The sequence below is a fragment of the Aythya marila genome, assembly GCF_965140915.1.
Source record: "Aythya marila genome assembly, chromosome: 3".
NCBI lineage: Eukaryota > Metazoa > Chordata > Aves > Anseriformes > Anatidae > Aythya > Aythya marila.
Window position 1 is genome coordinate 48,261,063 of NC_139044.1, and position 234,229 is coordinate 48,495,291.

A 234,229-nucleotide genomic window follows, 5' to 3' on the forward strand; every position below is an offset into this window, starting at 1 on the left:
TGCAAGATCAATACTAGATTATGTTCTTTGCTATTAGCCTGAGTAGCTTTTTCTATTTCCTAGAACTTCCTAATGTACCATTTGACAGAGGTCATCCTTTTGCTGAATAATCCAGCAGCGTGCAAGGCCTAATTTGCTATCAAGAAGCAGTGAGCTAAAAGTAAAAATCATTGCTAAGATAGAGCTGAGGAAACTTTGTTCACCTTTGTCTCCTCCGCATCAGAAATACTGGCAAATGGGAGAAGAGTGAGGGTCAAAAAAGGGGTTAAAGGCCTGAGGTGACTGATATAGGTTGTGAAAAAAAAGAAATAAGAACGTAAACATATTTTCAAGGTTTTCTAATCAAAACGGGCTGATTTTTTTAGGTCCATGTTGCAACAACCACCAGATGAGCTAGAAACGAACTTCTCCAGATGTTCCTTTGTGTTACTTTATTTTAACTCAGTAAATTTCAGACAAGAAATAAAAATCTATGTTTTATTCACTGACATGGCAACAAGTCACAGGTTTTATCAGTCAGTAGCAGCTGAGTAGGAACCCGTCAGAGTTAGGGTTACATTGAGTGTTTCAAAGTTGGACCAATTTCCTTTTGCTGACTTGTTAGAAATAAGTATTTTTAAAATCTGTATAAATCAATAATAAAGTTGATCCACAGAGTAATCTACAGTTACTTGTAAGGCAGGAACACAAAGAAGCTGCAGAATTTTTTACAAATATATTTTATATAATTTAGTTTAGGCTCGTTGTTCTTCCAGACACTCAAAAAACAACCACAGTATGAATAGATAGAGCTGCACTTCAAGGCTGGAACCTAAATACATTGTTTGCTTTTGAACATTGTTTCCAGCCCTGTGTAATAGAAATTACCCAGGGCACTGCCATCTCTTTTGTCCTTGTATTATCATTTTAGGTAGGAAATTGCCAAGTAGGACACTTGTGTAGATTATGTAATTTTGGCCCAGTCATAAGTAGGACAAATGGAGGAGTTCCTTTTACAGCGTTCTTCATTATAACTTTTTCTGTCCATGTTGTTCTGGCTGGGGAGATATGTGCTTTCATTATTCACCAGTTTTTTTTTGTTGTTGTTGTTGTTGTTGTTTTATTATTATTATTATTATTTTTCCTTCAAAATCTTTGTGTTTCTTCTCTGTACCTTATAAAGGCTCATATGTTTACACAGGATTATATATGAATGAAATCTAGTTCTCAGAAACAAAGGAATACTCTTTATTACGAAAAACAGCTTTCTTTTAGGGACCACGCCATTTCTCATCATGTTGCATTGCCTTGGTGTTTCATGTCTCTTGCAAGAAGAGATTTAATCTCTGAAGCAAAATCAAACCTATGTTTTCTAAAAATCTCAGCCAGGTTCACCTGACTCCTGCTTCACCTTTTGCTTTACCTGCCGGTGTGCATTTGCAGCATGGCTTGCTGACTTCTGCGCCCTCTTGCTGGGGCTTCGCCTGACCCTCAGGGCAGGGAGCTTTGGGGGGACGTATCTTGTATCATGGGTAAATAGCTTTTCTCTCTCTTTGCAGGGATATGTAGTTGATGAACATGCAGCCAGGCAAGCCCGATGGGAAGAGGCATCTAGAGAAACAATCAAGAAAACAACCAAGCCATGCCCCAACTGCCATATTCCAGTAGAAAAAAATGGTAAATTTATTAGATACCTGGTATTTACCTGTCTTGTAAAATTAATTTTACAGCATAAATATATGAATGTGCATGTATCCATATGCATGCTATTATCCCAAGAGAGGGAGGGCACATAGTACTTGAATCTTCCTTCTGACACTAAATTATCTTGAAATCACCAAATCTAAATCACTTAGTTCCAGAGCCACTAACCCAGCCTCACAAAGCACTCAGCTGTCCTCATGATAGACAGGGAAAAAGAGGCATAGAGAAACACTGGGTGTTGAATTCATATGACTGAATGTCCAGTTAGTTGTACGGATTTTGCATTAACAATGGAAAAAGTAGACATTTATAGGGCAAAATTCATCTCTCACTGAAACAAGATGTGTCTAATATAGGCCAGAAGAATCACACCTAAAAGCAGGATGTAGGAAAAATAGAGCTGGTGTAGATGTCTAAACAGTATACAGCTGAATTTAAATGAAATGAATCTCGACCCAGTGAAATGTCAATTGCAGAAGAGCAAGTCAGAGGAAGAATTACGATTCTTGACAAACTTCTTACGCTGATCAATGCCTACCATGTAGGAAGAAAAGTAATCTTTTGGCACCAGGGTGACTAAAACAAGGAACAAGAACAACAAATAGGCTATGTCTTGTAGTACATGCTGTTCCAAGGTTTAATTGTATTAATGTAAATTAACCAAAATACACTAAAATGTTTGCCTAAATGTTATATGTATACAAAGTATAGAGGATGCTTCTCAGTTTTGTGGCATCAGTTATACAAATGACTTTGAAAATGCTGAATAAGACACCATGAACTGTAAGGTGAAAACATTTGAAGCAGTGATACTATGGAAATACTACTAAGGAAGAAATAGGACAAAATCCTGAAATCTGTGGTTTGAAGAAAGAAAAGAAGATAGCTGGCAGATGGAAAGTGGGAGACTTCAAGCACAAGGACCTGAAGGGATGAAAGCATGAATTCAAGAGTGGGAAGGAGAGACAAGATTTGGCAAAGTGTAGAGAGCAAGGTAGGCAGCAAAAGAGAGAGAACAGAGAGGTAAGTCAAAAAAAGTTATTTACAGGCTTGGAAGACAGGGTGGAAAACCAGAAGGTTGAACTGGATTACAAATAGTCCTTGCAACTGTTCATACTTACAGTCTGTGCATACACAAATGAAAAACCTGGTCAGGCTTGAAGCCCTACTAGGAGCTTTACTTTCTCTTACTCAGTGCAGTTTTATTGTTAATTTACAGTTGTCACGTGTCATAAATAGCATATCCCTATTTGACATCATGTGATAATTTATACAATTAAAATTGCTTGTAAAAATCACCAACATATCCAAAAAAAAAAAAAAAAAAGAAAGAAAAGCCATCATATTTTTTTCTTGGAAGAAAATAATTATTCAAAAGGGATAGTAAGCAGGAACAGACCTTTCCTTTCTAATGGCCTGACCCATGTCAGAGTAGTGCCTCATAATGCAAAATGCCAAAGCTACAGCAGCAGGCTAGAAATGTTTCCATGTTCTGGAACCAGATGGTCATGCTGCCATTCAGAAGGACCTTGGGAAATGGGCTGAGAAGAACCTCATGAAATTCAACACAGGTAAATTCAAAGGTCCTGAGCCTGGGGAGAAATAACCCCAAAACAGGCTGGGGTAATACCTGATGGGGGAATAAAGAAGACAAGGTCAGACTCTTCTCAGTAGCATCTGGTGAAAGAACAAGGGGCAATGCACACAAAACCAAATGCAGGAACACAAGAAAACATTTTTCACCTTGGGGATAGTTGAAGACTGGAACAGGTTGCTCAAAGAGGTTGTGGAATCCCCATTCCAGGAAATATTCAAAACCTGACTGGACGTGACCCTGAGCAGCCTACTTTAGCTGACCCTTCTTTAAGCACAGGCAAATGATGATCTCCAGAGGTCCCTTCCCACCCCATCAATTCTGTGATTCTGCAAAATAAGGCATGAAGCTTGAAGGGTGCAGTGCTTGCTGTCTTCTCTGGTAACGGGTACTGCACATTTCAGCTTGTAGGCTGACATTTTTAAACTGCCTACAGCCCATTGTTCCTCATTGTAACAATACTGTAGATTTATACTGATGACATGTTCCACTGAGTCAAATGATAAAAAGGCACCTGAAGTCTTTTAACAAAACAACTTTGTTTATTGCATTCTATGAAAATATATGCCAATTTTAAAAATTGATATGCAAAAGGAAATGACATCTCAGCAGCATTTATTTTATTTGTGCTCCTCAACAAGTTTTAGTAATGCTGGAAATCTCTTTGGATAAAGATCTATATTCTACTCGACTACACAAATAATAGCTTTTCAAACCACCACTTACAAATTAAATCTGTATCCTGCTGGTTAGTGAAAACTTCTGAACAAGTATGAACAAAAATGATTAATGCCCTTGAGAAGTCAAACTGTCAGACTTGATGCAAACTGCAATAGTGTGCCTGCTTCTCTGAAAACACGGAAAGCCAGGAGGTCCTTGATGAGCCTGGTTGCTGGGATTATGTAGTTCCCTTGTCAGTCTAGAACTGATCAGAACAGGTATATCAGTGCTCTGGAGAAATGGTGCTTACAGAAGGCATTCAGGGAATAATCATCACGCCAAACAGCTTAGTCTCATCTGGAGTCAGATGGCCTTCAGGCTGTGCTGAAAAACCTCCTCTTTCTGTACCTCAGCTGTTCAACTAGAATAACCTGCAACAAATACCTTTACGGTATCTCCTATCTCCCTTCAAACATGACAGTGCGGGTAGGGAAAAAAGCAGAATGGCTGTGGAAACATCATGCTGTAGGTTTAATTTTGGTACCAGGACAGCACACAGCACCTGCTTCAATAAATGGGCTCTCCCATGGTAGACTGTAGGCACAACTGAGCAGTCCATGCCCAGAGCGATGAGCTGGAGTGGCCTGCTGCCAGCATGGTGATGCCCAGCTGCCCTGAGAGCCTGGGTGACTCTAAAGTTCCCCAAGCATCTTCTTCCCTATGACTTCCCACCTCAGTGGTCCCACGAATTAAAGCATGAAGCTTTAAAGACATAGTGCTTGCTTTCTTCTCTGGTAAAGGGTACTCCATGTTCCAGCCTCTAGGCTGACTTTTCTAAACTGAGAGGAGCACTTCACTTCTGCCTAAGTACAGCTGGTGTCAAGAGGCTGATGATTGTACACTGAAATCTGCCATCCGGCCTCATCTGTGTCTCCACACAAGAGAATAACTCTGCCTTCTCTCCACAGATGCTTCTGTGGACACTGTTACTTGCCACTTTTACGAGGGACAGTGACGATGCCAATAACTTTTCTGCAATTGCCTATATTCCTGTATGTCAGTAACTTTTCTCTAACAGCTTGTATTTCTGTAGGCATTGTAGAGTACTTCTAAATGCCAATAACTTTTCTGTAATAGCCAAAGTGAGAGAGTGAAGCACTTTCCCACAGTTCAGTTCCCAGAATCATAGAATGGCCAAGGTTGGCAGGGACCTCTGAAGATGACCTAGTCAAACCCCTCTGCCAAGCAGGATCACCCAGAGCACATTGTGCAGGATGGCATCCAGGAGGGTTTTGAATATCTCCAGAGAAGGAGACCCCACAACCTCTTTGGGCAGCCTGTCCCAGTGCTCTCTCACCCTCACAGTAAAGAAGTGTCCCCTCGTATTCAGATAGTAGTCTGAGTGAGTTTAAATACACATCCACATCTCTCAGAGGACTGCTATGCTCATAAAGCTATGGGCCATGTTGCTTGAGGCACTCTCCACTCAGACTGTTGATTTCAGCTGCTGTGTAGCAGAGAGTAACTTCACTGATGTAGCTTTGCAGATAGAGCGGTTGTTTGACAGCAGGTGCCTGTTGGGTTTTGCTTCCTGCACCAGGATTGAGATACATTTTATCCAGTGGGGGCTTCACATGAGTTGTACATGTAAGAGAGCATTGGGTCTAAACTTTAAGTAAAGTGTGTTGCAGATGTTGGCCATTAGTACGCTTAAATTTAAATAAGGTTAAAATGTCCAGTGAATTGCATCTCTTGCACAACTATATAAACTTTGCCTTGTTGGCAAATGGGTGTTGCCATCACAGCTGGTTTTCTCCCTCTGTCAGATGAAGCAGATAGGCCTATTTTAACAAATCATTTCTCGTGTCTCCTGTCGTTTTCACCTTCTGGAGTGGCATTTATAGGAAAGGTTGAGTAAGGGTAGCAAGTCGTACAGTAGGGAATGCACACTCCTTGTACATCATATCACCATCTGGAGTCAAACTGAGCTGACATTTCAGCACTTCTTGCTACACGTTTTTCTTTCAGTTTGAATTATACAAGAGATTTCTTTGTGTGGTAAGCAACATAATTTCCATTTGAAGTAGATTTTTGTAATGACCTTTGACAATGTTAATGTTTTATATATTACAAACTAATCATTCGATCAAGGCTGTGAGCAGAGAGATTAAAGCTGTTCTCACAGTATGGGCAAGTAACAAACCCAACACACTGGAAACACTGAGGTGATCAAAAGGCTGCTTCAGATATTAAAAAGGTCAAAGTAACTTAAATTGCTAATGTCATTTTGATATAATCAGCAGTGAGCTGTCAAAATCTGTCTCCTGATTTACTCTCTTTGCACATCTCTCGGTTGTTGAATCCAAATTCAAAAAAGAATTGAACTTTGTTCAACCTCTGCCTCACAGCTTTACTAGCATAGACTGCTCTGGAGCAGGCATCTGCATCACTGGTTTTAGAGGCCACAGGCTGTCATTGCTTTTCCCTGTCCCCAAATGTCAGACAGGACTGCACTTCGTACTTCTGCAGCCCCTCAAGTGAGACCAGCATGTTAGACCTCTGTAAGAGAGGGAATAAAAGGTTTTAGAAAGCCCAGGAGAAGTAGTGTTCAGGTTTGTACTTTTATTAAGTATTCTACTTGGTTAGTAATTGAAGGGCTTCAGAAGTTGATTTTAAAACTGTTAATAGTTGATTAACATCTCTAAGTGCTTGCCAAGTACCAAAGCCCTTCTTTTGCTGTTTTGCAGGTGGCTGCATGCACATGAAGTGTCCTCGACCTCAGTGCAAGTTTGAGTGGTGCTGGAACTGTGGCCTGGAGTGGAACAGAACCTGCATGGGCGATCACTGGTTTGACTGACAGCACAGGGGCACCGAGGGCCAGCTGGCATTGCTGCTGGAGCCTGCTTTCATCAGGGTCAATTTCTGAACTCCTTGCTTAAACAAACCTCCCAGCGGTTTCAGGAACAAAGAGTTCAGAAATTGGCCCAGTTTGTACGTTTTTGCTTGCTTGCCTATGAAATCACACACACACACACAAAAAAAAAAAAAAAAAAAAAAAAAAAAAAATCACATTGAAGTAATGCCAAAGGTTTTAAATCCACTAAGTAAAAAGAGTAATTGTTTTGGTAGACAGACTTGCTCATCATCATACAAAAAGGGATAAATTTCACCTTTCTGAACATGTGTGGTCTGTTAGCACAATGAGCAAATAGGGTTACTATGAGGAGCTTGCTTGACACATTTAGTTAGGAACCCACAACTCTTACAAGAGAGCAGCATCTGTGTGTGTGTATCAAGGGCTGTGGAGGAGGTTCCCTGCATCAGCTACTTTTTCTTCAACCGCTCCTTTGCTCAGTCAGCCCAGTTTTTGATTTTGAGATAGTATTTCTTAACAGCTTTTCTGGCGGATGGATGGGAGACTGTGGCTCTTCAGTGTTTTTTCAGGGTTCCTTCCTACAGGCTTTCTGTAGGGGGTCTTGCTTTCAAACCATATTCTCCTAAAAACAAGCAGCTTTATGCCACATCTGTGCTTGAATACTTGTAACACGTGGCATGAAATTTGGCTCTGTACTCATTACAGACTATGTTACCACTGGAGGGTTATTTCAGGGTGGATGCAATTTCAGCTCTAACCATGACTGTTGTTGCAGTGATGACTGGATCTGATTAAGCGTTGCACAAGCTGGACTCTCAGGGTTTAATTTTTGTTGTGCTTACAGCAGTACTTTGGCCGTAGCATGGGGAAGCAGGAGGAGCCTTCTCAGGGGTTTTCTCTATCATCATTTTCCTAAATTTAATTAGAATACAGGTGTATTTCTGAAAATATATTCACATCTCAAACAATGAGAGGTAGAGGGACTTCTTTCATTTTACAATGTTAAGACAGTATGTGAAGCTTAATAGCACTTGCAAGCCTGAACAATCTTTTTTTGTTTTGTGTCCTCTATATTGCTGTCTTAATCTGAAATTAAATGGGTACTGAGCATATCAACATGCCATGTAAGGATTTGTACTATTCAGTTTGGGAAAAAAACGCACAATAAATAAAATGGTCAAAATTTTGATCTTTGTTTTATTTCCCTTTTTTTTTTCTTTCAACACAATATAAATAAATGAGTACAAAGATGAGTGCGTTGGATGATGCATTTCCTTGGCTGATTCAAACTACCAGCTGAGAGGCCAGCCCTTTGACTAAAACATACCCTTAGAAGAAAATAAATTCCAAGGCCATGGACTTCTTCTATCAAGCCTGAATTAGTAGTTTGTACGGTATGACTGTAGACTCCTGAAAATATGAGTATGCTTTGTATCAGTCGGTGCAGAGCAAGAATCTTGATGTACAAAGAAATCCCAGGCTCTGCAAAAAAGCCCAGTTGTTAAAAGCAGTGGAGTATTAATCTGTGTCAGATGGAAGTCACATTAAAAATCTGAAGAAACAAAAGGATGAGGGGACAAGGTAGAAAAAATTAGAGAGCGAACTCACAGAATTTAGAAAATGCACTGGGGAAGAGAAAGAAAGTGGCAATGAGAGCACAATGGCCAGTTCCTAAAGGCCACTTTCCTTTTTGGCATCAGTGAACTAAAATGTATGCAGAAGTAGCTACATTAAAGCATAGGGGTGCGATAGAATGAGCTGCAGTGCAGCTCATTTAAGTACATTATCTTAATGGAGATATTTTACTGTGAGCTCTGATTATTTCATGATTTGATTTCCTGCACCTGGGTCTATTTCATAATTTATAGGGCTTGCTGCCAACAGGCTAGGGAAGAATCACCATGCATAATATTACTTTTATGCTATGTTGCATGGGAGCTCCTCACTAAGGTTCCTATCTCCAAATATTTGAAATAAAAGAAGCCTGGATCTCTTCCCCTTTTTGTTCAGAGGCTTCCTAAAAGAGGAAGAAAAACTTGTTCTCTGTAAGGCAGTTTCACTGAGTTAGACCTAGCCCTAACAAGTTAATATTTCAATTGTCACGTAGAAACATAATTTATGTCCCTGGATCAAGGTCCACTGAAGTCAATGGACTATAGATCAGCTCCTGTATTTCTTTCTGGCCCAGTCAGGGCATGGCTGGGCATGAGTCATAAGGCCAGAACAGAAACATCTCTTTCTTAGGAAGAATTTGTCAGAGCACGGGGTTATGGACATTTATCTAAAACATAAACAAGGGCAAGAAAGGGGAATAAAGAAAGGAATTCCAGCACAGACTCAAGTTTATTCACTTTTAGAGGCTAACTTTATAGCCCTTTGCCACATAGAGCTTCTTCGCACACCCCAGACTTTCACCCTGCAATCACACATCTCCCTGCCAAAAAAAAGAGTGGCTCCTGCAGATTTTAACAGAACATATCAGAACACATCCTGATTTTCTCTGTATTAATACGTATACATCTGTGTCTGTATATGCACACACAGCTTAATGGTGCAGCCTGTAAACCTGATTTCTGTTTGCAGTAAGATTAATTCTAATAGCTTTCACAATGTAGGGGTATGAAAAATTGGGATTAATGCTCTGCTGACACTGTAAGAATGCTAGAATCCTTACAGAAATGTGTGAAGTAGACCTAAAATCTCCTGATTTATTTTTTTTTAATGAACAAAATGCCTTTAAAAACCTCAAATATTTTTGTTTGTTTGTTTGTTTTGTTTTTAAAGCTCATTAAAACTGTAATTTGAAACAAAGCAAAACGTACCGAATGAAGTCTTCAGTACCTGTGCAGACTGTTACTCTTGTTTCAGCTCTGAGCTATCAGGGTGGGATTCGTCGCACCAGCCTTAGCCATCTAGTTGGTGCAACAGCCTCCAAGGCTAGTGGATCTGTCATGTGGATAGGGGATCTGCTGACATGTGGATAGGGGGGCCTAGTGATTTTTTGGTCGTGGCCTGAGGTGTGATGGTAAAGTTCCTGCTGGGGCCTACAGCTCCCGACATAGGAGCAGGACTGTGGCGCTCCCCCATGCTCCTGGCTCTGCCATTGGCACGGAGGAGTGGGGAGGTGAGGGGGCCTTTTCTTAAAACTTACAAACTGGCATTGTTTGCCAGCATTCATGAAGTCAGCCTTGGCAAATACCCTCTTTGGTGGGGCACTCACGTTTCTGGAAGTACTCCTGGCAGCACGGGGTGATGAAGAGAAGCAGGACTTGAGCACAAAACAAGAGGCAATCTGAGGGCTTAAGCAGATGCAGAGGTTTCAAGAGCTTGTGGGTTGTTGCTCCCCACTAGCAATGCACTCTGGAAACACTAAAATTTCATGTGGAAAGAAGATGATTTACTACAGTGATGTAAAGGAAAAAAAAGAAGTCCATATCTTTTCACATCTAGGTTTGCCTTTGTTGATTGAGGTCTCTACCTCAAACCTTCTTCATCTTTTGGATTAAAACAATTAAAGACTTGTTCTTGGTGCTGCAATCCATGCTCCATTTAGTGTGTGTTAAATGAATTAAGTACAGGATGTATGCTGAAATATTCAATAATAATTATCTCTATAATAATTCAGCTCTATAACAACAAAGAAAATCTCTAATATTTAATTCCAGCTGGCAGTGAAACCTGAAGACCGAGTAGATTAAGAAGAAAATATGTAACAGCTTGGCTCCCTAAGGACAAAGCATATCTCAAAGCTTAGCATAAATAATATTTTTGGAGCCGTGACTTTGACTAAAATATGATTTGTATGTCTGCCCTTATTTTCCACAAACTGCAGTCCAACTAATTTCATTTAAAAATGTAAACTTTAAAAATAAATCAGTAAATGGCACCTCAGAAGAAGCATTACACCACTATTGGGAAAGAAAAGTCACACTCTCAAAGGACAATTAAGTAGTGGGTTTTGTCTTTTGCAGATGAATACTGAAGTACCGTCTGTAGTGCAAAGCAGTATGATAACAGTGCTTTTTGCTTACAGATCCTTCATGTGGACTGAAGTAAAGTTGCATTTGTGGAGGAAAACCTGAGGCATGTAGAGGTGAGAGGCCCAGTCCCAAGAGCTGCTGCTGCCCTGGAAGGCTGGGAAGATTTAGCCCTCTGTGCCAAATATCACACTTTGAGGCAACAACAGCAGCTGCTATGTCCCTCATGTTCATTGTACCACTCTAACTGCTATACTAGTAAATCACTGGATAGAGTAAGCTTAATAAGCAACACTTGTATCAAGATAGAGCACACTGTCAGCTCTGAAGAGAGCTCGTTCAGCAACTTTACTTAGATGTCTATGACAGCACTGTATTGACAGTGATTTGGCAAAGACACAAATGTAATAGTTCACATTTTATCCAATTTTATTACAGTTTGCATGGAAATATTTATCTCTCTAATTAGCAAATTTAGAAAAACACATCTCCCCCTTTTAAAAAAATAAAATAAACATGTTCATCTATTGACTCTCCTTATGTTTATTTGTGTATGTTTGACTTCCCTTGTAGCTCATTTGCTGATTTCCAGCTGTCCTCAGGTAAATTAGCTAATGCTCTAGGAGCTACTAGAATAAACACAGAGTAGCCTCTTCTAATATTCTGGGTAAGAGCAGGCAGACCAAAAAACTTAAAATGCCTTTAAGTAAACAGTAAGGTAGGCAAGCTGAGAGAAGCTCATTTAATAGTACAGAGAATCATATTCAACGTAGTGGCCTGTGGGTCTGCAGGGATTCTTTTTTAGAAATCAGGTCACATGCCATTTCATTTTTCTTCATTATTATTAATAGTGTTTATAGTGTTTTTTCTTTGCTTTTAATTTAAGTTTTTCCTTGTCTGTATTGTCGTTTTCTGAATAATGGAGCCATGGTTCTATGCCAGTAGATAAAACATGCAGAAGACATCACCTGTTATGTTATTTGTTTGGCTTTTATCCCTTGAAAGCTTGAGGAATCCACATAATCCACGTCAGCAGGAAAGTGCCACTATCTGTACTTTACACTCAGGGAATTCAGTCCAGAGAGCACAACCAGGCCACGTGTAGACAGAGACGCCTCCCAACCCTTTCCCCACCACTGCCAGCACAAAGATGAGTTGGGCTCACAGAAGCAGGAAGCAAGTTTGAAGTTTAAGGTCCAGAAGACACCAATATGGTATTATACAGTCTGGGAAAATAAAATATTTTTTTCAAGGTGGGCTTTTCAGTGGTCTAAATAACTGTGACCTAACCTGACATCCTTTCCAACCACTGGGAATTTAACAGCTGGCTTCACTGGGAGAAGGCTAATTTAGGGGCTTTGAAAACTTTTGATTTTTTAGCAGTACATAGGAGATCTCTGGGTGAGCTCGATGTCCCAGATTTCTCCTTGTTTCTTCGTTAGTTGAAAATTGCATCTGTAAAACATATTTGTGCCAACTCTCTCCACCTCGCTTTAGTGAAAGCTTAAATCCATCAATCTGATGCTAGGGTTGTTTTAAAAAGCTTTGGTTAAGTACAGCTGAAGAACCCTCTATACTCATTCTTACTTGGTACATGATTGCTTTGTCTGCCTCATAAACAGTAATCTCTGCAGCCTGCCAAGTTCATTTGCTGTTTACCAGCCCAAAAACTGGTTGGACGAGGACCTCAATCAATGATCAAAAGGCAGTGCTAAAATAAAAAGCATCAATCAATTAAATGAAATAGTATTTAGACACCGTTTGTGTTGGGGCCAGTATAATAATATTTTTTTCTTGGAATGAATGCTATATGCTCCTGGAGAGGTTCAGTTGACTGAGGTTGTTTATGCCTGGAAGTTCATTCTGGAAAACTCCGCATGCCTCCTTTCCAAAGTAAAGAGGTCACAGTACAGTAGAAGGTTTTACTTTTTCTTTTTTTTTTTTTTTTTTTTTTTTAATGAGTGGCCTAAGTCTGTGTGTTCCAGAAGTGATAGAGTTAAAGCAGAAAAGACAAACCACCTCAGTAAGCCACACTGACATTTTTACATGCTCAGTGCTGCAACAAATGCCAGGTTTGCTTTTTTTTTTTTTTTTTTTTTTTAAATCTGTTTCTTAAAGGCAAAAATGCTGTGACATTTACATTAAAATTAGTCAGTTAATGAAGCTTAAATCAATTCTGATTCAAGCTCAGAAATTTTAGCAGTGATGTAACTGAATCTAAGACAACACCAAAAAGTTAGTCAGTCTGTGCTGAGCGAATATTAAGGTGCCTGTTACCTGAGCTGCAACCACTCAGGTCCTTGGTTTATTTCAGAACTACAATGAAGAAAGCTATTCCTATTGACTCAGCATGTTGGATTTTACAGAACAGTGCTAACAGAAAGCTCCTGCATGGTAGGATATCTTTTCCTGAACTAATAACCTCTTTTCTTCTGACATTTACTGTGCACAAGTTAAAAACAATCAGTGGCATTTCAGTTTTAGGCCTCCTTTCTGTGTAGCTTCAGGCAGTTGAATAAATAAAAATATAAAGCCAAGTCTCTTCAACAAAAAGGCTTCTTTTCTTGCTATCCCAGTATAACTATACACAGACCTACCTGATACAATATATTAGCTTGGTCTGGTATACAAAATAAGCCATAGACAAGAAAATGTACTTATGCCTTTATATTGCACTGTTTTTAAGATCTTTCCCAGTCTAGAAAAAGTCATAATCCCCTTCCCTCTCCAGAGAGGGTCCACTCCAATAAATCCCTGAGATGAGTGATGGCTGGGGCAGTCCCAAAGCTCACACATAACCTGTATCGTCATCTGGGTGAGCTGTGACACAGACTGCTGGTGCCCCGCTACCTCAAGTTTGATGTTTATAAGAGCTCAGCTTCCCTCAGGAACCCAAAAAGGACAAGACTGTCAAAGGTCACCAACAGATGTATTTTTAAAAAGAGTATTTTCATTTCATGCCTAATCAAAGTAAGTGTAGATACGTAGCAGAGTGAGACTTTTTCTTTGATTCTGGATGTTGAGCATTATGAAGAAATCTGCCCCTGAGAAACTTTAAATCAATGTTTGCTTCTTCAGAAGTCCATGATCTACAGCCTTTTGTAATGAGTATATCCAATGGCTCTTTTCTGTTACATTTACAGTAAGCAGCATATACTTTGTACAGTTTTACTATTTGTAAATACTATTTACTTACACATTTCTATTAGATTGTAAAAGGCCTTCGCAGAGCTTTAGCAAGTCTCAGATAAATGACGTATGTTTATTATTATGCAACACTGTGTCATCTGAAGAAAAATGTGTTTTCTTATTGCCTTCACTCCACTGTGGAAGAGAGCACATGAGGTACATGGGTCTTGATGTTTGTAAGGGGATCTTAGGAGGTCCCTCCATACATGTTCCTACAGCCTTATTCTCCCATGGGCTTTACTTGGCCTACTCCCAAATGAAATTTTGAACTTTGAGGACTGTTTGATCAATTATTTATCTGCTTGCAGAAAGGGAGAGAGATCCAGAAGCTCTTCTTATTAATGCAGTCATTGTCTCAGATCCAACAGCTTCCTTTGCTAGTCAATGGCATTAACAGAGAAACCTCCCTGCCAGGAGGCTTTCCTGATACTTATGCCACATAATTTTTTACCCTTTCATGATATTAAGGTATCAGGAGCAGAAAGGTCTTATTAGTTTGCTGTGTCCAGCCTGCTACCACAGGCCCCTTGCGATGCAAGAGGCCTTGCAGAGTGCTCTTGCAAACAATTTTTTTTTCCAGTCTCATTTACTTTCATTGCAAGGCTATTCTGGAACCTGATTCCAGCCACAAATGGTGAGAAATGCTTTCATTCCAATAAATTAATGGCTAGTTTAATTATTTTTTTTAACAATATGATTTGTAAGTTTGAAGTTTTCTTTTCCCCATTTGTGTTTCCTACTCCCTCCCTTCTCTGTGGAGATTCCATTTGTTTTCTTAGGCTAAGTAGGCCAAGCTCAAAAGCTTGGTTCACCATTTCTCTAACCATCCTATAATCAAGTTATTTTTTTCAAGTATGAGTGACAGAATTTTGCATATGGCCATGCATGGTCTCACCATGGCCTTCATGCCACTATGCTATGGCTCTGCTGGAGACATTTCTGACAAGGGCCAGGATCACAGCATGCTCTTCACAGACACATCATACTGGCACTTCAAAATCATACTGTGATGGTGTACATCTCCCAAAGCCTTCCTTGCCTTGTTTCTGAGAGATGCACTTCCAATTTACCAGGTCTCTACACTTTTTTCTGATTATCTTGCTCATTTTCTGCATTTATACAATGCTAGCTGTCCACTGCTGTGTATCATAGAACGCATGCACATTGAGCAACTATAGGAACATCCTTTGGTAATCACTCTTGAACATGTTTGTATATTTTGTAATATTTTTTTTCCAAAGGCTACAAATCTTTTTTTAAAAAAAAAAAAAAAAAAACTACTTTACAGTACTGTAGAACTGCTATACTCGAAGAATCTGATAGCTTGATGGGTTTGAATAACTCCAGTTTGGTAACTTATTTGTTTGTGAAATGTTTCAGTTCCTTATCCTTCAGGTTTGTTTATATTTCTATCAGTAGATCTCATGTAGATGTAGATGAATGTGGTGGGTTGATCCTGACCAGCGAATTAAAAAAAAAAAAAAAAAAAAAAGTGTTGAGATAAAGATAGTTTAATAACTGTAATAACTGAAGGAAAGAGAAAGAAAAAAAAAAAACAGTGATGTAAAAGCAATCACTCACCACCTCCCACAATCAGACCAATGCCCAGTCAGTCTCCAAGCAACAGCTACTTTAGAAAGAAAACCTCCCAGTCTTCAATGCTGAGCATGACGTGATATGGCATGGAGTATCCCTTTGGTCAGTTCAGGTCAGCTGTCCCCACGGTGTCCCCTCCCAGCCCCTTGCTCACACCCAGCCTATTTGCTGGGCTGCAGAGAAGCAGAGAAAGCCCCAGCACTCTGCAAGCACTGTTCAGTGACAGCCAAGGCACTGCTGTGCTATCAACACTGTTTTAGGCATGAATGCAAAACACAGCATAATTCAGGCTGCTATGAAGAAAATTAACTCCATCCTAGCCAGACCCAGTACAACAAGGTTACTGCTGAACATGTGCTGACAGCAGCATAAATTACCTCCTCCCTTGGCCTCCCCAGGTGCTCCAGTGCCTAACAAGGATTGATCTAACGATGAAGGTTTTTCCTCAGTAGGGCTATGAACAGGGTTTCTGCCTGACTGGCAGTCTGTTTTTTATAAATGTAGCATCTTCAGGATCTTTTTGTCTTGGTCAAACCTGGTTGAAATTGGCTAACATTGAAGAGCTTCTGCAGGAGGACTGACAGCTGCACAAACAGATTCAGACAAGGAAGCTAGGAAAAACAAACAAACAAACAAAAAAACTAGGTAGCTACATTAAATTCTCACCAAGCTATTGGGGAATACAGCGATACAGAGAAAAGTCAGAGAGATGAAGCAAAGGAGGCTAAACAGCCTTGGTTTGTCATCAAATGATGGCTACAAAAAACATTAAGCATCCAGTCTTTGGTCTTAATTCCCACTTTAAATTGAGACCAGAAGTTCCCTATTAACTTAAGGGAAGAAGAATTGGATACATTTGGATAGGTAGCTGTGATAAATGGATTTGCTTCTCCCTGCTCTCTCTTTTGGGGCTTTTACAGGCAGCATGAAGTTTGTGGGATTCCAACCCAAAAGCTGCGCATTGCTCTGTGTTGTCATGGGGGTGTTGTTTCTACCAACTAATGGGGAGAATGAGGTTGGGATTAATTAAAATACATCAGTGATGAAAATTGCCAAAATGATCTGATTCAGTTTCATCATTTGTCTCCCTGTGTCTCCCCTGACTGCTAATGAAGTTTGGAGCAACCGCACTCCCAGCTCGGGTATCTCAGTTAAATATCTCACACTGGTGGGATGGCATCAGCCGCAGGCAGCCTGCTTTCGGCTACTATTTAAAGATCACTAGGACACAGGCAGCACAACTCCCATGTCGCTAATGGAGGGCATTTATCACAGCTGATTGCAGCCCAATTTGTTTCTGTTGCAGTAGCCTGATGCTGTACAGATCATGGGACCAACGTCCTCACTTCATACAGCTTCCAAGCATCTAGCACCCAGAGAAAAGGTGAGAGGAGGAAGACATGGAGATGGTTTTCAGCGATCTTGGTCTTCAGTCTGCCAGGTTCCATGCTGGACCCTATTTGTTGGCAAGGAAGGAATAGCAAGAGTTTTCCAGAGGGGATTATAATAGCTGTTTATCAGTAAGTGCCAGTGTTTAAGATAATGCTAGATAATCACATCCTTATATTCTCTCACTTTGTTCATGGGGATTTTTAAAAACACTTTTTGCTTCTTTTTTTATTGAAGTAATGTACTATGGTGATTGGCAGAATATAAACTATGTTCCTAGATAATAACTTTTTTAAATACAAATGGGAAACACATTTTTTAAAGAGCTAATTTCACTCTTTATTTCAGAATCTAAGAAACCTAAAGCTTAAATGTGATTTTGTCTTCTCTGCCACTAAAGCATTTTTTGAGTATTTTCCCTAGAACTACCACCTAATAGCAACTAAATAAATTGCATTCTTGGGACATTCAGTAGAATATTAAGAAGCTATCCCACATAGCACTTTTGGTTTTATCTCCTATATATATGTCTTGGAACATGTACTACTCTACAGCATCTAGAGAGTTGTCATTTCTTTCTGTAATAAATAAAATTAAAAAAAAAAAAAAAACCTCAAGCTTCTTACAGGATTTTTTTCATAAGAAAACAAAAATGAATACTTAGTGGACAGAAAATACAGGCATATTTAATGTGGGTTTCAAATACACACATAACAATTTAGGAAACTGCTTAGTGGAAAACCCAGCAGCAGATGTCAGCACCACTGGGTAAGTGGCCTTAGGGCTTCCGCTCTGCAGAGAGCAATGCCTCATCAGACACCATTTCTCCAAAATAAGCCTTAATGTTTCCGGAGACCCTGAGAATTTCATACTCTGAGAGAAAACTTAAAAAATGTTCTCATGTAGCTATAAAGCCTGTGCAGTTCATTCATGTTCTATCCCACTAAGAAAGGAAATACAAGCTTTTAATACACAACCTTATGCCATCATTACTTCCCAATTACAGACACCATGAACTTTTGCATTGCAGACTTCAGAAACAGTGATACCATAAGCCTACCACCAACGCTTTGAACAGGACTCATTCAAAAGTAGTCTTTGCGTCGATAAATGCACTTTGCTGTGAATCCGTTAGCCAACATGGGAAGTCAGAACCACTGTGATATACATCATCCCTGGCCTCTGGCTACTTGTCTGGCCCAGAGCAAAACCCATTAGCATGTTCTTGCAGAACTCTCTGGCAGAATTCCTCTGTGACAAATATCTCCTTCTGTAGTAAGCTTCTGCAGAGCTACAGTTGCTCCAAATATTATTCAACATTACTCATTTAGTAGGAGAAAGAGAAAACAACCCTAATGGGTGGTTTTGTTTCAGTTTTTACTTCTTATTATCTTAAGCAAACAAACAAAGCAAGCACCTTATAATTCTTCCAAGATTTTTTTCTCAAAGAGCAAGCACTGATAGGAAATTTCAATTTGAAAAATAAATTTTCTTGGGTTATTTATAATTGGAAGAGTTTTGCTCTGAAGGTGAGCGTTAGGCATGCTCTTTCCTTTCGGTGTTACTGCCTCTTACATCCTGACTCCACAGCTTTCATTGTTAACAATAATAGCTACTATATCTAAATGACAGTGTTTTCGCCCTGTACACATAAATGGCTGGGTTATCAGATGTCCTGTTTTGTAGTACAGAGGAAGTTGTTAAGTAGGATGATAATGACAATTTCATCCTCTTTCCTCTGTCTCTGTTTTCAGGCTATGTCTGCACACTTCAATCTCTGCTGGCTGCGAGTGCCTTGCATCATTACTGAAAGAGGCTGTGTATGAGGACTTATGTGACTAGAAACTGTACATAAGGTAATGGGAAAACTCCATGTGCAAAATCTGGATTTAATGACACATCCTTCTATAGCTGACAATTCATACTCTTTGTATGAACTTGTAATTAAGTTAATTTATATTTCTCTGATGAGAACACAACTCATCACAGATGATGAGTATCACCTGCCCACACACCTTTCTGGTGCATGGAGGCCATTTGGAGGAGGTGCACAAACACACCAGCTCTAAAAGGGCCCCGAATTTTCTTCCCTTTTTCTGAAGAGTAGCACCAGCAATCATGAAGGAAGCTACTCACTGATTAGAGTAAGGGTGGTAGAATCTGATTCATGCTCTTGGCTTCACTTTGCAGATGAGCTGTGAAAATAAATGTGGATATTCAAAGAGCCAGTACCATTGAAGTGCCCACGAGGGTTTAAACATTATGCAGCTAGTGTTGTTGCCACACACGCTGAAGAAAAGCCAATTTTGAATAATTTCTCAGTAAATGAGGCCTGCTTGTGCTGTACTCTGAAAAAGGGAAGGGGCTGGCCATAGAAACTGAAACCTTGGAAACATGTAAGTAACCTAAGAGAAGTAACCATATGAGAAGGCATTAAGTTTGCACAGGCTGCTTTCATTCTGGCATTTGCATCTTTATTTGACCTTATACTGTACCTTTTACTGTTTGTGTGTAGCATATGAATGTAAACTGAAGCAGTGTATCAAAGCACTTACTAGCCCTAGGAATTGTGTCATCTCGTGCTGTAAGCGCTGCTTGCTATTCAGAATCATTTCAAGTTCTGTTGCCTCTTTTTACTCCTTCCCTCTTCAGGAGAGTGGATGGGAGGCAGTCACTGTGTCTACCTTACCTCTCTGTGCAGGTCTGATTGCAGTGAGGACACTGGCCAACATGCTCTAAGGAATATTTCTGAGGTGGCTGAAGACACTACCATGCCTGTCCATGCACCCTGCCCTTCTTCTGTTACTCACTTCATCCCCAAGAGCAGTGAGCACTGAACAGTTTGCCTCTGGGGTGATTTTGTTGAAACCTTGTGCTATGCCTTGGGGCAGTTAAGACACAGACACATGTTGTTCCTGCCTCTCCTAGAGGATCTGCAAACCCAAGAGGGCAGGAGAGACAGCCAGGAGACCAATAACATCTGAAAGTGTCCCTGCAAGGTTTTCCTGAGTCTGTCTGATAAAAAGACCCTTAATTAAGTTGGTAGAGTACAGTCAAGGGTCCACAGTCTCCTCTGATATAAATCAGTACCTAGTGCTTTGGAAATCCATGGAGCTGTCAGGTTTACAGCAGCTAACCCTGAAGTTGTTCGTAGTTCATAGTTCATGCCCTGGTAAATGTTTAGCCAGCAGAAGGTAAGGTTTCCTGTACGCTGCACTGACCAGGTGCATGTCAGGACAGGGTGCATCTTCTTCCCTGTAGAGCTGCAGGTCCGACCTATCAACGCCTGCCCTCACATCACCCTCAAGCAGAGCAGCCACGACCTTCCCCAAAGTGATTTGCAGTCACTCAGGTAGTGGGCTGAATGCAACGTTAAGGAATTCAACTCATGCCTAATTAAGACGACGCAATCAACTGGTCCATAAACACTTAAGGATCTTCTTAATAACTCTATTTTTATCAGCTTGAGTGCTAGACACTGTAGTGTGAGGTGATCATTAGTGCCGATGTTTGAAGTCAAGGAAGTTTTTCCTTCCTGTATTTTCCCTCATGAGCATGTGCTCTCTACTAACCCACTCCCTCTGCCATTACTGTGCTGTGCTGGCTCCCATTTGCTGCTAACATCTAATATAAAGTAATTTGCTCTAAATTACTTTAAAAGTACGGATGGCCATGCTTCCAAAAATACAGTCTTAATAACCAGTCTCTACGCACAATTTTAGGATATGAGAAGCTGAAAGAAGAAGAAGAAAAAAGAACTAACTAGAATTGCTTTAAGTGAAAATTTTTTTCTAAAGAAGGTTCTCAAGAGCTATTTTTTTTTTTTTTTTTTTTGGTGGGGAAAATGCATGTTATCTGTTTGTTTGTCTTCATTTCTTAGTTCAGAAATGGCTTTTTAGATTCCTGAACACATTTATAATAAAATACAGTGTACAAAATTAAACAACTTCTGTTGCCCAGGCCTGTCACTGCTTGCCACCATTTAGCTGTGGAGCATTAATAATATATTAGCCGTTCCTACAAAGCCGCATTGTGCTTCGTATTGCCCAGAGTTACAGCAAAAGAAGACTGTTCATGGTGCAGCCCAAGTGGCTGGTATTTCCTCCCTCCATCCACTGTTGTGAGCTCTAGTGTAGTGTACAGAACAGCAGTCTGAAGCAAGCTGGATGCATCCTGGGGGTGCATCAGAGTCTCACAAGGTCCTGTTCCACTAAGAGAAGAACTGGAACTCGATGGCAAAATCCACAAAATCCTATGAAGGACGTTGGACCCCTCCAGCTGCGATGTACAGTGATTCAGCACAGAAGCCCAGGAACCTCTTTTGGCTGTTGGATAAAGCATACTGCTCTTGGCATGAGCCTTTACAGAGGGGTTGTGCAAAACTCACTTCTTTCCACACAATGGAGGCCCCTGCATATGCAGTGCTCTGCTGTTTGAAACTCTGTATGTCTTGGTATGTATGTGACTGGCTATAAGACACCCTGAACAAAACGGAGTGCTGGCATATCCCCTTGTCTTCACAGGAGCTTAACTAATTTCAAATGGATTTTGGGGAGGTTCCTGTGGCACAACTCAGTGCAGGATGCAGGGTCCAACTAGGGCTGCAGTTGTTTTACAATGCAGAGGATTTATTTTCTATGTGCATTTCTTTGCCTAAGTATGGTATTTGAATTAATACAGGGAAAAAAATAATACATTTTCTACTCACCAAGTAGAAAGATTTCCCTCCACCATTTATTTTTTTAGTTGTCATGCCAGTATCATAGTGGCCAATGCAGATCTTTTAATGGTACTCTTGTTAAGATTTTTCAGCCATGGGTTTAGGAATTCTTTTATTTGTGCTGAAAGTTGAAAACACCTTTATTTATTTATTTATTTATTTATTTATTTTTACCCTTATTAAGGAAATTAGATGGGAAAAGACAGCAACAGGACAGAAGAGGACATTTTCAGTGTACAAACAAACTCAGACTACTCAGTCACTGATGTCTCAAATGCTTCAACTCATTGTGGGTGGGAAGAGAAAGCAAAGCTTTGGGAGTCAGCTACAGCCATCTGTCTCCAAGGAGCAGCTGGTGATGAGATGCTGATATTAATGAAATGGGATTGCTCAGTGCTGTCGATTTACTGCAGTTAGCGTAGCTAATTCTGATTCATGCTACTGTTATGGCTACTGTGCCTTGAAGGCAGCAGGCTGTGTTGATGGTAATGATAAGACTTAGGACACCAGTGGTTCAAAGAAAGTGTGAAAAGCCATACCCTCGGAGTGTTTATGTAGACTGTTTTGTGCTTCAATTGCCAGGTGACAGATCCCAGAGCTCTGAGTTTCCTGGACTGGTGACTCTTAGTCATCTGCTGGTGGTTGGTGGGTCGGAAATGACATTGGCTGTGTTATTCAGACTGAGGGGGAAAGGGCAGGTTATAGGGTTAATAACGTTGCTAGTGGAATGGAGAATATGAATAAGTCAGTGTGAAATCGCTTTGAAAACAGTTGTGTTAAACCTGTTGCTGCACCAAAGGGCTGGGTCTGAGCTGGCATTTCCAGGAAATAGGCTCACCAGGCCGTGTGTGCACAAAAAGCCTTTTGCTAACGTTCAGTGACTTGAGGTTGCAGGTACCTGAACTCATGTGGTAAATGACACTGGTAGTAGGATTACATTGAGGATAGCCTGCAGCGTAAGAGGTGTGTCTTAGCAGCAACCCATGTCCTTTGGCCCAATCATTTCTGAATATGGCATAGGAAAAATATCTGACATGCTGCATTCAGCTTTGGCACTTTGTATTTCCTTCTGTACTTTCCATAAAACCACTTTGTTGATGTTTTTAACGACCTTTTTATGCCTTCTTCTAACGCAAGCTCATACTTAGTCAAATTCTGATACTGGGTTAGAGTCAGTATTTCCCAGAAAACAGTCCACTCTGCGGACCACATGTAATGGTTTCCAGGAGGGATTATCTAAACTTGTGGTTGTGAGACCCGTCTGACATAAGGTCATGGGTGTTTGAGTCCCATCTGTGAAGCAGGCAAACCTCTCGTGAGGTCTGTCTCAGCAACTATTCAAAGGTACTGCCTTAGTACTGCTACCAGCCAGCAGGAAGGCTGGGTTTAGGTGGCCATCTCCCAGAGGTTTGTGCCTCCAGGCCGAGTGGGAGAACTGTCCGATTTCTGGCTGAGCCATTTGGGCATTTAGCCATCAGGTCACTTAGCACAGTTTCCCACTGGACAGGTGTTTGGAGTGGGGCCTTCGCCTCAGGCCTGAGGAATGTATGAAATGGTAACAAGGGACCAGCTGCCTCAGGCAGTGCCATGCCCAGAGAACTTGAGGATTGGTTTCGGGACAGCCTGCCAGAGCTTTGTAAGAGGTTGCTAATTACTATCAATTGCAGTGATTTTTCCAGAGGAAGTGGATTGCGATTGCAAATTCACAAGTGCAATTTCATGTAGACCACAAAGGAATCATCTGAATAAACAGCCTTTAATTCACCACCACCCCGTGCTGGATTCGGCCTGCTGACTAGCTCCACACCCTGTTGGCACGCCTCGAGCTATCCACAGACCCTGAGCTTTTCACAGTCAAAGAACTGAGGGGAGGAAGATCCGGGGGGGAGCAGTTTGTGCTATGAAACAACGGCAGAAGGGCTGATTTTAGTGCTCATGGAGAATCAGGGCCCTTATCCTGCAGCAGTGCTGGGGCATCTCTGTGGTTTGTGCTGGAGGCCACACTTAACACCGAGACAGACAAAAATTCAGACAGCACACAGGGGCAGTTGAAGGCCAAAGCAAACTCATACAAATAGCATGATCTTTTTGCTTTTGCAGTGGTCGTGGAGAGGCTCTGCCACTGGCTGGCAGTGTCTTGGAAGGGGACAAGTTGTGCTCAGTTTGCCCCTGGACAAAAGTATCCTATCCCTGCATTATATGCCTTTCTTAGATCCCTGGCAAGTAGTTTTAAGTTTTGCCCCGTGCACAGACTGCAGGCCAGCATGGCATGGTATAGAATTGGAACCAAACCCATAAAGTTTTACAGCTAAGGATTCAAAGGTACATGATTAGTAGATGCCAGCAAGGCACTCAGAAAACTTCCACATTGAGCCAATTCAGCTTCAGAAAGTACAGCATCACTCTTTCAACAGTGTTTTCTTGTCCTTACAGCCTGTCTGAAGAGCACTGTGGTGTCTTAAATAGCCCTAGCACTATTAGGCCAGGGCTCCTGAGAACTACTCTGTCATTTTTCTCACAGGTGTCCAGCCTGCTTTTCATTTCCTGTCTCTGTTTTGTTTGGAGTGATTCTTGCCAAGGGGTAATCAGATGCCTTACTGAGATTTCCAGTTATATTATGTAAAAATATCCTTTTTTTTTTTCTTTTTCTTTTTTTTTTTTTTCTTTTTCTTTTTAATGTTTTCCATGCTCATTTAAGCATTTTGTATTCAAGAGCTATGTACCTTTTCTCTATAACTTAGTATTTTTCTTACAGCATCCTTATGCAAGACTCAGTTCAGGAGTGTGTCACAGTGTGCGTGTCTGCTGAGATCAATGAAATGCTGCTGAGAGCAAAATCAGGCCAAATCATAAAAAACAAAGGACTAAAGTGTCGAGGCAGGAGACTTGTCTCCTGATGTGACACTAGAAATGTGTAAGTTCCAAAAACCACAGCTTCAGAGGGGTAGAAAGATTAACAGGAGGAAAAGAGAGGGAAAGTAGTGCCCCATATGAATGTCACATAGGACACACAGATTTGCTGCATTTAGCAGGATAAGGCAGTCTAAGTGTATAGCATGCTATATTTTTTCAAAGGTATCACAAGTATTTGGCAGTCTGAGGCAAAATCAATACAAAACCTTTTCAGAGTCTTTTACCCCCTTTTCTCTAACCCTGGGCTTCTAATGCTGTTTGTCTCCGCATCCCCTGTTACCATTTATTTTGCAATCTGTTTCTGCAGTTTGGTATCAAAGATCTTGTCCCCACTTTTTTCATTCCTTAATGTGCATAACAGACATTTACAAGAACTGTAAGCATTCAGCTTTTATCCAATTAGCTTTTAGCTAATGCCTTTTTATATAAAAGTCTATTTCCTCAACCACTGGCTCATTTAAAAAAAAAAAAAAAATCAACAGCACTGAATGTCAGTTATCTCCATTTTTCAGGGGTCAGCTTTGCTCTCACTCAGTACCTTAGTTTATAAGGTGCACCACTAAATTTAGTCCTCAAATCTTCAATAACCATTCTTCTCAGACTGTCTCTAAAGTGTGGGGGTTTTATGAATAATTACTGAGTTCCATTAAACTATGCAGAATAAAATTTGTCAGAAATCAGTTCTTCAAATACATCCAACTGCACAGAAATAATATATATATATATATATATATACACATACATACGTACACACACACACCATTCAGGTAAAGACTGCTGCACAGTGGATATTTCCTGCTACCTAAACTAGGGTTTAACCCACAATTTTCTTTGGGAACTATATAGCTCCTTGATGTTCCCTTCAGATAAGGCAATCTTTAGAAAGGTAGCACAATAACAAAACATTGGATAGAGACTGCAACAGCTGATCAAGACAAGAGTTGTGTTGTGCCCTGTACTTTCACTATGGCAAACATGGTGCAGGGTCGGTGAGAGGCGCTGCTTTGGGCATGTTAGTCAGTGAGCATCACGTAAGGATTAGTATTCTGCCTGCCACTTGTTAAAAGATTTTTATTTTTTTTTTAATGACCTTTCCACTTCTGTGTACTTGGATGACAAAGAGATAATCAAATGCTAGCTTCAGTTTAAATTTGGCAATAGAGCTAGCATTGCTCCTTGGCAGAAAGAAGATGAATTCTTTAAGTGTGGCTTACAGCTTCTGTTTTTATGGGCAGGGTGAGCACGCAGCCATCCACAGATAGAGGACACTGCTACAGAGTTCACTACAAACTAGATCAAGCAGCATCTGCTGATTGCAGGGATTATCCTTTTCTGTAAGTGTGCAAAAGTTTCAAGTGGCAGTCTCACACAGCCCATCTCTACACACTATTGAAATATAAAGTAGCCTTGTCTTCAGCTATTATTTCACTGAAAATTATTATGAAATTATTTCACTGAAATAATTTCCTCTTTTAGGTAAGGAAATATACAAGCAAAAAAAAAAAAATGGCCGTGTGGATTTGTTTCTGATTGTTCAAGCCTGTGTATGCAGATTAGGTACTGCCCTTGAAGACCTGGAGAGCAGCCAGCCTGCCTCTTCCCTGGTAAGCTTGATGTAAACAGTGTTGTGCATAAGCAGCATTTGTTATTACAGTCGGAGCGACTCCAGCTTCCAAGCCATACAGACTAGGATTTTATTCTACACTGTTTCTTCTGTCTGCTTCTGGAAGAGTGGTGGTTTCCTGAGTACCCACTACACATCATAAACATCATTTACTTTGCAGCTCCAAAGTGATCTTTCCTTCAAGATCTTAGACAAATTTCACACACACACCCCATACCCGTGACCATGACAGTAGCAGATGTTGGCATCTTTGCATGTCCAAGGTGCCATTGAAGCCCTCACACTTTTGTTACTCTCTGAACCATGTTTGAACAGACCTGCAAGATTTCCTATTGCCACAGTGGTGTTTATGTGTGTGTGTGTGTACAGCATGAACCATCATTATAAGTTTATATTGTAATACAAATAAAATCAATCAAGATCAATGTTAGTAAAACAGACTGTACCGTGCCTTGGCAGAGAAAATGGCAGCCTTGCTCTCCAGGCAGAGCTTGCCATTTAGTTGGCAACACCACCCTGCTGTGTATGTTTGACTTCAGTTCTTACACTAATGGATTTGGGATATTTGTACTTTTCTGCCTAAGATTTAAGTTCAGGTTGCTTAGCACCTCCTGTGCATGTAGTTTTGCAGACTGTCTGAAAAAAATCTGCTCTTTCGTTTGCATACACAGATACTCTAAAGCCAGTCACCTGAGCCAACAATTTTGGGCCTGAAGAGGTCCACACAGAAATCATCTTTAAGAAAGAGTGTAAAGAATCTGTAGTATTTCATATTAGATGTGTGTGGAGAAAGAAACAAAGGTCCTTCCTCTCCTTATAGGTAGGGTCACAATGGGTGCTTAAAACAGTCATGGAAAGTCTACTTGCGTGTGTGTGAGGAGTGCTTATTTTGTGGATGTCAGTAGCTGGGAAAATATCAAATCTAATTTTGTAAAGGATAATTCTGAAAACTTTTCATATGATATGATCCTTGGTATTTGTTAGCAGAATGGTATTGATTTAAAATGATTGACTCCTTTTTTTCACAGCTCTGCCAGTAGTCTTTCTCCATGTACTAGCCTTTGCACAGGGTCAAGTTTGACAGTATGGAGCTAAAATTTTTGTAATGCATCTAACGTGGCTCTCTTGCTAATGCATATTCAATTAAAGAATGAATCTATTCTAAACTTAATTGTGGCTCAGGATTTAGTTTTATCAGGATTTCCATTTACGGGTACTGTGCAGCTTCTGTGTAAGGAAGTGAGTGTTTGTGTTTGTTTTTGTTTTGTTTTCCTGTGAAGGCAGTGGATCTACTGTATAGCTGAGGTAGAAAATCTTGCCCAGTAAATCTAGTTACTTGGGCTGGAACTGTGCGATTTTCACTGCCATCCCACATTGGCATATTTATATTGATACCCCTGCATCTGTGTTAGGACTTTTATCATTACAATTACAATTACAATTTATCATTACAATCAGTACTTTTCATTTTTGTTTTCAATACTTAAATAAACTGTTAGCATATATTAACCTATGCACATCTATTTTTATTTGGTTTATTAAAGGAAAAAAAAAATCAGCTGGGCTGTATGCATCAATCCTTACAAATTCTGGAACGTGTTAGCTGATTTTAATCAAGCCCCAAAAAGAAGCAGAGATCTCAGAAACAACTACTTTCCCACAGATTTCATAAAGACAGATAAGCCAAGTACAGGAAAGACTTCCTGTTATTGCCTGCACGCAGGGATAGCTGGCAGTAAAGCCTTTATTACACTCAGCCTGCATAGAAGAGGAACATTACAAATGTTTTAAATTCAGGAAATGTGTCATTTATAGCACGCACCGTATAAGACATCAGAGAATCTAATAATAAGACATGCAGCAGTAGCAAACTGGTCTTCTTGTGTCCAGCTGCACATGGTAGTGTATCACCACACATCCCAATACAGCACACACCCCAGCAGTCTAGCAGCTTCAACTCTGTGAGTGATACTTTTTCCACCAGGCTGCCATAGCTTGAACCACATACCTGGTGCCTTACTGATTTGAGTGAGGGGAGTTTTAGGCTAGATGTTAGGAAGAACTTCTTCACTGAAAGGGTTGTGAGGCACTGGAACAGGCTGCCCAGGGAAGTGGTGGAGTCACCATCCTTGGAAGTCTTCAAAAGACGTTTAGATGTAGAGCTTAGGGATATGGTTTAGTGGAGGGCTGTTAGCGTTAGGTTGGAGGTTGGACTCGATGACCTTGAGGTCTCTTCCAACCTAGAAAATTCTGTGATTCTGTGATTCTGTGATTCTGTGAGTGCACACCTAGCCCAGCAGGAGGGCTTGTTTGCTTTTTTTTTTTTTTTTTCTTTTTCATCCAGAGAAACTAGTTGAAAGTTGCCCATTTCATGCACAGTGAGACATGGGGTTGCAGCAGAGAGTTGTGACTGGTGTAAATTCCTGACGCTACTCTTGAGACGTGCCCAATGTAAATAAGCCCACGAGCAACAAAGAAAGAGCTTCAGTGAGGGTGCAAACTCAAGCACTCAGAAGAACAAAATGCCAAAACTGAGACTTGATGAAACTTAATTTAGCTACCCTTGGCCATATGGTGAGATTTTTAATTAACTGTACAAATCTTAATATACATTATTCAGTGCTCTGGAGGTAGAGCTTAAGGAAAGAGAAAGTTAATCTGATTCCTTTTTACTGTCCATGTTCATAGCCCTTAAAAATACACAGAGAAGACATGACAAACCTTGCTTTTAACTACAGAGACATTTTTTTGCGATGGGCTTTTCAGCCTCAGTAATTACCATGGAATCTAACGGCTTGGTAAGACTTATGCATTTACTTTTAAAACCCTAATTTAAGTAAAAGGTTTTTATTATTTCCACTTTCCTGGACAGACTTTTGATAAACAGATGCAGTGCATCAAAACTAGGATTTATCTACCCACTGGAGATTTTTCTCAGGTGTAAAGTGTCCACAAATCCCGCTACATCCAGCTGTAGCTTAATACTAATGAAAACAAGAAGACAGATTTTTGTTATTATTTTCCAGAAAATGAGGAACATACAAATAATCAGCTACGGAGAGTTTGGTCTCAAGGCCAGATCAGAAAAGATGTTCAGGCACTACCACACTCAGCACTGGGTGCCTGACTGTTGAATGCTTTTTTCTCAGGAAGACACCTAGACCCTGAGTGAGATGCCTATGGACCTTTGGCTAAGATCCAGAAAATCTGTAGGTGTAGCACACAAAGCTGCTTAAACTAGCTAGTAGGGGGTGTTACTGAGTACCTCACTGAGGGATTACAGTTTGCTCCCCCTGCCTGGAAGTGTCCCTTTTAAAAGTGTACCCACAGGATCAGTCTTTTAAAGTATGGCTGCAGAAATATTCCTTACCAACCTCCCTTCAGACCACTAGCCTGAGGACGTCAGTGAGCTGGATTCAATCCTTCATGACTAGATGGGACAGAGGGTGCTAAATCTCAGTCTCTTTGAAGAGTACATGTTCATTCACCCCACCAGCATGAATCTGGCAGGGCCCTGAGGGCACCACCAGGTCTTAACGCCCTGACCAGCTTCACCAGGGACCTGCACGCTGCCCATGGATCAGGACTGTGTTTAAGCTCAGGTCTGGATGTGCAGCCCCTGCTTGAGCTATTGCAGCAGGTGGCTGTGCTGTCAGCTCTGTCTCTGGCCTTGTTTCTGGATGGATCCTCGGTGCAGCCTATCTCCTAAGCAGGCTGCCTGAGCAAGCTCCACACCGGGCTTACTGCTTTAAGTTGCTGGGCTCATCAACCAGGCCCTGCTCCCTGTGCTGTGCTCAGGCCGGCAAGGTTAGTGCCTGTGCCGTGGTCAGTCCAGGCCTGTCCTCCCTTGTGCAGCAGCCTTGCTCTCGCTGCTGCCTGTGACTCCTCACGTCCTGTGCTTCCCACGTGGGGCGTTTCAGTCAGGATGCTTCCCTCTTATACCACAGTGAATGTGCTCCTGCGAATAGCCTAGGAAGCCTTGCTTATATCCTATTTGTTCCATAGCATAACTTCTGTGGTTCGGTGTTTGCTTTATGCACTTAAAATACATAAATCTACGTTAAGGGTGAGCAGCGATGCCACATGGCTGTTACGGAGCAGGGACGCGACAGCTCAGCCCAGTCTCCCCCGGAGCTCTCCAGCTCGACCCGCAGCGCCGGTAACGCCGCCTTCCACCAGCTGCCATCCGCGGCACGCTCCCCTCCCGATGCCCCGGGTGCCGAACAGCCCGGCCTCCGGCAGTCCTCCCCTCGGGAGAGCCGCCTGGCAGCGAGCCGCGAGCAGCGGGGCCGGGATGGCTGCCGCCCGCCTCCCCCTCACGGTGCCTCCCCGCAGCGGGGGACGCACTCGGGGAGCGGGGCGCGGGGAGCGGTCTCCCCGGCCGGTCGCCCCGGGAGGAAGTGACATGGCGGCAGGGAGGGGAGGGGAGGGAGGCAGGGAGGGAAGGCGAGGGGCACCCGGAGCCGCCCGGCGGGTGGAGCCTGGCGGCCCCGCCCGAGCCGGCCGCCTCCCGGCGCGGGCAAAGTAGTGGCACCCGGGGCGGGGAGGCTCGGCACGGCTCGGCGCGGCTCCCGCCCCGGCCCCCCAGCGTGGCACACATGCCAAGGCTCAGCAGCGCCAGGTACGTGCTCTTCCCCTGGCTGGCTGGCCGGAGGGCTCCTCAGGTGCGGTCGAGCCGGTTTAGAGAAAAACCAAAAATTGATAATAATAATAATAAACAGCCAACCGAGTCGCCCTCTCCTCCAAACCAGCGGGCGTGCGGGGCGCGGCGGGCGGCGGCCAGGACCCACCCGCTTCATCTCTCTCCCCCCCCCCCCCCCCCCCCGGCCGCCATTTGCTCCGCCGGGGGTCGCCCCGCGCCCCCCCCCACCCCGGGGCTCCGCGCTGCGAGCAGCCGGAGGAGGAGGAGGAGGAGGAAGAAGAAGAGAGGAGAGCGCGGCCGGTGTCGGTCACAGGTAGCCGGGAGCCCGGCCGTGGGCAGGGTGGAGGAGCGGGGCGGCCCCGCCGCTGCTCGCCTCCGTGCCGGCCTCTGCCGGGGGAGGCTGAGAGCCCGGCAGCCGTGAGCCGTGCTTGGGCTGACAGCGGTCGGTGCGGGGAAAACTCCAAGGGGGCATTGTTTAGCTAAGAAATAACCCTTTGTGTGTTATTTTATTTTATTTTTCAACAAGTGCGTGCTGGCTGATTGCTGAAAAGGCAGCCCCCCCAAAAAAAGACGGTCTGTGTGAGCAATGTCATAGGCAGGTTTTGGTCTCTGACATGTATTGCTAAGAGTTACGGGTATTGCCATGCCGTGTGTAGGGCTCTAGGGATGATGTCCCTTATGCAGGTATATGTGTTAGGCAGTAACCTTGCTGCTACGTGAAAACCCCAAATCCATCATAAGAGGTGGGAGGAGAAGAGAAACTCCCTCTCCCCGTCCCTCTCTGTCTTAAAAAAGCCCCAGAGCGTTTCTTGAAAACCAGCGATGCGTCCAGCCCAGGAAGTTGTACCAGGCGATCATAGCCTTGGCTCGTGCTTAAGTCACTTTGCACTGCGAGCAAGTTGCAACAGACTTGAAGCTACTGGAGCAGGGAAGCAGTAGGGGTGCGGAGCAATGTAAGCAGGAGTTTGCAGCTTTCTTTCTCTCAGCTCACTTCTCACGTGAATGACAGCATTGCTTTAAACATGCAGGGATTTGTGTACAACGTGCCAGGACTGCCTTTGTATAAATACTGACCACGTCGGTCACTAGGGTAGCTGGTGTGTTGTAAATGTTTGCTGTCGTTTACTGCCCAGCAACTTTCTCTAGGTGTTTGTGTCTGGTCTAACGCTGTGTTTTTCCAACTACTTTCTGCTGCCCTATAGATGAAAATACAGTTCGGTTCATTTTAGGAATTCGTATAAATATAACGCATAGCTTTGCTTTTTCCTATTAATGTTCTGCGTAACAGTGCCTGAAAAAGCTGTATCTAAAAATGAAACTTTAACAGCATGTTATGGAAGACAGAGGGCCAGGATTCACGTGGAAGAATATATCAGAATATATGCCTGCAATGAACAGAGGAGGCATTGTAAGCTGCTGGTGGATAAAGATTGCTCTTAAGCAAAGTTTGGTTGTATCGGTGGTAGGCATTTAGGTACGAGGCTTTAGTAAGTGCTTCAACAAGAAGCTTCAAGTGTTGTATTTCGGAGTGAAGAAACTGCATAGAGGTCAGTCCTTGCCTAGAGTCACAGAAAAGCAAACAGCACTGTGCCTAGAGCATGGTAATGGCCTGTGGATCCCGAGCCCCAGTGGATGTCAGTTTGGTGGGCAGTTGTTTTGCTCTGTCCAGACAAAATCATGAGGCAGTGGAGCTGTGTTCAGCATCTCTCTGGAGGGAAGTGTGCTTTCCTGGAGCAATGGTTGTGCATCAGTTGCAGTTGCATGTACTTACTGTACCATAAAGGAGAAGGGTTCTTGTGCAGGTGGTGGGTGAGAACCCTATGGCTGTGTGCTGCCCTGCTGAAAAGAGGTGGTTTCTTGTTCCCTTTTCTAAACCCTGATTTTATTGCTGGAGGATGAAGGCTGTGAAGAGTGCTCATGGAAATCTCTTCAACCCAGGAAGGCACCATTACAACTGGGCTGGGGTTAGCAAATGGCATTCTTGCACTGCACATGTGTGCCTGCGGCCCTTAGAAATTGTGTTAATAATTTGGTCTTAAATTTTAATAAGTCAGACATCTGCTGCTTGATGTAGAAGAACGCTTCCCTAACCAATTGCATCGCTGCTGCTGCTGGTACATCTTGATAAGGGAGAAGAGGAACAAGAAAGCAACAATGCATTTTAGTGTGCTCTACTTGTGCTCTAGTCAGCAAATGCTTTTGAAGCTGTGGACCTCCCTAATTAGAGAGAACTTTATGCAGGGCAGCTATTTCCTCAGGTGTGCTTGATTGGCTCAGTGGGATGCAATGGGATTGTCTATAAGAAGACTGGGAAGGTGACTGGAGAGTGGTACCTGTACACTCATTTCATTTCATCACTGGTACTGGGCAGCTGAAAATGTGTTTTGCTTCTGCTGGGGGCTGGATTTCCCCAGCTGTGCAGTTTCAGGGGGTTGGGAAAGTGCATCCAGTCTGTTCTTCGGTGGTCTTAATCGTCACAGCTAGACGTGAATGAGCTTACCCTGCTCGCCTCTGACTAATGCTCCTGTGCTTCTCAGAAACTGCTGACTCATTTCGTTTTCTTGCCTTTTTTCCCCTTTCCTCCTCCAGTTCCTCAGAGTAGAGATGTGGTAGTGTCAAGGTAAGGTCAGAAAAAGAGGAAATGGAAACAAATAAGAATAACTGTGTACAGTGGCAAGGACAAAGATGCTATAAAGACCCCTCTTTGATTATGTGAGGGAAAGACAATGTCTGTAGTGGATTTCCTGAAAAGGAACGTGAACTGAGCATTAGAAACTGAGCAGAGCCATGCACCTGATAGCAGTCTGCTCTTTGTTTTGAACTTCATCTTCCTAGTTCTGCGCCTCTGCTTTCACCTTCAGCCCTTCTGTCTGTCTCGTTATAGTCTGCCTTGAAGAGCTTAACACAGAAATCATTTTCTGCTTGTTGCAAATGAGCTGACCTGGCTTGAGGTTTCTGTTGTAGCGTAAGTAACAGGAACAGGGAAGGATGATTAACCAGTTCTAGGCAGAAAGGGAATCAGAGGTAGAGGTTGCTGAGACAGGGCTTGCTTGCCAGAAGCTTTGGAGTTGCAAGCAGAGACTAGTATACTGATTGTGTGTTATGTCTGCAAAATTTCTGACATCTTTGTCAGAATACAGTGTTATTTCTGGATTTCATTACTGCTGATTTGCTTTTTATGTGATCATAAAGTCAAATTGCAGTCACGTTTCTCCATCAGGATCCAGGTGAATTGAAAGCTTTGCCTGCACAGTTTCAGTTGGCAGATTATGCAAGCTTCTTTCACCTGTCAGAGAACAGGAAAATGGCTAACTGAAGACCTGTCGCTAAAGACAGGAAAAGAAAATATTAGGGGAAATCTGTGTAGAAATTACATATGATTTCTCGTGAGATCTACTGTGTGAAAGTTAAATAATGTCCTGGTTCTTCCCCTTTTTCCCTTATTACGTCTTCCTTTGCACATCGTTGTTTGTCTCTTATTACCATGTTTTTCTGTACTTTGGGAAATACCATTACTGCAGATGCTGTTTTGCACTTCTGGAAGGTTTGAGGCCCTCTGGGTGTAGCAGCCTAGTCTTGAACTTGAATCATTCATGAGGCTTTCCCCCTTTGTCGCAGGTTGTCTGTCAAGGGTTAACAATGCTTTAGTTAATTTTATGGTTCTGAGGATATGTTTAGACAGTGAAGCTTGCATAGACATATTTTTTTCCCCTTGATCTGATACTAGTGAAAATTACATTACAAACAATTCAGTAATATCAGTCTTCAATTCAGCAAACAGTAGGCAGCAGAGATACTGCTATCTTCCCTCAACCTAGAAATGTAAAACAAGCATCTAGAGCGCCCAGAGTAATTGAGAGAAACAGCCCTTTCGTGTTGCCCAACGGTGGTAGGGATGCAACATGGTTATAATCAAGCAGTAAGATAACTAAGAAAGTGTTTTTCCCAAATTCATTCAGCCTTTGGTGTGTTGCTGTCTAGTTTTTACATGCCTATGCGTGGACCTCTGCGAGTGTGTGAAATGCAAGTACTGCATTTCACCTGAGAGGGAGACAGAGAAAAGCTTCATTCTGAAATTAAGCTTTGTAAAACTATCCCAGATTTGTTTGAAGTTACTGGGACAAATGCTGAAAGCCAGGCTTTTGAAAGGATTCAGACAACTGAAATTGTGCAGAGAAAATCTAGGTAGATGTTGACGTACCAGATACTTAATTTCTTCCTTACAAAGGTTGTAAAAATGCTACTGGATTCTTACCAGGGTGTTTAGGAACTCTGCATGCTTGCCATCCAGTGGAGTAAATGCTGTTGGATGAAGCACTCTTCTTAAATTATATTGCTGGAAGTCTAAGGTGGGTTTGACTAGCTGCAGCTTTAGGTACTGAGAATACAAGTATATTGATTGATTGTATCACATTTGGCTGTTTTTGAGGGATGTTTTCGAAATAACAAGAGCCAGTGAAGCTTGTTGAGAAATTTCTTCTGGCTTCAGCGGGATTTGAATCAGGTCCAAAATGAAACTTCTTTTATTATTGGACTTGATAAAACCAGTGTCTGTGATAAAGGCTTCTATTTTTTGAAGTTCTCAAATTAAATCAGTCTGTTAGGGGACTGATGATTGGGGGGGGGGGGCTGGGAACAAGGAGGCTGTGTTCTGGGTTCGAAGTGTATCAAATCAGTTCAGAAGCAGGTGTCTTTGAAGCAGAGGTGAGTGAAAACTGGTGTGGAAGATGATCGCTGAAGCACGGTAAAGCAGTTACCACTGTTTGTTTGGATTTTTACCTGGCATCTGAATATGTGATTGCTTTGCGTGTGGGAGCAGCTGAGCCTTTCGCTGAAGCCAGGATCTTGTTTTTTTTTTGGGACCATGCCCAAAAGACCTCAGCTATAAGATGAATGCTTTTCTAAGTATTGAGTGTTACTTCCCTGAGGCAGAAGTTGGTTTTCTTTGAATAGGCATCTGGAAGCTTCCATGCCACATGCATCTTCCAGTTAAATTATTTTCCACCGAAAGAAGCATTGGAAGTGTAATGAATAAGTGTTCATTTTCTTGTGAATTCCCGTCTCGGTGTGGGCTACATCTTGTGTATACACTGCCATTTCTAATCTTGGTATGTGGTTTTCATAAAGGAGAAATTCAGGTACTTCTTACTCTTCAGTGTCATGTGCCATACCGCCAAATTAAATTAATACTTGCAGGTGGGAAAAAAAGAAGTCTTTTCAAACAAAAAAAGAATATATTGTTTAACATCCTCTCAGTATTCAAAGAGGACATTAATGAATGTTGTTTCATATTAATTAAAAATATGCAAATGGCTTAGCTGAAGGAGATAGTCCTTCAAAAACTACTGTCATAGAAGATTAAAAAAAAAAAAAAAAAGTTTATTTGGAGTTGTAATCAGGTGGCTGGCACTTCTCATTTCCAGCATGGCTAATTGCGCCTCATGACTCCTACTGGGGGCTTTTGGATCCCTCACACAAGATGTCGGCGCTGTTCCCTCCTACCCTTGCCATGAGCAGGGTGTTTGTGGCCTGACCTGGGCACCCGACAGGCCTGCAGCCGAGCTCAGCTCCATGGGGAGGTAGGGGAATGGGGAGGGGGGGGTTCTCCAGCTGGCCCCACAGCTGCTCCCAGAGAGGCCCTGTCACTGACCTTACACCAGTTTTTGGAACAGCAGTAAATCCTCAACGAGCCCATGGGCTGATGGAGGAAGTGGCCCTTGTAGGCCAGGGGGCACTGCCACCGTGATGGTGGCACTCAGTGAGTTCTGCCACATCTTTGCCGTTTTGTTTTATTTTTAGTTTTTCAAGATTCATTTTTCTGTCACAAATCCTTTATTGTTCATTAGCTGCACTTTCTGGCCTTTTTATGTAAACAAAACAACAAAGCCACAGAGGTTAAGAATTAGACTTCTGGAAACAGGCTTAAAGAGGCTACCCAAAATGTAGGTCTACTAAATGTAGATCACAATTCCAGAAAATATAACAAGGTCATTTTATGGGAGTTTACTAAGGAAATAAAATTACCCTTTTTCCGGTGCTGGTGGCTTTTATTTTATGGTTGTTGAAGCTGAAACATCTAGCAAATGTCTTTAATTCTTCCTTGGACAGGAGCATTGGTGGACGTGTATGCTTGTGTGCACAGTGCTGTCAGTTTGGTACTGAAGTTACACCTTCTAGCTTATGATACAGTCCCACTTAAATTACTGAATACTTGTCCCCTGTTTCTTGAGGAATGGATAAATGGAGGGAAAGAGTTCATCAGATCAGCACATATGCCCTAGTCTGAGCCATCTCCTACATTTGTACCTCTTACACTGTCTGCTGCCACTGAAGAGCTGAGGTGTGTTGGGTGTGTCCTTTCCCTCTCTGTTCATGCCTGGCCTTTCAGAAACTGTTGTGAGGGAAACCTGAGCACTGGCAAGAAGGCAATTACAGGAGTATGAAAAGTACTATTTTGTGCTGAAGGCTGGAGCCTAATGACTGGGCCAGTCATAGTTCTGGAATTGGCTCTGCCATGGGTTTGCCACGTGACTGTCCAGCTTTGCAACAGCCTTGTTAGTTCCCGGTGTGTTAGATGGAGGTAGGAAGACAGATCTTGTCAGGCTCATTGAATGGTTGGAGCTTTTCCCGGATTTATCAACCCCTTTCATCTAGAAGAGTTAACAAAAGTCCATACTGTTTTCTAAACCTATCCCTAAAAGGTTCCATTTCCGTATATACAAATGGGGTTACTTATACTAGCAAGTTTGTTGAGTGGATGTGAAACTTCCCTGCCTGCACAAAACTGGGTGTTAGTGGTGTAGAAAACTGTCTGTGGCTGACCTGAAGTTAGGGGAGTGATAATTTTGTACTCTACTTTTGTTCTTATCTAACTGTGGTTAAGAATTTGAGTATTAAATATGTGAAGTTTAAATTAATCCTTTTACCAGAATTTCCTTAGTGCCTTACGCCTAAAGCTGTTATGAATTTGGGGAAAGTATTTTGTCTGCTGAGCATATAGGCTGTTCCCGGACCTTGTGTTGTCCCCTTGTTTCGTTGTGAATGTAATTTACAGCTCTTTAAGACAAGATGACAGTGATCAGTGTTCGGCAAGAAAAAACATGAGTCTTCTTGGAGAGGCCTCCTTTTTAAAGCTTATCTCTCATCAAAAGAATGTTTGGGCTCCCAGCACCATTCTTTTTTTTTTTTTTTTTTAAGGCATCCCTGTTTTTTTGCCAGCCCTTGAATGAGCTTTTGTCTGTTGCCCCTGTCCCTTCCCAGCCCTATTCTTCTGGCTCTTCTAAAAGAAACGTTCTTGTAATAAGCACTGGGGAACAGTAGCTACTCCTGTGTTGCATCTATTCCTGAAATACCCAACACAGAGGTGATCCAGCACAGTGGTGTGTGCCCTTGAGGCTGACTAAGTACCATGACACCAGTGGCAAACACCCTGCTCTACTGCACCTCCTGCCTCCTTAATTTTTATTTTTTTAATGCATGTGAGCAATGTTGTAGATCTCACCATTGAGATATTTCCCACAGACTCTACACTGAGTGGCTTAGTGAGATAGACTTGGATCTCTCTCACATGTGCAAATACCTTATACAGTACTTTGAGTGTTCAGTACAGAAATTCTTACATCAGCAACACAAAAGCATATGTATAAGCAAATATATGCGCGAAGATTTGGTTTGTTTCAGACATTCGTATCCTGTTGTGTGACAAGCCACCTGTACTTCAGCAGCAAGCCAGATCACCCACTGAAGAATCTTGCTGGAAATGTGTTTTGAGGGTTTTGTTGTTTTTTTTTTTTTTTTTTTTCTTTCCTTTTGGAGGTGGAGGGTGCCAGATGACAGTAATATCTGTGCCTGGTTACCTTTGAGTAAGCACTTAATGTTGCCTATGGTGACCTGAGAGCAAATATTAAATTGGTTACAAGTGCATGATAAAGCTGGTTGTCCTGGTCTGTTTGTTATTTACCTCAGTTACTTCTGAGGAACTGTCCAGGTCACCTATATTTTTGTGACAGTCTAGCTCACATCCTGCTTAGATTCTCAATATATTTTTTTTTTGTAAGTCCGTGTTTGCTGTTTAGTCCTGCTCTCTTGCTCAATCTCTAAATTGTGCTTATATTGCCCTTATTGGCAACACAAGTGACTTGTTGTATAGAGGGACCCAGAGACAGAGGAAGTGGGGACTGTGGTATCCAGAAATGAACTCTGGGGCTCAATTCTGTTAGATTACTTCTGGTCTGAAGAATCTTAATGCAGCTCTTCCTTTTATTTTTCCCAAACAAATTACAGATAGTTGTGCTTTGGAGAAATATGTAAGTTTTAATGTATTAAGATGCAAGAACTTGGGTGGGGAAGAACTGCAGAGCAGCACCTGACATGCTGGAAAGAAGCAACTTGCCTTCTCCTGCAGTTTTTGTGAGCTTGATCTTCTGCTGGGCTTCACCCAGGCCCGTTCTTTGAGTAACTCTGCAGGGGCCAGGAAAAGAAATGCTTAACTTCAAGGAGTTTATCCTCATCAAATAAGTGCTTCCTTAAAGATGAAGCTCTGCTGGCCCTGTGGTCCCTAAACACAGTAGCCCCCAGGAGTTCTGTATTGCCTTGTGTTTAAGCCCAGCTCCCTATGGTGCCCTTGTTCAGCTCCCTCCTCCCTGAATATTTCATGCTCCTGGAAAAAGGAGCAAGATTGAACTGCTCCTTGAATTAACGTGGGCAGTGGCTCCTCATCTTGCACTCCTTTTGTTTTTGGAGTACGCATGCTTCTCCCTGGTTGCCTGTACCCCCTGTATAATTCCTTTCCATGTGGTAAGGGACCAGCCAGCACTGAGACCGTCAGGGCAAACAGCAGCAACGTGGTGTGTTTTCCCAGCAGTTTGCGTGCATGGCTAAGGAACTCATGTCCTGGCAGGCATGAAGGGCTCACATAGCTGGCTTGCTCTGACATTAGGTCACAGCAGGAAGAAAATATAAAAGGGGAAGGGAAAGCGTTATTGTACTCTAACCACTTCAAAAACTCTTGCATTACTTTTCTTCCTTTTGTTTGGACTCTGTTATGCTAATTATCTTTGTGCTCAATAGAAAATAAATAAAAATTCAGTTTTATGGTGTGGTGGTTTTTACACTGATGGTTAAACTCTGCTATACTACTCACTCACTCCCCCTACTCAAAGGAACAGTGGGGAGAAAATACGATGTGAAAGAGCTCGAGGGTTGAGTTGAGGACACGGAGATCACTCAACATCTACTGTCACAGTCAAACCAGACTCAGAGGAGAGAGATTAATATAATTTATTGCCTATCACTAGCAGACTTGAGCAGTGAGAAACTAAAAGCAAACTAAAAAAAAAAACTTTACCCTGTTCCAAGTCACACAGCGGAATGGGGGCTGTGGTCAGTCCCTGAGGCTTAATCTCTGCTGCTCCCTCACAGTCCCTCTCTGCCCCTGCTCCCCGTGGGGTCCCTCCCATGGGATGCCGTCCTTCCCGAACAGCCTGCGGGGCCTGCCCACAGGCAGCAGCTCTCCAAGCATTGCTCCCACATGGCTCCGTACCACGGGGTCCATCCATCCCCCAGGAGCAAACTGCTCCAGCACGGGTCCCCTACGGGTGGGGGCAGCTCCCCCCAGACCCATGCTCCTGCGTGGGCTCCTCTCCACGGGCTGCAGCTCCGGCCCAGGGTCTGCTCCTGCGGGGGCTCTCCATGGGCTGGAGCGTGGAGATCTGCTCCATGTGGGACCCATGGGCTGCAGGGGGACAGCTCCTCCAGGGGCCTCTCCACAGACTGCAGGGGAACTGCTGCTGCCTGCCTGGAGCACCTCCTGCCCTCCTCCTGTGCTGGCCTTGGGGACTGCAGGGCTGCTTGTCACTCTTCTCTCCCAGCTGCTGTTGCACAGCAGGTTTTTTCCCTTTCTTAAATCTGCTCTCCTAAACCAGCATTGCTGACAGGCTCAGCTCTGGCCAGCAGCAGGTCCCTTTTGGAGCTGGCTGGAGCTGGCTCTGATCTGACATGGAGCAGCTGTTGGGCTCTGCTCACAGAGGCCACTCCTGCAGCCCCCTGCTACCAAAACCTTGCCACATAAGCCCAATGTACATCACAAGTCTCTAAATTGGGTATCCCGAGGCTCACTGGTAGATAGTATTAATTCTTCAGCCTTTGAAACAGCCAAATGGACGCATCTCAGATGTAGCTGTGTAATACAAAATATGCAGTCAGGAATGCCTGGCTTCTCAGAAAAACTGAAAAGCATCCTGGAGTTCCCTTAACTGTAGGGAAAACTCTTAAGGTATGATCAAATGCATCCCCAATGTGTGACTTTTCTGAGGAGGTAATGCTCTGGACTTGCCTTTGGAGGAAAGGGAGAAGTGATTCAAAGCCTGATTAAGCATGAGACAAATAGATAATTCTTCCTTCAGACTTTTTTTTTTGGTGACGTGTACAGATAAATACCCCTTGAAGGCCTATATACATGTGGATGCGGCCTATCTTATGCTGGCTTCTGACACCCACTGGCAGGAAGAGAAGAGCTCAAGGGCTTCCTCTGACTGCCTTGTCAATATTTTCTGAATACAGAAGCATCATTGAGTTGAACTCTGCTATGAGCTAGTGCTGCTAGCTGTGCTGCTCTGATGGCAGCTGAAAGTTACTTAGAGGCAGTACAGGGACTGCTGTAATCTGAGCTGCGCTTGTTCTCATTGTCTTGGTCACCGCAGCTCATCTGTCCAGGAATTTGGTTTAGAGAAGAAAATACAAGAATGGGCATCATCGTCATATGCTTGTTTCTTCTTAATTTGCAGCAGAGCATTTAAAACTTAAGCATTAGCACTTTATCATAGAGTAGATATGAGCAAAGAAATTTGTGTAGGCTTGAGACATGCTTTTCTGAAAATAACCAATTGCTTTGCTGTCCTGCCTCAGGTTGTAAATATAGACAGAATTAGGTTAGTCCAGATGCTGTCAGATAGATGCCCTGTGGCTTTCTGTACTCCAGTGACTCCGTTTACTGCATAAACTTTGCTAAGGTGGGCAATAGTTCTTAGCTTCATTCTCATGCTTTCTGTAGAATACAGTTCCGGTCTTTAAGATATCCCTGGCAGTAGTCTCAAATGTCTTACAGACTTTGACGTGCTACGCAGTGTTATTGTCAGCAGCCTCTGCCAGAAGAGTGGTGTTCACCTTGTGTATCGCTAGTCTAATGTTGTATTGTCTTTGCTATGTCCTCCTGCTGATTTTTTTCCAAGCAGAAGGAAACACTGAGAGTAGTTTAAGTAGAAAAAAGTGGATCGTGCTGAAGAATGGAACAAGGAGAAGAGAGAGGTGGAGTGAATGGTCTTGCAGTCTGCTTTTAAACTGATCCTGTGACCTCTTAGTCACATGAATAGATGCTTGTTGACTTGTTCCCTAGACGGACATTTGAGGTTTGAGTCTTTTGTTTCATATCCAACTGAAAACTGTTATTAAAGAACATTCCTATCTGTTTTTGATGCTCTGGCTGGCCGTTTTCTCCTAATTCATTTTAAGGGGTGTTTGATAGAAGAGAGCTTCTTGGCAGCTCTCCGATCTTAATAGCTTCTGAGAAAATGCATTGATTGACTCTTTTGTTTTCAAAAGATTGCTGTAATTTTCAGCCATTATCTATAAGGAAATCAGTGTAATTTATTAAACTAGCATTGTGGATTAAGAATTAAAGACTTGATCCTTTCATCATTTAAACCAGCGTTATATTGATGTTACCCATGAGGAATTTCAGTAAGACAGAGCAAGTGTGAAAAGTTCCTACGAATTCTTAGAAAGCAGGCTTCTAGACCTCTTTCGTGAGATCAGAACTGCTTCTTGAAAATTAAATTTCTGCTTTGTAGCCTTTACCGAGAATAAACTACTTTTCTTGGAGTTTGGGTAATGGAAATAGTCCTATCAGTGTCATACTCAAAAAAATCTTTGAAAGAATAAGCTTATGTCTAAGAAACAAAACACTTAGCTGGCATTATGGGTATAATGGGTAGCAAAATTTGTAGAGAAAATAACTTGAATTTAATCAAAGAGAAAATTAATCTCTAGTCTCCCTACATTACGGAAAAGAAAAATATGAGCAGTGGTTCCAATTCCTTGTTCCTTTTTAGATTAGATACATTTCAATGGTACCGCTTACGTAGTTTTGGTTTGCCTTGAAAACGTTTTATGGAAGCTTTACAGAATTGAAACTTCATGACAGGTCTGAATGCAGGAAGAAATTAGTTTCAAACATTGCATTGTGACTTTATCAAATTGTAAGACAGTAATTATGTTTTATCACAGTCATCTCATCAATGTCTCTTTTAATTCTGTGAAGTTGTGCTTTAAAGACCCAACACGAAATAAATACTCATTACTCATGAAGTAAATGATGCACATAAATAAAACATTTTAATGTAGTTTAACCACTCTTACAGTGGGAGAACCAAACTGATGTACTAACATTTGGGTGAGTCCTTCCTCCTTCCAGACTCTGTCATTCAACTGCTTTTCCTCTTCATAACGACTGTCAATCAGCAGCTTACTACAGGAAATTTTTGTTGACCATATCAAATAGTGAGTTTCTATGTCTCCACTGTAAGGAAACAGTGCTTTAATTTTATTTCACGTGTGTTGTTTTTTTTGATCCGTTCCCTTCCTGATCTCTGGGAATTACATTAGATTAGAGTGATTCTGTAACATGGAATTAAACAGGCTAGCTGGCACAAAAAGCTTTTGATCAGTTTTAACTAAGGACAGTAGGATAACCCCACTTACTGGGTTTCAGGCACTGTACAGTCTTTTAAACCATCCACTAGTAGGCCATTGATCACTTCCAGTCAGAGAGTTTTAAATGATCTAATCCTGCTACTTGACAAGTAAAAGAGTCTGAGTTAGGGAAGTGCAATCCTTTATTCTTCACTGTAAATTTATCCAAAACTTGATTTTACCTTTTATTATTATTTTATTTCCTCTCCAGTGTTTATTTTTTTCTTCCGAGTGAGACAGAGGGCTGCAGCATGAATCATTACGATGATTCCTACGAGACAACATTTCTCATTCTCCTTAGCTTTCAACAAAAACAAAGTCTTTGGGCAAAGCCCATGCTGATAAATTGTACGCCATCCTAAGAAACATATCTGTAGTGGAATGGTTGGTTAAAGCTGGAAAAGCTTTTTACAAGTATAATGACAGTGGCTACTACAATGAACACAGGCCTGCTCTGCGTTTCCGAGGTACAGATGGTGTCTGCTTTGGTACTGAATAGTGCAGCGAGATAAAGGGAACAAAGTCTGTAATACACAAAGGGCACATTTTAACTGCTAATAATAGGCTTGGGACTGCCATAAACACTTGATATAAATCATTCAGCAACACAGATTCTCTTTCTGACTTTTTTTTTTTTTTTTAGTGTTCCTTGTGATTGAAGACCTGGCTGAATATCTTCCCATAGCTTTGTAGCAGTTCTTGTGTGTGCTCTTTGCTGTGGTACGCACAGTCAGCAAGGGCAATAAAACAAACGTTTCAGGACACTGATCTAGACTCAGTGCCTCACATAATGGGGTCTCATATAAACTAAAAGGATAGGCATAAAGATTTGTTCATCGGTTAATTCCCCGGGATGCTGACAGCTGCTGTTTTGTGATGGCCTATGACCGGCACATTCAGAAATAGTCTCAGGACTTCCTCCCTGGGCAAACTCTCATGCCTTACAAGGAGAAACAGTTTAGGAATGGAGCAGGATGGCAGTACCTCCTCCTTAACCATATTCAAAATACTGGGGTGTTGATTGCTGAGAGATTGTGTCTTAATATTTTTTCTCCTGACAAGCCTAGAGTTGGTGGTAGTGACAGCTCCTGGGAGCCCAATAAGGTTTTTGGTGGGCCAGAGTACTTGGCAGAGGGGACTTTCTCTGGACTGGCAGCTGCTAGGGTTGGATCTGTCCTTTCAAAATTATGCAGACCTTTTTTAAGTAATCTAAGAGTTGGTTTTGTGGAAACACTGCTGGGTCATGGGCTAGCGCTGTTATTGATGTTTCCTTTCTGGGTTTATGGAGTAAAACTGACAGAATTACAGTGTCAAGGAGTAATCGAACAAATTGTGTATATTGTGCATAGTCAAGCTTTTATTCTATTGCCAAAATCGACTTGTATTAAAATGCAACAAGGGAACAAGCAAATAAAGATAGAAGCTGCTGCTACCTTTTGGTTTGGGAGCATGGCTGGAGCAGCCTGCAGAGGAAGGCACAAATTTTAATGTTAAGCTCTAAACCTTGCATTTGTTTTTAATAGAGAGGAGTGGAGTGAGTGTATACAGAACCTATTTTTTTAAATATTTTTTTTCTTTTTTTTGTAATAACCTTTTGAAAATGAAATGACTTGATGCTCTCTTCTGCAAAGGGGCAGAAAACCTGAATTCTTATCTTGCTCTGATAACATTGTAGTTAGATTGTGTACGTATCCTTGAACTTCAAGCGTACAAGGAATAATATTTAAACTGAATAGAGCTGCTCACATGCCTAAGTCCAGTTGGAGGCCAGTCACTAGTGGCGTCCCCCAGGGCTCGGTGCTGGGGCCGGTCCTCTTTAATATCTTCATCGATGATCTGGACGAGGCCATCAAGTGCACCCTCAGTAAGTTCGCAGATGACACCAAGTTAGGTGCGTGTGTCGATGTGCTCGAGGGTAGGAAAGCTCTGCAGGAGGATCTGGATAGGCTGCACCGATGGGCTGAGGTCAACTGCATGAAGTTCAACAAGGCCAAGTGCCGGGTCCTGCACCTGGGGCGCAATAACCCCAAGCAGAGCTACAGGCTGGGAGAGGAATGGTTGGAGAGCTGCCAGGCAGAGAAGGACCTGGGAGTGATGGTGGATAGTCGGCTGAATATGAGCCAGCAGTGTGCTCAGGTGGCCAAGAAGGCCAACAGCATCCTGGCTTGTATCAGGAACAGTGTAGCCAGCAGGGCTAGGGAGGTGATCGTCCCCCTGTACTCAGCTCTGGTGAGGCCGCACCTCGAGTACTGTGTTCAGTTTTGGGCCCCTCGCTACAAGAAGGACATCGAGGTGCTTGAGCGGGTGCAGAGAAGGGCGACGAAGCTGGTGAGGGGCCTGGAGAACAAGTCCTACGAGGAGCGGCTGAGGGAGCTGGGCTTGTTCAGCCTGGAGAAGAGGAGGCTCAGGGGTGACCTTATTGCTCTCTATAGGTACCTCAAGGGAGGCTGTAGCGAGGTGGGGGTTGGCCTGTTCTCCCACGTGCCTGGTGACAGGACGAGGGGGAATGGGCTAAAGTTGCGCCAGGAGAGTTTTAGGTCTGGATGTTTGGAAGAACTTCTTTACCGAATGGGTTGTTAGAGATTGGACTGGGCTGCCCAGTGGAGTGGTGGAGTCACCATCCCTGGAAGTCTTCAAAAGACGTTTAGATGTAGAGCTTAGGGATATGGTTTAGTGGGGACTGTTAGCGTTAGGTCAGAGGTTGGACTCGATGATCTTGAGGTCTCTTCCAACCTAGAAATTCTGTGATTCTGTGATTCTGTGACTCTAAAATCAGTGTACTGCCCTGTTTACTTGAGTGGATATACATGGCTATGTATGTACATGTATGTGTATTTAAAGATGTTTTCTGGAGTAGACATAGGGTATGCTGAGGAAGGTGATACCAGGAAATGTACCTGTTGTTTTGTTGGTGGTGCTTATTTGTTTGTTTTAATTTAAAACCATAGATGTGTTAAAAAATTTGTTCTGGGCTTCACTGAAGACAGTGGGACACACGGTATAGTGTTTTTTCTTCCCCAGTCAAATAAAGGAAGAAAAGACTGTTCTTACCTCTGCTATTCCTCTGCATCTGTAGCTGAGCTCTTTAGCTTGCTGGTCTATTCTAAATAAGGTTGTACTGAAATCGCACAGGACAATCGTTTGGTAAATGCATCTTAACAAAATACAGAGCAGTCAGCAGTGTTCTGGACTTTTGTATGTGTATGCAAGTACAACAAACCTTTTTTTGAAGGTATTTGAAACTAAATAAATGAGTCTTGAATAGAGTAAAAGTTGGAAACAACTGTTTTGGGGTGTTTCATAATGTACCCTTGTGAAGGTAACCAGACTCTAAAGCAAAACCCAAGTTTTCTCAGCGGTGTGGAAGGTACTGGGGGTGTGCACACCTTGGTTTGTGGGGAATTTTATGGTATAGTTTTGAATGGGAAATAAGTTTCAGATTTTAAAAGTTTTAAAGAGAGGTGATGGGACTGTAATTAAAGATATATCCTACTTCGGGTGTGGTTCCTGGTGTGATTAAGGTTTTTTGGATGAAGCATCATCAACACTACCAGCAAACCTTTGTTAAAACCGTGTGTTTTTAAGACTTGCAAAATTTGGATCTGCTCATGAATATAGCAAAGACTACTGTATGTGTCTTATGAAGTGCCAACAACTCAGTTCAAAATATAAGTGAATTGTTTTGCTCATATTTTAACAATAAAGGCCTGATAGAGGAGTATTGCAGTGCACGAAATGGAGTCTATATGCTCATGTGTTTTGTAGAATTAGAACTGAAATGTGAAAACCTGTTTCCAAAGTCAATGTAAATCGATTCAGAAATATGGTATTCTCTTTCCATGCTTACCTTTGCAAATACTGTAATCGGTCCTTTTTCTAAATAAAGGAATTAAATTCACTCAGATGTTTAATGGAAAGTGGGACATCTGTAATAATCTGTTCACAGAAACAAATGCACTCTGTAACCGCTGGTACTATTTGGTTTTGCAGGTTGTCTTCTGCATTTTGGGTCTGAAGGTACCCTCTTGCTTTCTCAGCAAATCATGGACATCGTTGGCTTTCTGAAGTCTCAGTTCATTTGCCACCTGCTGATCTGCTACATATTTATAGTGTCAGGACTGATCATTAACTTCATTCAACTCTTTACACTTATACTTTGGCCAATCAACAAGCAACTGTTCAGGAGGATCAACTGCAGGCTGGCTTACTGCATTTCAAGCCGTAAGATTTTATTTTGTTTTTTGTTTTAGTTTTTTTTTAAGCTACTTTCATATTTTGTCTTGAGGGAATCATTAAAAAAATAATCTGAAATAGATTTCAAAGTAACCTATATAAAGATCATGACTGCTTCCTACAGCCCTTGCATTTGTGTGAAGAGGTGTATGCTTTGTTCAAATGTGCTGTTCTGCTGAAATGTTGTGCTCTTTTATTGGGATACTTGCTCGACTCAGGATAATGAAGAAAGACTGCCTCTCATTTGGCTATCCATCATGTTCCATTAAGCCAAATGCGAAATATTGACCAAATAATAGCATAAGTTGCTGAGATGCATTATCTGGAGGCTTACAGTGTTAACAAGTCATTTCCGGTAGCACTTTCAATCTCTTTGTTATGCGTGATTTTGTTTTTAATCATTGTTCAGTTTTCATGTGCCAATACTGCTCAGAAATAGGAAGTAACAGTAACAAAAAAAAAAAAAAAAAAAAAAAAGGAAAAACACTGATTCAGTATACTGCTTTCTTAAGCCAGTTGCAAATTGTTGTTTGCTTGAATAAGCATTTCAGACTTAAAGCTGCATTCGAACGTATTTGGTATAAGCGTAAAGTGTATAATGGAGAACCCAGCTGGTAGCCTGTAAGCACTGAAAGAAGTGGGAGTCTCGGGGGGGAGAGGGGAGTGTGAGCTCAGGGTATTTATTACTTGTCGAAAGGCCAAACCTTTACAGCTGTTGGAGATGTGACAATTCACTGACTGTTGACTAAAGGGGTTATTCCAGTGGAATGACCGAGACCCATATGCTTATGTTTCTTCTTTGTTAATAGGCTGGTGGAGTCTCCACTCATCAACAGTAGATTATCAGAGCACCTTGATAATATCAGTCTGTTTATATATTTGTTTCTGAAGAGCTGTAACTGCAGCTTCAGCACTGATTTATTGTGGTGCAACTTCTCACTTCCACATAATTGCTATCAACATACAGCAGAGTGCAATCCCTCCGAAGCTGTTAAAAGCACAGTAGTGTACCCATGTCCAGTAGCTGTGTGTGCACTGTTAAATGTGTCCGTGTTCCAGGGGAATTGCCCTGGGCCTTTCTGAATCTCAGAAGTGGTTTCTAAAAATGAAAATGTTACAAAGTGCATGCCTACTGAGGCTCCCTAAAGATGATCCAAGTGTGATGTCACTGGCAGTGGTGAGTGGTTTCATACAGAGGAAAATAACCCTTCAACACAGGGATGATGAATTGTGTTGCAGAAATACCGCCCAGTGGTTTATTCCAGTTTACCTTGCTCACTACTAGGGATCTGAGAAGGGGGAAGCATTGTTACTGTTCATAATTAACTGCTTGATTCAGAAATCTGCCACTCATCTCAAACTGGAGGCTGTTGGGGATTAATCTCATCAGTGAGTCTGATGTGCAAATGTTAAAAACATTTTTGTTTAAACACTTTTGACTCAAATTGCAAAGCTGCATCAGGATATATGGGCCCAAATGAGTTGGGGGTACTCTTTTACTGTATCTGTAATAAAGGGAGGAGGATGTTCCTTGTGAGAAATCTCGTTTTTTGCTGTCCATGTGTATATCCCTGAAGCAGGGAGTTTGCAAGTAGTATACATTTCCATGTGTGAATGGTGGCGTGAACGTGGCCAAGTTTTTACTTTATATCTGGGAGCACGCTGCAAGTTTGAAGCCATGGGCTGTAGAAGATAGTACACGGGTAAATTTTCGTTTAGGATAGAGGAACACATTTGTATATGTATGTTATTTTTAATGCAATTCCTTCTGCTACGTTCAGCCTTTTGGCTATTTAGTGCCGATTCACCAGCTACATCAGTCTCCAGACTGAATCCTTTAGCTGCCGTTAGCATGGTCTCATCTGTACCAAGGGCTGGTCACTGTTTGAATAAGAGCCTGTAATAATACTGCATGCTTGTCCTTCATTGCTCCAAAACACAGCAGCACACCAGCTAGTAGGAGGAAAATTAACTCTATGCTAGCTGAAACTAGGACAATCAGGTAGCTGGCTTTTCATTCAGGATTGTTGATCTAGTCTTTAGTGTTGACTCCACTAGAAAAGGTTGTTTTGTGAGATTTTTGCCCAGTTATGCTCAGAACAATCTAGCCCTAGGTTAAAGACAGTTATTTGAGCTTTATAACACTGGTTTGCAATCTGTCGTTTGATGTGAGTCACCCTTATGTGAGTGATGTTTGAAAAGGGGAAAATGATAGTTAATTAAAAAAGGTATTTGGAAGAACTGCAGGAGATTAGTCAAAACTGATGTGCTTTTGTATTAGTGTATGTGTAAGATAATGGCTTTTGGGGGCATTGGTGTGCTGACTAATACGTAACTTAAGTTGGGCCTGTATGGGCCCAATGAAAGTCATGGAAACTCAGCTTGCTCTTTGAGATGACGAAGCTTAGCCTTGGAGAACACAGAAGAAGCCTGTGGTTTGCAGGCGATAAGCATCATGTTGCTTTGAGCGGCTGATAAAGTCTGAATCACGAAGTCAACCCAGTAGTGAAACAGAGCAGGCATGGTTTAACTTAAAAGTAAAATGAAAGCAGCAGCTGCCTTTAGATCTTTCTAAGTTCAGCCAGTTTCCATTTGATGTCAATGGTGGAGATGAATAATTCCACAAAATTGAAGGAGAGCGTTTCATCCTTGACACCGTGCTCTTGGGAATGTGCTTTTGTATTTCAAATAATGGTAAAATTTCCTTCTACCCATTTTCTTCCCGTCTCCTTTCTAGTATAGGAATGTGATATTCTCACTTGCCCAGGCGCAATGTCTGCTGTCATGCCGCATGTAGGAAGCCAAACTGCTGTGGTGGCTCATGACTTGTCCTCACTGCACTGGTTCTGCCAGAGCTGGGGATGTTCGTCTACTCACTCGAGTTAAGTCAGACTAGTTCAAGTAAATGTTTTCATACCATAAAAAGGTCATATGGAATAACTGTGTTTTAGTAGCTGTGTGAGCTGCTACTTCACTGGGAGCATGGCAATACCTCCATAGCTTCTCACCATACCTGCTGACAACCCAGCAGGCTAATGCCATATACTTCAATATGCTGCTCATTGATTCAAGCTAGAGAAGAAGTGAAAGCTTGGTTTCCAGTTTGAATTTATAGTGGAAAGGATTGACTAGAGCAACAACTTGGTTTCAAGGGAAAGGAGCAGAAATGCACACAGCTGCCTTCAGTAATTGGTGTTGAGACGTTGTCTTCAAACGAATTGTGGATCATGGGTTGGGCAGATAGGGTGAGGTTAGCTTCTGTACTGACTTGCTCCATTATACTTTAGAGTTAGGGAGAACTCCTGATGTAGTGTTGCAAGAGAAAAAATACTCATTCTAATAAATTGGCATGTTTTTGGCATGGCTTTTTATGAAATTTGAGCTGGAGAAATGTTCTTCATTGTTGATTGGAAACCTTGTTCAGCCTGAGTCTCCTGCCTTCCAAAGGGTGTGTTGGCCTGTCATCAGATTGTAATTTGGATTGCTTCTATATCTCCAACGTACTTTCCATGTTTAATTGTGAATAAGCTTTCCCTGTTTGATCCCATTAACCCCTTTGCCAAGTATCTATAGGGCAATGGTTAGTTGTAGTCATCCTTACTTTGTATGTCTTAACCTTTACTGGAGAGTGTTAGTTGCAGAGACTAACTATATTCAACGTGAAAGGAACAACAGAGGAAACCATCTTTGTTCTTTTGTCTTTGTTGCTCTTAAATGAGCTAGGAGACTAGTAAGGATTGCATGTCCTCTGTTGTGTTTTAAATGTAAGGAAAAAAAAAATAAAGCCTTTGGGCTTATAACTTTGAGACAGTGTTTATAAGTTCTTCCTGATACCGAACTCCGTAGAGTGCAGCGGTATTAGGAAAACCGAACATGGCAAAGCCATGCAAGCTGCTAACCATAACAAGTTTTAAAAACAAGTGTGCTTGGAAGATGGCATTGGAACATAGGTTGGGCAATCCATTAATCTTATAGTTTATTTTTAAATAATTGAGGGGCACTTTGTCCTCAGTCTCTTCTTCCAAAAGACTGAGAACCATGGAGTATCTAAGGAAGGAAGAAAACATTTAGTGTGGAATACATCGCAGTCCTTGATGCTGCTTGTACCTGAATTGGAAGAGGTGGGAATGCATCCTCCTTGTTATCTGGGGACAGCAAACCATCACAAAGGATGCGCACAGCTCATCTGCACTAGTGTGTGAAGTTGGCCAAGGCTGTGGGGAGAACAGGTTCTCCTGGCTGTAGTGCCACGCATGCACATGGCTGTGGAGCTTGCTGGGGCTGTGGGAGAGTGCCTCGTACATCCTGAACTGGTTTGTGCTTGGTGGGCTGGTGCAGTGATCCCCAGGGACGAGCAGGGTGTGCTGGGCACCTGCTGGCTGCCTGGGACATAACCTGCCCTGTGCTGAGACTGGGAACGGGACTACGCCTGCTGGACAAATGTCTTTTTTAATGGTGCTGGGTATATTTACTCAGGAAGATGTTTGTCTGTGAGCAGAGCAGTGGTTGATAGCTTGTCCTCTTGCTGCCCCTGTGCTGATGGAAACTCAGCTTTCCCTGCTGCTCGAACCAGCTGGTGCTCCCAGGACGCCTGGCAGGCCGGCCTGCCGCTGCCTTTCAGCACAGGGCGAACTTGGTGCTGCATAAACGGAAGAGCTGCCAACAAGAGTATGATTGTCTGGAAGGATGCAAAAGGGCTTTAAAAGCAATTGTCTTAGCGTCTCATTTGCCTTTATAAATTAATTATCGTAGTACTAATAGCTATTCTTGTGCTGTGAAAGGGGTATTATTATACCTTTGGGTAAAGTTACACTTTGTAGGCTGCAGTTTGTAAATCCCTCCGAGGGGAAGGCCCTGCATGGAAACAGGCACCCCTGGTGCCCGCTCACTGATTGCAGAGAAAACAAAATGGAAACTGATTCTTCCTATGACTGAGCTTTCTAGAAACAACATCAGATGAAACTGAGAACTGCTTTCCATTCGTCATAGCTGACTGTTATGAGACAGTAAAGCTAATTCCTTCCATGTACAATGATAAGGTGTCCAAATAAGGGTGGGTGATGGTGTTGTGTTTAATCCTCAAGATTTTGTTTGATTGCATGTAGTCCCAGTGCCCACTTGGAGTTTACAGGAGCCGCGGACCATTTTGCTTGTTGTTTGTACCAAGGAGATGCTGAGGCAGAGAGGAAAAATTCTCTGGGGCAGTTGAGTAAGCAGGAAGGGATGGGAAACGAGGGCCCTTGAAAGGCACAGCTTTCTTCTTTCTGCAGTTCCCTCTACTGTCATCTTGCAGCAGAAGGAACAGTCTGGTGGTGTTCAAAGTATGCCACAGTGTCCTTCGTATAATCCTGTAGTGATTTATTTATAATACAGACTGAATTGTGTTTGTCAACACAGATGTAACAAAGAGCTTTCATAGGGCACTCAGGGCTGCCTTCTTAGCCTGTTTGCAGGGCTGTTTCCAGTAATGTGTGCGAAATCACTTTTTCTCAAGTGCTGTTACTTGCCCATATAAGCCTTTCTTAGTTTGGTTCCACACAACACATCCATATGAAGCCACTTGTGAAGACTATGCAAAGCCTAGAACAAATCTTAGAGGCCAGATTTGGTAGTCACAGAAAGAGAAAATGTGGGGAAGCTTCTGATAGCTGGACCATCACCTTAGCCTTTCCTGCTTTCGCTCAAGCCCTGCCATGGGGATGACTACAGGAAACTTTAGGAGATGCCCACATGTTGTGGTTTAACCTGGCAGGCAGCTCAGCACCACACAGCCCTTTGCTCACCCCCCTCCAGCAGTGGGATGGGGGAGAGAATAGGGGGAATAAAAGTTAAAAGCTTGTGGGTTGAGATAAAAACAATTCAACGGGATGGAGAAAGGAGAGAAATAATGCATACAATAATAAGAAATAATAAGTACAAAACAAGTTAATGTGAGGCAAAGCTGTGCTCCACTTCTAAACAGGCAGTATATTTAAACTTTATAACTTCAGAGGCTTTTTTTTTTTTTGGTCCAAAACATGCTATTAGTTTGCAGTCTGGCAAAGAGTTCTTGGGAACATACCTCTCAAAAACTATCAGTATTTGTTTGCAAAATAATGCTGGAGACTAAATGTTTCAAGCTGTGAAGTACACTGCAGCCTGTATCAGTGTGCTTTCCTGCTCATGCTTCATTCTGGGGTCTGAGTCTTTTTCTAAGAGGGGAAGAAAAAAAAAAGTAGACTTAAGCATGTAAACCATAACACTGAAATACACTTGTTTCTTCAAATGATAAGCAGTATAATGCTATTAACTCAGTAAGAACCTATTCTAGGGTTGGTGGGGAGATCACACCAACACGTTTTTGTTAGTGGATGTGATTTTGAAATGTTTTCTTGTTGTTGCTGAATATTTTCTCAACATATTATGGCATGTGCCCATTCTGCTGTCTTCTAGAGAGTTGTCTGAGTTACTGTCCCTCAATGTTACGTGTGCATGACCAAATGGGAGCGTACACAGTTTCCTTCTGGTAGATTGTATTTGGTTTTATGGTTCATTTCCATTTTGAAGCTTTCCAAAAGGCCCAGGTAGATCTCTTCGATGCTGAAATAAGTCTTGCCCTGAAAAAAATGTTTCCTTTGCTTTGACAATGTAGATGTCTTGCTAGAGCAGAAATCACCTAAAGTGTCATCTACTTTAAACTAATTCCTCAACACCTTTTTTTCCAGCCTGCTTCCTAATGCTCTTTTGTACCTGTTATGTATTTGTGGTGATGCTGCTGGTTATTTGTACAACTCACCACTGAGACCAAACCTTGTATTTCTGTACCCTAATTTGGAAAGACTGAAGGAGCCAGTCAATGTAACAGGTTCTCCAGTGTCTTGTTGGTAGAGTAAGATAACACATCTGTTTTCTACATCTATGACAGCTTAAACTCCTTTTTATCCAGTTTATGTTAACAGAATTACTTTCATTACTATGAATAAGCCCTCTGCAGTGCCTGACAAATGCCTCCTTGTTTTCTGTACTAATATTAGTTTGCAGTATCAAGCAAGAATATTTCAGTCCCTCTCATTTTACACCACTTGCATGCTTTGTTACCAAGTTTTCCTACTGGTTCCAGTACCGACAGTGAAGTTTGGTGGAACCCAAGGCTGTACATGGGTTGCAGGTGCTCTCTGTGGGCATAGTGCTGTTCTGTTCATGAAGTGTCACTGGCGTGTGGCCTTTAGCAGAGTCCCTAATTCAGCCTGGAAGGGATGATCAGCTGCTGGTTTAGGAGAAAGGAACTACTTTCTAGGAAAATGGATATAAAAGAACTTCTGATACTGATGCTGTCCGTCAAGGGCTGGTGAAGAGCTGGGGGAGGCACTTAGTCTGATCTTCTTTAATGAGAAGAGCACCTTCCTGTCGCTGATACTATTTTGCTGCTGCTGGAGCCTTTGTAGAGCTGGCTTGTCTTCATTTGCCCTCTATTTTTATATATTTTTTCTTTTTGCCTCAGATTCCTGATCTGCAGAAGGGTGATGGTGGTATTTGGCTGAATGGAGAGGGGGATAGCAGGGAAGCAGAAGGCAGCGAAGCACAGGCAGTTTGCTGGCTGACATCTCACATGACAAAGTTCCTAGCACATCTTGCTGAGCATTAGATCTGGGCAGCGAGCTTCCTAGATTCCTGGACTGGAGGAAATCTGGAGTTTTTGTATTAAAGTGTGTCATGATAAAGTTCAGCAACATGAATTTTCTGTGCCAAATCACAGCACAGAATATGAGACATTAATATTTACAAGTTTGCTATAGTTATTGCCTTAGTAAGGGGAAATATTACTGCTAGAGGACCAAGTCCTTCTTAGGAGACCTAGCATATTTGTAGAAACCTCATCTTAGCTGTAGGGCTGATTTTGATTGATAGAATGGTACTAAATCTGAAGGAGAGAGAGCCTCTTGATCCTGTGTAACCTTCCTGCAAAGATGTGGAGAATAGCTCACGGATAACCATCAGCAGATACCAAGCTAGCAGTGATGCAGCACTGTCTGGGAAAGAGCACTGTTCCTGTGGGCAGAACTACTGGAATAATTTTGTATTCGGTCGGGTCAGGGAATACAACTTCTGGTGTAACATCCAGGTGAGGTGCAACATGTCTTGTCTCATTGCAGAGTTTGCTGTTGGTTGGCTGCATCTCCTGCTGCCCTGCTCCCTTTCCAGTGTGCGCTGCTGGAAGTATGAAAGTCCCATAGCTACATGCTGTTGTGGAGTAGGTTGTTGGGCTCTTCTACAGCAAGGATTTCAGCAGCTGGTCCAGTGAAAGCATCTGATGTCTTAATTTCTGCAGGAATCTCAAAGGAAGCAGTGTTTCCTTTCAGCTGTTACTTGAGGTCTTCCAGTGTGACCCTTGAGTTGAAAGAGCTTCTGAGTGCACGTGGCTAGGTGGTTGTTTCTTGTGACTTGTTTGCAAGCGTTATGAGGATTATGTTGTTTTCTCTCTTTGCAGGGTCTGTTGGGCAAGGTCTTGCTGGGAAAACTGAATGTATGTTGCTGAATATCCAACACAGTATTTAAAATCAGGGATCCTTTAAAGCTGTACTCGAAACCAGATGGAAACGAGTGCCAAACAGTTCTGCAGTCTGCTTGGGTTTGGTGAGGCAGTTACCCTTTGGGCAGACCCATTTTGATCGTTGCTGAAATAAATTTAAAAATGAAATAAAGAACCACACAGACAGAGATTTAAGAGACTACAGTGCAATTGTTTGTGGGTAGATGTTTTTGCTCTTCTATTAGCCCACTTCTATTAGTATTTTTTCATTTGTGTGCTCTTTCTATTCTCAAACAAATTGCATTAGAGCGTCAGTAATTAACATTTCCTTTATCTCATGGTGTTGTAGGGGGAAGTGCTCTTCAGTCTGATTATTCTTCAGTTCACTTGGCTGTGTTTCTAAATTGAATCTCCAGTATATTGCATCTATGAATATGGAGTTTGCATTGAAGGTTAAAACATAAGTGAACTTCCTAATACATGAGGGTGTGTTTTTTTTTTTTCATTGTACATATATTTATCACTGCTTGTTGGAAATTATGTAGCTCTGTAGTTAAAAGCAAAAATCCAGGAATTAGTATGTACTGCTAATGAAAGATTTTGATGAATGAATGTATCTGCTGCCTGTGTTAGTTAAGGAAACAGAGTGATTGTGCAGACTTAATTTCTGGCTGTCACTTCTAAGAAGCTTGTCCTTGTTTTTGGGAAAGCGTGGGAGATCTGCAGCAGTGAGGCTTTTGACAGTGGCTCTTGTTATTATAGCTTTTGCTGCTGTGATGTAGCTCCTTGCCTGTACCACCCTCAAATGCTGTGGAGAGTCTTTTATTGGATTTTTTTTTTCTTAAAGCAAACAAGCTCGTAGCATTCTCTGACATTTCCCAGGCCTTTTCTCTAGCTCATATGAGGTCTTATCCAAAGATGTGCAATGTGATAATACTCCGCAGCTTCCTGAAGACAAGCTAGCTATAGAGAAAGCTATTAGCAAGCTAGCTATAGAGAAAGAATTTCTTCCCTCCTTCAAACTCCAGCCATTTTTCTGTGGGTTCTGTCTGACCTTGCCTTTTATTCATTATGCAAAAGCAAAATACAGAGAAGGAGATATTAACAATGCAGTATTCAGAAAAGTTCTTTTTACTTCTTGGATTGGGTTATCTTTTCAGACATTGAATGCCAACTGAATTTCTGAGTTGAATTTTTATCAAAAACTTTCCCTGCCCACCAAAATGTCAATTAAAGGTTGTTATTATTTTATCTGTCATGTGAGGACAGGCTGAGAGAGCTGGGCCTGCTGAGTTTGGAAAAGAAAAGACTGAGGGGAGACCTCACCAATGTGCATAAATATCTGAGCGGAGAGTGTCGAGAGGATGGAGCAGGTGTCTTTTCAGTTGTGACCAGTGAGAGGACAAGAGGCAGTGCGCACAAACTGAAGCACAGGGGGTGCCAGCTGAATACAAGGGGACATTTCTTTACTGTGAGGGTGGCAGAGCACTGGGAAAGGCTGCCCAGAGAGGCTGTGGGGTCTCCTTCTCTGAAGATATTCAAAACCTACCTGGATGCCATCCTGTGGAATGTGCTGTGGGTGATCCTGCTTGGACGGAGAGGGGTTGGACTAGGTGATATTCAGAGGTCCTGCCAACCTCGACCATTCTGTGATTCTGTGATTTGCACAGGTATTGCTTCTTGTGCTCATCAAGAAGAAGGGAGATACCCAGTCAAAATAGTTGACATATCTCTTCAGTTTTCAGATGTTCCTGGCTTATCTAAAGTTTAAAATTGAGAGCACAGTATATTTTCCTTCTAGTATGAGACTACGTTTTCAGTATTTTACTAAATGCAAAAAGTTAAGAAAATTTCTGATTGAATTCAAGCTTTGCATGGAGTTTGTCCTTCTTGTGTCGTCATAGGTTCTGACTCTGTGCTGGAATCTGCATTAATTCATGCCTAAAATTCAGGGTTTCCTGGAAGGAGATTTAAATTTCCTTAGTTGTATGGCAGTAGTTTTTCCTGTAGGTGCATGCAGTCCTTAGGTGAGAACTCAAAAAGGCTGCAAGGACAGATCCCTGAGTCTTTGAGGTCTGGACCTTATTCTGAAAGCAAATGGTAGATTTCTTCATGTGGAAAACAGCCCGTTATGCAAGGGCAGGTGGGCAGAAGAGCAGGCAATGTCCTGGGAGCGGCACAAAGCCATGTGAGTAACACTGTAGGGCTTGGTGACATAGGGTTGGTGGGGAGGACAGGGCCTGATGCTTGGTGCTACTTGATGTATGGGCCACATAAAGAAGTCCTTGAAAAGTTCTTTGCCTTTGTTGGAAAGGTAGGAATTGGACCTCCATTAAGAGCAGTGGTGTGCTAGGTTTTTCTTGTGATATGTAGGATATTAGAGTGCCATCATAATCGTCAGGACTCTTTTCCAAAGGTTGTTCCTGTGAGCAGTATGAGAAGGTTGAAATACTGTTGAGTACTTTGACCCAGATGGGAGGAATGATCATGATGCTGCTGGCCTTCATACAAAGAGTGAGCCAGGATGCTGGGGCCTGTGCTCTATTTCCAGCTTATGTCATTGACTTGCTGATGCAGGAAAGTCCTGAAGTCGTGATCCCATTTTTAAGGAGAGAACACCAAAAAAGAGGTAGGAGGGTTGCTTGCTCTCACACATGGGCCGTGTCTGTTGCGTGGCGGTGCTTTTGTTGTAGCATGGCTGTCCTGGGAGCTGAAAAACAGAAGTAGGAGAAAACATAGGACCAACTCAGGCACTTCTGCTGAATTACGGCACTGCAGCTGGAAGGCCAGCCCTACCTCTCACTTTAGCACCTCTTTGGGCCTGCAGCAGGGAGCCGTGTGCTGGCCTCTGGCGCTCAGTCGGGCAGCAGGAGTCAGGGTCAGTGTCTGCAGCGCCCGGCCCTGCTGCCACCAGGAGCCGCTGCCTTGTTGCAGCGTGGGAGCACTGCTCAATTCCTTGGGGAAGAAGGGTAAGAGGAGCCCTCAGACGGCAGATAAATCTCTCTGACATGTGGCTGTTAAATAATTAATTTTCCCCAAGGTTTGGAAAAGAGCGTTTCAGAGCGGTGGCTGCAGCAGATCCGTGTAAGTGTTAAAGCCCTTGTGCTCGCGAGGCTGGCGGCGTTCCACACGCGCTGTAACTTGGAGAGGAGAAGCTGTTTTGTAGGCAGCTTGTGTAGGGATAAAAGACAGAGAAAAGCTGTGAAATGAAATGTTTGAAGTGTGCAGCTGTTTTTTTCTTACGGGAGGGTTGCGTCTAGCTTTCGACATGGAGACGGTTTAAAAGGAACAGTGGCCAAAGAAGCGAACAAAACCTGCTTCTGTGTGCCTGCACTGCTCGAGCGCAGGGTTGTGCTAGAGAAGGCAGCATCAGTCGAAACCCCCTGTTTCATGCATGTATAGGCGGACTTAAAATTACTTCCTTACGTGAAGAAGAAATTGTGCTCTGCATTCTGTGGGCCTTAGGTTAGAAAGAGGGAGAATCCATTTGGTCAGACCCGAACGATCGGTGTCTGTTTTGAGGGGGAGGGCTGTGTGGGAGGGGGAGCCAGGGGAAGCTGGCAGCGAGGTGGTTTGTTGGCACGGAGGAACTCAGGCGTGCGGTGCCAGGCCTGGCTTCTGGCCGGATCCGAGCTGCTGGCTCAAATACCAGAGGCACGCCTTGAGGTACAGAGGTTCAGTCCTGTTTTAATCACAAGTTCGCAGTTCCTCTCATAGGTAGTAGTACCCTGTGAGGATCCGAAACACTCTACAACTTTCAGGATACTTTGAAAACTTGTGCATTTAAGATCTTGCGTTAAATCTGATACTGATTTGGGTTCCCAAAGCAATTATAGCTTGGCTATGTTACAGGAACACAGGCTTGGCCATACTAAATTGGCAGCAGTTTATCTAGTTCGGTGCGTTTCATCTGAGAAAACACTGATGACACTCCATCAGAAAGTGTTTCACACTTTTTATCATTACAGCACTTGTCTTCATTCTGTACGAGCATGAAAATGGATCACGTTCAGGGAGCCGAGGCACAGAAAGCACCAGAACCGTAGCTGTGTGGTGCCTGCCGCCAAAATTGCAGCCGTGATGTTTCAATAATGCAGCATATTTTTCACTTATTATGCTAGCCAATTCAAGCATGTGTATGTGCATGTTTTAATTCTGTGACTAGCCAAGCATTGAAGTTAAATTGCCAGGAAGATCAAACCACAGATAAAGCTTTGTAATGGGTGTGAAGAGTCTGTTCCTCATTTTGCGTTACTCAGTGTGCTGTAACAGTGACTACACTGGAGCCGAAGATTATTTTTATACCAGTTGAGGATCTGGCCAACTTATGTAAATGTCAGTGTATATTTATAAAAATAAAAAAAAAAAGTGGGGAAAAATTATGTACCATCAGTCTTCAGGAACTTCTGTTTAATTAAGACCAATGCAAAATCACATTTCAGGTTACAGTTGCATTCATTATTTATAATTTACAGAACCAGCTGGGGGGTAGGGTTGGATTGTTTTTTTAACTAGAAAATACATCATCCTGTCTCCTACTCTGATTTTTATCTTGAAGTTAGATTGGTAAATGATACACGTGTTGGAAGGAGGGAGGGGGTTGTTATAATTTTAAAGCGGTGGTTTGGTCTGTACTTTAATATTGCAAACTGAAGCGTTCCTTGTAGCATATTACTCTTCACCAGTCACAGGCTCCCTCTGGGTAGGGCGTGCCTTTGGGCAGCTATCGGTGAGCTCTGCTTTCAGCAGCCCGTGTGTGCCCCGAGCTCCACAGAAGAGCGCTGTGTCTCACACGCCTCCCTGGAGGGTGTTTCTGTACACTGCGTGCCCTGCCTTTGATCTCAAGGTGTAAAGGTGAGCCCTGGTCTGTGGGCTCTGCAGCCAGCCTAGGGCCCCTTCTGCCTACCCCTATGGATGTTAGGTGATGAAGCCCTGCTTCCTCTCCATGTTCCTGGTCGAGTTGTTTGGGCTGTTTTTATAAATAGCCTGCTCTGGTTTGAAAGTTCAAGTGTGTGCTAAAACAGCAAAGAAAAAAATAATCTAACACAAGATTCAGAACTTTATTTGGCTGTTTGTTTGGATAAGAGCATAGAGAGACTTCCCGTTCAGGTCTGAGGCTAGCCCTTTGACTTGGGCTCTCCACAGAAGTAGCTCCACTCTCTCCTGTGCATCTTCCTCTGCAAGACGATGTGCCTCTTGCACAAAGTTCATAAAAGCAGAGTCTTTCTTTAAGAACTTTGATCTGTTTGTTTGTCCTATTTATGTGCCGTATCAAGGAGTGATTTGATGTGCTGCAACACCTGGATTTGGAGGATCCTGGGATGAGTTCTCGTTTGTGGAAACCTTCAAGCAAGCCTCATTCCACAGAACTAGGCTACAGGAGGAGCCTTTGCATGCCATCTGACTGGAGTGTTGTCATCTGCTGCTGTGCTGTTTTTTCACAAGCTTCACAGTTACACCCTTAGCAGTCAGAAACAAATTTAAGAAATGGTGCTCACAGCAACCTAAGTCATGAGCGATTTTTGTCTTTCAAATGAACTTGCTGATGTTTCTTCCGCTGCTATCAGCCTACATGGCAACTCTGGTTGGAGAAGGATCTGAACTGGTTAAAATTACACAGTTTTCAAATACCAGACCCATAATGAGAGAGGACTGGAGTACCTCAAGGCACTTCTCTCCTTGGTTCTGTTGTGGTGCAAGCTGTTGCAAAGACATTGCAGCAGCAGTGTAGATTACAGAGGGTGTTCTTCTTGCCTGGGCCTTCAAATAAGGTCAGTAAATTCAGATGCTAAAATCGTGCTTATTTGCACTGGCTGTTGGCTTTCCAGCTTTGCAGGCAAGACTTGAGAGAAGATCTAAATGGGCTGCATGGAACCCCAGAGACCTCAGGCATGGCGCCAGCTGGCACCCTAACAACTCCAGAGCCCGCCCTTGGTGGCTGCGATGCAGCAACCAGAGCTGGGGCTATTGCTGCGCCTCTTAGTTTCAAGTGGCTGAACTCCTTTGGGAAGTCCAGATGACCACCAAGAACATTTTGTCTTAAAAAGCTGTGAATCTTCCTAATACAAAGAGAAATGCCAACTTGCATGAGTTAAAGGAGAGCGTTTCAATCACTTGTAATGCAGTAGCATTTATGGCTTAGACAGAGGGAACAACATTGTCTCATCACCTTCCCAGTTGATAAGCATTGCATTAATCGTTGAGGTCAGTGAGTCATGTGGGTCCTGTGAATATCTTTAATTTTGAGAAAATTGGGGCAACAAAGATGGTGGTGATTGTTCAGAACAAGAACTCATTGGAGAAGTTTGAGGAAGTCACTGACTCTTGCCATAGGCAGCCTCATTCTGGGATTTCTTTACTGCTTTGATCAGTTTGGCATGGGATAAATTTATTATTTTTATTTTATTTTCTAATTTTATTCTGGTACCTAATACACTTTGTGTAATATTGTATACCCTGCTTAAACTTTGAAGTGTTTTCTGTTGTTTCTTTGGTTCTGTTGTGCTAGAAATACTTGAGATAAAGTTCAGGAGCAGAACACCAAAAGGACATATGCATCTGATATTGTGATACCCCTCTGTTCCCAGCACGCACACAACACGTTTGCAAGATGGGTCTTAATTTTAGTATTTGTGACATGTCAGATTCCTCCTGTACCTCCTTGAAACAGTATGTCTGGCTGCTGCTCCTCCTAATTTGCAAAGCACTGAATAGGAAAATGCCTTGGTTACCAGAGAGGGACAGCCTGCCTTTTGTAACTGGCAAAGGCTGTCTTTTTAGGAACAGGATAGAAGAGCGTAAACTCTGAGGCTGTTGGTTATGCTGGGCTGACGTGCACCACATAAGCTAAACCTGTGTTTGCAAGGAGAATCATTCCATGCAAATAATTCTCAGAATAAGACCGTAGCCATGTACAAGCAAGGAGATGGTTACCTCTGTGTGCACCTTTTCTGCAAGTGTTTTCTTTTCCTAGTGGGACTACAGAGCAGAAAGCCAGTAGTGCTTTTGCAGGCACCCTTTTAGTTAGATCAGTAAGAGGTGAGACAAGCTGGTGAAAACTTCACATCCCTTCCTGCTGGAGCAAACGAGCTGCCAGTTTCCTGAGCAGGTCAGGATGCTTGGGGATTCTTTTTCTGACTTTCTTACTGCACTTAAATGTTGAGGAAATGTTAATGCAAGCACAATGAAGCTGAATGTGACTTGAGAGGCACAGATCTTTTGTTCCTTACCTGTGATGTGATATCACTGTGTTCTTCAGGTGTATGTCTGACTGAACTAAATATAGTATTTCTTATTTGTGTTGCATTCTTTGTTTATTTTTTTTAAGTGCTTTTTTGTATATTTACCTATTTGGATGACTTCAGTTTGAGGAGTTTTGCACTACACCCAGCACAAGTATCACAGCTTCACGAGTACTTGATGGGTATATTTGATCTGTCATACTTTATTTTTAATTCATGAAAGCCATTTGTTTGACTTGTAGCTTCTGACCTTATTGTCCCGTTAAAGAATGCTTGGTGAAAGTCACTGTTAGGGATTCAGAAGCTAAAATAAGCACCAGGACACTGTTCTTGTCTCTCAAGACCTCACGTGATGAGATGCTGTAAGATTGCAGGCAGAGACAAGGAATTCAGGGAATGCAAATGAAAAATGAGTAATGGCTTTGTTCTGAGCTGTGTTCTCAAAGTGAGAGAGGTTTGGTGGCCATTCACCATTAACTAGATGCTAAATTAACTGTGGTGTAAGAAAGGTACCAAGTCAGCTCCTTGTTTCCAGTCCTGAAATTCAGAGAGAGTATGTTGTGCTTAGGAAAGGCCAGGTAGAAGGTATCTGCCTTAGCTCCTGAAAATCAGTTGTCCATAGCATATTATTTCTGGCAATATATGGATATTTCTTAAGAGTGCACTGGTTATCTGAAATAAAAGGTGAATGGAAATATTATTGGAAACATACAGAAACCTTTGCTGCCATTACTGCAGTTTTCTTGTTCTGTTGTGACTCTAATTCCTTCTTTTTGTCTTTATACCTCTATGAAATGTAGCTCTTAGTAAAAGGAGGGTTTACTTAAAAGCACTACAGATTTTTTCTAGGTTTTAAATTCCCTTTTGCTCGGTTTCTTAATCAAATTCACTTTTTTCCCCAATTCCTGCTACTTCCTATGGCAACTGGTATTCTCTTTTAAATGATCAGTCAGTGCTCTCTGAGGTTGGTTCCTTTTCATCAGTAACTGAAAGTGGAGGTTGAACATGTGGAAAACGTGGATCTAGAGCAAAGAAAACAATGGGATTTTCTCTCTTGATGTGCCACTTTGTTCTGAACTGCTTTCTTCCCAAAGTCCAAATTTTTGTTTGATTTGAAACTTAGAGAGGACAAACCTGGTCCACATAGAAATGAAGACTTCTGTAAGGATAATATGCAGGAAGGAGAGGCATTGGGTGAGAATAGCTTTCCTTCCTTAGGATTTGCATTGAACTTGATTCACTTGAGTCAAATAACTTTTCTCATCTTCAGATGATCTAGTTAGTACACGCAAGCAATGCATGTAGCAAAGACAAAAAGTCACGAGCGTGGGAGCTGTTCTGAGTCCTAAGTATGGATACTGCCAATAGCCCTGTAATTAGGGAAGTGCTAATGATTCATTATGTCAAAGAATTCAACTCTGATTGAATAAATACAAGAGAAGACTAAGGCATCTATTAACTCGGTTCATGTTTGCTTTTGTGCGTGCTCAGATTTTGAGATCCTGGCCCCTGAAAGTTGATTTTTGGCTGAGAACTCCTCTGGGCCGGGCTACTTTATTTTTATTTTCTTTTTCCTAGTGGCAGGAAATAGGACTAGAAGAGAGTTTTGAAATAAATTCATGCTTTTTCTAGCAGCAGTATAATGCACTCAGTTTAATATGAATCTTGTCCAGTTTCTAAATCTGTCATCTATTAAAGGAATTAGAAGAAGTTTGAGAATATACAGATACTTGAGGTTTTGGTCATTTTACACAGTTGTTCTTGTGTCTCTCCTAACCTGCCACAGCTTTATATTTGTATATTTTTCCACCCCCGATATTTGGGGGAATGGGGGGGGGGGGGGGGGGGGGGCACCCTAATGTCAGCCTTTTCCTTTGTAGAGCTGAATAATACAAGTAGACCAGAAACATTAACTGGCAAGCTAATGTTCCCAGATACTTCTCTCCTCTGTCATTTCTAAATTATGAGGCTCTATTTTATTAGTTCTGCAGGGCTTGTCCTATCAAAATTAATCTCATTTCTGTTACCTTACCTCTCAAGGTCATCTGATGCGTAAAATGTGTTCTGACTTTGCATCACCCACAACATTTATTAATTTGCATCAAATACCTTAGTCTGCAGAAGTGAGAAAAAAAGGAGATCTTTCTTTTCCAGATTGACCAAAAGACAACGTATAGTTGCACTTTTTAGGGCAGGTCTCCTTTAGAGCTGCTTTAGAGCTGCTTCAGTTTTCAGTGTTGTATTTTTTTTGTGTGTGGGGTTTTTGTTTTTGTTTTTTTAATCATTCATGCTTTCTTTTCCCCTGTTTGTACATGTTGTAAGCCTTGTAAATAGCTGAAGTTTTTTCTGAAAGATTAAATTATGCCAGATTCTTGACTTTTATTCAAATCAAGTAGCTCCTAGCCCTCTGGTCTCAAGAAAAAGCTCAAAAAGAAACATTAAAGATTCAAATGCCTGATGGCAAGTACTTGTCCATGCATTTGGTGTTTTATAAAAGTTTGGGAGCAAGTTTGTAACCGTAATTGTAAATCCAATTCTTGGATTTAGTTTTTGAGTGTGTCAATTTAAGATGGCACTTCCTTAGTCTTATAGGTCACACCGCTCTCCTTTAAACTTCTGTTTTGTGACTTAGACAGTATTATGCCACCCAAACCAGCAAGATCAGAATGGGAGTAACCTTGTAAGTACTGCTCATCCAAGCCGTCGTTGTTGCAAGAGCTTTCAGCGGGATCCAGAGGTTAGTCCTGGCATGCAGCCCCCTGGATAAGGCACAAGGCAGGGCCATACACAGTCACAGCATGCCCGGAGGGGGGTACCTGAGGGGTTGGGTGCTGTTTTGCTTTGTCCCAGGGTGTGTGAAAGTCTAAGTGTTGTCTGCTTATCTTTTTTATCAAGTGGTTGCTGTGGTGTAAGCCTAACTGATAAGGGCTATCAAGCTCTGTATTACTGATCATTGCAAAACATTTAACATCCTTTGGGTTGTTCCTGACCTTCCCTTCTCATGTTTCCTGTCTCAGCACTCAAGTCTGTGTGTGTCAGTGCTTGCATAGGTGAACGAGCTGTATTTCTTGCTTTGAATACGTCAAACACTGATAAGAAAAAGCATAACCTAATAGTCAGTGAAATCTGACCTCAAGTGCTGCTCACTGATAAGCTGTTTCCTTCTAGTAAAGACAGGGCAAAACTTTTCCCGATACACCTTATGTACCTTCCTTGTCTTGGATCATGTGTGCCATTCCCTCACGGGGCTGAGGGAGCACCTGAATTGTACAGGAGCTGAAGCAGAGATGGAGCAGGTCAGATTTTGCAACTGGGCACTAGTTACAAGGCATCAGTTCTCTTGATGGCATTGCTTGGAGAATAATTGTTTCTTTCAGGAGCACATTACAGTAAAACCTGCATGAGAAGTCTGGCTTTAGTGAGGCCACAAACAAGAGCTCTGGTAAAGCGTGCTGAGCTTATCAGATGGCCTGGTGGTCAAAGCAGGTCCTGGGGGGTTTAACAATTGAGTTGTGGAGCCTTGCCCCCTTCCAAGGGAACCATTAGCTTGTGTTGCAGAGATGCCAGGGGAACAATCTGCAGGACTGGAGATGCTTTAACACTTTATCTCATCGTTTCACAGATAGCAGGAGGCTGCAGTGTGTCTGTTTTTTTCTGTTTGGCTCTATGTTGTCTGATTGGCATAGCTGGGATTAAGCAAAGTGGATAACGTAAATGATCCAACATCTGCAGTCAGCAGTAATTCTTCTTGTTAGACCAGTTGGCATGCCTGGAAAACTGGAAAGGATTTGTATGAAGGAACCCTTCTTCAAGCCTGAAAGAGAAATCACAATCTTTAGGTTAGGTTCAAATTGAGAACAGTTAATTGAAGGGCAATTTCTCTATTCACCCACTAGCCTGAGAGTGAGGAGGAGAGAGGGCTGGTTCCTGTGGATGTGGGGAGAGCTGGGCGTGCAGGACAGAGGAGGGAGGGGAATCATCAGTGGGTCTGTGATGTTAGTTGGGAGTATGCAGGAATTACGGAGGTGACAGAAGTCATAACTTCATAAGCATCCTTTCCAGCTATCTTCTGAATGATTTGGGCGTATCACAGACTAGCTTTTCTTTGAGAGGAAGCAGTGATCCTCCGTACAACTCTCAAACAATGAAGAGTTAATGCTGACCGGAGCGTGTAGACATTACTCTGATAGATTTAGAGGTGAGGTGTGGAGCTGCAGCTTTCTGGGAGGCACTGAGGGTGGCTTCCCTGTTAGCTCTCAGACAGGCAGGCTCTTGTGGAGCCCAAGCAGGAGACTGGTATAAAAACAGCATGAAGGAGTTGCCTGGCTTTTTTACTTCTTTCTAGATTCCATTGAGATCTGTGGGCCAAGATCAACACGTGGAGTCAGGCTCTCGGTTCATGCTCCACGGCCGTTTTTGTACCTCTCATAACCTTGGGCACAGTTATCAGTAAGTCGCTCATACAAATCCCCCAACATGGGAGAAAAGCGTGTGCACTCAGGACAGATGTATGTTGTTTCCTCTTCTCGATTAACCTTGTTCTGTAAGAACAGTGAATTCTTCCCAAATAACTTGTTGGGGATCACTGGAAAGCTGGAGTTGGGAGCTCTTTGGTTTTGTTTCGGGCTGGCACTTCCCTCCTGCTGGTAACTAATTCCAGCAAAGAGCTGAGCACTGATGGCAAGCGCAGACCTGGTGGTCACAGTGTGCCGTTCGTAACAGTGAGAAGCTTTACTGAAAGCAATAGTTCTTAAATTAAAGATACAATTTAAGATACATCTTAAAAATAATAAAACCCAGCATGAAAAAAGAATTATTTTCTGTGTGTTTAAGCGAACAGGAAATTGCTTAAAGTGAGATGTTGAAATCTGACTGTTGGTGCTCCCTCTGCACAGTGACTCGCAGTGAGTGCCCTGTGACCACTTTTAATTTGCTGAGCAGTTCCTGTGCCGGTGTTCCTGTGCACAATAGAAGAAAGCTGGTGGTGTTATGGGCAACAAGAAGCCACATCCGCCAGAGATGCGACTGCCTGGTTTCATGCCCGTACAGAGCAAGTGGTGGTGCCGTGGAAACTTGCCAAGCAGCGTGTTGTCTTTCACCATTCGTTGGTACAAACTCCTTTGATCTGTACGTGTTATACTGAGCACAGCCATTTGTGGCCAAAAAAAAAGCACATGGTCTTTGTTGGAGTATTAGATTGGTGAAGAGAACTGTGTTAAAAGAACCTCCTGCAAGCAAATGCTGAAATAAATGGGTCTCAGCCTGAACATACGAAAGGGCTGGACTGTGTTTATCTCTTGCCTTGAAAGCACATCCAGTAATTTATTGTGATGGGTGGGGAATTAAGTCATCATTCCTGGATTTCTCTCTGTTGGTGATTTCTGGCCCTAAAAGCACAGCCATGCACATCCTTGAAGTGTTATTCAAGGGAGTTGCTGACAGGATCTCCCATGGGGACTGAGGCAAAAATCTCCAAAAGCAGACCTGCAGCCAACAGAGAAAGTTTTGATGTTGTTGCTGGTTGGTTGGCTGGTTGGTTTTGTTGCTGTCATTGTTTTAAATTTGTGTGCATGATTCCCCACCAGTGCTCTCTGCCATCTTGCTGAAAAACAACTTCAAGGGGAGAGAAAAAGAAGTGCAAAGGTACAGTTGTAGCATCGCCAGCTTAGGGTGGCCTAAGGGGGGGTAAGTAAGGGGCCAAGGCAAGCAGGATGTGGATTTTGGTTTCTTCTTCTGTTTAAAACACTCAACTTAAACATTTTACTGCTGGTTGAAGACCAGGAGCTCTGTCTTGGAGCAGACCAGATTTCTCCGTTGCACCTTGTTGCTGCTCCTGTGAGCACCTGCATGTAAAGAATGGGAACCTGCTTGAAGCTGTCGAGCTGATTCCTCGCCTGCTGGGCTCCATGAAAGTCCTCCCACTCATTTGGGGTGACAAGGGAAGGCAGTGCTGGGCAAAAAATCTGTATGTGATTTTTGTAATGATAAGCTATACTTACAGTTCTTCCTGTGGACATGTAGTAACATTCCAGCTCTGACCCCCAATTGTTTCACGTTCCTAAGCAGTGCAAGTTTGCAGCAGAGCTCCTCTCCTCGAGTTTTTCTTCACAATTACTTGTAGCTGCAGCAGGGGTTGGAGCAGACAACCAAACCAGTTGCCTAGTGAGGCTAGATGCATGCTGAAGCACTGGGGTAGCCTGTCTCAGGAGCTCTGCAATTGTCAGTACTTGATTTTCTTGGAAAACCTCCTAGGCAGCTGATCTAGTAGGTATTGTCCAGGGTTTTGAACCTGTGCTCCATGAATCGTGTGGTACACAGAGGGCTTTTGAGTGGACCAGAGAAGATATCAGACTTGCTTTTCTTAGTTACGTGAAGGCTTAATTAGTTATATGGAAAATGTTTGAGATGCACCTAGTAGGTGTAGTCTGATAATCTGAGAAGGAAGAAAGTCATTCTTGTAAGTCATTCATTCATGGACAGTATTTAGGCAGTATTTAGCCTTATTTTGCCATGACTTTTTTTAGAAATGCTTTTTCCCGTCTTTTGTGCAGTGCACTGATTCATCACTCAGCCATTTATCTGGTCTGGTCCTCAGAATGGTGGTTGTGGCTCGCCCTGCTTGCCTTGCTTTTGATTTGTATTGGAGTTTACTACACATTTATCACATCTTCCTACAAGAATAAAGGAATGGAGCTTGTCGATTTTCTTGGTTTGTGTTGCCATGAGGCGTAGGTTAAGAAAATGACTAATGCCTTAAAGAGGAACGGTTCTGTTGCCCTTTACAGTAGGTTAGGTACTTGCATTGCCTGCTTTTTGTACTTTATTTTGTACTTATCGTACTTTTCGAGTCAATACATAACTATGCTTTCAGTGTAGTATCACCAGCAGTTAGGTGAGCTGAAGAAATTTACCAACAAAATCCATGCAAGGACAGAAGAACAGCCTCAACTGTTTCAGTGACTCACCCTCACAAAACATCCAGTTGGAAAGTGACAAGTCTCAGAAAACTGCGTGTTTCCCTTCCTCTGGTAAATGTTTTTCACATAACTAGTTAGCCTTGGAGATGTTCTCCATTGAGGTACTTGCTCTTGAAGTGCAGGCACTGAGGCAGTTCAGATTCGAGCACCGAAGGGGTACAGGAAGACGTCTGCTCTCACAAAGGGTAGGTGCCATTATATACAGCAGGGTGAGGGTTGTTGTTTTTTTTTTCTTTCAGGGTAGAAAAACTAGAAATTCTCAGGTAGGCAAAGAATCGGTGTTAGGCATTTGAAGGCACGCTTTTTCCCTGCAGTCAGCCTCTCCTGGAGCTAGCTGTAATTTACTGAAAGGGAACTCCCTTCCAGCCTGGGGTGAGAGATTTCATGTTTGTTTGTTTTTATTCTCCCTTCCTTTGCATTAATTGTGGGGAAGTGTTAGTGGAGGAGTTGGTTTGTAAGATAGGAGCCCCCGTGACGTGGGTGAATGCGAATTTACCAGCTTAGTCATGATATTCTAACTCCAAAACCTCATGAAAGGGGGTGGGGAAGATTAGAAATCTTCCTTATGCTAGAAATCTTGGACCAGCCCTGGTTGGGAGCAAGACATATTTTTTGTTCTTTATATTTTTCCCCCCTATACAGCCTGACTGGTGTACAAAGAGGGGGCTTGCAGTGGTTATCTGCACTGTGGAGGAGGCAACAAGAATGTGCATGAGTGACCTTGTGCTGTTGGGCCACCGCAGGAAGGTTTTGGTAATAAATTTCTGTGGCGGGTTGTGGAAGTAAGCTTAAGCTGGTGGTGTGATGCAAGAGCCATTGCTGGTCATTGCTTGAGAGCTGCAGAGAGAAGGGAGGCTGGGAAGAAGGGAAAAGAAAGAGGGGAAAGATAAGGGAAAGCGAAGCATTTAAAACTGAAAGGCTGGTGGGTGGTGTTCACTGTATTTAATACAGAAGCATTCAGTGCCCGCTTTGTGTTCCTGCAGTGACTGCAGGAGCACGCCAGCAACAAATGGGCATGTGGGGTGAGGAGCAGGGACGGGCTTCTGCAGGGTTTATTCAGACAGAAATCCTGCTCGAGTGATCCTGCTCGTGCAGGATCCAAGTATGTGCAGAAATCTTTGTGTCTGTGCTTCTTTGGAATATACTGGAGACTGAAAATATGAAGAGCTCTATGTATGTGGCATACCTGTGTAGTGAAATTCCTGATGTATTATTCATTTTGTTCAAATTTTTAGGAAAAGAAAAGCACTTCAAGGGAGATGACTTTGAAGTTGTTGTTTTTTGTTCTCAGGTAGAGTTGGCTTTTTCTTCACGAGGACCTCACAATCATCATCTGTACATGTTTATTTCAGGCAAGAGACTTAATGCAGTTGAGATCAAAAGACAGAAACTCCTGTCTGACAGTCATTCTTTCTGTCACAGCTAGGGCTCCTAGCTAAGCAAAAGACAAGCAGAAACCTGTTGCAAACTTCTTTTTCGGTGGTTGTGTTCTGCCCTAGGATGTGATTGTAGGTTCTGTAAAGGTTTGCGAATTGGTGGGATGTTATTGTTCAATTTTGCTGTGCTTTGGGGAGCGAAAGCTACGCTCTTGGAAAGATGTTGTGTATGTTTGTCACAAGGCAGTTCTTCGTAGAGCAAGTCTTGGAGCTTAGCCATGTATCTGCTTCCTCACTTCCCTATCTCTACATCTCTCTCTCGCTGGGATGTGAGCATCTTTGGCTGTCATTGGGAAATCCGTTTCCAACCAGCGATATCCTTCTAACACGTGGCATCTTGTGTCTCTGAGCGTTGCTTTGATGTGTAATAGCAGGCATTGAGTAATAGGTGCGCCTGCCACCATAGTGGTTATCTGCTTTGATTAGGAGTAAACAGAAGGACTGACAAGTCAGTCATTTATCTGCACCTTAAATGTGTTTTTATCATATTAAAGTAATGTTATTTGAATAGAGATTGTTTATTAGCCTGGCTGTAACACTGTTAGAAGAAATTCATTCATGTCACTAATGTGTGTTCTCCAGCGTACAGCACGATGTCATCAAAAGCTTCAGGCAATTAGCTGAGCTAATGATGACTAAAAAAGTAGAAGACCTGTTCCTGCCTGTTCTCTGTTGTCATCTCGTAGTTGAGGCCAGTGGAGGACCTAAACTGAAGGGGTTTCAGATGTGTTTCAAGGGCCAGCTTGGTTTTGATCTTCCCTGAGGTGCATGAGGATGTGTGGAGCTCTGGGGTTTACCTGAGGCCAGGAGAGCATCTCAGGTGGCTCATCCTTCCTGCAGAGGCATGTGCCCTGAGAAGGGGGTGCTTTTCTCTGAGCAGAGAACAGCTCCTTGCAGTGGAGCTTTGCTTCCGTGCAGAAGTTTCATGGTAGCTTTGTCAGGAAGCTTTGTCAGGAAACATGTCCCTTACCACCTTCTCTTCTTCATTGTCACAGACTACTCTCATTTGTCCTGTGATCACCTTAGGTCTTCCCAGGGGGTTCCTCAAGGAGAGGCATTGCCTTTAGATGTCTTTTTCCCATTTCCTTGGAGATAAAGCTCTCCAAGCTTGTTGGTTTTACTGTGTCACTCCAACTTTCCTTGCCCCAAACCAGAGGAACATTACTGCATAAAGGTTGAGTTCACAAGTTTCGTGGTCAGGCTTATAGTTACGAGCAAAATAAATATGGGACTTAATTCTTGCCTGTGCTTGATAATGGGATAAGCCAATGGGAAGGTAAAAACTGTATGAAGGTCACCAGGAGGCTGCTGAGGGACCGCTCTCCATCTTGTAAGTACGGCTCTGTTTTGAAGAACCCTCACAGCCCTACAGCTCCTAGTGTTTGTTTATTAGAATTAAATTTTGGAAACAGATCTGAATGCCAATCCAGAACGTTTTAGGAGTACTTAACAGGGATTTCCCTGTTGCCCCCTCTTCCTGCCCCCATCCCTCCCTTGCTTAATCATTTCATCAACTAAAGGATGTGCAGATGTACTTGCTATTAATAGCTCCTCTTGGCTCTGCACACTTTGCCAGCCACCCCCATTATCTTTAGCCTGGGGATGGCAGTTCCTCATCCAGTCCGAGCTGTTGGCTCTGCTCTGAGTGATTGATACACTCCTGGCAAATGTAAAATGCATCTGTTGTAGCAGGACACGCAACTGCTACTCCTGACAAGTTAAAAGGATGATGCATAAGGTGTACGTGCAGCAGACCTGCTTCCAGATGTCTTGTCCAAGCTGCTTTCTGGTCTGTAATTGTGCAGTTTTTAGAGGTTCCTCTCTTTATGCCTTTCATTTAATTGACTCACAATTGCTGCTTTTGTAACTGTCTGCCACTTAACTCGTGCTTTTAGATGGCACTTCTTTTTTGCTTGTTCGCTTATTTGCTTGGTAAAGCACTGTAGTGAATGGTAATGTAACTCTCAACAGAAAAATCAAGAATTTTACTATCTGATGTAGTTCAGTCTCCATTTCATTGTGGGGCAATGACAGCATAGCATAAAATCAAGAGAAATGTGTACGTGAGAGATTCTTGTACTGGACAGTCCCAGCTGTTAGAAGTTACTGGCCCGAGTGGTCGGACTGAGTACAAAATGCAGTCACAGGCTGTGCTGTCGCCCATATTGCACGTAAGACGTCCTGAGAGCACGGCAGTTGGAGCCTAGCCAGCCAGGAGCCAAGTGGTGCTGATGTGGAGTGAGGCCCGATGTGTTGTCAGTGCTTCCAGGGGTTTCCAGCTGGCAGAACTCCTAGGAAGGAGTGTGAGGAGCAGTGCATAGTGCAAATAGGCCTCTTTGTTTTTCCTATAAGCTTGTTTCATTCTTCACGTAATGTTGTTGTATCGTAAACCATAAATGCTAATTTTATATGTATCTTGATAATACATTTTTAACATTAAATTTGTAATTCTCAAATAAGTAAAACCCATCAGTATTGCTATAGAACAGTTCTACTCCCTCCTCCCATGCCATCTCCTTATCTCCCTTTCTCCCCTCTGCCTCCCCTGCCTTACCCTTTTTTTGCCCTGTAGTGTTGAGGCAACTGATACTTTTCAACGCATTAATAATTTGTGGCTTTGCATATGCTCTGTGCATTCATTTATGTCTTGTTCTTTATTTTAGAGATGGTGATGTTATTGGAATGGTGGTCGGGCACAGACTGCACCCTCTACACTGATCCAGAGAGTTACCACAAGTATGGGAAGGAGAATGCCATTGTAATTCTTAATCACAACTTCGAAATTGACTTTCTCTGTGGTTGGAACTTCTGTGAAAGATTTGGAGTCCTTGGGGTGAGTTTTGATTAGCATTAAAAAAAGCTTCCTCTTCTTGGGTGTGGGGAAAAAAACACACACAGATAAATTCTTTGTGTTTTTGAGAGTGTTGTGGTTTAACCCCAGCAGGCAGCTAAGCACCACACAGCTGTTTGTTTGCTCCTCACACAATGTAAGAACAAAGAAAGGTGAAAGTAAAGTAAAAGTGCAAGAGCACATAGGTTGAGAAAAGGCACTTTACTCAATGCCAAAGGTAAAGCGAAAGAAAGAATTCATTCACTACTTCCCATCAGCAGGCAGGCGTTCAGCTGTTGCCAGCAAAGCAGGGCTCATCATGGGTAACAGTTACTTGGGAAGACAAACACCATGGCTCTGAACATGCTTCCACCCTCCTTCTTTCCTCAAGCTGTTACTGCTGAGCACAGTGCCCCATGGTGTGGGACGTTCCTCTGGACAGCTGCCCTGGCTGTGTCCCCCCCCCCTGCAGCTCCTGGTGCACCCACAGCTCCCTCACTGGCAGGGCAGTGCCAGGAGCAGAAGAGTCCTGGGCTCTGTGTGAGCAGGGCTCTGCAGCAAGTCCTAAATCCAAAACAGAGCAACATACCAGCTACAGTGAAGAGAATTAACTCTATCCCAGCCCAAACTGGGACATCAAGTTAACAGATCTCTGTTCAAATTTCATGCAATTGTTGTCAGGACTTAGAGACATGAACCTAAGTCAGTGCAGTGGAACTACGTGGAATACTGGGTTAGGGTTGTTTGGGCATTCATAGAAATGTTAAAAGTATTGCAGTTACAGCTGATGAAAGAGGTATTTTAGCCTGTAGAGGTTTTACAGTTGTTTCTTTCAGCGTGCTTGCTGCGTACCTATTTGGGTGATTGTGCTGCGGAAGGATGAGCTACTCCACGATACTTTGCCAGTAAATTGCAGAATTTGTTTGCCTTCTCTAGAGCTGTCTTCCAAATCCACCAAAACCATAGCTAGAGCTTGAATGATGTAGTTAATGTTGTCTCTCAGAATGAAAGGGCTGCCAGCTGAAGTGAAAGCACTAACCAAGTGTTAACTAGTAAAGGGTGGGAGAATGGGTTATCCACAATTGAATGTACTATTGCGTTAAGCTATGAGTATGTGTGCATTTGTTTTCAATTTTTCTTGTTTCCCCTGTTAGTTCATGGAGATGATTCTAGCACCTCTCCTAAGCTGGTTTGGTTTAGTTCTGTGATTCTGATGACATTTTCTGCTGACAAGAGACTAAGGAAACAGTTTCACCCTCCAAAGAAAACAGACTAATACCTCATTTTGGCAGTCTTCTATAGTATCCTCTTCTAACCTTGCTACTGAATGCTGTCAAAAGTCCCGAATTTAGTTTGTGTGAACCTATGACTCCTTGTGGCCTTTCCTTTTGACTCTTTGCATTTGCTGGATATTTAGGCACTACTTGAACGCCTTTCAAATTCAAGTCATGAACATCTGCTTTAAAACAAACAAATTCCACAAAGATGAAAAAAAAAAGCACCACCGCCAACAAAAATGAACAATAACAACAAAAACAAAACAACCTGAAAACTGGAGGGAAATAAACCAAAGGACTGCAGGTCCTGCATATCAATGAAATGGCTGTTGGCTCCTCATTACTGTGGAACAAGTTTACTGTCATGTCTAGGCCTCAAGTACAGAGCTGGAAAATACCATCAAAGACAGCAATAGATGTAGGGAAATGTGTTTGTGGCAGACAGGTATATGTGCCAAAAGCATTCTTCTTTCTATATGATCATTATACAGTGGTTCTTTAGTATAGTCTGTCTAATTTTGTAGGCCTAACGATGACAGTTCTCGAGGTAAACCTGTACTGTAGAAGGTCAGGAGCTTCTTCAGAAAGCAGCATTGTGGAAAATTAAAGGGCTGTTTCTGTACAAACTAACAGGGGCCCACAGGGTCAGAAATCTCTTGTTTTACGTTGGTGTTGTGTGGTTGGATTGAATTTCATTAGCTTTAATTATTTTTTAATAGTCTTTCCAAGTTAATCGGGATTATGTTTTGATTTTGTGTATTGTTCCCTACACATAAGAAGGCCACTGCATAAAACATTAACTATTGCACAATTACTCTGCTGCGCGAACTGAAAACACTGCTGTCTTTGGATGCTGAGTTATTACTCAGTTTGTATCTTTGCTAATCTTAGGGATCGTTTAGGAACTGATATATCTTTTTGTAATTACTTCTTAAAACTATTTCGGTCTTGATTAATGTACTGTGGTTTTACTTTCCAGAAACTGTTCCAGGAGGAAATGGTTCCCATGTGCTCTTACTTGCGTAGTTGTCTTAACACAGGAAAGCAGTTTATTCCCCTGTTGGGGTAACCAGTCAAGGTTCATCATAAGCCATCAAAACAAACAACCAAAAAAAAACCACACCCCCTTCACCAGCAGTCATTCTAGATTTGTTTCCTTATGGGATTTACTGTATTGGCATACTGGTGCTTGGTTTGGTGCAGCACAGGAGTGGATGGATGCCTGGCGGTGCAGGGTATAGCTTGGTATGACTTTGTGCTGTCTTACACCAGCTTCTTGTGCAATTGTATTGTGCAATACTGCAGGATTTGGTGGGGCAGCACAATTAAGAATGTAAAAGCCATTATGTTGAAGGCTCATCTTGCCCTGTCTTGAACAGAGGCCAGAAGCAAACGTTTGAGAGAGAGTTGCAAGAACAAGGCAAGCATACAAAGAAATTTTGAAGGGCTGTCCGAGACCCTAGCAATTTGTGGCTCGGGGAATTTGTGAGCTAATGGCGTTTTATATTTAATGTGGTTTAGTTTTACGCTGCAAAGTGTCTATGCAAACTTTTTAGGCATTTATCAACATCTCACTAAGCTAATCATGTACTCACTGCTCTTGAAAGGGAAATTTTGACCATGCCATCCTATCTTCTGCATCTGTTCTGATGCTTGTCTGATTGGTATCAGCATGTTTCAGGCACTTCTCTCTGTCGTGCCATACCTGCTTCTATGAACGAAAGGAAAGATGACTGGGGAGGGTGAAGAGAGAGAAGACGAAGACAATTCATGGCTGAAGGAGAGGAACTGATTGCGTTTAGCTGCAGAAGGTGGACAGAATGGCTTTGTTGTGATATCCAGCAGTACCCTACAGCCATGGCAGATGTTGGCCATGCTGTTAAAGACACTGTAAGTGTGTGCCCAAACTCTGTTTTACACCTTGAACTTCTGTTAAACGAAGCCACTAATTCTAGGGTTTGGTGGTGCTGTGCTTGGTTGTTTTGTTGTTTGTTTGTTTTTTTGAGTTTTGAAGGAGTAGGTAAAAAAAAAATCTGCCATTTCTGACATTTATTTTACTTTTACATTTTTATCATACTTTTGGATATGATTCTTTATGATACTTGTGGAGCACCCATTCAACATGCTAGGAGGTACTGGCTCGACAGTGCTGAGTGAGAGCCAGAGATCTATTCATTGACAGAGGAAAAGGAGAAAACGCCATCAAGAAGCAATTCTGTGCTCTCTTTCTCTCTTGTGAGCTGTTCTAGGCATAGATTGTCTTGCCAGTTGCAGTTGGGCTTCATGTAGCTGAAGCTGCTGGTGCGTGTTTGTGGCACCAAACCATAGAAGATTTTTGGTGGTTGCTGGAAATTAGATGTTGAGGGTGCTCTGCTTTTCCATGCTGTGCTGGCGAAATAGCTGGGGCCAACTCTGGTGAGCCTGGGCTTTGCTTCCTTGTGTTGACAGGTCCCTGTGCTGTGCTGCACCCTTCAGTTTTCTTGCCTGTGATATTTGACCTAGGTCCTGTATTGGCATTTAAACGCATCAGTAACAGTAAGTTTTTCAAGGTGTGTGCCAAGCAGCCCTTTGAAAACAGGCCTGCTGGAAACAAGGAACTTTCAGTTAAGAAACAGGCATTTTCTGAGGAACGAGATGTTGTTCAGGACTTGAATCAAAAGCATGCTCGTACACTCCCTGCCGGGACTCACTGTTACCCTTCTGGTTCAGTGCTTGATATAACGAAGCAGTGCTAAAATAGCTTTTTAATCAGTTTAGTAACCCTTTTCCTGAGATGAAGATATTTATATGAGCAAAAATTGCCTCCACTTTAAAGCTAAATCTACTGGTTCATCTGTTCGTTTTCCAGTGAACACAGGTAATGCTAAGCATATGTAATCATTTTAAACCCTAATTATCTGTTCCATATGCCAGAAAAAAAATAAAAAATAAAAATGTAAATAAAAAGTTATTTATATTGAAGCTTTCTGTTGGAAGAACTGAACATTGCCTTAAAAAAAAAAAAAAAAAGGTGTGAGAAGAGTCTTCTGCTAGATTACTGCTTGGAACTGATAGGTATGTGAATCCTGATTACTTCCCAATGCTCATTCATTTGTATATTTCAGTATATTAATAGGAGTTGTATGATTGCTCATGTAGGCAGAAAAAACACATTATTACTTGTATTTAATACAGCATCTTAACATAAATATTGCTAAAATATTGCTGTGTTACTTTCCCAACATAGAATTTTTTTTTTTTTCCTCAAATTGAAGCATTAAAAATTAGGAGCCTAGTTACATTTACGGAATCATGGCTTAGAGGCACTAAAGAAATGTGTCTTTTCATCTCGATGTCCCTGAGACTACAATATGAAAGGGTGTGAAAGAGAGCAAACAGAATTACCAAAAGTATATCAGTGTCGAGGGCAGCCCGTAGAGCAAGTAATTTCTGAGATAAATTGCTGCTGCTAATGGTTTGCAGCTGCAATAAATTTGTTTTGAAACAGGAACAAATTTTGGTAGACATCCTCAGCTTACAGGTTGATTTTGTGCAGTTTGTTCATTCTGTGATTAAGAGGTGCTGAATAATTGAGGCTGGAGACAAAAATCAGGACTTTCTTTCTGTGACAGCAAAGCTATGGGAACATGTCTGAAGTGAGTTTTTTACATTTATTTTTTATGCAATGTTAGTACAGTCATTCACACAAGGAAAATTTCATGGGTATTCCCATCTGAACAAATGTAGTCAAAAGAAATTAACCTGGATTAAAACGCTCTTAGTGTAGATAAGCCATTCCCATCCAGCAATGATTTCGTAAGTTGTCTGTTGGAATTACACAATTCTGAGCATTGAAAATGTTTAACTTCCTTCAGGAAGGCGGTGTTCATTTTGTAAAAAAACAATGATGTACTCAATTCATTCTGTTGAGCAAGCTGAATTTAAGGACTAGAGGTGACTGTCATGTATTTTCCAAAGCTCTCCGGTAAAGGAAAAATCAGTGGCAGAAGCGAACTACAGCTGTGTTCTTCCCTTCCTGCCTTCCCAGGCAGGAGCTGTGCACGTGTAGACAGCTGAAGCCGAACAGATTGCAGCTCGAGTTATTGTAGCGAGGCGGTAGCTTCTGAGGGGCCTGATGTATTCCTCCCACATGAGGAGTCGTACCCATGCAGTGACGGGAGAGTTTCCTTCCTCCCATTAGCTCTGTGTCATCAGCCTGCCTTCTTCTGCGACAGTAGGTGGGGTGCGCGAAATACAGCCTAAGGTAATTTGGTTTCTTTTTATGTTCATCTAAGGAGACGTGCACTCACGTGTCTGACAAGCATTTTTAAATTTCAAAATGAATAGGCGTATGCCCTGGGGGAGAACACAAACATCAGCTCTGCTTCTGTGGTCATACCTGCGCCCAGCGACACCGTAGCTCAAGTCAGGCCTGTCTGTCCTTCACCAGGGAAAGAAAACAGTGTTGGTAACATTTCTCCTGCCTCATATTTAACTCATACACTTTTTAAAATATGCAAAGCATTAGAAAAAAGGTGGTGATGAAGTATTTCCTTCAGCTTGTTCTTGGGCTAGGATTCCTGTGTTTTAAAGTCTGGGGGTAGGACTGTTAGATGAGCTTGTCTTCTCTGGCACTGTTCTGGAGGCCTTGTGCGTCCTATGCAGAGCATGCTGCTGCTCATTTAGGGCATGCCTTGTGATACTGAACACCTACTGTAAAGAAACTTTAAGAGCATGGTGGTTTTGTTTTATTTCGGGGTGGGATGTTGGGGCTGAGCTGTGACACTGCTGCTGTTTTCCTAAAGAATTGGTGGCTTCCACTATGATTCCTTCCAGCTGGGGCCGCAGGTGAAAGGCCGGCCTGCTTGGGACTGAGGTGAGGGTTGCAGTTCCCTAAGGTTCTGGCCTTCCTCCACCAGCTGGAGACACTACATCTGCTGTTTGTTTTTTTTGTGGGGGGTCAAATCATAGGCCCAGGTGTCTTCCTTAGCCTTGCATGGGAGAGAGGAATGAAAGAGCTTCTGGACTGGTGTGTGCATTTTGAATGAAGTTGTATGTGGCCTATAACAAAAAGTGCTCCCTGGAAACTTCTTTTAAAAGTATATGCCAGAATGTAGAGCTTAGATTTATTTGGAAAATACAAAAATAACTTGTATCAAGAGTAACAGAGAAAAGGGAAAATCTGGGGAGCTGGAAGAGGAGGCTGGGCTTGGTGCTGCTGCCATGCAGTAGGGATTCACATCCAGGAGAAACTGAAATGGCAAAAAGAGTGCCTCAGCTGCTCCCTGAGGGACAGCAGGGCCTGGGGTCCCGGCTTAGGGCCATTGCTGAAGTTCTCCAAATGGTTGAGAGAGTGCACTTCATTGCAAAGTGGTAAGTTGTTTGACAGTGGTAATTCCTGCATTCTTAGAAATGGAACTGTCTTGTGTCTTTTTCTGCTCTGCTTCTGTATAACAGCCACTTGTGAAGCTATTTATGTGCACTTGCCTTCCACTCTTATGAGCTTTTAGATAGTTTAATTATTTAAGGTATTTTCCTTCTTAAGGAAAGAAAGCAGATGAGAGAATCGAGCTGAGATAAAGAACTAGGTCAAGCCTCTTCTCCTAGTAACCAAATGAACAACAGCAACCAAAAAACAAAAGGAAATAATTTCTGCTGCTGATAATTTCTATCGGTAAATAATTTCTTCTGGTCAGATGCAATGTCCTGGAACCCATCTGTGGAGCACTGGCATGGAACAGCTTATAATGATACCAGGGATGGAAACTGGACTGTAATTGCTCCATCTATCTTCTAGGAAAATGTCGCCATCTTTCAGGAATGCTGAAATGATTTTTGTGTATGCACATGCAGGCGTACCATTTTATTCACTAAATAGCAAAGTGAAAGACAGCATACCAAGGCACGGTGGCCTTCTGGAGTTAGATTTGAGATTTGAAACAAGTTAAATGCTTGAAAAGCCATAGACTTCTTATGGAGAGTCTGGACAAATCCATTCAGCATCTTTCACACCTGTGAGACAGATTCAGTACTTAGTTTATTCCAGAAGGATGCTCTGAAGAGAAGCTCACTAGTGTATTTTTGCCCTTCCATAAACAAGTCTGAACAGAAACAAAGTATTTTTATTGCTGCTGTTGTTTCTGGTGTTGTTTAAGATTGGTAAAGTATGTGTGAAACAGGTGCATGCATCAATATGCTGTTATGCAGCAAAGGCTCTGTGAATCTGTTTCTCATTCTGAATGGTTTTCTTGTCATGATGAGGTGTCCTGGCTTTGGGAACAGGCAGACTGCACTGCACAGGGTCTGGTTAAGAATTTAATTTTATGTGGTTTGAGTCTTTTGCATGGATTCCTCTGCATTTGAAGGAATTTGGCTAGTGTTTTGGGTTTCAGGGTTTGGGCAGGATTGGCATACATACATACATACACAAATATATTTCATACCAAAAGTCTTCTGTCATGCAGATACTGGGATCAGATTTGACTATTGTGTCATGCAAGGATAACTTCTTTGTTTTGCTTTTGTACTGGTTTTAAAACTGGGACAGGTCAGTAAAGTGAATCAAGATGTAAATGTCTAACTTGGCATGTGTCATGTCTGTACAAAACCCAGTAAGTGGTGTGATTCTGTCTTATTTCCTTTCACTCCGTCTTGCAGAGTTCCAAAGTGCTGGCGAAGAAGGAGCTCTCTTACATGCCTATCATTGGCTGGATGTGGTATTTCCTAGAGATAGTCTTCTGCAAGCGTAAGTGGGAGGAAGATCGGAAAACAGTCATGCAGAAGTTGCTGAACCTCCGGGACTACCCTGAAAACTTTTGGGTGAGTGATGACTAATGAGTGTTGTGGGAGGTGTTGTAGTGCTTGGGGGGATGAAGGCGTACGCAAGACGTGATAGTCACCAGGTTGCTCCTGAGCACTTTGATTCATGAACCTCCTGGCAGCATCAGGGGAATATTATCTGAGAGCTGAATTCTCTCTGGAATTTCCTATGTAATTGTCTGCATTGTCTGTTTCCTAACTCTATAGTATGGAGCTCTGTGGATGTTACCTCGGAAATTCCTACACTGCGATTAACTCAGTAATCTTTGCAGTCCTCTAAATGTAGGAGCTGTAGAGGGTTAGATGCAGGTGTTCATGGTGGTGTAACAGATCCATGTGACAATATTGTTTTGAAACACATCAGCTGTTTTCTTCTCCTTGCATTTCCCTGTGATTTTGCCATTCCTGTGAAGGTGCTAGGTCAGACATGGCCCAGTAGAAGTGAAAGCTGCAGAGCAGTGTCTGGTCAGAGAAGTGGCCCATGTGGGTCATTGGCTATGTCAGAGAGGAGTGGTGTCACCTTTCAGTAACAAGAACGTGTTATTTTTTGCACCACTATTTTTTTAAAGTGTTGAGTCTGTCCTAGTCTGAAAATGGAAAGCTTTTGAATCTTTTCCTTCCTCAGTAATCAGAAGAATCCTAGTTCTGATGGTGAGAGGAAAATGCTACTTTAAGCAGCCTCACAAGGGCCTACAGAACTGTTTGCTTAAGAGGTGGTTTCCTAGTGTAGGTGTACATGCTATATCTCTCCTTCTCTGAAACAGAACTTGGTTATTGTTGATTTCAGTGAGGCCTAAGCAATCAAAACTAAGCTCTGTTTGATTACTGCTTAAATGCTTTCTAGGCAGGAGGCTGTCAGCAGATGAGTATTCTTAGTTTCTAATCCCACTTTCTCACAGGGATTTGCCAGTGCTCTGTGACTCTTACAAAATGTTGAATTCCTTTTTGTGAACATAGGCAGTTCAGTGCTAATTGGTAACCACAAATTACCACCATTCTTTATTTACTGCTGTGGAGTATTACTGCAGAGGAGCTATACATATAGAGATCCAGTTGCAGGTGTACAGCTGGATTTATTCCAGTGTGGTGTTTTAATCTGCACTCATTTGTTGACATAATTTCAAAAGGTACAGCAGTAGTTAGAAAGTCAGAGCACCCTAGCTGGTTTAGGAGGATTTTCTTACCAGTTTCTGTATGTTTCATCTGACTGTTTAACACTATGCTCCTGGTATATGAGTAAAAATGCTCTGAGACGGGCTGGATCTGAAGCTGGCTACTTGGACAGTTTTCTTTAGGTTCTCTGTCTTTGTGGGCTAAATTCTTGTTGAGGGTTATTGAGACTTAGCGGATGTTATTTGGTACTGCTCTCTGATATGATAGTTTGCATTCAGGTCTGGCAGAAAGCAGCTGAGCAAGTGATAAATCTCCAAAGATCTGTGCTCTCCGCTGCCTGCCACTGGCAAAATTGTAATTGTTCATGTCAGAGCAGTTGTGCTGTGTAGCTCATAAGGGACTGAGACCTACTCTTGTCCTGCATCTCCAGCCCTACATTTGTTACCAGCTCAGTCTTTGGCATCAACGTTACAGCCTGCTGTTGCTTGTGGTTCTCATGTTATAGTGAAAGCAGGTGAGCCAACCACGCATTTCCTAGAAATGTGTTCAGTTCAGACACTTTTAGATACTGGAGCACCTCGGCATCAGTAAGAGGTTTGCAATAAGGAGAATGTTTTTTGAGTTTTCTATCTTTTCTTCAGAGATAGAGTGACTTATTCAGAGAAATCAAGTCATTCAGACTTCAGTAGAAGAGCAGATGTTAAAGCCCAAAGCCTAGACTTCAAACCACAGGATGGCAAGTTGCATGGGTGGGGGCAATTGAGAGTTTTTTGTTTGATATTTTTCATTTTTTAATTGTTCCAGGGTAATTAAATTACCAACATGTGTATGTGGCTATACCTGTCCTTGCTAGCAGTGTTCATTTGGGCCATACTAATGGGAATTAGAGAGGACTGTGGTCAGGCATATATAGAAAACCTGAGCTGCTTTCTAACCAAAATTCTCTCTTGTTCTAGTTCCTGATTCATTGTGAGGGTACAAGGTTCACAGAACAGAAGCACCAAATTAGCATGCAAGTGGCTGAAGCCAAAGGCCTGCCCAAGCTCAAATATCACCTACTGCCACGAACGAAAGGATTTGCTGTCACCGTGCAGTGTTTGAGAAATGTAGGTAAGGAAAGTCACAAGGAGCAATGCTAAATGGTTATTTCATGTAACTGCTGTCACTTTGCCTTGCTCTTCTTTTCCCCATAGTGTGTGTCCTAGCAGAAAAGCCCTGGAATCTTTTCTGAGCTTTCTTCTACTGGTCTGTCAAAATTAAAGGTTAGGTTTGACTAGCAAATTAATGGGCAGCTTGATTAATTTCTTATGTTTGCATCCTTTTCTGTTACTGTATTGGGGGATCCCGAGTTGCAGGTTTCCTACCTCTTCCCAAAGGATATTTTTTCTTAGTATTTACTGTACTACTAAGAAATCCTGTTCCCAGTGAAGCCAATACATCACTTTATTACTTCAGAGAATCTAAGAAAGTGTCTTAAATGTTTAGTTGTGGTAAATATAAATAACATGTTTTTATCAAAAAATACTCTGCTTTAAATTTCTCTGTAGATGCACTCTAGAGTTTCTTAGTAGCCTTTGCAGAGTAGAGGGCAGTAAACCATTTGTGAAGATATATGTAGGAGAAGTTTATAAATTAATTACAGAATATGAGTAATTTTTCCTTGTTAATGTTGTTCTGTACCGCTCACCCACCTTCTGGTTACCTGAAATAGATTTACCAACTCTACAGTGCCATCAGTAAGAGCATGGCACTCTAGGCCATTCCTATAAAGTGATCTTCTTTGCCTAATAAAATCCAGCTAAGTCTTCTGCTCTGTACTTCATGAACAAAGGAAAGACAGTGCTAAGTAGCTGTAGCGTTACACTTGGGGTTTGGTGGCTTTATGTGCTGTTAGAAGGCTGATATATAAGAACGACAAAGTAGTTAATGGTTTAGAAGAAAATGTTCTAGCATGACTGAAGTTAATGTCAAAACTCCTTTTTGTCTTTGAAGACATGTTTTCATCTGGCTTATCTGGGGTAGCTGCTGTAAAAAAAAAGCTTTGCAGTCAGCTGTCTTGCTGTCTGTCATGTCTCCTCTTTGTATCTTCTCACAAGTCAGATAGATGATATCAGTGTTGTAGCTTGTCAGGCATCAATGATTTCCCACCCCCCAAAATGGACGGCATAGCTTGGACCTCTTCTGACATGTGCAGAAGACGGCAGTTATGTGTAGCATCCAGAGCAGCTCCCTGAAGGGCACAGTTTAACCTTCCCTTTTGAGTAAGGGCGAATGTTTTGCTGAGGAGGAGGGGAGATGGACCTGAGGCACCGAGAAGATCTGAGTCAGAACTCTCTGACCTCCAATGCCCTGAGCTGGGAGCCAGGGACAAGTGATTTTTGTGGTGTTTTTTTTCCTTGTCACTACTCAATGTAAAACAAACAAAACATGGTGTGACTGCAGACAAGGAGCTGATTTATGGGGAAGTATTTCAAAAGAAAACAATTCCAGGGATCTCAAGTGCAATTTATAGAAAAGGTTTGGGCATTCGTGCGATAAACTACAGTAGCACTTCTTAGGATCCTAAATATTTTGTGTACTTTCAGGAAACTAAAAAGACTTAGATCCCTAAATTACCTACTTAGGAGAAGTGTTTGTTACTACCTCAAACCAGAGGCAGTCACTTGTTAAACCAAACGGGGTAAGGCTAATAACAAGGTAGTATTTCACTGTGAGGGTTCAAGAAGCACAGTCATAATTTTTCATAGGTAGTTGCTGCTGAAACTGTGTAACTTAAACCCAGCCAAGAGACCTCTGAGGGAAGCAGCTGATGATCCGAGATGAGAATTGCAAGTTCTGTGGGTATGCTGATTCTTAAAGGAATACATCTAATATTTTTAAAAATTGTTCTGATATTTTTATTGGTGATCATCTCTACCAGTTCTGTAGTAACAGACACAGTACCCAGGAACTTCATTTCTAGAGGTTGTGTGCTGTCTTAATAAAGTGCTGTTAGGTTGTAGTGTAGAATTTGCTACTTGTGCTTCTCATGGAAGCAAATGAAAACATAGATCTGTTTCTAAAATACCTATCCATTACTCTCAGTGCAAACAAATGTCATAAATATTGTAAAAGTTGTATTTAACTGTTATTACTGTTGACTGCTTGTATATCAGACAGTGCCTTTCAGCTGTTTTTATTTAGTTAAGGCGTATATTAAAAAATATAACTCTTGAAGGATTGCAGATAATTCCAAGTTGTCAGCTTCTTCCAATTGTGCATGCATGGAAATTGCTGTCCTAGAGGGAACACAGAAGAACAAATTCCGGAGTGATGTTTTCGTGGAGGTTAATATGTCTGTGTATGGGGGTTTGATTGTTTTTGTTGGTCCCGTTCCCTTTCCCTTTCCTTTCCCTTTCCTTTCCCTTTCCTTTCCCTTTCCTTTCCCTCAAGAGCTGAATTTAAGTCCTGGATTTCTTCAGTGTTTAGTGGAGGTCCTAATCCTACCTGAGCAAGCTAGCAATTTTGAGCAGATAAATGATCTTTGGCCAGAGCAACGAAATGTTAAAAAATTGTGCCAGAACGGCTGTCATTCTGGCAGTACGGTGAATTCCACCTTCTCTTCCCCATGCATCTCCTGAGTCTTCACTTCAGATCATGGTGTGCTAGTATGAAGCTGTATGGAGGCATACTCAGTGCTTGCAGGTTGATTTGTCGGAAGTTTGTGCAGACATAGTCCACTGTGCCCACAAAATAATGGATGAAATTCAATTCAAGAGGCCAGTGAAAAAATAACAGTAAAACAAACAAACAAAAAAAAAACCTCTCAAAATGTGTAATTCAGAGACTTCTTAAGCATTAAGTAGATATTAAGAAAAGAAATCCCAATTTCTTAAGTATGTAGTTCTTTGTCAGAATTCTATACAGGGAACCAAAAGCAAAGGGTAGAGTTTATTTATGTGTGTAAGTTGTTTGTTGTTTTTTTGTTTGTTTGTTTTGTTTTTGTCAGAAAATAGTGATTTCAATGGAAAAATGCTTCTTTCACTTGTGAACTGTTCTAAGACTCTGCAAAGACTTCAGAATAATGAATTATCCTTGGTTTTTAATGAAAAAAAAAAAGATGTTTTAAGATATTTTCTCTGATAAATGTATTATTTCATAATTAAATAAAAACTTCTGAAGAATTGCCTAAACTAGCCTGAGAACAGTTGGAAGGTTTTGAAGATACCATGAAGGTTTTTTTTTGTCTTGATTTAAAATGTAAAGTTTCTGGACTCTTAAGCTTTTGGATGAGAAAATCATGAGCTGTCAAGTTCTAATTAAGCACAAATACATATATATTGTATGTACATGTATATGCATAAAAATACCTAAAATATATAATATATACAAAATACGTGTTTAATGAAAACCAATGTCAGTATGTCATGCAGTGTACTAGTGCTGCTTTGGCTGTGGAAGCTTTCTGGTAAATTTTCATCCTGTGCAGTCTTTTTCTTTGACACATCCTCCATTGTTCTTTTCCTGCATTTTCAGAATAGAAAAGCTTAGGTCTTCAGTTACTTTATATCCAAATATAATAGGGGACTGTTTACTCCTGCATACGTTGTTATCTTGGATTTGACACTGCTTTGCTAGCAAAAGATTTCAGTGTGATACAAAAAAGAACTAGACTGAACATCAAACTACAGACCAGTTACAAACTGGAAAGGGATTTGTTTAGCTGGAGTGAAGGAAATCTCTGTGTATGGCCTATCGGCACAGAAGATGTTCCTGATCAACGCTGCACAAGTGTTTTCAGAAGAAGAGAATAATTTTCTAATGTGCCTGAACAAGAACCGAAGTCATCTCAAAATTCAAATGTAGGTGTCTCTTAAAAGACAAAAATAACAAGTGCTGGCCACATCATACTTTCCTTTATTGTTTTCATGTTGTCATTATTCTTTAATAGTTTGAGATTATTCTAAGCTAACCAATTTACCTTGTACAGACCAAATTAAGCTCTTGTCTTCCCTCAATTACATTGGATCAGTAAATTAGAGTGGATTAGTAAAATCCTTATTCACTAAGAAGCTTTAAAATGGAGGTAGGTAATTTATTCAAAAAAATAAATTCTCATTTTTATTGTACAATGAAGGTAATGTGCTGGAAGCAGGTTTTGGCTTATGATTTGTAGTTTTGAGCTTGAGCTAAAATCCAAACTGTAGTAGAAAAAAATAGACTTAATAGTGAGGGATACAGTCTGTGTGCAGTGACACAGTTCTGTCCTCTATTTTCAGGATTTCTTTGCAGCACCAAATCTGGGCTGTTCTGTTCTAGGCTATGAATTCTGCTTTGCAGTAACAAACTCTGTGGGGGAATTTCTGCTGGGCTGAATGTTGTGACCAAGCCATATCAATCTCACACTGATAAACTTGAAAAATAAACCCAAATCTGTTCTGTGTAATAGAATGCTTCCTTATGGGGGTCAAAACCTCTCACAATAAAAATCCACTGAAGTGTTCATTATTGCAAAACTCTGGAGCAGAAAATCTGAAATACAGCAAGCTGTGGGTGAGGTGCTTTAGTCAATTTTGTTATTGTTGCTGCTATTGATCTTAGAATTCATACCATGAGGCACAATCAGTTTCAGTGCCACGAAACTTAATTGCTCTCTGGTAATTTCCTACCATATCAGAAACAGTTTCTTTACAGATACGTTCGAATAACAGATTGGTTTCAGTTATAAGGGACCTTTAACATCATCTAGTTCCAGCGCCCCTGCCATAGACATGTTGGGACTATGAAGCAATCAAAAATGTTTATTTAGCTCCTTGTTCAAAGAATCTCTTACTTCTGAAACCCTTTTTCTGATTTAAAACAATGAGCACTTTTTTCTGTAGAAACTGTTTTTTGACGTTGTCTAACTAGGAACAACCTTTGCTTGCAAATGCTTTTACTCTTACTGTGCAGTCCTGAACTGACAGTGTTCTCTCCGGGCTGAAAGCTTGGTTGCAGTTTAGTTGTGTGGAACTTAGATGTTGTATTCATCACAGCTGCATGTCTTTGTAACGGTAGCCCAGCTCACACAGGTGATGGTCTGTTACTCTGTCTCTGCCTTTGCACTGTAGCAAATGCCTCAGCTATCCAGGAATGGGCACGAAGGGGAGGTTGTTTCAAACCCTGATTCATGGTTGGGTTAAGCCTTCTGGCTGTAGGATAGGTCTCAGACAAAGTTTACCCATTCTCAGTTAAACTATGTATTGTTTGTTGCTTGTGTAGGTGGTTATCTGCCTCCTTATTTAAGCAATCTTCTGCAGGGGGACTGAGTCCCCACTCAGTTGTCTCATTCAGTGAGTTGTGAAAGCTAACAGTTTTGGGCTTCTGGGATTTCCTATGGTATATAAACTGTCGATATGTTCCCAACATTCAGCATCTGTTGCGGAAGGAGACCTGGGTGGAGAGTAAACTCATCCATTCTACTGGTGTAAGTCCTGAAAGGGTCACTGGATATTTGCCTTCTAATAACCTGTATGTTGAATATACCTTGTCATCTTTACCTTGTTGATAGCTCAGACTGTGGTGCTATTGCTGATGACTCCATATGTAAATATGCTCCTTGTTTGAGAGAGAATGATTGATCTTCCATTCTATTACTACTTCAGTCACATAACCTGTTTTTCTGCTTGTAGTTTCAGCAGTCTATGATTCTACCCTCAATTTCAGAAATAATGAGAATCCGACATTGCTGGGCGTTCTAAATGGAAAGAAGTATCACGCAGATTTATATGTAAGGCAAGTAATCCATATTTTAATTCCTTTCTGGCATACAGGAGTGTGTACTTGCAGTCACACTTGCACAAATAAGGAAATATTTTCAAGGAGGCAATGGATGTAGGAAGTCTCTACCAACCTGCCTTTACAGTACTCTCGATGAGAAACTCATACGAGTTGAGCAGGGTTTCATAAAATTCTGTAACTATAAATACTTGAAGATCTTGTGGAGCTCTACAGATTTTGTTGTTGTTTTTTATTGATCTGTGCGTGTCAGCTCAATCACAACAGTGGAGCCTCCTTTTTAATTCACCTGGCCTCAGTGACCAAACATCTGTGAAGTGTTCAGATGGGGTTCCTTGACTCCTGGCTCTGGCACGGTGATTTGTACCGAGGTGGAAGCCAGGCACAGGACTTTCTTTTTACCTCCCCTTTTCTGTCTGTTTTCAAAGTATTTTATTGAGAACTTAAATCAGAAATATTACCTGAGAAATTCTAGATGTGCTGTGGCCTAGTTATGAGAATACTTAGTTGTTTTTTTCTCTGATGCCTAGCTGATTAAACACAGCCCCGAGCTCCGTATGTGAGGTAGGAAATCAGTTCTTTCAAAATCTTTCTTTAGAAATAGAAAATTTCAAACCTTCGGCTAGAAAGTGGTTCTAGTGGGCTCTAAATAGAATGTGTTACTGTTTCAGAAATCTAAATCTTGAGTCTCAGCTGCATATGAAAGCTGAAGGTAGATCTAGAAGCAAACTGTACTTTGGTGATCTGGGAGCTGCTACCACAGATTATTAAATAAATAAACAAAAGAGCGGTGGGGGGAGTACAGTGAATCTCCTGTCAGATGGATGATCTGTCTCTGTAATGCAAATGCTGTTCATCAGAGCAGAACTATTTAATATTCTTCAATTTCTCTTTGTTTACCATTGGCAGGCGGATTCCATTAGAGGAAGTCCCAGAAGATGAACAGGAGTGTTCTAATTGGCTCCACAAACTCTACCAAGAAAAGGTTAGTTTTTTGTCCAGACAAAACTCATGAGCCACTGGTGCTCGGTTATTTATACTCCTTGTAGACCTTTACAGTGTGCCTGTGAAGTGGTTGCGCTTTGGGGTTTTGTGGTTTTTGTTTTTCGGAACAAGTGCTCTGTTTCTCCAGATGCAAAGTGGTCTTGCATTGTCAGTCATGGTTACCTTTATTTGTACTTAAAGAGCAACAGGTAAAAAAATAGGCAAGCCTCAGTGAGAGAGCAGTTTTAAAGTGTTCTTCAGAAAGTTGTGTAAATTTACAAAATACGCAACTGCCTGTTTGGTAGTAGAACCTTCTTCCCGTTAGAGTCACCTCCTAAATCAAGAATTAATTCTTGGGCTAAATGAGGTATATTTTGATTTAGTGCATTAAAACTTGTGTCCCTTGTTTTAGCCTGTCTCTTTTACCAAGGCAAATATCCAACATTAACAGGACAAGCTGATAAATTACTTTCACATTGTGTGCACAAAGGGTGTGTGTTCAAGATTCCTAATTACGGAGCACAGGGGCAGAATAAGGACAACTTGTAGACGGAGTGTACTTGTAGAAGGGTGATGATTTTTTTTTCCAACTACTTGCATATGCATCCTTCAGATTTTCAGAATCTGTTTCTTGTGGGTTTTGTTTTTATGGAGAGAGAATGGTTGGGGATGTGCTCCTTGCATACACAAAGCACTCCCATTTCAGTCAGTGGGAGTCATAGGTGTACAAAGGTATGGTGATCTAAATTAGGTTATTTAGATTGGAATACAGCAATGTTTAAGATTCAGAAATAATGGCCTATAGCTATCATTTCTAAATTAGCCCATAGCTAAGTTCTGTTTTCCTCTCACTAGTGCAGCGAAATCTGTTATGTGGTTTGTTGTACTCAACCCAGAACACCACATTAGCATGTCTGTACAGTCTACACTCTAGTCTTTCTCAGCTCCAAACCATGACTGCTTCTGGTTTAATTCAGTGCCTCTGATCCTCCCTCCTTGTAAGTTGTGCTGCTGGCATCTAATGCAGGCACTACCTCTGGCGCACTTCTGCAGAGTGGCATTGTGGTACCGACGTGCCCGTGCTCTCTCCACAGGAAGATAAATGCAAACGGTCCTTTTGGTGAACGTTGCAAAAGTCCATTTCCTGGTACTATGCCTTTATTTCTAACCCTGTTCCGTGTTGCTAAGATAATGTTTAGACATTTGCAGGACAAGTACATAAATTAAATGAGTGTGTGGTGATTGTTTTCCTGAATCCTATATTACATCCTTTGCAGTAATTCACTTAGTTTTCTGTTATTCTCTCTTTGGCAAACACTCAGTTATTTCTCTTGCAAACAGTGTGAGCATCTATCCTGCTTTCTTTTAACAGCTTAGCTTGCTGATAGTTTCCCATTTAAGTACAGGAGGAAGGCAAGTTTGTTCAGTTTTCATTTCCATTAAAAGCTTTTTGGTATTGTGGGATTTTTTATTTTTTTCCTTTCTTTTCTTTCCTCTTTTTTTCCCTTTTCCCTTTCTTCTTTTTTCTCCTTTTGTTCTTTTGTTCTTTTCTACTTTTCTTTCTTCTTTTTTCTTTTCTATTTTTTTTTTTGGTTTGTTTTTTTGTTTGGAAGATGACATGTTGCTCTTTCTTGAGCTGTTTTATGTTATTTCAATGCAGTCATTCCTGGTTTACACAAGCCCATATCTCTGTAAAATCAGACTGTTTAGGAGAATATAGAGCAGGGATAAGTTGATAAAGAGTTCTAAAATAATGAAAGTTCATGTGCAGAGTAAAAATTCAATTTCTGTTTCACCTTTCTGCCATATTTCTTTTAGATAATTACCTCTTAGGTGGTATGACAAGCAACATTGCTGTCTGAGTGTTGCTTCTAAAAGTGAATCCTGTATCTCTTCCAAAAGTAAATTTTGTTTCAGGCTTATGTCTCCAGAGTCAGTAAATATTTATGATGAAAAGTAACAAAGTTATATTAAAAGGACAGTAATTCATTGCAGGATATGCACTCATCAGCTGCTTTGTCTATTTCGGTTGTAGCACTCCACTTTCTGTTTCAAAATAAGACAAGGTATGCACGCTACTGAAAAACAGGTTCCCTGTTTTATCTTGCATCATGGTTGCATGTGCTGTTGCTTGTTCTCAGCAATATTCATAATTTTCGCAATACCCTCTCGAGCCTTACGAGGCAGGGAGAGAGCATGCAGCATCTCTTGGTTGATTCAGGGCAGCCTGAGCTTTTTCTGTACTGTGCACTGGCTGCCAGCTCTGGGACACCTTCACAGATGAATCATGCGCTCTTTGCAGAGTTGTGTGGCAGACATTGGCCTCGTGAACTGCCTCTCCTTATGCAGGTGTGCTCAGAGGCATTCATCAGCTGTGAGGCTCCAAGAGCTACCAGTAATTGCTGCCCTGTCTTTTTTGCAAGGCCATGGTAATAAAAGGGGTGGGCAGATGCAGGGTTTTTCTGCAAGCCGTGAATCAAACAGCTCTAGCTAAATGTGAAAAATGCAGTCCTGAAGGGTCCTGCTCTCCCCAAAGCATGACAGTGTATATTTGCTTTTAGCATCTGAGTGTGGGGTCGAGTTAATGGTAAGCTCCTCCATCCTTCCCTTTCTTACTTAGCAGGGCTGAATTAGGCTCTAGGAGCATAATTTAGTGTATGGGACATGCCATAGGTGCTGAGGTCAAGGCTGGAGTGCTGGGCACTCATGATCATCAGGAACACAAAGTTGTTTGAATGAGTAATGAGATCTGCTGTTAATGGACATCAAGGGATGTGACCTTTCTAAATTATCTTTAATAGAGGAGTCAGAGTCTTTGAGAAAAGCTTGTGTTGTCTATTTTTACCCCATTGCCTGGTCTCAGTTACGTGTTCCTCAATGAGATGCTGCTGTCTGGAAATCTGGCTTGTTCATGTTCTTGCTACTTATCACCGCGTTTCCTGGTTTAGCCCCTGCTGCGGATGCAATGCAGAGGGCCTTTCCAGATGAGCAGTGGCACCCTGCTATTACAAACCATGGGCTGTTCTTCTTCCTGTTCCAGGCTTATGTGGGCACCATGTCCTTGCATTTCTCTTCTTCCTTACCTGGGGTGATTTTTTTCCTTTCAGAGGTGGCCAGCACTGGATCAGTTAATGCCAAGTCCTGACAGAAGTGCAACTTGGGCTGCCAATTGCCTTTTCCTTTTAAACTGCCACTGCTAGAAAGACGACATGGAACAGATGGGGCATGTTATTGCCCAGTCTGAAAAAATACTGTACAACAGTCACAACTCTGTTAGTCCTTGCTTGTTGTTTTTTTTTTTTGTTGTTTTGTTTTTTTTTTTTTGTTTTGTTTTGTTTTGTTTTGTTTTTCTTTCCACCTCTTCACAGCCTCAGCTCCTGAAATAGAAGTTCTGCTTGAGCATCTTAATTTCCATTAAAAAGAAAGTGAGTTTCTGATTCTTTTCGCTTGTAAGAGAAGGATGGAAAACAGGGCATGAAAATATATGCCAGAATGCCCCAGGGACTTAGCAAAGGATAACTGAAGAGGGAAAGTGTGCAGCACTCCAGTGTTTGGGAACAAAGAATATATTTTTGGATACTCATTCTTTGTGAGTTTCTTCATGAAAGAGCAGTGGCATCCCTCTGCAGTCAGATCTTCCTGGTGGGAGCAGGAGGGAAGACTCCAGTTAGATTCGCACAAGAGGATGGATGTTCCCTGGTTTCCTGCCACTGCATTACTCACCCCTGTGCCTGAAGTAACTCAGATTTGGTGGGGTTGTTAGGGGCAGCGTGCTTCCACATCTAAAAATGATACTTGAGTGGGTGAAACCTACTACAAACAGAAAACAAGCTCTGCATGCAGAGAATGAAAAGAGCTTCTTTTGGAGGAGGTGGTTGAGGGAAATGTTGATGTGCATCATAGGTTTAAATACTGACTTGAGCTGTCTATGGGTACTGTAGGCACCCTCTAAAAGCTTAGAAGACAGATCAACCCACGAATCTCTTCTGGGAGGAATATGTATGCTTCTAAGGGCAAGGAATGGCAATTGAATTGAGGAGCTGTTCCCCATAATGGTGTAAAATGTGTAGCAGAGGTGAAGACAGTGACATCCTTTTGCCCATTATTTATTTCTTCCATCTGTCTCAAACCTCTTGGTGAGATGTGGTCATCGGTTTTTCTGACCCTTTTGCTGCGCAGAGCCAGCAAGGGGAAAAATACTGTGCTTGTTTTAAGCCTGTCTGTTTAGCTTCTGTAGCAATAGGCCCCCTAATGGTGGTACCAGTAATAGACAGAAATTCTTAATATTTTTCTGGGAGATGCTGGTATTTAGGAACCTAACTGTATATAGGAGAATTCAGTTTACTGATGGTTAGTTACTTAGCTCTGTGCTAAACCAGTCATAAACCAAAATTCTCAAGGCACTGTAAAGAAAACTTCATACATTGTGTAATTTGCTGAAGATAGCAAATTAATTGGCCATAATGATCCCAGGACAATCTAGTTCACATGAGCAAAACAGTCATAATTTTTCTAATCTCACTAAAGAGAGAGCAATTCTTTAATTACTGTGTAATCTCTTAAAAGTTAAATGCTCCCTTTGAATTAGATAAAATGGTAGCAGCCTGTAATTGCTCAAATTGCCATTAAATAATTAAAGAATTGTCCGTGTTAGCTGGAGTGTAAGTAAATGTAAAATCATAGCATAGTAGAACTAATCTCCTTGTGGTTGATGAGGACAATCTTGGCTTTGCCAGAATTTCGGAAGCCGTCATGAAGCATTCCTTTCTTTGAAGAAATTCAGCCCTTAGTTCTGACTCAACTGAGGTTCCTTTTTATGTCAGTTTAATTCTGACTCCGTTAATTAACCAGTTTTATGTGCTAATCAGGTTAATAATCTTTGTTTTGGAACCAGAAGGAAGGCGTTTTTCCCCACCAGCCTGACACCTTGGGTTGATCACATTGTTAAAGGCAATACTGTTCACCCATGTAAACTTCGGAGCAAGGTACTGAAGTCTAAGCCTTCTGTGCTTTAAAAAACAAAATGAAAGAAAAAACAAACTTCTTCTCCCCCCCTCTCCCCACAAACCCACAAAGCAAACAAAAAACCACCCCACCATCATCCTCTTATTCCACTGAACAAGAGAAGCCTTTGAACAAAAATAGTGGGAGGCTCTTTAAACTAATTGTGTGCTCAGGGGTTAGCCACCCTTTCTTCCATAGGCTGCATGGGAGGGAACAAGGTAAGCAAGACTACATCTGTGGGACAAAGTGGACAGGAGGGTGGAGGTGTTCTTTGGAGTATATAGCACAAGATGGTGTCTGTTCACCTTTTCTGATAGGGCTGTGGATGCTGTTTTAGAGCAGTGCTTGGAGAAAACATTAGGGAGCAGAGGATTTCTTACTGCAGAAGTAGCCCAAACGCTTGCTGGCTTACCAGCACTATTTGTCTGAAAGCTGTGGCTCTTGCAGGAGGTGCAACAGTGATATCTACATTACTGCAAGACTGTGCATCCCCTCACCCATTGGGTGAGGTTATTATGGGTTTGTTAAACACTCTAGGCATGCCATTTTTCAGGCTTCTTTGTGCAGGAGAAAGAAAGGATGCACACATCAATGTAAGCTCTCTTTTTTTTGAGTATGTGCTCATTGACTTCAAAGAACAAGCTTTCCAGCCATGACTCGGTCTTTGATCTTCCCTCAGGGTTACAAGCATGTAGGAGGAGAAACATCAAAGTTAGGAATGGCTAGTTTCATTGGCAGATGGGAATTTAATTGTTGCCCTCCTTTGTTCTACCAGGATGCATTCCAGGAAGAGTACTACCGAACAGGAACCTACCCGGCAGTCCCTATAGTGCCACCCCGACGACCATGGACGCTTTTGAACTGGCTTTTCTGGGCCTTATTGCTGCTATATCCTTTATTCAAGCTGCTCATCAACATGGTCAACAGTGGATCATCACTGACACTGGCTAGCTTTGCATTTGTCATTGTAATGGGTAAGTTTTCTCCAACAGAAAGTTCACTTGAAGGATAACTGTTTGACTTGACTTACTGAGCCTTACTAAATACAACTTCTGTGATGGGAGTATATGACATATGAACTCAGCTGGCCACCTGATACCCACTTGAGCCTGGAACAGGTGAGGTAGTGGTAGTTGTGAGTAGTTGTGAGCTGTCCTGGTTTGTGTTTGAAGTGGTTAAGTTATTTAAAAGGAGGAAGGGAAATGAAATAAGGAGTTGGCCAAAAGGAGATCTTGGATGGTATCATTTGTGGAAGGAGGAACCAGGCTAGTTTTTCAGACTAAATCATATTTGTTGTCTGTACTTCTTGGCATATTGACTGCAGGTTGTTTGAACAGGTGTCCATCCAGAATAATCCACACATTTATAAAGCAAGTATCTCATGTGGCTGCACCGTCTCATGTATGGCTTCATCACCTTAATATCTGAGTATATTACAAGTATCCTTAAAGAAAGAAATTAAACTTCACAAAAGTGGACAGACGAGTTATGACATGTCTGCAAATGCAACTGGCGATAGCACTTGAGACCTTATAGTCTACCTTTGGAAGAAATATTGGTGTAGTCTGTTTTGGTACGGGGCTGTGGAGCCGTGGTCTAATGAGACACTGAAGCTCAGCTGTTGCAACATTTTTTAATTCATTGTCATTCATCCAAATCTTTCAGCATTTTCTTCTTAATTTAGCTTCTCCACTCACTGGACTGGTTGTTCATATGCCCTTCCAAGGTGCCTTATGCCTTGCATACTCTCTACAGGGAGCCTCAGTGCATAATTCAGGGTTTTGGATTTTAATTTCAAGGCTAGATGCTTTAATGTTTGGTATTGTCACATGTGATGTTTCTAGATTTAGTTCTTATAGTCTAGCACAGTTGAGTGACCACCCCACTCCCCAAAGTCATCTAGTATCGTCTTAACATTAGTGGTCTTTACAAGTAAGTCATGTCTGCTTCTTTATCAGGAAGGAAAGAACCTGTAACAAAAAAAAAAAAAAAAAAAAAGTTGCTAAGAACGGACAGCTAAACCTTTCTTGTTTGGTTGGCTTTGTTTTTGTTTTACTCCCCACTTGGCTTTCCTCTGCTTCTGGCCACAAGGCAGGATTAGTAAGCAAGCTGCTGTGAGTCCTGGTTTGAATGCAGTGATAATCCAAAGGACTTGTTCTCAGTTATTCGTGATGCTGGAGCTAACAGCAAACTACAGCAGCAGTCTGCTGCCAGAACGATTGCCTGAGCTCCCAGACAGCAAAAGCACAGCTGAGGAACACATTAAGAACAGTGAGATTAACAGTCCACTATGTGATGTGCATTGATACCCCATACGTATCAGCCACGTTTGTGGCATGCTGCAGGTTCCAGTCCTCTGCAGGGATTTGAAAGACCCCTGTGCTTAGCAACAGCTCTGGTTTCTCTCTGAATATGTGGTGTGATCATACCCAAAGTGCTTGTAATTGGCCAGGATTTGCAGCGTGGCAGAAGACACTGTATCGCCTGTAGCAGAGGGTATCATCTGATTAGACGCAGCCAGCCACCTCTTGCTGGTGAGCTGGCAAAAAAAGAAAGGTGATGTCACTTACTAGCAGAGAGCCTCTGTGGAGCTGTGAGAGAATGTGTGGGAGGGGAAGGGAAGCTCAGGCTCTGAAAAAAAAACAGCAGATCTGGGTTACCCTGGTCACTTGAAGGTGGATGTGTCATTACTCACTAAAAGGACAACAGTTCCCTTACTATACCCCTTTGAAAGCATGGTTATTGCTAGTTGGGAGTTTTTGGTCTCATTCTGTGGAAGCATCTAGCTTCAGCCCAGGCAGTTACATTGACTTTTGTAGCCAGTAACTGTGTTTCTGTAGCAGGGCCATTCTCCCCAAACCCTGCTTTTTATCCCGAGGGTCTCTCTGTCATGAGTGTCCTGGATGTGATGCAACCGTTTTCTGACAGAGGAGCAACCAGAATTTCATTTTGCAGTTCTCCAGCTTTAGGCAAGGTCTCAGGAATGACTTCTGCAGTGGCTAGGAGGTAGCAGTAGAGGACCACAAATGTACTTTGGAGGTAGTGACTCCTGGTGCTGGCTGCAGTTTGCAGCGCTGCAGGGAGGGCTGTATTTGCTGTCTTCTCCAGTGTGAGCGGTGAACTGGTATCTGCTGGTTTAACAGCACAAAATAAACTTTTTCCTGTGAATCAGGGCGGTGTATTTCCCGTTGTGGTCAGATGATAAAACCACCTTTTCACATCGCTCCTAGGACACTCTTTCCGTCTGTTGATTAACTGAAGAAGCTCCAGTAGCATTTGGGGGTATTATTTGTTTATGTGCTAGTTTGACAGCTCACCTGAACCAGGAAGCTTAACTGTGGTCCCTCATAGCCCATTATAGGTAGGCTTCGCTGCTTCAAAGGGCAGGCTTCAGTACCTGATAGCATTACCTTCCTTATGCATATATTGTGCTTTTTGCACCTGTACTAAATATTCTGTGATAGGGAAGAGAGGAGGGACTAGGAGGCCCTATTACCTGATATCCTCTGCTTTGTTTCCAGAGTGTTATTTGTCTTTTGGACAGTCTCAGCTAATGTTGCTCTCCAGTAAAATGCTTACTGGATGGTAAGTGGCTGTTGAGGTGGAACGATCCCTAAGAGAAATGCCCCGTAGCGGTCGAGCTGGAGTGAAAGCACGGTAATACCTCAGGACCTAACTCTCAGGTGCAAGGAATGAATAACCAACATATATATAGTTCTGCTGCTTCAGCTCAAACACTTCCAGCCCTAAATAAACAATGTCTCCTCTTTATACTGAGAATGCTGAGCCATCCCCTTTTGCCTTGCTGTGCAGCAGTTTGGCTATTTATACTCATAATAATCATTGTATTGTGCTAATATCTAACTGCTGGTCTGGTACCAGGAGTCCTTTGTGATGCTATTTGAACTGACACAAGGCAGTCCCTGCTCCAGAGGGTGAATGCTCAAGCAGTTTGAGGGACAAAAGACCCTTTTGAAAGCTAGCTTTAGTTTCATAGGACACAACGCAAGATGTTTATGTACTTAATTCACAACTTTTGTTCAAAACTTGGGACCAATATTTCAGTGTTAAAGCAGAGAGTCTGTCAAATGTCCATAATGTGTATTTGACAGCAGCTTCCTTTTCTTCCTTCCTCTTCCTGCTTCCCTAATCTCATTTGGCTCCAAAGGACCCTGCATTAGGTCACCTTTCATGTTTTGGTAACTTGTGCTGAGGAGAACAACCTTTATGCTCCAGAAGTATTTTATTACAGAGCCTTCATCAGTTCCACGTGCTGAAGATGAGACAGTTTCTCTTGGCTTGTAAATGGAGAAGTAGCTCTTACGTGTCTAATGCTAAAAGCATAATGACATCTCCACTTATGGCACGGGTCCAGCAGTTAATTATCATTTATAGACAGGAGAAGTATTTCATTTAAAACAAGCACAAATAGCAGTGAGCCAGCTTCGATTCTGCAGGAGCTGTCGTGTATCTGCTAGACAGTGTGTGGACAGTGCTATAGAAATCCTGCTTCCACGGATCACAAACAGGGGGGAGTCCTTGGTGACCTGACAGTGTCCGAGTGCAGAATGTGGACCAAAGGGTCAAAGCATGATGTGGTGTGGGCAGCAAAGCTGCTGATGCCCATAGAATGAGATGAGTGGACAGTGAGGAGAGGATGAGCCCACAGCATTACAGGAAGCGTTACAACAGCAGGAGGATACAGACCACGGGCGGGATTCTGCCTGCCTTGGTCCTGCTTGTTGGTGGAGCCAGACAATCTGCCCTTTGAGCCTGGTGTCTAAAACTGATCTTTTTATTGCGTTGTTGTTACTTGTTTCATTTCCTTTATGCTACATAAGATAGACCTCAAATGGAAATTTCTACCATTAGTAAAAGTCTTATTTGTACAAATTTTCATTTCAGTGTGTAACCTACAAAACTCAAGTATATAGCAGAATATAGATGGGAAATTTCTATACCCCTACCTTCTGGGTGGCTTACAGCATTTGCTGTGTGGTGCAAACACCAGGAAAGAGATGAGAGCAAATCCTGAGGTGTAAGAGAAAAGGGGGAAATCCTCTGCTCTCAGCTAATGTTTATGCTGGGGGATGTGGTACTACTTCATGTGTGGGTGGTGGTTTTCTTGGAGCTAAAATGTGTTCAAGAAACAGATTCCATTGCTGGCTCTCTTGGTTTGTGTTAACTCAACCCTCCTTCAGCCCCCAGAGCTCTGGCATGCAGAGCAGGTCTGTAGTGGTATCCTGTGTAAGTTGGCTGGTGGATAATGATGGGCAGAAAGGTGGCAGGAGCTCAGTTACCTTCTGTAGCTTGCCATGGAGCACTGTGAGGAAGCCCTGGCTGATAGCTTCTCTCTCCTGCTGTTCAGGACAGGGCTTAAACTCTCACAGCTGATGGTTAGACGTTTACTACTTCCTTGTAGCAAAAAATAATAATAGTAATAAAGGAAAAAAAAAAGTTCTCTTACCATAGTTGTAGTTAAAATAACAGCAGAATAAGTCTTTAAACATGATGGTACTGCTGGAGCATACACTAAGGTAAGAATTGTTTATAGGCTTGTGGCCCATGCTAATGCTATTTGCCAGCTTCCCTTTAGCACAGCACAGGAGAATAAAGAAATCTGTAGCTCTGCCACTTCTGCCTCCCTTAGAGTCGTTCCCTTCATTTGCAGTTCTGATTTGGCTGAACAGGGCCTGTGTGCTATGAGAAATTGTCCTCACGTATGCTGCAACATCAAACTCTGTGTGGGGAATGCAGTGCTCTGATAGTTACAGTGCTGCAGAAGAGGCTTTGCCCTAATTGCTTGAGTGTTTTTTGTTTTTCAGTCCTCATATGTGGTGCTCAGTGTAGTCACAAAACCAGTTTGGAACTATAGGATCTGCCAAGGTTTGGCAGACATTGATGAGAGCATTCCGTCTGCAAGCAGTAATTTAAAACAAATGGGAAGAGCTCACCCTGTGATGTTTGATGAGGTGTTTAAAAAAATGTAGAAAAGCTTTTGTTTCCAAGCTTGGACCTCTACAGCCATATTCATACTGTGGAGTGCCAAGGCTTTCTGTACGCTTCAAAAATCTTGCCTTCATATTATATTTGGGGAAAAGTTTGTAAGTTTTAGAGGGAACAAAGAAATGGCCATCTCAGATAAAAGTGGCAGAATCACTGGTGTCTTACCATCCATTTATTCCAGATGGTGACAGATCAGAGAAGTCTTTCAGACTAAGAAATTAGTTGAAAAGTCAGTCAGTTTTATGCCTTGGGTTGGAAATCCACAGCTGTTTAATGAAATAGAAGTTAGCCAGCCTGCTTCTCAAGCTATAAGGTGTAGACTGTAATTTTCTATAGAAATACTTCACCCTATTTACTTAACCCTAGAAACCTGTAGGTCTCAGTGTAACCTTGTGACAGTGAAATTAGTAATGGACCTGTTGTGTTTGTTGCCCAAGTCCACTTGAATGATGCACTCGTGGCACTTGCCATGTTCTGTATGTGTATCCAGCACCCCTCTTAACTCCTCGAGCCAAACCTTGCCTTTAGAGATGGTATTCATGTCCAGAAAGGTGACTTTGCCTGTTGAGAGCTCCTCTGTCATGTCTACGTAAATGGGTGTTTCAGGCCTTGACGCTGCCTTTGAGCTGTACAGAGCAGTCTTTGCACAAAACCTTTTACTGGGTTTAGCTGCTATATCCAGGGGGAGGGGGCTGGTATTGTGCTCTTTGGGGATTGAAGAGGCCCCTCATAGTGTGCTACCATCCCATGTCTGAAGAGCAGTTCTGGTGCTGCTGTTTCTCTGGGGCTGGGCAGCTCCGTGGTGCCCACCTCCAACACCTGCTGCGTGGTGTTGGCTATTCCTCAGCCACAGCTCTGATTTCACCCTCTTTCTGAAGCGTGGCCCAGCTTTGAACCCGTCGCTTCTTACCTTCCCCCTAATTAGCCAGAACTGTGGTGGGGGCGTTTCCTGGGGGAGAGCACTGACGCTGCCAGCAGCTGAGGGGAGGTCAGCTCCAGGAGAGGTGAGGAGAGGCCCCTGGGCCACCCCAGCCCTTCTCCCCCCATGTCCACAGGCTTGGCCCACAGGGGCAGCTTCTGTCAGGGAGCAGGGGAGGAGGAACAAAACCTGAGCTGCTGACTGAAGTATTTTTTGGTGTCCAGGCAGCGGCATTCCTGGAACCGTACGAAATCCCCGCAGCACTGTGTGGTTGCTATAACAGTTGCTCTTATTTATGCTCCGTGTCCCTCTCCAGATGCAGTTTATATCCCTCTGGTTCAAGTCTCAGTGTTTTCATGCTTACTGCTCCGCTGGGATCCCAGGCTGCAGGCTGTGTGTTGGGTCCCCCTTTTGTCTTCCCTAGCTCGTGGCCTTTTAAACGTCAAAAGATGTTTTTCTTCTTTCTGTTTGTGAGCGAAACCCTTCACTGGTCCCAGCTGTTTGTGCTTCCGTTCACGGACTAGCAGTGGATTATAAGTTCTGGTGAACTTGCTGGCAGCTTTCTCTGTGCTCTGCCCTGCACAGACAGTTGCCTGTGAGAGGCCGTGTTTCTCTGGTGTCCAGGCAGAGCACAAGTCTGTAGATGAGTGCTCCTGCTTTGAAAGAGCAATGCTGGGTGCCTTACACCCGAGCAAATGGCAGAAGACAGAATAGTTGGGGGGAGGTGACCTCTGGAGATGGTCTTGTCCAGCCCAACGCAGAGCAGGGTCAGCTGGAGCAGGTTGCTCAGGGCTGTGTCCCATCAGGTTTTGAATCGAGTGGAGACCCCACAACCTGTGCACAACCTGTGCCACTGTTGAACCACCCTCACTGTAAAAAAAAAATAATTTCTTGCGTTCAGGTGGAATTTCCTGTGTTTCGATTTGTGATTACTCCTTGTCCTGTTGCTGGACACTATGAGAAAAGCCTGGCTCCTTCTGCTTTACACCCTCCCTTCAGACACTGATAAGGTCCCCCTTGAGCCTTCTCTTTTCCAGGCTGAATGGTCCCAGCTGTCCCAGCCTCTCCTGTGAGATGCTTCCTCCACTCCCTTGGTCAGCTTTGTGGCACTCGCTGGCCTTGCTCCAGTATGCCCCTGTCTTTGGGCACTGAGGAGACATCTGCAGTGCTGGGTGCAGGCTGGGCTCCCCAGTGTGCAAGGCCACTTTGCTGGCTAATGTTCAACCTGCTGACCACCAAGATGTCCAGATGCTTCTTTGCAGAGGCTCTTCTCAGCTCCTTAGTCCCCAGGCAGTCCTGGTGCATGGGGTTGGTTATTCCTGTCCAGGTGCAGGACTTGTTATTTCCCTTTGAACTTCTGGATTATCCTGTCAGTCTGTATCTCCGGCCTATTGAGGTCCCTCTGACTGGCAGTGCAGCCATTTGTACAGCACCTGAGCAGAAGTTTGGGGACTTGGGGGCAGTTGAGCCCCTTTAACAAAACAAACAAACAACATACAAAAGGACACCTGTGAAGGATCGGTGAGGATTTTGGTTAAATCGCATTTAAGCTGGACAGTCACTTCAGAAGCCAGCCATGAATTAAAAAAATCGTTCTGCATGATGGATTATTACTCCTGTATCAACTCTACGTCTTTTAAATTAACCCAGCCTCTTATAAGTGATTATTTCATGAGCTGTAGTTCAGAAATCCCACAAATTATAACTTTTTGGTTAATCAGGCTATGAAGGGCCCTTGCAGGTACTCTTCTAGGCACTAGGGTTGCTGAAAGTGGGCAGCATTCCCTTCCCCACCACACATCACAAGCAGACACGTTGGGGTGCTTTGTCACATAACCCCTGAGAGGCAGGTAAAGCCAGCAACCCCAAAGCACCCCCATTTCAAAGCCAGCCTAGGGTTTAACGGGGCCAAGCACATAAGGCTTGTGCCTTGTGGAGCTGTGCTGGTTCAGGTGGCCTCTTTCCTGCTGGTGGGCGAGGACAGGTGAAGACTGGGGCCAGCAACCTACTGTAGTGAAGTGACTGTGGGCAGTTATTGACAAGGGGGAGCGCAGGTGCGCCTCTTACCAAAGGTAAAAAGTACTTTAATGCTCTAATAGTGTAAAGCAGAGAATGCTGTTGGTCTCCTGCAGAACACTCTGTGTGCATGTATGGACCTAAAATCCCTGTCTGCAAGCAGTCTATTAACTCATTTTATTTTTATTTTGCAGCTTCTGTTGGTGTCAGATGGATGATAGGTGTTACGGAAATTAACAAGGGCTCCACCTATGGCAACAATGACATCAAGCAGAAACGAAAGTAGTATCTTCAGAGACTGCTTCAATCCAAAGGGAACAAATGCAACTTCTGAGAACTCTTCAGTGCATATCACGGTCCTTCAAGTGAGGTCAGAGGAAGGGTAGGATGAGCAATTGCCATGCATATCTGAATTTGTGCTCCTGTTATTTTTCTCTTGGGGTTTGGGCTGGATTACATGCTTGAAAGATGCACTCCTTTGTGTGTACTCTCAACAGGTTTGCATTTGTTTGGTTGGTTTGCTTTCATATAAAGTGTCTTAAGTTTTGAAGAAAAAAATTTGCAGCGTGCTGGTATGGTGAGACTCTACCTGGAAACTAATCAGTGGTTGCTGAGGTGCAGGCTTTATCTTAACTTGATCTAAGGAATGGGTAAATGTCAGAAGATTGGTTTAAGACAATTGAAACTGATAGTTGTCTAGCTCACGTGTTAACAGTTTAAAAACAGTAATCTCTCAGTGTTCAAATAGAGTAAGATGCGCTGCTTGGTGATACCAATCTTGCAACTCTACTGAACTGGCAGGAGTGCAGTAGAGTTTTTTGACATTTAGAATTTATTCCCACAGTAAGCACCACATTTGAAACTTCAGTCAGGCTCTGGCAAGGGGCCCGTTTTTTTAGCCCAGAGCCTTGCAGCGGCATAACCTGGCGTGGAATTTGGCCATGAGCAGAGCTAAGTTACGCACTGCCACATCTTTCCCCAGGCAAAACATTAGTGGGATAGCTGAAACCTGTAATTCTTTTGAGAATAAATGCCATTTATAGTTCAGAAAAAAATAGGTAACATTACTTTCAGCTTTAAACACAGATTACAGTTCTAGGCATTCCTAACAGTGGCGGAAACAGAAAACAACCGGTATGCTGTAACACAGTAATGCAAAGCGTGCATTAAAAGTTACCACCCCACACCCATACTGTTGTGAACCTAATTACTCTGCCTGTCTGTCTTTTCTGAAAAACTACTTCACATGGTGGTACCTCGTAACATTGTCTGAGGTAATACTTAAATTATCTTTTGCTTTTCTTTTGGGGAAAAGAGGCAAGCAGGAGAGAGACCTAGGACAGTGCTATGGCTGGGAATTTTTTATGCCTGTCTGGACTTGCTTTGTCACCCTTCTGAATTAAAATAGGATCAAATCCCTTGGGAAAACTGTGTTGCTCTCACATCCCTAGTACTGATTCCTGGGCATCCCCCTCTTGTTCATAGACTTCAAGAATTAAGAATATGTAAGTAAGTTACTGAAAAGAGGTGTTTGTTTTGTTTTGTTTAATTTTTAAAGAAAAGAAAAAGGCGACTTCTATCAGCAGTTCAGGGGAAAAAAAACTTAAAACCAAAAGATACTGATACTGAGGAGTTAGGAATATTTTTGGCACTTTCAGTGATACGTTTTCATTGCACATAGGACTAAACCATGCTAAGTCTAGGCATGAACACCCTATGTGTTTCTAGAAAAGAAAGTGCGCAGTCTTACAGTAGCAGTTCTAGCAGCTGGTAAAAAAAAAAAAAAAAAAAAAAAAAGACATTTCTCTTATGCTGTAATAAAACTGAAGCCAGAGGTAACAGAGGCCAGTACAACAGTATGAATCATTGCATGAAATATGCATTTGCTGTTCTGTAGCTCATCTAGAAACTAATCCTTTTAATATGCAGTATCTAAAGAGCAGGTGGAGTAGTGCTTTTAGCATGTCTTCTGAGAGTGGAAGCAGTTAGTAAAAAGTACAATATGAAGGAAGGAATAGGCATGGGGGCTTGTGATGGTCTAATTTTAGGGGGGGTTGTCTTGTGTGTACCTGAATTCCCTGTGCAATGAAGTGTTCTGGAATAAGTTGTGTGATTTGTCATAAAAATAACCACAGGCTTTGGTTTTTTTAAGACATGAAATACAGCCAGAGCCCACAGGATACTGTCATGCTTATAAAGCTATTCCCTGAATAAAGCACGTGCCCTTCTGTGCTGAAGTGCTTCCCCTCACCTGTATTGGCTAAAACCATCTTAACTGTGGAAAACAGATTTATAACATGTAGTAGCATAACATCTACAGTAATGCATCAGGCATGTAAATGAACCAGCCTACACAGTTCTTGGAAATGGGAGGGGATGGCAGAGAGATCTCTTCAAGCTTGCATTTTACTGTAAACCTTACCTGGCAGATGAAGTGAGCTTTTGTCGGGGTGGTAGAATGAACGCTATACGCAGGTGTGAGTAGTTTTGAGCAGCAAATACGTATTCATGTGATGAAGACTGACTTTTTTTCTTTTTTTTTATTTTTTTATTTTGAAGACTGAACATGCTGGTAGGGAGACATTTAACATTCCTTATGAGTCGTAGTCCTTCTCTAATTGCATGCAGTACCACTTCTCCAAGAGGAAAATACCAAACCCGTAAATACTTCTGAATGAGCATTTAGCTATTTCCTACCAATTTCCCTGGGAGCAACCACTGTAAAAGGCATAGGGCCAAAGACGCTGGTCCTGGATCCTTCTAGAAGTCCCGGTGCACAAGAGCTGCAACACTGGGCCCTTCCAGTGTTCCCTGGCCAACAGAGAAAGCGCAATGGTACTTGCCAAAGGTAAACTAGTCCAGTTCACTGTATTAAAAGAATGATGTATGTCAGTAGGAATCAGTGTTTGCCCCTCTTCCCCACCAACAACTGTATGGTCTACAACTGCCTTAACAAAAGTAGTCTTACGTTTGTTTATACAAAAATAAAAGTATAAAAAGCTGAAGTGCAGTGAATGAGTTTTCTTTTGGTCTGCAACAACAAACCTGTAACAGTTTTCACCTTTCTCCTGACTCCTGGAATCTTGTGTGTGTGTGTGTACAAGGATACCTAACACACGACAAATGAGGAGACAAACTGCTTGGAAACTTGTGATGCGCCAAAAAGCGAAGAATGCGGCAGGCCATGGGGGGACCTCAGCCTCAGGTACTTTTCTAGTCAGCTACTTATGATGACAATACGTACTTACCTTCCTATCATTACTGAAAGAATGAAAGACAACAAAAGTTTGTTAAATTCAGTATTGTATGTTTTGAAAGCCTAGGTACACCTCACTAGATGTGCAGAATGAGGCTGGTGCATCTAGATTTAAATGTCAGATTTTGATACCTTTTCAACAGCTTATTCAGCTGTGCCTCACCTGTAGTAAATCAAGGATTACAGTATTAAGAGGGGACGCGGGACACAGAACTTTGCAATGAAGCCAAATATTAAAAGCAAGCTCTCTGCTTTCTAACTTACCCATTTTAAGGTCTATAGCTGTAACAGATATATAAGCTTGCACTAATAGGTATCTTTTAACTGTAAACATTTGTATTAGCAAGCTAAACAAAATAAAACTTCCTAAGTAGATCAAATGTTAGAGAATGCTGCTATTTGCTAACCATTTCTATTTTTTAAGATCTTTGACCATTAACCGTTAAATTAAAAAAAAAAGAAAATCAGTGCCCAAGATCAGAAACTCGTTTTAAAAAATCTTAAAAATGACTTTTTGTTTTCACTAAACTGTACACAACAAATAATCTTAATTGATTCTCTTTTCGGTCAGCATGGCACTTCTGTGGCCATTCCCTGTCTGTAGAGTTCTTGTGTCCAAGAAGAAAGTTAGCTCAGCCCTTACCACTATCCCTTATATAATAGGTAGCGTGGGGAATTGGACATCACCTTCCTTCCTCAGTAGTGAGGGAAGGGGGCACCTTCATTCTGTTATCCCTTGTGCAATGCAGAACGCTTCTTACACTTCTTGTACTTTACAAAGCATTGACTATAGCAATATACGAGACCCTTAGTCCTGTTAGGTTAGCACTGCAGTCTTAGCAGTTTAAGAAAGAAAAAAGTTTAAAAAGTGACCCACAACCCCTAGTTACTTTCAGAAGAAAAACCCTTCACCAACAACTCCTAAAATAAACCATTTATTGAGAAAAAACCTTTTTTTAAAATTTCATTAATCAGCCTTGTGCATAACAAATCTGAAGCTTGCCAAAAACAAATAAACAAAAAACCAGTAAAAGTTCACAGTCAGTGCACTCAACAAACAGATTAAAAAACAAGGTCCATAACGCCTGATAACACTACAGCATTTTTCTGAACCTAAAGAGTTCAAAAATACTACATATTAACATTACAGTTCTCAATAAAATGAGAAACAGGAGAAAGAACAAAAAAAGATATGGTCCATATACAGTAGTAATGGCACTTTCACTGAAACATGCAGCTTCTTTCAACTTGCAGACACTGTCACAACTTGAGCAACATGTGCCAAGTAAAACATACAGGAGCAGCAGAGGAAGTGACGCCTGTCACTTGTGCAGTCTTCATAAGTTCAACTTCTATACTGTTCTCAGCATAGTCTTTATGTAAATATTACATACAGTAGTGATTAAAAGGTATTTTTGCCAGAATAAAAAAGGCCAGAGATTGAATAACTTCATTCTTCATCTGTGCAAACCTGTGAAGGGAACAAAAGGCAATGAATTGTCTTTCTATTGCAGCAAAAAGATGACCATCAATTTCTTAAGCACCTTCATTGAACCTAAGGTTAACTGGACATCTCTTGACATCATTTAAGTTTTCTTTTTCCTTTATTATTATGATAACGAATTACAACTGTTCATATCTGACAGCATGCAACTCTTACGTCCCTGAAGAAGTGTTCTGCCTCTGTGGTAGATGGGATTTAGATACGGTTACTGCTACGCCTAAATTTGTTGCTTAAGAATAAGCAAATATTCACAACTAAGAATTAAACCAAAATTCATGCAAGAACTGCAACTTGTTACAGTAATGCCACAGTCAACAACAGTGTGAGCTTTACTGAAAAAAAAAAAAAAGGAAGAAAAGTAAATCCTTGTATGGAAGGATGATAAAGGATGTGCTTGTTTCATTTTTTTCCTATGGAGGGGACCACAATCTCTGCATTACAGGCGCATACCTGGCCCCTCAGATGCAATTAGCTACCATTGAGATGGAGTTTGACAAATCTTTACTACAGATAATGCATCTTGCAACACATTGCATGGTGCACACCAGGTTCTTTTAGCCAAATGTTTGCAAGCAGCAATGTGTGTACCTGTTCAAAATTTCCAAGCCTTCCTTACTCTCTGTACAGCATCACTGTGTATCAGCCTCCCCCCACGATAGAAAGCCCTGGGGCACAGCTGCAAACGGCAAAGCCAGCTACGGCTGTTTGATTCCCACCTCCAGTCTTTGCAGCCAAAGCCGTGAGACAAACCTTGACAAAAGGATGGTCGAGGAGCTGGCTGGCTGTCCACCTCATCTTTGGGTCACTTTCCAGGCAGTGGCAAAGGAAGTCTTTCCCTTCTGGACTCACTTTGTCAGGAATTGGAGGTTTATGACCCATCCCCACTCTGTACATGATCTGGAAGTTGTGCTCATATTCGTGCCAAGGCCTCTGCAACAGGAAACAGAATTGGTAAGTGCAAGGTTTAGTGAGTAACTCACTGTGCAACAGAGCATATATGTCTGTACCCCAGGAATTTAAAAGACTCCCTGATACTTGTGGACTTACTGCTAGGAATGAAACCAGAACTTTTGGAGAAACTGATGACGACATTCAACAGGTGAAACACCTACCTTGCCAGTGACCATCTCTATAACAACACAGCCCAGGCTCCAGATGTCTGCTGCCCGTCCGTGCCCTTCTCCTTTAGCTCTAGTGATTACTTCTGGAGCCATGTATGCTTTGAAACAACACATACAACGTCATTAGTTCATACAGCAGAAGGAACAGTATGTACTTCGGTGATAAACTGGGCAAACCTAATGCTTTTAATACAACTGTATTTAATACATCTGTTGTGAATCACCACTTAGGTTTTCTTGCAAAGTTTTGTCTGGCTTTGGCTTCTTGTTCTTTAACACATTTTCAGTGTAGCTGTCTTTCAGCTTGAAAAATGGTGAAGTTCTGGTACAGTATGTGCTCTCACTTATTTTCCTTTTTTAAAACAATAGATTAACCAGGTGTTCAGTAAGAACAGTCCTGTTTCAGGAGGCTACGGAGAAAGGTAAAATCACAGATAACAAAAGCTCCAGAAGCTTTATAATTAACCAAACAAGTAACATTTTCCAGTTGCAACATTCACTGATTATTTTTGCCTTCCGGATGTAAAGCACAGCTAACCAGCCAAAGTAAAATGAAGTTTCCCTGAACCACATTGTTTTACCAGTCCAGACTTTTGACAGAGGCATTTTCTCTTATGGCAACTTGACAAGTTTCTGCCTAGCACGTGCTTCCTCACCTGCAGTACCCAAAGTGCTGTTCACTTCTCCAGGCATTGTCTGGGTGTTGTTCTTCAGTTTCACTGAGCAGCCAAAGTCTCCTAGTTTAATCAGTCCAGATGAGGTAAGAAAGATGTTGGCTCCTAGGAAACACAAAGAAAAACAGTACTGCTTGTTAAACCAGTGCTGAACTAAGGCATGAGGACTTCTCAACATGATGCACCACCGGAAGTTACACAGTAGGTAATAGCTGAGTTCACACTTGTATCTTTACCTGTGGATTAAGTGTGGAATATGACACCATTAGAGATGTACCCCATAGGGTATGTTACCATCAGCCAACTGGATTTTGATGGGTTTCAGTTAACACTAAGCATACTGGAACATGACAACAAGAAATGTTCAAAGCACAAAGCACTGTGGCAGGCAAACTCATCAGCTTTTCACATGTGCTCGTTATGAGAAAACTCCTCCAGAAATATATGAATTCCAGTGCTTATCCCTGTGAGTGTTGCACTGCAAAAAAAACACGTCCTTAAGGAGCTTTGTGGCAGAGGCCATTGATGCGTACCTCCCAGTATCCATCTTTTCTGTTCTGCTGGGTCAAGACAGGTGATAAAATGCAGCTAGGTCATCACAGCAGACGTAAAAGCTGAGCTTACAGCATTTGTTTATTACATATCCCACCAAATACTCACTCCTATTTAGCTCTACTTCCAGAATAATTTCTGGAGGAGGGCTACCATTACAGTATCCGGCTCTACTGCCAGCTTGCACCAGAAAAAATTCCCCTAGCACAGCTGAAATTCTCTGAGGGAAACCTGCAGCAGGCTTCAAGTTACCTGCTCTACACAACACTGCAAAATAAGCCAAGCGGTTTTGACAGCCAGTGGCCTCCTTTCGTTCAACATTCTGCCAAAACACAGGCAACAGAAAACAGAGCAGGAGCTCACTGTGCAGGTCAGGCCAAATCCTGGGTCCTGCAAGTGCTGCAGTGAGACCACAAGTAGGTTGCAAGTCACCTGGCAGAGATGCAGCTTGCACTGTGATTTCTGTTACAGCAGGATGAATGCTATGCACAGAACAAAACTGCCTGCGTACTCTGCGAGTAGGCAAACGCGAGGACTTCGTTACACACAGCATTTTCCCATGTCACATAAAAGATTCTTTAAAAAATGGCTCCTTTGAATATAACCTTTCAAAAGAAGTTTCTCACTTTTGTTCCACCTTCAACATGGGTCAGTGCAGGAATTGTTGGCTGTTCCTCCTTTCTATTATGTTCTCTTAATTAATGACTTTTTCCAGTTAGCTTGGCTGGGCACCTCCAAGATATTTACAGAAAACAGAGTCCTTAAAAAGCTCAAGTCAAAAAAGGCAGTGCAGGTCAATGATGCCAAAACTACCCAGTTCTCAAAGGACTTCCCTTTCAGCTATGAGAATGCTTGATAACAGAAGCGAAGTGTATGTAGTCTGAGAGGTGTTACACATAACTGCACTACAGGGAGGAGAGAAATCACTAACAGCAATAAACTCCAACCTTTGGTTACCATAAGCCTTTTAGAAGTTCTGGAAGGAGAATTAACTTTCAGTAAATACAACTCTTCTAGACATTGTGTCTGCACATTTTCCAGTCCTGGCATTCTCAAGATCAGAATTTGTTCTGCTGGCAAACCACAGAACCCAGCCAGGGACACAGATTTCCAGAGTCAACCTGGACCCTGCAATCACAGGTGCATGTAACACACACGTAGACGATCCATCAGCTCCTTGATCCATCATCACACCAAAGCAGTACAAGAAGGCATCTCAATGGGACACTAAATATATAAGCACTGCAGTAGATGACTGACATTTATAGGTACTAGCAGCTTTTTCTTTCAGACAACTGCCCATAACTTGTCTTTTTTGGATGATTTTCAAGCAATTACTTAACATATAGCAAGTAGGTACACTTAGCCCCAAAGAGCATAGGAAAAAGAGGCATCACTAGCAAATATTTTACAAGGATGGTTTTGGAAACTTAGGTTCTGGTTCCCCAAGAAAGCAAGTTGCTTGAAAATTTCACGAAAGGCTACAGAGTAGCTTCTGAAGCTACTGAAGCGCATGGAAAGGGACTGAGCTAATATCCAAGATCTTTTGTTCTGACTGAATCTAAAGTTATTGAGATAACTTGGTTTAATGCAGTTTAGAACCAACTTGTAAGGCCTTTCAGTCCAAATCTGTCCTCCTACAAAAAAAAAAGGTAATGACAATTCTTAGCATAAAGTTTACTGTGAAAGCTCCCGTGAATTCTCCTGCAAAGAACACCCAGGACTGTCAAATGCAGGGAAGTAATGAACCTAAATTTCAAACTTTCACCAAAAAGAAAGAGCCAGAACTTGAAGACGTGTTGCTGGCATTTTCTGTCAGCTGAATGAGGCTTCCACTGATGTATTGTCTGCTGGAGCCTCTGTTTGGTAAGCCATTCACCTGTGTTTTAGAGAACAAGACCAAGCTCTAGCAGGAGTTTTTAGAAAAGGTCTCCTTATTAGAAGGAAATTCCACAGAATCCAGCAGGACCTGAGTAAGAGAAAGGGAAAGAGAAGAACAGTACTTTGAGGATGCACGATCCTTTTTAGCCTTGACAGTTAGTGTGATTGGAAACGTAACAAAATTCCTACCATATCTGCATGGTTAATAAGAGAAATAAAACCAGAGACCATGGCTAAAACAACAAAAAGGCACAGCACCCCCAATCGGTGCCTTCTTTCCTCCACGTTCGGTATTGAAAGCAGCCAAAAGGTACAGGATGTACTTGGTGGAGGGCAAAAGGTAGCAAAATACTGCTGCCATTTACACCACAAGACCTTTTGGGCAGACTGCAAACAGAGAGCAAATACCAGAAATGGTACTCTTGCTAGAGAGAACAACTGCTATGACCCAAAGTGTTTAAACTCAAGTTTAGGGCACAGTACCTCTGTGCCAAGACAGCCCTATGCTAACCCCAGGGCAAACTGACACTAGAGGGACATTCCAGAGATGCTGCTCTCAGTACTGGGAGTCCTCGGAGCAGAACCAAAATCCCCACAATGAGTGTGGCACAACTCCACAAACAGGGGCAGCTCGTAGCCACTCCTCAGTACTTAAGCACTGCAACAGCCAAATTCATTCAAGAACCAAATTGGTTCAGGCCCAATGCACTCTTCAATAATATGCGCTGCTCTCCCAAAGAGAAAGCACCAGGCGTGACCTTAGCGATTAATTCTTCTCAATTCAGCACTTTTGAGACCACACTTGTAGCGATGTGTATTGCTTTGGGGCTCCCCGGTACAAGACAGATGTTGATGCAGCAAGCCCAGCCCCGGGGCATCAAGATGGTCAGAGGGCTGCTACATGGGATGCGCAAAGAGGAGCTGAGAGGTGGGGTTGTTTAGCTTGAAGAGGAGGCTGGGGTGAAATTTATTGCTGTTTTCAACTGCGTAACCATATAATGAAGATGGAAACAGAATTTTCTTCAAAGACACACACTGAAAGGATCCGGGGCAATGGACACAAATAGCAATGCTTGCAAATTCCAGGGAAGTATCAGGAAAAGATTTTCACAATGGGAACAGCAGAGGGGCGCAGGGAAGAGGGAATGTTCCATCCCTGGAGATAAGCATAACTCAAATAGACAAGGTCCTGAGCAGTCTGATCTAATTTGACATTGGATCTGACATTGAGCTTGGCCCTGCTTTGAGCAGAGTACTCAACCAGAGATGTCCTGAGGTTCTCTTCAGCATTAAATATTTCATCTTTCTCCATTATTCAGCAGACAGCTTTCTTGCAAAAAGAGAAGTTGTCATAACTGAGAGATCTGGTTTTAGCCAGAGGAGTTAAAATATAATAGGCAAGATAGAGTTGGTTTTTTTTAAAAAGTATCCAAAAAAGACTTGATTGCCTGCTACATTCTCCACCAGCTACTTAATACATGGATGCAGGCCAACTAAAAGCAGTGCAGTCAACTGTAACCAATGCTACTCTTAGCTTTCTCTTGCAACCACAGGTTGAAGAAGGATTCCCAGCAGCTGTGTCTTGTTACAGCTTTTACACCTGCAAAACTGGATGCCACAACAGCGCCAGGAGGACAATGGTGGCACCTGTGGACACTACTAACCAAGTGACCTAAGTTTTGAGTGCAAGGTGCTTGCAAATGCCAACTGCAGGATACAGCTATAAACAATTACTCTTAAGAATTGGTTGGTTATCTGATGCTGAACAAAACAGATCCATACTGATTTTTGGTAAACTGGCTATGAGAGATCTGGTATGATCTGTCAGTGAGATTCCCCTAGAAAAGCAGTTTTAACACAGTCTGAATGACATTTCGTCATTCTCCCCTATCAGAAAAATAAGAGCACTTGAGTATGTAAGAGAAAATCCAGCATTATGCTAAAAGTAAAAACAGAGTTTTCTTTACTGCTGTTAGCCTGAGAACTTGGGGATTCAACCTGAGCACAAAAAGAGACAGAGAGCAAGAGACATGCAATGTAACATCAGGCATCCTTTACAAAAACACCCTCTCCGCAGTCTGTCTAAATTCTGTCATTAAGTTTAGGGAAGGTCTGTACACAGATGTGTCTGCAGCTACCCTGTCTGTAGCTGTTATTACTCCCAAGGACTACCCCAGCATTTGGTATGAGGAACCTGTTGTGACAGAAATGCCCTCAGATAACGCAGCATTACAGTCCTGTTAAACAGCTCTTCTGTGCACTTCTCTGATGAGAGGAAGACCTATTCAGAAACATATCCAGAAATCAGCAATGACATGGAGCAGCACAAAAGAAATCCCTATCAGTCAGCCTTGGATTTTGATCGCGAGCTTCCAGGAGAGTGCAATCCAGCTAAGCAGAACCTGGATATGGAATGATCGCGTAAAGGGCAAGGAAGGCACTGTGAAAAGCACGGAGGGAAATCCACAACTGGAAAGAAACCTTTGGTCAGGAAGGAGAACCAGAGAAGGCAAGACTGCTGGGCAACGGGAGTGAGGGAAAGTGTTTTCTAGGAAAAAAAAAAAAGCCAAAACTGACTCAAGAGTGGCCTACCTGGGTGGGAGGCCTCTGGATCGTAGATAGTTCTTTTCCCAAATGAGAAGCACGAGGCCAAAGGACCAAGAGCAACTGGGAACCTCCTACACTGCTGCGATGATTCAAAACCCTGTGAGCAAGAGGGACATAGAAACCCAGCATCGTTGGGTTGCACTGCCTTGTCATAAAATGAGCATAAAATGAGTGGGGCATAGTGTGCATTGTTTCCCCTACCAACTGTTAAGTTTCTGCCATAGGTGAGCAAAATATGTCAGATTAAAAAAAAAACAAAACACAAACAAGACAACTAGACATGGAGGATGTTCTTGGTAGGCGCAGGAAAAGAAAAATGAATGTGAAATGCAGACTGACACCGTGTGCCTTAAGCAAATGCCAAAAGCAACCACCCTTCAGTTACTGCAGTTCCAGTTTGCTCATTTTGTAAGCAAAAGCTGAGAGCCAGGCATGAGTAGATAAATGTATGGCAAAAAAAACAGAACACTGGTAAGTAGTTTTACCGTATCTATTTAACTCCTTTTACCAAGACTTTTATTGCTATGTGTACGCAAACATTTGTCTGAAAGCCTAAAACTCTTCCGCAAAATGGGAATCATAAGGAAAAGTTCTGCTGCAGCACTCTAGCACAGTACACTGCCTGTCAGCTCCCAAGGAAACGCCATTGCTTCTTGCACAGATGAGAAAAACATTATTACATAATTCAGTGTTAGTGCTAGAAATACAAGGACCAAAATTTGAGTTTGGATGAACCCCCAACAATCCTAACAACCTCTACAAGAGCTATATAAATCATGGGCACAACTTATGAGTTTGCAATGCCATCTGTGAACATTTTTATGTTCTGCAGTTAAAAAGGAGCGTTTAACTAGCTGACAACTTGTAAATTGAAAATTGAAAAAGGTGTGAAAGATTTTATACTCAACTGTTGTATAGATAATGTGTGCTTAATCTGAAAAACATCCCCCATCCCTGCCCCACACCCTCATCTACAACACTGAAACAACAACATTACCTTTTTGGTTAACGTTACCTTTAATGTCTCGATGAACAATACCATGTTCATGTAGTACATTGATAGCAATCGTGATTTGCTTTGAGTAGAGCCTAATGACATGCTCCTGAAGGCCCAGTTTTGACACTTCCTCCAGAGTGCCCTCATCACAGTACTCCATGAAGATGTACATTTCTTCCTGTTGTGGGAACCAAACCGGATTTCATTGGTGTTAAAAAAATTTTTAACACTGAATTAGGACAAAGTTTTCCTTCCATCTTTCACTGTTTGTGAAAGAGCAAGTTCTAGAGGAGGTACCTTTTACCACAGAATATCTAGTTAATCATCTCTTCAGACCTCTATTCTCTTAGGCATGCTTCATCCTAATATTCTATTGCACAGCGATGGAAAATCTCTTTCACATGTCTATCCGTATCCTTTATGCAAACGACAGTATCCTTTATATGCAAATGACAGTATTTGGTGGTGTAATATATGTTACTTTGGAATCTACCAAACAGCACTTGGGAAATCTATGTAGATAAAGCGGAAATACTAGAAGAGGCTTTGCATATTTAGCAAGTTAAAAAGAGATTTCCCCCCCACCTTTTCCCAGTTCCTGCACTATCACATGCTGATTGCTTGGGGAAGGCAAGTTTTTTTTGTTGTTGTCTGTGCCTCAAACAAGCATGCCAACTCTAACTCATTTCAAGGAAAACTTTGGTTCTTGTTCCCTTTCTTTCTCTCTCTCCAAGCCCATTTTGGAAGTTTCAGCCAATTGCAGCCAGATTTAATACAAAAGATGGCAGACACTGAACTTTTAGAACTAGCCTGAGAAACCAATGACCCAGTGGCACAGACACCCAAAGTCGTGTCCCCGAGTAAAGAAATGCAGGCAGAAAGCAGCCTTTGTCCCCTTCCAAAACAGCAGAGGGTAAGCGAATCAACACATTCATACTGATCAAGTCAGTCAAGAGCACACACCACTTTCCAGCTAGGTACCCAGCATCCTGTTTCCTCCCAGGGAACAGGTAGAGAGATACAGGAAGGACCTGAGACTTGAGGGAGCTGGGGAGGAAGGGCATATGGAAATGAGAGTAAGAGAAAGTCAGGTATCTCTGCACACAGCTGTGGGATCCCACTCTGTAAGACAACCAGGCTTCGTTAGTTCTGCTGCTCAAGCAAGAAAACTCTGCTGCTAACACTGAAGAGTTTTAGACAGGCTGTCTAGTCTATATCTGCATACAAAAATTATCAGTAAGTACAACATCTTTGCATTTGGAGCAGTCAAACAGAGTTGCAGCACACGATAGCTCCAGCATTACTCAATTCACTTACTGTGAACCTTCTCTGTTTATGTACCAGTTTCAACACATTTCTGCAAACTGTGTTTTAGAGAGGTCTCAACACTCGTAGGAAAAAAGACTTGTAATTCACAGAAATATCCAGACAATTAAGTTACACGAGAGCGTTCTGAAGTGAAACCACCAATGATCCAAAGCTTCTCAGAATTCTCTCCCAACCCTACACACAACCTCCCAGGAAGTGATGTTTGCTTACCCTATGGAGCTCCACGCCAAAATACCGAACCAGATTAGGGTGTTTGATGCCTTCAAAAATCTTCAGTTCATCAGCTGTTTCCTTGATGGTTTTGTGATCATTAGGTTGAAATCTTATCTACAAGAAAATTTTTCGTTATTTTGCTGCTATTAAGTTTCAAATTGCTAAGGAACAACAACAAAGACAAAAAAAAAAGCAGGTAAAACCTTTTTTTTTTTTTTTCTTCTTTTTGAAACAGTATCATCACACAAAAAGTTACAGAATTCTACGCCTTCACCCCCAAAACTAACCAAAAAAGAACCCCAAATTGTTTTTGGAAAATCATACACACATGATGATTTATAAACTTGATAACGTGAAAATACTGTTACTTAAACATCACAGATGTGGACACATATACATGTATCTTTTTGGAGCCTGCCTTCTAGCTTATACCTGGTAGGTAGATGCAATACAAGAGGATCTGAAAATAACATGAATGACAGCTGTCATTCAAGAAAGACTAATTGACAGGTATTTCATCAAATGAGACTAAGGGATTTTCTTTGAGGGTTTTCTTTACAAACATATGATCACGGAGGTTTTGATTAAAGGAAGAGGCTTTCATTAGTTCTCCTACAACATGCTGTGATGGGTTTTTCTTGGAGGAAAAAAAAAAACAATCTTTGGAAAACTGATTTAAGGTTTCCATTCAGACAAAGATAAGCAAAACGCTCAGTTAATTATGGGGGATGTTATTTTTACTATTCTGGTAGAAAGCAGAAATTTCATTAATTGAGTACAGGACAACTGCTAGAGAAATAAATGCACATATTTCACCTTTTTTTTTTTTGCTACGGTGTTATGATTGTTTTGTTCTGTACAATTCCAGTATATCAGTTGTACTCAAACAGTGATAAAATTAAATACATGGAGATTATAAAAAACAAAAAAGGTGATCAATGACATTATTTTACATACCTCCTAACACTCCAAAGTTGCACTACCGTACATTTGTAGTAAACCTTTTCCACTATCATTTGTAGAGATATTGGTGACACTGTGGTTAAGACAGCAAAGTCTTGAAGAAATCCCAGAAGATGGGGAAATGTTTTCAATATTTTCAACCAGTTGAAAAACAAATGAAAAAACCTTCTCTTAAGATACCCCTAAGGAAACCCTGAAGAGCTTTTTCTTGGAAGTTGCAGTTTGCATTTAAGCCCACAATGGGGACAAAAAAGTGTTTCTTGGTGGAATACTTACAGCAAGTTGAAAAGTACTACAGCGTATTGTGTATTTAGCCTACTAAGGAAGTATCTGTCAAACAGGGTCCATTTAACTTACATCTATTTATAAAATCCCCCTAATGAGAGTGCACACATGCTAATCTGCAAAAAGCACCTGCATCTAGAAGGCAACTTCGAATTCCAGACACGGAGATCTACAAATAGTGGGAAAAATGTTACTTTGGCAGCAGCTAGAAAAAAACTTTTGAATGTTGGTATTACTTAGTCAGCGAATGACTATTGTACAAGAAGTTAAGCACAATCCCAGCCTTGCTTTTCCATGCTTCTGTGAGCTCATATACATATTACGTATGTGGAGGAACTACCTCATCAAAATATAACTGCTCTAGCATCAAATGGGTGGCACAGTGACTGTTGTGAACGCTTGATGATCCTGGTAGTAAGATGTGGAAATGCAGTAAAATTAAACAGTACAAATATTTTAAAAACCAATGTGTTGTAAGGAAAAAAGGATCTCTACACCTACACAGCTTTACTCATTTCTATACAGAAAATTAGGTTTTCTGTACCGACCAGGTTAGTCAACAGTTTCGTGACTCAACCAAGCTCACTTAAACTACAGAGGCTGAAAAACATCTGATGTGGCACTTCCTATCTTTTTCTCTACGAAATGAGGAAAAAGAGAATTAAATGTGAGATGAAATACTGTAAAGTAAGACAATTTGTGTACCGTTTTTCTAATCAGAAAACTCCAGAATAGTTTAAGATCTCTTCACAGGCGTTCACACATACTAAGCAAGTACCCATTCAATATCCTTGTGAGATTACCCAGTATCCATTTTACATACTTCTACATTGAAACTTTTAAACTGAAAGAAAAAGCTTAAACAATTTGAGGAAGAACAAGTGATAATTAGCAGTTGTGGCTACATGAAGAAACAATTTGTCTTCCCATCCTTTTTGAGCTAGCTAACAACTATGTTCAGAAAACCTTAATGCCCAACAACTCATCTGTATGTGGTTTGGAAAAAAAGCAAGGGCAGCAATGATTCTCATATAGTAAGCACTCACTTCTTTCATAGCCATCAGCTCTCCAGTGTCAACACTGATACAGGTATAGACCTTCCCATATTGGCCTTCACCTGCAGAGTTAAAATAAGAAAAAATAATTACCCTACATTCAGTAAGTGACATATACGTCAACCATAGTAAGTAGACACATCACTGAAAGCTCCCCTTGACAACTTTATTTGTGTGTATTTTCATTTAATAACGTCAAGTACCTTTTAACCTGTAACACCTAATAAAACATTTACAGCCCTGAATTTAGTGTCATGTTTTCACTCTAGCAAACTTAACAGGTTAACCTGAAAGAAAAATCCTCATGAGTATGAGGATGAGTATGAGCAATATGAGGATTTTCCCACAAATCCTGAAGCAGAGAGGAAATAACAGTTGTATGTGGGAAGCAACAACATCATTGGTGAGTAAAACAAATCCCAAAGTTTGTGCTCGTTTCCATTCACATTTGTGGTTCTTTCAAGAGCAGAACTCGAACCTTTTATAGGGTTGAACATGCAGAGGCATTGCAGGATCATACACAAGCAATCATCCTAACCAAATCCTTTTACTCCTTTGTTTCTTACTATTTGACCAGTGAAAACTTCACTGAAGTTCTACATGAAGGACATCCTAGCTGCCATTGTATTTTGTATTTCAACATCCTGATTTCAGTAAAGCTGGTATTACCTATACAAGGATGCAAGATTTCAAAATATACTCTTAGATTTCCTTCAAAAAATAATCTTGGTATTTTAGCCTTACAAATGAATGTGTAACAAACTTACCGATTTTGTTTCCTCTCTGCCACTTGAAAGTCACTTTTCTCAAACCTACATGCATGACATTATCATACGATTTTGGCGTGTCACAAACTTGGCCAATGATGTTCTTCCTCCTCATCTCCCTGTATCTCCTTTCTTCAAACAACTGAACAGATTTTTGAACAGCTTCAATTGGTGCTTGCTTTGAAACAGTATCTAAAAGAAGAGCAATGAACAATTTCCTTGATTGAGAAATATTGTTTGTATATTTTATTTCGTTACCTTTTGATATCACATCAAGTGACTCGACTGAGACGACAACTATTTTGTGAGTCAAATTTAAGACACAGCAAACGAATAAAGCATTTTAGCAATCACATATGAAACTAAAGAAAACTAAAGGAAAATGAGAATCCTGGTAATTTTCTACTCATCTCTTAATTGATCCAAGATAGTAAAAAGTATGAAAAACATCGATTTTTTTTTTTTCATATTTGACCTGTAATTAACCACAGATAGATAGTGGAAATATGTCAGAGCCATTAGGAGTTGCCAAGGGCAGTTAAGTTTTTACTCTCTTTATAAGAAATTTCTCTTATTTCAAAGATTCCAGGTATTTACATAACTCCAGCTTTAAAATGTAATCACGGAACTGAATCCTTGTCAGTGAGGCTAGAAGAAACTGTAAAGAAGAAAAATTACACATCTGTCACTCTTGAGAGACAGTAGTTTAACCTTCTTCTAATGGCCGTCAAAAGATGGAGACAGTGAAATACCCCCAAATGATACATTCTACTGCCTATAATTAATATCACTTCATCTATACTAAATCTGACTCCCAGCAGTTTTTAGTCCTTGTCTTATTCACAGTGGATAGTATTCCACTTATTCCAGTTCCCTTTGCAGCAGACTTCTACAAATTTTCTGTTTGTCCCTAATTCATCTTTTCCTTCCAGATTAAACAACCTCAATTTCTTCAGTATTTATGCTCCAAACAAACAATAATTCTTCTAGATTTCAGAAGTTTTTCCTGTGTTCTCATCATTGTGAGGAACATCATTGAGTGAGTGAGTTCACATCCTGAGTCACATCACCGATAGATCAACTTTTTATGTGAAAGACAACTTTTTTATAATGTTTCATGAGGTTCTAGCTTGCCGTAAGATACGCACATAAGTTGTGTATATATCTGCACATACAATACAATATAGGAGTCTCAGAAGTAATCAAGTTACTTTAAGTTTCATGAAAATAAGCAGCAGGACAGATGTGAGAGGCCCATAAGAGCCTTGAATTTGGGAAACGGAGTAGGATCACCCAAAACAAGAAAACCCCATATTGAGGAGAAATCTTAGGAAGTGCTTCCTACAGTCACACAATCAGAATAGGAAACTTCTGCAAGTCCTATACCAATAACTGCACACATTTTGCAATGGTAGGACAACACTACTCACATCTTTAGGTGACTTGAACAGAAAAAAAAAATTATGAAGTTTAATTACTCCCACATCAGATGGTGCACATTGCAATTTTGCTAGCAGTATCTCCTATCTGCAAGCAGTTTTTTTTCCCCCTTTCTAAAAATAAAGCTGTGAAAACCTTTTCCAATCAGCATTAAGATTCAGTCTTTTAATACAGCGCTAGTTTAAGAAATGTCAAATTATAGTGGCTCCTAGAAGCCTACCTTTGGTCTGGTTGATTAAAGTTCTGAGCTCCCAACTCCGCCGGGATGAGCCAATAGTATCTCCTTTTGGATATGATGGTTCTGTAGAAATAATACTTTTAGCATAAAAGTTGCTTTATCTCATATTAAAGATTATGCAATTATATTCAGCAGAAGCTGAGATCTTACATACCAGGACACCCTACAAGTATGTAATGCAACCACAGCAATATACGGTCTTGAATTTATAAATGATTTCTCCTTAGAAAACAGATTATGAATGCTATTCTAAAATAGGATTTAATTTATATGCCAAGAGATATCTCCTTCCACACCTGTGGAAGCACTTCAAGTCAGAACACTCAGAATAAAATGCAGGATACAGGTCAGTAGGAAAGCAAACTTCTAAGTTGCCTGAGAAAAAGACCTGTATCGTTCCAATCTAAGCCAGTTTCTTGTTCATACGTATACATTAAAAAATGACTAAGTATGTGACAAACAATATTTTCAACATCTTAAAACTAAACAAAATGAAGCAAAACACACTTCCTAGTGTACGTTTCTAAGACATATGTTTGTAGAAACCTGCTTCATTTTGCAGAATGACCACAGTATCACTCTGTTTTGTTTGCGATTCCATACTTCATTCTAATTTGCAAAGAACACAGTGTGTTAGAAGAGGAGGGTCATGGGGATCTTACCATATGTAAAAATAACTGAAGGGAGGCTGTAAAATACATGGAGCCAGGCTCTTTTCAGTGGAGCCCAGTGACAAGATAAGAGGCAATGGGCACAACCTGGAACACAGGAGGTCCCCTCTGAACAACGGGAAGCATTTCTGTGCTGGGCAGGTGGCACAGGTTTTCCAAAGAGGTTTTGGGGTCTGATCAAAAGCCACATGGACATGTCCCTGGGTAACCTGCTCTAGGTGGCCCTGCTTTTGCGGGGGGGTTGGACCAGATGACCTCCAGAGGTTCCTGCCAACCTCAGCCAGTCTGTGATTCTGTAATCAAGGTATGTGACTTTCCAAGATAAAAGTTTCAAGGTATTTATTGTAATAAATACCACACGTACAAGGATTGAGTAAACCTGAAGGAGGAGACTTGGTCAGGACAAAGTCACCCACCATGACCTTTCTTCCTGGATTCAAATAGCAGCAAGCATCTGTAACATGAATACTGCAGTGGTAGTGAAAGAATTGGACAGGAACCTTTTCACTGTCCTGATGGGTCCAATTAATACCTCAATAACAACAATTAGAAATTTACTATCTAATGGGATATATGAATCAGCAACCATGGAACTTGTTTAGCTTTGAATAGTGTAACTTAGTAAGACACCAGGAAATTCCTTCAGTTACAATTCAGAAACAACATGGAAGGCAAGAGAGTAGTGGGTATGTCTGAAAACAGAAGAACTTGCTATGAACAAAGTAAGTCTGAAAGTTAGAAGTCTAATATGTTTAAATGGAAGAGGTGAAAAAAAATGGAAAGGGTAAGAACTGGTAACATACAAATATGTTAATGACAAAAATCACCAGCATATCCAGATCACAATCTAACATTGTGACAATCACCTTCTCGCTCTTCAGTGGGACTGGAGTGACGACTAAGGGATCTGAACTGCAACTCAGCTGCTATTGAAGCCAGTCGATCATTTTCAGGGACACTGGAACCCCTGTTAAATAGAGCCATTGTACCAATTAAATTAGCATTGCACTAAATTATTACCAATGACAATTTAACTGCAGTTTGCAAAACTATGAAGCCTAGGACATGAACCATGAAAAGAACATGAAAGAAAAACGGATGCTGAGAGGCAAACTGAAAACCCCTCATAAGCAATTTTTTTCCCCAAATGAAGACTTCTTACATAATTTTAGCTGTGTCACCCTATATATGAAAAAATAAGCTTTTAAAGCATTAACAACTTGAAACTGCTGTTGTCCATCCCAACAGAATCCATACTACTGATCCGTAACACACAGATAACCTAGCTGCTGCAGGACGCGGCTGGTGCCAGGGTTGGATACAAAATCCAAAGTGATTCAGCTTGGTGATAACTTGAGGCACACAATCAGACGAAGGGCGCTAACTGAATTCATATGCTTCTAGTGAATAACGAGTACAAAGTCACAGCCCATAGTCACTATGTCAAAAATACTAGGAAGAGCCACAGCTCAGCAGACAGGAAGAAGTACAGCGTTAAGTGATAGCAGCTTGATTGCTTGTGCTCCTAGTAGTAGCCCAGGCCCTACCTTCTCCTGAAAGCAGAGTACAATTAGATGACTCAGAATAAGACCCAGATGAACGTGCATGCTGAACAGAAAGGCAAACAGTAGTGAGAGAAATGAGTCTTAAAGCTTAAAGTCTTCAGGCACCTTTTTCCAGCTACCAAGACACTGTTCAAGCCAACCAGGTTTTACAGCTATAAATCCTTCACAAATGTCTTTCTGCACTAAGTGCCTTTTGGCTCCCTTTCATTTCTTAAAGCATGGTGGGGAAAAGCCGTGACTAACACCTCCTAATGTTTTAGATGTATGAGTTAAACATTACTGGAAAATGGGGAACATCACTAAACCCTTCACTGGCATTTAAAAACTATAAAAAGATGACAGATACTTGGGATCACAAACAGTGCACACAGAACACTTCCCTACACCTAAAGATGTTTTCGTGATTGTTTAAAGAAAAATAAATAAATAAATAAATAAATCATAATAAAACCTTGAAAACAGTTTTTTTTTTTTTTTTTTTTTTTTTTTCTAAGCCCGGGACATCCTATTCCCATGTGAATATTCTCCATATGATGACTGCTTTTCACTCCCTGCAACTGTCAGCTAGACTTTTTATGTTTGAGAAGGAACTGAACTAGTGAAAAATTTTGGTGTTCCTCAGGAAAAGCAGAGTTTTTAATCAGCAAGAAGGCTGAAGTTATACTAAGGAGATACAGAACAAAAATTCTAGATGCACAAAGAGCTCAAAAGCACCTAGTGAAAACAAATGCCTTTAGAATGAGTTAGTAACGGAACAGAAAAGCCTAAGTATTGTATCTTTGAATCTAGTTGCCTAAAATCCATTTCGATCCCATCTTAGCCACCCATATCTTTTTTTATTGCCTGTGTCCATAAAGATTGTCTGCATGCTATTTGGCAAAGAAATAGAGTAAAAGAGAAGGAGACTTGCTAAATTTCTGCTCTGACCCTGGATAAATATAAAACAATGAATAATAACCTCAGCTAGATAAAAAATGAAATATTTATATAGGTAGCTAGTATGAACATAGCATAAATTTATAACCATCAGAAAGCTCAATGTAAATAACTAAATATTGCTGCTTTGGATTTTATTTTCCAGTTTTATTAAACTTTTATTTTTTCAGAAAAAACTTCGATAGAACTATGGTGGCATTTGTGCACCATGCACTGCCTAGTGTAACTGATTTACCAAGTTCCTACATTCAAACTTTTATAGATATTTAATGCTTATAACCATTTCCTAAATGTCTAATGAGTTTCTGGACCCCACACCTCTTACATTCAGAGCCAAATAACACTTTCTTGACCCAACAAATTCCACTTTTCCTTTGGAGCACAAATAAATGAAATCTGTAATTAGGACTGCAATGTGTTAAAGTTTGCTACTTTCTTTTGACTATATTAACAGAAGAAACTTGCTACAGACATATTACATTCACCATCCTCTTATAAAAAAAAAAAAAAAAAAAAGGAATCCAACCAAACCATAACAACTATGTAATGTAGGTGGTTAAGCAACAGTACTTAAAAATCCAGGCAATGTGTGGAAAAAAAAGTCATTGAATATTTTCCTAATAGCCATCGAACAAAGAGAAAACTAAGAGGTCTAAGAAAAATACACGTCTGATAAGCAGGCCTAGGCCTGTTAAACTAAAACCCTGCATTCACATCAACTTTCCTATTACAATCCATGAAAGTACTGTGTATTGAACTGCAATTAATAATTAGAATTCTCATTTCTTTTCTTCGGAATGACTATTTTCTAGAACTGGAAGAAGCTGTCAAAATGCTAACCTTTACACTTAAGCAAAATTTGCATAGGATGTACAAAACAGAAGCCATTAAAAGACTATACCTCTGTATTCAGGTGTGTCAAATTATAAGCCTAACAGTTGCATTTGGTATAAAATCACCACAAAGACTATGAATATAAAAGAAATTGCCTCCTTTCTCTCCTTTAAAATTAACTTCAAGGAAGGAAACACTTTGGCTCTAAGTGCTGTACATACTCAAAAATCCCCTGCACTTGTTGTGTAAAGTAAAAACATAATCAAATAAACAAGTTCTGCATTTGGTTTTTCAAAATCATAAAAACATTAATCATTACCCTGTCAGCATATAAAGCTGCCAGAATCTCCCAATGAAAGTTCTCTAGAATTTAACTTTCTTGAAAAGGGCTTTTCAAGTATACAGCGCTGCAGATTACTGTCTACTTTTGTCTTTTTTAACAAGAGGCTTAAAATGGAAGCATGAAGTATAGAAACACATAGTTTGAATGACAAACATTCAGGACGTATTTTCAATAAAAAAGGCCTGGACTCACAAGCTGTACCTCTAGCATCTACTGTAGGATGGAAGTTGCATCTTACCATAAAAAAAAAAGAAAAAAAAAAGAGAAGACTTGCATGAAGGATATTATATACAAAGATGAAATTCACTTTCCTCTCGAACACCTTAACATGTGCTTCTGCTGTCCATCTGGCAAGGGCAGCACTTGAAAATGTTATTTGTCAAATGGAATTTACTCCTGAAATCTTATTTATCTAATCCTGTGTGTTTCCACCATATGCTTCAAAATATTTATGGGAGGCAATAACAATACCAAAACCGTTATCTAACAGCCAACCAACCAACGACAAAACCCACAAAAAAATCCCACCCCACATCTTAGGCTTATCTGTATGAGTCAACTCGGTGCCAAGTGTTAGTTATCAAAACTAATTATTTAGTCAGGTTATACCGAGGAACTGACTGTCTTATGTTAATTTCATGGACATTTTTATTGAGCTATTGAGATATATTTATATCTTACCTACTCACTCAAAACATCAGAACCACATGCTTAATCTACCATGTTGTTTGTACATTTTAATTCTGAGAGTGGTCTAACCATCTATTTCTAAGATGTAAGATTTTGCTCAAGTCAAACATGAATGAAGGAGCCAGTGGAATACATGATGGGAAGGAAAAGCATGGTGCAAATGATCTACTGGAATGCAAGTAGGTGGAAACATTTGTATGGATGATGTAAGGAGAATGAGACTGCTACATCATGGAGTGAGGCTACCTGGTATCATTTGCAATGCTGACAGATTTGGGTTGAGCTGAGTCGCTACCGACGGGAGCGGGGCGACTGACAGTAACGCTGCAATGGTTCCGTGCATCACAAGGGACACTCCGTGTGCTGTGGCAAGAAGAAAAACCTCAGGAAACAGTTCAAAAAATAATAATGAATGGAGATGAAAGTTCTGTTTAAAAATAAAATTTTGAAGATTGCACACTGAGGTGCAATTTTAAAAGTCTTTCAGATACATAAAGACTTTTCTGAGAAATAATTTTATGTCTCAGAAGCTTCAGGAACTGTCAATATTTATAAGAATAATCATCCTTAAAATAAAAACCTCCATATCTTTAGATTAGTGCCAATTTCTGCCAACAGCTAAGCAACTTTCAAAAAAAAAATTGAATTCCAGTGTATATTCTGACTGTATTGCTCTTCTTGAAAAATAAGACCCTCTGTGTAAAAAGATGTACGGCAAGGTATGTTTTGAAATTTTATAACAATTTTTAATTATTTGCATTAATTACTGTGTCAACTCATCCAAAGGGAAACAAAAACATCCCTTGCCTTTTAATTTCATCACAGCATATTGTTAGTGATGCAGAAATGCCACCATATTCTGGAATGCTGTTATTTTTAAGTCTTACCTAAATCTAGACTACAGAAACCACTGTCCCAGCCATGTGCACAAAGATTCAAAGTGAAGAAGGAAAAAATAAGGCTTGCTAATGAGCAGTTTTCACTAAATTAAAACTTGTTACACTTTAGCATAGTTTTCACTAAAGACAAAGGGCATACAAGTGACTTAAAAGCTGGGAATTATGCACCAATAAAAACTGTAAAATAAAGGAGAAGAGGGTGAGGGAGAGAAATATTGTCTTTAAAAGCACATTTATAAAATTCAGATGTTCTTTTTTTCTAGCTTTTTTGCTGCCAAGAGGAAAAAAAAAAAAAAAAGGTGTTCCACTCACTAAGAGTGAGCATAGCCAGGAAGCAGTTTAAAAATCTGGACTAATACCTGAAGCCTTCAGGAGTGGGGATGATAAGATGAGGGTTTGGTGGATCACTATGGCACCGAGGTACTTTTACAGGACGTGGGCTGTTTCGATGAATAGCTACAAGCATTAAAAAAAAGGCAAGACTTTTACTCAGATGTCAGAAAAAACTCAGCTAAGGGCATTTCAAGACACAAAATTAAAACAAACTGCTATTTCACACAATTAAGTGTAAACCTGAACAAATTTTATTATCCTTTAAGAAATACCTCTAATTATTTAAATATTAAATAAAGCTATTATATGTAAATATTAATCATGTTATTGTATCATGTAACTCTCATCTATAAAATAATTAAGATTCTAAAGAAAATAAAAAACCAGCAATTAGAAGATGTATACTTACTTCGCTAAAACTACATCTTTGTTATTACAACTTCACAGCTTAAGGATGATTTATTATCTTATTGCAAAATAAATATTAACAAGCAAACAGCAGTATTATGTTCCTTTTGCATCAGTTAGGTTTCTCAGACAGAAATAGAGATCAAAAAGATTTGGGTAAAAAAAACATATGACAGTTGTACCCATACTAATGTCGCACCCATGACAGTATGCAATGAAGTGGTAAAAAAGGGATTCAAGAACAAAATGCCCCAAGAGCATCTGTATAGCTTTTCAATTTCTTTAGTAAAACTAACATCTATTTAAACTTTACTCAGGCAATCATGGTTTCCCATTAACAATCATGAAAACCTTAAAAATATTTGTTATGCTTTTTAAAACGAACTTACAATCCAAATTATACAAAAATAGCAGCAAAACTTCAGAGCCAATGCCAGTAACTACTGCCTTACCAAGGTACAAACCTGTAACTGGACTGTGAGGTTTTCCAATAACATGCCCAATGCACTCATTCATCAGAGCTTGCAAGCTCTAGAAAAGACAAACAGAAAAGGTTGTGATATTTTACATTACAAGAGAGTTCATAATTATATGGTGAAGCTCACAGTAATAAAATAACACTGATTAAATATGTAGTATTGCAAAAAATGCACACCGTGTCTCCCAATCTACCAATTTAAGTTTTTTAATCCATGCTAGGGTTTTGACGACTTTTTTTTTTTTTTTAAGGTAGAAAGTCTTATTTTTGCCATGCCTGTTGACCTTGTAAAAATTAAGTAACCATGAGAAGTGAACAATGACATGTCATTAAAAAAAAATCATAATATAAAGCCAGTGGAATTTAAAATTATCCATTGTTAATAAAATTAAAAATCAAACTTGCTGGGAAAAAAAAAAAAAAAAGTTGCAACAACCTCTGCTGCCCTCCTCCCTCCTTTTCCCTAACTGCGATTCCCAAGAAGAAACAGACAAAAAACATGGGTGAGAGTATGACAGCCTGAACCACAGGATGAAAATCTGTAAGCATAATATGAAGCACTGCATAGTAAAACTTTCTGGAAAAGATGCTTAATAGATCACTGAACTTGGGCTCAGGCAATCTGGGATTAATTATGAGGTGTACTATCTACTGTGCTTGTAATCTCAGACAAGTTATTAAATCTTGTTCTGGTTCAATTTACTTGTCAGCACACCAGGGATAAAATGTCTTCACAATAATGAAATACAATTATGTTGTTATGTACGGCTGCTATGAAAACCACTTATATATATCAGTCATTCAGACTAGTCAAAATTTCTGCCAGAAAAAAATCAAAAACTTAATGAAGACGTAGAACTAGAAGCTAGACCAACTGAAAAATAATGATTAAATTGGGAAAAACAAAACAAAAAAGGCGTTTAAACTGTGATTGGCATATCTTATCAACCTAGACTGAGCTCAAATCTATCTCAGCTTTGAATGTAGAGCTTTAAATACAGACTGTCATTTATTTAAATAATACCTGATGTCATTTAAAAAAGAGATTAGGACTGACATAGGCATTTCTAGGTGAAATGCTGTGGCTTGGTGTTATACTGGAGTCAGATTATATTACCAGAGGAGCTTTAAGTGATGCTCTCCAAAACTGAAATCCTCTTTAAGAAAGCAAAAGTTCAGAAACGCAGTTAAGATTTTTATTTCCTCCTTTTCTCTCTCACTTGTTCAAAGTCTAACTTTAATCTATCTCAGGTAACGTTAGCTCTGAATTGTCTTCTTTGTGCATGTGAAAATTCTGTCATAAAAACATACTATTTGAGGAAGCGTTAAGATATTTTAGATAGTTATCAGTCAACAAACTAACTCGTGTGATCGACTGTTAACACTCCTTCATGGTCACAAGAAAGGATCAATTCCATTTATGGACAAAATTAACAGTTAATGTCAAAGGCCATATCAAATTTTTTGAGCTTCTGTCCTCTGAAGCTTCACCATAAATACTGAAGAGACATCTAGCAAGACAGCATCACTAAAATTTACACATACCACTCTTCAAAATACCAGGTATTTTAGAAGCTGTCAGATCAGATAAGTAAAGCTATGGGGCTACTTCCTGAAACTACAGTGTTAGTGTCTTAAAAACACAAGCTTAACCCTGTCATTTAAGAAGACAACCCTTTCACAGCAACTTAAACACAGAATAAAAATGTAACTTACTTGACAGCTTTTGACAAAAAAATATGTAGAAAGAAACAAAACTATTGAGTTTCTGTATTAACCAAGACTAATCTGATAGATATTTCATAACATGTCTTGAAATTAATAAAAATTAGAGGCACTGGCACATGTATTCATGTATTTGTGGCAAATGTATTCTCACTTCTCTGTAGTAGAAGATCTGATCTCTGTATCAAGATCAGAGAAATAAATTTTCAGGATTTTATTTCCACAGGAAAAAGGGTAAGGCAGAGCACAGAAAAAGACAGCTGTATTCTACTCTTCTTTTATAGTAAAAATAAAAGAGAGATGCTTTAAAGTCTGTTTCATGTTGGTACAATTTGAAAATATGCTTTTTGTATTTATTTATTTTTTTGGATTCATACCATAAGTGAACTTTGGATACTAACAGACTCAGGAGCTCATATTCAGAAATTTATTATGACAACAGCAGATTTTAACTATGCAGTAATGCTGCTAGCAAGTTTCCCACAAGAAATTGGGAATTGCTTCCCAAGACAGTACAAGCAAACTGTCAGCAATTTGAAAACACTAGCATTAGTGGTCATAAGCATACTCTATTCATATTTTTTATAAATTGAATAAATCTCATCGTCAGCTGTATGCAACAGCAATTGGTTCAGAACACCATCTGTAGTCAGACACCGCTTTATAAAAGACAACCCTGACAACAGATATTGATAGCTTCACATATATTTAGGAATAAACAACGAGAATAAGTTATTCCATACCAAGAAGTCATCTTCTGGGAGAGCTGAAATAAATGCCGGTTCAATGGCTTGAAGAAAATCAAAACCTTGAGTTGCCCACCTATCTCAAAGAAAGGAAAAAAAAAAAAAAAAAAAAAGGAAAAGGAAAGAAAAAGAAAGAAAATTAGGTACTCTTTGACTAAAGCCACAGTTAGAGTTTCAACATCAAAGAATATTGAATGACAGTTACTTATTTTTCCTCTTGCAGGTTTAAAAAAAATCTTTGTAAGAAAATGGATTAATATATAAAAGGTAATGTATTTAACTTGCTGACTTATATGCAGATAAAACATGATTTTAGCAAGGACACTGTCAAATAAAGCAAGTAGACCATGCTTTATTTCTCAGCCCCTGAATATTGATGTATGTACTATCTTCAGGAACAGTATCATCAATTCACTCAAAGCCAAACCACAATGTTCCCTGCCTAAATTCTCATTTGTGAAACAAGATGAAAAGAGTACTGATGATTTCATAAGCATCTGATCAGCAAGAACTGGGCATCTGTGTTTTCAGAGCCTAGACTGGTAAAACAGAACAAATCAGTAACTTGGCTAGAATGAGATGTGTCTTTAGCCACCTCCCCTTATCCACCAACACTGTTTCCTTCTAGACCTACTAAAATTAGCAGCTGCAATCTACAAAATGCAAGTAAATCATCACACCAGTCTAACTAGTGTAGCCACACATGCTTCAGACTACCCACTCTTTCCTCCTCTTCTTTCCGCAAGCAAAACAAATAACCTCCAAGAAAGATTGATCAGGACTACTCTTTAAGGGGGAAAAAAAAAACCACATCAATGTCGTGTTGTAATCTGCTAACACAGGTCAATATAAGGCGTCTATTTTATAATACAATGGAATTCTATAAAAGTTCTGACATACCAGCTGCAAAATACTGCAAAACCACCAAAATAAATCAAGCTATGGTACCATTTTTCTTGGGCAATTGTCCCAGTCTCTCTGTTTCCATCCTCAAAATAATGTAAACACTCTTTTTTTTCCCTCCCCACTAGCGTCCAGCAATAGAGTTTCCCATTAGTATCCTAGCACTGACTGTAAGCACAATCTGAGAGACCACTGGGCCCAACAACTGTCTCAACAGACTGAGGAAACACACATTCTGATATTTATAATGTAGTTCTAGTTACAAAACTAACTACAGTTTCATGCCATTCAAAGCAGAAAATACTGCTTTTTCAACTTCTTCATTTCCTGAAGTGAGGTTACATATAAATTAAAAAAGAGGCTTTGAAATAAACCTGGGAAAAGGAGTTATTTGCAAGCGTGAGTACTTCAGACTGCAACAATAACCATCCATAAATACAAAGGCTGAATTCTATTATTTACACGCAATCATAAATCCGGAGAATTTTCACCAGAGTGGAAACTTCTTCCTCATCTGTGTGCCATATTTTCAGAAGAGACTAACAGAAAGGACACGTACAGGAGGCTAAGGTTTCTATATGGACAATTTCTGCAACCAGCACAACACTCCTTTCTCTCTGCAATACTCAGAGAATGACTGTTGCATATTCATCAATTTTTATTGACTCCTGGTCACATACTACTTCTGTCCTGAGCTAATGACCCCCTTATCTAGTCTCTGAATTGTTTGAGTCCAATGACCTCCACTTTTTCTTCCCATCTTTTGTCGGCTAACATGAGGCAAGATGTTCAGCAGAAAACTGCAAAGCAGCTGCGGGGTTCATTTGGCTTTATGAATTTACAGTTCAAATCACTTTCAAAACTCAAGAGACAGAAGCAGCAATAGTTCCTAAGAACTACTTCTAAACAAATAAGCACTGTTCACAGCAGGAGAAGTCCTGTACAGCATTTAGAAGTAACACAAACAACTATGGCATTATCAAGTTTGCTGTTACCTGGGTCGAGTGCCTCGGCCGCTCTCACATTTTGTTAGCACATAATTCATCCATTTTCTGGCAAAGCTGATGTACTTGTCTCCAATTTTCTGCCTGAATTCTCCAGACATTAGACGAACAACTTCTTTATGGTACTGTATGAAATTAAAGATTATTTTTCACATAATAATGGCAAGATTAAAAGTATCACCATACCCACTGGAATATTTTCAGGGTAACAAAACTGCAGTATGATAACAATCACATCCTCTTCTTAAACAAAGTAATTTTATGCAAACAGTAGCATATGTATAGAAAGAAATGCAAAAGTATGACACAAAATGTGTTATAGTGAGAAGTAGCACTTGAGCCATATTGTAATTGTTGTGCGCATATGGGCATATGCTTATGTTAAACAGGTTACACAGCATTTAAGAAACATCCCACATGAATATTTTGTTCCATACTCAGAGATTGAACTCATAGTAGTGTTTATTTTTCGTTATATTTCAAGTAAGCTAGGGGAAAAGGGATTTGTATGTGTTCATTAAAAAAACAGCTGTTTTTAAGAAGACTATCTCTATTAGTATGTTAGTGTACTATACCACAAACAAACAAAATCTTACAAAGGTCACAGGAGTCAAATAATGAAACATACTAAATGCAGCTGAATATGACATTTTCTCATCAGCACTGTAGGGAAGACACTCAAAACCTATATTCACTGCACCAAAGAACCACCATAAACTTTGAAAGAAAGGCTCTAATTTAAGTTTTATACTACTCTAGATTGAAAAACAGCAAGATGAGTTACACAGTGACATTCAATACCTAATGATATACCTAATTTCATCTAAAATGTAGACAGGTAGCAGAGCCTGCAAGGCTACACTTGAATTTAGCAAGTTATTAAAGCTTTTTTTTACAGTTTCAGATGGCTAATTGGAGTCTGAACGTAATAGATCTCTTCCTTTACAATCTTTTTCACACAACATTTCTCTCACAACTCGTATTTTTAAAACGTTCTGCTAGAATTCTTCCTATTTCCACAGAGTTAATTACCTTATTTGCACCACTGCAAAGACAGAAACTTCAACTGGTTCCTTTACAAATCCACAAAACAAATAATTAACTTTTTGTTTCCTTACCTCAAATCCAAAATTATAACCCTGAATCATGGCTTCCCGGTAGTACTGCTGCAAAGTGGCAGATTCGGATTCATCAACTTCAGCATCGAACTCAGATGTGAACATATGATCAACTCTGTCAATGGCACTGCTTATCTTATTGCATAGCTGCAATGCATCATTCTGAACAACAAAAAGGGATGGGGGGACATCAATTTATTATTTATATTCTATATCTGAATAGGATTGAGGCAAACATTAATCTGATAATTACATTATATTAAATGTAAACACATTTTAATGTCATCACAATTCCTTCAGTCCCAGAAAAAACAAATACTTTCCAGCACTTGCACTAAGGAAGTCTTATCATTAATGGAAGCACTGCAATTCAGTTTGTTTGTGTGAGATGAATTTTAAAAACAAGGAAAGCAAATAAAAAAAAAAAAAAAAGAAGAAAGAAATGAGAAAATGTGTTTTTCTATCTGTAACGTGACCGAGCCTTTGGCAGCATTTTCACCCTGCTACGTGGGCAGAGCCTCTATTGAACTTAGGAGAAAATGCAGGGCCCTAATATTGCAACTTCGACAGATTAACTTTTTTTCTTTTCTGGATCCTTCAAACAAACAAACAAACAATCAATTTAATAAAAAAGACAGACAGAGACCTGTTCACTTGCACATCACATGCAGTCATCCTCTCCAAATACGGAAAAAAGTTATTCCTTACAGATCATGTATTTTGAATTTATTTCTTACCACATCAATCACTTTCTTTCAATTCAATAATCCTACCATATGAAGATGTATTTATTCTGTTGCTATTAACATTTCTATCACATTACAGACTTGTTTCCCACTTAACTAGCATAAAAAATATTATACCAACATTCCTCAAAAATACAATCCTAAATCCTTTCCAATAACAATGAAAATTGTACTGATAATAAATTCCAATGAGGTTGCAGAAATTACAGTTGCAGAATGTTATCAGCATTGCAATCTAGTCTCTGTACATTTCTATTCATCAGTGACTGAAATAAAATCAATTTTTACTGAGAAAATCTGGAAAACTGCTTACCTTTAGCTGTTGCAGAGCTTTGGCAATGACTGGTTGGCTGGATGTCTGTTCCTGGTGCAGTGATACGAGCCCTTCAATAGACTGTTGGAAAGCTTTTCGCTGACTCACAAGGTGGGCAGACTGAATGACTACGAGGAGGAGGTTGTCAACCTAGTAATACAAGATACCACTAGTTCTTACATACACAACTTTCTCCATAAAAACGTGTCCCGTATTGGCAAATTCCAATTTGTTATTTTGGTAACTCTAATGTATTAATGGCCTCTCTCTTTGCTATTCATGTAGACCTTAATTCACACAGAAAAGCTTGATGCTGGCAACAGAACTTGATAAATACTCATCTTACTAAGCAGTGAGATCTATAAAGGCAAATGCCACAGCAAGTTTTCAAGGGGAACATACTACTATTGATTTCTGGAAAGGTGATTACATTTTTGAAATTTTGGAAACACCGTATTATAAATTATCTTCAAAATAGTTATGCACAGCCAGTATCTAAGAAAAATAATTACACTTTCTCCAAGCAGGTGGAGGTAATAATCATCATAAATAAAGTGGGTTTATCCAACTAAGGTTTTGTTTTCAGAACAAAAAGCTATTATGGAAAATTGAAAACCATAGATTTACCACATGGTCTTTGCTAAAATGTTGAAAATTATTAAAAAGTAAATGTAAGAGCATGTTTTGAAAACCAGAGCTGTGATATTGCAGAAGTTTGTAAAAGTACCCAGAATAACAGATGGTGCTTCTTTTGCTGTGGCAGTATGGTTTGTACCCTACGCTGACAATTTCAAATTACAGAAAAGGCAGCTGAAACATGTTACTCACAAAATAAGGCCCATTTCATCCTGATTTTTAGTGTCTCCCCACCAAACAATATTTTCATACTCAGAATTTATTAAATGTTGATGGGATACTTCTATTTTATGAATGTTTTTTAAATAACAAATTGCATTTTCTCTAGTTTGCAATCAGAGCATGCTACTTAAAATACAGAACATAACCTTTCTGAAGAAATTTTTACCTCCTAACTTTGCAGTATAGAATTTAAAAAAAATAATAATAATCAATGTTATATATACACACACATAACACATCCACAATATATTATCTGCATTTATATGTGTCAGATGGGATACCATTTGCAAACCACATTCCATCTTATGCTGGTTTTGTTTTCTGCATGAAATGCTAACTTTAATAGAAGTACAATGAAATTCTAAAACTTAATCAGAAGCTTTTTTGTGGTGGTGAGTATTGTTGTGGTTGTTTGTTTTTCTTTTTGTTTCTTTGTTTTCTAACTTGTTCAGTCTGGACAACAGACAAACAAGAAACAACATGTTTGCATGTAACAATCAGTGGTGTATGTATATACAGCAGTGATTTTTTCAACTGCCTATAGTTGTAGGAGCCCTCAGAACATCAGAGGCCAGGCACAGTGATATGGAAAGTCACTCTGTTGGTGGACAGTAGAGCCCATTTATGGTAGGGATCTAAGGAACTGCGTGACATACCAAAAGGAAAATTCACTTGGCTTAACATAAGGGCATGAGAACAGGATGGGCAGGGAGTTGCAGCTGGCTCAGATACTTGAGCACAACAGAACTACTGGCAGGAACTCCTGTTGGCTTGCGATGAAGGAAAGTATGACTGAAATATTCCTTCCTGAAGAACTGCTGAACATCCAGAAGCTCCACAGAAACTTTACTTTAAATGCCACTATTTATCCAAGATTGAAAGTAATCTATTTCATGCCTCACTGTGTGGAAGGCACACAACAGCCATACATTGTTGAAGATTGGTGAGTTCTTAAAAAATGAAGTGATTAAGTCTAACCCATCTTTGTGATACTGAACTAGATATATTAAATAGTTCTTTATTATAAAAATCCACCCCTGAAACATTGCAGAGATTAACCCTGTGAAGAAATGTTAAATCCAATGAATTTACTACTTGGACTAACACAGCTAAGAATCATTCCTATGCTTTAATTTAATTTATTACCTACAAAAGGAAACATGCCTCACTTAAATTACTGTGGTAATCTGAAAGGAGAAGCATTCACAGTGTGGAAAAATCACATAAGCAGGGGAAAAAAAAAAAAAAAGAGAGAAAAACCACCTGTATGCTTCGCAGTGTATCAACAGTTTCCACTTGTGGCACTACTTTGACTGGCTGGCCCTCCCATGCACTCCAGCTGTCATCTAACTCATGGTCTTTGTCACTGTACTTGGTCATTAGTAAATAGGCCTCATATGCAACCTCATCAGAATCCTTTGAGCAATCCTTTCCAGCAGCTGCATTTAGGAGCTGCAAAATCACAGATTTTTCCCCTGCAATATTGTTTGGGACGAATACTTGTAAATTTTCAAGTCCAGGGATTTGTACCTGTAGAAGAAAATAAAATGATACTGAGAGCTAATTTCACTTTCTCCTGAGATACATAAAATATCTATGTGTTATCTCAGTTAAACAACAAGAAGAGTTTTCATCTTAAGTAGCTGTACAATATACATACTTAAACAACATTTTTAACCAAGTCAGGGATCAGAATTAGACTGTGAAAACAGCAAAATAGTTGATATGTGATCTCTGACCCTGTGATCTGTCATTAGGTAACTGACTTAGAGTGAAGTTTATTTCCCTCTTTTCAGAGTTGGATGCCATCAAGTTAAAACAGAACAATGCGTCAACATTTCTACCAATAGGGAGACATATTTAATAATTAAGACCAGTGTTATCCATAGGTCAAAATAAAAACTGTAAAGTCATTAATAAAATCTAAAATTGTTTCCAAAACTAACAAGCATTTGATTGAAAAGCTTGTTAAAAAAATCAACTCCATACATGTTAGAAGGCCAATATATGAAATGCTGATCATCAAAGTGATGATCTCAAAAATTCTTTTTGAGACATGAAAAAAAGGGGAGAGGTAACACATAAAAACAGATCAACCTTACAAGAGATTATTTAACCCATTTGCTCACACAGTTTTTTCAAACTCAAGATTCAACTTTTTCTGCAAAAATGTACATATGAAGTATGATACTGCCTTTAACAAAATCCATTATCATTTATGAAAGCAGAAAAGAGTGCTAGGTAAAAGTATTTTTTAAAAGTAAACATAAACTGGAAATTTCCCTGACTATTCTCCCCCTCTTAATTTACAGACTAGGGTCCTGCTAAGCCAGACTTTTTTAAAAAAACAGTTTATGTTGGAAGGGACCTCTGGAGGTCACCTGGTCCAAAACACTTTTATCCATGTATTTAACTGCCCTTGATGTGCGTCTCTCCCACGAGCTTGTCTATCTTCCATCAAAGCAATATCCACTTTTAGCTATCACTTATCCAACAGAAATTTTACCGTGCAAAAGTTAGTAGATTAGTACCCAGTTGAGAATTACATATTTTAAATGTATGTAAGGACAAAAAAGTACAACAGATCCAAATAAATTTAACCCATTGAAGCAGTTGATTTATTTAAATTCAAACTATAAGGACCAGTTGACCTGTCTTTATTATTGTTTAGACCAGTCTTTATTATAGTATAGACCAGTTTCAATAAAGCGTGAAACTGTATGTGTATGAATTTATGGTGCTGTAAATATCAGGCAGCAATGCACAACAGATTTAACTTAACTTTGCTATGCAACAGTTTTCTAGCAACAGTTACTTGCATTCAGAGGCATTTGGATAATGCCTTCAATAATGTGCTTTAGCTTCTGGTTAGCCCTGAAGTGGATAGGCAGTTGGACTCAACAATCTTTGAAGGTCCCTTCCAACTGAACTATTCTATTCCGTTCATCTGGGACACAGCACAGACACTGCATTTCTCACATTCTTAGCACTCTCATGCAAGCTAGCTAGAGCAGAGCTCCATTATAATACTGTTGCTTTATAAAAACTACAGACTAACATTCTTACACACACGATCACATGCAAAGAAAGTAATTCTACTGACACAATTCAGTACGAAATGCATGACATTCAAAATGTTGAGATATAGATGCCACATGAAAAAGTTGAAAGTATGTATATAAATATCCTTTGATTTTTGCTTAGCATCCCCACTCGAATTTCATGGCTCTCAACTGAATTTACCTTCACATACTCTTTTGTTTTCAGAGCGTTGAGTAGATCTCGGACAGGGGCTGACAATGCAAACTCTGCTGCTATTTCAAGGTCCTAAAAGCAACAACAAAACGAAAGAATATCCTTTAAACTGCATTTATTTTAAGCATATAAATAAAAGTGAATATCAGGAAGGTACATGAAACCCTGACATTTACGTACCTTCCTCAGCATTTTAGCAAATCCAAGAGCTTTGGAGGCCCTCTCTCTAGCCTCATGAAACAGTTCTTTGAGTGCTCGGCTGGTCTCTATAACAGACCTCCTGCAATATTGATAGAAACGATGTGACGATGTATTAATAATTCATGTTACATTTACATAACTATTAGAAGATAAGAAGTTTTTATACATATATCAATAGAAAGAGCATAGGAAAAATAAGCAGCTAGCTGAAATCAATTGAGCTTTTGCAGGCACATTTTTGATATGGATATTAAAATAGAATTTAAAGGACATTAGATAAACAATTTCTGATACCCTGAATTAAAAGAAGGTTATTAGGTTTCAAGTGCACAAAATAATGATTCGTTATTACTACATACAGAAATATCAGCAAAAAAGTCCACGAAGTCTTGCGTTTACTAAATTTTCATTCTAAGAATTAAAATGCAGTAAGTACCTGTCAGGGGTAAAGAAACATGAGTAAGTGTGCTTATTATTATTAAGCCAAAGGGCTTAATACCTTATTTCATCTGATGCAGTACTGTCATCGGCACTGGCCCAAAATTCATCACAACTGTCTTGTAGTCCAGAATCTAAAAATATTCCTGTAGATTTCAGCAGCATTCCTGCAATATCACTGTAGCAACAGAAATGGTGGAACTTCAGTCTTATTCAGGTAGCACAGCACCTTAAATTTCTTCCTACTCTGTCCAAGGCAAGAGAGCCGTGTTGCCAAGTCCGCCTGCAGAAACAAGCAGCATCTTGGGGGCCCCTCAGTTAATCTACGTGCACAGGGCTAGCAGGAACAGGCACTTTCCACAGAAGTAGTCATTCCGGTCATAGACAGAGTAAGAGCAATCTGCACGTATTGGATCCTACAGTTACAGTCATTGTAATATTCCAATAGTTCTCAGAAAGACTATCAACTGCTCACTAGGGCCTCAAGAAGCCCAGTCTGGGAACCCTGAACAATTACCGACGTCAAGAAATATCTGGTATAAATCAGCATCATAAGCAGAGTAATTAAAACCTACCAGAATAGTTTTCCAGCTTGAGCTTCTCCTCCTCTTATATAAGGAGTTATTTCTTTGGTGAAATTCCATTCTTCCTCTAGGAGATTTTTTAAACTATGAGACGCTTGAGGTAACTGCTGTAGCATTTGGATCCAGCTTCGCATATAATCAAAGTAAACCTGCATACGGAAAGGGACAATTTAGACAGAAATTGTTACTCAACATGTAACTAAGAACGACAACTCCTCAAATCAAGGAGCAATCTTAATATCATACAATTAGTAGAGAACATCTCTAGATTTTTGGTTTGCTGTGACTGAAAATGGGCTACATGTTTCCACATAGAGGGTGCAATTTATGACTCAGGAAATAAAAGATGCTACTGAAATATTTAGTAACATGTACTCTCCACATTACTTTTCTGAAATACCTTGCTTGCTGTGCTGCAATTCACCATCATATTGGTGAATACACACTGTGGCTAGAGTTATTTAAAGCAGAACTGCTGTAAAACATTTTCTAAATCTTTTATTAACTGAAAAACTCCTAAAAATTTTATTTGAACGTACCCTCCTGGGTATGGATAAGTGCAGTGAACAGGCCTATAAGATTCTACATTATACCTTGTATCCATTTATATCAAGTCTTACCTCTCGCCTTTATTTCATTATTATTTTAAACCAACATAAAAATCCCATTAAATACAATTCTTCTTCAAACATATGCCCTCAGGCATAGCAATGAATGCAAAAAAAAAAAAATAAATAATAACATTAGCAGCTATTTAATCGTATATTTTAGTTGGATAATCCATAATATCAACAAATGTTCCTCATTAGAAGCTGATAAAACTTCCTATTTATTTCAGTTATTTTCAGATCACAGTGTTATAATGCCAAGATAAGGAAAACCTTAAAACTTTACTCTGGGTTAGGTAGGGACTGTGTTTTTCTCAGTCTGTAGCTTCATTCCTGATTTTATTTAATTCTTCTTTCACTCCTAGCCCAGCTTCGTCTTCCTTAGATACTGTGCCTGCCTATACCAGAAGCACACAAAGAAATACAAAGACTAAGTTCTGTGTGCCCCCTCCTAGACCTCATTAACCCAATCTTAGCCTTCTGATCTCCTTCAAGTTTTCCCTATCCCTGTGTTCAGTTCAGATCTTTGCAGCCCTCTTTGCCCAGTTCTCCCAGTCTTCTGAAAATCTTGACCACTGGCAACCCCTTGTTCTCCACTGGGGCTGCCACTACAATAAACTGCAACTCTGAGTAGGCACAAACTGGTTCTTAGAGGTCTGATAAAATCATTCTAACTTACACAGTCCTGCCACCATCTCTTTCAGAACTTACGAAAAGTGAGATCCTTATACAATTATAACTGACATCAAAGTTCAAGCTCTTGCCTCACAGCACAAAAACACTACAGCTGCCTCACAAAATATGTGAGGAACTTCAAAACAGACAAGGTGAATCATTTTCCTTTTACCTTGCCAGGTCATTTCTGCTGGAAGCTTCTACAAATTTCAGATGGAGATAAAGGCAGACATGCTGCATAAGAACCTTTAGGTAAAGTAGTGTATTTTTACCATTATAGGCAACAAAAACCACATAACAGGAAAATCTATGCATCCTCAACAAAGATGGTACCAAAAGCTCTGCCTATAAAACACTAATAATAAAGTACTGAGGTAAATCTTGTTCTTTGGTTTTGTTTTCCACAGAACAGTGAGGACTAAACTCAGACAACTCATAAAAAAATAAAAATCAGTCACATACAAGGGAACAATAAATTAAATTTACTTGGGAGGAAGCTTTCATTTGTTATTATTCAGAGGCCAAGCATTTATCTAGAAAATACTTCTTTGTGTTTAGCTTATTGCAATAATGAATACTCATTAAAAATAAGGCACTTTTCATGGATGAATGCAATACCAAAGTATTAAAACACAACGTTATTCAAACATCGCTTTTTTATTCGCTACTAAATTGCATTTTTTTATTCACTACAAAAAGGTTATTAAACACTTAAATATTTAATATGCAATTTACAGGTCTATCTGTGAAGCATTTTATTGTAAAAACGTGCTGTTTACAGATCTACTGTTCCACAGGCCTGTAAACAAAAAATTAGTATTGTCTTTGTAATGGTAACTTGTTTAAAATGACAATGGCTATTATATTCCAAGTCCATTAAAAGAGTAACAGTATGTTAATGTAGCACAACAGCAACAAAAAAATAGCAAGCCTTACATCCACCAGGAACAATAGGTTTCTACAAGCACTATTGTGACCAACACACTTACAGAACTAAAAATGCCTTCTCCTTTTTGAAGCTTACCATTAACATTTTATGCAGGTCCTCTTCGAAAGCATCAATGTTGCAATCAATTGTTTGCAAGTCATCTAACACCTCACGTAACATAAACTGGTAATATTGCTTCATTAGCAGGCCACCCTTCAGAACCTCTTTACACTCTCTCACTAGCTGCAAGAGAAAAATCCGAAAACTGCCATCAGTCAGGACACTACTCTTAAATTGTCCCTGGGATGTGAAAGTTTAATCTGTCAGACACTTTTGTCTTAGTTTATCACTAAGTAATTTCTAAAAGATTTTAGAAATCAATACAGTCACTCTGTACATCTCCAGGAGAGATCTGTATTAGTTTTCCAGGATTACCTAATTGCACGTACCAGTGGCACTGAGATGGGGGCAGACATTTCAGATTTTGTTCAACAAATGGGGCCACAACAGGCAACTTGTTGGAAATTTTAACAGTTCAGAAGTGGGGCAAGTGGCCTCACAACCACAAAATCCAACTTAAAACAGAAGCAAGTCAGGAATAACACACAGTGTGTATTTGACAGACACTTCAAGGCTTATGAGAAATATTTTACTACAGGAATTTCATTTTCAATCCATTGGTCCGGTGTCCACAACTCTAAAACCTGTATCTGAAAAACATTTGGCATTTCTTTTGCTGTTTCGCTGGAAAAGGCTAAAATCAGGCAACAGATCTTTTCATCAATAGAAGTGTTTGCTGTTGGCCAAACAGCTGTCAACCCTACCTGAAAGCTTACAGCTTTTTCAAGCAACAGGCACAACCACAAACAGAGGAAGACACAACACAACAGATTTCAAACCCACACTAACAAATGCCTTTTTCAGAAGCCCTCCCAGTGCTAAGTGTGTATTCTTCTGAAATTATCATCAGTCTGACACCCCCTGGCATATTCTCAGCACTGACTTCAGTAAATCAAGAGTCTGAGATCAAGAGAGGGAAGAGAGAGTTTCATTTGGGTGGTCAGGGGGAATGGAGTTAGTTGTTGGTTGGTTAACCTGATTTTTAAACTTTTGTAATGGCTGTCCTGGCAAAAGAAAATATCAGTATCTCAATGTATGAAGAAGCAAAACATCATGACAGCATTATTGATATGCCTAGAGTTCTTTGGGATCTTTTATAGGCCAAAATACATTACACTGCATCCCCAGCAGGCAGGGGAAGCAAAGGTTGTTACTCTAAACTCTTTAACTCTAAACTCTTTAAGCTCTGGTCTAAGATTTGTCAATAGTTAATGGGAAAAAAAGGAGGAAAATAATTTATTGTAATGTGGAAATCTAAAAATTAGACATTTATATCCCTAATGTGTCATATACATAAAAATAAAAATGTATTCTTCGCTCTCCACTCAATCACATACAATGTACACAATGCTCATTTACTGTTTAATTTTGCGCTTGGATCTACTAAGGAAAACATAATTTTTTTCAAAGAATTTAAAATTGGTATCTAACTACTCATTATTCATAGAGACAGGACTTAGTAGTATTATCTGTCCACAACACTTTAGTATTGTATACTTTACAGATACTGGCAAAGTCTTCTAAACCCTGCAAAGAGTGTAATTTGTCTATTCAGAAATAAAATATTGTTAAAACATCACGAAAAAGAGTTTTTTTGTTTAAATAACATTGTCATACACTAAGGTGTAGTGTTATTGAACAAGAGAATATGGGATTTACAAGCAAACAAACAAAACCCTATAAAGCTACTTTTAAGTGTCAACTTTTGGAACAGAAACTCACAAGACAACTCACAAGTCAAAAATATGATCTGTAAGGAGCACACTACAGAATGTGCACCTCACTTAAGCTGAAAATATTAGAGCTGTTATTGGCTTCTTTGATGAGTCACTTTTCTTTAGGGAGTTTGTAGAGTAATTTCTTTTCTGCAGAGCAGATGGGGGTAGGTCACAGAGCCTCCAGAGTACTGTAGTTTAAAGTGAGCAAGTTTATAATACATTTTTTTCTAAATATTTACCTGACCTATAAATTAGTTATCTGTCATACTTACAGTACGCTATAGTGCTTCTACTTACAAACTTAATGGGTCTTGAAGAAGAAGAAGAAATGATGTAAATTGCATTTTTCTAGCACAGTATCCTACAATCTGGAACTAAAAAGCTTCTGTGCATTGACCCAATTTCTCCACTGACTTTTATAAGGAAGGATCTTTTGTGACATGGCAGCATCATCTATGGGATGATGCAAACCTTCAGAATATGCAAACCAGCGTTAAAAAAAGATAGATCTGATAGATATTTTACAGAAGATCATGGTGCTGTAAGGAACTTGATGCAGGTTTTAAGTGACAGAAAGTGTCTAATTTAACCACCTAACAGAAATAAAGCATATGCACATGCACACGCACACACCCCTCCACTTGCCAGCACAAATTCAGAACTGGTGAGAACCAACTTGAACTGATGAAGAACTATGTTGCCATCATGTAATGGCAAACTGTCAAAGACGACAGCTCTCTCAAAACCACAGACCAAGCAGGATCACAGCAGCTATTGCTGAAAGTGAAAGACAAGATGGTTCAGAAAAGGGAAGTCAGTGATAAAGGGCAAGAGAAAAAGTATACTGCTGGAAGCATATAATCCGTGATGTTTTCCTTGTTCTGTATTAGCTGCATAACCTAAAGTGGTACTCAGCTTCCACCGTAGTAGACCAGAGTATCTCCAAGCCTGGCTTCTGTAACTCTGTAATATTCCGTGAACCTGCAGAACAAAACAGCCCCCTAGACTCCGTTTTGAGCCTGCTCAAGACTATATTCTTCAGGAAACAAATAGATCTATTTGTGAAATATGCTCTAAAGCTCCTTTGCCCGTTCAGAAATACTGCGTGGGAGAGGAAGCATTTGCTGAGTTCAATTCATTTTTTCAATGTAATTAGTGAGACACTATAAACTATCACAACAGTTTGTAAAAAATACATTGTTTTCCAGGAAGAAATCATCATTTTTGGACAATTCAAAGTCCGTAAATGTAATACAAGAAATACGGGCAAAAAAACATCCTCCGTCTCTAGGAAAAAAAAAAAAAAAAAAAGGATATTGCACCTTACAACACAGTATACAAAACAATAAACTTGACCCTTAAGACTAAAATTGTAAGTCCCTTGCTAAAAGAGTTACCAGAAACTTATTTGGTTAGGACCATAAGGTACTATAACAATTGATTTTGGAGGACTGGATAACTGGAATGTGAAATCATACTCAGTCAGATAGCTTATTTTAAAAGTTTACTCTGAACGACCACCTGATGAAGCCAATTATACTTGCCAGGGAGATGACTTTAGATCAATACCATTTTTCAAAGTCTAGGCCAAGATATACTAATACTGGCCGAACAGCCCTCCTTGTAACAGGTAACTATCAGAAAAAAGTCCTCACAGAAAATTCTCAACCTGTGACAGGACTGACAATCTTGGTAACTACCCTTATAAGATCTGATATTTGTATACAAAAATATGTTGGGAAACAAGATTGTTTTTCATTTTGTTTTTCTCCTTAGTCAACTTACACTATGTGCGCATTGCATACTGGCAGAGGTCTCACATTCACAAAGGAAAAAGCTCAACTCAAATGTAAAACAAATATTCAGACCTTTAATTCTGTCTTCTTAAAACTGGTTACTCTGCCTAGGAAAGCCATATAGAGGTAAATGTGCTGGACAAGGTTATATAGCTTATAATGCAAATGGAACAAACACTATTTACCTTCGCTGGCTGATAATTCTTTAATCACCAGTTTTGATTCCTGGAAGTCTAAATCAGAGAGGTATACATAACCAGTTGTTTACTATGCAAAAACCACAACTCTATATGAAATACAGACAATTTATTAAAAAAAAAAAAAAATCCATATTTATGCATTGACAGTTCTTAAGCAAATCCTCTTTAAACAGGTGACCTTACTGTAATGAAAGAGACAAAGTAATTTCAAATAGAAAAAATAATAAGAAAAAACAAAACATTTGAAGCAAACCTGTTTAATACTCAAAAGAGATGGTTCCCCAGCAGGTCTTTGTTCCAACCTGAGCTTCAGACACTCGTGGATAACATTAAGCAGGACTCGGCAAAGGACCAAGAATGCAGGTTCAAAAGATGGTAAATCCATGGATTTCAGCTCTTCCCATGACACAGTGCTGCATTTTTGCTCACAGCAAGGTGGGGAATTTAATAACTGCACATAATCTGAACACAACATGGGATCTGGAAATTCTGAAAACTGTAACAAGAAATAGGTGTCATGAAAAGGATCCCCAAATTCTTTAAGATTTAAAGTCTGTTTAAAGTAGCATATACAAGAGCCTATTTTTAAAAGTTAAGATTTTATTACAGCTACCTATTAATTAACTGGTAAGTCAACCATAGAAGTTTCAATTCATTTAATTTTTTTTGGTGGTGGGTTTTTGATTAGTTTTATTGTTTTAAAGCTATTTATTTATTGATTGATTGATTGATTGATTGATTTGAGGATCACCAGGCTGAGGAAAACAATTATGGTCCCTTAGGAGTGAACACATTTTCTTACTTTATGGTTCTGCTTTAAAATAATTAAACCCTGTGCGGTGTCAAGAGTTGGACTTGATGATCCTTAAGGGTCCCTTCCAACTCAGGATATTCTATGATTCTATGATTCTATGAAATCATCTATTAAAGCTCAAAGATTCCTTCACTATACAAGAAGAAACTGCTATTTGAGGTTATAATTAAGTTATCTCTAACATAATATAGGAATACATATATATATATTCAGGTTATTATAAGATACCATACTTGAAATTTTCACAATAATAATTATGGCCTTACACCTATGACTATGACTGAAGAAAGAAGTTTGCACTTGGCTATGTCAGATGAGTAATCTTGTTCTTTTTCGAGTACACAGCGCATCAAAAGCTTTAAGCTTTCTAATTTTATATAAAGCTCCACATTGTAAAGTAATGCAATGTTCATGAAAGCATCACTAGCTAAACTGAACAAAACTTTTGAAATATTTTCTTCTGAACTTTGGTAGATGTAAGAAACTGAAATTACAAAAGGAAGATTAAGAAGATTAGGTTGCTTTTTTCAATTACTAAACTTACTTTAATTTAAATGAAATCTACATTTAAATGAAATGACTTTTCTAATTAGAGAAAGTAATTGAAAATATTTGAACTGTACATCCCAGATATCTGAACTGTAAGTCTTGTCACAATGTTCTAAGAAAAGATGTACATGGAGGCTTTGTGTGGTTTAAACTAGCAAGAAAATTTGTACCTCAGTATGTGTGCAGTTCTTAACAAACCATAGATAATATAAGATTTGTTTAAGATTGTTTTATTTCATAGCTGCTAACTATGAGACTTGAATATCTTTCATTCATATATTAGACGTAACTAGTATTTTCTAGGTTTTCTTCAGTCAAATTTAAATAACAGCACTACACAGGAGATAGGATAAGAAATCAGATCAAATGGTATAGTGAAACCTTTAAGTTAAATTTTTAAGCCACTTTTAAGCTCCTTTCCTAATAGAAAATAATAATAATAATTATAAAAAAAAAAAAAAACACATTTATTTCTTTACACCTACACAAACATTTTTGACATTTATACCTAAAGTCTTTTACAATCCCTGCTTCCTCAGAAGAGCCACACAAAATTACAGCTATCGAGAAGTTTGTTTTTTAGTGTTTTTATTTTTTAATATTTTGGAGTTTGTCAACTGGCATGTGGGATGGGATAGCACATCTAATACTGTCTAACGTTAGCACAAAATGCTATGAGCTGCAGATTTGCAAGTGGTTTATAAAATCGCTATCTCATTATACAGAGATGGCGAACGTGCATCAGTGGGGATTTCCTCTACACCTAGTTTAGCTGAAGTTTAATCACTAGTTGATCTGAAGTGTAAGAAATTCTTAAGATGCACATTCAGGTCTTCTTTTTACTAGATCTCTTTTAAAGAACTTTATTTTCTGAAGAATACTGTCCATGCTAAAACCTTTTACACAAAAAGACTTTCATTAATAATAGGTCATGAAAATGTTCTACAGTGCAACAAAATATCTGAGACATACAACCCTCACTGTGATGCAAGCATGGTGTTGGAAAATCTAGTCATAAAAATATTAAAGAACTAGTCTATGAATAAACATAACGCAACAAAATTGAACGTGTTATTTCATTTTCTAACATTCAGACATCAGCACGTTACTTTAGGGCTTAGTTTTAGATACTTAATCATCTATTGTTCAACTTGACTAATTGTAATCTTCTGCAGGCCCAATGTGAAATACTCTCCAGTGTCTACAAAACACTTTAAAAAAAAAAAAACAAAAAACACCACATTTATTAAGATCCTGAATAAAATGTTAAAGTGCAGCCAGTTGAATAAACAACAAACAGGATGCAATGGGTTTAAGTAATATTCTAATCAAATAACTTATTTAATTTTGTAAACAATAGAAAACAATAGCTATTTTCTCTGAGAACCAAATCATATGACTTTTACATAAAACACTATAGTGCCTAAGCCTTGTTAAAATCTCAGAGCGCAACTATGATGAATGAAACTTGTACTTTAAAAAAGAACTCTACAAACACTCATCTGTATAAGCATTTACATACATTTATGATGAAATTAGCATTACATTGCTAATTTCTTTCAAGGTACTGCCAGTTACAAAGACCAGCCAATTCAAAACTGTCAAAACTCTCTTCTATTCTAGTATGGTAACATCTTCTGTTACAGTAGGTACCACACTTCTGACAAGCAGTATTTTCTCTTTGACAGCCTTCATTTAATTTTGGCACAGGAAAGAAGTTTATGATTGTGTAACATTCACCTTCAGTCATATACCCTTCCTTAAAGGAGGACAATACTCCAAAGAAAATGGAATAATTACTGAAAATGAATACTTGAAGAATTCACAAGAATAGAGGAGAGAGAAAAGGTTATCCATACATCTTTCACAAGACAACCACTGCTAAATTACCATATGGTTTCTGTGAATCTTCAGTAAAAACTCTAGTTTCATTAACTTAGTAAGAACCCTCACCAAGTCGACATTTCAAGTATTTAGTAATTTTGAAAATACATTCAAAGGCATTTTTAATCTCCCCAAATTATACTTTATTGCCTTTCTTTTTTTAAAGGTATTTCTGCCTGTATATTAAGATAAACGTTCCACCTAAGTATATATGGGTTCTGTTTTGGTTACTGCAAAAGATACCTGCAGGTTTTGCTTATGGACTTCTTAGTGACTTCTTAGTAATACACAAAATTTTTAAATACAAAACTGCTTAAAACATTTCCAGAGTTGAAACCAAATGGAGAATAAAAATTGAATAGCTTTTTTTTTTTTTTTTTTTTTTTACAGTAATCTCTACATTAGCAACAGTACACATAAAAACAAATTTCAAAAATCAAATTACTTTATAAAGATAAACTTAGTTATCCTTACTTAACCTCCAGGGGAGAAAGGCATTCTTGTTTCTTTGCAAATGTGACAGTCACACAGCAATGTGCCTCAGACCACATACAGTATCCATATTACAACGGGCACATTAGCTAAGAAATCCTTTATCCAGAATCCACAGTTAGGCCCCACACAGTTCATCAGGGAGGACAAATAATCCTAACTACTAGCTCCTCCTAACATAAAATTGCCCAGAAGTTAGATAACAGTTTAAGTTAAGAAACAATATTCTGCCTTGAAAGAGCTAGTGAACACAAATTACCATATGAAATGTCAGCATTTACTGCTTATTTCATAATTTTATTAATTAACAATTATTCTTTATTAAGATTATAGAATCACCCAATGAAAAAAATAAATTAATTAAGAAGTAGTTGAAGAAAGCAGCATGCTAACATGACTTTCTTTTGTAGATTTCAAGGTTAAGAGTCCATTTACTTATCCGATCTGGACTCAAGCATAACATAGCACCACAGAATTTCATGCATATAGGAGAGGAAAAAGAACCAAAACAATTATGATGTTATGATAAAGGATGTCTTGCAGAGAAACTTCCAGTCTTGAAGACAAGAAAAGGAAAAAGTGTCACTTCCACACTTCCATAGTTATTTTTTTCTTTTAATAATCGTTTGTGACTTATTTTCCATTGCAATTTTTCTGACTTGAGGCTTTAGATGTTAGAACATTTAATGAGCCAAGATGTTATCATAAAATGTAATTTAAATTACAAATACAGAACTAGGTTGTGCTGCAGACATTCTAATTCAGATCAAATGACAGATTCACTTCTGTTGAAGTAGAACAGGGGTCTTAATCATAATATACATTTATCTTCCAAAAACAGCAAAGCAATAAATACTTTCATAAGATCCCAATTCCTCCAGCTTCAGTTAGAAACAATACTGCAGGTGGGGGTACTCCTGTTACCCATTCACACCAGTACCAACCTACCTCCAGCTGGCAATCACTCCTTACCAACGCCATACGAGCCCTTTGCAATGAACCATGCATTAGCTTGTGCAGTCTTAAAATTAGCTTCCTCAACCCCATTTGCTTCAGTGCTTTATCTACAAATGGCCTGTAAATAGAGGTCAAACAGTGTTTGCTGCAGCCTGCCTCAGCACTGCATTCTGGAATAACCCAAGAGGCAGAGTCATCCTCAGATTCAAGCCTATCAAGCTTCCTTGAAAAATGGTCCTGAAAGTCAAAATTTGGCTTATTAGTAAAATTGTTCTTGATGGCTTGTCTAAGCTCCTCAACGTTCTCCTCAGAGATTTGTTCTTCACCATCACTCTCCTCTGTGCATGTTCCTGAGGATTCCTTTACGTCTGTTTCCCTATCAACTTCTTCATCCTCTGGATCATTGTCCTTAGATGGTCGAGGAGAAGGAATTTCAAACACTGGCCAGCCAATGTCAGAAAGATTTTTGATGCCCAAAACAGTTCCCATAATCCTTAGTTTTTGATTTAAGTCTTTTGTAATGTTTAACCATAGACAGAGTGCCTGCACTCTGTCTTGGAAGTCCTTTGCAGCATATTTTTCGTAGTCCTTTTGAAGAGCCTGCAGAGATGGATAAAGTGCTTCTATATACTCTAGCAGCTCCATTATCCGCTTTACTTGCTCAAACGAGACCCGCTGGCGATGGAGGTGTTCGTGGTAACTCGAGTAACCCAAAGCACTAGTTCCATGTGTTGTTTTGCAAACTCCTTCTCCTGAAGTACCATTGAGACTGGCTCCGTTTTTTACACAGGAGAAGCTTCCATAGTTCACTTTGAACGTGAGGATTTCATTGATTATGTCGGGGATAGCTTGACGGGCTGCATAGAGATAGAGGTCTTGGTCATTAATGCTCCGGCCAGCATGCCAAGCTTGCAGCTCCAGCCAGATCAGTTCATTGGATCGGTTTAGCCAGACAGAAGAGGTGCTTTCCTGTCCTCTTTGCTCCCTGTCCTTTTTCTTTGAGACTGAGGTAAGTTTTAACAAAAGCCGCAGGGTTTCAAAGAATTTTAAGCGGTCTGCTGGGCAATCAGTCCTAGAAGTCTGGCGTGCAGTTCTGGCTATTGGCATGGGCACAGAGACTGGAAGCTTAGCATTGCTACAGCCAAGGCTGAGGTAAGGCTTATTGAGATCAACATCTGGAATTGTTTTTTTTGGCAGAGACCCACCAACTGAGTCTAACATAAATGAGCACTGCACATTTTTCTTATGATCTCGTTCTGTTGTCCTTAGGGTGTCTCGGATTTTTTTCCCTTGCTTATAGCTGTGCTCCTCCACGTTCTCAATGGGTTTCCCATTGTCTTTATGCACAGCCTGAGCTGGTACACTCATCTTTTCTGTAAAAGAAAACAAAAAAAGAGAAAGAATCTGACTACACCAACAAGAAAAATCATAATTCAATCAGTTCCCAATCACATTTCTCAGGGTGTGCATATTACACTTCTTAGTACCAATAAAACAAAATATGCAAGGGTTGAAGTACAATTAAGTCTTAGCAATTACCACTAGTATAGCAGAATCAATACTAATACCAAAGGTTTTTTTTTTTTCTCCTCTTGCTTTAACTCTGATACAGAAAGGACCTCAGAGAATTTTCCTTATACTGAGTATGTCATCTGCAGAGAACTGAGTATGATTAAAAGGAAGAGAATGTTTTCCAAGTTCATTTTCTATACAGTTGTCAAACAAGCTCCTAGATAAAAACTCAAAGTGCATTAGAAAATTATTAAGATTTCTAAAGTCAACCAGAATTAAAAATACTCAATTGTACATGCAATCTCATAAAAACTTAAGCACTCATGCATTTTGAAATCTGGCTTGAATGATCAGGTCTTGGGGAATTTTCTTAGTTCTGGGAACCCCTCTGTAGTCCTAATATACTACCTCCAGAAGCCTACTTCCCCATTCTCCCCAGACATAATAATTTGCCTTCTCCCTTACCACAAAACAGCAGCCCTTTTCTGTCTAATTGTGCAAGTACCTTCTCTTCTCTTCCTTGTCTCTCCGCAGCAGCAGCAGCCCTTACTACTTTTCTACAGCACTAACAAACGTATTTCAGTCTGGGCTTTGCCAGAAAGAACTACTTGGTAAGTATTGGAAGTATTAAAGAGTTGTTCTCTTTCTCTTAAAGATGACGAGAGAAGCATCTATATGCAGACTAGCTGCAGTCCAGGGATCAGCAGCTGGAACAAACCAAGCTGGTCACACTCCACACTCCCCTCACTCCCCCAGGGCCCCTACTTATTCAGGGACAGAAAAGACCTACAGAATGATGGCTGAATACTCTGTCTTCTTTTCACTGTTCACTGTGTGATTCTAAGGATTATGTGCTGCACATGACTCATTCCCCACTCTAGAAGTAAGAACTTCCTTACGATCTTCACTACTGTGCTCCTAACTATCATATCAATTAATATCAGTAATAGCAATAAGATTGTTTGCAAAACAGTCCTATTTAGTGGAAGAATAATATTATTCCCTTTCTACGGATGGAAAAGCATGACAGAGGAAAATCAGTGAAGCCACCACATTTCTGGGTACCAAAAATGGAAAGAGCTATTGCTCAACATTACAGAACATTGAGCACTTTTGTGTTCAAAGCTTCTTGACTTCCATTGCACCTCAAATTCCCAACACTTTTGCAAGCAAAATCACTGGAACTCTAGCTGCTTCTGGGAAAAAAAAAAAAAATAATAATAATCACACATTAAGTGATCATTTCATCAACACAAACATCATTTGTGTTACTGGTCTAGCATCACAAAACTTCTCATGGCAGAGTGCTGTTATCCTATGATGCACTTCACTGCTTTAATTATCAGATCACCCTCCATTCTTGTTTCATTTGCTACATATGTTCCAGTATCTGCCACACAAGAAGGTACAGTCCAGTTTTCTTCATTTCAAAATTCCACTCAATCTCTGTTCAGTTAAGACAGCAGTTCTCTGGAAAAGAATTGATGTGATAACGCAGCTCAAAGACTATCAAAATGTATGCAGACAAAGGAATTGTATTAAGGTTGCAGAGCTGTCTGAAACAAAAGCAAATGTAGAGGTATGTGGACAAAACACTTTCCTCCAAATATATCACATACACCAGACAATACTGTATACCTGTGATCTTCAGAAAAAGCTAATAACAAACCCTTCAGTAGCTTAGGTACTCTTATGATGAATAATTTCTAGAATGTTACAAAAGTCTTCAAAGTACAGTAACAACTCAGGAAATACAAATGAATGGTACAGCCATTTACACAGAACATGCTAACTGAAGAGTGCAGAGACAGAAATATTCAGCCTCTGACGGGGACCTGAAAAGAGAAAACACCTCAAGGATTTAAGTCATACCACAGTGATAGTGATCAGACCTCCTTTTGGTAACAGCAGCAATAGATGTCAATCATTTGAGCTTCTTCAAACTCTAGATCTGTTCAGAAGGAGAAGAAGTACACATATGTAAAGAAATCTAAGTTTGCACAGCTTCATTAGAAAAGGAGGAGAACACCTGCTTACTATAAAACAGTGAAAATACAGATCTGGACCATCAGTCCTCCAAAGCAGATATACTGAAAGAAAAGCATCCCACACAACTGATGACTAAGAGCATGGGTCCCCAGATCCTGCAGCTAGACTTAAGGGCAGAAAAGACAAGTGGTGAAAATAATAAGAAAAAAAAATGTCTCTACCTATGTGCAATTTAGAATTCCATTTTATGCATTATTTAATCTTTCTAATTTAGCCTGCAATTCAAATTTAGAAAATTAGAAAGCAGTCCCTGCTGAAAAAGCTTTTAGGTTCCTCTCTGGCTAACATTAGAGGCTAGGCCAGGTAGGGCAAACGAGTCTCAGAAAAGCACACCCTCTCCATTTCCAAGCATGGCATACCTGGAAGCTCATGCTGCCAGGGGCTGGGGTTGGAGAAGGGGTTCTCACCAGTTAGCAGAGAATGATCCTTCAGCTAAAAGCAGGAAACCTCATGCAACACACATCCAGGCAAAACAAATTCTGACATTTTCTAACATCTCTGTTCAGAGGCTTACAGAGATCCACCAGCTAATTCCACATTTAAGAACACGTTCCTAGTTTAAGGGAAAAACCCTAAATAAATCAGGCATTCTGCCAAAGGATCAAACTCAGGATAAGGTTTGCTGGTGAAGACAGTAACTTTTATTAGCCCAACGGGTAACTGGGAAATCCAGACAAGTCTTTGGCATGCTACCACTTCTTAAGGTCTAAAATAAAAGCAGGAGGCATCAAAGCTAAATAAAGTTGAACACAATATCATTACAGACTTCTTCTGAGATACCATCTATTTTACCCTTCTTTCCTTATCCTTAAGCCATTATAATAGCATAACTGGTAGGGTTTACTACCCCACCAGTATGGCATCATTATGGACAAAAACAAGGGACCACCAAAACCAGAAATTTAAATACACACTACACTACTCCTAATCTGATCTGCTTTTCTTCAGTCATCTTCCCCTCCACTTTCTACTCTGCACCCATCTTTCCAATCCCCACCAACTCCTGCCCTGTCTACCCAGCTACTTCTGCCACACCTCACCCCATTCAAACTCCTCCTGCTGGCGATGAGCAGCTCTCCATCCTGTTCTCCACGTTCCCTAAACGTGCTCTCATTCTTCACAGTTCCGGCTCAGATGCCCTCTACAAGTTATTCTGATAGTTTCTTTCTCCACGTTGCCTACACCCAACAGTTAAGAGCACAAAAATATGTCTCAGCTTTCTAGTCCAGGGCATGAACAAAGCCCAGAATGCTGCAGAGACGCTATTTAAGTTCCTGGAAAGTTTCTGCTTGAAGACCAGAGCTTGCCTAAGTCTGGCAATCTCCTATGGCACACGTGAATGGATATTTTTTATTCACATTTTAATCACATATCCCTAAGAGTTAATATATATTCAACTAACCTGTTGCTTGGAAATAGAATTCAGTAGATGTTTTCCTCAGAAGGATTAGCTCAGAAAAGTAGCTGGGTAAAGAAAACTGTCCAACCTTAACCTTACAATCTTAAAAAGCCATTACAAACCCTGTTTTCAGCTGTTAATGAGCAAATTAATATTGGGGTGACCTGCCACATTGCCCCCTTCCACTCTCCATATCTAAAAAAGTACAATTTAATCCTCACCAGAGTTGTACCATACCCCCCACAGGATTGGGGTAGGCCACAAGATGCATAATAGCACTTAACTCTGAAAAAGAAAATCTCTTCTGAAGGATATAAGGAAGAAAGAAAAAACACCAAGTTATGGAATAGGAAAGCATAAAGATCCTGGTTCTCACTGAAAGCCTAAAGAAGAGAAGTAATTGGAGTGGTGCATAGTAAACAGGGCAGTTACTTGTACTTTAAAATCACCACTTGCATTGCTATAAAAACTAAAAGCCTGGCACAGAAAAAGCAGAGACTTGCAGAAGGGGAAGAGAATTTCATGGTTAAGGCAAATGACTGCCATTCTAGAAAACTGAATTCTATTCCTGACTAGCTAAATTTTGTGAAAAATGCAGCTTAACTCAAGCTTTTCAAAAAGGCATTCACTAAAAAGAGCTGCTCAGCTTCAGGTCTCAGTTGTGAATACACCAAGTATTTGCAGCTGAAGTAATCTGGAGCTCTGCTTTCAATATAGAAGATGCTATTAAATAACCCAATAGTCAGGCATGAGGGAGTAGAGCTGGCTGCATCTCAGATCAACCAGCCAAAACCAGAAGCAACCATAATTCTGGGGATAATTTGTTTCTATATGCAAGATACTCATGAGCAACTTAACAGTCTATTTGTTTATTAGTATTTCATTCAGAAACCATCTGATTTGCTTATAATCTTGGAATTTTCAATGCTATGATAGGTCTACAAGAGCACCTGCAGAAGATGTGATCAGTAAGTTATTTTTTAAGCATTTTGCATACATACATCTTCAAATATTTTCGTTTTAAAATGTTGCTAGTTCTCCATTTGTCTTACAATACAAGGTAGCACTGAGAAACTTTATAGTGTCATATCCATATATCCAGGATCAAACCATAATTCAACATTTTTAGCATAGGAACTGCTTCTTACAAATACAGTGTTACAAATACCCCTTACACTGATTTTATTTCAGCTATTTATACATCTTTCTTTGAATAGCTATCAAGTACAACAGCAGACAACATAAAAAAGTAACTCAGAAACAGCTTTGCTCCTGGAAACAGAAAGCTACTAAGAGATCTGCTATAGAATTCATTGAAACTGATTTTACATATTACATTTACATCTACTCAAATGCTGCTGTGTCAGACAGCAGTACCAAACCCTCACTGGTTACTAACTACAGACATTAGCTAGCACCAGCCTAAGCCAGCACCCATCTAAGACTAAGAGTACTGCCGAGCGTATTAAATTGCATTCCACACCACAGCTGGCACTGCTGTGAGGAGACAATGGCCCTAAAAGCTAAGAAAGACAAGCAGCAAGAATGCATGCTCTGCATCTGCAAGAAAGGAGAAAGATGAAAGTGGTTAGCAGAGATGAAAAACACAGACATACCCCAACCTCACCAACGCTGAGGTAGATTAGAAAAGGATCGACTTAGTACTTTGATGGCAAAAAAATTTTGAAGACCATGTAAAATAAATGAAAACCCCATTCCATTCTGAACTTACAATCTAGTTGCCATGTCTTCTAAACCACTTAAGTTTATATTTTTAAACTTATTATGCTCCTTCAGTATTCATCTTCACTTTCCCTCCCCACCAAAAGAGACTAAAAAAAAAGTAAGTTAAAAACATTGTAATTCATTATTAGACATCCAAAGTGCCCTAATACTTGTATATTCATCGATCCTAACAAAGCCCAGGCACAATCATCTACCAATTGCTTCAAAATATGTTTATGTTATTAAATAAAGAGATGACACAGACTCAAATGCATCTGAGAATTCTGCAATAAATATTAAAATCAATGGTATAACTGTATGAGTTCCTACTAGTAATTTTCTTGCAGTTTTATAATATAGGCTTAACTTAATTAGTAAAGCAAGTTCAGCTGTACTAAGAGACATTGGGTTACAAGTACCATTAACACCGCATGAGGTAGGTAGGCTTTATGACTAAGCAACAATTGACTGGCGAGAGGGAGCACACCACAGGCTCCCTGTGATCTTAAAGAGCTCACTGAAAAAAAAAAAAAAAAAAAAAAAAGGCAACTGATCAAAAGGAGAAAGTAGAAACCTATCCCTTTTTAAATCAATCTGAAATACAATGAAGTAGAGAGATGCAATAGACAGTATAATGATGCACATACTCATCTCCTGCTAGTATCCTATGGAATGTCATTTCAAATATAGAACTTAATTTTATACCTTTATTAAGGGACCCAACACTAGCTGCATCCACAAACACATGGCAGCATGTGAGAAGCAGCAATTTTTAAGGTATTAAAAAAAGACAACTAAAATTACACCTACTACAAAACAACTACTTTCAGAGTACTGAGTCCATTCCCATTTTTTCAATCACAGTCACAACAGAAATCACCACATAGGTGGCCATAATTGCCTCTCTTCTTAAAGTAAGAAATTTGTGGTCTTCAATTTCTTACACAAATTCTCTTTTCTGCTTCCTATTTTTCATCACACATGTGCATGTAAAGACAAAGAAACAAAGCATGTGAGCAAGTTTGCATTTGGAAGAGTGAAAGGAAATTAAACATGGCAGTGACAAAGAATAGATTACGACATATGGAACATGTACAGAACAAAGAAGGATATAGGAACCAACAACTTCCCTACAAAAGAAACTCACCAGTTTATCTGAATCGATGCAGACTGAGATGTAGTTGTAAAAAAAAAAAAAGGCAAGAAAAGTGTGTTTAGGATCCCATCAGCTAAAAGAGCTGATGACTAAAAGTTACTGTTATTTGTGCACAGGGACAGGATCTGAGTCAGAAAGAATGAAAGAAACAAAAGAGTAAACAGCACCCAACTGTAATCACTGCCCATCCAAAACGACAGATCCTTGTTTTTCTATTTAGCTTCTGATTACAGCATTCACTTCATGTGAATGTGTATACTACATTATGGCTGCAGTTTTTCATGTGCTATCAAGCACAAAATGAGGCCATTCAAAGATGTGCAACGGCATCACTCCCTCAAAATGTTAATCATTTAAATAATCTCAACTTAAAATACTCCCTTTATTTAAAATTCTAATAACATTATTTTAATAATGCTTTTTTTTTTTTTTTCATCAACAACTTTTGCTCTGTAGTTCTGTACCACCACAATTTTCGTATCATTCCCAATCACACTTTGTGCCACTTAGGACACAGAATCATAAGAGTTATAAAAGACGTTTAAGATCACCTGGTCCAACCACCCCCCTACCACCAGTGTCACCACCAAACCATGTCCCCAAGCACCACGTCCAGCCTCTCCCTGAGCACCCCCAGGGACGGTGACTCCACCACCTCCCTGGGCAACCCGTCCCAGTGCCTGACTGCTCTTTCTGAGTAGAAATGTCTCCTCACTGCCAACCTGAACCTCCCCTGGCACAACTTGAGGCCATTCCCTCCTGTCCTATCGCTAGTTACCTGTGAGAAGAGGCTGACCCCCAGCTCCCCACGCCTTCCCTTCAGGTACCTGTAGAGAGCAATAAGGTCTCGCCCTGAGCCTCCACCACTCCAGACTGAACACCCCCAGTTCCCTCAGCCACTCCTCACAGGACTTGTGCTCCAGGCCTTGCACCAGCTTCATAGCCCTGCTCCGGGCATGCTCCAGGGCCTCGATGTCCTTCTTGCACTGAGGGTCCCAAAACTGAACACAGTACTCGAGGTGCAGCCTCACCAGAGCAGAGTACAGGGCGACAATCACCTCCCTGCTCCTGCTGGCTGCGCTATTCCTGATACCAGCCAGGATGCTGCTGGCCTTCTTGGCCACCTGGACACACTGCTGGCTCACGTTCAGGTGAGCATCAGTCAGCATCCCCAGCTCCTTTTCCTCTGCATAGCTTTAGAGCCACTCTGCCCCAAGACTGTAGCGCTGCATGGGGTTGTTGTGGCTGAAGTACAAGAAACAGCCCTTTCTTATATATCTCAATTTCATAAATTCTCCAGTTTGTTTCAAAATAGAACATTCTCCTTATTCCTGATCCTTGATTATGACTGAATTTCTGTGACTATTCAGTAAGCAATTTGCTTTCTTGCTCTGAAATACTGGAGGATGGCAGTTTGTTCAGCTGCCTTACAGCTGCTTCCACTCTCCCTGGAAGATAAACCAAAGTATCTTTCAATTAAGGTAACTCTTGCTTATGTAATCAACAGAAACCTTCATTTCATAGATTTTGCCAGAAAAAAATTAACATCTCTGGAAAGGATGTGATTACTGTTTCATAAATTTTCTGATTCTCTCTCTCTCTCTCTCTTTTTTTTTTTTTTTTTTTTTTTAACACAAGCAGGGAAGAGGAAGGATGAGGTCTGTTTGCAATGAGTCTTTCTGCATGTAAGGTAACCTGCTCTTGGGAAAGAAAAGGAAGATATAACAGGTTCTACTGTTTTTATTAATATAATTTTCTTAAATATTTAAATTTATTAAAACACGAATAAAAATAATATTAGCATTTGGCAATGATAATTGTATGTTATGAACTTTTTTTCCTTCAACAAGTACATAGAATTCTGAAATAGACCAAGAGAGATGTTCTCAGTGTTCATTTGCCAAAGAACTTTTCTTTTTTAATTTTTAACTTTTATAGACCTTGGTACTTCATAGTGTGTATATATCTAAAGTGTTTTGCTACTTCTGATGTAGAGTAAGTCACTTTCAACTAACTGGAAGACAGAAAAGAATTTACTAGATGCAAACACAAATAGAAAGCAGAAAAAGAACAGCATAACCCATTCTTTTATTTAAGTATAAGAATCTTGCGAGGTTAGGAGTCAAATGGACTCTTTATTTATTTATTTTATTTGTATTTCCTACAGTAACAGGGAAGAGGCAAGAGAGGGATTGAAAACCCATGATTTAAAGTGTTAGCATTCAAATGTCCAAACTGAAGCTTCAATGCCCACTTGCTGGATTTTCATTCTTTAACGTTATGACATTTGCCCAGACATGCAGTTTCCTAAAGGCTAAGTTTGGCTAATAATGTTGCAGATTATTTTCGTATACGACTCTGAAAATGCTCAACTTAGATTTACAGAAAAATATCGCAGCTTGTGAAGCACTTCAAAAACAGAAGGCTGAAAATGCATGATTTAAACTATCTTCAGTGCCTGCAATTTGGCAGTCCCATTACCTAGACAAATGGGTCTTAGGGAAGAATAGATTCTTAAGATTTCATGTTTATTTGTCAGTTTTTACTACCAGCTTCTCAGTTTCCAAGCTTCCTCCTTAGGAAGCAGCAACTGATTTAAGTTTCCTTCTATTTCAAGCACTACTGCCCATTCAGGGTTTTGTGCCCCAACCCATGGGTCCTTCTCAGCTCCATCCAGAAAGAGAACCCTTTGGTTCACCTCCCGTGACCTTGGAAACAAGAGTTTAATAAATATGTATAGTAGGCATGAGATCATTTACAATAAATAATTAGATTAAAACAACATTGGATTTAATATATGACATCTGCCCCTAAGTGAAACAAAGGGGTTTTTATAAAAACCTTCATAGGATCAAGAGACCGTTATATAGAAAACAAACTAATACGGACGTTTTCTAGAACTGGCCAAGATCTTATAATCTGCATGAGCATGCTGCAGTTGTAGAGGAGAACAACGTATCCAATAAAAGGACTAAGAATTCACAATTTCAGGTTGAAAGTTCACCTGCAGGTATTGTTTCAAGAATTCTCAGTACACACCCTCATGCTTTCTGCCAGAATTGCTGCTTTTTTGTTGCGTTCATGGAACATGAAGAAAATCATTACAAGCTTGAGGAAATTTAAGGTTCACATTTATTAGACATTTCCAAAGGGCTTTGCCAGGAGAGTAATTATGACTAGTGACAAAAGGACAATACACATGGTATTATCCAAGTGGCGTTTACCACTTTTTGTTTATGAGTGTTCAAGTTAAGTCTGCTATCTCCTGCTCCTATGATGTTTGAGTTATCCTGATTCAGAACTTCAACTCTCACTTAGGGTGAGAAAGCAGGCTAAGAGAAAAAGAAGCATTAAGTTCTCCTCAAAGCAAAGGGTGGAGGTGTAAAAACAGCATCTTGTGTTTATGCTTGGTTAGGAGGGTAGTACCAAAAGGCAAATGTCTTTCACCTGGTCTTCTACTTTGAATTGCTGTTCCTGATACTAAACGAGCCACAGAGTCCTCTAGTATCCACCATGCATATGATCAGGTCTTCTTTTACAGGGGACACACGTTAAAACCGCTGGACCCCTTACCAAGTAATCCAGTTAACCATAAAGCTTTAGGGTACCAGTTCTGTAAAAAAAGAATTTATGCTAAATAAAATTATTGATCAAAATGCATTGAGATCAGAAATAAACAAACTGAAATATAAGTCGTCTTGACTAAGCAAGTACTTAATAGCTTGCGATCAACTATGAAAGTGCTTCCCTTTGTAGCCTCCAATACATCTCTAGTCTTCAGTGCTTTGGATATGCCTTAATTTTAGAGGAAAAGAGAACTTGAGGAAATTGATAAGGGTAAGAGAGTGGGATAGACAGAGGTTTTGCTTCAAGTTTCATGCACTCCTTATTCACAAAACAGGAGACAGGGACAATGTTCTTTACGTAGTCTAAAAACTTCAGTAAGAAAGCATCACTGAACTAACATTTCAAAACATCCCAGTCAAAAAAAAAAAAAAAAAAAAGAACAAACAAAAACAGGGAAGAGACACTTGTGTCTTATGAGCAACTCTGAAATTAATTTATTAGCTTAAAAATGTAAACCCCATGAGTCTTGTGGTAGAGAATAAATCATTCAGAAACTAGTTTAAACAGATTTTATAGTATCAGGGGCTTTTGTTGTTGTTGTTTGTTTGTTTTCAGTATTAAATGCTAGTTGGTATGCCCAAAATTAAAGAAAGAAACAAACTCCGGAGACACAGGAAAGCAAGTCCCTAGTGCCCCAAATCCTTTCAGTTGTCTAAATAAAGAAAAAACACTACATTGAACGTGTTACATGCCAGTGTCTGCAAAGTTACCTCAAATTTACTTTTGAAATGGATTTGTTAAATTAACTTAACACCTAAATTAATTCTCTTACTGAATTAAAAACACTTCAATCTGAGTAAAAGCATCTGCATACACATTCAAAGTCAATTAAATTGTCCATTCTGAAGAGTTTTTATTTATTTTTATTTTTTTAAATACAAAATACATTTTCTGAGATCACACATATAGGCAAAGTTAAACTAAATGAACTATGAACTTTCCAGAAAATATTCTACAGCATACAGCACTAACCAATTTATCCAAGAATAACAACATTTACACATATTTTAAGATGTTCACGGCAACCAAGATCAGAATTTTATTATTCAGGAAACATGAACCATTCACTCACAAGCAGAAAGTTAAAGAACTTGCTCCAAAACCTTCAAATCTATTAGCAAGGATAATCAACAGCTCCCTATTTCTCTTAAAAGTATCAATCTTCAATACACACTCAGCATTGAAGACTAAATAAATAGTATAATTTATAGTTCTTTCTAGTAACGCAGTTTTCTGATTAGAAATTAACCTTTTTTTTTCAAAAAAAAAAAAGCACAGAATTACAAGAAAATCACAGAAAGAAAAATTATTAAATCGTATACCAAAAATAAGGTCAATGTTGCATTAGAAGAGTTTAATTTAGCCAAAAAGCACAATTAAAAGCCAATAAAAGGAGCTTAATAATTCCAATGACTACACGGTTAACTGTCAAATATTAGATTTCTCTTCAATTTAGTCTACAGAAAAAATCTTTTGGTGAATTTTCACTTAATGGTGACATTACTCAGAGGTTGTCTGAAGTGGAAGGGAACGAAGACCTTTGGAAGATGTTTGCATGGGCCTTTTTACTATCAACTTGCACTCAACAACTCTACTCTTTTAAGAATAGACTGTATTCCCTTACTTATGCTAAACCATTGATTTTCTTCACTTTGAAAATGTAATCCTTCCAAGTAAATACTCTCTGATAATGTTCTCTGTTTTATATGAAGCAATTTTTAAAAATTGCTTCCAAAATATTAATTGGCAATAGCCTTTCTGCCATAATAAGTTTGGCAAATAACCTTGTTTAACATAAATAAAAACAAGCAAACAAAGAAAGTACCTTAAACCTACTCTGTATGAAAATATTGAACATATAATCTGATAAAAAAGTGGTATTTGGTATCCATTATAAGCCCAGCAAAACTATTAAAACTGCCAGATTTTTTCCCTTCCCCCTCCCCCCCCCTTGGAAGAGTAGCTTGAAAAGATTTAGCTACCGCATGTGTTTGCTTATTTTTTAAATAATAATAATAATAAAAACAATTACCACATTTTGTATTTGAGGAAAAGAATATTTAAAATCTTAAAATCCACATTTCAACCTAAAACTGTTTTATTTAGAAGTAGGTATCATTACCTAGTAACATTAGGAAAGAACATTTCTGAAGTATCTTTTGTTTGTTTTTTTTCCTAGATACAACTTTATGGCTAATACTTGGGCGAAAGCAAACAGCGCAAAGTTTATTGCCTCAGTAACATTAAAGTGCAAAATAATCAGTTTAACCACTCTCATGATGATTTTTCTTCTTACACCCAAATTAATCTTTCTTTGTTGCAGTATGTGAGGTCTGCTTTCACTTATTTTCACCCTCCTTTCACTGTGTATCTCAGAGACTGGCTCCATCTTCTGTATATTTTCTTTTTTTAGGTAACAAAGGCTATAACCATGACTTTTTTTTCCCCCCAAAAGGGGGGAAAAAAAGGAAAAAAAGCACACCTACCTTTCAAAGTGGCCCGGCTAGCAGGTCTCCCAACGTTATTTTTCTGATGTTTTGTTGACATACGCTTCATCTGGCGGGGTGTACTAGGAGGAGAAGTTCCATAGAAGGTGTCAGCACTTGCTTCATCTGATAATTCCTCAGGTTCAGATTCAGAGATCTTGCAAGTAGCATCTTCTGATTTGCACTCTTTCCTGAAGAGAATAAGTTAAACCATGATGTTAAAAATACTGAAAAAAAAAAAAAAAGTGTCTGTTTAGAAAGCTAATCCACCAAAACAACCCAAGCTTCACTGTGAACCACAGTGAATCTTCCATATTTTCATGCCACAGCCATGTGGCACATCTCCAAGAGTTTTCACAACCATAACGGCAACATTCCAATCAAGGAAAGGATAGGCAACAGGAAACAAAGAAGACGTACATCCAGAGTGTCTCTAGGAGAACAGAGTAAAGAAAATCTTGCATGTCGTTTATTTGCGTCTCAGAAAACTTGTGGTAAATCCAAAACAAGAGGTACATGAAACAAACCAAAGTTCAAAAATACAAAAATAATCACAGAATCATAGAATAGGGGTTGGAAGGGACCTCAAGAGATCATCAGGTCCAGCCCCCCTGCCAAAGCAGGATCCCTACAGCAAGTTGCCCACGTAGGCAAGGGGTCTTCCCTTCCATCCTTCACCTCCCCAACTTGTACATACCATGCAGGCAACTTCTAAGATCACTGAAAAGGGTCTCTACCCTTCACAGAACTTTAATCTAGCACAGGAGACCTGAACTTATTTTATGTATTTTGCACCGATTTTTAATATTAAGTAGGTTTAGTCTCAGAGTTGTTTTCTCTGTGTTTGTTTTTTTTTTTTTTTTTTTTTTTCCTTCCTGTAGCAAGAAAATGACAGGGTCCCCACAGTAACTTTTTAATTACCCCTAACTACTTTGGCCCTCAGGAAAAATGCAGATAATACTTTGAAAGAACTGAGGTTATGCAAACATGAAATTAAGCTAATGTATATATGTTCTTCAAACCTGAAGTCTAGATGGTCAGCTTAACGACTGGATGTTGCGTCACTGATCTCAACAGAAAGCGTGCATCTTTGCAGGATGAGAGTCTGTATCAGTACAGAGTGTAGCAGAAAAGGCCAACCCTGAGTGGGACTTACCACATTTAAGCAAACACTGTAGAGCAGTATTACATACATTATTGCAAGACAATTCAGTATTTTAAAAATAGTGATTTTGTAAGTTATCAAAATTCTAAATTACTTTGATTTAAATTGTTCAAAGATAAAAAGCATAGTGTAACATTCTCTCCTTCAGTAAGGAACAGGTATGTTCCAAAAAAATAAAAATAAATTTTAAAAAAGAGAAAAGAGAAGAACCTGCCCAGTATCACAGTTGCACATCAGAATGAGACAATCAAAGCCCAGACTGCTGTGATTTTGGTCTCCCTTCTCCACTACCAAGAGCTTGCAGCCCCTCCTTTGAGTCAATGCTGGCACTAAGCCAACGCCAGGAGCTGGTCTATCTGTAGGCTAACAGGGCAAAAAAAAACAACAAACCAAAACAAGCAAACAAACCCCCACACATCTTTCATATGTAAACTCCGGGCAAGCTCAAAGCACAGCTTCCAGTGCCAGCTTCCTCTCATGAGAGGAGGTCAAACGAAGAACAAGCATGATGGGGCACGCACGCACCCTCCTATGAGGGTTTGCTTTAAAAATAAGTTACAACAAATACAGTAAATGACTAGTCTTGTCAGATACCAACAGGGAGGGCTTGCTCTGTCCCCTCAGATAGGATTACCTGGGCAGAGGGGCAGTCGGGCAGGATACCACTCATTGCTGGATCTCCGCTGAGCGGCCCCAGTGACTCACCACCACAAAATTACCCTCTGAGGTCAACAGCAGGAACACCGAAATTCAGTAGGTTTTATGCTGCTTGCTAAGGTATTAGGAAATTTCAAGAGCAAATGTATACATGGAAACAATTTAAAGGCAGTCTGTGAACTACCTTACTGCCCCATCAGCGACAGATGACTTGAGTTCTTCAGTCTTACAAAGGTCCACAACAAATAAAATCCTTTGGACAACTGAGGCTTCAGGGGAACGTAAACAGAAGTAGGACAGGGTTTTAACCTTTTTGGTCCTCTTTTCTACCCATCTGATGTTTATCTACCTGGGGCAAATACAGAGAAGGGAAAGAAGAGGAAGGAGGAGGAGAGGAGCCTGAGGCTCCAGCAAGCCTCCAGCTGAGTGCAGGCCACAGCTCGGCTGCAGCTCCTGGTGACAAGTGGCACCACGACCACCCCTCTGCCCAGACACAAGGACAGCAGGGCCCACTGCCTCAGCACCACCCTCTCACCAGGGAGAGGAGCATGCACTGCTCCAGCTCATATGAGAGGAAAAAAAGCAGGCTGCCTCACACGCTTTATTTCACGTTTTATGTTCTGCAAGGAACACCCTCCTGACTGCTGGGGGAGGCACAGAGACACATACATTTGACCTAAATCAGACAGAGCAAGGCCAGCATCAGCACCCGATAACTTCCCCTGCAATTCCACCTGGAACACAAGCTGCATTTTACTCGCTACTATTTTTGAGCCAGACGAGGAATGTTACTCATGTTCTGGTGGAGCGAGTCTGAGTGTCTGCAGGAAGAAATATGTCAGAATACTGCCAGCCAAATAGCAGCGAGATGACCAAAAATCACATACTGTGCTGTTTCTTTGCCTTTAGCTACAACCAGAAATAAATAGCCTAACATGCAGAACAGCAGTGCTCTCTGCAAAGCCACAGATAGATTTAGCGTGTGAATTCACCCTTCTCACATTACAGCTTTGAGAAGAGGGCAGGCAACGTTACTATTACAGATAAACTCTAGAGGTTACCTAAGAAAAATGACTCAGGTGGTACCGTAGCACCACCTGTAGTTTGAGGAGAGCCCTACAGTGTATTTGGTCGTGACGACGACATGAAATCAGCAATACTTTTAGCCTAGTTTCTCAGCCCTGGGAAATCACGCTGTTTGTGTGTCTTTTAACAACCCGATTCAAGTAACTGCTAGTGGCCAAATACAACAAAGGAGCCTTTTTCGATGTAATTTGCTCCTACATGTCCTGTAAGCACTGAACTGGCGAAGCAGAACACAAGTTTACATCTTTTTGGGTGCCAGCAGAATTTTGTTCCTGAGAACTCCAGCAAAGAGCGCGACTGCAGGAACAACTTCAGGCAGAGCACACCCCTCCGAGTTTGCCAAAGACAAATCAACCACAAGAGCCTGACCACATGAAACAAGAAGTCATTAGTTCCGATGCTTATGGAACTATTTATTTTTTTCAGTGATCTCACTGGCCTGGCAAGGCCACGGGTGGGGCGCTGATGCTCCCGTGGGGCCTGGCAGAACAGATCCAGAGGCGCTTGTGTGAGGTCCCTGTTCCAGGACAGCTTGAAACGAGGACAGCTTACCTTCCTGGGAAAGCCACATCACACAACAGCAGCCGTGCTCGACCGGAGCCCTGTGTTAGCAGCTGACAGCATGTGCTAACTTGAGCTTTCTGATCCTTGCAGAGGGAGGAGGACAGCGGCTGCAACTCAAGTGTAAAAATTCAGCGTGCTCAGTTTAGGACTTCTGTGCATGGAAAGTATGTAAATAAAGCCTGCATCTCAAGTCGGAGCTCTGATCAATGCCAGTGAACAGGAAGACCTGGTTTTGCCAGCAAAAGCCTTACTGTACAAGTGTGCCAGATGCTTATGGTCTGAACCAAAGGAGCAACATCAATTTAGTCACACCTATATAAATTCTCCTTATCCACATAAAACCAAATAGGTTGCAGACATACAGGAGCAGCAGCTGCAACCCGCTGGTATTATAAAGTTATCATTTTGACAGATTCCTGACAAAGCATTCATAACATTAGCGTGCTAGTTGCTTTTATGAACTAACCAAAGACTAATTAAATCCACGAAACTACAAAGCGCGCTGCTGGCAAAGCTAAATCAAATGATTGTATTGGTTAATATATAGAATTGTTGGTTCCTAAATACTGTTTTAACTGGAAAAGTTTGGCAAATACTAACAAAAGCGAACTTCTTGTTTGCTACCAAGAACTGCAGGTTTTCTTCCCCACAGCCAGTGGAAACCACCTTAGTCTTAATTATATGTATACACAAAAAGCAAAACCTAAGCAGATGACAACTGAAGTTACTATTTATCAAATGTACCAAGGACAGTTTAAATCCAAAGCTTATGGAAAAAAATGGAAATGTATAGCCTTCACGTTACACTACTTACAGGTTGCTCCAATCTTCCCCATTTTAACAAGCAAAATGCTTCTCCTCAGTTCTGTCCTTGGAATATAGAAGAGACAGTAGCCAGGATGCCTAAATCAGGAATACTAGGAAAGTTGCAAGAGCTGTGTGGTAGAGAGACAAAACAACCCTACAGCTTTAAAATATAACACGAAATAAATAACCAAGACATTTGCAAACAAGTAACTACGGTATGTTACTACATGTTGCATTTCAACCAGAATCTGAAAAATCAGAACCGAGAATTTCTTTGGCTTGTATGTGTAGCTCACAACAGGCATTTTATTTTTTAAGAGTATGTCAAGGAGGTGGCATTATATCTAATATTTCAGCTCAATCATGAAAACTGAAATACATCTTCCGGATTTTCAAAGGTCTGTAAACAAAAACAGGAGAGGGGAGAACTGAGGTTTGAGGGAGCAGGACAGGCAGCAAGATGTCTGGGAGCTGTTGCTGTTGGTTTAGTAGGAAACCACCAGTCAAACCTCATTTCCATTGCTTTATGGGCACAAGAAGACTCTCCATATACTCTTCATTTTAAAAACAAAAAAAAAAAAAACAAAAAAAAAAGAGTTAAGCCCAGAGGAGATGTCACTCATTTCAGGGTTTACAAATACTTGAAGGCCACAAGCCATTAGAAAAATATAATAATTAAAAATAAACTAACAGATGAAAAGACCACTGAAGACCACATGGGGACGTGTTAAAATTAAGTAGGATAAAGTCACACTGAACTGTGTGATTTTTAACCAGTATAAATTTTTTGCACTTCCCTGACACTTTTGTAAACTTGCCTCCTGCTCTCCTTGATCCTCACAAGCAGCAGTTCAAGTACGTTAGGCCCTTGCATACATTAATTCAGGTTCAGCCACTGCTTATTATCCCATACCCAGCTTAAAAGCTTGCTGGGAATCAGAGCAGTAGATGTCAACTGATTCATCCACAAGCACACAACAGTAAATCCAAGTCAGTAGCATACAAGGCAGTAGCCAGGACAGCCACCCAGCACACAAGCCACCGCACCGTGCCATCCACAAGCAGCTACTGCAAGCAGCTTCCTGAAGGTCCTGCACCTTTCCCACATCAGGGAGAGGCTTTCTCAGTAAATCTGATGGCACACTGCCATTTCCATACAGAGCACTGCAAGATCTGTACAAGGTTCACCACCAAGTTGCCAAGTATTTGTTCTTGACGTTCAATACCTTTGTTTTAAAGGTAAAATGTTAATTTTTCACATATATGCTCTTCAACTGGAGCAGTTATACATTTCCATTTTTTAAAACTTTTAACAGTCTGTTAATTAAAAAAAAAAAAAAAAAAGGAAGAAAAGGTTTCGTTGGCCTGTTCTTAGTAATGCACATTTTCAATTCACTAAGACAACAGAAAACAATCACAACACATTGTCAAGCAAATCTTTTTTAAACTAATGTAACTATCCCCAATTACAGTTACAAACATTATACTGCAAAACTAACCAATATCCCAACAAGAACAGAGCTGCAAATCATTACTGTGCTGCAGCTGCTAGCAATGCAAAAAGCGAACCCGATTGTAGGTAACCATCTGTTAAGGCTGAAAAACAAAAGAGTATCCAGTTAGAGCTGCTGAGCACAACACAGCTCTGTAATCGGCTGCTCTAATTCCTAGGTTCTGAAAATTTTCTGAACTGAAAGCAGAAAGGACTATAAAAAACAATTTTGCATACAATCTTTTCCTAAAGATCTACATTTTTCAGTATTAGAAATAAGTGATTGCAACTAGTACAGTTAAAGTATCTATTACAAACTAGTTGATGGCTGTGAAAGAAACACTGAAGCTTTCAGTAAGAAGCAAGAAAACTTTTGTTTTTTAAATGGGACAGCAGGAATTTGCTCAGTTTACACAAATAAAACTGTACTTTTTGCTAAATACATCCTGTGCAAATCTGGCAAAGTGCTTATGGGAAAACAAATCGCCTGGTTAGCAGGATATGAAAATTCTGCAACTGGCACAGATCTGAATGGTCTATGTCACATGTTTCTACTGTGACTATACTTCTAGAGACAGTTAAAAAAAAATAATTGCTAAGTCTTTTAATTTCTCAGGACCTGTTTTTCAAGCACGTTTCTCAAACCCCATTCACATGTCCCTATGATCACCTTTACGTCTGCACCATCCTTCCTTACTAGAGGAGGTGGCTAATCCTGTCTAGTTAAATGCATCCATTTCTCATCTCTTCTGAAAGATGAGACACAGATACTTATGAGGGCCACATTCAAGCTTTCATCAATTTCTCTACCCATAAAAGCAGCTATGTAACATACACCAGTGTCAAGGCTTAAAAGGATGGGGAAAAGAAACAAACGTGAAACTTATCTTTGAAGAAAGTCTGAAGTAGAGACAGTGATGATACCCATAATGCCAAGAAGCGACTTGAGGAAAGGAAAAAACATTTTGTTGTGCAGTCATTTTAAAACATCACCCTATGGCAGAAGTCCAGGGCATTTCTGTATTCTTTTCAAATTCACTAAGTATCTCCAAAAAACATTTTAAAGAAGAAACAGTACCAGCACAGGAATTTCAGTGTTAATTCAAATCAAGCTGTACATGTCCACATTTTCTCCTTACAGAGGAAGGAGGGAAGGCAGATCAGAGTTGTCTCTATAGCCTAGGAATGAAGAACAAAAGCATGCAAAGGAAAAAAAAAGTAAAGTAGCATTTGGGCAGAGCAGAGGAGAATTTACTTATAACAGAAATAGCAATTTTACCATCTACTGTTGACACTAACTGAAAAAAAAACACTTACACCTTTCAGCAAGTAAGTCTGCAGATGTAAATATTAGAGCAATTAAGTTTTACAGCAGAGATGCTTGTAAAAGCACATGAAAGTAACGTTCAGAAACTTTAAAAACAAGTATGAAATGTAATGAAGCTTAACCACACAATTCTCTACAGGGATGAAGCAAAGAGTCTCATAAATCGCTAAGACGGTAGTCATGGTAAGATGACACGGAAGAGGGAACCTGTTTCGATGCACTTTTTGTCTTTCAGGTTGCACACTCCCGCCCTTTCTGCACAGAATCACATGAGCTCAGCCACAGATCTGATGAAGAAACACATGAATGTCTTGGTGCACCAGATCAAGAAGCTGAAGTAAGAACTCCACCGCCACATGATTGCTAGATCCAGAGGGAATGCAGTGGAGGAGCTCGCCTTCTTCTCTGGGAGAGGCCAAAGGCAAGAAAAGGCAACCTGCTGTTCAAACACCTCGGGTGTGATGTGAAATAATACCCTCAGTCACGCTCTTCTGGCTGCAGCTGAAGCAACTTAGGTGACTTCTTTCTGCTTTCCAGTGATGATTTGCCACAAGTCCCCAGCCCCCAGGGTGCGCTGGTAGAAGTGACCGAACCAGGCCTGGTTCTGCCCAAACAGCCCAGCTGAGCTGGAACGTCTTTGTTAGCAGGCTTTTTCCAACTTCATCCACTTTGAATTTGATTAGGCAACCAAATGCACATCATGCCAGGCTAGCAAATTTCACATGGCAGAAATCCCTCGTTTGGGGATGGGGGAGAGGAGATGGAGGTTGGGAGATGGGAAGAGTAACTTCTAGTCTGGGTCAGCTGTAAAACTAATGCCTTTTTTTTTTTTTTTTTTTTTTTATCTGCAGCAATGATAAAAGCAGAATACTTTGGCAGGAAGACACAGTAACACCTGCATCACTACCAAGAGCTGACGGAATTATGCAATTCCAATAGCTTATTATAAATTAACCCACAAACAAGGGCTCCTTGACACATACAAAAATTACAGAAACACTCTAACACCTGTCCAGTAAATAGAGTGAATTAGCAGCACAGTAATAACATCTTCTCCTTGCTATTTACAAACACAAACACCCAAAGCCGCTAGGAAGGCTTGACCTACATCCACCTGCTCGTGTGCTGTATGGGTTTACGCCACAAGAGCCAGGCTAACAGTTAAGCTCCAAGGACAATAAATCCCAGATCAGCCTGTCAGAAGCACAAAGCAAGTGCTTCTGCTGCAAGATCAACAGTGGTGTATAATAACAAGACTTCGTTGCGATAGAACAACCAGTATTTCGGCAGAAAACTACAAGGAAAAAAAGTCATTATTGGGGAAAAACTAATTTAAAGGTTAGAGTCAAACAGTTCATCTTTAATTGAATCCCACTGACATCTTCTCCCCCTTGGTAACACTCAGCTGGAGCCATTTAATAAGAACAGAAGGGCACAGCAAGCAAGAACACATTTCATTTCTACGGCAGACCTCAAGCACATCTGACTGCAGCCAGCACCCCGTTACGGAGACCTTTAGAGCACTGTACTTGAATGAAAACTCCCTGAGCCACCAGAAATCTCTACAGAGACCAGCTACATTTGTTTTAAGAGAGAAACTCAAACTAAACCTTCTGCTTCTCAAGATGCTGCGATCAGTTCTGTAAATCCTTTGACACTTTCCCCCAAATTCTTGGGCAGCAGCTTCCAAGTGTTCAAGTATTGCATTTATGGCAGAAAGATGTATAGTTGCAGGGAAATGCAACAAAGGTTATTGAAACGGTGGAGAGGTCTTGAAGGACCATCTACTGACAATAAAATCTAACAGACTTCAAAAATACAGAAACTGTCAAACAACAAGTTAAAAATAGATAAAGGAAGATGCAAATTACTATTCATCATAGGTTTTAATTCCAAGCAGAAATAAGAGTTATTGAGACCTATTTAAATAATCTAAGGAAAAGATTTGTCTTCTGCAATTTACACCAACTCGAGGTAAGTATAAAAATAAAATAAAGCTCTCATAACACTTTTGGCAGTTCTTCATGTTCTCATCTCAGAAAAAAATCAGAACTTTCTGTTCTTTTTTACTAGTATATTTGGAAACAGAAAAAGGTTAACTAAATTTTCCATCTTGGATTATTTTGAGTTTTTATGCAAATTTGGATTATGATGTAGAGGTATTTACAGAATATGCATGGACATTCAGATCTGAGCCTCTCCCTCCCCGGTCCCCCATACACAAACGTATTATTTGATTACAATTATGTCAAAGGTCATTTCAATACAAAAGAGTAAGATCCATTTCATTCTGATATTGCTCTGTAAGGTACAAAAAAAAAATAAAAAAATATGAAAACAATGAAAATATTGCTGTTGTTGTTAGGTTTCCACATCCACTATAAAGCCAACAAGGTGAGACTACAAGTGTAGAAGCACAGAAACAGGAGCTGAGGGAGTTGCACCCACCCAGCCTATCCAGTGCCCAGCTCCCTTCTCTTCCATGCCCCAGAACAACTGAAGTCAAGTATTAGTTGGTTTCAGTCACCATGCTTCATCCTTTGGCTATTAGGTTTGTACTACATTTCCAATCCCTACTATATCTTAACAAACACTTAGGAATTTTTTCTTAAACTGATTTGTCCAAGAACATCACTTTATCTTTGTCTTTCACTATTTCTTTAAATGAGAAGTTCTGAAATACGTTTTCATCACCACAGTAAAGATGGTTGAGCACAGTATAAATCCAAGGGATAAACGCTGCAGTTAAGTCCTTGGCATCTGCACAAATCAGATACCAAGGTCTTAAGCTACTCAACCTCTTCCTCCACCCCCCCAAAAAAAAGATGGATTTTCAGGAATATTTAAGCTACCACAGTCAAAGTTACGTACGAACAGAGATACCATGACAAAAAGCGTTTCACTGCCAGACTCAACTATAAACACAACATATGTAGCAGGGACACGGATCTACACCAAAAGATAGTAAGATCTGTAACAGGCCGTGAAATTAAAATGGCTTTCTCCTCTTCACCCACAATCTCCCATGCACAAACTTTACTCTTCTGGCAGGCAGTTCCACTTGTAGTCGAGAAAAGCTATCGGTTCTGATCCCAAAATTTCAGTGCATCTTTTAGACGAAGTCAAAGTCTACAAGGAACTTCAGGTGAAGTACTGCATGTTAAACACAATTTTAGTGGAAGCTGGTACCCAAGTACTTTGTGCTTCTGCGAGCTACATGTAGATGACCAGTCCACAGCCTTTGGGAAACGCAGGCAATGCAACGGAGCTGCAGCACACCGTGCTGCTTGGAGCATCCCGGGCACCGAAGGCTTCGTGTCCATGGACAGCTCCACCACGGGCTGAGAAGTAACAGGGATGTGTGCAACTGTGGGCCTGCTCCCACTTCGGGACACCACTAACTTGATGGTTGTTTCACAATTAAAACAGTGAAAGCCTTTAAATACACTGCTCTAAGAGAAGCCATCAGCACGTAAACTAGCAGCACACGTGAGCCAAGGGCATAACACACAAATACCACGTTAGAAAGCACTATGTGACAGTCAGTCAACACTACTAGGTGGTAGCAGGATGCAGAAGGAACAGAATGAATTTCCTCCTCCTACTCCTGACACCAGTGGCACTGAAGTTATATCCCACTTGTCTGGATCTAGAACAAACCAGGTGAAGGTTCACAGCAAGCCGATGAGATCTTACATGCCGGGCTCTCGGACTGGACGTGTTGCTGAACATCTGACAGCTCAGTAACACTCTAGCTCGGGTGTTAAGAGCAAACATTTCAGTTTGGCTTTACTTTTGCAGTTGGTCAAGGATGCACATGGAACAATTTTGATCTACTTAAAGGAATAAGATCTTTTTTAAAATCCAAAAATTTGTTAATAGGTTACAGGCAAAAAACATAGCATCAATGTAAGTAACACTTCAGAGCAGGGGAAAACTTGAGGAAAGTAACAGCCCTGCAAACATAAAGAGCATAAACACACACACTCAACAGCAAATCCAGCCACACATCTGAAGAAACAAAGCTGATATGCACGTATCATCTTGTGCTGACAGAGGCCAACACGCTATTTGACTAGCAGTGAGTAGTTAAACTGTACCTCAAACTGAGGATTTTTTTTTTAACAGAATGGTTTGTACATAATCTAAGAAATGTGGCTGTCACAGAAGCCAAATCTTTAAAAGGCTGTAAAACCCTCAACTCCCTAAAATAAGAATTACCGCATATCTTTCATCCCTTCCTTTAAACCCAGCAGATCTGTTTTTCATCACAGCACAGTTTGCATTCCACAAGGGCCAATATCACTTGCTTACATAATAGTAAAACCAACCTTGACACAGACAGCGCTAATTAACAGACATAAAAACAACTCAAGCAGCCGCACAACGCAGACTAATCCTCGCTGCTATAAATGCCAGAGACATCTCAACAAGCGCTTCATGTGTTTGCGCGTAGGTGGAGCAATCAGTCATTCAGCCCAATCTTGCACATGTAAACAAGCAAATGTGATACATAAAAAACAGAGATTATATCTTACCTTATTTAAATGCATGAAAATAAAAATTAAAGAAAAAAAAAACAGGAGAGGGTGGTAAATCTACACACTCAAATCTAATTTCCAGTTGAAGCTACGATCCTAAGTTAATAAAATAACTTGAAACTTTTTCACTCACCATCAGTCATACAGATACAGTCTGGCAAGCAGAAAAATACGCTAAGCACAATTCGTGACATGACCTCAAGCTTCCCCCAAACAACAGCTGCTGCCGACTGACAGCCCAATTCATTGTCATCATACAGCCAACAAATCTGATAGACAGACCACCAAAAACTCCCCCAGCGCAGAGGAAGCCTCCACATTATTCACAGTTCTGTCCTGCTCTATTCAGCCTTGTTCCTTCATTCACCCCTTGTGATGGATTTATGCCAAGAGAAAAGAGAGCTACAAGCAATCAAGGACGAGTAACCCTCCAGCTCTTCGTACCTTCGCAGTGCCACCAAAATTGGCAGCCCAACAAAGGAAATGCTTTTAAGGCTTCATATTTGCTGTAGTGAATTTTCTGCCACAAAATTCTTGTGAATACCTAAGATTGGTGTCAGAAGATTTAGTGCCTGTAAGACATGATTAAGAAGCATCAAAGACATACCCGTTTCAGTTAGTGTTGTACTTCATAGAAGTGGAAACAGCTTGAAAACTTTTTGCTTGCTTTGTAACAAGTATATCTAAATGTGCATTCTTCCCAGAACCTTTTAGCAGCATCATTTTGTTTATCCATAATGACTGCAGCCGACCCAATGCTCAAGGGCAATCCTGTCTCAAATTCAACATCTACTCTTAGGCTCCCTGAGTGCTTCTTGGTTTGAAGCCACCTGCCCTCTCTCCCCACCCCAGAGCATAAGTTAAAGAAGGAAAGGAAGACTTAGGAAAAAAATACACATACTTTTGGAGTGGAATTCTCAAGTATTTTGGAACATCCAGGACTAAGGACTGCATAATCCAAGCAAAGCCAAGAATATGTTGCATGCTTACCTTAGATTTACAAAAGGTACCATTGCATTTCTGATCCAAAAAGACCGAATCCTTACACAAAGATCAAAAGTGTTCCAACACAAAAGGCCGTGTCACAACAACAAAAGCAATCAACTTTCTTTTTTAAACAAAGGTAACAAAGGAAGGTGCATTGCAAATGAGAATGGCCAGGTACTTGCCCAACAGAATTCAATTGAACTGAAGAAGAATGCATTATACCAACATGCTGCCGGGGCACCTCGTCATAGAAACACATTCGTACTCCACGAAGAGCACCGAAAGCAATGAGCATATTTCATGGCACCAAATGCATTTCAAACTCTCACGCCTGGTACAAGGTCCTGCAGATTTCAGCCAGATTCTGACCTCACCACTGCAGTACCTCATGGTAACTCCAAAACTTAAATGAACTTTAATTGCATTGAAGAAGCCTCTGATGCTTTTTTTTCTCTTAAAAGCAATGCAGAAATACAGTATTGCAACAAGCCGGAGAAACAACCCTCTTCTAAAGCAGATGTGCAATTGGCACACAGCGTACCTACCGACGTGAATCACGGCCAAGCGCACGCACTTACCCGACACAAATTAAGACTACCTAATTGTTTGGAGCCACCTCCCTCCCTCCCACCCACCACAGCTCAGCTCAGCTCCGAAGTTAACTAATTCAGTTTTCCTCTGCCGGCTGGAGCCGCCGCCACAGCACCCACACCCACATCCACATCCGACTGACACAAACCCTCCCGCGACGAGCAGCGCCCGGCAGCGCTCAGGGCCGGCGCCGGCAGGAAATGCCGGGCTGTGCCTGTATCCCACCCGGGCTCTGCAGGGCCGGGGGGCACGTTTCGTTTCCACCAGCCTCGTTTTTTATTCGCTTTGCGCTCGAGCTGCGCTGCGACCCCTTGGAGCTGCAGCACGGCACCCACCGCCCCGCTGCCGCTGGCGTTGCACGGGCGCTCCCCACCTCCCTCCCGCTGCCGCTGCCCGCATCCCGCAGCGCTTTTCGTGCACGCAGCGAGCCTCCGCGCTCCCCCTGCCCTCTGCCTTCCCGTGCCACAACCGCAGCAGATCCCCGAAGCCGTGCCCGGCAGCCAGCCCCGTCCCGGCAGCTCGGCGCCCCCCGCTCACCTCCCCCCCGGCGGCGGCGGTGGCGGCGGCGGCGGCGGCTCCTCCATGTCGGCGGCAGGGAGCAGCGCGGCGACGCCTCTCACGCGCGCAGCGGGCCCGGCATGGCGGCGGGGCGGGGGCGCGGCGGGGCGGGGGGAGGCCCGGAGGGGCGCGGGCGGGGGGCTCGGCTCTACCCGGCCGCCGGGACCCGGCCGCCCAGCGCCGCCCGCGCGGCCGCCATCTTAGGAGCAGCCTCGCAGGGCAGCGGAGCCGGGAGCATCGCTACGGCGCGCGAGGAGGGACCAGCCCCGCAGGACGCGCTCGCCGCCTCGTCGCTCTGCGGGGCCCCGGCCGGAGCGGCTGGCTCCGGGGAGTCGCCCCCCGCCGGCCCTCGTCGCCCAGGCGCCGCCCCCGGGGCTGTGCGAGAGGCGGTGGAGGTCCCCGGGAGCCCTGGGGAGGGCGGAAAGTGCGGTGGAAGCGCTGGCAGCCGGTAGCGAGCCTCCCTCCGCTCCTTGGTGCCGGGCTGGCCGGGAAGCGGCGGGGAGCAGAGCGGGCGGCTGCCGGGTGCACCTGCTGCCCGGTGGGTGCCACAGTGCTGGCACCCCCAGCGGGGTCCCGGACCCGGCATCACAGTCCCCGAGGCTGGAAGAGAGCTCCGAGATCACCCGGTCCAACCACCCCTACCACCAGTGTCACCACTAAACCATGTCCCCAAGCACCACGTCCAGCCTCTCCTTGAGCACCCACAGGGACGGTGACTCCACCACCTCCCTGGGCAACCCGTCCCAGTGCCTGACTGCTCTTTATGAGCAGAAATGTCTCCTCATTGCCAGCCTGAACCTCCCCTGGTTGCAACTGGAGGCCATTCCCTCTGGTCCTATCACTAGTTATCTGTGAGAAGAGGCCGACCCCCAGCTCCCCACACCTCCTTTCAGGTAGCTGCAGAGAGCAATGAGGTCTGCCCTGAGCCTCCTCTTCCCCAGACCAAACACCCCCAGTTCCAAGAGCACAAACATTACCATTCAGGGACAGAAGACAAACCCAAGTTAGTGGTTACTGTGAGGAAGACTGCGTGATTTATCTGAACGCTTAGCATCTCTCTGTGGCCTGCTTGGGTGATGATCGACACGTGCAGAGGTTGGAGCTACCCACAACATCCCTAATAGTTCAGAGACATGAAAGGCTAGAGGCCCCATGAGTAGGCACATGGAAAAATGAGCTCAGGTGAACAGTTATAAGCATAGCTTTGCAGGAATAAATAAATAAACAAATAAATAAATAAAAGTAGTCTTCATTTATTCTGCTGCTTCTGGAACAGCTTGCTTCATTTTAGAATCCTAGTCACTCTAAAGCCTACAGCAGCGCTGTTTATCAGCTTAGAACAAAGAACTGAAGCCACGTTATCCATTTGGAAATACAGGGAGGAAAAATGTAATTTCCTGAACTATAAATTGGCTGGAATACCAAAGCTAACGCCCTTTAAATGTAGAGAAATTCCATGGGTTATTTAATTGTTCTCGTTGGTGAGAGCCTCATCTTTTACATTTGACAGGACTGAAAGAAAAGCAGAAAACCCTGGTATCAGTAATGTGTGTACAAGTGGTATATGTTATTTCTGAAGAGTTATATTTAAACCAAGAGAGGAGTGGAATCAATAATAGGTTCTGCTTTATGCTCAGTTCCTTCATTAAGTTAACTTACAAGAGTTGTACAAGAAATTCACACAGACTTCTAGCCTGGTGGTAACACTCACTTGTTCATGACATAATATTGTTCATGTATCTATCCAAGAAAAACAGTTACTACTAGTTAATTTTAATAGGCCCTTTGAACTATGAGAATATTTTTAAAGCTGAAATGCAGAAGATACTTCTAATATATGTTTTCACCATTTGTTGGTGAAATATGTTAGCCCAAAACCAAACAGCAGTTATAAAGGCAGATATACACAACAAGTTCCCACAAGTTTGTTATCATGAACAAAAGTAATGACATAATAAAAACATAAATTCTCCAAATCTAAAGCAAAGCTGCACAGCATGCACTTTTTTAGTGTATTTGCAAATAATAAAGGTTCAATGCCGCCGATCAAATAATTTCATAGCAATGACTTTTATTGTTGTTTTTGGCTGTTATAGGTCATTATCTGACAGTACTCACTGTAATGATATGTTAGAAGCACGAAGTTTCTATTAGCTAGCAAATATATATATATAATATATATATATTATATAATCTATATAATATATAATGTATTGTATATATATAATATAATATATATAATATATTTTATATATATATATGTATATATATACATATATATAAAATGTCTTGTGCCATGGATGTGATGGTGTGGATGTACAGACATTCTAGGGGCCCATGGCAAGGGTGGAAATGGGGCCTGCCCACTGCAGTAAATATGAAGATAATTTACTGAAGCAAATTGGGGTTCACTGCAGCCTCTGAAACGTGGAGGTCCATAATAAACTTCCTTGCACGCCTCTTCCCCTTTTCCATGAGGGCAACCCAGCATGTTGGATTGCATCACTTTTCTGTGGTGTACCACGGAGAATATGCTAAATCTAGAAATAACTGGCCAAGCAAGCCAAGGGGGTGAGTTTGATACAGTACCACTTCTCTGGGTGCAGTAGGCCATAGTGAGCAACATACATAAGGAAGAAGATGAGGAGAGAGATTTATAGTCTTGCCTCATCTTCTCAACAGGAGAGATTTATGAGTGGCCTACAGAGAACATGGAACAGAAGGGGAAAAGCTGCAGGAATATGTGTGGCTGATGATATGAAACAGCAGATGACATTCAGGTTGTCAGAACCTATTTAGTGATATTATTTAGCAAAAGCAAAATTTAAACAAGTTACAGAGGCCTTACAAAAATTGATATGCTTAACATTCTTTTAATGATTTTTTCTTCATTTAAAGAATATCATTATATTTCAAAGGCTCCTTGACTTCCTGCTTGTGCATCTAAGCATATCAAAATGCAGAGTTGCATGGAAATTGATAAAGGAAGTTGTTCGCTCTGATTCTACTACTGGAACAGAGGAAGGCACAAAAAGAAAACAGACATCACAACAAATGATGTCTTAATCTGTCAGAAAATTGAGTTAAAATATTAGTAATAACAGATTTTAACTCCTGAGGTGGCAATTAATCATGACCCCAAAATTGTAGGCTGAAAAAAAAACACTGTTAAAACAATCCAAGTTCTTTTAGATTAACTTCTGTTTTCTGAACTTTTAGGTTGATTTTACTTTTTTTTTCAGCAACCATGTGGGTTCATATTCTTAGCAGATACTACGATTGCTTAGGAATTGCTTTTTATTCCAGCAGTATGCCTTTTATTACACCAACAGTCCTAGAACTTGCAATAAAAATGTAAGCGATGGCAGTAGCATCCTAGAAACAGAAATAGCTCAAAAAAATCTCTTAAATAGCTTTTTTAAATTGTACTCCAACTGTCCTTTAAATCTCTGTCTATTCCTTAGCCATAGATTTTGTCGTTCCTGTCTCCTTATTTCACCACAAGTATCAGACAGGACTGTACACGCAAGTGTGATTTTGCAATTTCTGAGTTCTACAGCTTTTTTCTATATACAAAAGGTAATAAGGAAAAGAAAGATTGGGTCAATGTAGGTAAATAAATATGTTATAAGAATGTCTTTAAAAATTTGTTTCTCCCAGAAACCGTCACAAGTCCAAACTTTCATTTTACGAATGTTATGCAGAATAAAGTGTTTTGTTTTGTTGTTTTTTTTTGTTTGTTTGTTTGTTTTTTTAAACAGAGTTGATGAAACACAATAGTCAGATGGTTCTTCACTGTGAACTACATACAAAAATAAAACCCTGGACAAGAACGGTTTTGTAGATTTAGATTTTCCTTCCAGTAAATTATTGATTTCATTTCCACTGAGAACTGTTCAAAAGTAAAAGCAGTTAATTAAACATAGTCGCACTTACAGCAGCAGACACTGGAAAGCAGCCTGTTAAACACAATTAGTCCAACACAGTTAGTAGTTAAATGTGCTGAAGACAGAATTTTCATTTTTTTCTTGTTCATAGATTAGAAATGCTCTTCTGCAGACCCATGAAGAGTAAAACATGAACCATACCTGCATTTAATATCTAGAAGACCATCTGACAGCATTTCTTTCTTTTGCAGATATTGAAGCTAGCTAGTCCAGAGTCAAAATAAAATACCAAGATGTATTTCCACCTGGAAATATGTAGATGCTTCCATCTGCAGTTCTTCTGCTCTCATAGAAGATCAGGAAGGTGTTTGTTTGCTTGTTTGTTTGTTTTTTGAAAGAAACAGGACTCTGTTTACAGTGTCCTATAACTTGAGCATTGCTGCAACTGCTTTGAAGTGTGAACCTCTGAAAGAAATTAAGGAATCACACTATATAGCTCTGTTCAATCATCTGTTACCACAGTGATTCATTCACTTCAGAAGCTCGCATGATAGCTGCCAAAGCTTGTTCAGCAGCATGGTTTAATAGCCATGCTATAATAGGAGCCAGCTAGCTTGACAGAGGTAGAGTATTTCTGTCTAAACACTGTCATCTCACATGCTGCATGTAAGATCACACAGGGCTTGATATCTGACTCATCACTATTAAAGGAGAATTTGTAAGTAACAGTAGCATGAGGTCAGAAACATTCCGAGAATTACTGTCTTATCACTTCAACTCAGTATTTTTTTTTTTTTTTGTACTTCCTGTCCTAAAAAGCAACTGTGTGTAGCACTGCTACTGCCATTATTAAAATGGCATGACCCACATGAGAGAAGGGTGACCCTCAGTTGTGCTTAAGGCAATATGATTTTAGCATGTAAAGCTTGCCTTTGTGCTTAGTGTCTGCCAAGCTGGGCACATCTAAAATCACTGACAGACATTCAAAGGTACATAGAGACAGGGCATGGGCATGACTGTGTTCAGATATAAAGAGACTCAATTTTTTTCTGAGTCAGCACATATATTGCAACAGTCTGGCTACAGTAGCTCATATCTCCCCAAGTATGAACTTCGGACTTGTGAAAATGAGTTATGCTGAATTTAATGCTACTTGAACTTGACTACCACCACCAGAGTAAGTTTGTTTAAAGCTTGCTTCGCTCCTGTAAGTCACACTGTAATTCTTTCCCCAGCTGTATCATAGACATACACAGTGACCAGCCATGGGACGTTTACATACATGACCAAGATCATGGCAGTGCTTTGTCTGTGTTTGTGTTCGATATAGTAATATCATAAACAAAGGAGCTCCACTAAAAATTTGGGGCCTATCCTCTGGAGCCATGTGTTGTAGACCCAGGGCATATCCAGCTGTTTTCTGACAGTGAAATTTAGTGCATCATTGCATGTAACACCCCATGTTTTCATGGATCTTGCAAGTCTGAACACTTGCTTATATTAAAAGTTTTAAAGTGATGCTATTTATTTTCATCAACCCAGAAAAGCAGGAAAAAAAAAAATGTTCCAGACTATCTTTTAAAATGTCTGGTTGTGCATCTGAAATTATTTCTATATCTGCCTTACAGCAGCTGCAAAACAGCTGTGAGATCTATATAGAGATTCCCTGCCTAGGGTTTTTTTCTACAGCTCCTGTCCATCTCTCTTTCTCCAACAGCTCTTAGTGTAAAGTGAGAGTAGTCATAGAAAAGCAGTGTAGCTGGTATGTTCCTTTACCTCAGTAGTTCCTGGTTGTTGCATCAGCTGTAGGAAGTTATAAGCAGCCAGGAGAAGATTTTAATCTTCATTTAATGTTAAACCCTGCAAACACTTACACACGTATCAATTCATTTGTATAATAGGCATATTGAAATCAATGGGACAACCCTGAGAGAGCAGTTACTCATATATACATAAATGTTTATAGGATTTATTTCCTGCTTCTGCTCTGAATCATCTGGAATAATTTAGCACCTACAGTTTCACAAGGTGAATTAATCTTTCATGATTTAATCCCATTGATGGTTCAGTCCTGCTGAACAGCAAGCAATAGGAACTAATGTATTTAACTTGTCACAAAGCACCCCTAACTAAAGGATAACAAGCTCATTCCACAAGTCCCAGTTGTCTCAAATTCTGCTGTGTTTCAGGTCTTATCTTACTCCCACATCTCTAAGCAATTCATTAGTTAAAAAAGCTGTATGAACATACGTTTTTTTCATCTTTGTAAATACTTGCATATACGAATGCACTGGAATTCCTACAGCGTAAAACACTAAAGAGATCATTGCTTGCCATATTATGCTATGTCAGTGCATTCAGAGTTGTTTATTCCCATTTGAGTCTTATTGGTCCCTATCATTATTTTTATATAATTGTTTCGCATCTCCTCTTCTTCACATGTACTGATGATTATTTTAAGACCCATGCTTGCTAGGAAACAGTGCATAGCACTTGACATAACTGTTGAATGATGTGAGCTAATCTGCTTTCCTGGCAGCAGTAATCTCTCCAGCTACAGCCAGCTGAGGAATCCAGTTTATGACCCTTGTACTAGGAAGCTGAGGTCTCTGTGGCATTCTCTGCTGAGCAGCTACAGAAGGTATAGCCTCCATGCATTTACCTCCTCTGTGAGCCAGTTCTGAAGGAGTCATGGATGTTAGTTATGAATGGCTATTTCTGAAACATTCCTAGACAAAAGTAACAGAAAACCATAATGGACAGCACTAGAAGCTCTGGAAGAGCTGTGAAAAGCTGGTCATCAAAGTTTAACAGCTCTTCCATCCATTTTTCTTTTCTCTTCCCTCCCCTGAGACTTTCAAGTAAATGAAATTCATATCCTACAAGATTTTAAAGAGTCCCTTTTCCCCATCCACTTTGTATAATGGAATTCACACACCCTTCTCCAAACAACAACAGAGCACTACAGATCTGCAGGTATCACACAGCATTTGGCTGGCCTACAGAGTATCTTTCACTGAGATGAGACAACCCCAAGATCTCCATGTATTATATAAATATACATGTATACTGGTTGTAGCCCAGGTGATAAATTGTAAGGCAATGCATTAGGCCTGTTTGCTTGACTGACACCTACTCTGTCCCATGTTACGTCTTCTCTAGGACAGATTCCTGAATCCTGAAACTCAGAACAGCTTTGACAAGCCTTACTTGTTTCAAATAAAAACCTGTTTGCTATGTTTTCAGGGGAATGACCTTCTTTCCCTGAAAGTGGCATTACTGCTGACTGGAAAATACGTTGACTGGAAAATATGTTACAGATAAATGCAATACAATCTACTTCCACTACATTGATTAACATGTGACAGATTTACGGATGTAACCATGATGTTTTTGAAAAAGGAAAAGCAATTCTGGCAACATTTGAAAATTATCGTTAGGTTTTATTTTAATGTAACTATTTTTTATAACCATAGCAACAGCCTTAGTGAAAGTGTTCTGGTTATAATTATGAGAGGGTGCATCATTTTGCTTTTTTCCTAGGCTCAGAATTTTCCCCAAATCTTCACAAGAAACCAATACTTTCCAGATTCAGGCCCCATCCAAGAAAGGCTTTTGTCAAAATGTGGACAAAATGCACTTAACAGTGTGGAATCCCATTCATGTCCTTTCATTCCTAAGGAGGGAAAAAAAAAAAAAAAAAGATTCTTTTTTCCTACACAGAAAAATGTGGAAAAAAAGCATGTGAAATGACATTGAAATAGTTTGGGTGAAAAACTCAACTCAGTCTAAAGCCAGTGCAAAATAAATGCTAACTACTAGTGACATACTGATGCTAAGGGAAGAGCAGACTATCAGGGAAATAATTATTTCTAGTGCATCTGAGAAAGGAAAGTTCAGTAGCATAATCTGAGACATCAGTGTTAGTTAACAAACATGAAGACAAAGTTCCTATTACTTTCATAGGAATACTGTTAGTGTCATCTGTGTATGACAATGGTTTCACTAACATCACAGCTGTGTTTTGTTTGAGGTAAAAAATAAAAATAATAATAATAAAAATTTTAAGTGTTGTCACTGATTTATGTTGTAATATTATGTAGATATTATGTAACCCAGACATTACGTGTAACCTTATTGTTTTTCTTAGCGCTATGAATGCTTTTGAAATTTATTTATTTATTTAAAGGTGGTTGATATCAGCACCTTTGGTAGATTTCACTGTGACATAAAATGAGCTTTGTTCTCTAAGAGTAGCCGTTTTGACTCCAAACTGTACTCTGAAGCCTTTCAGTTCCACAATATTGCTCTCAGCTGTAGTGATAATCAGAGATAGAAACAAAGGTGACAAAATTGTGTTAGTTCTTGTTTGTAACCAAGGAAAATAGAATGAAAATGAGAATGAAATGGAACTGGTGGAGAATGGGATGACCTTGAAATGAAGCTGAGGACATGTCATTGCCCAATTCATCCTGTCTTACAGGCTGAATGCTGTGGCATGTTTTGAACCCTGTTTCTGGTGTATATCAGTATTCTGAAGTCTGGGAGATAAATTTTCTTCCTCCTTACTCCCAGAAGAGACACTAGTCAATTAGACCTGCTACTCAGCCTAGGTATTAAATCACTAACAGAAAACATCCTGAACTCAGTTAAAAGACCCTCAGCTTTCTAATGATGCATGGGTGTTACAGTATACAGAGCTAGGGAAAAAAAAAAAAAAAAAAAAAGGTTTTCTACAGATTCAGCAAACAGTTTTGAACTGGATGAGCACACATAATTCTTTTGGTAGTACTGAAGAAGGGCAGCAGATGAACTTGCTTGTTCACCTGTCGGAAGCATTTGGTGTGGGTCAGTTACAAAACTTTATCATGCGTTGCAAAACTGCAACGTGCCTGCATGAGATCACAGAGTTATTTATCTTCTAACTAGCTCTTCAGATGGACACCAGCACTTTAGATGGACCTATGAGCTATAGCTGATCTGCCTGAAGCTGTCACTCACAATCATCTCTATGCATAGATGACCATTCACAGAATGAGAAGACAAGCAACCTGTAAGCCATGGAAGATGACTCTAATACATACTGTATTTCCAAAGGAACAATTAAGGTTAGTGTACCAATAGGACTATTAATCTTTCTTCTCTGTGTTCAAAATTTCAAGAATAACACTTCAGTTAATTTGCATTAAAATGTTAACTTTATACATTGATGAAACCACCAAATGACAGCTGAGTTCTGGGCTCCCCAGCATGAAAGAGCCATGGACATACTGGAGTGGGTCCATCAAAGGCTTACAGAGATGATTTAGGGTGTGGAGCATCTGACATCTGAGGAGAGGCTGAGAGAGCTGAGACGTTCAGCCTGGAGAAGAGAAGGCTCAGGAAGGACCTTACCAATGTGTATGAATAGCCAGGAGTAAAGAAGACAACACTATTCTTAATGGTGTCCAGTGGAAGACAGGAGGCAATGGGCACAAACTGAAACACAGGGAATTCTGTTTAAATGTGAGGAAAAAAACATAAAATCTTACCATGAGGGTGGTTGAGCAACAGCACAGGTTGCTCAAAAAGGTTGTAGAGCTTCCATCCTCAGAAATATTCAAAACCCAACTAGTTGTGGCCCTGAGCAACCTGTTCCATCTGACCCTGCTTTAAGCAGGGGGTTGGGATAAGAAGATCTTGAGAGATACCTTTCTGCCTCAGCCGTTCTGTGATTTCATCACTGATCTCATTATCAATTATCAATTATCATTATCTAATTATCAATTACAAGCAAACTCTAATTCAGAAAGATTGCTAGGAAATACAACTATTTAAAAGCACACAGTACAATAACCTTTTGTTACTATTTGCAATTTTGTCATAAATTGTATGTTTGTTTTGTTGGTTTTGTTATTTTTTCAAGTATGGATTTTAAAAAGGTAACTGTAGGTAAGAATAAATTATTTTAAAATATCGTTCACCGGTGTTAAATAGCCACTTCTTTTTCTTATTAAATTGTAACTTAATGTCAGAAGAAGGTGCACAAAGACTGCTTATATAAGGATATAAGGACAACTTTGTGTGAAAATCCTTTTTCTCCTCCTAAAGTGTCATTTTTAATGATGTTTTTTAAGAAACTCTTAAGCAATAATTAACATTATTATTAACGATAAATAACAATGTATTTTGCTTTCATAATTCAGTTGATACAAAGTCCCAATATTCAAATTCTATAAATTATAAGCCACTGCATTTTGCAAGTCAAATAAATCAAGGCTGTGATTATTTGGACGTTCTCAGCTTGGCAATAACTGGATGTGACGCCCATATTCGTTGGTACAAAATCAGGTTCTGAAAGTATTAAACTTCCTTGATTTCAACATTTCTATTCCCTGTGTGAGTTTTGCTAAACCAAGGAACAAATTGGCTGTTCATTATGTTGTTCATGGCAGTGCACCTCAACTGAGCTTTCTGATGTGTTTTAATTATTGCACTGTCTGTATTTGAAAATAGTCTGAGAGCATGTTTAGTGTGGAAAGTACCTAAAATCTATTTATATTACCAATACTTTTCAGTTATCTTTCATGCTACACTTCTTATAGCTATTCCAAATCTCCATGTTGTACCCACAACAGCCTGCCAAACTGAGGGTTGAGTAAGAGGATTTATCTATGAATGGATCCCTCTCCTGGAGTTACTAGCTCAGAAAGGGAAATTTTGCCTGTCTAATCATTTGGGTAAGGGCAGAGCTATCAAAATTACTCTCTGATGCAATGCAGTGAGTATGAATCTCCTGAAAAGCTGTGAGCTGGAAGTGTCACAGTCACAGCTTGTAGGGTTGTCATGACAGAGTTCCGTTTCCTCTAAACTGTAAGGTCAAATGACCTTTATTTTAATTTTGAAGATTTCTGTCTGAGAAAGTAGTAACAAGCAACCAGCCTTTTAAATATGACATCGAATGTCCACAGCTCAGTAACTAAAGTGCACTGACAAGTTTTCTGCATGGAATACTACTTGCAATTTTTAATGCAAACCAGAAGTTAATCTGATTAGTAGTTTGACATACAGAGAGCCTTATATTCATGCATAAATATGAGGATTCAGCATGAAACAGTTGCACTCATATTGGCGGTCAGGGTTCTAAAAGCTGATTTATGGAAATGTGGCTTTTTGCATAGAGAAAAAATCTGAAAGATACCCTTTAAAAATGTACAGTGTCTGTATTGAGGACCACATTAAGAATCAGCCAGCTTACCTACATGATGTTACAAAGCAGGTCTGCTAGGTTTTCTACCTGGCTCTTTTTAACGTACTTCATCTTCTGCTTTTTTTTTTTTTTTTTTTTTTTTTTTAATTTAGAAATGTAACACTAGCTTTGTATAATATGGATGGGGGAAAACAAAGAAATATCCTTAGATAAATATGATTACAGCCACAGCAGGGCCTATCCAGATGTGATATTAGATGATAGGTCCTGTTAGCAATTGTAGTTAGATACAGCAGAGATAGAAAGCGTAGAACAGTAGAAACAAGAGGTTGGTGTAGGTGCTCCTTTTCTAAATTGAGCCTTGTACAGTTCTGGCTGAAAGACCATTTAACCATGGTTGACTGAACTGAATTTGGCAGCTTTTGTCTGCCTTAAAAATAACTAATTGTAAATTAATTTGTCATTTATTATGTGTATGTGAACAATGCCTCTCACCTCTGTATATTGCCTGATTTTTCTGCTTCCACACGCTTGGATTACATGGCACTTTGTTCCAAAGCAGTCTCACTCAGAGTGCTCTTCATTTCTGTATGATCTGCCATGCCAAAAAGGGGTTTCTTGGTGTATTTATATTGGGAATAAACTGGCAGAACCATAAACACAGCTCCAGCAGTGCTTATGTGTGTAATTGAATCTCTTCCCATTGCAGCATGAAAGTGTGACAAGGTGTGCATTTTCCACCAGAATAGCTAAATCATTGAGCTGCTACTGGCATACATTATAGCCACCCATCATTAGCTTACTGTGAAATTTGCATTTATTGTACATACAAATAGGAAAAAAAAAATAAGATACAGTTTCAGTGCCAGAAAGCTGCACATTTATTTATTTATTTATTGCCAATAACAAGGAACCCTCAATTGAATGCGCTGCCCAGTTTTGTTGCTGAATGCTCATCCAGCTGCCAAGTATATAATCAAAGCAATACCTGAACTCCTTGGCTATAAACAAAAGCCCTCATGATCTCCTTAACACCACCATCAACCCTAATATTCAAGGCTCCTATTTCCTTAAAGTGCTGGATGGGGAAAGAAATCTTTGCAAACGCCCAGCCTCATTCAAGCAAGAAAGTTAATTAATATTAACATTTTTCAGTTTAGTTCAAGTTCATTGAACCATGCTAGCCTGTTTTGCATTTTCCATGCGAAAAGCAAAGGTACAGAGGGATTTGCAATATCTACTGTATCTCTGAACATCTTTGGAAGGGTATATAGGTATGCATTTAATTTGCATTTGGTAGGGCTAAGCCTTAAAGAAAACATTTGCAAAATCAAAAGACCTGCAAATTCAGCAGTGACCTGGCAAGAAATCCCTGTGGCTTTGCAGGAGGGTGAGGTCACTGCAGATGGCCAGACATGTCCTAGGCCAGCTCATTTTTGCTGCAGGCCTCTTTGCTCCCAGAGTGCAGAGTCCTGACCTGCCATGGAGAAGGTGAATTGCACTGCAGAGCTTCTGCTTGTCCCTTCCTTGCTCGAGTGCTCCATCTCCTTACCTCCACGTGTAGCAGCAGAATGCATGGCCCACACTGACTTGACTTTCAGGTTATTGTGATGTGAGTCATAACCTTGCTGCATGAGATCTGCAAAGGTAGAGGAATGGGCAACTTGACCAGGGAGGTTTTGGAGGACCTTTTGGTTGAACTTCAACACTTGGCTACAGGAAGAAAACCCCAGAAGAAATTGCTCAGTGGCTGTGGTTCTTTCCCCCCAGCTCTCTCGTACAGTTGGAGGAGTATTCAAGTTACACCTGTTTAGGGAAGGTGTAACCTCTGACTTGGGCTGCCTAGCTGGCTCAACAAGCAGGAACGGGTCAGGGTGATGCAAGCCCTGCCCATGCCCTTCCCTGTCAGACTATTTGTTCCCTCACAGGTATCAAGCAGCCTCTGCCACTTTTAAGTGTGGGGCTAAAAGAGATATACAATCTTCTTTGAGAGCTGCAGACAAAAATAACCTGGCACGATTACAGCATTTCAACAGAAATACAGTTAGGTGGTTTATTTAGGCAAAAGAGTACCTATATAATGCAGAATGTGGAATTCAAGAGAGCAAGCAGAAGATAGAACAGGTCTTCGGTAAATGACTGCTGAGCCAATAATCAAATATTATGGTGTTAGAACAAGTTAGTTAGTTTCCAGCAAAGACCAGTTGTGAGTCTTGCAGTAAAAAAGGATGCTAAAAGTATTTTGTAGAAGGCAAGCTTGCTAATCCTTACTATTGAAAAGGCCAATATATTCGCTGTGTGCGGAATTTGTTTTTGAGGTATTTCCAGGAAAAATAGAATAGTGAATAAAGTGTGCCTCATCCACAAAAATATATTTTCAAGTGCTCTTAGAAATGAAACAGTCACCAGCTCTTATGACAGTGATTGCTTAAAAATGGATCCTTTCAAGGGAATGAGGACAATAAACCATTCTTGCAGGAAATCTCAGTTGCTAACAACATTGTTGGCCAAGTTTAAAATTTTCTGGAGAACAAAAGCTGAGGATGTCCAAAATCATATTGGGCTTAAGGTTACAAATGGGCAAGCAACGTGCTATTTTCATTTCACTGCACAAAGTTAGGTCCTTGTCCTATTTACAAGCTGCCTCTTAACAGCTTTTTGAATTGCAAAACAAAAAAAACAACTCCCAAATGCGTCACAAATTGGAATTACTTCTACAAAACATTCATCAAACCAGTTTAAGCTAATGCCTGTTGCAAGTATTCCTTGGAGTAGTTGACATTTGTGCTATGATATTTGTGTTCTGTGTGACATTCATGATATATTTGTGCTGCATGAGCAAGTGCCTCCCTCAGAAGATTGCTGCTGTTCTGCACTGAGTTGACTAATGTCACCCCTGTACAGGGAGGCACTGTGCTCTCTTTATGTCAAAGCTCCGAAAACAAGGGAAGGTGGGAGATGAATGGTGCCTTAGTCCTGTCCTGGTCTGTCTGGTCCGGGGTGACATTCCCATTTTTCGTTAAATAAATTTCAGCTACTTATGACGTACACTTTGATGGATAAGCAAAGAAAGTCTTTTGACTGTTCTTAACGAGCTAGGAGGAGGTGAGAACACGATGCAAGAATTTTATTTTATGCTGTTTCCAAGATTTCCATTTGTCTCAGAGCATTAGGAAGAATTCTTTAAGTCCTGATTCCAAGAGCTGCATGAATTAAAGGTAAATATAAACTCAGATTAAATTTCTGTCTTCAATTTTGAAGTAAAGAGCTTTAAGACATGATCCAGAGATATTCTAAATTTTCAGTAAGCAAAACAAAGAGACAGCAAATAAAAATGGATCTACATACTTAGGCCAGCCTCCTCATTCTGGGGACCTGAATCATGACTTCTGAATGCTTGGGTTAGCAATTCTGTATTTAGCACTGACCAAAATGTTCAAAAATAGCTTCTCACTATTTGTACAGCTATATTTATGCTTGCTAAAAGCCGTGCTAAGCTGTTAAAAAAAGAAACCCAAACCTTGGCAGTTAGCAGAGCGTGTTCACAAAGATCAATATGCAACATTGCCTCCTGAATCTGAAGTTCTCTGCTACTGCCACTCTGCAGCCAGAGGACTGGCAAGGGCTGTGCTGAAGAACTCCTTCAATTCTACCACTCTTCCTTTAACTCCAACACTTAAAGCAGCAGAATACAGATTGGTTGAACTTCCAAAAGGGCACGTTCACCAGGCAAAACATTTATTTCCCTTTTTTAAGTGAAAAAACCCTGTGATCTCATAACCTACGTATTTGGAAAACTGTGCAAAGTGTTCCTGATTGAACACAGACAAGCTGTAATGAATTACTTGCATTTCCTACTCTTGTCTGCCCCAGTCTGAGTTATTCGTTGATCATATCCACTCTCATATGTCCTAACTTTTAGACAGTTGGTTCTTTGGAACAGAGACCATCACTTTCCGTATTTTTTTAAGATAACGGTGAGTAATGTGACAGAACTTTTTTCACTTGCTGTATTTTAAATGTTAAATAAATAACAATTTATTGTAGTCGCAATGTTGTGTCCAAAGCCATGACAGGGAGTACATGAAGTATTGAAAATCTATTTGTTCAGGCCTCTATCTGGGACATTTCCTCATTCCAGAATACAGGATGTAAAAGCTTACATCTGGAGTTATGCAGATAAGTTTACTTCCCTACCACATGTGTTTTCTTACCTACATATGCATTTTAGATGCAAATTAAGACTATTATGCTAAACGAGTGTTGTATGTGTTCTTTGTTGGCAGTCTCAGTGTTATACAAACTTCTTAAAATACCTCCAATCCAACTTCCTGATGTGGGCACTTTACCTAATGTCCAGAATCAGAACCTGGCCAACCCTTACACAGAGAAGTAGCCAGACTTTTCTTACCCTCCTGTGGCTTGTGTAAGTGCCAGTCAGCCACAGCTGTACCTCCTTAGTGTACCAGCTGTTCCCTATGTGCTGTCCTAAGAGAACAGGATGGAGCATGGGTTTGTCTGTCATTGTATTGATTATTGTCGATCAGTACAAAAAAAAAAAAGTAATAAAAAAAAAAGTCCTGTCTCTGTGGTGCAAACTCTCGTGTTCTGTTATTTGAGATATTTACTGTTATCTGTAATTTTCTTATCTGTACATACTTTTGTGAAGATGTTACATATATTTTAATGGGGCATATTTACAAAATATCCTGGCATATGCAACTCTGGTAAGGAATCTAAAGACTGACAGCTTTAAAACTATGCAAAGGTGTTTTGGATGACTGTACACTTTGCCAAGTGTAGCTAGTCATGTAACAATGTTTTGATAGCTACTGTAAGGCAGATTCTTGCATATGATTTATTAGAGCTTAGCTTCACTTTTCATTAAATAAGAAAGACTTTGAACTAACTCTGATTTTTATTTCCTTTAGTGTCCAGCTGTCCAGCCTCCTTTGTTCTGCATTATACAGATTTAACCTTCAGATCACTCCATATTACACAGTTGGCATATGTGTGAGAGAAGGTCAGGACAAATTGCCAAGTGATTTTTCCAGTTAGCATCAGAAATGCCAATTCTGTGTGAGATATAAAAAACATGCAGGGTGAACTCTGCAAGTGCGAATGCAGTATGATCTGCTCCAGCATTTGTTCTATATCAGTTCCTTCTGTCACCTGAGTAGCAGCACTTTCTTCCCACCTTCTTCTACCTTCCCACAGGGACAGCAAGCTGTCACAGCAACAAGATACTGAAAAGCAAACAGGCTTAAATCCCACAAGAAACAAAAGTGTTATCCAGCCCTTCTGCAAATTCTAGCCCTGCAGTGGTGAAATCTTGCTCTTCAGCCAACATTCACACCATCATCCCGAGGAACAATCCTTTCAAGACTACCAATAAAAATAATAGTAATATTTTTTTCAGTTGAGCTCTTTCAGCCTTTTGTAGAAATAATAATATTCTTTCTTAGCCCGATCTAATACTGTTCCAAATTATCTTCTCCAGAGGTTAAGATCAGTGGAGAAAGGGGCTAATTTCTCAGAATGAAGGCTGAGCAGGGTTCTCCAAAATGGCCACCAAGTATAGGACAGACAGCTAAATGATATCACGTAAAGGAGAGATACAAGACAGGTCCAGTTTTGTAGAAGCCTATGTAAGCCTAAGCTCCAGTTCTATCTATCTATCTGTATATCAATCTATCTATCTATCTATCTATCTATCTATCTATCTATCTATCTTTTTCCCAAAATACTTGTTTTTTGTTTGTTTGTTTGTTTGTTTTTAATATTGCATTTCCTGTAGCTCTGCCACTTTATAAAACAGACAAAAATCTTTCATTAATTTTAACTGCTATTATGCTACTCAGTTGCCTAATGAAGTGCTTTAAAGTGAAATGCAAAACCCACATACTCTTCCAGAGGATTTTAAAAATGTGATTATAATAACACACAGTCTGTTTGCCAATCCAACTCCCAACCCCGTACCCAGCAGGAAAAGTCACAGTGAACGTAAGCATGGAAAAAAATATGTAAAAGGTCCTTGCTAGTATTACATTTGTGCATCTGTAGGGACAAGGATGACAGCTAGCCAAGTGCCCTGAGCACTCAATTTCTCCATTGAGAGAAACTGTGTTCACGGTATTTTCTCTACAAAGAAGCCTCTTAGCTTGGATTCTTTCCTACGGTGCTGAATGCCAGCTTGTTCTGGAAAGAAAAGGAAGGGATTTAAAAGGACATGAAACTAAAAGGACTTCTGGATAGATGGGCAATTATAATAAAAGAAAGTTTGCACTTTGTAGGGAGGCTGAACCTCTTGCTTCTTTACTGTGTGCACACAAGATAATTTTATTTCTGTCAAATAATTTCCTTTGCTCATAATGCCCTTCTTGTGTCCTAGGTAACTTCTACCTGTGAAATGACATTGCTATTAAAATGGCAGGAAGCCCTCATAAAAATTATATGACTTGGCTTTTTTTTTTTTTTTTTTTTTTTCCCCTGCACCGAGACCATATGACTCAGTGAGTCACTTTCAGATTGGCTGAAAGTGCAGTTCTTGGTATTAGGGAAGTGTTTACACTGATGCTTTTATGGACCCTGTTCAACCTCTTCCTTCCCTGCCCCTCTGCTCTTTTCTGCTCAGCCCTTGGGAGGGATGTTCTGAGGCAGAATCTGCGCAAGCAGCATGCACTGGAGAAAGGCTTTTCTTGCTGATAGGTGAACAGAAGGGCTTATGGGCTCACTTATTCCTCTGAACTTCCCCTGAACTGGTTGGCAAGGACAGGCTGGCAGGCTCTGAGGCTTGCAGCTCTGTGTTCATGCCCAGAAAAGTTGCACTTTCTTCCATTGCTGTCTAAACCCATTGCATGACAAGGCCAAGGAATTTCTTCAGACCAAATTCTTCAAGCCAAATAAAAGCCAGGCTTGCTGTATGTTTGCTCCTTACAAGTTGATTTATGGCTTGACTCCTCTATGGGTAGCAGATGGGGTTCCCCGAGTGGAAGGCACCCCAACAAGATGGGTGCCTCCTGTGCGGCTGGGCCTGGCCCTCATGAGACATGCTGGCACAGGCACTCAAGGGCCACCAGCAGCAGGCATCTAAAGCAAGGAGATTGCTCCTTCCCACACTGGTCTGTACCCAGGGTCTCTGTAGCCAGAGGCAAGCTGCACAGGGTGACTCACAGGTTGCTTGGGGGTGACCCGTGACTCCTTCAGAGATAGAGGTCGCCTCTGACAGTATTTCTCTCCTGACCAGAGTTATTATGGGTGACCAGCTGAGCAGAGCAGCCAGTGTGGGGTATTACTCAGCATTCATGGGAGCTGTGGGGCTGTCTTTGGCACTGGGGAGACTTCACCTCCTTTGCCCTTTGGCACAAGCCACCCACTGTCTGCTAGAGACCACCTCCAGCATCAGGTCTTCATGGTTAATCCATACGTGTGGTCTGAGGCAAACCCTCAGACTTTATGTTCAAAGATGCAGAGTTCTCAGATCAGTCGTGATATGGCTGGTGTGTGACAAGAGGTATAGGAATGAGCACAAGTGTGCGAGGGAATGAACACATGCAGCAGAGGTGTGAGAAGGAGTCACACCTCAAGGTGTCTGTGGATGGCTTCATCCCTATCAGCCTCTGAGTCACTCAGCCAGATACCGCAGCCATGGACTGCAGCTTTAGTCACCATAGCAGGGCATATCACTCAGTGTCTTCTGCTGCCTGTGTCATTTCAATCTGCTTTGTAAAGGTAAGTCAGGTGAACTGTAATGATGAGCTGGGTTAAAAGGTTATCATCACTGCTGTTTGCTATGGCTTCACTACTTCATTGCTTTTACTGTTCAGCTGCTTTGTTCTGTGAAATGATATGAGCAACAAAGCAAACCACTCTGCCAATGGGGGGATAATAAGGTCTTAGGGCTGTGATCTAAGTCAAGTCATAGACAAATTTGTTTGGAAACAGCTGTAATGGCTTAAAACATTACAATTTTCTAGCTGTCCCTTACAGTGTAGCATTTTTCTGCTGAAGACTCCTATATGGCTAACTGAGCCTTACTAATAGGTTGCCGGACTGAATGCAATGCTATTTCTCAGAGTAGACAGCTCAAGTTAACAAGTGGTCAAGCATAGGCTGCAGTATCTTACACCATCAAAGCTGCTTGTACGATGAACATTAATTCATTCTGTCTGTCACATTATATTCCAGATTATTTGAACTTTCTATGTCCTTGTAAAAGGAATATTTTAATATTTAATCAAAATAGTTTTATAAAAGCAAAATACATTTTGAATATATTGCAGGATCCAGGATGCCACCCAGTAACCCATGGTCAACACCTTGCATAGGCACCCAGGGATCTGCAGAGGGTGGCAGCTCACCTCATCCTCCCCAGCTCTCTCCCACCCAAGGTGGAAAACGGAGGTGGCACCAAGATACCAGAGATGCTATCTGAGAAAAATGGACAGAGCCAGAGGCAATGAGCAGAACTGACCAGGGTTTCTGGCCCTGCAACTCATTTGTTCCCTAACTTTGGTCAAGCTTCTTTTACTGTTTGTACCTCCATTTCACTTCTAAGGTGCTTTCTCCTGGCCTACTTGGCCGTATGGCACTGAGCCCTGGATCCCAGTCACTGATGTGAGAACTCATGCAATACTAAGCATGATGATAGCAATGATTAATAAGTGACGATTCTTTTAAAGGTGGCATCTTGTATAATAAAACAACAACAACAAAAAAGAGCTATCACAGTAATAATAAAAACAACACAAAACAGACATACAAAGAAACAAAACAAAACAAAACAACCAAATAAACAAATTAAAAAACAGGCAAGATTGAAACCCAAGGAAAGCAAAACACAGAAGTTTAAAGAAATCTTCTCTACTTACTGCAAATATGGTGGTCTCTTCCAGAATTGTGCTGTGCTGAACGTATACCAGGGTCCAGTGGCTTGGGTGGAGTGTCAGTGGGTAAGAAACACACTGCAGAAGTAGCAGGAACAAATTTAAAGGTCACCAAGCTCAGTCACTTTGGAAAACAACCAAACACTGTGATACTGTGAGCAATACTGTGCCTACTGTTATTACATCATGCCCCATGACTGTTACGCTACACCCTTTTCACTGTCCTTACAATATTTTTCTCGGAAGAGAACTGTGAAACATCAGATATCAGAGAAAAAAATGCAGAGTAGCAAAGGAAATAGCGTGTGCACACTATTTCCTCAGTGGAAAAGAGATGTGCAGGTACTCACATTTCATGAGACCATGACTTACTGCTGGCTGCATATAACGAGTAAGCTCCAGAATGTCTGAAGAGCTGGGTATTGAAATGATCTTTCCTACCCTGGCTGTCTTATTTTCCATTTTCTTGTCTAAAAATACTGTCATTTCCTTTTATTCATTCTCTATACTTGTTTTCCTCCAAGGTCCTATAACTCACTTCTAAGACATACACACCAAATGACAAAAGATGTACAGAAAGTCAGTGGAGGCTGGTGGAGGTAGTTCATTGCCACTGTCTTCAGGTGTTTAGTGTTTGGATAAGGCCTGTGAGTGGTGTGCAGAAGCTGCCTATAGCCAAAATACTCTGGTTAGTTTCTTAACTGCTCTTCTTAGCAGCACTCGAAAGTGTTGGGTCATGTGGTAAAATCTTGCCCCCCAAATAAAATGAAGCACAGAAGCACAATGTCAGGCAGAGAAATCCCAGATAACTCAGTAATAGAAAGGGTGCTTCTACCCCTGCTCCTCCCAGGGCTGTCCAGGAGAGCTATGAGCCACATGGGCCAGGTGGGAAACCTGTCAAGATAAGCTGAGTGGTGTGCTCTCCTCAGAGCATTGTCATATTGAAAGGGGCTACTGCCCAGGGGTGTGGGACTCATGATGGGATGCAGGGGGAGAACATCTTGGGACTGTACAATTATTTTGGGGTGTTTAGGGCAGGAACCAAGGGCAGAGAATGGGAGGCTTTAAGGTCATCTGTGGAGGAACAAGAGTGGGAAAACAGATGAAATAGGGGAGGAAAGGGTCTGATAGTGTGTCAACAGGTGGGTAATCAGTGGGTGCTACAGCAGCTGGAGTCAGACCAGGGGCTGTAGTGTCCCATCAGCCTGGGGTGCTAGCAGCTAGAGGCAGCAGCACGTGTACCTTGTGTGTGGGTGTGTATGTCAGCCTGTGATCACCACATATCAAGCTGGACTAGCGAGTAAGTAGGATAAGAGGCCTGGGAGCTCATTATCAAAGCAGCCATAAACCTGGCCCAGTTCCTGGAGAGATAAGAGAGGCTGAGAGGCGTCTTCCGGGAGGACAAAGGCCACCCACAGGCGTGTGGCCAGCTGTGTGCAAGTGTGCAAATGTGCATTTGGTTGTGCATGTGATGGGAAAACATGCTGAACATGCTGCCCATTGCCACTGGCTGGATCTGGGAATGCTGAGCTGCAGCAGCTCTGTCAGGCTAATGAGTTTGGCAACACCTAACAAAAAGCTTATTCTTATGCGTTTGAAGTCAGTAAAGCAAGGCCAAATAATATTTTGGAGTTTTGATGATATTTAAGGTCCCTTCTAACCCATTCTATGATTTTCTATTAATAAATTATTCCGAATCTTTATCTTTCTCTACTATGTGACTCATCATAAGCTTCACATTTTCAATTTGCTACTGTTATCGGGATCTTTATAGAATTAGACTTTGTGTTTGCATATTAAATAAATTGCTAATGCACATTGTATAGTTAATGGGTACTTGGCCTCAGTACTGAGGTCTTCTAGTTCAAATTGGCTTTACCTTTGGCCTGTTATTTTCATAGCTTTTCATAGCATTTTCATAGCTTTGTCTCTCCTTGCCCTTTTATTGCCAATATCTGTATCATTTCTTTCCTAATTACTCATTCCTCCACTTTTTATTTCAGGTCTGCAGAGCCATTCTGAGCATTTTTCATTTCAATATTTAATTCAATAATCTTTACTAGGGGGAGAAAGCACGTGCCTGTGATTTGGTCTTATGGCTCCCAAGCTGCAAGGAATTTTGCTGCAAGGAAAATTTAGTCCTTGAATTTTCTTACCTTTGGTCACACTTTTCTGTCATTTTACTCCATTTATTGTTGCAGGCTGGTTCAAGTTAGCAAGGCACCATTAGTGTTACGGGAGTGATTCAGCTCTGGAAACGATGGCTACAATTCTCTGCAGTATTTTTGTGACTTTGCAAATGAAAACAGGTGAAAGGCTCTCTCTGGGTATCATGTTTAAATTCTCCATTGCACATCTGTCCCCTCTTTCCATCAGCACTGACATTTCAGTCTTGAATCGCTTCTCCTTTTCCTTTCTGGGCCCTTTAATCATTTCAACAAGGGAGAAAGAAGCAGCAGGAAAAGGGAAAGGAATCAAGTTTCCATATAAATTTAGCTCAGTGGAATGGGTGAGGAAATAGTGAAAGAGTTGTGAATAAGCTCAGTTAATAACCAGATACTTCCTCCGTATTTGCAACAGTGTGGTTACTAGTATTGTTATCATTCCGGATCTTGTGCTGTTGTACCTTTCTTCAGATGAAATGTCACAAGCAGCACTCTTCCAGACACCCACAGAGTAGCACATTTTTTAGGAAAAAAATTTACAGAAATGTATTAAGATCCAAGACTGGATTGGTCGAGCAAAAATGCAGTAGCCATGCTTTTAAATGCAAAGCCTACTTTGATTCCATCCTTCTGGCTGGTCTGAAGACCAAAAGAGATTCAGTGCCAAAAAATGGTTTCTGTAATATCTTTTGCCCAAATTGAAGTATGATTTCGGATCACATGTCCATAGTTATGCTATACGACTTGCTGCCTAAGGACTAAAAACTGGCTCCCGCATGTGTTGTATAATGCTCAGTTAATTGCAACCACAGTATAATATTTTGTAAATTGTAGGTGGACCAATTAGAAGGTACATAGAAGGTACATGTGTTTTATTCCTATTTTTGCTCTTTCCCCTCAGGAAATGAAAACAATTTGTGGAGAAGGAAGAAATTTTCATTAGTTGTACATTCTTGAGCTGTGGTCTCCAGTCTCACAGTCCTCAGTGTTAAACAACAAACAGATTGAGCACAATGACAAAGTGACAGAGGTAAAAATAAGAGAAAAAAAAAAAAAAAAGAAAAAAAAAGGGTGGGGGGACGCTGTTGAAATAAAAGCAATTCAGTGGAATTTAGCAGTATTTGTGTAAATGTCATACCTGTGCAGCCTTAAATTAAGAGATCATCTGATTTCTTGAAAGAAGAAAGTCTTCTTCCTTACATCCTTCACAAGCTGCCTGCTAAAGAAAAGAAGTGAATGTGTGTTTGTGTGTGTGTTTCCACTGGAAAAAATGTACTTTGGGTATTTTCTTTTTCTCCTCAGACTTGTTTATTGAAATAGGTAGTGTGAGGATTTCAGAAAAATATATGTAATTTCTGAATACAATGTGTGCCCTGTACCTACAGTAACAGAATAGATTAAAAGGACAATTAAGATATGTTTTATTTGTGGATTCAGGTCTGGCTCAAAACATCTTGAAACATAGATAAACTGATTTTTATCACAGAAAAGGAATATAAGTAATTCGGTAGCTGTTTTAATATCAGGATATATATTTTCAATAGCAGCAGTGTACACTGTTCTAAGAGAACAAGTGATGGATAACAGCCAAGAGACTTCACTAAACCAACTCAAGTTTTACAAGTGTGCATTAGTTTATACTTGGATGCCATACTTCTAGGAGCAGATATTTTCTTGAGTAAATAGAGTCTTTTTGTTAACTGACACATAATAATGATTTCTGAGAAGTATAAAAAAAAAAGTTACATTGCTATGAATTGAGAATATTGAGATAGTATTGCAAATGCACCAAGTATTATTCAGTTTCTTTTCTTGACGTAGGTACAATTTGAAATCTGCTAAGCTGTCTGTGCCATATTGCTGTGGATGATATTTTAGCTTCACTGATGCCTGTGAAAACTCCCCTTGACTAGAGTGGCATTTTGGTGATCTCATTTGTGATGGGAATCAATAGGTCAAGCTGATGGTTGGACTCAGTGATCTTGAAAGTCTTTTCAAACCTAGAGAGGATTCTATGATTCTATGATTCTATGTACATATTGAATGAAATATAGTTATTTAGTTATTTGTCCACTTAATATTTTTATTTGCATTTGTACAAAGGAAAGAAATTCTAGCCAGTTTAAAAAAAAAAAAAAAAAAAAAAGACAATAAAAACTAAATAATGTAAAGAATAAAGTGATCAGTGATAAACTTAAAAAAGTAGGAGGCAAAATAGAACCTGTTTTGTTGATATGAACACATTACTAATATGCAAAAATGGGTAAATTTTCTCAAAGTGTGTATGAATGCCACATGCATGGAAAATTATGTAAATTTCCCAGAGGTTCCCTCTTTTTCCCATCCTATTAGTGGGAAGCATGTCGACATGGAAGGAGCATTTGCTCAGCACATTCTTGAGAACAGATGGAAGTGAAGAAAGCTCTCTTTCCACGGGACTATGTACTCTGTAGGTGGATTTATCTGATCAAATGCAGAGATCTCCTGTGTAGATGTCTCCTGCTAAGTTCATCACACTAAATTCATGCTGTAGTCAGTGAGAGAAATAAGAATTCCTATGATGCAGTTCATCCCAAAGCAGTCCTATATGTTTAGTCAGACAAAATGTTTCCAAATACCTCTCTCTCAATTGGTTGGAAAGGGAATCTGAAGGGTGAATAACTAGTCACAGACTAGTTAGAAATCAATATTTACCTAATATCTTAACTTTATCTTAACTTAGGTAAGTTGAATTCTGTTCTGCATTTCTTTTCTAGTAGGAACAGGACAAGATAAGGTGTTCCTGTATATTTCCCACAAATGGTCTGCTGTTTGACCTGACTGTATGCTCTGGGGAAGAGGTTCTGAGTTTCAGAGAATCCATATATTGAAGGATTCTTCTTCCTACTGCAGGCAACAGCTCCTACTCAGCCAAAAGTATCTACATCTTTCTGAGGCAAAACTCAAAATTTAGGCTGTTGAAAGCCTTTAGGTACTTTTAGCCACCCTACATTTCTACATCTTGTTAAATAGCCCTTTTTAATTCCAAATTCCATCCTGTTCTCTATCAGTTCAATAATACAATTAGAATACTTGCCACTGGATCCCTTTCCTATGCTTTTGATAGGTTATCTGCATACATGCTATTTTATTATTTTAACTCAAAAGTTGTTCAGTAGTTTACATTTACAGGAAATAAATTTCCCGTCCCCACCCTTTAAAAGCTTTCAAATTCTCTGCATTCTGTTCCACCCAGAATGCTACAGACAGCAAGCCAGCATCCTCCTCTTCATTTTGCATTGTTTATCCCCTGATGAAAACCAAGGCGTTACTATTTGAACTTGGTGATTACAGTAAAAAAATCTAATCTCATTTTGGCTGTCCCTTACAAAGCTCAAATCCAGAGGCATACCTTATTTATTTCTGCTAATTTAATTTTTCTGTCATCCAGTAATGCCGTAAATGCCTGAATACCTGAAATATTTGAGAATACTTGGTATATTCTAAGTGCAGAGGAGGTAAAACAGCAAAATGGCAAAATCAGCTTGTAAAAAATGATATTTGTATTATGAGAGATCTTGAAAATATACAACTTAGCTTCTTGAAACCTGTTCAATAAGATTTGAACCTTCTTCAAAGGTTCAAAATTTGGAGTTTAAACTTCAAACTGGAACAGGAAAACCGGACATGGAAAAGTGACCCAAGACACGAAGACATCTGTATTGGATCTAGTGATGGAATCTGTCCCACTCTTGTTCCAAGCACCACAGGACAGAACTTCACACTGTTGGGAGTACAAAGTGCTGAGGTCCAAGATAGAAGAAAGCTGCAGAGAAAAATAGGATTATCTGCTCTACCTTTCTCTCCTGCAATAGAGCAACTTTTTCTACATCAGCCCTATCAGAGTTTTGTCTAACCTGTTCTTAAGACATCTTTTCAGGTGGTCATTACTTGTTATGACATGGCAGGTTGCTCTTCATGTCTACTCCAACTCTTTCAAACTCAAATTTGATTTTATCCATGATGAGTACAGAGCCTCTTGTGCAGCTGAAGGTTTCTATCGAGTCTACCTACTACCACAAAACTGCAAGGTTTCTCTTCACTACAAGAACTCTGTATCTTGCAAGCCTGCCTCACAGGTAATAGTTCAAAATAATTGACCATTCTTGGTGGCCACTGTCAAACTGGAAGTACTATGTCAAAACTGGACAGTTTTGATATTAAGTCTTCTCCATCTTGTGAACAACGGGAATACTCGGTCTCTCTTTTTGAAGAACTGCTATACATCTAGCTATTTTCCACCCCATATTTTCATAACTATTTTGTTTGGATGAAACAAAAGGTCTTGCATATTGCTTTTTTCTTGACTAATCCTCCAGTTTGCACAAATAATGTGGAGGGCTCTTCCTGTCCTCAGGTATACCTGAACACTGTCAGTGTTAATTATTCCATCATACAGTGGGACTACAGATGCTCTAAGTGATAAAGAGCCTGGTTGGTAAAGAAATGTGACTTCTGAGGTCAAATGCCAAGACCATTGTACATTCTGGAGTGTTTTCAGTCCTTCTTTCTTGAAAATGGCAGTGCATAAAGCACAGTTGCATAACTATACATTGTCAAGCAAAAGGTCACCTGAAACCTTAAGTACTGCTTTTTCTCCCTCTGCTCAGCTGTTTTTCCCATCTGTGATGACTATAACTGTGATAAAAGCCTTCCACATGCCAGCTACCTTCCTGGACTGAAGTCTTTCTTTTCTGTCTGTGGAGCTAAGATCTTCCACAAGAGAAATTCTGGTTCTAACAAGCTGCTGTGACTCCAGGAGGAGTCTGCTTTAGGGAGACTGTGCACTTCTAGGCCTTGTCAGGTCCTTTAAAATAGTTTTCAGTGCAAAACAAACCACTGTTAGACATTAGAGAAATGCCAATTAGAGAGAATTCACTCTAAATCCTGTGAGATTTCATAGTCTTGCAAATGACAGCTCGTCCAACTCCTTCCCTGTATGTTGGTTCTTGCTTTCATGGGTTTGCAGAGTTGTAAGGGTTAACAACAGCCTTCCTGGTGGAATAGTGTGTAGGAGATAAGCTTTCAATATGCACAGTTTTACAATGGACTTTGATAATTTTGCATGTGTGATGGTAAGGTGCAACTCCAATTGCAGGGAAGTAAACGGAAGGTCCTTTTCAGTCCTGCATTCCTTACCCTGTGTGTAACCCTTTTATAGCGTAGACAGCAGGGGTTGAACACTCAGAGTCTGGGATTCTATGCAGAGATAATGGCCATGATTTTCAGCAATGTTATCTACATCTTTAATTAGATGAAATGAAGTATAGCAATTTCAGAATAACAGCATGTTTAGTAAGAAGAGAGTGCCTTCACCTTTCCCCGTGCCCACTACAACCAAGTAAATATTTTTTGTAAGGACCGACCTTCCAGGTAATGTTTGGAGGTTAAAAATGGAGATTGAAAATGAGAAAATTATTAACTTCCTCTATCACATTTTTTTTTGATGCATAACTCCAGTGGGAATCAATAAAATATTTTGCACTGACACACACAGCTTCCACCCCCAGCCAGCTGGGCCAAAATGGGGATTACCAAAGCCGTCTTTCTTTCTCTCGTCTTTTTGCGTTCTGGTAAGATTTCTTTGCCTTACATTCAAATTAACAAGATTAAAACCAAATATTTTCAATATCAGCTTTATGAAGGTAGGTTGTAATTTTCTGATTTGCTGATCAGCTGCCACAGGTGCTGTAAGAACATCAGACTCACAGTAGCTCAGGATTGCCGCAAATGAAGGTTGTTTATTAAGGTGCCTGAGTATCATCTGAAAATGGTGACGTACATTCAAACCACAAATGTTAGTAAATTTATTCCACACTAAGGATCTGTACAAAATCATAAGAATCTGTAGCTCTCATCTCATCATTGAGAAATATCTTTTGTAGGAGCTGGTGCAGGTCTGCAAATGGTTGCTGTGCTGCTAACAAGTTTCTGCAAGATTCTGTTTGATTTAGGGATGGGCTTAAGATATAGAAGTCAAGTTGCAGCTGAGTATCAGATATTCCAGAGTTTCAGAGACACGTAAATTCCTGAATTGGCTTTCATGTGAAACACATCAGTTCCAACTACAGCAATTATACAGAGTCTTGCTTAAGACAACCATTCCTTCGGAGTTCAGGGTTCCCAAAATCAACTTTGAAGCAGTTATGTCTAGATGACTGGTATAAGATTTATATACTGTACATTGTATTTAAATATAAAATAGTGCAATGTAATATATATTCTTACCTGCTAAATGTTTTTTGTTCTCTGGTTCTGTATCACTAAGACACTGTTTTTGTGAAAGATGAACACATCGTATACCAAGCTTGAGAAATTAGGTTACAACTGAGCTGATGTGAAAATTATTGTTGGCTGGGACAGTGCTAAGGAAACTCCTATGCTTGGATAGCTTTATAGTTGCTTTCTTATTGCTTTTAAAGTTAGGAGAAAAATAGGCTTAATAGATTAAAATATAAATTTTCAATCACCTAAGTGTTGGAGGATTTATGTTTCAAAGAAATACAAGTGGATTTAAAAAAAGCAAAGCAATATGGTGATTTTTTTATTTTATTTTTTTAACATATGTTACTTTTTAGAAGATCTGTAAAAGCTTTGGGCACTTGGAGTAAACATTTCAGTGAACAAAGTACATGATCAGAGTTTGTGCAACATAAAAAAAGATAGTACTTTCATTTAGACATTAGATATGTCAATTTTACATCTGTAGCTACATTTTTAATATAAAGTAACAAACGTCAATATATTCTGTACAACTTCATAGTAATTCAGAAATACCATGTGACATACATATATAGAAAAATGATACAAATATAGCAGGAATGTGCCTTGTGTACATTGGGTTATTAAAAAAAGTTGGTTTATCTGATCATCCTTATTACTTCCAGGTAATGTGATACGGTGTCTCAGAGAAGCTGCCTCTCAAATATTTTTGCATAAATCCAAGTTCATTTCTAAAAGAAATAAGACAATTAGACTGGTTTATTTGTATGACTGTCCTGTTTTCCAACACTATTCCTGGACTTGTAATAGAATGGGCTTCAAACCAGGATGATGCGTATTGCATAAGTTCTGAAATCTGTTTACAATTTTTGTTTTGAAGTCCTTGTCAGACAGCTTAAGCCACATTTTCATTTTCTTGCTGATGTTTAGAGAATCAGTTTAAGTGTCACTGCCACATGAGTAGGCATGCTGCCCAAATTATCTTCTGTTCAGCTTGAACCAGCTAGGATGCACATTTCTGTATGAGCAAAAATTAAAAAGCAACTGAACTGGGACTGTTTTGATGACTGTTTTGAGATTAGAGATGGAGAGAATCACAGAAGGCTCATAAACTTATTGTTATATATTATTTTATATATATATAAAAATATATATATAAATATATATATATATGTTATTGCTTTAATTCTGCCTTCCAAGGTCCTCCTTGCTACCACATTTGACTAATTCAAAATTTTCCATATATTTATGTTTGTGACTCCTCTGTATATATATATATATATATAAAAGGGAGCTTGGAGAAACGTACATTAACAATTTTGTATGGCAAATACTGAAGAAGAAGGTACAGAACAATGTGAAGTTGAAAAAAAAGTTTTACTTGCAGCTAACTTATATGTGTTGTGCCTGGATATTCTGTTTTAATATTTGATGCAGCTTCTTAAAATTTTCTAAGGAATGCACTGGACACCACAAGTGACTACATGAGAGTTGCAGATTAGGAGAGAACATACAGAAGGGGAGATAAGAAAACCTGTTTTTAATATCAACATTATGTTTTGATAAATCATATTGGACAGTGAAAAATATTTCTGTGAAAATCCATTCATGATTTTTTGACGTATGAACCTGGAAGTAAAGTGTAGTTTCGAAAATGAGATATCAGCAGAAGAATACCACACCATACACGGCACGCCACCTAATGTCCATCTAGCCTAGTATCCTATTTTGGTACCAGAACAGAGCATACGCCAACTGTTGTTCCAGCCTTCTTTGACAAACTGGTGTTTCTCTGTCTTCTATACCACCATTTCCCTCTTCTTGCAGTACTGTCTACTTCCTTCAGACAATACTAGGATAATATTGAAGCATAAGAGATGGTAGGGGAGGAAAAATTTCTCTTTAACTCATGGAACAGGAAAGCTCTGTGTCTTTTCTTGCTGTGTGCTGAGAACTCAAATCAGAGTATGTCCCCTCGTAACTGGTCCAGTGTAAAAGCCACCTGAGGTTGGCCAGCATTTTGAATATGAGTCAGCCTTAGAGGACTGGTCAGCTGCCAGTACACACACTTTATAGCAGGCATATTTTACTGCACTACCCCTGGTCTGAAAGCATGAAGGAGACAACCTGAACCATGAATAGCTCATAATATAATGGATAACAAAAGAAGGTTTATTACTGGGTTTGTTGACCACTTCCAAAACTTCAGTTTATTGAAGTAATGTGTCTCTAGCATGAGTGAACAGCAACATGGGATGATACTTTATCTGTAGCAGTGTCTCTCCATTAAAAAAATAAAAAATAAAAAAAATCATTAAACTGCTCAGGATAACACTTCACACCTTTACTCAGTAACATATTTTCAGTCCATATTTCTATTGCAGGGGCTTAGACACAACTTGTTGCAGGGACCCTAATGGCAAGGAGAGGACCTGGTGCTATACTATCAACAGCTTGACACGATGGCAATACTGCAGCATTCCTCAGTATCCACAGACAGCATCAAATACCTCTGGTAAGAAGGCTGGGATACAGCTGTGCAAGAAAAGCAGAAAATACAATGAAATGTGATCATTTGAGTTGCAAAAATTTCTACTAAAGCTCTGCTAAGTGGCATTCATTGTTCATTGATGTTTTGGTCATACTGCAAAACTTTTCCAGTCATGGGTAGAAAGCAGGGCCTTTTGATCATAGGGGGACAGACAGTGAAGCATTTAAGTCTGCTTATTGACAAATTAGTTCTAGTTTTCTATTTATAATGTAAGTAAAATCAAGAACATGTCAGAAAACAAACAAACAACCAACAACAAAAAAAACCACACAACTAAAGATCTCTGGTAAAAAACAGAATACTTGGCACCACATGTCTTATTGCATTTGCTGGGGGGAAAGTAAAAATGAGGATGAAAGAAGGAAAAGAAAACAAAAGAAAAACAATTCTTTTTTTTTTCAATTCTTCTTCTTTTTTTTTTTTTTTTTTAATCTTGAGCATTAATCTCCTAAATCTAACTCATAAAAATTGCATTTGATTAAATTTTAGATCTGTATGTGAAAGTTTACTTCACTAATAAAAACATATGCAGTGTGCAGAAGTGAAATTTAAATGCAAGTGCTCCTACCAAATACCATCTGGTGCATGAAATCTTTCCAGACACTTACAAATGCCTTCTGGTCTTTATTCTCAAACATTCCTGCAGTTGCTTACTAGTCTGTCTGAATTTTCTATCTCAACTTTACCTGTTTCCTGAAGGTGATTTTGTTATATATGTATATTTTTTATATATATATAATATATATATATATATATTTTTTTTTTTAACTTGTAAATAAAATTAAACGACTCATTTCTCTTCTTCATTACAGATGTGCATATGCCAATGTAGTCTTCAAGTGTGATTGAGATGCTTGGATTACCGTGGAACATCTCCTTTTATTGCTATGGAAAAGACATGACAAATGTGGAGATCTCTGATGCCTTACCATCACTATGGAACAACATGAGATTTCCCAAATACATAATTTCCCGAATTATGTATTTTGCATTTTTGTGTTATGTTAGCCAGTTGTTCTCCCTTTCCACATAGTTGCCTTACAGCACTTGAAAGTAGAAAGGAATGTGCTTAATAAAACAATAATAATGTCCAAATTAAAAAAAATCACCCATTAAGTCTTTTTTTTTTTTTTTTTTTTTTTCCCCACAAAACTTAAATATAAATTAAGAGGGTCCCTTTAAATTGCCCTTAAAAAATTAAGAGCTGTCATTACTCTTCAAGAACATACTCAAGAACAGTCATTCGGGCATATGGCAAAATAGCTGTCTGCTTTCCAAAACTGTCTCTTTATAAATATTTGAGAGTTCTAATAACCCTTAAAGTGCTTCAGAGAATAATACATGGAAGAATTAAACAGCTGAAATATTTACTAGTGGCCAGGAATGTGTTTTATATGGCAAAGCAATCATAATGGCTCACCCTTAGTTTTAAACTGCAATTGAAATGATAAGAGCAATACAACTAATGTGACTCCTTCCCTCTTCAGTCCTCTCATCTCATTTTTTCTCCAAATCCTTTGAGTGTATCATCATTGCTTCCCACATAAATCTCTGTTCAAACCTGGCAACAGCTCATCTCCTATCCTCTGTTCTGTCTCAAATCACAATTCTATAATGAACTGTTTTTGTTTTTTTTTTTTATTTTTATTTTTATTTTCTGTAGTAAAAGGTTTTTGTCTGTTAAACTGTTGGATATTTTGTCACTATTCTGATTCAAGAATAAAAAATTAATTGAGTTCTTTAAAGTTCTTGGGGAGAGGATGACTATTCCCCTCACTGTCCCATCCAACTTCCCCTGTACAAACACTTATGGTAGGAAATGCTCTGTGTATCCAGCAGAACTATTCCTGGATAGGAATCCCTACTCAAACTCATATGCATATGCATTCATGAGTCCTTAAGCCTAAAAATTAGAAGGGACTGATGAATTGTTATTCAATATCTGACAGTGAAAAAAAAGATCTTTTTAATTTTATGGTGAGCTACCGTTCATGAAAGATATGGCTGAGGTCAAAAGTGAATTAAAAAAAAAAAAACACAAAAGGATATTTTCTGAAGTTGCATATTTGCATATGTATTCTAATGAATGTCAATAAAGAGGAAAACTACATCGTCAGGCATTACTCAGCTAGTCAGTGTATTTGTACAGCCAATGGTTAAGACTCCACATACATAGTTAAGTTTATCAAGAATGAAATGGACATTTTTACGGACAAAATATATGCAGCTATTTATGTCATATTGATAACTTTTTCTTTGTTTGTACTTGGTAAAGATATGAATTCTGTGATATTGAGTAAAACAACAAATTTGTACCATTTCTGTACTTTACATGTCATCTGTTCTGTGAAATGTTCCCACACATTTTTGCAGGACTCCGTACATGAGCCAAGGTGCAATATACTTATTTCTGGGGATCTAGGAAAGATTTATTTCTGAAATCTGGATAATGATATAGCCCCATGGGTCCCATGGTGTTACACTACTGCTCCTATGGTGAGATGGGAGTACTGTAACCCACACAAGTGTGGCAATGAAGGACACCTTGTTTCACCTGAACCACCTCATGCACCAGGAGAAGCAGACAGTGATATGACAGATATAAACTAAACAAGTAACCAACTTGGGGTGAGTGTGCACTGGTGTGCAGAAGTCAAGGGCTGCATGGGGCAGGCATAGTACCAGCAGCTGCACCCCAGGAGCGTGTGTACTTTTAAGCTCCTGACCTCATCTGAGCCATTCCTGTATGTGGTCTTCTGTAGCTTCTGTTCTTTGTCCAAGTGCAACTAACATTCTACTTTTACCTATATCAAATTATTAGTATCTCTGCTAATATTTTATATGCTTTTTCTTTTGCTTATTTCTCTAATTAAAATCCTTGCTGACCGAAACTGTATTTTCCATGTGGTAAAGCATCATAATGGGCAGTTTTGGGGAAAAAAAAAAAAAAAAAAAAAAAAAAAAAGTAGGAAAACATTAAATACATGGTGCTGCAAGGTACTGAGTACTCTGTGCAATGCCTTGCAAGGAGCAATTTTTTAACATACTTGCAAATGCACACACATCCAGATCCTTCCCTCTGACAATACTGAGAACCACTTAAGCTTAACTTTGCTTTTAAAAATGTTATCTAATTCTTCTGGCTGAAGCAAAAAGCTTGCAAATGAAAAGCTGGAAATGAAGAGATTGTAAACAACATATTGGTATCTGCTGGAGATGGCAAAGAACCTGAAACAATATTTGTAGCAACATTTTAACTCTGAAATGGGTCTAACTCTACTATATCAAAAACAGTATGATGGAGGCTTCTCAATGTTTTTGTAGTGTATGTGATAGCTGATAGCAGCGTCTACAAATCAACATATTCTTTGAACTGGTATTTTTAACAGACAAATGCTTCAGTGCAATTTTTCTCAGAGTATCAGCCATCAAAAAATCTTCTTTATGTAAGCAGGAAGGAAGAAAATTCTCCCATCTGTTTATTTCCATTTAACTTGGAATTTATCCCAATGATTCACAATAAAAATATAATTATTTTTCCCCTCCCTTTACATTATGTATTACTGGAAATAGTAAAGATTATCATGACGCAGTCACAAAAACTAGAAGTGGCAGGACTTGTCAAGATTGGTGTTCTGAAGAGCCTCACTGCCAGTTTGCTCACTCCAGACACTGATCCAAGATCCGGCCTGGATAAAAATGTAAGCAGCTGTTAATGCAGTATCTTCATCTGGTGTTGCTTCCCTCCACTCAGACATTCCCAGTCAACACCAATTGTCTGGGAAATTAACCCCATGTTCTTGGAATGAACTAAGCATCTAATCTCATTAAATTTTACTGGTATAAGTGGTCAGTGTTCTTTTAATGAGGTGGGTCCAGGAGTCCTGTCACATTCTCTTTCAGCCCAGTGGTATATTTTCTCTCTGGCTCTGCCAAAAATGATGGGTAGCACTTTTAGAGAGGACCTGTCAAATGACAAGGCTTCCTGGCCACCTGGGGACCACAAAGCCTGCTCTCCAGCCAAAGCCCCTGTCACTCCTGCTAGGAGGAACAGGTTGGAAGAACTGCCCTACAGCAGCGAAAGAGATAGAGAGTGAAAATCTATTTCAGGCTTGTTTAGCTATCTTTTTACTACGATGTTCAGTACCACATACTTCTCCAATTTAGCAAATGTAGTTCACTGCACTAGGACACAGAGACACAAAAATCCCATTCTAGCTCCCTAGCAATCTTTTCTCTTCTTCCAACTCACTTTAACATGCCTCATTCCAGGCAGTGTCTTCACTTGTTCTGCTGTTTCATACTCTATTTACTGCTTTTCTTGTGCTGTGGTATGAATCATTTCCTCTACAACCACACAATTTTACAGCTCGCTGACCATTCTCCTTGTGATGTGAGATTCTTGGCTCTTCATCAAATTTCAGTGTAGTCTGGGAAGATGTCCTCTTATGTTACTGTTTCCTAAACAAAAGCAGACATCCAGTCATTGCTTTCTTTCTCCCTCCTGATAATTATGAAGATATCTTAGACAAGGGAAGAGCAGAAGGAACAGCAAGTGTCATTCTTACTAGAGAGAAAGGGGATGGACAGAGGAAAGAACAGAAAGTCTATCAACTTTGAAAACTGATTCACATGTTATTCTCTCACTTGTCCCTTCTTTCACATGAAAGCAGCTCAACCTGCTCTTCAGTCCTTCCCCTGCTTTTTATTTGTCCTTAGACCACCCTGCCCTGAGAAGGAAAGACAGTGAAGAAAATTAGGAGGCTGAAGGAGCACAGAGAACTTAGTGCTGGGTTGGCAGAGAGCAAATAAGAATGCCAGTGACAGAAGAAACTGGATGCTCTATACCGGGAACCAGTCAGTAGAAGAGACAAATTCTGTCTTCTACATTTCTGAGAGCTAACAGTAATGTAATTGATGTGCATGTATGTACAGTGTGTACATACACACAGGACAGATATGCATCCTAATATTGATTTTAAATCTCATAATTTGGGACTGGGCATCATCATTGAAGCTAACTGATCTCTGAGGAGAAGTGTGATGACAAAGGGATGTTTTCAGAGAGCAGACCTGAAAGCACTGGCAGTCTCCTCATGGCTTTGACAGTGCCAGTAAATTAAACAAGACCAGATCAAGAGCTATATCTTACCTTGTGCCTACAGAACAACCAGGCCTCATCTACACTGCTTGCTGGGAAAGTCCCTAGGCTGTGTCAGCCCCAAAATTATGTTTTGGCACTGTCTGAGACAATGCTAATCATCATGGGCCAAAGTCAGGGAATGTGTTTAACAGTTGAACAGCTTGCATGATCACAACATAGGGTGCAAGCCCAAGCTTTGGCCATAATTAATTTTCTAGTATAGACATAGTCTTTGTCCTTTCTTCACCAGACAAAGGACATCCTGGTACAAAAATCACTGCCAGTCAGACAGAAAGGAGTAGGATCACTATAAGAGCATTCCAGCTTTGGGATGAGTTTGGAACAATGAAAAGACTGCATGTATTTACTCAGGGAGTTAGCAGCACCTCCGCCTCTGGACATAGACAGCGATCAGCTTCTGAGATGGGTCATAGTTGTATATGCTGAAGTGAAGACAGTATTTTGTGTGTACTACTGAGTCAGCAAAAGATGTGATCCTGGCACCATGTCAGCTGGCAGTAAAAGCCTGGCAAGAGCAGCAGATGATTTAGGACTGGGGAGTGCATCAGGGCAAGGGAGATATCACAAGACACAACCACAGCTTACTAAAATGGAAGCAAATTCAGAAACAGATATTCTTGGCCTTCCACAAGTTCACAGGAGCAAAACTCCCAATGAAGGTGGAAAATAAACAGAAAAAAAGAAAGTAGACTTCTCTGAAAAAGGGCAATGTTGCTAACAAAACATTCCCTTTGACTGTTGCCAGAAAAAAAAAAAAAGTTCTCACACTTATTGTATGTTATGCACATGTATTTATGTGCATAATTATTTCTGACTGTCCATTTGGACAACATGTTGGACTATTGACAAGCAGAAGGGAACACAGACTGTTCTATGATCATTCTTGCCCTTTGGATGATGCATCTTCCTGCCTATCAAATGCATTTATCTTTGGCTCTTGTCTCAGACTCTAAAGGAACTGGAAAATGTGGATTTGACTGTAATATGGGTAGACAGTAAGACAGCCAGTGAACTAACATCAATTTCAGAAAGATCTTGGTCCAATTTCCAGCTGATATAGTGAAGTGAAATGAAACTCAGTTTCATAAATAGTTCTAACCTAATATTTCCTAATAAACAACTGCTACACTTCCCTCCCAAAGGACCTGACTTTCAACAGCATAGTATGAAATTCTTTATCCTAATCCACTGACTGTGTTTATCCACAAAAGCCCATAAAATAATTTAAAACAGAATTCTAGAAAGCTTCTTACACTTTTCACAGCTAGCAGAGGAGACAAGCACAATGCCTGGCGCCTACTACTCAAAGCACTGATGTGGGATATGACATGGGTTGGCAAACCATGCAAATGAAAATTACATGGTCCTTGGCCCTTCAAAATATGAGTTACATTGTGCTTGTCAGAGCAATGCCCTTTGCTGCTTGCCCAGTAATATGAAAACTGAAGAGGGGTCTAAGGATTCTCAAGTGTTTAGCTAGCTGTTTGCTGTTGAACTAAGTGGCATTAAGGCTAAGCCAACAACTGGTGCACAGAGCAAAACCCCATTCTCTGTCTATCTCTACATCTCAGGAGTTTTTAGAATCCTGCATCTTCTGCCTGCCTCTGATAACCAACCCTCCTTCTATGTTTATTGTATTTTATTTCTAATGGCTTTGAGAAAAATAAATGAAACATTATGTGCATAGGAAAGACAAATCTGTCACGAACAAAAAAGCATATCAAAACCCTGTTCAAAATTTAGATTTTGTATTAGTGATAGATATAAATTAGGAAATCAGGAAGTATTTATATCTTGAAGCTGAGGCTTTATGTTCTTTATTTCATTCCTTGTTAGACTATTGCAGAAATTCTGATGGAGGTGGTGCTACCCAACAGACCTTGGTGCTATCCAACAGACCCCCAGAAAACTTGGGAATACCATGAAATCCTCAAGTATGGTAATGATTGTTTCATAGATTCTTATAAATCTTGATAGGAAGATCACTAAAAACAGGTCAGATCAGATGTGGCTTTGCTTCACCAAGGCTTGAAAACCTCCAAGCATGTGTATTCCACAGCTCCCCAGGGACCTTGCTGCAGTACCATTCTCATTATTTTTTTTCCTGGTCTGAAAAACAAACTCTCAAAGCCAGTGTGTGACTGTTGCCCCTTGTTATCTTATCTGGCACTACCAAGAAGAGTTTGCCTCTGTTGTCTTTGCTGCTCCCCTTCAGGTAGTTGTAGGTAGCTGTAGGATCTTCTATTACCCTCCTCTTTGCCAGGCTAAACAAGCCCAGCTCTCTCAGTCTCTCCTCTAAGGCCATGTGCTGTATGCTTCTGACCCTATTGGTAGGCTCATCTGGATTCTCCTCAGAATCTCAAACTCCCTCCTGAACTGATGACTCACAACCAGACAACAAGATTTCAGATGCAGCATCATCAGCACTGGATAAAGAGGGACAAAACCTCCCTTGTTCTGATTCCCATGTTCTTTTTAAGGCACTGAAATACACAAAGTGCCTTATTCCTATCAAGAGTGCACTGCTCACTCATATTCTTCCTGCACTCTGCAACCCGCGCAAATTTTGTGACATCCTCCTCAACCAGCTGCTTTCCAGCACAAGGGCTTTTTGTACCCCTGGTGCAGACCTAGGGGTCTGTCTCAGCCACCCTCCTACATTAATGCAATCCTCAAAGTTGATGATATAACAGTCAGTGCCATCATTTCGACCACTAATGAAGATATTGACCATATGGATCCCAGTTTTGTCCCCTGAAGATCACTGCTCGTTGTTGCTCAGGCAGACACTGAGTCACGGATCCCTGTGCTTTGAACCACACGTAGTTATAAACTCACCTAACAGTCCAGAACACAGCTCCTGAGGCTGAGATTTTGCTTTTGTTTTTGCAGTCTTTTATTACAGTTGTGAAAGGTAGCTTCATTTTTCAATCCAAACACAAAAGCAGTCAAAGGACAGCTGTAGATTTGAATTATGTCCATGTGCAGCTGGCAAAAGTATTTGCCTATGATAAATACCTAGCTACTTATACTAATGTCAAGAGCCCACTAAAGAAGCATTATCTGTCTCAGAGAATCAATACAACATTTTTTCTCTGCCCTTCTAGTTTGTTTGTGCAGTCAGTGTGCAATACATTGTCATTTTAAGAGCCCTAACCAAATCCACAAGAGGAAGTATGAAGTAGGATCACAAATCCTATTCTGCTGCTGCTGTGCTTTCTGAAGGAGCTATTCATTGTCACTCATACTTTTACTTCCTGATCACTGATATCCAAATGATACCAACTTAATTTGAAGTAATTTGTGGGATATTGCTATATGGAAAGTAAAATCTTAGCCACAAACTTTTGCATCAGAAGTGGCGTTACCAGTACCCTTGTATCTGTTCAGCATTCTTCTTCAGAGAAATCTTCACATTTAACAGCACAAAGCTTCGGGCATGTATAACAACAAGATTTGCATAGTTAAGTGTGCCACCATTTGTGTGTGATTATATCTTACAGGCCATGAAAGCCTTCTTCCTCCAGGTCTTGCTTGGACTATGCGTGGGAAAGGCTTTAGAGCCATCTGTGCAAATCTCAGGGTTTGACTATATTCCAGGGAACCTATGGAGCAGGTGATGTCCCAGAAGCTGAGCAGGTAACATTTCCCTGCCAGCATTCTTTATTAATTCCTTTATTCTGATCTCAGAAAGCTTGAAAACTGGCTGCTGATAATGGTATATTCTTAGAGTATTCCATCTTAGAAACTGCAAAGTGTGATTTACCAAGGCATGAAGTACAGAGAGCTTGAGCATAGTATCTTAGACAAGTTCAGGAGTGTCTGTGCCAGGTGCTGTTAAGGTAAAGTACATCATCTGCTGTATCTTGTTGATGTGGCTTCTCTGCTTTTATTCCAGAGCAGAGTTCAAGGCTCCCTTAGGTGAGTCACATACCTGGCAGAGACAGGTAGGGAGAGGACAGCGATGATCATAAGTAAAGAAAAGCAGACTGGCTCATTGCATTTTGCAGAAACAGCCCCTCATATTGTTCCATAAAAAGATAAAGCAAAAAAAATTGAAATGTAATGATATTAAATAAATAGAAAAATGAAATAGCATAAAATGAAAAGTCAATCTTCGCTCTTTGCTGCCTCTAGAGCTCTCCATAGCATACACATTTATGATAGTTATGTAATAGGTAGGAAGAAGTCTTCCCTAGCCAAAGTTCAGGTTATGCTATTTACTTGCCCTTGTGCAGCTGCGGTGACATATTCACTTCACTTCTGTGCCTCCTTCTTGCACATTACTGATTACCAATATGCTGTCACTAACATATTTACATTCTTTCTTCTTTAAAGAGACAGTGGAGGACTGTTAGTTTTTATTCTCCACAACAGTTTTGTCCAATATGGAATCACCTTTTAGGGTCTTGGTTGTGCCCTGCCTAAGAAAATTTCTGTTTTTGACAGAGTTTCTAGTTACTCTTCCTGGATTAAGAACATAATGGGAGCCAACTGATCCTGGGAATGGACTGCCCTCTCCTGGAAAACCATATGCATATTAGAGACTCCAAGTACTACATCAAAATTATATTAAAATTGAAGAGTCACAAACAAATGCCATCCATTAAAAATTACTGTAAATGAACACTCTGATGAGTAGTAATCAATCTCATGGCTTGTTACCTTTTCTCTGTATGTTCTATTTCAGTGTATTCTACAATAAATGCATGTGAAGCACACATTCAGAACATGCTGTTCTGTGTATAGCTGAACCTCACACATTACTTGTTCTCACGGAAACCTATAGAAAGGTTGCATTGTTCTGGGTCTTTGCATTCTCAGTGTTTTCACTGACCTCCTGCATTTTCACATTTTCTCCCAGGGCCTCTATAGGTCATGAAGGCATCAGGCTGAATTGTGGGAGGCAGAGTTTCTTCATAGGTAGGCTTGGGACTTTTGAATGCCTCTTTCAGGCAGCAGTACGTGGCTCTGGTAGTCTACATGCCTTGGAATTTACCTAACAGCCATCACAGGGATTGCTAGGTAGCTGCCTACCAGTATGAGGATTATTGTATCCTCCAGATGCTGTGCAGGCAGAGGAAAAGAGTCAGCAAAGAACCCTCCTGTTTGAGAAGTTCCTCATTATTGATGGTTGGCAGTAGGCAGGATTTTCTCAGGGTATGGTTTGGTGCAAAGGAAAGAGACTTTGTGTGTGTGTGTCTGTGTGTCTGTGTGTGTTCAGAACTGTTAATGAGTCTCAACACTAAAGTACACATGATACAATAAAATACTTGACTCAAAAACTTTTCCATAGGGCAGGTTGATGCTAGTCTTCAGAGCACTTCAGCACTGTTGCTGCCAACCCATTACAGTAAAAAGCAAAAATGACTTCAGATCCTTAGTACCCACCTTCATTTACTGCGTAAATATCAGAGGTGGGATTTAACTGCCTAAAAATAGATGCCTATGGACATTCAAAAACCTATTGAGATTTGTGGATGGGCTGTCAGAAAAATTACAGGGGGAACCAGACCTTTCTGAAGCGGCAACTGTAGTCCAGGCTGGATTCCTTAAGAAGTCTAAACTGGCATTAGATGCTTTGCTTAAATGAGTCTCAATTGACCTGTAAATCTTCTGTCTTATTTGGGTAGGATTTATATAATAAAGAGGCTAATGAGTTGTTGTTTTATTTTTTTCCCCATTACCTTTTAAGATAGATAAATATGTTTACTGCTTGCTCATAATTTAAGCTGTACAACAGAAGAAAACAAATAATATGTAAGTTATTGTAGAACAACGTTCTCTTTGCCATGCTTTATAATATTAAAGTGGTGAACTATCAGATCTCAGCGTGGCTATTTTAATGTTTCATTTTGCACTGGTAGTAGTTCATTATTCAGTAGCTCATTCTATCATGGTCATCCCTACATCCAGACAATACTATTTCTCCCTGTGTGTGTCATAGCATTAGTTTTCTTTCTGACAATATAATGAAGTGCAATCTTTAAGAAAAAGACTGTCAAGCTATCTAGAAATGTCAATACACTCAAAAAATCATCTGCCATTCATAGCCCGAGGAATAATTTTCACCCTATTCTTAAATAACAAGCATCCTGGACTAGATTCAAATATTCAAATTGCACAAGACTTTCATCATCCTGCTCTTCTCCTTGGAGAGCAGAGAATAGAAAGGAATCAGTTTTTAAGGACTTCAGGCTGTCTGAGATGTGAATTTTGCTGCCTGTGGTTTGGTCATGTTAATTCCATTAACTCCATTAACTCATATATACATATATATGTATATATATATATGTATATGTATATGTATATATTCCATTAACTCCTTTATATATATATATGCTTTTTTAATTTTTAAAATATTTTTTTTAATAAACTTTGTTTATTTCCCTGCAGAGTCAATATAGATATCAAAGGCTAACCTGACTTTAATCTTTCCTCTTCAGCATCAATCTTCTAAATTCCAATTAAAAAATATTGGTCTGAAAGAGTACTGTCCTAAAACCAGTTTGAAGATATATTATCAGTTAAAATGTTACTGTGTCTTTTATTCCATATCCTCATTTACTACTTTTACTGGTTCAGTAGAGCTGAGAAATCTTTGAAGAAAATAACCCAGTTATTTCCCACACTAAACATTCTGTACAGATAACGTCAATTGAATATCTACTGCCTAAAAGAATTGTGTAGAAATTACTAGATTCGTTATAATAAATGCACACTTATGCAGTAGAAAGAGAATAATGGCATAAGACAGGTATTGCTATTGAATAAGTTTTCTAACAAAGCAAAAACCTAAGAGTTGAAATCATGCCCATTATCCTGGCAAGAGCTAAGCAGATGATATATAACAGAAAACATTACAGTAACAGTTCTTTTTCTATCTCACCTATACTATGTCTTGATTCCCCTGCTACGACCTTAACTGTTTGGAGTTAGAGGTAATGCAATTTTTAATTTTTAAAGATAACATATTTTACCAGCCCAACTGGCATGGCTGGAAAAATGAGATGACATTTTGGGCAAAAAGAAGGGCTCATATGCACAAAAGCTTGTCTAATTTTTCCCACTATATTAGTTGACCTAACAGAAAGTATTAACTTTACCTGTAAAGCTTATCTTGATTATGTCCTTAGATCACCATCACAGCAAAAGCAAACAACCAAAAAGCCTTTTCCACCTTTATTTGCTTGGAGTGGAACTTTGTTCCAAAGGATTCTCAGTCTACAAAATGATTTCCACCTCTTTAGAAGATAACTGGACTGACAGATTTTTCCACCTAAATTATTCTGATGTAGTTAAACTGACAAAAATATCCCCAAATAACCATAGGTATAGACAAGTTCATGCTAATGCAGATTCTGGCTGTGCCATGTCCAGTGTGAGCTGCACTTCTGTGTATATTTTTATTCCTATATCTGTATCTTTATTAGGGTTTTCATTGGTGTGACTTTGCTAGCTAAGCTTTCTAAATGAGATCTAGCCATAGCTCATCTGTGACTTTTAGCTTAAGATGTACATAGGTAAATCACCATTCTGACCACTAAAAATAGATCCATTAAAAGTGGATGAAAAATCCAAGTCTTTGCCCAGTACCAGGAACAATTTGTTGAAGATGTCACACAGGTGATTTGTTCAATTTTGAATAGTTTTTCAGTCCAGTTGTATGCTCTATTTGCCAAGAATATTATGACAGCAATACCCAATACCCTTGACTGTGAACAAAAGCCTGGTTGCTGCTTTAGTAGTAACCCTCCTCCCTTCCTTTCTTCCTTCTCTTTTTAGCAGTAGTTAAGTTGATTGAAAGAAACGCCATTTTTTTGAACATAAATCTCTCTGTGTTCACCTCTCTGTGTGAAGGGTGATAAAACCTAATATGCTTTCTGGAAGAATTCATGAGATGGACAGCTAAAACCATCGCTATCCTAACACATCAAGTGGGCTTGTTTTGCATTGTTAATGTGTGGGCCAGGTTCAGAATAGGAATTGCACTTGTGCAACATCTCTGAACATCGAGGCCTCTTTCCCAGGGTACCTAAGTCTGCATTAATTTGCAAATGTAGGGCTAAACGTTAAAAAAAAAAAAAAAAAAAAAAAAAGCATTTGCAAGCCCACAAATCTGCAAATTCAATCATGGTCAAATATCTGCCGATTTGCAGGTGATTAAGGGATCACATTGTAAAGCTTCTGCATTCTTCTGCACTTCTGCCTGAGTGCTCTTTTCTCCAGGTTTGCTCTCACACCTGGAGGTGAGAGTGCAGGATATGAGAAGAGGGACATTTTCTGCAACTATCCTACCTGAAAGGGATCCACCTCCCTTTCACTTCAAGCAGACAAATTAGATCCTTCTTTACACAAGTACATCTAATGCCTCTGTCAAGAAGCAGCAAAGCCAGTGATTCTATTGTTTCAGTCTCCTCCAAGAAAAGCAAAGCAAAGCAAAACAAATCAAAACATAATCTCTTTGTGGAAATCTGCAGAATTTGACAGTTTGAAACTCTATAAGCATGGGATAGGCCAGAGGAGAACTTGAATGATGACTGCACAGAGGGTAGAAAATCATGATGCTGGGAAGCTGCTTGCTAACTCACCAGGGAAAAACGTGGCATGACCTCACATCAGAAAAGAAAGGAAAATAAAAATAGCTCATTACAGCATATGTTGGCCAGCCTGTCCTAATACAAACGCAAGTAGCTTCTGCCTGTAGGAATTTAGTGTCAAGTTCTTTCCAAGGAAAATAAAACTGTGATTAAAAGGGACTTCATCCAAAAGTACATAGTCTAAAGTGGTTTTAGAGATGGAAGAGTTACAGTTCTTTTGATCTCCTAAAAGCAGGTCCTTTACAGGAAAGAAGAGTAATTAGTTTTTTTCTTTTCTTTTCTTTTCTTTTCTTTTCTTTTCTTTTCTTTTCTTTTCTTTTCTTTTCTTTTCTTTTCTTTTCTTTTCTTTTCTTTTCTTTTCTTTTCTTTTCTTTTCTTTTCTTTTCTTTCTCTTCTCTTCTCATTTTTCTCTTTCTCCTTTCTCCTTCTCTTTTTTCCTTTTTTTTTTTTTTTTTTCTTTTTCTTTTCTCTAGATAGCCCAGTTGCCAATAAGACAAAGTTTTGAATTTTCTGGAGAGCAGGAGCTGAGGTTGTCTGAGATCATTTCAGGCTTTATGTTACAACTGAAAAAAAACAATATATTGCTTTCATTTTAATGAACAAAGTTAGCTTCTACCTGTGTTCTGAGCTGACTGTTGACAATTCATTTAAATGTAATGTATGTAGTCATCACAGTTGTTTGGCATTTATTTTATGCTAGTGAATTTCAGTGATGGATGAATGGCCTGTGACTAGATATGCAGCTGATCGCTGTCACTTCTAACAGAGAAAAAGGAGAGGTATTGGTAGGAAATGTTTCCCTCAGATGAGAAGGAACGAGATTCTTTTTAAAGGGATGCCCTTCTTAGGACAGAAAACTGAATTTCAACACAATATATGAAAAGGCAGGTAGGAGGAAACAAAACAAATATAGGGCTAAATAGTCTGGCCATTGTAGATGTAAGATATTGGTCAGCACTGTAGCTTACTGTCTAAAGTCTAATGCATAGTTTTGACATTTACTTTAAACCCAATAAAACATACTAATAAATGTCATAGCAGATTATTATCTCCATGGTTAATGAAATGTCCAAGAGGAATAAGCAAGTTTGTCCAAAAGTTTTGCGAGGTGATTGTGACAAGCTGCCCTGTGCTAGCCCAGTTCCCAGGCCAGAGACATATAGGAAAGAACATGGTGGACAGAAGCATGGAAAAAATCATGGGAAAGGTCCTTACTGATGCTACATTCATATATCTGCAGGTACAGAGATAGCAGGCAGTCAAGTGTCCTAAACATTCAACTTCTCCATTGAAAGAAACTGTTTTCACAGACTTTTTCTCTCCAGAAATGCCTCAATTCTTGGATCATTCTCTGCTGTCAATGCTGAAAGTTAGCTTGGTCTGGGAAGAACAGAAAGGCATTTAAAAGATGTGAAATTAGATGGGCTTCTTCTACACAGAAGGCATTTATAACAAAAGAAACTAATGTGTGGAGAAGTGGGACTTTTAGGTGTGATACAGGTGCAAGACAGAGAAAAAAGCTATTATTAATTTCCTTAGACTGTGGTTGTCAGCACCCTGGGGACACTGCCAGCCCTGCCCCAGCCCCAGTGAGGCCACAGCAACGCCGGGCTCCAGTTCCCCACAGCCCTGCTCCACCACAGGCCCAAATCCCAGCCCCAAGGTTCTGCCTGGAGCTGGGGCTGGGATTGCCCTGGTGCCCCCAGTGCCCTGCTCCTGATGCGGTGGGGGACAGGGTAGGCTGCCAGGCCCTGCCCTTACAGACACATGGGCAGCCACTGCTGATCCCAGCTCCAGTTTCTCAGGGAGCAGAATGGTTTTCTCCATCGTCTTTGCCATAAGGAAATTGTTTGTGCCTGTCTCCATACAGTGATTCCCTCCATGGGCAAGGTTTGAGTCCAAGCCAATACAGGAGAGGATGTACAAGAAGTGGTTGTCTGTGCAAGGACAGGTAGCATGGTTGGCTCAGGTCTTCTGCAAAGCACCCTCCACGCTGGCTGCACAGAGCTGCCTCACAGACTTCAAGAGCCATCTCTCCACATTCACCCCAGTAGTATTTATGCTGTCTCCAGCCCTGTCTGAGCTTGTTTCACAGCAGGAGCAGGTTAGAACCCCTCATGTGAAGTTGTCCTGAGCCAGGTTTTTCTCTGAACCAAAGATCTGGAAGTGTGCCCTTAGCCCAAGGCTTCCCGTCTGTCAGGAGGGTATTTATCACCTGAGGTGTTAGAGCAGGTGCAGAGTACCAGCAGGTATAGCTTTGGCTGCAGTTACGATCGAGCCCCCCTAGGACTGCTTACAGAAGAATAAACATGAACAACATGGGAAACAACAGAGATGTAGCCCTTCTGGCATTGCCTGTGTGCAAGCTTTGCTCAGACAATGAGCAGCCTGACTGGTTCAGCTGGACCACAAATAAGTGGAGTATGGGGACACATGGCGTAAGGGTGGCAATAAGGCTGTGACTCGGCAGAGCGCTATGAGACATGGTAATCTCAAAAAGGTCAGCTCAGATATTTGCTCTCAAACAGCAGTTTAAGACATAATTGTTATAGACCTACTTGCTTTAGCAATGCTGAAATTTGTCATGAATATCTTATGAATATGTAATATGTAGTATGCATAGTTATCTGTGTTTTGCTTGAGGTATTTTGTATGTAGTTCAAATCTAACATTGCATCAAGTTGTTTGATTCCATTTCAAAAAGCCCACCATTGTATTTGTTTATCGGGTTTATGTGGCAAGGCTTTGGTAGCGGGGAGCTGCAAGGGTGGCCTGTGAGCAGAGCTCAGCAGCTGCCCCATGGCAGATCAGAGCCAGCTCCAGCCAGCTCCAAAACTGCTGGCCAGAGCTGAGCCCATCAGCAACACTGGTTGGGCCTCTGGGAGAGCAGATTTAAGAAAGGGGAAAAAAAAAAAAAAAAAAAAAAAAAAAAAAGCTGCACAACAGCAGCTGGGAGAGAGGAGTGAAAACCAGCCCTGCAGCCCCCAAGGTCAGTGTAACAGGAGTGCAGGAGGTCCTCCAGGCAGGCAGCAGCAGTTCCCTTGCAGCCTGTGGAGAGGCCCCTGGTGGAGCAGGCTGTCCCCCTGCAGCCCATGGGTCCCACATGGAGCAGATCTCCACACTGCAGCCCCCCCATGGGTGGAGGAGCCCCCGGTGGAGCAGGTGGATGTGGCCTGGAGGAGGTTGTGGCCCATGGAGAGCCCCCACAGGAGCTTTCCTGAGAAGGGTATGCCATCCTGGGAAGTTTTTAAGTGGTGGTTGTTCAGCCATCAGCCAGGAACGACATGGTACAATTGATCCCATTTGAGGGCAGATGGATTAGGTGGCTCCTGGGGACCCATTTCCAGCCCTTGTATTGTTATAGTAAAGGGCACAAATTCACATTTCAGGCGTAAGCAGTGCATTTCAAATTAGAAATTCAATTGTTTATATCCACATATAGTAGAAGGAAAGATGGTACCAAACAACTGCAGGAGGAAATCTGTGCCTCAAAGGCAGCAAACTACAAAGACATTCCATTTTGGAAGGAGTTAGACCTAGATAACCAACTGTTTCTGACTATTAATGGGGCCATCATTCTGCTGAGTATGCTCCATCAGAGTGCTCTGTCTTTCAGGTGGGTCTCAATCGTCTACTAAAATGATTGCAGCTCATGCAGGCTAAAGTGAGTGTCAGTCTTTTATTTAGTGAGGCCATTTTTGTCAAGATATTTTTCTGAAGTCTTTTATTACCTGCTAGTTCATTATCTGGCTATTCCAGGTGAAGAGCTCTGAGCACTCTGAGCGGCACTGGGAGCGTGCAAGTAACACCTGTGGTGCTGATGCTGAGAGAGGCTGGCTGCACGGGAGCCTGAGGCAGGACAGCAGTGGCTGGGTGGGAGCCAGACCCCCAGTTTGGTGGGTGCTGAGAGAAAAGAAACTCTCCCTCACCAGCTGCAGGAGAACTGGCAGAGGCCAGGAGATCAGGCCTCAACAAGTCTGATTTGCATGTGTTTCTCATCATAGCTGTGGGGCACTCCTGCTAAAAACAATTGAACTATCAAGGTGAGGCAAAAACAGCAGTCAAAATTATGTTGTGAAAAGCAGGGGCAAACCGACTGTGCTCTGTGTGCCCTGGGGCAGGGGGAGCTTGTATGGAAAGATGCTCAAAGTTTTATGATGAAGACATTTTGAGAAACGAGATTTCTGGACGTTCCCTGGGCAGTTTGGAAAAGAAGAGATCTTTCTTTAAAGAGGTTTATTCTGCTCAGGAAGTCTTCCTCAAGCAGGGATTCTGCGTGTTGTACTCTTTCTGAAGGAAACTAAAATGCTCTAACAGGTGAGCTGCAGCACTGAACTGCAGCCCATGAACTGAGCAAGGCATGTGGAAATAACAGGGGTGGTTAACGGGCACAGTGGCAGCAGGAGCCCAAGTATGTAGATCTAGGAATTTTTGTGGAGTCCTGGAATTTAATTTCCTCTTTTCATGTCTTCAAGCTGTAACAGGAGACCAGTGGAGAAGACAGGCAGTGAGCAAGTGCAAAGACATACTTCAGAAAAAAAGAGAAGGCTTACTTCCAGTGGCTTGTGGAGCGTGCTATCACTGCTGTTTTGAGGATTTTGGGGGGGCCTAAATCGGATTCACAGAATTAGAGGAATTAGAGGAAAAGGACAACAAAAAGGATTACCTAGTTCAACCATAGCGGGGTAGGAACATAGGGAGATTTGAAATGTCTGTCAACTGTTCATCAGACCTGTTCTTGAAACTTCCAGTGACAAATACACCACAACCTCCCCGGGCAAAATGTCAGTGCTTTACTCTCCATATCTTCAAAGAGATTTTTTTTTTTCTAATCTTGATCTTAAATTTCTTTTGTATATTTAAATCCATACTGCTGGACTTATTCTCCACATTTATGATGAACTGACTAACTACACTTCTTTGCAGTATTCATTATATATATAACATATATATATACATATTTACATATATATATACATATTTATATATTTATACATCTGTATTTGAAGGTTATTCTGTATTCCTCTTGTAATATAATCTCTGGCCAAAACAACTGATTCTTTTTTATCATTTCTCCCTTTCTCCAATCTACCCCACACAGCTTCCCAGCAAGTTCTGTTTAATTTGAAGAGTTGTTTAAGTTGGGAGGAGGAAGGTGTTGCTGTGACAGACAGACTTGTTTGATTTTTCAGGTGTATAGATCAGGCCTCATGTCAGCATTATTTACACAATCTAAATATTTATACAATCTGCAGATTTTGAACCTTACCTACCTTCTAGCCTGGTAAAAGGATTATGCTTAACAGTAGTGCAATTTTTTCCTTTTGTCTCCAAAATAAGCCTGGATTTACCTGTCCTCACAACAGAGAGGCAGTGAAGCATGTCTCTGTTTTATAAATAGGAAACTTGCTGCAGTGTTTTCTCCAGGAGACATCATCGATGGGACAGGCATTAACATGCAGGTGCCTCAGAAACATTCTTGAGCTCCTGGTACACATTAAGCAGAACCATTTCCCCTGGCAGGGAAAACTAGCTTCTTGCCTTCTTCTCATCTCCTTTCTCACAGCCACTCCCTCCTTTGGTTAGAAAGGCAAGCAACAGGCTGTTGTGAGTGGAGCTAAGAGCTCACACTCACCAGTTACTGGGGCAGGCAGTGTCCATGTGGATTTCTGACCATACCACTGCCTTGTCTATGACAATACATTTATTCACCCCTTGCCTGCATAAGGAATAAACTCTCCAGGCTTGAGACACTCTCACATCTATCTGTAGCACTTAGTGTTTTAGCTCTGATTTCAGGTGGAGGCTCTGATATTAACAAAGATCACCATCATTCCTAGTATCCTCTAGCAAAAATGTTAGGTATCTACTAGAACAAATAAATGATTAGTAATAGACCTCTCCAATAAGATACCAAAATTATAAAAATGTCTTTCATGTGTAGCTGATGAATGGAGTGAGGTCCTGTTTTGTGTTTAGTGTATCTGAACAGTGCCCTAATAGTCCTCTTGATTCAGTTTTGTGTCAATGGAAAAGACTGCTGTCAAGCAGGAAAACACTAATGAAAGTTAGAGGATGCTGCATTCACTCCCCTTGGAAACCAGGTCGAGAATGCTGATGCTGTGACTAGATAGCTGAATATACATGTAAAACTGAAAAACAACAAAAACGGCCAATAAATACAAAAGCTGTACCCACCACTCAATATCCACTCAATGACTTCTTGTAGCTGATTTTTCACTTGCTACTCTAATTAATGCATTTTTCACTAGGAAAGAACAACTAGAGATTAGAGAAAGTAGTTTAGAATCTGGTTCTTCAGAACGTATTTGCATCTGATGGGAAAACTGGAACTTTTCCATATTTTGTGGAGTTCATGACACACATCATTTGGTTCAGGGAAGTATAAAGAGATGGGTTTCAGAGAAATTATTCTGTTATTATGTCCTTGTAGAAGGAACTGTCCTTGATGATGGATGCTTGATTTCTCACTCACTTGTTGGGAGATGCATTCGTTCTCTTTCCTGTTCCTGGATTTGTTTTCCTATGAAAGTCTTTAACTCAATTTTAACATTTACAAATCCCACAGGGCCTGTCTAAAAGCCCTCTGAAGTTAACAGAAATATTTCTATGCCACTGACAGAGTTTACTGAATCAGTGCCTGGAAGTATGTCTTTGGTTAATGGACAAGTCTGCTGTGCATCACTTAAGAAAATGTAAACTGGAAGCCAGTGCAGCAGAGCTGCATGATGTTCCATGTGAAGGTATAAAATGAACAAGCATGTGCAAATCTCTCTTTTTCTCCAAGCTGAAAGCCTGATAAAAGTATTTTACAATTTGACACTAGGCATTTTTTTTTTCTGTTTTTATTAGTACGTAGCTTTATTGTGCTGTTTTTCCAAATTAATCTAAAAACATTAGTCTCAGCTCACAAGCCACTTGTTCATTTTATCCATATTTATTTTCCTTTTCAAGGGAATCTTCCTTCTCCTTCTAATTTTTCAAATTCAGGTGAAATCTGCTACACTGTCTCATTTTTTGTTGTTCTTGTTCCAAATAGGTGCCTTTATTTTTTACCACATCTTTATGTTTTTCAGTATCTTAGAATGATAATGTTTCATTTGTTGTTTGTTTTGTGTGTGTGTGTGTTTGTTTGTTTTTTCTCCACTGTTCTTTCTCACTCATTTTTTTTTCTGTTTTTCACGCTTGTATGCTGTCTTTGATAGAGGGAATATGGTTTTGAGAAAATGAAGCTTTTGAGCCTACTAATATTAAATATTCAAACCAACCAGCTTTAAGTCTCTTTTATTTCAACAATCAATATCTTTTTCAGAAACACAGAAAATGCAATAATGAAATTATTGCGTGTTTCGTAGTCTGCAGGAAAAAGCAAACATCTTGTCAATACTGTCATCTTCC

General features: G+C 40.3%; 3 protein-coding genes across 12 annotated transcripts in view; 2 read left to right on the forward strand and 1 right to left on the reverse strand.

Annotated features, from left to right (window-relative positions):
- The window catches only part of PRKN (parkin RBR E3 ubiquitin protein ligase), a 775,548-nt gene extending 768,483 nt beyond the window's left edge, over positions 1–7,065 (forward strand). Inside the window, exons 11-12 of the mRNA XM_082758445.1 lie at positions 1,539–1,656; positions 6,685–7,065. Coding sequence (XP_082614571.1) covers positions 1,539–1,656; positions 6,685–6,794 — 228 coding nt within the window. The 3' untranslated portion in view covers positions 6,795–7,065. The remainder of the gene's footprint in view (positions 1–1,538; positions 1,657–6,684) is intronic.
- Positions 7,066–30,716: 23,651 nt separating this feature from the next.
- AGPAT4 (1-acylglycerol-3-phosphate O-acyltransferase 4) lies at positions 30,717–108,743 on the forward strand. Of its 2 annotated transcripts, XM_082756785.1 has the most exons (9): positions 30,717–30,841; positions 47,600–47,830; positions 74,669–74,838; positions 82,749–82,910; positions 84,980–85,133; positions 90,674–90,776; positions 91,689–91,764; positions 97,543–97,741; positions 105,903–108,743. In XM_082756785.1, the coding sequence occupies exons 2-9, from the start codon at positions 47,653–47,655 to the stop codon at positions 105,992–105,994; spliced, it is 1,134 nt and encodes a 377-aa protein (XP_082612911.1). In that variant the 5' UTR covers positions 30,717–30,841; positions 47,600–47,652; the 3' UTR covers positions 105,995–108,743. The 2 variants fall into 2 exon arrangements, with proteins under 2 accessions (XP_082612911.1, XP_082612912.1); XM_082756786.1 differs by lacking the exon at positions 47,600–47,830 and having other exon boundaries at positions 30,736–30,841.
- A 1,163-nt stretch (positions 108,744–109,906) lies between these two features.
- On the reverse strand, positions 109,907–202,175 carry MAP3K4 (mitogen-activated protein kinase kinase kinase 4). 9 transcript variants are annotated; one of them, XM_082756084.1, is made up of 27 exons: positions 202,055–202,175; positions 168,334–168,524; positions 154,371–155,752; positions 149,937–150,179; positions 145,946–146,092; positions 143,630–143,787; positions 143,116–143,232; positions 142,596–142,695; positions 142,404–142,487; positions 140,424–140,690; positions 138,303–138,452; positions 137,244–137,405; positions 136,117–136,250; positions 134,216–134,294; positions 131,722–131,800; positions 130,888–130,984; positions 129,876–129,992; positions 126,128–126,228; positions 124,573–124,653; positions 122,913–123,104; positions 122,137–122,207; positions 119,840–119,956; positions 118,319–118,478; positions 112,246–112,368; positions 111,581–111,687; positions 111,219–111,398; positions 109,907–110,435 (listed from the first exon to the last, which is right to left on the reverse strand). In XM_082756084.1, exons 2-27 carry the CDS (start codon positions 168,401–168,403, stop codon positions 110,415–110,417), a joined length of 4,539 nt encoding a protein of 1,512 aa, XP_082612210.1. In that variant the 5' UTR covers positions 168,404–168,524; positions 202,055–202,175; the 3' UTR covers positions 109,907–110,414. The 9 variants fall into 9 exon arrangements, 8 of the variants coding, with proteins under 8 accessions (XP_082612210.1, XP_082612205.1, XP_082612204.1 ...); XM_082756079.1 differs by lacking the exon at positions 202,055–202,175 and adding an exon at positions 182,088–182,396 and having other exon boundaries at positions 131,734–131,800; XM_082756078.1 differs by lacking the exon at positions 202,055–202,175 and adding an exon at positions 182,088–182,396.
- Between the last annotated feature and the right edge of the window lie 32,054 nt (positions 202,176–234,229).

Excerpts from the sequence above, each read along its gene's own strand:
- AGPAT4 (XM_082756785.1), top strand. The coding sequence starts at position 47,653 with ATGGACATCGTTGGCTTTCTGAAGTCTCAGTTCATTTGCCACCTGCTG. Across the intron at positions 47,831-74,668 it reads GGCTTACTGCATTTCAAGCC|AGATGGTGATGTTATTGGAA; the intron begins GTAAGATTTTAT and ends TCTTTATTTTAG. Across the intron at positions 82,911-84,979 it reads ACTACCCTGAAAACTTTTGG|TTCCTGATTCATTGTGAGGG; the intron begins GTGAGTGATGAC and ends CTCTTGTTCTAG.
- MAP3K4 (XM_082756078.1), bottom strand. The coding sequence starts at position 182,134 with ATGGAGGAGCCGCCGCCGCCGCCGCCACCGCCGCCGCCGGGGGGGAG. Across the intron at positions 134,295-136,116 it reads GGCCGAGGCACTCGACCCAG|GTGGGCAACTCAAGGTTTTG; the intron begins GTAACAGCAAAC and ends TCTTTGAGATAG. Across the intron at positions 112,369-118,318 it reads TGTTCATCGAGACATTAAAG|GAGCCAACATCTTTCTTACC; the intron begins GTAACGTTAACC and ends TGTGTTTCCTAG.